At 40.4% G+C, this 233272-nt stretch overlaps 1 protein-coding gene across 1 annotated transcript; it reads right to left on the bottom strand.

The window, feature by feature from the left end:
- Positions 1 to 82191: 82191 nt before the first annotated feature.
- TSPAN7 (tetraspanin 7) lies at positions 82192 to 210784 on the bottom strand. The gene is made up of 8 exons (XM_070605725.1): positions 210455 to 210784; positions 105683 to 105871; positions 101088 to 101162; positions 98398 to 98493; positions 96779 to 96934; positions 91330 to 91413; positions 83424 to 83496; positions 82192 to 83154 (listed from the first exon to the last, which is right to left on the bottom strand). Exons 1-7 carry the CDS (start codon positions 210533 to 210535, stop codon positions 83428 to 83430), a joined length of 750 nt encoding a protein of 249 aa, XP_070461826.1. The 5' UTR covers positions 210536 to 210784; the 3' UTR covers positions 82192 to 83154; positions 83424 to 83427.
- Between the last annotated feature and the right edge of the window lie 22488 nt (positions 210785 to 233272).

The following is a 233272-nucleotide window of genomic DNA, read 5'->3' as shown; positions in this document are numbered from 1 at the left end:
ATCATTGAAAATTGATTCTCTTTGCCATTTTAATGTGTTTTTTAAAATTCAACCTTATAGGATATTAACATTGGTGACTTATTTTCACCTTGTTTCCATTTGCCTGATGGTTTTGCCCATTATTTTCAGTTAAATTTCTGTATATCAAACTGTTTTTGTAGTAATTGGATTTTACCCGGTTCCCCATTCCTTGTTTTTTTTTTTTATTTCAGTTCATCTGTTGGTTGACTGGGTTTTGTCATCAGGGGATTTTTTTTCAAGAAGAGCTGTGGGTGTAATATTCTCTGAGTTTTTGTACGTTTCAAAATAACTTTCTGTTTTTTTAAATATCTGGACAACAGCTAGCCTGACTATAACATTATTTGGTCATTTCCCTTCCCCAGCACTCTGACTACCTCGCTCTACCATCTTGCGGGACTGAAGGTTGCTGTGGAGAAGTAGGAAGTCTCCCTGATTTCTTTTCTTTCTTTCTTTTTTTTTTTTTTGAGGAAGATTAGCCCTGACCTAACATCTGCCACCAATCCTCCTCTTTTTGCTGAGGAAGACTGGCCCTGAGCTAAAATCCGTGCCCATCTTCCTCTATTTATATGTGGGACGCCTGCCATAGTATGGCTTGACAAGCAGTGGGTAGGTCGGCACCTGGGATCCGAACCAGAGAACCCTGGGCTACCAAAGTGGAATGTGTGAACTTAACTGCTGCACCACCGGGCCAGCCCCTCCCTGATTTCTTCTAGCTTTGTTTTACAGATGCCCATAAGATTCGATGTATTCAGTGAGGTTTACTAACTTCACTATATATGTCTGACGATTTATCATTCTAAATCACTTTTTTCCTTGAATTTAGTGTACACTTGATTCACAGATTCTTGTCTTCCTTAATTTCAACCAAATTTCTTTTAACTTTATTATCGAACATTTTCTTCTCCTCTAGGTTTTCTCTCCTTTTCTTCTGGAGTTTATTAGTATTCTTTTGTCTCTCTTTCATAGCTGTCACTTTTTTCCTATTTAATTTCATTTATTTGTCCTTTTCCAATTCGTAGTGAATAATTTTTTCAAGCCTGTCTCCCTATTACTCACTTTTGATATCAGTAATATTTATTCTACTTTTTGTCTTTCAAATGTGGTGATTCTTTTCAACCATCTGAAATACTTCATTTTCAAAACAGATTTTTAAAAATCGTGGTGAATATGCCAATGTTTGATATAATCGGGTTGGGGATATGTGGGTTGTTTATTATTCTCTATATTTTTCTGTATGCTCAGTTTTTTAAAAATAGACTTTCTTTTTGAGTGCAGTTTTAGATTCACAGCAAAACTGAGAGGAAGCTACAGAGAGTCCCCATGCAGCCCCCACCCCCATGCACCCGGACCCTCCTTGCCTATGAAATCCCAGCACCAGAGTGGCACATTCCTCACGATCCATGGACCTACCCTGACACGTCCTCATCATCCTAAGTCCGTAGTGTACATTACAAATGTGGTTTTTGTTTCTATAATTGTTTTGTTATTGTTCATATTTCCTGAGTCCTGCCAATGCATTTTATATCTCTTTCTCAGCATCTTATCATCCCTTATTATCTCTTCCTTGAACCCCTTTCCTTTTCCTCTTTAAAAACAATCTGTCCGTGTATCATTTATGATTGCATGTTTCTTCTTAATTGAGGGCAGCTGCACTTTTCCAGCAGTGCATTTTTTACTTCTCTACGTCTCTCCTAACTTCACATGGATCCCATCAGTAAATCGCACTGGCTGGAACTTCAAAATATCTCCAAAATATCATCACATTTCATGCCCCTTTGCAGCTAGGAGAGGTCAGGTCTGGCCCAAAGAGGAAATTTCTCAGTGGCTCTCAGGAAAACCTTTCTAAAACAGGAGAGACAACACTGGCATGTGGCTTTTGCCTTTTCCTATTTGCCCTTCCTCCCTCTTTGCCATTGGAGAAGCAGCTTGGTGCCTCAGAGGCAGCATCCATTTACCACCATAAGGAAGATAGCCGTACACACCAATAATAAAGCAAGAATCTATAAGAAACTGTATATAGATGACATCTCTGAGCAGCTCTATCAGCCAGGAACTGTCTACCTCCATACTTCCTGTTACTTGAGGAAAATAAATCCCTATTTATTTATTTATTTTTATTGAGTTCATAATAGTTTACATCATTGTGAAATTTCAGTTGTACGTTATTTCTTGTCTGTCACCATATAGGTGCTCCCCTTCACCCCCTGTGTCCGTCCCCCACCCTGCTTCCCCTGGTAACCACTGAACTGTTTTCTTTGTCCGTGGGTTTGTTTATCTTCCACATGTGAGTGAATCATCTGGTGTTTGTCTTTCTCTGTCTGGCTTATTTTGCTTAGCATAATACTCTCCAGATCCATCCGTGTTGTTGCAAATGGGATGATTTTGCCTTTTTTATGGCTGTATATATACACCATATCTTCTTTATTCAATCATCAGTCGATGGGTACTTGGATGGTTTCCATGTCTTGGCTATTGTGAATAGTGCTGCAACGAACATAGGGGTGCATATGTTACTTTGGATTGTTGATTTCAAGTTGTTTGGGTAGATATCCAGTAGTGGGATAGCTGGGTCATATGGTATTTCTATTTTTAGTTTTATGAGGAATCTCCATACTGTTTTCCATAGTGGCTGCACCAGCTTGCATTCCCACCAGCAGTGTATGAGCGTCCCTTTTCTCTACATCCTTTCCAACATTTGTTGTTTTTGGTCTTGGTAATTACAGCCATTTTGACTGGTGTAAGGTGATATCTCATTGTAGTTTTGATTTGTATTTCCCTAATGATTAGTGATGTTGAGCATCTTTTCATGTGCCTGTTGGCCATCTGTATATCTTCCTCGGAAAAATGTCTGTTCATATCCTCTGCCCATTTTTTGATCAGGTTGTTTTTTGTTGTTGTTTAGTTGTATAAGTTCTTTATATACTTTGGAGATCAACCCCTTGTCTGATAAATGAAAAATCCCTATTTATTTAAGCTACTGTGGTCAGTTTTCTGGTACATGCAGCTGAACACCATCTTGACTGATGAACACCACACATACGGTATGTATTAGTTTCCTGTGGCTGCCATAAAAAGTACTGCAAACTTGGTGGTTCAAGACAACAGAAATTTATTCTTTCACCATCCTGAAGGCCAGAAGTCCAAAATCAAGGCATCAGCAGCATTGCTTCCTTCAAGAGGCTCTGAGGGAGAATGTGTTCCATGCTTCTCTCCTGGGGTCTAGTGGCTGCCAGCAATCCTTGCATTCCTTGGCTTGTATATGTGTCACTCTGATCGCTGCTTCTGTCTCCACATGGCCTTCCCCTCTGATCACCAGTCACTGGATTTAGGGTCCATCCTAACCCAGGATGATTGCATCTAGAGATCCTTACCTTAATTACATCTGCAAAGACACATTCTAAATAAGGTCATATTCTGAGATTTGAGCAGACATATCTTTGGTGGGTACTATCTAACTCTCTGCACATGCACATATACATATACATATATACATAAATGGAATAGTATACATGCATTTTAATTTTAGAACAGTCCTTTTCTTTATGTATTTATTTGTTTTACTTTTTGCTTGATTCTTCTCTCTTCCTCTCTTCTTATATCAACCTACATCATACTACTCCCAAAATCCAGGTTAATCTATTGTGTATCATTTTATTTTTATCCACAGACATCTAATCCTATGCAGACAGAATGTATACACCCACATGCACAGTATTGGTTAGCTATTCTGCATAATGAACTACTCCGAAACTCAGTGATTTACCATGGCAATTACTTATTATTATAGTTTGTAAATGATGAGATTAGGCTTTGGTCAGTTTTGGCTGGGCTTGCTCATGCATCTCAAAATCAACTGGGGTCTCTGTTCTAGATTAAGTTTGTCTAGAGTAACTTTTATTTTTGCTAGACTGGCTCTACTTCACGTATCTCTCATCTTCCTCCTGGGATCAATGGGCTAGCCCAAGAACATCCCTCCCATGGAGATAGTGGAAGTACAAGGAGGCAAGTTCAATCACACAAGCACTTTTTCAAGTGTCTGCTTGTGTCACAGTAGCTAACATCCCACTGGCTAAAATCATAATCAATGGGTAGGGAAATCTATTCCATCTCTTGGTGGAAGAAACTATGAAGTTACATGGCAAGGGCATGGATACATGAAAGAGCAGAAAATTGGGACCATCAATGCAATCTATCTCATAAACATATATGATCGACAAACACATATGCCTTCATTTGGTGAGTGTTTGCCTCACAAAAATAGGATCATATTATGTAATTTGTTTGCATCTTGCTTTTCTCAGTGACACCTCATGGAAATACCTGCGAGTCATATTATTTTCTCTGATTCAGTTTTTGAATGGCTGCATATTATTTCATCTTGTGAGTCTACCATGATTATTGAGCCATCTCTTTTTTGATCAATATTCTATTTGTTACCTTTTTCTTTTTTTGGTCGTTTCTAATAGTACAAAAAAAATCTTTTTAGGGTAGTTTTTGTTTTTTTAACAGTAATTCTTTTTTTTTTTTTTTTTAAAAGATTGGCACCTGAGCTACCATCTGTTGCCAATCATCTTTTTTTTCCTTTTTCTTCTCCCCAACCCCCCCCCCCCCCAGTACATAGTTGTATATGCTAGTTGTAGGTCCCTCTGGTTGTGGCATGTGGGATGCCGCCTCAGCATGGCCTGATGAGTGGTGCCATGTCCACACCCAGGATCTGAACCAGCGAAACCCTGGGCTGCCAAAGGGGAGTGCACGAACTTAACCACCTGGCCACCTCTTTGGGGTAATTTCACAGGAATAGATTTCTTGGGTCAAAAGATATGTGTGTTGTTATTTTAATAGAAATATCCAGGTTTCTTTTGAAATAAGGCTGCAATGCTTCACTTTTATCAGCAATTTATGACATTTTCCCCTACATTGCTGCCAAGAGCGGGTGGCATTGTTCTTTATTAATCTTTGCCACGTTGTTGTGTATAACATGATATTCCATTGCTTCTTCACTTTTCATTTCTTTAAATACTCACAAATTTGAGCATCTTTTCATAGAATTTTGCCATTTGAATTTGCACTTCTGTTACTAGTCTGTTTATAACCTTTTCTGTTTCCTGTTGAGTTATTTTTTATCTTCTTGTCAATTTGTAAGAGCTCTTTGTATATTGTGGCAGTATATTATAATATGCCTTCCATTGTCTTCTGGGTTACAATATCTTTCCAGGTCTTTGTTAGTTTATTGACCTTGTTTATGGTATCCTTTGTCATGCGAAAGTTTTGTTTGAGGCAGTTTTTTGCTCAAATATTTATTGAATTAAATGGATCTAGAAACACTGCTCCTGCAGCTAAGCCAGTGTAATCAGCACTAGGTTGGGTGAGGGAGGGGATCATCTCCTGACACTGCCTGGAGCTTCCACCAAATCCTCAGTGAATGCAAAAGAGAAATGAAATAGGGCATTTCAATTATACATCTGAAAAACTGAAAAAGGAGAGAGAGAAATGAGAAGTCACAGGTAAAGGACATGTGATTGAGGCCCCAACAATTGTCATTTAACAGAAGAAACCCCACTTGAATTAATGAGAGTGGAAGGAGGAGCTGAGCTAGAGCACTGTGTTCGTTTCCTAGGACTGCTGTGAGAAAGTCCCCCAAACTTGGTGGTCTCAAACCACTGGACTTTATTGTCTCACAGTTCTAGATGTCTGGAATCAAGCTATTAGCAAGGTTGTTTTTTCCCTGGAGGCTCTGAGGGAAAATCTGTCCCATGCCTCTCTCCTAGCTTCTGGTGGTTGCCAGCAATCCTTGGCACTCCTCGGCTTGTAAATGTGTGACTCCAATCTCTGCCTCCATTGTTGCATGGCCTTCTCCGCCTGTTGTCTTCACCTGACCTTCTTATAAATACACCTGTTATTGGATTTAGGGCCCACTAGAATCCATTATGATCTCATATTAACTTAACATTACATCTGCAAAGACCATATTTCTAAATGAAGCCACATTCTGAGGTTTGAGGTGGACAAGGATTTTTCAGGGACGATATTTAACCAAGTACAGTCCACTCTTTGCCTGCCCCGCCCCCCCCACAAAGCACATCCATCTCATGTGCTAAATACATTCCCCAATGTCTTTACTTATTCCAGCATTAACTCTAAACCCAAAATATCATTTAAATATCATGAACTCAAAAAGTTCCAAATCTCACCCTGTAAATCATTTAAATCAGGTCTAAGTTAGATGGGGTATGATCCATCCTGGGGCTAACTTCCTCTTCATCTGTGGGCCTGTGAAACTAGAAAATAAGTTATCAGCTTCCAAAATACAATGACGAGACAGGCATAGAATAGAGATTTCCATTCTGAAAGGGAGAAAATGGTCCTGGAATCCAGGAACCCTTCAGTGGAGAGCCTGATTCTGCCCCACCACTGAGCTTCTCATCCCAGATAGAGTGGTCCTATCCACCTCCACTATCAACAACTGGCCTTGTAAACTAGACACGGTTTTGAATCTGGATAGCCAAATATATCTATCTTTTTCTTTATAGCTTCTATGTTTTTAATCTTGGTTAAAAATGTTTCCCCTAACCCTATACTGTACATGTAGTTGCCTACTTTTCTCTAAAGATTCTAGTTGTTTAGTTTTATATCTACCTCTTTAAATCTTCTGAAATTTATTTTCCATATCATGGAAGACGGAGTCCATTTTTGTTTTTTCCAGATGGATATCCAATTGTAATGTATAGCTTATTTTAACGAATCCATAATTTCCCCAAAAAGTGGTTTGAACTATGACTCCTGCCATTTATTAGTTTCTTATATATACAGGGATATGATTCTTGATTCTCTATACTTTTACACTGATTGCTTTGTGTTTTCTTATGTCAATATCATATTGATTTGATAGAAGTGGTTTCTGCTATATTTTGACACTAGTAAAATAAAGTCTCCCCTCACTGACTTTATTTTGTGAATGTATTCATTTGTATCCCCCCCAAAAGTCCATGTGAGGGTATAAAATGAGAGTATTGAGCTGCACTAAACATTTGGTAACCACTAGCGAAAATTAAATTAATTAAAATTAAATAAATTAAAATTAATTAAAATTAAATTGACTAAAATTTAAATTAATTAAATAAAATTAAAAATTCAGTTCCTCAGTTGCATTGGTCACATTTCAAGTGCTCCACAACCACATGTGGCTGGTGGTTACCATACTGAACAGCTCAGAAATAGAACATTTGCATCATTGCAGAAAGTTCTATTAGACAGCATTGGTCTAGAGTATTTGACATTTTTTGTTTCCAAGGATGATTCTTCTGATATAAATTTTTCCTCTAACTTGTGTCATATATTTCTTTTCTTCTCTTTTTCTGTTTTTGCTGGTGTGAGAGTGGTGGTGGTACTAATATCTTATCTGTATATAGGCCATGCAGGTCCTTCCTTAATTTTGCTTATCTTTAAATGGTGGTGCCTCTGGGAAAGGCCGCTACTTAATAATAGTGTGAGGAGGATTTCTACTTCCATTCATGACAGAGTAACTGGAAATGGACTTACCCTCCCACCATAAAAAACTATAAAACTGAAAAAATATATGAGACAACTTTTCAGGCTTTGGAGAAGAGACAGTACAGGAGGGTAATTCTTGAGAGGATGGAAACACAGGAGGTGAGCCTCGAATTCACATCAGCTTTCTGCCTTAGGGTGCTTTTTGAATCATGGTGCAGACCAAGCAGGGTGCTGCCGTCTCACTGAGCTGAGGAGATCAGAGTTTGGGGCAGCTGAAGCACATGGAATTTTCTCACTGTTTACTAGAGAGGAGGGAGCTGAGCAGAACAGGACCTAGATTAGCCAATATGTTTTGAGATTTAAAAAAAATGGTGGCCTCACATTCTCCAATTTCAAAGATTACTATAAAGCTACCAAAATCAAGACAGAAATCAAGGCATAGAGGGGCCAGCCTGGTGGCGTAGTGGTTAAGTTCTTGTGCTCCGCTTTGGTGGCCCAGGGTTTGCTGGTTTGGATCCCAGGTGCGGACCTACACACTGCTCATCAAGCCATGCTGGAGCGGCATCCTACACATAAAATAGAGGAAGATGGGGGGCTGGCCCCGTGGCTGAGTGGTTAAGTTCGCGCACTCCGCTGCAGGCGGCCCAGTGTTTCGTTGGTTCGAATCCTGGGCGCGGACATGGCACTGCTCATCAAACCACGCTGAGGCAGCGTCCCACATGCCACAACTAGAAGGACCCACAGCGAAGAATATATACAACTATGTACTGGGGGCCTTTGGGGAGAAAAAGGAAAAATAAAATCTTTAAAAAAAAAAAAAATAGAGGAAGATGGGCACAGATGTTAGCTCAGGGCCAATCTTCCTCAGCAAAAAGAGGAGGATTGGTGGCAGATGTTAGCTCAGGGTTAATATTCCTCAAAAAGAAAAATCAAGGTATAGAGAAAAACAAATAAATTAATAAAACAAAATATAGTACATAAATAAACAGAGAGGTATAGCTATAGATACACAGTCAATTGATTTGTGGTAGAGGCCAAGACAATTCAATAAAAGAAAGGAAAGTCTTTTCAAAAAGTGTGGCTAGAACAACTGGTCATCCATATGTTAAAAAAAAACACCATACAAAAAGTTACTTCTAGACAAATCACAGACCAAAGCAAACAAGCTAACACTGTAAACTTTTAGAATAAAATGTAGGAGACAATCCATGACTTTAGGGAGGCAAAGATTTCCTAATCAGGACACAAAAGAAACTGATGGTTAAAAATTGTAAATTTTGCTTCAGCAGAAGTAAACCCTTCTGTTCATACAAAATCAGTTAAGGAAATGAAAAGGCAAGCCATAGTTTGGAAGAAAACATTCACAATAAATATGTCTCACAAGGGGCTTGTATCCAGAATTCATAAAGAATGCCTTCAATAATAAAGTAACAAGCAGCCCAATTTTAAAATCCATAAGATGCTTGAAAAGACACTTCACAAAAGAAAATATATGAAGGCCAATAAGCACATGAAAAGCTGTTCAACCTTATCAGTCATCAGAGAAATTTGAATTAAAACCATAATGTGACACTGCTTCACATCCTCTAAAGTGGCTCCAATTTAAAAGTCTGACAACACTAAGTTTTGGTGAAGATGTGGAGTAACTGGAATTCAACATTGCTGTCAGAGGATGAAACAGTACAATCACTTTGAAAACTGTCAGTTTCTTGTAATATGAAACATACACTTGTACTATGAACTTTCATTCCACTCCAATTCATTCAAGAGAGATGAAAACCTACATCCACAAGAAGAGCTGTATAAGAATGTTTCTAGCGCATTTAATAACTGAAAACTGGAAATCATCTAAATGTCTATTAACAGAAGACTGGACAAACAAACGTGGTATACTCACACAGTGGAATACTAGTCAGCAATCAAAAAGGAGGAATTGTTCTTTTGTTTGAACTATATGAATTAATTGCTTGAAAAGAATGAATTTGTTTGAAAAGAATGAATTGTTTATACGTGGAACAACATGGATCAATCTCAGAGACATTATATTGAGCAGAAGAAGCCAAAGGCAAAGGAGTACCTACTCTGTGATTATGTTGATATGACGCATAAGAAGAAAGAAAACTAATCTATGGTGACAGAAACCTGACCAGTGATTGTTTATGGTGGAGGGAGGGGAGAAGAGACCTTAGAGATTGACTGCAGCAAGGCACAAAAGAGCTTTCTTGGTGATACAAATGTTCTATTTTGTTCCTGATCCGGGATGGTGATTGCAGACGTGCATACATTTGCTAGAGCACATTGAATTGTAAACTTAAGATTTGTGCCGTTTATTGTAGGCAAATTTTACAAACAAACAAACAAAGGGCACATTGTGAGGAAGATGAAAAGAACTATACTGTGGTAGCCTGCAGCTTTAAATCAGAGATGATGACTTAGAAAACTTTGCAGCGGAATCTGTATCTCTTCCCTGGGGGTGACCTGTCTTTATCAGCTCTTGGCACACCCCTTAAGGGGAAGGTATTGTTCACAGAGAAGATTGGTTGGTTTAACTTTTCAGCTCACTGGAATTTTTTCTCTCATAGACATAAGTTTTTTGGTTTGGTTTGGTTTTCTTTGGTTTCATTTGGTTTTTCTTTGCTCTCTGAGTGTGGCCACCAGCAGCCTTATGGCAAGTTGTTGTCACCTCTGCCTCATCTAGAGGGAGTTTATCTGGGCTGGGGAAGACAAAAAATGGCATATCCATGGTGTCTTTTCTTCACTGTCACTTTCCCTGTAGTTCTTCAGGGTGGAAATAAGTCTACACAGTGATGACCCCTATTTCACCACGGCCCGCTCTCTCCTGCAGGCCATCCTTAGCAGTACGTCTAAAGGCTTGCCCGTAGATGCCTCAAACCTCTCTCACTTTTGTGCAGAGAGATTGACACCTTGCTTGAGATCTGGAGAGTTATTAGCTCCAGCATCAGCCAATAACTTCTCCCAGGTTTCATTGTACTTGGTAAATATCCTTCACTGTTTGGGTTGTAGGAGCCATTTCTTATTTTCATTGTGGATGGAATTTTCTTCTGTTTTCCTTCATTCAAATCTGTGAGCCTGGCGCAAAAGAGTGTAACAATTATACCTTTATTTCACCATCTTTTGTTGGAAACCCTGAATCCAGTGTGAGGTTTTAGAAATGAAGACCTGGCCCTGCCCCTTCCGTAGTTAAAGCCTTTGACTGGCCTCCCATGGCCATTCAAAGATAGAGTCTCAAAGCCCTTGAGGTAGTTTACAAGGCTCTATGTGGCCTGGCTTCTACTTAGCTCTCCAGTCTCATCTTGCTTCTGGCTTTCCAAATCTGGGATGCCCCAGTCATTCTCACTGTCTTTTATTCTTTTAAGATAACATTTATTGTTCTTTTTCAAATTATTAAAGTAACTGTATTCAGTGGTGGAGGACTGGGAAATACAGAGAAGCATAAAAAAGAAATGAAAATCATCTGTGATCACACTTCCTAAAAGATAACCGCTGATAATGTTTTTATATTATTCCAGTATTCTTTCTCTCTCTCTTTCTTTTTTGTTGGTGAGGAAGATTGGCCCTGAGCTGACATCCATATGTGAGGTATAAAGAATGATGACACAATGAACAAAAATATTACTCACCACCCAGTTTAAGGCAAATACACTTGCTTTTGATGGTTCTTCAAAGTGGCTTTTATCAAAATGATCACAATTGGAATTAACTAGCCCTAGGATTAAAATGCCTCAGTGTAAAGAAGACAAGGGTTCCCCCAGTGCCTTGGAGTGCAGCAGGCTCTTGCCTCTCCAGACAGTCACCATCAGTTGGTTGCTGCGAGTCCAGTTCTGGTGGCTGCATCTCGGACGTTGCCTTCCCCAGCCTCAGGAAACTTCTGCACTGAGAGAAGCTAGAGAAATCAGAACACGGCCACCTCAGTGAGGTCCACTGAGCAGTCTTGGGAGCAATGGCATCCAAGTGGATAGTGACTAGGGGATATGCGGGGTCTGTGCTGCTGGCAAGATCACGATGAGTGCTCTAGGTGCACAAAGCAAGGACCCAGGGTAGCCAGCGACAGCATCTGTGGTGGCAGCAGGAAAACTGAAACAGCTAAGGTGAGGGACAACTTTAATTGCTACTTACCTGAGTGACTCCGAGTCATTCTGGAAGAAGCAAAAGGACATTGAGGTCTTAGGACCCCTGTGAGGTTCAAGGGGCTCAGCGCCAAAGGTGTTTTGTTCCCACAGCCATTTTTACCCACACCCTCATCTGTCCAGCCCCCTGGCTAGGGTGGGCTGAGCAAGTAAGGATGAATCAATATTTAGTCAAATGCAAGTTTCACTTCCCAGACTCCTTACTTCAGCCAACATTCCCGCCACTCTCTGAAGTTGCATGAATTGTCCTCAATCAGACAGACACTTCCGATGACATGGGGAAGCAGCACTCAGAGGTGATGACTTGCCACCACCAGTGTCTGTGCCTCTTCTCCACCTCTTGCCACCCCCAGTAATGTACTTCAGGACCCTTATCATGTCTTGACTGAATTATTGCAATAATCTAAACAGCATCCTCGCTTCCAGTCTGTCTGCTATATTTGCCACCAAGTTGTTTCCTTTTTAAATTGTTTTTAATTACCTAAAACAAATCTATATTTCCAAAGTCAAAATAACATAACGATTTATGTCCAGAAAAGTTTCACTTCAATTACTGTCTCCTCTGCCCTGCTTTTTCCCTCTCCTCTATAGGTAAATATTTTTATTAGTTTTTCTTTGTCCTTCTAGTGATTTATTTCTTGGCAAATATAGCAAAAATGTGTGTCTGTACATTTGTTTATTAGTATTTTGTCCCTTGCTTAAATATAAGATGGCAGAGCAAATACACTGCTGTGTCTTTTTTTCCTTAATGACGTATTCTGGAGACATATTTATGTATAGAAATCATCCTCATTCCTTTTTATGGTGGCTTACTATTCCATTGTGGGGAGGTACTATTCTTTTCCAACCAGTCTCTGTATTGAACATCTGGGTTATTTCAAATCCTTTTATTGACAACAAATTTAATGAAAATAAATTTGGTAGCAGTGTCACTCCTCTGCTCAAAAATCTTTATAGCTTTCCATTGCCTGCAAAATCCAAATGCCCTAGGAGGTCTTCTAAAGTCCATCACAATCCACCTGCCCACATTAGTTTCTCCCTCCATCCACCTTGTACCCTGTGTTGCAGCCACAGTGAAGCTCACCTCCTCCATTCCCCAAATTTACCCTGCACGTTGCTCATGCAGTTCGCTCAACTGAAATTACTTTTCCTTCTTGTCCCTCCCCTTCCACTTCTTCCCTCCATGTTGGTTGAAATTATCCCTCAGTCCTTAGAAGAAAAGTGATCTCTCCAGGACTCATTCATTGATTCCTGTCTCCATCCACACCTTCCCCCCAGTGAAATTAATCACTTCACCATGGTGTTCCCAAAGCATTGTGCTTGTATTTTTATATTTCATTTTTGCAATTTACATCATGCAGTGTTTTCTGGTTATTTATGTACATTTCTCCCCCCCTCCCCAGTAGATTATAGAAAAACAATTCCTGCACAGAGCTTTTACATGGCTAAGTGCTCAATACATGGTCGTTGAATTGTTTGTTTTTATTAAATGTCTGTAAACATAAAGCACACATAATAACTGGGGCCAACATTGCTTATGGCTTTGAAAAACAAATGAATGTCACTCATCCTTTTACTTGCTTTGTTTTACTCTACTGGGTGGTGCATGAGGGCCCAAAGCAATTCCTGAAGAAATAAGGATTCTCTGAACAACGGAAGGTTGTTATTTTTGTTTGTACAGCATGTTTATGTAGTTTTAAAATCGCCGTGCTTTGACACATCAGCCTTCCTCTTAATAGCTTTTTGCCAACTATACTAAATTTCAAATTAAGTTAGTTAGGTTCTATCCAGAAAGACTGCCAAGCACTTGCAGAGTTCAAACGGTTTACTGACAACTTAAAATCAACATTCGAATGTAAAGACGAATTATCACTTTCCAATGAAATTGATATAGCGGATTCAAACTATTTATGGGGCCTCTTTAATATGTGTACAGATCTGATCTCTTGAAATCCACTAGAAAATCCTTGGAAACATTTGATTTACTTCTTTCTTTTGCAAGAAAAACAGTAAAAAAAAAGCCCACAAATTTTATTAAGCATCATAAGAAAGAGTTATAATGAGGGGCCAGCAGGGGCCAGCCCGGTGGCACTGTGGTTAAGTGTGCACGTTCCGCTTCAGCGGCCCGGGGTTCATGGGTTCGGATCCCAGGTGCGGACATGGCACCACTTGGCAAGCCATGCTGTGGCAGGCGTCCCACATATAAAGTAGAGGAAGATGGGCACGGATGTTAGCTCAGGGCCAGTCTTCCTCAGCAAAAAGAGGAGGATTGGCAGCGGATGTTAGCTCAGGGCTAATCTTCCTCAGAAAAAAAAGAAAGAAAGAGTTATAATGAGGTCTTTCAAGGGAATTTTATCAAAATTAAGACAATGCAGTACAAAATTTCTGATTCTAGAAATAAAAGTCTTTCTAGACTTTTTGGAAGATCCCCAAAGGTCACATCAACACTGATGGGATCCAGTCAAGTTCTAATTGACATGAATATTTTTGGTGGGTTAACAAATGTTAGTTCTGGTGGGTGACCTATTCAGTCCATATATAAAGCATCAAGTCTATACCTTAAAAGACTTGTAATCTCATTAGATATATAAAAACCTCTCAATGAGAGAACTGTCAAGGAATCTGTGACCTTCTTTAATTCACCACCAACTTGGTCCAGGATAATGACCACGAAGATAAGTGGATCCCAGGCCTAACTCTAGCACAGGACCTCCATTTATAGCATTGTTCCTGTCACTTAATACATATTTAGTGAGTTAACAAATAGCTCTTAGAGATATTATGGAGGAAATAAATAAACAGCTGGACTTTGTGGTAGATTGTATGTGGGAGGCAAAGTGATGAAGTGATGAAGCCGGGAAGCTGAGGGGCCCTTTGATGATAACACTGATAGCAATTTCAGGAAAGGAATATTATCTCATTTTGTGATGGATTAACTTTCAAAAACCACTTTAAACCACCCCCAGAAATTGTAAATTTAAAATAATAAAAATAATAATAGTGGATCACGTCTTAAAGGTAAAGAGCCTAGGCGAAGATTTAGAAATCATAGAATTCCAAGCAACGGTTAAAATTGAAACAAATGATTTCATCCACGGGCGAGACTGCAGCCGGAGCAATTTTAAACAGTCACTGAGCAGCGTTGTTAATGAACACTGTTACAAGAACATTTTTGTTGACCTTATTAGGGTTGTTCTCTCATTAGTAGTTGCTCCACAGAGATCAGTAGTAAAGATATTTCAGTTCTGAGCAAGCGCCATATTCACGCCAGAATTTCAGAGGCTCCCCAAGTTGTCTGTTAAACTTGAGATCAGATAAAATATGGTCGACTCATATTCCATTCCGTGTTTCAAGTTGACGTTTTTCTATAAACGTTGATCGGGCTGTCTCTAAGGCAAAGGAAACAGGAACTTCTTGGGAATCAGGGCTAATCTGGCTGAGGTTTACGGAGGGGCTCTTCCAGTCTTGCATTTAGATCCCTCCCTGCCTTCCTGTAGCACAAGCTGTAAAGCGCTCCAGAACCCCGTGACGAGGAGAAATGAGAGGCTCTGCTCAGACCGTAATCTCACTCTAAACAGGTCTCCGGTGAGGGCTGGTGAGTGGCGATACATCACACAGCTCTCTCCTCTAAAGGCGCCCAGTGTCACCTCCACAGTGCTCCCTGCTTCACCTGGAAGATAGGAGAGCTTCCAGGGAGCGCCGGAGCGAGGTCCCCCGTGTGTAGCACGCTCAGTGCATTAGCTGCTGAGCAATAGGCCTGGCCTGCAGCCTAATTATTAGCATTTGAAAGTCAGCTGCTGGGCAACTGCAGGAATGGCTTCTATGACATTTAAAAATATGGATTTTTCTCCTCCTTCTTACTGGACAGGCCTACTGCATATTAGTTTCTGGATATATACTGTCAGCGCGATTGAAGCAGCCATCCCCACCATTACTCCTGTGACTATTGATCACAGCAAGGATGAGGCCCATTCTTCCAAGGACAATAAACACTAAATACATATTGGAAAATAAGTAAAAGAATTATTCATATTACTATCATTATTTAACACTAATACAAATATTATATTTCTTTAAGCATTTATGTGCTAGGTTCTATAAAAAGCAAAACCCTATTACTAGAGATAGTATCCCTGCCCATAAGACGTTTTATATTCTGTTTAGATAAGGCAGACGGGTGTATTAGAACTGTATCTCACAATTCAATCAATAGGCCACAATGATTCATAAAGAGAGAGAGAGAGTTCACTTACAAGTATGACCTTCCAGCCTCTGAAAAAGCCTTCAGAGTTCCAAGGATTTGCTAATATGCCTTTAAGAGAGTATTTTAGGCCGGACATATCATTGAATGCCGGAGAATGTGGGTTACCTTTCAGAGAAGGAATTTCCTCCACGCCCTGTCCGATAAATGAACCTAGACTGAATGTGGCTCTGGGGAGAGACAAGGGGTGACTTACGCCTGATCTGCCATTTTCCTGCAGTCACCGACAGATTCTGAGATAAGTCACATCTTGAGGATGGTCAGCGCTGTCGTGTTTCTCCTTTCTCCATGGAAGCCTAGGACCGGTGCATCCACTGAGCCCTCAGCAGATCATGGAAAGGAAGCATCTGCTACAGAGAGGCACTCGGTGAGATGGTTTGGAGCCTCTCTTCTTAACCCTGGAGAACCCACTCATCAAGGGCAGGTGCTTGCCTGATCTCTGGCTCATTGATTTGAGAGTCATTTTGTACTGTGGCTGCAAGCAGAAGATATACACGTTTGAAGTTATTCACTTCATTGTCCTATGTCTCAGCCCCTTCACCTAAAAAGCTAAAAGAAGAGTAAGAACATCCCGCACAAAGCGGCTGTAAAAATGCAGTGAACACAAATGTTCAAAAAGCACTTTTAAGTAAAAATAATAATAATTTACATCTATAGAATAATTTATACTAGGAAATGCTTTGTAAATTACTTTGCATACATTATATAGGACATTTAAATCTCAAAGCCAACCTACAAAGTGTACAAGTACTTTACAAGTGATAAGTAACTAGTACTAAGAGCAGATCAGCTTAAAAACTAACTTTACAGGTGACATTATCTTAAATAAATGGGAAATCATTCTTTTAGTAATTTAACATTGGCACCCATACCCCAGAAAGATAGACGATTTGACCTCAGCTTTAAAGTTGTCTTCATTGTTAATTTCCATAAAAACCTTAACATTTGTCTAATTACAGGGTTCTGCATCCATTGATCTCACTAATTCAACTGTTTTATCTGAGTGCCTCTCCTGAATTGATAAATCTAAATTGCACATTTTCTAAACTGCTAAGCTCAGGAGAAATCTTTGAAGGTGGCCCAAGTGACTGCTGGAGTCTTTTACACCCGTCTAGCACCATCTACTGTAACTTTGTAATATTGGATTCACCATTCTTTACTTCAAGCCATCGTGTTCAGATGCCTTTACTCTGTCCCGGCATTACTCCGTCCACCAAAGGTGTGTATCCATGGTTAAACTGAAAACCAAGCAATTTTGGTGGCAAAACATGTAAAAAGGAATCTGAACTTCATGACATGGTGCAATTTTATCAAGGAATAGGTTTCTTGGATCTTCTGGCTTATCTTGAAATCTGTTGCATAAGCTATAATTCTGCCAGCAACCTTCCTGAAAGGAATGAGTAGTTACATATGAAAAAACTGTGAAGCGCTTGCAATTGCTTTGTCCTAGAAGAATGTGTGTTCACATGACCCACACAACTTATTGTTTTATCATTTATCTGCCTCCCTGGAAATAACAGGACATAAAGAACATGAAATCAATATTCTTTTCTACTTGCCCAGCACAAATGAAAACTTACTTGGGGTCAATAGTCCTTTCTGAGGGTTTTAGGTAATGTTCAAAAATACCTCTACTATATCATAAATATCTATATATCTATATGATAAATCCAATTCCTTGCTCCCACAATCCAATACTAAAAGAAAGAAAAGAAAATATTCCTACTTTGGTTTGAATATTGGAAACCAAAGACTTTCTGCCTGGTGAGTTTTTGATAAGTGAGGAAACATCCTGAGTCAGATCCTCAAGACTAGTTAGGAGTTACCTAACTAGTTTTGTGATCTTCAAAGGAGTTTCCTTGTCACCAGTCTCTCTGCAGGCTATTTCGTGTTTATGTGCTGCTGCAATGCTGCAACCATCAGGAGATGGTGTATGCATCAAGAGACAAGTCCAAGAAGGTTCCAGCAGCACTATTCATGATAGCCCCAAACTAGAAACGATCCAAATAGCCATGAACAGTAGAATGGATAAATGTGGTGTATTCACACAAAGGCATGCACTAGAGCAATGAAAATGAATGCACTGCAGCCACCACAGCAACCAAATGAAGCTCCCAAATACAACACTGAATGTAAGAAGCCAGACACACAAAAGAATATATACTACATGGTTGCATTTATATAAAGCTCACAAAACAAGCAAAGTTAAACTATGTTTAAGGAGTGCATACCTAGGTGGTAAAACTGTAAAGCAAATCAGTGATGTCATTATCATAAAAGTCAGGTTAGTGGTTACCTTTGAGGGGTTGATATAGTGACTATGAGGACGCATGAGGAGCAGACCTCTGAGGCACTGGCAATGTTCTATGGTGCTTCCATGGGTGTTTGCTTTATGGTAATCCCCTTAGCTATACACTTGTGATTTATACACTTCTCTGAATTTCTGTTATATTTCACAATTACAAAGAGAGTTTAAAGGCAAATAATGAAAACCTTGCTATGTGTCTCCATTGCCCACCAATTCCCCATCCTATTACTTAGAGCTCCCCATATCTGCTCCCAGCTCCTAATCTTGTTGGGTTCCCTCTTCCTCCCATCGTGTACACCATTTTTTTTTATCATATTATACTCTTCAGTGACTTTGTACTTTTTCTACTTCTGTGTCTAAATGCCTATCCCCTTCTTCCAACCCTATTCCCACCTATCAAACCACTGAATTCAAGCCCATCTTTTAATGCATAACCAAACTGAGACTTCCTCTGTGAAGTCATCCTTGAACTCTTTGGTCAAAGTAATATCATCTGCCCCTAATTCTCATTTCCATTTGAGGCCCTCTTATAGCAACTACCATATTTTCCTTGGTCTGGTAGTGTGTGTGTGTGTGTGTGCCTCCTCTTTGTCCACAAGCAAAACACTTTTGACATGGTAGATGCTCAATAAATGTAGAATAAATTCATTCTTCAATAGATGAATGAAAATGATTGTCTATTTGGCTGTTCAGGACCTAAAATACCTTTGCAGAGGCTTGTCCACAGAAAAAGGGTCATCATTTGTTATGGGTACACTGAAGAATAACTCAACCCAGGCAGTAGAGTTTACTGGCTGTTATGAGAGTTGGGTTGTGCTGTTCTGGGAACTGGCCTGCAGCCCTTAACTAGGTTATACAGGTCACTCTGTGCTGGAATTGTGACCCAAATTAGTTTTGTGGAGTGTATCTAGAAGACTCAAGAAGCTACTTGGTAATTTGTAATGTATCTGTGAAGACACTCTGCATGTGAGTGAGCGTTTATAGAGATCACACATAGAGCCACCACTTAGTGAGCACGTATATTAGTGTGGGAGGGGGCAGCGTGTGTAATCACTCTGTAAATTACTTTGTGAATCCACAACTTACAATTGTGTATGCTATTTGGTAGAATTCAGAACACCTCACCCTTCCTTTCCTTCCCAAAGTCTGTGGATCAGTCTGAGGAGAGAACGAAGCTGGGCATTAGAGAACACTCTTAAGTCTACTTACAAAGCAGTTGGTGCCATCATTGGTTGGCTGTTTGTGTGCACAAGGGCATCCATAAGTTAGGCATTCCTGAGTCAAGAAATACCTACAATGTGAGTGTGTATGTTTGTGTATATGTGTTATGGCTTATGTTTGGGAACCTGTTCATTAGCAAATGAGTGTCTCTATTTTGTTTGACCTCACAGAATCATGCAAAAATAACGAAAGTGTCACCAGATTTTGAAGGAGGGCTTATAGTAATGTAAATGTTGACTTAGGTAGAACTTAAAGCTAAACAGGAAAAACAAAACATTGAGCCACTTAGAGAAGATTCTGGAGAACTTTGCTTGGGTGACTTTGAAAGGCACAGAAAGTATCTTTGGATGAAGGGTGCTGTTAATCTCTTTACCTCAAATCAGAACTAATTGTTCAGATTTAGGTGGGAGGGAGAGTTGACCTCGGTGGTTATTGGGCTGGGCCATTAGTAGAGTTATAGGATCACAATTAAGTTAGTTCTGCATGTGGAATCTAAAATACATTATACACATATGAAGTATTAGATGCAAAGTGTAGTTAATGGCTAACAAATGTTTGAAATTCAAAGCTATTCCAGGAAAGGAGGAATGAAATGAGTCCATGTTATATTCATTAGGCAAATGGCCTCAAACATTTGATATGTTTCCCAAACATTCTGTGAATTGCTGGCTTTAACATGTTGCAATTTTGTTGGTTAAAAAATTATCGAGAAAATTCAATAGAAGCCATCAAAATGACATACCACACAATGATCAACTTAGAAATAGGAGAACACCCCCTGTGCTTTTTCTCAGGTCCTAGATGAAGTCTAATTCAGGAAATGAAGTCATGTGATTAGAAAATATCATTAACTTTCTTTGTTATTATGTCATGTTAATTTTTTATGGTTTGGATAGTTTCTTTACAAGTCCCTTATGCAAACCCTAAACCCAAATAGTTATCTCTGTTTTTGAAAGATTTGGAACTGTCACTGAATGTTATCTAGCCGTCCATTAGGAGATAGCAAAAAATAGGGGGTTGTTTGGTTTTACCTTGAATTTGTTAGTTTAAAAGTATTGCAGCTGCATTTTTCATTGGAGTTCTCTGAAGAAATGTGGAGTTTTGATTTTGAATTTAAAGGCTTTTCTTTTAGCATTGTCATTGGCAGTTTACAAGTATTTTTCAGCTGTGGATGCTGGAGAAAATGAAAAAAACCACAATAAAAATAATTTTGTCCAGGTGGTACATAAATCAGTTGAGGAAATACAGTTCTTTGTGGCAAATAAAAAACATATGTATTACCTAGTGCACTGAAATGTTATTATTCATCAAATGAATGTTATAGATGTGTGAGGATTTAGAGGCGTGAGGAAGAAGAAGATTAGAGTAGAACATAGAGATATCGCATATTTTTGCCTAATGTGGAATAATTGTAAACAAACACGTGAGGAATTGCACATGAATGAGGCAAAGCTGAAGTTCATTTCAGGGGTATATAGGGATTTACCCATTAGGAAGATTATCTGCTATTTCCTCTTAATTTATGATTGTTTGAATACTGCTGAATTACTATCAAACTCCAACTAGAGAATTCACAAATAGAAACCACAGTGTATACAGTATTAGCTAGAAAAATACTGGATTACCAGTGTAATCTGGCAGCAACAGGAATGTCTAATTATATGTATGTGTGTATATTTAGAGCATATGTATATGGAATACATCTTTTGTTTACTTGGCTAATTACTAGGATATATAAATTGCTTTTCTAACCTGAAATCAGACATTCCCATCTATGTCCTTTCTGTATTTATGTCTACAGATTGTGCTATATTATTTTACTTTTCCTTATTAATGTCATTTTATCATTTTCTTATTGTTTTATGTGTATTGCTTCCCAATTTACTTACAACTTAGAAATGGTTTGAAACTTCTTTTGTAACCCCCTTCAACTATTCCCATAAAGTGTTTAATACACAAGACATGTAGGTACTTAAAGCTGCTTTTACACAAATGAATGAATTTATTTATTTGGTTTTATTTACCATTGAGTTATCTTAGGAGATTAGACAAAGAGTTCAAGGAATCAATGCAAAAATATAAAAAAACTTGAGAATGTTATAGTTTGTTGGCTTTAGTTATAGCAATCATTTTAATATTTTCTTCAAATCTTTGTGCTTTTCTTATATTTTTATGCCAATTTTGCATCAAAGCTAGTTGTTTCAGGCTTTACTGAAAGTAAATGAAAATATAATTTTGCTCCTTTTCTATGACATTTACTAAGCAGAAATGAGCTATTTCAATATTAATTTTAAGATAAGTTTTATGCATTATTTTTGTACTCAAAATATTCCTTGATTTAACCAGATTCATTATAGCATATCCCAAGATCCAGCATCTGATAGCAATGTTTTTTAAATGGGAAGTTTCTAGTTATTTTTCTTTTAAACTTAAATCTATAAATTATTTGTTATGAATTTAATATTGATTAAATGAAGACTACCATCATTTACCTTTTTAATGAACTTGATATATTTATCACTTAAAATGGAGGTTTGACCTAAGTCATTTGTTGATTGAATGCACATTTGTTATGTACAAATCATTTCTTCTTTCATAATAAATTCGGTCTTTAAATTTTTTCCTCTTGGGGCTGGCTCTGTGGCCGAGTGGTTAAGTTCGCGCGCTCCGCTGCGGCGGCCCAGGGTTCGGATCCTGGGCTCGGACATGGTACTGCTCGTCAGGCCACGTTGAGGTGGAGTCCCACATCCCACAACTAGAAGGACCTGCAACTAAGATATACAAGTATGTACGGTGAGGTTTGGGGAGATAAAGCAGAAAAAAAAAAAAGAAGAAGATTGGCAGGCAACGGTTGTTAGCTCAGGTGCTGATCTTTAAAAAAAAAAATTTCTTCCTCTTCTTCTTCTTGACCTGCAAATCATAAAGGGCACAGAGGTAAAAGAAATAAATATTCAGAGGGTTATGAACATTCTGAAAAATAATCTGAATTAGCACAGATCTGTGTGAATGATGATCTAAAACAAAACCAGAATGTTCTTTCTCACGTAAGAGTGTTTTACATTAAGACACATGTTTGTTCATCTCAGCACCCAGGTCAGACTATGGCCAAAAAAATATTCCATGATTTAACGTAATTAATTAATACAAGTTAAAATTGTCACATACACAAAAATCCTATCTTATAGCATCAGAGCTCTTGATATGAACCTGTCATAGTGTGACAGTTCAGACTTAAGGAACATGTGTTAGCCCCTGTGGTTGTGCCTGAGTGTGTGGACGTGTCACATGGTCAAATATCAAATGGGGGCTTGATCGAAATAAATAGTCTCACTTGACTTGTCATGTGGTCAAACTGCATGTAATACTGGGTTTTAAAAGTGAAACCAACTGGTGAGCAGGATATGTTGGCAGGAGTACTGATCCTGAGCCTAGTTTATTGCTTAGAACATGGTCAAACAAACTGAATCAATGCATTAATGTTTGAATGAGGCAGGAATCATTTTTTAAAGAATTAAAATTGGCCTATTGCCCTTCGCAATTCTGGGTCCTCGTTTACAAACAGAGAATAATATCGATTTTGGAAGTGCTTTAGAAAGTCTTAGTTCATAGCTCGTGTGTATTTTGTGGGTTGTGTGGGGAGGGTAATCGTGACAGGGCACCTTTTCCACTCTGTTTACTTTGGGGACCGGAAAAAGAGTGACAAGTGCTTCAAGGAACTTGGGAAATCAAAGAGCTGACAGCTTCTTGGTGGCTCCGGGCACTCAGGTTTTATGACATTTTCGACATTCTCTAGTTAACATAAAAAATGTCACAACATGTCAGATCAGTGGTCCGCCAATCTTGTGTTCTGTATCCGAAGATGATACCACTCCTTTGTAAGAATGTAACAATTTGCATCCATGACATCATCCTCAGAGGTTAGGGATGTAACGTGAACCTGCCTAATCCCCCTTAGTGAACTGTTAAGGTTCCGTTATCCATGAATTGATCCAAATTCTCCTTGACCACATTCAGCTTCTCATCCTGCCCAGCTCTGCAGGTATAATGAGTTCCATGTGTTTACTAGTAACTGCATAAACAAATTCTCTCATGTTTGTTCTAAAACCACGCCCCGTAAGTTTTAGGGCACACTGTCCATTCTAGACTTTCATTAATAAGTCCGTATCCATGCTGGCCATAACTTTTTGATATCTTACATGTTGATCCTATCCCCTGTTTTCGGGGAGAATTGTTGTACAAAAGAATTAAGATGCTCCAATACAGCCTTTCATATCTAAGCCCAAATAACATACACCCATGTTTGTAAAGTTCTGAAAATTCTTTCAGAATGAAAGCTTTTCAGTGTTAGATTTTGGGAACTCTCAACTCTCTTACAATAGATTGGTTCTGTAACAAAGAAAAAGATTTGGTATGCAAACACTCGTAGCCAGAGCACATACAGACCTTCCATAATTCACTCAGATATACCAGTCTAACTCTCAATATGTGATAAAAATTGATTATCCATTTAAAGTTGTTTCATGGTCCATGCATGTGTTTCCACCGGTGTTTTAAGTGGCTTTACACAGAGTGAAATAGCATTACTTAAACAGTAAAGTATAAACATAATATGGCTCGTTTATTAAGGTCCCAATGCTGCAGCTGGAAGGTATCCCAGGCAGTCCTGATGCATAGAAAATGTCAACGTCCTTGACTTCATAGCTGCTGAGACAACTGAGACACCTCGATGTGGACCATGACCCGTCTCACCTTCCTCTTTAGCAATAGATGAGACTCTGTGCTTTCATCTTTCCTTCTAATTCAAGCCCTTTCTTGTCGGTCATGCATTGTTCACAGGAATTGTTTGGTAATAAGTGTTGCAGCTAAAATTTCAGAGTGGGTTGAAATCCATTTCAATGTAAACGGTTGGAGTTGTCATCTTTGTTGATGGTTGTTGTCAAACGAGGGAGTGTGGTCAGCAAGATCATGGGAAGATAAATAAAACTATTGAGTTTTTGCATAAAATACTAGTAAGTTTTCCCAAATATGATCTCTCCTGAGCCTTGGCTATATCCAAAACACCAGGGGTGCTTGTAGCAGTGGACATAATGCCTCACCCGGATCTCCTCGACAGTCACCATCCCTGGGCAAGCCAACCAGATGGCTTCCAACTGACCGCATCTGCAGCTCTTTGCTTCAGGCTTTCTCTGATTGCCAGAGCCCTCTGGGTTCACCTGAAGTCAGGCTGGCAGTGCCAGGGAGTCAGTGACAGAAGTTCAAATACCCCAGCTTATTTGTATCTTGGGTGGAATATTTCTAAGATGTGATCTTTACTGTCCCCATGAGTTCCTAGTGGGACTGACCCGTGGCTTCTCACGGTGGTAACCTACTCAATGCACATGCCTTTTTGGGCTTCTCCCCTTCCTCACTCCCCTATCATTCCTTCCCAGAATTATCTCCCAAATAAACTCCTTGCTTTCACATTTTTGTCTCAAGTTTTGATTCTGAAAGAATCTAACCTTAGACATTCTTTAAAAAATATATGTTATCTGGCTCAACATCAGATCAACTGAATCAGCATCTCAGGGGACGGAGATTCATACTTTTAACACATAAAAGTGATCCTCATGTGTAGCCCAATTTGGGAAACAGTAAACCATTTCACCGCAATCCCTGTCTCCCAGAAGATCTCAACAGTGAGAAGGGGAGCTAGGAACGGCTTCCAGAACATGGCAGCCATCAGTGAAGTGGTACTCACAGTGTCAAAATATGGCTTCCCCCACCTTCAGTCCCACAAACTCTAGGAAATTGTCGGTGAAGTTTGGATTAAGGTGACCTGCCCTCGTATTTTTAGACTTTCAGAAGATCATTCTGTTTGTTTTATTTCTCACTTGGATGCCATAGGCTAAGCAGAAGGTTCTGAGTTGCCTGCAGACGAAAATCACCAGGATGTACTTAAAACTGAACTACATATTTAGAATTTACTCTGGTTGGTCTCAAGAAAAAGGATGGTCTTCTACTATGCCTTTCAAGTAAAAAGCCTTTCCTGCTTAACAATGAAGAGTAATACTAACTGAATTGAGGGGCAAGAACCTCAGTGTGCCTACTAATATCTTTTAGTAACTAGAAGGAAAAGCTATCCAAAGCCAACCCCAAACCTGGCCAAAACAGGAGTAATGAAGTATTGATGGTTCAGAACTTACTCAGGCCGTTTCTGGCTCTGTCACTGTAAAGCTTTAAGAATAATTTTGAGAAGTCTGAAAAAAATCACTTTGAAACCTAAAGAATTAACAAATTTTCTGAGGAAAAAGGTAGAAGCAACTATGTCTATTTACTCGAGGGAAGACGCTACTAATGGGGGATAAGAATAAATTGTCATCAGACTGAGTCCTGAAGAATCTGTAGGCTTGTTTTAAGCATATATATATATATTTATATATTGTTTTTCTGGGAAAGATTGGCCCTGAGCTAACATCTGTTGCAAACATCTGTTGCCAACCTTCACTTCTTCCTTTTTTTCTCCCCAAAGCCCCAGTGCATGGTTGTATGTTCTAGTTGTAAGTCCTTCTAGTTCTTCTATGTGAGCCACCACCACAGCATGGCTACTGATAGACCCAGTGGTGTGGTTCCATGCCTGGGAACCGAACCTGGGCCACCAAAGTGGAGTGCGCCAAACTTTAACCACTATGCCATCAGGGCTGGCTCTTAAGCATATATTCTAAATATGAATTTGTTCATTTAATTCAACTCATGACTTTGTGTTTCTAATATGGGTCATGTGCTATGCTAGAAGCAGGGATTACAAAGGTGATTCAAGTGTGACCCTGGCTTTTAATAACCTCACTGTCTAGTGGACAAAATGAACATCTAGTTTTTTGGGAATATGAACTGCTAAAGTGTTGATTCCTGTAATGACAGAGTGCTACATAGCAACAGAGGACACAGTGGTTAGTTAAGATAATGTATGTAAGAAAAGGTATGCATAATTGCTTTTAAGCTGTAAAGCACTACATAAGCATTATTATTGAGAACAGCTGTATCTGGAGAAGGGCAAGGGAGGCGGTCAGAGAAGGTTTTAGAGAGAAAGTGATTTTTGTGCTGGGGCTTGAAGAGAGGGCTTTCAACAGGCAGGGGAGAAGTAAAGGTAATACAAGCAGTGGGCCCAGTGTGGATCGAGCTTGGAAGCTCGTGTTTGGGGCCTGTTGCTGACTGTCCATCAAAATCTGCATGTTCCAAACATTTTCAATTCTCCCCAAGGCTGCCAGCCCGGTCCTGCCTCCATCTCCCTCTCTTCAACATCACAGCCATTCATGTGAACTTGCTGACTTTTCCTCACCACCTCAACGTCTCTAGCCTTTTCTACCTTCTCCTCACCGATCTCAGAGATGACATGCTCAGAAACTATAAATTCAGCCCATCTGCTGACATCTTTGAGACAGACACTCTGCTCTTAGACCAGCCACTTCCTCTGTGTCCATGATCTCATCCACCCCGGTCTTTGTGATTTTTTGAACAGTCCCTCAACCCTGTCATCTTAAGTTTTTCATACTCCACTGATTTTTTTTGCTTTTTTTTTGAATTGCATATTCAAGTTTCCCCCCAAATATTCCCCCAAATACCCCTTTTTAAAATTTTTTTAAAGATTTTATTTTTTTCCTTTTTCTCCCCAAAGCCCCCTGGTATATAGTTGTATATTCTTAGTTGTGGGTCCTTCTAGTTGTGGCATGTGGGATGCCACCTCAGCATGGCTCCATGAGTGGTTCCATGTCCACGCCCAGGATTTGAACTGACAAAACACTGGGCCTCCTGCAGCGGAGCGCACGAACTTAACCACTCAGCCACGGGGCCGGCCCCCCAAAATACCCTTTAAAACAAAACAAACAAATCCCCAAAATGCCCTTCCCTCTACCGTCCTTCTCCTATGAAATACTAGCCCATCTCCCTTCCTTCCTTCGCCGGTCTTCTAGAAAGCTTGATCTAGACCTGCTGCCTCTGCTTTAGTACCCACTCTCTCTGTAATTTCTTGAAACCTAATTCTGCTTCCTCATAACCAAACTTTCCCTATCCCACCTGGTTGCACTTGCTTCAAGGGTTTAGCGGGGACCCTCTATGGGTTGTGCAGCCCCATACCAATTGGCATTGCACGCATCTCTCTGCTTTTCTCTGGTCTGTCTTTCTCCTCAGCTTTAAGGGGTGGAATTCACTCCTTCACTCACTACACATCCATGGTCTATCCTACCCAGTTGTTCTGCTGAGTGCCAGCTTGATGCACATACAAAAGAGGCCTCTTTTTCCCTTAAGGCGCTCACTCTCAGATGCCAACACTCACATCAATGTGTTGGAGTAAAAGTATGTGCCAAGGACTCCTGGAATGCTGAATAGGCAGTGATGAAATGAGTCTGGGGGTTTGAAGAAGCTCTCGGGATGACCCCTAGGGCAGTTGTAGCCTAAATGACAGTGTAGACACTCATGCCCTTAACAGAAGTCGAGAAGGCAGGAGAAGAGACTCTAGTTTGTGGATGATGAGTTCAGATTTGACTGTGCTGCGTGTGAGATGGCAGCTGGATATCCAGGAAGTCAAACCAGTCTGCCTGGCACAAGATACAGACTAAAGAGGTAGATTCGGTAGTCACCCGCGAGGGGGTGGCTGACACCGGGAGAGTGGGCGAGCTCACCGGGAGACAAGGCTATAGAAAATGAAGGGAAGAGAACCAGGGGCAGAGCTCTGGGGTGAAGGCAGAAGAGAAGCTAGAGATGCCCTGAAGGAGGGTGTCTTCCCTTCTTCCACACCCCCTTCCACACCATCACGAGGTGGATGGATTTGAAGCCCAGATCTCTTCGGGTCACTTCCTTGCTTAGAAACCCTCAGTGGCTCCCATATTGCCTCCCATATTGCCAAGATAGAAAAAACAGTCTCCTTAGCACAGACCCTTCAAGGTCTAACCCCTGTTGTAGCTTACCTTGTCTATCACCCGCCCTGGCAGAGGCGTGCTCTAACCCAGTGGCTCTTGACCTTAAACGTAACCAGAATCACGTGGGGGGCTTGTTACCACACAGCCAGCCAGGCCGCACCCCCAAAGTTTCTCATTCAGTAGGTCTGGAGTGGAGCCTGAGAATTTGTATTTCTAACAATTTCCTAGAGATGCTAATGCTGCTGAGCAGACCACACTTTAAGGGCCACTGCTCTAGCTCCTGCAGGCTCCTCTGGTCAGGACAAAGTTCTCTACCTCTGTGTCTTTGCCGATGATATTCTATGCCTAATTCCGCCTTCTCTTCATTGCCCCTGGCAATGTTCAAAAATGTTGTGGCCCAATTCTCCTTGGTGGCTGGCCACCCCGATTCCTCCCTCCGTCCTGCCATTAGTTATTCTGCACCTCTGACAAGGCAGGGACTCTTCTATATTTGATTTGCCAAAGCAATTCAGAGAGCAATACAAACTCAGCCCTGAGCCCCTGCTGGACGGGGCCAGTCTTGATATGTTGACGTGCTGCCTGCCCCGGTCAGGACCCTGGGTGGTCCCAAGGCTTGCAGGATGGGGGAAGGAAGGGGGAACAGCAGCTCTAACTGTGAGGCTCTGGAGAAAGAATGATTCAGGGACTGATGGTTGACAGTATTCGTGCATTTGTCTTTTGTCCCTGTCTAGAACACAGATTTCTTAAATGCCAGAGTAGAATTCTCTTTCTATTCTGTGCTGCCTACAACTGCCTTGTACATAAGAGGTGCTTATTCTTGAATGAATGAAATGAGGAACAGCGGTGTGTCTAATTTGTTATTTGCTTCCAAGTTTATTTAAACAGAAGAGGCCATGACAGATGACATCTGTGCCATATACATTTGTCACATTTATGTTAACATGCAGCTTTTGAAACTACATTTCATACTATCTCCACTATCTTCTGTTATTCTCCTGTTTTTATCTGATCAATTAGGAGGTAGCTTTTGACCAGCTGGCCATTAGGCAAAGAGACATGTATTTACCTACTTGATAGAGCCTGGGAGACTGGGACAATTCAAAATAGGGCATTTCTAAACAATGATTTTAAAATTTAAGACATTAACTTCACATAGAACTTTGTTTTCCAAAAATAAACAATTTTTTCTTTTAAAGAACAGCTCAGTGGATTTGGATTTTGGGGAAGATTTTTATACCAGACTTTTTCAGATCACAACACAGTAACATAGCACCATTTCGCCATCTAGCGTTGTGTGTTAGTATTGCCTGTGAGGGAAGCACTGCGGTTTTTTTCAGCCTTTATTAAAGCTCGCAGAGACGTCTGCGTCTACAGGAGTTAAATATGTCTTAGAATCCCAAGGATCCTAATTGCTAAAAAGTCAGTCTTCTTTCTCATCCTCCCCTTCTCAAAGTCTTTGGCAAACAGCCAGGCTGAGCTAAATTCAGAACATATCGCAATTGTGTCCTTAGACATCACCCACGTGCATCTGCTGGGAGATTTCCTTCTTGGGAGTGGGTGGCAGAGAGGACAGCGCCAACAGAAGTGGGTCTAAGTTGCTCAGCTGCAGCAGCCATGAGAACTGAGCCTGGCTTGAGTAGTAAACCTCAGTTGACAAGAAGACCAGGGTAAAGGGTACACAGGCAGCATTGGGAGCAGTACTACCAGCGTTCAAATCCTTGTCCTGCCATTTACTACCTGTGGGACCTGGGGTGAGTGGTTTGGCCTCTTCGCACTTCAACTCCCTCACCTGTGAAATGGGGATGATGCTACTACCCACTCATATGGCTGTGATCACTATTAGATGAGTTCATAAGTGTAAAATGTGCACGCCCTCTCTTGACTGCACAATCTTTGATTAAATCCTTGCTCTATGACTTATTACTTTTGTGAATTTAGGCAAATTTCTTAACCTCTTTCAGCCTCAGTTTCCTTACTTGTGGGGATAATACTTTGCGGTTATAAGCAGTAGCACACCTAATGTGTTTGACACCCAGAGCTGACCATTCTTAACACTCTCTCCCTCTATATGACAAAATCTTTCTCAGTAATAATCATGAAATGAAATAAATGATTATAAAGGCCAGCAAAGAAACACAGACAGTGAAAATTGTTCTTTTATTGAACTCTCATTCTAGTAAAAACATAAAATGAAATATAAATAAATACTACTACAAAAAAGGAAAAGGAAACTGGCTTCACATTTTTATTTATGTTAATGTATTTTTTGAGGAAGAAACCACATGAGGAAACACGTCCAATAGAGTGAACACCACGTGGCTCAAAGAAGGATTTTCACCTAGAAGGACAGACTGATGCATCTTAAGTTCTGTTTCGTTTTCACAGTCACTGTGTATCATTGCCTTTCTGAATTCACCCTTTGAATGCGGGAATATGCGGCACCACTAGGACTGGAGATGCAAACCGCACCCAAATAGAGCTCAAATGATTCTGAACCCGCGAGAACTTACCCTGGAATCGAATGTGTGTGGCTGCGTCCAAACGTGTCAGCGGCCCACTGTACAGGTGGGGCTCTCTGCATCATCTTTCATGCAGAAAACAATGTTGATTAAAGGGTAAGCAACGAAAACGGGCTCATTTGAATCTCACATTATGTACTGTTTAAAACTCAACAGGAACCGCAGCAATTTTAGAACTGAAACCAATGAGATATTTGGGGGCAACAGGAGGAATATGATCAATGGCGTGGTTTAGAATTGCTTCGACGTGTTGATAATGAAAGATACCAACTCGTAGTAGGTTTCATTATTATTGTTAATTTCTTGACAAACAATGCGTCCTCTTATTGCCTGTGCTTGGCACCCACTGCTCCCACTGCCCTGCCCCGGTACCCATCGCCTGCAAGAGTTCAATGGGAAAAGCTGCCAGGACAATACATTCAAGATTGAATATTTAACATATCCAGTATTCTTCTTCCGTGACTTATCTTCTCATTCCCCTCCTCCTACCCACCTAAAGCCTACTCTGCACCCCCCATACATACATACGCACAAATAAAGAATTCTGAGCCTTCAGCTAAACAGACAGTGAATGACGAGCTAACCAACAAATGCAGTGTTCTATACTGTTTGATGATAAGTAATCAACAGCTTAGGCTTTCATTTGGAAACAGAGGCCTTCTCTGGATTTCCTCTCAAGACATCCCTCAACACCAAAATGTAGAGTTGTTCCGAATTGTCTTGGCATTAGGGTGTGCAAGTGCCATTCCAGGGTTTGGTCCATGGTCTGTCATTGGCCTCTTTGCTCTCAGATCTATTCCCAGCCCTACATATCCTCCACTTGGTATCACAAAGCATTCATTTCCCTGGTTTTGGGGCAGGTTTGGCCAATAGGAGGCAAAAGCAGAAGACTGGAGGAAGAAAGGAGGAGTGAAGCCTGGCCATTTCCCCATCCTCAAACTACCTAAGACAGCATCTCTGCAATAGCTCTCTCTCCTCCACAGAGACAAATTTCTTGAAAAGTCAATGAAGCTTAAGCTCCAGGGCCTCTCACTTGCACAGGCCCCTTCCAATGCCCTGTGTGTATAACTTTTTAACAGCTTTATTGAAATATCATTTACAAACCATAAAAATCACCCATTGTAAGTGTATGGTTCAATAGCTTTGAGTAAATTTATCGAGTTGTGCAACCATTACCACAATCCAGTTTTAGAACATTTCCATCACCCCAAAAAGTTCCCTTGTGTCTTTTCAGTCAGTCCTGGTTTCCAACCCCAGGCCTTGGTAACCACTAAGCTACTTTTTGTCTCTACGGATTTGCCTATTCTGGACATTTCATATAAATGGAATCGTACAGTACATGGTCTTTTATGACCAGTTTCCTTCACTGAGCATCCTGTTTTCAAGGGTCATCCATGTTGTAACATGGATCAGTATTTCACCCTTTTTATTGTCGAATAGTATTCCATCGTATAAATATTCCTCATTTGGTTTTTACATACACGAGTTGCTGGAGCTGAGTGTGAGTTTATATTTGTAATTTTGCATTCTTTGTCTTAAAAAGGGTTCCCCAGATTGTGTAAGCTTTGGGCTCTCCAAACCTGGAGCTGCCTCTGCCTGCGGCTCCAGTTCTGTAGCCGGGAGCCTCTAAAGGGCCCCCAATGAGCCTGCCTCCTGGTATTTATGCCTCTGGTAATCGCTTCTCCTTGAGTGTGGGCTGGACCTAGTGGCTCCTTTCTAACGAATAGAATATGGCTAAAGTGGTGGGATGTCACTTCCAAGATTAAGTGACAAAAAGACTGTGACTTCCATCTTGCTCTTCCTTTCTCACACGCTCTCTCTCAGAGCCCTTGATCTACAGGAAGAAAGCTGCCATATTGTGACTACGTCTATGCAGAGGCCCACGTGGCAAGGAACTGATGCCTTCGACCAACAGCCAGTGAAGACTTGAGGCCTGTCTACATCCAATGAGTGAGCTGGGAAGGAGACCCTTCCCACTTGAGCCTTGAGATAACCCCTGCCCTAACTGGCACTTTGATTGCAGCCTCATCAGAAGCTGTGAACCAGAACCCGCCAGCCAAGCTGCTCGCAGATTCCTGACCCACAGAAGCTGTACGGTAATAAATTTGTTAGTTACAGCTGCTAAGTTTGGGGATAATTTGTTATGTGCCAATAGACGAATGCTATCCCCCACCTGGCAGCCCCTCTTTCCATGGTCCCAGCACCTACCTGGCAGCCTTCACCATGTCCCTAGTTCCTGCCATATGACCCTAGCTTCTGGTCTCAGGTAACACTACCTCCTCCCACGTCTCCCCATTCCCAAGGGTAGTAGCACCTTTCTGCTGTGGCTAAGCTCTGTGTTGCCTTATGGGCCCCTCTTTGGCTTCTTACTCTTCTCTGACCCGTGTAACCAGCTGCTGGTATTAACATCCCTCTTGTTTGAAATACCTAGAGTGGTTTCTGTTTCTAGCATTGCAGGGGGAAACATTTCATCTTCTATGACATGTAGCCTCACTTGAGCCTTCACGAGTCTGTTTAGAGAAAGAAAAAAATTAGCGTGGGACCAAGAGTCTTGTAGGTCCTAGAATCAGTCTTCACAAATAAAATAGGTTAGGACAGAAAGCCACCCACTGAGCTACCAGATAGCACAGCAACAGTTCTGAGAGGTGATGACAGAGTGACTGAGCAGGTCTTCTCAGCATTCCGGTCTGCCGTGAGCATTCTGGAGTAGGGAGAGAGGGTGTGTGAGCAAGAGCGTGTATTCTCCAATGGCAGCAGCCGTCCTTGGGATTCCCCTTTGCAGAGTCTCCCTGAGGCTCCAGACGGCTGAGGGGATGTCCAAGGCCTGCAGGAGGGCCGACATGATCGTGATCATAGAGGGCCATCTACGCCTCCTCTGGGACCTGAGCAGCCTCACAGAGGGCTCCATACTGCTTATGTTGTGGCCTGGCTGACATGGGAATGGAGTCCAGCCGCCAACATGGTGACGCAGTTTCTACAGACTGCTAGAGGGCTGGGGCACCAGCAAAGGCAATGCATCCTTTTCCCCCTGGTAGATGAAGAAGCTGCTCTTTCCTAGGCCGACCTGGGAAATTGAAAAAAAGCCTTTGGACTTGGCTCCTCATCTTTCAATCCCTAGCTTGGTCAGGAGCAGGGGCTGTCCGCCAGGGAACTATTTTCCTCGAAAACTCTTTTTGCTTCCAGCCCCTAGCACTGTTATTGCCTCCTTTGGGTGGGGACCCAAGAGTAAACTGGGCAATAGAGATAGCCGCTGGCATCTTGTGGCCCCTTAAGGGTTTTGTATCCAGCACAACCAGCTATCATTCTTCCTACACTCTGTAGCCCGTGATTCGCTCTCCCCTGCTTCTGGCGGCTTCTCCCTTTCTCCTGCGCTGTTCCGTGGACCAGCACCTTCACACCCACCCCCCAGCTCTGACTAAGGAATTGGCAGGTTCTTCTGACACAAGTGGGCTCAGCAGCTCTCCCTGCTCTGCAGAGGTGATGAATTGCCTTAGAGTCATCATACCACTTTCAGCAGTGCAGACACCCAGCTGACAGGGGGACCGACAGAATGTTGGCAATAGGCAAGTCTGATGTCAGAAACCCTATGCGGAGTTTGTTTCTGAGTGTACAGTCTGAACAGAGAGAAAAGGAGGACAAAGAGAGAAATTAGGAATAAAATGGCTAGGAGGATTATAAGATTGATTTCCCTCTAGCTGCAACTGTCAGCTGTTTGGGGAATCTGAGCCAAGGCCTCAGCGAGAGCTGGAGAGAAGTAAAGAACAATGGCTCATAAGAAAGACGGCGCCCCTCCTCTACAGACCACTGCTGCTTTCTCTTGCTGGAATAGATTTCACCAAGCAATTCAGGATTGACTCTCATCATTTACATCTTCATTAAATATTAATTTGATATCCTGTAATTGTTCATTACTTTTCAATCTGGGCTAGATTCTGTGAGGCACTGTGCTGATTTGCTCTCCTCGTGTTTGGGTTCCTGATCTCTTTGGGGTGTCCTCATTGAAGGCTCTTGGGCGCGGGGCTTGGGTCCAATGCAGGGTACACGCTCAGAAGCAAGGGGGTCACTCATTGCCCACCAGTATGTTTGAGGGTTACTCCTCACATGATGATGGGGAGGAACGAACATTATGCAGCCTCTCAGGGCTCTGCTGGTGAATTACAGATCACTTTGTCCTTTAGCCTGTTAGCACATCCATAAATTACAGCACAGTCCCGGCAGAGCTCACATGGAAAACGAAAATTTTAAAAAATCTTTTCTAGTGCCTTTAATTTGGGGACCGCAAATCAATTAGGTTACCAGTCGTCATAAACAGCCACACCATGACATGAGCAGTATGGAGCCCTCAGTGAAGCCGCCCACGCCCCAGAGGATGTGGGCTTGGCCCTCTATGATCAAGGGCCATTCTGATCATCCTAAGAGATCCAGGACACAGAAATTGCGCACCAGTGGCAACTTGCTGCACATTTTGTCAGGCACAGTAAAGGAAAACTGGGCTTAAGTTCTATTGAGATATATGAAAATGAGAGAGCTCCCTCAGTGTATTAGGTATAGCGCTTTGTGCTGCATAGAACCAAATATGTGACTACAATTGCTTCAACACTACGATGCTTCTTATTTAATATACAAAAAAATCCAGAGGTGGGTCATGTCAGGGTCGGTTCAGTGGCACCAAGGTCTCAGGCTCCCTCTGTCTTTCTGCTCTGCCCTCCTCAGGGTATTAGCTAGGTTTAGACTTGTCCCCTTGAGGTTGCAAAGTGGATCTCATGGTCCCAGGCATTGAATGCAAACACAACACGGTCCAACTGAGGAAGGGAGGTGTTTCCACTCGTGGGAGATTTCTTATTAGGGAGGAAGTCTTTCTAGAAGTCTCCTTCCTCAGTTCTCATTGGCCAGAATTGGATCATGTGTCCATGCCTTAGCTGCAAGGGAAACTGGCATTTTCAGTCTCTGGGACGGGAGGTTCACTGCCATCGAGAAAGGAGGAGGAAATGGCCTTTGTGCTTATAATCAGCAGTGTCTTCCACACTTCAACTTTTTTTTTTTTGCACTTTGGTGAGGAAGATTGGCCCTGAGCTAACATCTGTTGCCAGTCTTCCTCTTTTTTTTTCCCAAAGCCCCAGTACATAGTTGTATATCCTAGTTGTAGGTCATTTTAGTTCCTCTATGTGGGACGCCACCACAGTGTGGCCTGATGAGCGGTGTGGTTCTCCAAACCCACAAACCCTGAGCCACTGAAGCAGAGTGCACAAACTTAACCACTCAGCCATGGGGCCGGTGCCTCCATTAAACTTTTATTGAGTTCTTAGAACACGCTCAGCACTCTGTTAGGCACCTTAGCATGCTCTACATTATTTCTCTAATTAAGCTGTAATAAAGTTAGAATGATCAATGAATTACCTTCTGGGATCTTAGAAGCCACTTGCTCATCTCTTTATCTCTGCAGCCTTAGAGTTGTTCATTGGCAAATAAGAATCCTATCCAGCTTCCTCTAATAACCAAGTGAACTGAAAATTGGTATTAAGGAGAAAAACTGAAAAATCCTGTCAACATGGGTTCAATCTGGATTGCTGAGACTCAGATTTTCTTTGTTTCCAGCAGAGAGTTAACCTAAAATGGAGACTGAACAGGCCACTCTTAACATTCAGGGAAAAGTCACAAGCCAAAAGATCTTAATTTTTGTTCTTTCAAGTTGGGTAAAAACCAAAAGTGGCCACAGATACAGACTCGCTGCAAGGAAGGGCTCAGAAAGCAAGGGCCCACATACTGCCGTGTTCCAGTTTATTAGCCTGGTTCAATCCCACCGGCTGGGCTTATTCATTTGAGGCCAGTGAGATTACACTGCCACTCACCTATGTTTTGCATTGGAGTTTCTGTCAACAAGCAATCAAGGCTCTCCAGATGTTTCACTTGCTATAACAAAGCTACTGTCACAAACAATAGCGCACAGATGTTCCCTTTGAAAAGCAGATTAAAAATGTTTTTGTTAATGTTTTTGAATTATCAGATGAATTGTGAAGACTACAGAGGCAACATCGCTTTCAGGAATATCTGCTTGAAACATAGATTTTTAAAGAATTGATTAACTCTAACCTCTTTGGGTAAGATTAATCAAACTTCAACAAATAAAGTAGAAAAATAAACAGTGGCTGTTTCGTGGCGTAAGACTGAAGTGGTTAGAGATTATGAAATTTGCTTTTCAGGGAAGGATTTCATTCGTTTGACTGTTTCATTTTCTTTCCTATCCTCTATCTCCCCCGCTGTATTTCACATAGAGTCTATTCACTCCTGTGTTACCTGGAGTCTTCATTTCTGAAATGGTTTTGTTCTCAATTTGCTAATTCTCTCTGAAGTCCTGAATGCTCTTTCCACATTGTCCTGTTGTTCGCCATAGCATTTCAGAGCTTTGCCATTTCTGATGTAGGCAGCTCTTTCATAGCCTTATTGTTTTCTTATTCTCTTTTAACCTTGTTTTGTATTATTACATAATAGGTTTTGTGTCATATTTGTCCGCTGTGCCTTCATTATCTGTTTGCATGTTATTTGATTCATTCCGCTTTTTCCTTATAATATCATTGTAAAGGGTTTGATCACAATCTGTTTCTATTGCTCATGTTTAAATGAGGCGTGTTTTCCCATGCTTTTAGGAGAAGGAGTCTGAACAGAGAGTGGATAAACCCAAGCTTCGTTCCCAGCTTCCCTGCTGGAGGGCACCCTCTGTGCTTTGACTCAGAAGCAGGGCTGGCCTCATGGGTGTGTGGCCTGTGCAGTTGCACAGGGTCCTGCTTGGGTTTCACGCTCTGCTGGTACTGTCTTGACATTTTTAATAATTTGTGAATAAGGGGCCCTGGGTTTTCATTTTGCACTGTGCTCTGCAAATTATGTAACTGGTCCTGCAGAGGAGTATTTAAAAACACAGCCTCTTTTTGTGGCCACCTGCACAGTCCTGAAGGCAGCCTCCTCTAGACTTCTCCTGGCCTCTACGTGAACCTTCTCTCTCTCCCACCAGTGTTTCTGGCTTGCTCAGTTTGGATTCCACTCCCAACATTATTTTTTCTCCGGGAGGGTCTCAATTCTTCTTGATAGGGTATGTTATTGGGCATTTCTGAGCTTTTCGTGGGCTTCCTTCACTTTAGGACCCTGTGATCTTCCTGCAGCCCCTTAGTGGGTCCTTATAGTCCTTTCTCGACTTACCTGCAAGTGGAAACTATGATGACATCTCTCAGGTTGTTCTCAGATATGCTTACTGAACACTCCACTCAAAGTGGAATACTTCTTTTGGAAGTATTTCTTGGCAATTTCTGTGTTCTGGGTCTCCTAGGATGATCAGAACACCCTTTTATCCTCCCTTTATTAACCTCACACAGCTACTCAACCCGTAGGCGTCCTACTGCTGTCAGGACCCACCCACTCATAGTCTGGAGTTTATGGGCATACTTGTCACTTTTGTTGAAGATGTTGTGCATGGTTTATTTCTTTTGCCATCCTAGCTGTTACAAGAGGATTTGGAGAGATTAAAAAACTACATTGTCATCAGGATCTTGCCCCAACTAAGAAGCCATAAAGAATTTTTAGATTTGATGTACTTATTACAGAATCATTAACCACTAGCTAAGTACTATACCAGACTTTCAAAGACTGCTTTCTAGAACAGTCTTTATCCAGGCACATATTATCTCAGAGGCTGAAGCATAAAATAGGAAGAGAAGTGGTGTAATCTAATCGGCAGGGCACATGTGGTCTCATTTAAGCACTGAACATTAAAATGATTTTCAAATTTGGCTTAAAAAGTAAAAACTTTCACAGAATCAACAAAGTTCTATTCGTGAGTCTTGTTAGCTAGGAATACAAATATATTCATTACATTCTCCAAATCTCACAAAGTAGTAAACCCTGGGATAACTAAAGCAGAGGAGAGCTACTCAATCTAGAAAAAAGACACCTAGAAAAAAGCACACCATTATTTTTTTTAAATCATTTATATTGTAAATAAAACAAGGCAATAATACATGATTTTCACTCATCATATGCAGCATTATTTATTTTGGCAGAATAGGACTGAACAAGAAGGGCCCATATCAAGAGTATTTACAATCACGATTCTTGATATTTCAACAAAGGCCCTCTTCTTTAACCAAAGTTCACTGTCAATCATTCATTCACCAGATATATGTGAGATCTACCATGTGCCAAAGATGGTTAGATGAAATGACAGAGCCCCTGCTTATTGGAAACTAGGCAGGCAGCCTTGGAAGTTCTCAGAAAATGTGATGCGTGCTCAAGCCGGGACGAAAAGAGGGAAACCTGCATCAGTTTAGGAGGTCACGGAGGCCTCGGTCCCGTGCTCTGACGTCGGTTCCTGCTATTTTCCAAAGCCAAGCTGCCCTCCTCGCTGAACTCAATCACATTCTTCTTCAAGTCTTTACGATTCTACTTACCCGTTAAGCCTTGCTTCCTTAATAGCATTTGATAGCGATCTTTCCCTGTCTTTGAATTCTGAAGTCCGTAACACACTGTCTCATATTTGTCTATGTGTTATGGTAGAATCATTCTACAGTTGTGTTGTTTTTGTGTCTATTTGTATATTGCTTTTCTGCAGCTGAATTATAAGCTTTTTCCTGATAGAAGCCATATCTTCTATTACCTTTTATCTTCTCTAATATTTACTGTTATACTGGGCACACAACAGACACTTAATAAATGCATGTTAAAGAAGGGAACAAATAAGTGAGTACATGAAGTTACAGAGCTCAATTGCTGCAAACTAAAACAGAGGATTTGGTTATGTTCAGTTATGTTTGGTTTGTTACATGAAATTCGATAAAACTGGTTATGCATTCTTCAAAGTGTGGGAGAGTGGAGCTGAATGTGAGACTTAAATGATGCAACCATATTGGCTTTCTTTGGCAAGGTAGATAAGGATTCTGGTGCTAATACCAAACGTACCATCAAGTGAATTAAACTTTTAGTTCAAAGTGTACAGCTTTTAGAGCATAAATAGTGGAATCACGTGGTGGAAAGAACATAAGCTGGGGAATAAGGGACACCTAGAGTCAAATGCTGAGATGTCATTCACCAGCTATACAGCCCTGGGGAAATTAATGAGCATCATCCAATCTGCCTCATGCCTATACACGTATTTGGTGTACAATTATAGGTCTGCATGTTTCTTGATATACTGTCAACTCAGCCCAATATAATAGCTTCACAAGTCTCAACATTGTGTATCACTTGATACTATAAGCTTTGCATTGATGTTCTAAAATTGGATGAGCGCTGCCAAAGTTTCTATAGTTATGAGACAGATTTAGAGAATGAGTCTGTAGCTTCCTGTCACATAGACAAGATCTTTCATCCCAAGCCCCAGTCATGTGCAATTAGAATATTGTTTGGAAATGGTAACATCTGAAACGTTTCTAAAAGACAGGTCTAACTCTTAAACTTGTCATACATGCAACGCGGTAATCATAGGCTTGAGAACTATAGAATTTTGTAGTGAGCTTGATGTAAAAAGGAACAAAAACAGAAACACCTTTCTACCATATCAGTGAGGCGTCTCAGCCTGTGATAGAGAAGAGGTAGATAAAGAGATAGATAAAGAAAGACTCACAAAGAAAGACTCAATTCATTAATTGTTTGCCATCGTCCTGCCAATACAGCTTCTCTTATGCCGGCAAGTTCACAGGACAAAGATCAGAGGAATGTTTAATAAAGGAATGAGTTTATATTTCAGCTATTTTCTTGAAAGATTATGGAGCTAATGAGAATGTTTAAATATACTGACAAGAAAGAAAAGTAAGATATTTTTAAGAACTCTTATTTTCTCTTCTACCCTATATTTTATCCTTGCCACCAAAACCTCAAGCTGAGCTCCAACTGAGAGCTCACCAGTTTCATTCGTAGATGTGTAGACCAAATGTTGCCAATTAAATCCCACTCTTCTGACGGACGGCTCAACAACACAATGAAAATAGCAACAGCAACACGTGGATGATGAAATCATAGGAGATAGGATCTCAAGCAAACAGGAAAAATAACCTTTACTTCTTTTTAGAAAACTTTCACTCTCCATCTGTTCTCCAAAGATATACGCATTTGGTAGGTGCACATGCGCATGCGTGAGCAAATACTAAAGTCAAACGATAGATGATGTTAGGTAGGATGATGATTTCTACATTGTCATTTTTGCCTGATAGGGAGGTATTATTTGACATTTTGGAGACATTATTATAACTAAGTATGTGGTCAATTTTTGTACGTATTCTCAGGTGTTTTTGAGAAAAATATCTATTCCCAGGTTGCTGGATTCAGTACCACCCATTCCATTAAATCAAGCTTGTTAATTGTGTTGTTCGACTCTTCTATACACTTACTAAGTCGTCCACTTCTTGATCTACATTTTTCTGAAAGAGCTGTGTTAAAATTTCTTACTAAATGTGGAGCTTTTAAATTTTCCATGCGATGTCATTGATTTTTTGCTTTTATATATTTTGAAAATCTATTGTTAGATGCATACCAGTTCATGACTGTTATATATTCCTGTTATAGCTTTCCTTTTATTACTATGTAATGAGGTACTTAATCTCAAATAATGCCTTTTTGCCTTGAAGATTATTTCATGTGACATAAATATTGCCATGTCTGATTTCTTTTTGTTATTCTTTGGTTGGCATATCTTTCTTTTTTATCCCTTTACTTTCAACCCTCCTCTGTCATCATATTTAATGAGTTTTTCTGGATTAAAAAAAAAATCTGGGGGCTGGCGTAGTGGTTAAATTCATGTGCTCTGCTTTAGTGGCCCGGGGTTTGTAGGTTTGTATCCCAGGCGCGGACCTAGCACTGCTCATCAAGTGAGGCTGTGGCAGCATCCCACATCAAACAGAGGAAGATTGGCACAGATGTTAGCTCAGCGACAATCTTCCTCAAGCAAAAAGAAGAAGATTGGTAACAGATGTTAGCTCAGGGCCAATCTTCCTCACCAAAAAAAAAAATCTGAAGTGAGAACATTTTTGTAATTTTTGAGTTGAATTCATACATATTATTGTGATTATTAATATATTTTTATTTATTTCTAACATCTTATTTTGCATTTTCTTTTTACCACGGCTTCTCTTGGTTTCCTGCTTTTTTATTGAATTGATCTTTTTTTTTTTTTTATCACTTCCTCTTCTTTTATCTTCTGGTTTGGAAGATATCATTCCATTTCTATTCTTTTAGTGGGCACCCTTAAATGCTTAACACACATGCTTGACTTAAAAAGTTAGTATCTTTACCCCCCTCCTGAACAAGATAAGACCTTGAACACAAATTCCAAGCACAATCCTCCCATCTTCCATGTTTTTGTTGTCTAGTATTTAGTTGCTCCTTGTTTTTAACCTCCTATCACTCATCATTATTATTGGTTTTGTAGTTAACATTTGCTTAGATTTGAACTCCATGTTGATCAATGACAACGCACATTGCCTCTTACATCCTACTTCTTTCTGGGTTCAGTTTCCTTCTTATTGAAGTATATCTTTTAGAGATTTTTCAGCAAAAGGTCTATGAGTGGTCAACTCTCTCATTCTTTGGTTTTCTAAAAATGTCTTTATTTTGCCTCAATCTTGAATGTAAATCTAGCTGAGAATAGAATTGAACAGTTGAAGATAGTATGCAATTGTTTTCTGACGTTATTGTTTTGATAATAAGTCTGTTTTCAGTCTAATTTTTGTTCCTTGGTCTTTTTTCCTGGTTACTTTCCAATTTTCTCTTAGTTTTTGGTATTTTGCAGTTTCACTGTGATGGTCTCTACCCCATTCTCTCTAATGTCTCCTTCTGGAACTCTTATTGGATGTATGTTGGACCTCCTCATTCTCCTCTCTCTGTTTCTTATTCAGGTCTTTATCATATTTTCCACTTCTCCATTTCTCTTTGCTGAACTCTGAGTAATTTTCACAGGTTTGTTTTCAGCTGTGTCTAACATAGCCATCAAGTTTTCAATTCTAATGATTCTATTTTTTCATTTTTCTTTTTCAAATACTTCTCTTTTTTCATAATGTCTTTTTCTTTCATTACGGTTTTGACTCCTTTTATCATTTTAAATGTCTCACTTTAAAGTCTCATTTTATTCATATAGCTTAAAAATTAAAATAACATATTCCTCCTTCAATAAGTAACTTGTTAGTTTCCTGTGTATCCTCCCAGTGTTTATTTATACAAATACAAGGATTTTTAAATATATATTCTGATTTTCTCACTTTCTTACTATAGGTAGCGTCATATACTATATAAAGAGTGTCCTGTTTCACTTTTTGCACATAAAGACATGGCCTCATTCTTTTTTGCAATGACATAACATTTCATTGTGTGGATATACCATGGTTAGTTTAACTAGCACCCTGTACTTGGGTTGTTTCCAGCCTCATACTCTTACAGATAAAACCGTAGTGAATAACTTGTACTTATGCCATTTTACATTTACACAGGCATATCTATGAGACAGAGTCACAGAGTGGGATTCCTGGGTCAAAGAATAACTACATTTGTAATTTTGATAGATACAATCCGATTGTTCTTCATAGGCGTTAGAACATTTTGTGCCCCATCAACAATGCATGAAAGTGTCTGGTTCTCCACAATCTCACTAACAGAGTGTGAGTCAAATTTCTTTAATCATTTTCAACATACCTCACGTGTAGTCTCCTTCAGATTATTACATTATTTGTAGTCCTCAGTATCTTCTTGCATATTGTCTGTGGCCATCTCCCTCATTGAGAATCATTTCTTCTCAAGTTCATGACTTGTGTTAGTGAGCATCTCTTTGCCAGAGATTTTCTTTCCCCTTTTTCTGGTTATCTCTTGCTACAAACAAATTACTCCAAAATGTAGCGGCTTAAAATGACTATTTTATGTCGCTCACAATTTTGTGGGTCAGACATTCAGGAAGGGGTTGACTGGGCAGTTCCTGCTTGAGTTCTTTGATGTTCTTGTCAGATGCCAACTAGGCCTGGAGTCATCTGGAGACTTTCCTGGGTTAGACATCCAAGATGGCTCACTCACAGAGCCGGCAGTTGATTTTGCTTGTCAGCCAACAGCTCAGCTGACATGTAGGTGGAGTGCCTAAATGTGAACTCTTCAGCGTGGCAGCCTCAGGATGGTGATACTTTTTTAAATGGAGGTTTAGGCTCCAGCATAAACATTTCAGCAAACAAGGTGGTAGGTTCAAGACCTCTTAAAGCCTAGCCTCGGAAATCATGTAGCGTCGCTTTAGTTGTGTTCTGTTGGTCAAAGCAGTCACCAGCCTGCCTGGATTTAAGTGAAGGGACATAGATCCCACCCCTCAGTGGAATATCAAGAATATTTTGGGCAATACTTTTTAAACCACCATACTTCTGAAGTCCCATGTGTCCAGGATTGCAGAAGGATCCTTACAGAACGTGTTTCCATTTCCCTTAGCCAGGTGGCTCAGAGGTTTGGTTGGTCTGGCACCAGTTTTTATATTGATTTCCAAGCTTGGGGATTCTCATACCATATGGATAGTGAAAATTCATACTCCACATCCAGCTGTGGCACAAACCTGTGGCTTCGTTTTCTTACAGGAAACTTTTTATTTTTAAATCCGTCTAGCATTGTGCGCAGAGACGACCTCCTTGTTAAATCCTCGGGCCAATCGGGAAAGTTTGTCTAGTCCACCTTCACTGAGGGCACAGCTCTTTTGGAATTGCAGCTGTAGGAAATGAAATAAACTGCAACTTGTTGTCTTACATGGACCCAAGGCCACATCTTCTGTCCTTATATGGCCATTAAATCCCTACACTTGGCCATGGAGACCTATATCTGGACCTGAGGCTGCCCTCAATCCCCATCCCAAACCCATGGAGCCTTGCTTTTGATTCCCTCTTAGTTTTGCACTTGTAGGGATTTGCTTTCCTTTATTTTGAGTTGTTATATGTTTAAAAATTATTGTTGATATATTATATCCAGCATCTCTATGTTTGTAGTGGGAGGATCACCATAGTAACTCAGTCCAAGATGGTCCCAGAAGTCCTCAGTTTTCAATGTTTGAGGTTAAAAAGAGGGGAATTATTGAATGACCATCTTTGAAGGTAAGTTTAAGAGGCCATCACTAGTGGGCAACAATAAATGTTTTCCCTCCGCTGGCATGCTTTCCTGTAAGGGCATCTCTTTCTTATTTTCTGATGTAGTTCGACGGACAGATGCCATTTTAGCCAACCTCGAATGGCAGCTGAAGCATGTGTAGTCACTGCCTTTTTGCTATCCTGCATAGCTATTCTTCTTGTCGTAGATTTGGCAGGATAATCAATAGGACCCAAATGGCAATCAATTTCATGTGATTGCACTTGGTTTCCCATCGATTTCAATGCTGACTGTATGGCAGAATAATGAGGGAAATCTGATGCCAATCATTGCCTGTGAATGCCACTGCACATCTTTCTAGGTGACTGAACAGCGTCAAAGAGATGGAGAGAGAGAGATGTGCTGATAAAAAGACAGAGAGGGGACAGAGCAAGCCCCAATGCTGAAGATGAAGAAAAAGATGTTAATAGAGATGTGAAAAGGAAAGCCTGAATTATGACACTCCTCTGATCCAGAACACCACTGCAAAACCTTGTGGGGTTGGTACAGTGGAGGAGAAAATCAGCCTCGGGCCCACATAGCCTGAACAAGATTCCAAGGTATGTTTCCCTAACAATCATGATATTTAATGGCTTAATCTTAGTGAGGAAATCTTGGTTGTAAGTTTGCGCTTGAAAATGACTAGTCTAATCACTTTTTGACCATCAAATGTCATTTTCTTGAAGCCAAAAATCACATTTTTATTTACCCACAAAGAACTCAACTACTCTCCCATATGAATTCTCAATGAATAATTGATGGAAATATATGTTGTACCTTTTATGGATATCCTTTTCTAATCTATGGACCTAATAATGTATTACTATTCTCCAGACTTCTCCTGTCAACATTGGCATCCTAGTTTGACATATGACAGAGCCATCATACCAAGCGAAGGATCACAGTAGATCCTAATAAGGAGGCAAGATTAGCAATACAATAAAACACATTTAATTCAGATTTCTTCTATTTAGATTTCCTCTAAAGGATAAGACCTACTCCACCCTCGTGTTATTTATCTCTGACTTTGGCAAAAGTTTTATGTAGAATATATTTTTAAATTTTACTTATATTTTTTGGAAAGGAAACATATTCACAATAGCCAAAAGCGAAAGTGATAGGGAAAGACACATATTAAGGCATATCCCTTCTCCCAGTGTCCCCATCCGCCCCTTCTTTCCTGTCCCCTTTAGGTAATTGGTCATATTAGTTTATTGTGTTCCAGTGCTTCCTTATGCAAATACAAGCACATATGAATAATTATTCTTCTATTCTTCACTTCTTATACAAAAGGAAGCATACTTAGATGATGTTCTGCCCCTTTTCTCACTGAATGTACCCTAGAGATTTTTTCCACATCCATACATAGAGCAGAATACCTTCATTCTATTTAGGCAACTGCGTATATTCCATTGGGTGGCTATGACAAAGTTTCTTTAACCAGTCCCTTCTCAATGGGCAATTGGGTTGTGTCCAATCCTTTGCAATTACAAACAGTGCTTCAATAAATAATCATGAACACACGTCATTTCTTACACATGCAGGTGCATCTGTCCAATAGGTTTGAAAGGTAAACACATTTGTAATTCTGATAGCGTCAGTTTGCCTTCGATATGGGTTAGAACATTTGCATTTCCATATGTAATGTATGAGAATACCTGCTGCCCCACAACTTTACCAATAGAGTGTGTTGTTACGTGTTTAGATTTTTGCTAGTCTGAGAGGTGAGATTTTCACCAGTCAGTGTAATTTTAATTTGCATTTCTATAATTATGTCTGAGGTTGGGTATATTTTTACATGTTTTAGGGGCCAATCATATTGCTTTTTTTGTGCATGAACCATCTGTGTATATCCTTTGCCTATTCACCCATGTTTCTTGAAATGCTTTTATGGTTTCTTTTTTATCTTCTTGTTTCATTTTTACATTTAAATCCCTGATTCATTTGTTGTTTGCTCTAATGTACAGTTGCACAGTTTGAGGAAGAGATCCAACTTTGTATTTTTTCAGATCACAGCCCAGTCACCCAAAGTCCTTATGAGCCTATCAATTACAGATGCCATCTTTATCATATATTAACATGATATATCTGGCTTAATTTATGGACTTTCTATTCTCTTCCATTGGTCTCATTCTTTATTTCAGCACTTTTTCAATAGCTGAGACACCCCTGTATGTTTTAATTTCTGGTAGGGGCCAGTGTCCTTGTATCGTTCTTCTTATTCAGAATTTCACTGACTACTTTTGCTTATTATGTAGTGAATATTTCTTATAGTTTTGTTTGTGATCACTTACCCTTGGATGTGAAGACATGAAGGATGAAGCAGACTTCTGCATATATCATAGGAACTCCTTTCTATAGATGATCTTTTCTTCTTCTTAAAAAAATGACAACTGAGGCTGAATGAAATGACCAAACTTAGATGGAAAGTTTTCTTGTGAATCTAAGATTAACCTTGCAGTGGCCAACATAACCTAATGGAGGCTTGCTCTGAAGAGTTAACTTATCTCACCAAGTAAAATAAAGTAGGTGAGCCCACAGTACTCAGAGCCCCATCTTCTCAGCTCTGAGGATGAACTAAGCCAAAAAGACATAAACCCTGGCTTCTGTCTAACAGCCTTGAGGGAAAGGGTCCAGGAAGCAGCTGTTTGGCCCTGATGAATGAAGGTTGGGAGAGATGCCATGACATTTGTGAGTGAACCCTGCACCCAGACTGGGGCAGGTGTTATGTGCATCCCATACCCTACCTTAAGCTCTTCCTTCCTCAGGCTGGAAAATGGTGGCCCAAGGAGCTGGGCATTGAGGAGCAGGAGGAGCCATTCCTAGCCCATAAGGTGAACCACAGGCATTCATCCCAGAGAAAGCACATCTGGGCATACCAGCCTGGGCAGGCACGGGGGTTTTGGGAGGTGAGGAAAGACATTCAATAGGAGGGTATACTTGATCTAGATCTTGAAGAGTGAGAGGGAGTTTTCTGCTAGATGAGTTTGGAAAGGGCATTCCACAGAGGGGAAACAGATAGCACAATAGCACAGATGTTCAGAGATGCACAGTGCATTCTGGAAATGGCAAGCGGTTTTGTGGGGCTGTAATGAGGCACACAGGGGCATGGATGGTGCCTGTGTAGACAGATCCTTCACTGTTCTCTATGTCAATGCCTCAGCCCTGACTTTAACTCTTTTCTCTAGGCTGTGGAAAATCACTGAAGGAATCTTTATTTAGCCTTTTTTTATTATAAAAATCTTACTTTCACATAGTAAAAATTTAAATAGCATACATAAGTCTTTCTTGCCTCCACTCCTCTTTTCCAAAAAGAACACTGCTACAATTTCTTGTATATATTTTCAGAATTTTCTCTCTAGAAGCATGTAAATATTATGGGTATCTGTCTTTTTAAAAAGGAGATTGTACTATGTTGTTCTGCAACTTGCTTTATTTTTTCACTTAATTGCTAAGCTTTTCTATAATTGCTCTCGAAAAGCCACACCATTTGGGGGACAACACCTTTTTCGAAATGGTATAATGACTTTTTCTCCACAAAACATACTAAATAAATGCACTCTAATGAGAATTTTGACACTGCCGTTTCAGGCAAAGACACATTCACCAATTTACTTGAATAACAGTTTCTAGTGAGAGATTATCATACAGAAGTCATTTGAACGACGTGTCATGTTCGGATGAAACCAAAATGTTTTGTTTCGTATATGTAGACCAAGCAAGAGGGATGAAACAGCAGCACCTTGCACACATCCTCAGTCTGTAGTTGATGTGTGCTGTTTCCAGGTGATCAAAGCACTCGTGTTTAGCCTTTACTTGGCCCCCATGATGTTTTTCTATGCTATGACTTTATTTTTCAGAAGAGTTTCAGGGCCAGATAACCATTAGCCTACATAAAAGTGAAGACAATGGTGGAGAAAGCAGAATTCACCTTCCAAGGAACGAGTCCATTGAGCCCCACTCCATCACCCACCATCCGCTATTAGGTCTCTTCCCCTTTGGGTAAGCACAATGGACCCTCATTAAGTGCACACTTGCAAACTGATTTTTATTGCCTACACAAACTTGTTTTTCATAGTTCAATTGATTTATTTTTCTATCTGCAAAACATTTCGGGGTATTTGAGGTTGGATTAGAACACAACACAATTTTCCCAGTAAGATTAATGTAGGTCGTTTTCCATGAAACGCCTCTTCACTTAGTGGCCAGGCTTTCAGGAACAAATCAGAGTCTTTAAGGGAGGATGTAGAGAGTCTCTATTAGTGTAGATCATGGCCAAGGCCACAATAGCACACCCTGGTTTACACCATTCGGTTCATGACTTTCTAGTGTCCAATGTCTGCAGATTCTATAGTGGCTCTAACCAGTCCCCTCTTACTGGATGATCTATATTTTGTTTTTAAAAAAAGGAAAAAGAAAAATCAACAATAAAAAATGCTGCAATAGAGATCCTTTTATACACATCTTGAAACACTTGTGCAAGAATATCTGTAGGAGAAAATTCTAGGAGTGGAATTGTTGGGTCAAAGAGTGTATACATTTACAATGTGAAAGCGAATGCCAAATTGTCCTTGCCGGAAGACATACCAATTTACACTGCCATTAACGTCGGCCAAGAGTCCCTACACCCTCACCAATGGAGGACCATAGCAAACATTTTCAGATGTGAAAAGCAGTCATTCATCTGTTTTTAGACGCATTTCGTTAAATGTTAGTGAAGTATAAGAAAGAGAACATTTTTCACGTGCTCATGGTTATTTGCAATTTTTTTAATTTGAACTGCCTCTTCATGCCCTTTGCCCATTTTTCCATTAACTTGTTAGCCTTTCTTTCATTGAATTGTAAGACTTAAGGATTCTAAATAAGGGTGAGATACAATCACATTTTAGAAAGTTCTTTTGCTATATAGCACCACGTTGATATTACAGTTTATCATCCACTTGACTAATGCACCCATATTGTAGTGATTTGTGAAGAATCTGGGCGTAGATTTCCCTGAGGCTCTCTGAAGGAGAAAAGCTACTATAAAAGTATAAAGTTTTTAGAATCTCATAGGCTAAGTCTCACTGAGGCAGAATTTTATTCTTTTTTTGAAGTCTGAAGGTTAGGCAGAAAATAACAGCAACCAGGAAACTTGAAAACAGAAAGAGCAGAAAAATTGTACCTTCTGAAAATAAAATAAAAATTTGATTTGTCAGACTCTTTCAAAAGTAGAAAATAAAAGATACACCAGCATGGTATTAATTTCTCTAGAACACTGCTTTCATTTCTCTCTGAAGGTCGGAAACATTTCTTCCTACTCCTCTTTGGAGAATACACACTTGGTAACTGCTTGTTAATGAAGGCAATCCTTTTCCTGCACTGAACTTTCCATTTTCTCCTATACAGAATCTGAACTCCCCAGGTGGGCATTCACACCTTTTCAGTCCTGGCTCTGAGCTACCTTTCAGTAGGATCTGTCTCTGTTCTCGAATGTGAAGTGGCTGCTCCATCCACAGTAGACATTACATTGTCCTCTTCTTGGCCTTTGTTGTCATGTTCCCTTTCCTTGGAGAATCTTCCACTCATGGCCCATCTGGCTCTCAAGGTCAGCCAGGTCCTGCTTCTCTTTAGAATCTTGGTTCTCTCACTCCCACAGAGTCCTCTAGACCTCACCCTCCCCAGCTGTTTGCTTTTTCCTTAGGCTTCCACTGAACCTCTTTCATGAGTGAGTTGTTTCCCCAACTAGATTATAAGGTTCTTGAAGTCAAGAGTCTTGTGGTATATTTCTTTGTGACACCCTCACCCCATAGGGACTATCACAATGCTAAGCACTCAAGTGTCTACTAACTGAACGACATGAGCAGGACCTTAGGATGCTTCTAACCTGTAATGTGAGGTCCTTCTCGGAACTTTCCACCACAAGATCCTTGCTTCTGACCATTCCTTCTCTGCCCTAGCCTAGTGTCCCAAATTCTCCACCTTCCCTTCAATGCTGGGGTACTCTGATCATTCAATTCTTGCCCTTCTGCTCTACTCATCCTCTGGAAAAATCTCATCTACTCTATACTGTCTGCAACCAGTGACTTAAGAGTGTAGCCTAAATAACCTTTGGAGCCAAACTCAGGCTCACCTGGCTGATATTTACATGCCTGCCAGACATCTGCACCTAGATATCGCTGAGGTACCCAAACTCAACCTATCTAACACTGGACTCGTTGTCGCCCAACCCTGCACCCATTCCTGTGCTCTTCATCTCCGCTGGTGGCTCCACTACCCTGCCAGTCATCAAAGCTAGAAATCCGAGAGTCATCCTTGATTCTTCTTTCACCTGCACCCCCTTCCCATATCCAGTTAATTACCAAGCCCTGCAAGTTTGAACCCCAAAATGTAACCTCTTTCCACCCCAGCTATTAGTGCCTTAGCTAAGGCTTGCATCATCTCTGGATAATTGTAGCCACTTTGTAACTAGTCTCTCTGCCTTAATCTCATGCCCCTCAAATCCTTCCAGAATGATCCATTTCCCCTGCCCAAAACAGTTCCCCAGCTCTTTGTTGCCTACAGGGTGAAGTCTCCAATTCTCAGCCTGGTGTGTAAGGCCCATAGAGCTCTGTCCCTGTCTATCCCTCCTGCTCTGTCTCTCACAACTCTCACCGAACACAGCAGCAACACACAATTGATTGTGGGACCTGCCCACCCACCCACCAACACACTTTGTCCTATTCTTGCTTTGCCTCTTGCTCCAAATATCTGCCTTGCCTCTAATGCTCTTCCACCTTCTCTTTACCTGGCCACCTCTATTCATCCTTTATCACTGGACTCAGGGTGCCCTTCCGCAGGGAGCAAAGCATTTTCTGAGATCTGATTCCTCCCATTTCTGTCCCCTACTCCCAGCTAATCAATACCCCATCCAAATCACTGATTTCACATAGAATGCAGTATTGTATTTATTTATGATATTTGTCCTTTTCTGTATCTGGCTTCCCACTCGATTGTGAGCTCCATGAGGACAAAGTTCATATTTTATGCATCGTTAGTGTGACACATATTAAGTGTCAAGTTTGCTGAATGAAAATTCCTCAGTGTGTATTTCTCCTCAGAATTGGAGGAGACAATCGCAGTGATATATGGATGAAATTGTTTAGGGTATTTCATAATCCAGCTTCTATTACCTTATAAAAGGTATATCTTTGTGGGATCATGTGGGATAAAGTTTTCAGAAATTGGCATGAATGCCATAATTTATTACATATATTTGATACTTGTTTATTTGTTCCTTTGCGACTTTTCCTGGCTAAACTTCAACACGGTGTTACAGAGTGGAAGAAGTGAAAGCCATGCCTGTTCTGAAATGACCATGGTATAGGTTAAATGTGTGTGGCAATGGGCTGCCTTATAAAATCAGATTTATTTGGACATTACTTCTGAGATGAGACCACAAGTTGCCAAGTGATGAGGGTGACCACAAGCATATGCCAGAATAAAGCAAGTGGCTGCCAGGATGAAGAGGATTATGAAACTGGACTTGGAGAGAAACAGAAAATGAAACAGCATTGCCTCATATTCATGCAGCTGCTAATCATGGCTCCTGGATCAGTTTTTCTTACCAAACGGTGACTTAAGCATCAGAACAGAAACCGAAGAGAAAATTAGGCAATTTCATCTTGGTTTCTGGTTCTTAGCAAGGCAATATGATAAATTCAAATTCAACTTGTATAGGAGGCAATTATCAGCAGTCTGTCTCAAGTCACTTCAAGCGTGAAGGGGTTCTTGGGGTGACCTGTTGGTCAATTTCTGTCTGCTTCTGCCTCCTAGGAGTTCATTTGGAGTTGCTGACACTCTTAACCTGGAACAGTTTTGGGCCTTTTGTGCAGGGAAGACAATTTTCCCTAGAAATGAAGAAAAGAGAACATCTTTGTGTCCAGGCCCTTGCATTTGAAAATTGGAATTTATGGAGTATGTTTCATTTCTTTTGTAGCTATCTAGTAACTACCCACTCCTGAAAGCCTCGATGAACCTGTAAGGAACTAGATTAGCTCTTACTTTACCTAAGCCTGGCCATGCCCTCGAAAAATATTGTGGCTTCTTGATTCTGGTAGAATGATTGACACGTTGGTTTTATTACCTTTATCTTCGCTAGAATTATTAATAGTTCGTTGTTCCACTTGATCTTCCTTCCCTGTTAATCTTTGTGAGATTTGTGGTTTGTAATCGATTTGTAGCTAGCATTCTCAAATAATGCAGTTTTCATTTTACATTAATCAGAAATGGAATGTTATTGGGTGAAATACCCCTTAGGAGTATAACGAAAAGGACCCATTAATTTTCAGAGCAAGAGGGCTAATTACTCCCCTTCCCTTTAAGTCTGTATTAATTGTTAATAAATTTTTATAGAATTGAGTACACGAAGCTAATTTTGATTTCTTCTTTCCAGGGTACGGCATATCCGAAATGCGTGGCCAGAACAAGAAAATGAGCTTTAGAAGTTCGGGTGCTTAATAAATATGCTTTATGATATTGCAGCTTTTAAATGAGGCAAAATTGAAAGAAATTAGGGGCTCCAAGAGGGATGCACATGTTTTGTTTGTTTGTTTTGTTTTATTGAAAATAACTTTGTTTGTTGTTTTTGGTTTTTTTGGTTTCATTTTTGTTTTTGTTTTTGTTTTGAGGAAGATTAGCCCTGAGCTAACTGCTGCCAATCCTCCTCTTTTTGCTGAGGAAGACTGGCCCTGAGCTAACATCCACTCCCATCTTCCTCTGCTTTATATGTGGGACGCCTACCACAGCATGGCTTGACAAGCAGTGCCATGTCCGCACCCAGGATCCGAACCGGTGAACCCCGGGCCGCCGAAGTGGAAGGAAGGGAATGCACATGTTTTTAATTAAAGAGACTGTAGCTGGGCGACCTGAACATTCTCTGAGTGCACACACGAGCAATACATGGGAGATACTTTGTAGCATCCTTATAGAAAATAAAGAAGAGGCAGTATAGCACAGTGGCTAAGTGCGTGGCACTGGTGCCAGTCTGATTTGGTGAGAATCCCAGCTCCACTGGTGTGACCTTGGGACAGTTGCTTAACCTTCCCGATGCTCAGTTTATTAATCTGTAAAATGGGGATGAGAGTGCTTCCTAATTCATATCATTGCTGTGAGGATTAAATGAGATAATGTATATAAAGTCTTCAGAACAGTTCCTGACATTAATGTCATCAATCGAGGTTAGCTATTTTTAGTATTAAAGGGCATTCTCATATCTGCACTCCCATGTTCACTGAAGCACTATGCACAATAGCCAAGAGGTGGACGCAACCTAAATGTTCATCATCAGATGAACAGATAAACAAAATTCCACACACACAGTGGAATATTTTTCAGCGTTAAAAAGGAAGGAAATCCTGTCACATGCTACAACATGGATAAACTTTGAGGATATTATGCTAAGTGAAGTAAGTCAGTCACAAAAAGACAAATACACTGTATGATTCCACTTATACGAAGTATCTAAAGTAGTCAAATTCATAGAGATAGAAAGTAGAGTGGTGGTTATCAGGAGCAGGGGGAAGAGTGAAATGGAGAGTTGTTGTCTAATGGGTATAGAGTTTCAGATTTGCGAGATGAAAAAGTTCTGGCGATTGATTGCACAACAATGTGAATATACTTAACACTATTGAACTGTGCACTTAACAATGGTTAAGGTGTTGGGGCCAGCCTGGTGGTGCAGCAGTTAAGTCTGCACGTTCTGCTTCGGTGGCCTGGGGTTTGCAGATTCGGATCCCGTGTGCGGACATGGCACCGCTTGGCAAGCCATGCTGTGGCAGGTGTCCCACATAAAATAGAAGAAGATGGGCACGGATGTTAGCTCAGGGCCAGTCTTCCTCAGCAAAAAGAGGAGGATTGGCAGCAGATGTTAGCTCGGGGCTAATCTTCCTCAAAAAATAAATAAATAACTAAAAAGTTTAAACAATGGTTAAAGTGATCATTTCTATGTTATGTGTTTTTATTTTTTACAAAGAGGCATTCTCTTCTGAACGTGAAAATTCATTAAAAACATATTTATAATATGAGCACTTTCTGTGTGTCTGTTAACACTTAAAAGTTTAAAAACAAAGATACTCCCTTTCTTCAGTGACTTGAGCTTGCAACCTCCAAGCCAGGAAAAGCACACAATTGCTTATGGAAACAAATGTCTAAAATATGAACATATACAGAAATGACTATTCACTCAAATAGAAATGACTATTTAGCAAACAGCTGTGGTAAAAATTCAAAGAATTCAAACATTCTTCATATAATGTGGCCTGAATACACTTTACTTAAGAAAATGTGACACAGCAAAACAGAGACAGAATTCTTGCTAACTTGCACAAGGATTTTACTCACTTTTTTGATCAATCACACTTAGGGGAAGGCTCAGAAGAAAAACTCAGTGACACAAAATATGTCTTTTAAAAATTAACGAATAACAATCCACATACATATAACAGTTTTATTGAGATATAATTCACTTACCATACAGTTCACCTATTTAAAGTGTACAATTAAGTGATTTTAGCATATTCACAAAGCCGTGCAACCATCACCACATCAATTGTAGAACATTTTCGTCACCTCAGAAAGAAACCCTGTACCCTTTAGCAGACATTCTCCAATTCTCCCCAACATCCACCCCGCCCCCACCCCTAGGAAACCACTGATCTGCTTTCTCTCTATATAGACATACCTATTATTTATATTCATACAAATAGAATCATTCAATATATGATCTTTTCTGACTGGTTTATTTCACTTAGCGTAATGTTTTTGAGGTTCATCGATGTCGCAGCATGTACCATTATATATTTTCTTTTTCTTACCAAATAATATTCTATTGTATGGCCATACCACATCATATTTATCCATTTATCAGTAGATGGACTTTTGGGCTGTTAGGAGTAATGCTGCTGTGAACCTTTGAGTACAAGTTTTCTTGTGAATAGACGTTTTCATTTCTACCTGGGTGGAATTGCTAGGTCTCTACGTACATATTTGACACACAATAAATTGCACATATTTAAAGTGCACAATTTGATAAGTTTTGACATAAGGATACACTGGTAAAACCATTAGCACAATTACAATCGTGAACACATCTATCACCTCCACCCCAAAATTTCCTCATACCCCTTCGGCCCTGCCTTCTGTCCCTCCCTATCCCCAACCCTGGTCCCAGGCATACACTGATCTCATTTCTGTCACCAGGGAGAAGTTTGCATTTTCCATAATTTTATATAAATGGAATCACACAGTACATACTCTTCTGTTGTCTGGCTTCTTTCACTCATCGTTTTGAGATTCATTCTCGTTATTGTGTGTATCAATAGTTCATTCCTTTCATCACCTATCCAGTGTATAAATATGCTGCAATTTGTTTATTCGTTCACCCGTTGATAGCCATTTGTGTCATTTACGGTATTTGGCTATTACAAATAAAGCTGCTGTGAACGTTCATGTACAAATATTTGTATGGACCCATGCTTTTATTTCTCTTGGGTAAATAAATACCTAGGAGTTTAATGGATAGATCATATAATAGATGTTTCTTTAACATTTTAAGAAACTGACAAAGTATTTTCCAAATTGGCTGCACTATTTTACATTCCTGCCTGCAGTGTATGAACATTCCAGTCAGTATGGTAAATCAACACTTGGTATGGTAAATCATTTTAATGTCAGACTTTCTAATAGGTAATTAGTGATATTTCATTGTGGTTTTAATTTCCATTTCCTAATGATTAATGATATTGGGCATATTTTCATGTACTTATTTGCCGTCTGTATATCTCCTTTGGTGAAATGTCTGTTCAAATATTTATCCATTTTTATTGGGTTGTTTTCTTATTGAGTTTTGTGAATTTTTTTTATATGTTTGGTACACATGTGCTTTTTCAGATTCACACTTTGTAAAGATTCTCTTCCAGTCTATAGCTTGTCTTTTCATTCTCTTTTCAATGTCTTATCTTAGAAATAACCTAACCTAAGGCAAATTTTTCTCCTAAGTTTTTTTCTAGAAGTTTTTTGGTTTATGTTTTACATTAGGTCTGTCATTCATTTTGAGTCAATTTTTGTGTGCAAGGTTTGAATTAAAGTTCTTTTTTTTTTTGCATGCACATATCCAAGTATTCCAGTACCATTTGATGAAGAGGCTATCCCTTATCCATTTCATTGTTTTGAGCCTTTGTGAAAAATCAGTTGGTCATGTATGCATGGATCTATTCTGGACTTTCTATTCTGCTCTATTAATCTCTTTACCTATCTGACTCCAATACCACACCATTTTGGTTACTGATGTTCTGTATTCTTTTTTTTTAAGTAATTTTATTGAGATTATAGTGGTTTCTAATATTGTGTAATTTGGGGTGTACGTTATTATTTTCTGAATACACTTCATCATGCTCACCCCCAGGAGTCTAATTTTTATCCGTCACCATCCATATGTGCCCCTTCATCCCTTTCGCCTACCCCCAAGCCCCGTCCCCTCTGGTAACCACTAATCTGTTCTCTTTAATCCATGTATTTGTTATCATCCACATATGAGTGAAATCATGCAGTGTTTGTCTTTGTCTGGCATATTTTGCTTAACATCATACCTTCAAGGTCCATCCATGTTGTCACAAATGGGACGATTTTGTCTTTTTCTATGGCTGAATAGTATTCCATTGTGCATATATATGTGTGTGTGTGTGTATATATATATATATATATATATATATATATATCACATCTTCCTTATTCATTCATCTGTAGAAGGGCACTTGGGTTGCTTCCACATCTTGGCTATTGTGAATAATGCTGCGTTGAACATAGGGGTGCATAAATCTCTTTGGATCATTGATTTCAAGTTCTTTGGATAAATACCCAGTAGTGGGATGGCTGGGTCATATGGTATTTCTAGTTTTAATTTCTTGAGAAATCTCCATACTGTTTTCCATAGTGGCTGCACCAGTTTGGACTCCCACCAGCACTGTATGAGCATTCTCTTTTCGCCACATCCTCTCCAACATTTGTTGTTTCTTGTCTTGGTGATTATAGCCATTCTGACCCATGTAAGGTGATATCTCATCATAGTTTTCATTTGCGTTTTCCTAATAATTAGTGATGTTGAACACCGTTTCATGTGTCTGCTGGCCATCTGTATATCTTCTTTGGAAAAGTATCTGTTCATATCTTCTGCCCATTTTTTGATCGGGTCATTTGTTTTTTTGTTATTGTTGAGTTGTATGAGTTCTTTATACATTTTGGAGATCAACCCCTTGTCTGATAAATGATTTGCAAATATTTTCTTCCAGTTGGTGGGTTGTCTTTTCATTTTGTTCATGGTTTCCTTTGCTTTGCAAAAGCTTTTTAGTCTGATGTAGTCCCATTTGTTAACTTTTTCTTTTGTTTCCCTTGCCCAGGTAGACATGGTATTCGAAAAGATGTTGCTAAGACTGATGTCAAAGAGTGTACTGCCTATATTTTCTTCTAGTTTTATGGTTTCAGGTCTTACATTCAAATCTTTAATCCGTTTAGAGTTAATTTTTGTGTACAGTGCAAGACAATGGTCTACTTTCATTCTTTTGCATTTCTTGAAATCAAGTAGTGCTAGCCTTCCAACTTTGCTCTTTTTCAGAGTTGTTTTGGTTATTTTAGCTGTGCATTTCCATATGAATTTTAGAATCAACATGTCCATCACTACAAAAAAAAAGCCTGCCAAGATTTTGACTAGGATTACATTGAACTGATCAATTTGAGGGGAATTGACATCTTATCAATGTTGAGTTTCTGAACCATTAATGAGATATCTCTCCATTTATTTGGATCTTCATTAATTTCTCTTAGTAATATTTTTTAGTTTTCAGTATACAGGTCTTCTACATCTTTCATGAAATTTATCACCAAATATTTCATATTTTCAATGTTGTAAATGATATTTTTAAAATTTCAATTTCTGATTATTCATCGCTGACTTACTTATTAATTTTTAGTTTTTGAGATTCCATCAGATTTTTTACATAGAAAATCATGTTGTCTGTGAATAAAGATGTTTTTATCTCTTTCTTTCCAATCTAGAGGTATTTTATTTCTTTTTCTTGTCTGACTGTCCTGGCTAGAACTTTTAGAACAAGGTGGGTGAGAAGTGCCAATTCCTGGGATAAACCCTACATATTAAAACGTATTACTGTTTTTATATATTGTTGGATTTGGTTTGCTGCACTTTGTTTAGAATTTTTCTATCCACCTTCATAGGGATATTGGTCTGTAGTTTTTTTAATATCTTTTTCAGGTTTTGGCATCAGAGTAATGCTGTCTTCATAGAATGATTTGGGAATTATCTCCTTTTTTCCATTTCTGGAATACTTTATGTAGAATTGGTATTATTTCTTCCTTAAATTTTTGGTAAAATTTACCAGTGAAGTCATCTGGAACTGGAGTTTTCTTTGTGGGAAGAATTTTTCCCCTTCTGCTTGCTTTATATATTTATTTATTTACTTAGTTATTTCTGTGATAAGAACATTTAATGTAAGATCTACCCTCTTAGCAAATTTTCAAGTATACAATACAGTATTGTTAACAATAGGCTCTATGCTGTACCCTAGATATCTAGGACTTATTTATCTCCTATAAGTGAAACTTTTAATCCTTTGGCTAATACCTCCCCTTTTCCTCCTCCCCTCAGTCCCTGGCAACCACCATTCTCTCTGGTTCTGTGAGTTTGACTATTTTAGATTCCTAATACCAGTGGTATCATGTAGTATTTGTACTTCGATGTTTGGCTTATTTCACTTAGCATAATGTGCTCCAGCTTCATCCATGTTATTGCAAACAGCATGATTTCTTTCCTTTTTAAGGCTGCATAATATTTCACTGTTTGTGTACACCACATTTTCTTTATCCAATCATCCATCAATGGACATTTAGGTTGCTTCCATGTCTTGGCTGTTGGGAGTGATGCTCCAATGAACATGGGAGTCAGATATCTCTTTAAGATTCTGATTTACATTATTTTGGAAATATACCCAGAAGTGAGATTGTTGGATCACATAGTAGTTCTAGTTTTCATTTTGTTAGCAACCTCCATACTTTTTTCCATCATGGCTGCACCAATTTACATTCCCACCAACAGTGCACAAGGGTTCACTTTTCTCCACACTCCTGCCAAGACTTACCCTTTTTTTAATAGTAGCCATCCTAACAGCTGTGAGATGATATCTCATTGTGGTTGTGATTTGCTTCCCTGGTGATTAGTGATGTTGAACACCTATTGGCTATTTGTATATCTTCTTTGGAGAAATGTCTATTCAGTTCACTTGTCAACTTTTTAATCAGGTTATTTGTGTTTTTGCTATTGCGTTGTAGATGTTCCTCATGTATTTTGGATATTAACCCTTTATCAGATGGTTTGCAAATAATTTCTCCCATTTCATAGGCTGCCTTTTCACTTTGTTGATTGTTTCCTTTACTGTGCAGAAGCTTTTTAGTTTGATGCAATCCCACTTATCTATTTTTGCTTTTGTTGCCTGTGCTATTGGTATCATATACAAGAAATCATTGCCAAGGCCAATGTCAAGAAGCTTTTTCCTCTATGCTTTCTTCTAGGAGGTTTATGCTTTCAGGTCTTATGTCTTTAATCCATTTTTTTGTTTGTTTGTTTGTTTGTTTTTTGTGAGGAAGATTGGCCCTGAGCTAACATCTTTGCCAATTCTCCCCTTTTTGCTTGAGGAAGATTGTTGCTGAGCTAACATCTGTGACAATCTTCCTCTTTTTTATGTGGGATGCCACCACAAGGTGGCTTGACGAGCAGTGCTAGGTCCACGCCCTGGATCTGAACTTGTGAACCTCAGGCTGCTGAAGCACAGCACGTGAACTTAACCACTATGCCACCAGGCTGGTCTTCTTTAATCCATTTTTTAGTTGATTTTTGAATATAGTGTTAGAGTCCAATTTCATCCTTTTGCATGTGGCTATCCAGTTTTCCTATCATTTAGTGAAGAGACTATCCTTTTGCCATTGTATGTTCTTGGCACCCTTGGCAAAGATCAGTTGACCATATATGTGTGAGTTTATTTCTGGGCTCTCTATTCTGTTCCATTGGTCTATATTTCTATTTTTATGTCAATACCTTACTGTTTTGATTTCTAGTGCTTTGTAATATATTTTGAAATCAGGAAGTATGATGCCGCCAGCTTTGTTCATGCTCAAAACTGCTTTGGCTATTCTGTGGTCTTTTGTGGTTCCATATGAATTTTAGGATAGTTTTTTCTATTTCTGTAAAGAAGGCCATTGGTGCTTTACTAGAGATTGCATTGAATGTGTAGATTGCTTTGGGTAGTATGGACATTTTAACAATATTAATTCTTCCAATCCATGAGCACGGATATTTTTCTATTTATTTGTGTCTTTATTTCATCAGTGTTTTATAGTTTTCAGTGTGCAAGTCTTTCACCTCCTTCATTAAGTATTTTATTTTATTCTTTTCGATGCTATTGTAGATGGGACTGTTTTCTTAATTTCCTTTTTGGACAGTTCATTGTTAGTACATAGAAACAACTCATTTTTGTATGTTGATTTTATATCCTGCAACTTTGCTGAATTTGTTTATTAGTTCTAATAGTTTTTTGTGTGTAGTCTTTAGGGTTTTCTACATATGAAATCATGTCATCTGCAAAAAGAGGTAATTTTACTTCCTCCTTTCTGATTTGACGCCTTTTATTTCTTTTTCTTGCTTAATTTCCCTGGCTAAGAATTCCTGTATATGTTGAATAGTAGTGGCAAGAGTGGGCATCCTTGCCTTGTTCTAGATGTTAGAGGAAAAGCTTTCAGTCTTTCACCATTGAGTATGACGTTAGGTGCAGGCTTTTCATATACGGCCTTTATTGTGTTAAGGTAAGTTCCTTCTATACTTAATTTCTGATCCATAATCAGATGGGTTATCCTTTGTGCAACTAATCCACCACCTTCTATGCCTAATTTATTAAGAGTCTTTGTGGGAATATTTTTAACTATAATTTTGACTTCTATAATATATATAAGGGCTATTCCTGCTAAATTTATCTTCTTGAGTGAACTTTGATCTTTTCTGTCTTACAAGAAATTTTCATCTTAGTTTTCAGATATATTTATATAAAGTAGTTTTAATATACTATTATTATTCCATGTATTGACGTCACCTTGCTCATTCTGGATATTGGTCATTTGTGTCTTTTTTTCTCTGATTATTCTCACTACAGGTTTATCAATTTTATTGATCTTTTCAAAGAACAAGCTATTGCTTGGACTAATTTTGCTTATTGTTATTCTGTGTTTTATTCCATTGATTTCCACTCTGATCTTTGTTATCGCCTTTCTTCTGCTTATTCTAGGTTTAATTTCCACTCCTTTTTCTAGTTTCTTCAGGTGGAAGTTTTAGTCATTAAGATTGAAATTTGATTATTTTCTAATCTAGCCATTTAGTGCTTTATATTTCCTCCTAAGTACTGCTTTTGCAGTATACCACAAATTTGAATGTCTTTTGTTTTCATTAAGTTCAAAATATTTTCTAATTTTCTTTTTCATTTCTTCTTTGAACCATGGATTATTTAGAAGTATTTTTAGTTTTGGAATATTTGCAGAATTTCCAGAGATCTTTCTGTTATTGATCCTTACTTAAATTCCATGTGATCAGAGAACATACTTTGTTTAAGTTTGAATCATTTTAAATTTATTGAGACATTTTACTTTGTAGAAAATCAATTGTTGAGAGAGGGGCATTAAAATCTCCATCTATAATTGTAGATTTGTCTATTTCTCTTTGTAGTTCTGTCATATTTGTGTGATTTATTAGGTGCGTAAACTTTCTAGATTGTTTGCTTTTTTCCTGATGACCCCTTTATCGTTATGAAATTACTTCTTTAATATGGGTAATAGTCTTTACTCTGTAATCTAATTTGTCTAATAGTGATATAGTCATATAGCTTTTTCCATCCTTTTAACTTATTTGTGTTTTTATAGTTAAAGTGTGTTTCTTGTAGGCACTATATAACTGGGTCTTGCTTTTTTATTCAATCTAATAATCTCTACCTTTTAATTGGGGCATTTAGAACATTTACATTTAATGTGATTAACGATATGGGAAGGTTTAAATCTTTCATCTTGCTACATGTTTTCTTTTTGTCTCATCTGTGATTTGTTCTCTTTTTTTCTATCTCCTTTTATATTGAATACTTTTTAAATCCTATTTTATCCCATCTATTGACTTTTCAATTATAACCTTTTAAAATTTTATTGGTTGCTTTAGAATTTATAATATACATCTTTAACTAATCACAGTCTAACCTTCAAGTGAGATTATACCACTTTACACATAGTGAGAGTCTTACAATAGCATTCTTCCGTTTTTCCCCTCCCAATCTTTGTGCTATTGTTGTTATACATTTTATTTTTACATATACAACCCACACTATGTTGCTATTATTTTTGTTTAAAGTTATTTATATTTTAAATATTTTTAAATAACAGAAAAAAGTCTTATATATTTACCCAAGTAGTTATTTCTGGTGCTCTTCATTCTTTTGTGTAGATACATATTTCCATCTAGTATCATTTTCCTTCTGCCTAAACGACCTCTTAACATTTCTTATAGTGTGGGTCTACTGATGATGAACTTTTTCAGATGTTATGTCTGGAAAAGCCTTTATTTCCCTTTGCCTTGAAGATATTTTTGCTGAGTAAAGAATTCTACATTAATAGTTTTTTTCCTTTCAGTCGTTTAAAGATGTTGCTCCACTATTGGCTTAGTCTGTTCCAGCTGCTATAACAAAAATATCATATACTGTGTGGCTTAAATAACAAACCTTTGTTTCTCACAGTTCTGGAGGCTGGGAAGTCCAAGATCAAGTCACCAGTAGATTTGGTGTCTGGTGACGTGTCTGGCCCTGGTTCATAGACAGCCATGTTTTTGCTGCAAGCAACCTCACCTGGTGGAAGGGGCTAGGGAGCTCATTGGGGTCTCTTTTATAAGGGCACTAATTCCATTCATGAGGGCTCCACTCTTATAACCTAATCACCTCTCAAAGGCCCAACCTCCTATTACCACTACCTTGGGGTTAAGATTTCAACATGTGGATTTTGGAGGGACATCAACATTTGGTCCATTGCAACTTTCTTCTCACATTTTTCTTTTCAAAGAGAAGTCTACATCATCCTTCTTTTTGTTTCTCTGTGCATAACCTCTTTTTCCTCTGGTGAATTTTAAGACATTCTATCACTGATTTTGTGCCATTTGCTTATGATGTGACAATGTAGTTTCCTTCACATTTTTTGTGCTTGGGGTTTGTTGAGATTCTTGGATCTGTACGTTTATAGTTTTCATCATATCTGAGCAATTGTGTATTTATAGGAATACAAAAATATCCAGTACTCGCTTCAGCAGTGGGGAATAATTAGCCCTAGAATAAACATGGCTCCAGTCCCCCTAACAAATCTTAAGACTTTAAGAGATTAAACAGTTTTGAAGTAACAGAACTATTTCTCAGACCCTTTTAAGTACTCTGCCCAATGCTCTGAGAACTTTGAGTTTTTCTAGTCTGGCTGATGGAAGCAGGCACTATTTCTAGACCCGTGTGAGCCCCAAGTACAGTTTCTCTCTAACATTTTGGGTGCTTCTCTCCCCAGCCTCTGGTAGTTTTCCCACACACGTGCACCAATCTCTATTCTACTGAATATTCAAGGGAGCTCCTCTGTGATCTCTGGGGTTCTCTCTCTGTGCAGCTCTCTCCTCTCCAGGATGCTGTCCTGCAAACTGTAGCTGCTTTGGCCTCCCTGGGCTCCCAGCTTTGTCTGCTCAACTCAGGGATTCTGCCTCAGGAAGCTCCCTCTCCCTATATCACGACCTGGAAACTCTCTCAAGGCAGTAAGCTGAGGGAATCACAGTGCTCACCTCCTTTGTTCCCTGTCTCTCAGGATTATTGTTCTCCTGCGTCTGATTTCAGCATTTTGAAAACTGTTGTTTCATATATTTTGCCTGTTTTTTTATTGTTTCAGGCAGGAGGGTAAATCTGGCCCCTTATATGCCAGTGGAATCAATAGTCCTTTATGTATACTTATTTCAAAACCAAAATAATTTCTTTCCTGTTAATCCTTCCCTGGTAAATGAGTTTTTTCAATATTACTTTGTTGTATTTTATTTCTTGTTTTTGTTATTCCTAGTTCTGCAAATTTATAAGTAATATAGTCTGCATTTTAAGTCAAGCTTTCAAAATTGCATGAGTTTGTCTCTCACGCAATGACTCATGCAAAGATGGAAAAATATTTAAGTCTAAAAAACGACGTTCACTTCTGCAAATTTTTCCCACAATGGTGTATATGCATGGCATCCCATAAACACTGTGTGGATGTTGGTGGGCAGAGGGCTGGAGGCTGGGTCTCCCTTGGAGGGATTGCCATCTGGTTGGGGAGATCTGACTTGATTCCCAATTGTCTTTGTTCCAAGGAATCCTCAAAGGACCAAGATGGTCATTGGACTGGCCAATCATTGAGCTGTATCAAAGTGATTTTGAGAGTCTTTAGAAACATCTAGTCCCATCCTTATCATTTTGTAGATGAGGAAAAAGAAGTGTAAAGCATTTAAGAGACCTACACAAGTCTCCCAGGAAATTCTGAGACCTGAGCTGAGACTTAAGTCTCTGGACTCCCATCCTGGCAGTACTTCCACATGGCACTGCTCACTAGATATGGCTCTATTAGTGCAGTGGTAATATTAGCACTATTATTGCTGATTGGCATTTAATTAACCCTACTTTTTAATGTCACCCTTATTGCTTAGAAGCAATTCAAACTTCGGGGACTCTCAACGATATGCCCAATTTGAGAGTGGAAGAATGAGGCACTTCCTGATACCAAGGCAGAGTAGTCTAGAAAACTAGTCAGTGGTGAAAAATGAGTTTGGAATATTCCACAGGCATTTAACTTGAGGAGTAGAAGTTCTCAAGATAAGTTTTTTTTTCACTTTTCCTTTTATTTTAAAAGTTTCATTGAGATTTAAAATACATACAGCAAAGTGTAAAAAAATTAAGGCAGTTTGCATTTTTACTATTTCTACATCCATCTAACCACCACCCAGATCAAGACAAAGAAGATTCCAGAAAGCTTTCAAGAAAGCTTCCTCGTGTCCCTTCTGAGTCAATACCTGCCCCCGTCATCACTACCGTGACTTCAATGACTACTGATTAGTTTTATCTGTTCTTGAATTTCATATTAATGTAATAAAAAATGTGCCTTATTTTGTGTATTCTCTTGCTCAACATTTTGTCTAAGAGATTCATCCATAATATTGTGTGAAACGAGTTTATTTCTTTTATCGCTGAGTAGTATTTTGATCTATGAATATACCAGGTTATTTGCCCATTGTCCTGTTGATGGATACTTGTTTCTGGTTTTGGGCTATTGTGAATAAAGCTGCTGTGGACAACCTCACAGGAGTCTTTGTTGACCATATGCACTCAATATTTTGAGATATATACCTAGGAAGATCACATTGTGAACCATATCTGAGAGCTCTATTGAGTTACTTAAAATACTTAAAATGTAAGTATTAACTTACACTTTAACATTATTGGTGATAAATTTTTGCCCTTCTAATTCCCAAGGTGTTATTCTAGCTACCAGCAAGCAGAGGATGCCATTCATAGCCTCCTTTTCTTCTCCCCCAAGCAGAGTCACTTCTCCAAGCTATCAAAAGTTAGGATCACCAGAGGCTGGCTCCATAGCCTGGTGGTTAAGTTTGGTGTGCTCCACTTTGGCGGCCCAGGTTTGGTTCCCAGGCATGGACCTACACCACTCCTTGGTGGCCATGCTGTGGCGGTGACCCACATACAAAATAGAGGAAGATTAGTACAGGTGTTAGCTCAGGGTGAATCTTCCTTAAGCAAAAGGATGAAGATTGGCAACAGATGTTAGCTCAGAGTGAATCTTCCTCACCCCCAAAAAATTAGGATCACTGGCAGCAGGAGGGCCCTTGCACATGCTCCAAAGCTCCCTTGGAGGGGTTCAAAAGGGGTCCTGGTTGTCCTTCCCCTGAGTGGAGTTGGTGGTATATCAGGGATCCTCAGAATATGCCAAGGGAAAAATCAGATTTGTTTTCTTATGGAAAAAACAGGAAAAAGGGAATATTTTATTTCCTTCAGCTGAAAGAGTTATGGAGCAACACAAAATTGGACAAGTGAGAACCCATCAAAGTGATTGCCTTCTTTCTCTCTAGTGAGAGCACCTTGTCAAGCTAGGCAGAGGGACTTCAGGAACTCTGGCCTCATGGCTATGATTCTTTTCCTATTTGAAGAAATAAAACCCCCAGAGCTGGTTCTCCTGTTGCTGGGTTTGCTTCCCTCTGTGCCACACCTTTCTAAATCAGGCACTAGGCAGAAGATACCACTGAATTAAGATAGATGTCCCTGCTCTAGCCACTAAGTTTCATAATAATCTTATCTTTTTATGAAAAAGCTGCAAACTGTTTGCCTGAAAGGCAACAGATGTGACTGATTGATCCTCACCTTCTTGTCTGTCTAGATTAATTTTAACATATAGTTGTTTTGAACTTTAAATAATATCTCCCCCAAATCTCACAGGACTCTTTGGGAAAGGGCACATTTATCCTCACTGCCCGGCCCCTGTCTGGGAAGTTATTAATGACCCTTTCTCTTTTTCCATGAAACTCTTTGGAAGTTAGTCTCTGCTAGGCTGCTGATTTGAAAGGTAAGGGGACAGGCTGTGAGTGGGTTTGGAAGACAAGTGGTGGTCACCCGTAGGCTTTTCTGGGGGAATTAAAATTTACAACCTCATCTTTAAGAGACTACAGAGATAACCACAATAAGGTAGTGTTGATGTTGGAATGGAAATAACTCACTAGCAGCTTCTAGGCTGACAGCTTAGACTTCCATCACTGTGTTTCAGCTGTGATCCAGAAATCAGGCTGTGGGTGAGTGTCAGTCTAGAGAAATGCCCTGGCCCCTAGACTTTTCCTCCCAACATGGCTCAATGATACAAACACATCCTCAAAGTTGCCAGAAGGATTTTATTTACTTAAAACTCACGAGGAAAATACACTGGTGGCCTGGAACACGTGATCTGAGAAGGTCCTATATAAAGGAAAGTTTTTTTAAATCCTATTTTCTCATTGGCTTATATTATGATTTCAGAGCCATCGTGACTGCATATTTGGTACATTTCCCATCGGCGGTGATGCCCAATACGTTGGCTTTATGTTTCCTTCTACTCTTAGTCACCACCACCCATCCCAGAAAAACTGTGACATAAGGAATCCCTGTTTTCAAAGTTTCAAAACCTTCTTGAAATGTAAAGTTAAAATTTGAACAAAACTAGAGACTGCCTAGGCTTGTACCTACCTCTGTGGTCAGGTCCGATACCTCCAAAGCACCTGCCCCCCAAATACCTTCCCAATGTTTGCACAAAGAATCAAGAAGTGCACATTCGGAAGATTAATAAGCAATGTCTATTCCCAAAGATCTATGTAATTAACATAAATTATATAGATTCCCAAAGATCTATATAATTAACATAAAATTTTTTGGAGGGGGTTATTGTGATTAAGTCCATTGATTATCTGAATCCTTGTTTTGGTTGATACAAAAGTAATGGTGTTCCTGTCTCTCCTTACCCATCACTATTTTTGTTCCTATGGGAGCATGCCTTCCTTATAATAGTGAAGGTATGGAGACACTACCATCAGGAAGATAAAAAGAAATTGGACAATCCTCAAACCAAATCACCATTTCCTGCATTACAAGAATCTTATGGCATACAGATTTGTGTAACTCATAGAAGATGAAAGTAGAATGGTGGTTGCCAAGGGCTGGGGGCAGGAGGAAATGAGGAGTTGCTCTTCAATAGGTATAAAATTTCAGTCATGCAAGATTAATAAGTTCTAGAGATCTGCTGTACAACATCGTGCTTATACATAACACTGTACACTCAAAATTTGTTAAGAGGGTAGATTTCATGTTATGTGTTCTCACCACAATAAAAAATAAATAAATAAAGCTTGCTAGGAAGATTGACATTCTTAATTCAAAACTATTTTATGGACTAAGGATTGTTCTAGGGCAAACAATCAGGTTTTGGACTTCTTGTCTCTTCCTTGTAAGAAGGCCCAGCACATACCTCTAACAAAGAAGGGCCAGAGTCTCTTTAAAATGAAATGCTATTATGTCAAAAGAACTGGGTGGATATAGAATCACTTGTAGTAATTTATCTGCAAGTGGATCGGCTACTCTACATTTACCCGTTGACCACATGTGCACTGGTAGACAGGCGATGGGTATTTCTATGATTGATTTGCGTGAAATGGTACTCGTATCTGGAGCAGGAATTCCAGCTTTGCAATCTAAGCACATTCTGGGCATTTTCAGCTGTCGAGGTTACTGGGTTTGGAAGATCACAATTCTTGGAAGCCTCAGTACCTTCACATATTAAATGAAAAGAATGTCTATCCTCTTAAGGTACCGGCTTAGATTTCCTGATTGTTATTATGGGCAGACATACACGCTCCATAACCAACAGTTCAGTGTAGCCTGCTTCAGCAAGAAAAGAGAACTTCACACCCACTTCCTCCTAACTCAGCTCCACTTGTTTGGTTAAAGCAACTTTGGGACCATGGAGAATTTAACACATTGGAATTTTTAAAATACCGTCTGTGCTTGCCCATTTCCATGATTCAGTTTTCATTTTAAAAAATCAGAAATGCCTGATGCAGACTGAATTTGTCGAACCACATTTCTGGGAGACAGAGGGAGTAAAAGAAGGAAGAAGTGCCCCCAAAGAGTGTCCTGAGTGTTCAGGCCCCTTCTCCCCTCCCTCAACATTCCCCTGCTATTTGCTTTATGACAACAAATGCCGAAGGCCATTCTATTTACTGCCTTCAGTGGTTTCAGCTATCCATGTGGTTTCCTCCCTGGAGGAATTTCACAGATAAATTATTGCATACAATTACATAAAATAAATTTAAACTGGATAGGGTGAGTAGCAAGCAGGCTAGTCTTTCTGAGTGTTTCTACTGAGTTAATCCCTGGTGAAGAGGGAAAATCGCTGCATATAAATGAGATCACACTGCTGTCTAAATCAGCTGATAAATGATACCATCTGCTGGAAAGGAATTCTCAGTGCCCTCGCCACTCCCCCACCCACTTACAAGAATAGCCATTCTCCATTCATTACGCACCAGCTTCCATATGCAGGGAGGGTATTGGGCTGGGGCGGGGTGGGGAGCTGTCAGCTTTCTCCAGGGGTAGAGGGTTCCAGCTGATTGACTTACGCGATAAAGTTGGTTCTCTGGGTGGCCAAACAGCCCACATTTTCAGGACTCCAATCATTCTTAGGGCTCCGTCTGTGGCCTAAATCAGTGTTCTCAAACTTGGCTGCACATTAGAATTCTCTGGGGAGCTTTCACTCCCAGGTGATTCCAAAGCATAGCAAAGATTGGAAACCAGTGGCCTAGATCAGTACTTCTCAAATTTTTGTGAATACGAATCCCCTGGAGATCTTGTTAAAATGCAGATTGATTCAGATTTTGGTTGGGGCCTGAGCTCCCAGGTGAAGCCTACAGTGCTGATCTAGGCCACATTTTGTATAACTGATTCCTCTCAGGAGCGTCATAATGTAACTCAGTGATTTCAACCTTTTTCTTAAAGCTATGAAACCGTTTCTGCACATCCAATCTCACAGGAAAGCCCTGTATATAACACGTAGAACTGGTGTGGTTCCGAGGGTGAAGGGCCAGAGCTAGTCCACAAAGCTCATCAACCATGATTAGAGCACGCACGTTCCTTGATACTGTACACACCACGAACACTGTTATGCCTTTCTGCATGAAGTTAATTCTTCTTTGCAAGGGAACAGCTATACTTAGAGATTAACTGAACTTCTGGAAGTGTCTTCAGGTCCTTATTTGGGGGACATTTTTAGCCTTGTTCGCATAACCATAAATGGCTCGTTTCCATACATACACACAGCCACCTGTGGCCACACTGCCTGACCCAAAGCTTCAGGTGGACTTCAGCCTACCTTTAATTAACTCAGATGAGATGGCGTCAGAGCCTGAATGCCCAGGCTAAAAAACTAATTCAAACATATACTGAAAGTCGGACTGTTTAAAGCAACGTCATCAACGTCATCTATTTTCCTTTCCTTTCTCAGACACATCACTAATTTCATTCATTTGTACATTTATCATCCATCTGCTGCTTAAGTTCCATGAGAGCAAGTGCCTGCTGCCTTGTCACCACTGTAGCCCCACATTTAGAACAGTATCTGGCACATAGTAGGTGTTTAATAAATATCTATGGAAGGACTGCATAAAGAAAGTCCACCAAATATTCTCATTTCTTTTAATCCAAACCAGACTGATCCGGACCTTCCCTTGATTTGCATCCAAGTCAGCCTCACCACTGCCACCACTCTGAGTTTCTATCCTTTCAGTCCTGTGGTTATTAGCAGCTGAATTGTACAGACCTGTAGCTCCAAAGATACGTGTCAGCTGGCTAATTGAGGATGGCAGTCACTGGCATATACATGGTAATTGAAGCAATAGGGATGGATAAAATTGCTCAGAAGGAGAGCATGCAGATGGATCAGGCTTGAGCTCTCATTAACAATATTTAAAGAAGAAAATTATTTCCTATGCTTCATCATACCTTCCCAACATGCCCCACTCCCCTGTATGCAAACCTGCACAGCCAGACTATTACAAATTCCTTCAACCATAACACGATTTCTAGATGCCTACTATTCTGAAGAGTACTTTGGACATATTCAGTTATCAGCTTATCAACGTCTTCTTAAAAATGTAATCTTGTTACCAAAGAAATTATAAATAAAACATCCATCAACCCCCCTGCTCCATTTCTTTAACTGATCAACCATCATGTAAAAGAATTAATCCTGGGGCCGGCTCCGTGGCCAAGTGGTTAAGTTTGTGCGCTCCGCTTCAGCGGCCCAGGGTTTTGCCGGTTCGGATCCCGGGCGCGGACATGGCACCACTTGTCGGGCCATGCTGAGGCGGCATCCCATATGCCACAACTAGAGGCACTCACAACTAGAGTACACAACTATGTACTGGGGAGCCTTGGGGAGAAGAAGGAAAAAGAAAAAGAAAAAAGACTGGCATCTGTTGTTAGCTCAGGTGCCAATCTTAAAAAAAAAAAAAGAATCCTCATGAAGTAAAGGTAATAGAAGAAAGGGTAAACATCAAATACCAAGTCATTTATTCTTAATGCTTTCTCTTCAGGGTTATTTTACCAAGAGGTGTGTGGTAGTAAAGAAATGAGATAATTACTAGTTTGTTTTCAAGAGAGAGTAGACATGCAGAGATTAGAAAATCTTCCAAGATAATGGAAAAATAGCTGATATATTTGAGAACTTGAAGCATTTGATTTTGCTGACCATCAGAAATTCTAACTCCTAAAGACAAATATTCAAGGTGGTGTCAAAAAAAAAAAAAACCCTTGGCTAATCATGAAAGAAAGGGAAAACACCAAGATCAATGAGAATGGAGTGACCACTTGTAAAACAGTCCTCTTCCTTAATTTACTTATTATTCTCTGGTGAGTTAACTGTGTATGAGTCATCCACTAAGTCCCAAAGGGAAGCAAATCAAGTAGCGTTGTGGCAGGCAGCATCTAAGATGGTCCCCAATGAGTCCAGCCTTCCGGTATTTACACCTTTGTGTAATCCCCTCTCCTTCTGCATGGGCTAGATGTATTCGCTGACTTCTAACAAATAGAGTATTACAGAAGTGATGGCATGTCACTTCTGAGGTTAGGTTATAAGAAAGTGGCTTCTGTCTTGAATACTTGGCTCTCTATCTCTTGGATTTCTCATCTTGGGGCATGTCAGCTGCCAAGCACCCCTATGGAGGTATAGGGCAGCCCTATGGAGATGCTCCCATGGTGAGGGACCGACACTTGTCAACAATCACTTGAAGGAGCCCGGAAGCTGATTTCCCTCCTCCAAGTTGAGCCTTCACAGGAGGTCACAGCCCCAACAACTAGAGGCACTCACAACTAGAGTATACAACTATGTACTGGGGAGTTGCTTAACTGCAACTTCATGAGAGATCTTGAGAGCCAGAGACACCCAGCTAAGCCACACTTGGATTCCTGATCCACAGAAACTGTGATAATAAATGTTATTTTAAACCTAAGTGATGGGGTAATTTGTTACAAAGCAATAGATAAATAATTCAGCCGTATTCACAGACAATGTTATATTGGCCTTTCACAATCAGCTGTACAAACCTGAATTATTCTAGTAGAAAGATTAGTAGCTTGTACGATCTGCTATATACATAGAAATCAATCAACTGCTTGAAGACACATTTTCTTATTCTTCTTCACATGTCCCATGGTCTAAATCCAGTAGGTCTTCAATAAATTTTCTTTGAACTAAATTATATTACTCCACGGAAACATCAGACACTAGGCCAAAATGATCCAAGAACAGATAACTCCTCCTAGCCCTGGCATGTCTCTGCAACAAACAGGACTGGGTAATAGGTCAAACTTTCTGTGCATGTATTACCCAGTCCTGTTTGTTGCAGAGAGTTACCAGGGCTAGGAGGAGTTCATTTATCTGTTCTTGAACACTTTTAGTGTTTATTAGCCTATTTGAACAAGTTATGTTGGAGGTTCTACTAGGAGACAGAGGCCACCACTTTCTCTCCTCCAAGAAATCACAATCTGGGGATTCTGTCAGTCTAAATGAGAACCCAGGTTGGATCATACCAGTACTGCTCAAGACATGTAGAGTTATTTATTTTGAGGACAGTGGGAGAAACTATGACATATCCATGAGATAAACATAGTAATACGTTAACTGGAAAACAAGACATGAGGCCAAAGTAGAATGCCACAAAATTCTAGAAATAAAACAAATAGGACTCGAGGAATAATGAAAATAAACCAAGAAAATATATGTAATTAAGACTAGTTAAGCTTCTGGCACACAGTTTAAGGACCTGGAGTTCATTCATTCAATATTCATAAAGTAATTTGAGAATCTAAAAAGTTCTTAGTTCTGTGCCAGTCACTGTGGGGATATAAAGGCAGTACTGACATTGTCCTTGCCCTCAAGAATACTATTAAAAGATCCTAACCAACTGTAGTCAAATTATGTACACAAGAAACAATTAGAGAACAAGAAGGCAACATGTAATATATTGCAAATAATAGACTATAGGACTTGGCAACATAGCAAACTGAATAAAAAAAAAGTGAAGCCACAAACACTAGTCAGAACCCAGTATTTGTACTGGGTAAAAATATTTTTAAGAATTAAATATACATCTAAAGACAGAAAGATGAATCTCCAAGGACAGAAACAGAGAAACTTAAAGCTAGAGCAATAGGCTCATGAGTTGTGTTCCATCAATGACCAGGGGGCAGGGGGTGAGGTGGGATATTGGACCTAGTATACTCCTCAATACCTTGAGGGTTTAGCCCCTACAAGAGGTCAAGAGACATATCCTTGGGCCCACACTGAGCAAAGATCTGTATCTCAAGACCCTGCATGAATCCAGTGAAAGGAGGAAGAGAAAAAAACCCTACAGAAATAACAAGCACGTACAGGTGTGAAGTCAATTTATACTACCTATGTTGTGTATGATTCCTCAAGCTGAGAAGCTAATATAAAATCTGGTTCTAGATCAGCAGAACTCCAGGGGTTGCCTGGCTAAACAAATGCAAAATCTCTCTGTAGGGACAATTCTACAACCTAGATGGCATGGTACTACCACAGAAAAACCACAGAATAAATGTATTGTGGTAGCCTGGAACAGAAAAAAGACATTGGAGGAAAAACTGGTGAAATCTGAATAAAGTCTGGAGTTAATAGTAATGGACCAGTGTTGGTTTCTTAGTTTTGACCAGTGAACAAGGGTAATGTAAGGTATTAACGTTAGGGGGACTGGCAGGAAATCTCTGTATTATCTTTGTAACTTTTCCATAAATCTAAAATTATTGCAAAATAAAGTTTATTAAAATCCTCACTGAAGAAAAGCTTACTTACAAAAATTACAAGCACAAGAAAACAATCTACCATGAATGATGTCAGCAAACGCAACATTTAAGAGGATTAGCACCCACCAACTTTAGATATTAGAATATCTCAAAGAATGAAAATAGTTGAGGATTATTAGAGATAGGATAAGAAGTCAGTGAAAGAGGAGACCACAATGAAAAAAACCCCAAAGTTTTAAAAAATAAAATGAAAAATAACTCATTGACTATTAAAAATAACTAGACAAATTTGAGAAGATAACCAGAAGGCATAACTGAGGAAATTATCCAGGATGCTCTACAAGAAATAAAGACATGGAAAAAATAAAAGATTCTCAGTGACACAGAAGATAAGAATTAGAAAGTCCATCATATATAGGAGTACCAAAGGCTAACAAAAAATCTTAAAGGCAACTAAGGAGTAATGACATTACTAGGGAGAAATGACAGATTACCCAGAAATGAACAATCAGACTTATAAATAATAGTAAAAGGCCCGAAATACCTTCAACTGCCAATCTAGAATTTTATCCTCAGTTAAACTATCTTTCAAAGGTGAGGATGACATGAAGATTTTTCAGACAAAGATTGAGATAATTCACCACACACAGATCCCTTGATGAAATAACAAACAAAATATTTCCTTCAGTAAAAACAAAACTGAACCCAGAAGGACTGAGATGCAAGATGCAATGGTTAACAAAACAAAAAACTGGTACACGTGTAGGTAAGTCTAAATAAACTTAAAAACAGTAACAGTCATGATTCACTTGGGGAGATGGTAGAAACAAAATGTCAGGCAACAAAAACACGGCAGTTCAGAGGTGACTGGAATTAAAACACTCCAAAGTCTTTGTGTTATTTTGGAGGAAGATGGAGATTCTGATTAACTTCACATTTCAAGTATGCATGTTAAGGAATTAAGATTAACCACTTAAAGAATAAACATGTTATTATTAAGGAATAAACATGTAATGTATAATTTACCAAAAAAGAAATATAAAAATATCATAATTCAAGGGAAGGCAGGAAAGAAGAAAAACAGGAAAGAAATGAATAGTTGACAGAAAAAATAATATGGAGAAATAAAACCAAATATATCAGTAATAAAAATACATAACTGGATTAAACTTTTTGTGTAAGACTTTCTCAGATTGAGCTGAAAAACAAAGTGCAGTTATATGCTGTTTAAGAGACACATCTAAAATATTACACAGAAAGGCTGAAAGCAGAGGGATATAGAACAATACTCTTGGCAAATATTCATCAAAAGAACAACAATTATAACAACCATAATATCAGACAAAATGAACTTTAAAGGAAAACTCATAATGAGGGATAAAGAGGGTCAGTCCATAATGACAAAGAAAATAATTCAATGAAACATAATCTTGAACTTACATGTCCCTAACAATATAGCTTAAAAATATATAAAGTGAAAATTGACAGAATTCACACTCACAGTGTGAGGGTTTTTTTGGATTTTTTAGTGAGGAAGATTGGCCCTGAACTAACATCTATTGCCAATCTTCCCCTTTTTGCTTGAGGGAGACTGTTGCTGAGCTAGTATCTGTGCCAATCTTCCTCTATTTTATATGTAGGACACCACCACAGCATGGCTTGATAAGCAATGTGCAGGTCTGTGCCTGGGATCCAAACCCGCAAACCCCAGGCTGCCAAAGCAGAGCACATGAACTTAACTACTACGCCACCAGCCAGCCCACAGTGGGAGATTTTTAATGCATCATTCTCAGAACCTGATAGGTCAAACAGATAAAATATAAGAACACAGAAAATTTGAATAACATTCACAAAAGTTACTATTTGGCTATATTTACAAGCTTATTCTAACCCCACACTCTATAACAGAAGACACAATTTTTAAGCACACACAGATCAAATGGTGACCACATACTATGGCACAAAGCAAGACTCAACAAATAACAAAGAATTTTTATCTTAGAAACCAAGAGTGTTTTTTTTTAACAAAAAGGCAGCTTCAAACTCTACACATTTGAAAACTTTAAAAAACAATTCCTAATTTATGGTTCAATGCATAAATCCCAGTGGAAACTGCAAAATGTTGAGAACTGGAAGACAACAAAAATTGTAAATCAAAAATGATATGTGCTGAAGTAGCACTTAGAAAAGAACTTACAGTCTTTCTTTTAGAAGAGTTAAAAATATTAATGAGCTAGGAATGCAACACAAAAAGTTAGAGAAAAAGTTAGAGAAAAACTCAAGGAAACTCAAAGCAGAAGGAACACAAGAGCAGAAATTAATGAAATAGAAAATAAACAATAATCAAACCAAAAGGCTGATTCTTTGAAAAGACACAAAACAAGATGATTGAAAAAAAGAAAGAGAAAAAATATTAGAAATGAAAAAGGTAACAATTCTAGATGCTCTTAAGATTTCAAAAATAAGACATTACTATAACAATTTCATAAATTTGAAAGAAGAAATGGACAATATTCTAGAAAATAACTGATTTACAACATGAGGCACAGAGAGAAATTGCTATGTTCAATTAGGACTGGAATTACCAGGATGAATATCACAGAAGAGGTGGTCTTTGAAGATGGGAGGCCTTGGGAGAAGGCAAGCCAAACAGAGAAAATGAGAGGAAAAGCCGGGGTTGGGAACAAGCACGTGTTAAGCAGAGTAAGACAATCTCAAATAAATGGGATAGAAGTGGGACATATGGTCAAAAAGGTAAGCTGGAGTCAGATTCTAGAACAGTGGTGCCCTACCCTGGCTGCACATGAGAATCACCTGGGAAGCTTTCCAAAAAAATTTCAATGGCCAGGCCAAACCCCAAGAAATCAATCTCTGGGGTGGTCTATGATTATAATCTCGAATCTATTCAACATAAGTTTTGTGCAGAGGCTTTTAACACTGACAAATGTGCTCAAACAATAAGACTAAAATCTTTGATTTATTTTCTGTTACTTTAACCCTGATAAATTCCTTAGACTGTCCCAACATTTCTAAATGACATGATTCAATTATTTTCTCCTCCCAGCCTCAAATCTTCTTATATTTAGGAGGTGTAAACTAATTGTATCAGAATGAGCCCAACACAAATAAAAAGCAAAGCTCTTTCTAAAACCAAGCCACAAATAATGGAGGCACTATGAAATCAAACACTGTTCTTGCTAGGAAGAAGGGACTTTTGATATTTAAGAGTATCTGTGTCACTGCTTTCACCTCCAGAAATGTGGTTAATCAAGAACTGACTGGATTGGAAGAATTAATATTGTTAAAATGGCCCTACTACCCAAAGCCACCTATAGATTCATTTGACAGAATCCACAGTCACAATGGGGAATCCAATCCCACTAGGGATGGCGATCTCTATCAAAATTCCAATAGCATTTTTCACAGAAATAGAAAAACAATCCTAAAATTTGTATGGAACCACAAAAGACCCTGAATAGCCAAAGAAATCCTGAGAAAGAAGAACAAAGCTGGAGGCATCATACTTCCTCATTTCAAACTATATTACAAAACTATCCTAATCAAAACAGTATAGTACTGACATAAAAAGAGATGCATAGACCCATGGAACAGAATCAAGAGCCCAGAAACAAACTTTCACATACATAGTTAACTAATATTTGACAAGGGAGCCAAGAATACTCAATGAAGAAAGGAGAGTCTTTTCAACACATAAATGGTAGTGGGAAAACTGGATACCCACATGCAGAAGAATGAAATTGGACCCCTATCTTACACCACTCACAAAAATGAACTTGAAATGATTAAATACTTAAACACGGGACCTGAAACCATAAAACTTCTAGAAGAAAACAGAGAGGAAAATCTCCTTGACATTGGCCTTGGCAACGATTTTTTTTCTTTTGAGGAAGATTAGCCCTGAGCTAACTACTGCCAGTCCTCCTCTTTTTGCTGAGGAAGACCGGCCCTGAGCTAACATCCGTGCCCATCTTCCTCTACTTTATATGTGGGACGCCTACCACAGCATGGCGTGCCAAGCGGTGCCATGTCCACACCCGGGATCCGAACCAGTGAACCCTGGGCCGCTGAGAAGTGGAGTGTGTGAACTTAACTGCTGTGCCACCGGGCCGGCCCCCAGCAACAATTTTTTGAATATGAAAGCAAAAGCAGAGGATTTGAATAGACATTTTTCCAAAGACAATATGCAAATGGCCAACAGGTATGTGAAAAGGTACTCAGCATCACTAATCATGAGGGAAATGTAAATCAAAGCCACAACGAAATATCACCTCACACCTGTTAGAATGGGTATTATCAAAAAGACAAGAGATAACAAATGCTGGCAAGGATGTGGAGAAAAGCAAAACCTTGTGTGCTGTTGGCTGGAATGTAAATTGGTGCAGCTGCTATGGAAAACAGTATGGAGGTTCCTCACAGCTTAAAAATAGAATTACCATATGATCCAGCAATCCCACCTCTGGGAATATATACAAAATAAGTAAAATCATGATTTCGAAGAGATATATGCAACCCCATGTTCACTGCATTTTTCACAATAGCCAAGATATGGCAACAATCTAAGTGTCAATCTACAGATGAGTGGATAAAGAAGATGTGGTATATATACAGTGGAGTATTATTCACCCATGAGAAAGAAAGAAATCCTGCCATTTGCAGCAACATGGATGGACCCTAAGAGCATTATGCTAAGTGAAATTAGTCAGCCAGAGAAAGACAAATACTGTATGATATCACATATATGTGGAATTCAGAAAAGCTGAACTCAGAGAAACAAAGAGTGGTGGTTACCACTGCCCGGGGGCTGAGGGAGAGGGGGAGATGACAGTCAAAGGGTACAAACTTCCAATTATAAGATCCACAAGTCACGGGGCTCTAATGTACAGCATGGTGACTATAGTTAACAATATTATATATATATATGTATTATATATATTCTTGGAAGTTGCTAAGAGAGTAGATCTTAAATGTTCTCACCACACAAAAGAAACAATAATTATGTGAGGTCATGGAGGTGTTAACTGACCCTATTATGGTAATCATTTTGCAATTTATCAGTGTACCAAGTCATCACATTGTATACCTCAAGCCTACACAATGTTATATGTCAATTATGTCTCAATAAAGCTAGAAAAAAGGGAAAGACCATACATGAAAAGGCAAGTCACAAGCTGGGAGAAAAATATTTGCAACAAGTACATCCAAGAAAGGACTTGTATCTAGAATAAAGAATTCCTACATATCGATTAAGACAACTGAAGTTTTAAAAACACAAAAGACTCAAACACCTCATAAAAGAAGACACCAAAATGGCCAGTGACAAAATGAGTGTCCAATATCACTAACCATAAGGTGAAGGCAAACTGAGACAGCACTACACACTCACAGAATGGCTAAACAGTCTGAGAATAGCAAGTATCGGTGAGGATGTGGGGCAACTAGAACTTTTCTACACCATGGTGGGGGTATGAATCAGTATAACCACTTTAGAAAAATGTCAGGTAATACCTTCTAAAGCTAGATATACCTTATTTCCGAGCAATTCTACTCGTGTGTTTATGCCCGGCAAAAAGTACATACTATAATGCTCATTGTAGTTCTATTCGCGGTAGCCCAAACCTGAAAGCACCCCAAATGTCCAGCAGTAGAATGGATAAGTTGTGCTACATTCATACAGTGGCATCTTATACAATGAAGATGAGATTATGTTTACGTGTATCACATAACTCTCGCAGACAAAATGAATGAAAGAAGGTACAGGAAACAGTCCATATTGTATGATTTCACTTATATGAAGTCCAAGAACAGACAAAACTAGTCTATGGTAATGGAATTCATAGTGGTGGTTACTCTTGCGGGGGTGGTTACTGACTGAGCAGGGGCAGGAGGGAATCTTCAGGGGTGCTGAAAATATTCTGTATCCTATCTGGGTGGTCATTATACTGGTTTGTGCATATGTAAAAATTCAAGCTGTATACTTACATTTTGTGTAATTTACCATATGTAAATGTTATACCTCAAAAAAAGAAGAAAGGTATTTCAATTGGTTTCTTTTTCATTTCATTTGAAGGAGGAATGTACATCATTCACAAGTTATTCAAGGTTGAAACATGAATATTTTACAGTTTTAATGTCAAATCAAGCTTGGTCCAAATGTTTCACACTGAAAATATATAATGATGAGACTGGAATATGCTTTAGAAAGTGTATAGTTTTCTTGCTTACCAAAGTACACAATATATTAATATACTAATGAAAGCATAGTTTGCAAAAAGGTGAACTGTGGGTGGGGCCCTATTTAGGATTTTACAGAAAAGCCTCATTTCAATATGTAATGAGATAGAAATTTAAAAATGAAACTGAAAAGTTTTGAGCTACAAAAGTTTCCATAGAAGAGATCCCCTTAATTATCTACAAACGCTGACCTTTTGAAGAGGGAATGTCTGAAGGTGTGGGGCAGTGCCCTTTCTACGTCCTTTAGGGTTTAACTCATGCAGAGTTCAGGCTAATGAATCATATCATTCGAATGCCATCTCCATCCTAATTACAGGTTGTTCTACAGAGAAGAGAGAGATCTACTTATTTGGGAACAGATCAATGTATGCTTTCACCAGTTTTTTTTTAAGGATGATTCATTAAGAAGGAAAAAACAGACTGTAGATAATATATACTGCACCTATTGCTAAAATGCTCTTTAAATCAAGTGTGAGGATTCCAGACTTTAGTACAAACCAGGGCATTGGGATGACTGAACGGTATAATGCCGTCTCTTTTCTAGACTGAGTTTATCCAATTCAGAGAAGAACAAAGGAAGGGGAGAATACATGCTCATTCGTAACTATGAAGGAAAGAACAGATACTCACTTCCTTTTTTTTTTTTTTTTTAATGATATCCAAACTTTAAAAACTCAGCTGAAATCTTTCTGCCTCTAGCCTGAAATAATGTGAAGGTTCTATTTTTCAGCCAACAATATATCCTGTTCATAATAAATGATTCAAGTTTCTGAAATATCCGTAAAAAAATCTAACCCTTCAGCTTTTACACTGCTTGATGCTATTTTGGTAGGGTGGGGTGGGTGCATGTATGGAGGACTGTGTCAGGGTGTAAGGTGGCCCATCTCCAATCCCCTATGGAACAAGATGGAATAGAAGTACGTGTTTAAAAAGTTGTGCAATAACCAAAGAACAAAACTGGAACACAGCAATTTGTCATGACTCTATTTATTAATACATGTATCACAAATGTTCACAATATCAACGCATTCTTGTTGGCATGCTAGACAGAGGCATTATTTTTTAAGATCTTTTAAAAATATTTTGACTTTTGTTCCCCCTTCACACTCATTTTTAAATTGATTTGATGAGGTCCTCGAGGTCTATAATGTCAATGCAAAGAAAAAATACAGAAAGAAGTAAAATAACACAAAAGCAATTAATTGGGGAAAAACAGAAGTAATATTGTCACAGAAGGCAACAATACAGCTTTGTAATAGGATTACACAGGTTTCAACTGAGAGGCATAGATGCACTAAACTGTCTCTATATACCCAGGCAGGTAACAATAATGGGCAAGGAGGCCACCTAAAGCTCAACAATTTCCTTCATGCATCACACATGCTTTTTTCTCCTCGTGGATAATTACCGATGTATCTCTTTACAGGTCCTAGGCAGCCTGAAGAAGGTAGGAAAGAGCCTTAGTAAAGGGAAAACCAAACCAAAGGAGATTAAGCCAAAAGAACAGAGCAGTTTATCTATATCAGGTGTGGTATCTGTCAATCATGATGAAGGGCTAATAGCCTCCCACACTACATGCAGGGCCCGGCAGGGCCAGTGATGGTGTGATAACCAGTCACCTACAATGAGCTGCAGTTGGACCAAGTACAGAATGAGGAGTGGGCACGCACAGGGCCTCAGGTGGGGTCCACGAGGACTAGATGCAGGGAACCTGGCTACACTCTGGCACAACAGGGCTTCACAAAATGGAATGCTACACATGATGCGAGCTGAAAGGCGGAGCAGAGACTGTGTAGGAGTGTCAGTTGGGTGGGGGGTTAGGGGAAGCAGGGCAGGTGTATTATGTACTGTGCTCTAACGTTCTTTGGAAGTCTTTCAAAGATTGCTGTAGTTCCTTTTTAAAACAGGTCTCTCATTCCATCGTTCTTGAAAGACTAAGAGAGAAATTAAAACATGTGAGTGACTCAACATGAACAAGGACTTAAAACAAGGTAACAAGCTGAAAAGAGCATTTACATGTTTTCCACAATAGCAATGATCACATATCTCTCACCTAGCACCACAGAAATGAGGTTTCAGTACGTGGACAAGTGCCACCAAGATCAGGTAGTTAAGTGGCTAGGCAGTACCTTTGCCCATTTGAAGGGTAGTATGTGCCCCGAAGGGAGAACCCTGAAATTAAACACTCGCCACCACCACTCACCTTCTTACACCATTTCATACTGGTTGGCCGTGATGAACCGGGACAGACAGCAGGCCAGCAGCATGCCAATTAGCTGTTGCCAGGAAGAAAAATGAGAGTAAGAATCTGGAGTCACTGAACGACACCTCTCTTTGATGCCCTCCTCACCCCCACCCTGATATAATTTTTAACAACTGAGAGCTTTTGTACATGAATGAGTAAAGGGCACTAGAGAAAAAGAACAACCCTGATTTCAATTGTGGGACCTGAGACTTTAGGAGTCTATCAGCTAGTGGGGGACAGCTGGAGGTTCTCAAGCTGGCCATAAGGTTCCAGCTCTAGCTCACTATGGCCACTCAAACACAACTTTTGACACACCTTAGTAGTATTAAAATGTGTTCATATGTTATGAGAGTAATGAAAAAAATTAAGTACCACAGAATTGGTGAGAGATTAACAAAAATGCCAAAATTTAATTCAAAACCATAAACACATGCATTGGGAAGATATTTCAACATAGTATGATACCCCAGCCACACCTGGCTGATAGAATCATATTTCTTTCCTCAAGAAAACGAGACACTATTCTTGACCAGGTGAGTTTGCCAGTGAAGGAAAAAAAGTCATGGCTTGAGAGAGGTGGAAGCAGGGAGAGGAAAGGAGGGTTTTAATTTCTCTTTGTCTCTAAGCCATGTAGATATCTTAGGCCTAAACGGGCCTATTTACACCCAAGGCCACCTCCTAGTTTTTCAGGTCCTCAGAACAACCAATAACAGGGTATCTTCACCTCCTCAGAAGACCTCAATCCTCTACCTGTCTTCGTGCCTTGACTTAACCTGTAGCACGGGTGGAGCTGATAAAAGCGGTTGTGACACTACAAGACATCCTTAAGCACAGCTGTTCTGCTCGTTGGAAATCAAAGTTCTTATTCCTGACTCTGGAGGATCAGCATTCTCTGGACAGGAGCCCAACTGTGGGCTTGAATCTAGAGGCCGGCAGCTTCTCCTGGCTAAACGGAGTCCCTTCTCCTTAAACAATTGGCCATGTTTTATTTGATCAGAGGTGGGAATGACTTTTAGAGATAATCTGGTACAGTGTCACTTTAAGTGTGACTCCCGGACCAGCAGCACCAGCATCACCCCGGATCTTGTTAGAAATGCAAATTCTCAGGCTCTACACTGACCTCAGAATCAGACACTCCGGCGGGTGGGGACCAGCAATTGGTGTTTTAACAAGCCCTCCAGGTGAGAGAACCACTCGTCCAGTCCATCCAGTCACCTTATCTTACAGGTGAAACACCTGTGACCACACCGGCTCCCACTGTTGGTCAGGGCAACACCTGAACCCTGTTCGCCTGGCTCTCCACCCACCTGTACAGGTTCCAGTCCACCTGGGTACCTGTCCTGCTGAAATTCCCGATTCTTCCTTTCCTTTTTAAAGTTAAAATTGTGCCGTGAAATATGCAAACTATAACCTCTGTCAGGTAAGGAAAAATCACAACCTTATTGGTCTTACCCTATCTCCTGCCAAAGCTCTGGCCAACATCACTTTGTGCCTCAAAATACATGGTATCATGCATGTTCCAACAAATGGCCAAAAGAACCATGGCTGTAACCTCCAGAATTTCACGCCAAATGAGAAACTAAAATCCACCACCATGAGTACAAAGACTTTGAACCTTATAGCTTGTCCCTTTTCATCAGAATTGCCATTTTCTGGGACCAGAACACACTTGATACTCTCAAAAATCAGATTCCAGACAAAAAAACAAGTATTAGAGGTACACAGCACATTCAAGCATATCAAGTTATTTAATCCTTACCACATTCCCGTGCAATATTACCATTCCAATTTTCCAGATAAGAAAATGGAGTCAGAGGAAGTGAAAGAATCTTCCCCAAACCACACAGGTAACCCACACAGAGTTTAAGGTTCTGCTCTCTTCCCCCAGCCAAGAATATCCTCCTTTCCCACCTCAACCCCCACTCCGGGGCCTAGACCTCGTTCCTTTCCAGAACAACTCCTCTGTCTCACACCACCAGGCATTCCTCCCCGCCTTACATTGTATCCTTTAGGGAGAAATTTCCAGTGGGCATCTCTTTGATTTCAAGTTCCTAGACTCCCCTTTCTTTGTAAAGCTCATCCCTTTAGATTTTTCTGGTAGACCTCCTGTGTATTTTAAGCACTTATAATAGTCACCATTCCACACTTCACGGTTTGCAGTGCTCCTGGCTTCCATGGCAATTCATGAGCCACACAGCCAGAAAATTCTTTAGAATGCTTAAATATTTCTTGTATCTGAAATCTCTTCTTTCAAGGAAAAACAGCATGTCCCTCCACCTTTTGTTCTTTCCCCCAAAACAGAAACAGCATCATTCTTAAGCACTGGACATATTTTCTCACAAAAACAACAACTTTAAAAAATATAGGTAAAAATAAAAGCCATTTGTTTTTAAACTTACTATATTTTGTATTTCTAGGGCAAGAACAGACCTTCTTCTGTTTATCCATGGAAGACAGATTTTTCAAAATTTTTTACCATCTACTAAGAAATTTATTTCCTAAAAATAGTCCTGAACTGAGGTACAAACAAGCTATGCGAGCACTATTTTACATATATTGGCTTTTATTTTATTTAATTCTAGTGCAACAAAAAGTAGGATTTGGGATATAGTAGGCGTTTTGAATTATTCACAGGGTTACTGATTTCAAATTTGCTATAGTGTTTTCATCGCATTTGAGAGAAAACCTTGATCTCTTATTTCCATAAATATCAAGTTAACGGAAAGTCGGGGGAAGCATCCTGTACTTAATACCAATTATTACCCGATTATTTCTAGGTACATAATGGAAAGCCGGTTCAGCTTAAAGATGTGGCCTCTTCCTCAGTCTGAGTCAGTACAAGATGCTCGCTTGCCACTAGACCCAATTAATCTGCAGACAGAAAAATCCACCCTTATTTAGATGAAACCTTTTAAGTTAAATATACGTAAAAAGTGCTTCAAAGCGCAGAGGTATGGGACTCTGGGCTGCCCTTCAGAAGCACACTGACATTTAATAAGGCTGAAGTATGTGGGCATTTGGACCAAGTTCTGCTTTAAACCCTGGAGGAAGACAGTGAAAGGAGAGCTTGTCTCTTATGCTGCAAACCTCTCAGGATGGAGACCCCAGAACCACCACTTACCACTCCCGTGGCTGGTGAAATGCCTTATCCCACACAGCCAAAGGAGTTGAACGTCAGTTTGTATTTGGTTGACTAAGACTTTGTAATTAATTAGCCTTCATCTAATTTTTTGAAGTAACATCTTATTTTTACCACTCTCTGCCTTGTCAGTGCTATATTCTGCTTTCTTTTGGGTCATAAAAACCTCTGGGAAGTCGTTCTGCTTCCAGAACTGAGAAGCCAGAGAGGGAGAGAGAGAAGAAAGGCCCTCTGCTTACAGAAGGCTGACTCCAGGCTTTCTCGAGGCACCTCCACACAGAGAGCTGAAAGGGTGGGCTAACACAAAACTCTAGTAACATGGATTGCATCACTCGGGCTCTGCAAATCACCAGCAACAGGGCGGACTCCAAGAGACGGGGCCCAGGTCAGCAAAGACAAGAGATGTAAAAGGCGACAGGGCAAGGGTATTTTCCTCTGCGATCACCATGGGAGGCAAATGCGGCCCGATCCCTGGCTCCCTGAGGGGCAGGGAGAGGACAGCAAAGAAAGCTGTAAAGACAACTTTTGGAACAAGCAGTGTCAAGCAACAGGTCAAACATTTAGATCCTTATGATGCCTGTGGACATTTTATGTTAATGACTTAACTGGGAAACTAAATAAAACTTCCAAGTCTTTGGGAAAGTGCCAAGGAATCTGGTTTGAAATAAAATGGTACAAATGCTATTAGGGATCATCTCAGGTCCTGAAAATACTAGGGGAATAATAGTTCCGTTAGCCTTATTTGGCAGCCATGTCTCATCAAGGCTACCAAGAGCTTTTGTCCTGCTCTCTACATAGAAAAGGTAAACAAGTCCCAGAAGAACATTCCTGGCCCATAACGAATCATCCCAGCAGCCTATGGGCCCTAGAGGAGGCCCTGCAGGGGCAAGGGTCAGAGGATGGATGGGCTGGAGGAGGATTTGTACTTCTTGATAAGTACCTTTTTCCTGTCAATTCCACAGACTCAAACCCTTTTGTTATAAAGGCACAAAATGAGTTCCATTTAGGTGCTCCTGAGGCAAGAACAAGGGTGATCTTTGGCAGAAATGTTTAATACAGCAGAAGTCAGAATTGTAATCCTGGATCTACGCAGCCACCCAACCTCAAGCAAGCCAGTCAACCCTCTTCTGCTGGAAAATAGCTCTATCTTCCCCACTCAGGACTGTAATAGTTCATGATATGGGGGATTAATCAAGCCTAACGGTTTCCAAGTCCAGCGAAGCCCTGTGTCTATTTACATTGGATACCGAGGCCCATGACCACCACACACACACAGCAGGCGGCCAAACAAATTGAGAAGCAGTGTCACAAATGGAGCAACTCAAGTATCCAGACACCCTCACTCTCAGCTTGTGGGTGGGGGGTGGTGGGGTGTGTGTCTCTCCAAGCCCTCCTGAGTAAAAGAGCAGCTGCCAAAGATGCAGGGAGGAGCTACCCAATCAAAACAGACTCAACCTCCTGCTATAAAGGTATAGGGCAGCAGGCCCTGCCCATCAAATCCAGACAAATGGGCTTTCCCTTGAGAGGGCAAAGGCAATGGGAGTTTGTGGAGAGAAGTATTAAATGCCTGCCAAAACCCTGCTGTCCAAAAACAGAACTCAAGGGCTTTAAGTTAGCTAACAGGGGACCAAGTTCTTGCATAGTCTACTAAAAGGCTAGACTCAGCTTACATTTCCCTGTACTTTATACCACCTTTAATTTCTCAGACAACAGATGTGCAAGGCCAGTTTGTTCCAACAGATGATAGCGTGGAGGTCACAAGAGCAGGCAAGGAAAAGGGCAAGAAGGTGGAGGGCATGTGAGGAAAGGCAGGGAGAGCTCTGTTCTTTCCTACCCACTTTGATCTCTCTGTGGCCTCTACTCAGTAGAGCTTGCTTTACTATAGGAAGGCCAAGACATAGGCCATCATGACTGATTCATCAGTACCAGCCAACATTTGCTAGTTTTGCTATGACACTGGTCCTGAAGTTGTTGAACACACGTGGCTAAAGCTTTGGTTTTGGGTCATTGACCAGGATCAGTAAGACTGGTTCTTCTTGAACAGGCATCAGGTAAGTGGCCACCACCGTCTCAGAGAGGCCCTGGATCTACTGGCATCTAGAAGCCAACTTAGCTTCCAGGAACCCTGAGGCTGCTGGCACCATTAAAAGTCACAGTGCCTAGTGCATCTGGCTAATAAACGCTAGCCATGGCCATTCCTTTCCTCGCCCCAGGCTGAGCATGGCAGGTCTCAAGTCTCTGCCCCACCGTACCTGTCTGGCCACGTGGGTGAATGGTACTGACTGCGCAGTGCCACTGGCCTTTGTGTTTTGTTTCTTCATCCCAACAACTCTGTGGTACCATGATGAGACCTAAACTCTCTGCAGAGAGTTTCTGTTTGGGGGTTCCTTGGGGCCAAAGCCCCTCTCTCTCTCACTGCCCAAGAGGGCCACAAAGGAAATTCAACAATCCCCACCTCAGGGACTTCTTTAAGGCAGCACAGAGAAATTAATGCTCATCAGGCCAGACAACCATTTGTCTTAGCATAAATGCCTTCATAGGGATGTGTCAGTGAGAAGTGGAGGAGAGGTATTAATCAGATTCCCTATGACTTGGTTCACTTCACTACTGAAAACAAGATTGTCCCCCACTCCCTCACGGCCACGTGGAATGTTCTTGGATGATAAGACGTTTCACCCATGAGACTCCTGGCTCTTTTAGCCTCTCTCCTCCCCATGTAGAGTACCGGCATCACGTCCCTTTATGGTTCTAGGACAGCCATTAGGGGAGACTTCAGCAATATTCCTTCCTCCAAGGGGACACAAGTCTGTCCTGTAGGTGGGCGCTGACCTGCCGCTGCACATGCATGTGTAAAGTATGCTGTATGGAAAAGCTGTCAAGTGCATCCTGCACATCTGCATTGAACACGAGGTCCAGGATCCTCTAAAATGTCCCCTGGCCATTACAGACATGTCACTGAAGTGTTATTTCTGAAATATGATAGCAGTCAGAAGAAAGTTCAGGGCAGCAACTTCTTCTGAAACGTCTCTGAAGACTGAGCTAATTGGCACTGTTTGTGGTGTCACTCTGGTTTGTCTCCATGTTGGCATGTTGAGGGTTTAATTTACTTCGTGAGTGCAAAAACAAAGCATGGCAAAAGAATTTTGAAACTGCCACAAGAAATATAGACTCGTGTTGGTTAAGTCCACATGCTATTGCGAGATGAAGTGTCACACAGGTTTTTGTAACCACTTGGAAAGAAAAGCTTGCCAACTTATTTAAGGCTAAGCCCTCTATTTGCAAAAACTACCAGGCTAATGTCCTATTCCTTGACCTAAGTGATGGTTTCACAGGTATGCTCATTTTGCGATAATTTATGAAGCTGTGTAATTATAATGTATGTAGTTTTCTGTATATGCTATATTTCAATAAAAAAGGTTTTAGGAACAAACTTGAATAAAATTAAGGTGCATCTGCATTGCTCAGCAGGAAAGAAAGAGGTACGGGGGGTGGGAAAAAGTAATTATAGCCTGAGAGAGCCAATACAGAATTCAGGCAGGTGAAATTAGCACCATGGAAACATTACATAACATGAATCGGGCTTTGTTGGAAAAATGATCTGTTGGAAAAATGATCTGTTGGTCTGAAAAAATTCTGAGTTAAAGTTTTTTTTAAAGACTTGAATTTAGAAACAGCCATGTTTCTTTTTTTATGCTTTTTTTTTTTTTGGTGAGGAAGACTGGCCCTGAGCTAACATCTGTTGCCAATCTTCCTTTTATTTTTCCTCCCCAAAGCCTCAGTGCATACTTGTATATCGCAGTTGTAAGTCATTCTAGTTCTTCTATGTGGGATGCCACCACAGTGTGGCTCGATGAGCTGTGTGTAGGTCCATGCCCAGGATCCAAACCAGTGAACCCTGGGCCACCAAAGTGGAGTGTGCAAACTTATCCACTCAGCCACAGGGCCAGCCCCTAAATAAAGTTTTTATTTGGTTGTAAGTATCTGTGTTGATCCTTCCATCCATAGCAATATTACAGCAATGATATATCATTTGGCTGGGAGATCAGAAGCCTGTGGGACAGTACACTGCTCGGCGGAGGTGGGCAAAATTTCAGCTTTAGCTTAACATTGTTCCATCCTTGAGTGTGTGTGGTTTGCCTAGTTAGTATAGTTACCTCTCCCATTGCTTTTAGAGGCTGGGTGGACATAGAGATAGAAAATTTAACATACAAAAATTCATTTTCCTCAAGAAGCAACAGTCAAACCTGGAAATTAAAATAATGACAAGATGAAGTTTGGCAAATTTACGCTTTCTTAAAAGGGAGAGATCTCATGCAAAATCCGCAGGAACTAAGAACAAGAAAGGGACAGGTCAACCAGGAAAAAAGCTTCCCCCAAATCCAGAGCAGCCATTTGATGCTTGGAGTTGTTTATGCTCCAATTAAGCCAGCACTTTGTTCAGTTAACCTCCATTTGACCTACAGAAGAAGCAAGTTGTTTTTCTGGAGCTAGTCATTAGTTGAACTGTAACCGATATTCCCTTGATGGCAAAACTTCATTTAAGTTGAAAAAGGAAAATCAATAAACAGATGACCTGAGGACTAATGAGCAAGGAGCTCTGACCCCATCTATCAGCCTTTCCCAAGGCACAGGGAGGCAGGCAGCGGATCTGGAGACAAGGGAGGGAAATGAGAGCCAGGAGGCAGGGGACAGGCTAGACCCAACTGCAGGATTACAGTAGGCTACCTGGGAGAACGCGATTCCAAAAGCCACGCCAGCGATGATTCCCATGTTAGTCTCCATGAAACTGGTCACCAGATCATAACACCCCTGGAAACAGAGAGAGAGAGATGGTCTCAGAGACATTTTAGCCAGGCCTGACTGGGCTGTGTCAACTCGTAATACTCCCACATCCACTCCAACCCTTATTCAGGAAATGCGATTGCAATTCACCCTAGGACCTTAGTAGCATTCTTTTCAAACTGTAAAAAAAATAATGAAAAATTTGAAACATACGAAAAAGTACGGAGAGTAGCACAATGAGCCCCCAAGTGACCCTTCCTCTAACATCACAATTAACATATGGCCAATCTTGGTTCATTTCAATGTCTTCAATTCTCATTCCCTGGCTGGATTATTTTAAAGCAAATCCCAGATATATACTTTCATTCACAAATGTTCAGTAGTAAAGACTAAATTTAGCAAGAAATCTGTAAGATCTGTGAAGCAAACTCTGTAGAGATACAAAAGTAGACTTGAACAGATGAAAAGGCATTCTACATCCTTCAACAGGAAGACTCAGCATCATAAGCAGAGTTACCAGCATTTTGACAACAAATGACAAAATCTTGGACCAAGTGAAAGCATCTGGTTAGAGGGAGGTGTTTGAATACCAGCCAACTTTATGGTGTTTTGGGCTTCTTCCTAAGGAGACTATTAAGTTTTTTTAATAGGGAAAAGCTATGTTCTAGAGTCATGTTTTTCCCACAAATTTGCCATGTGACCTTGAACAAGTCGCTTCTCCTTTCCGGATGTCAATAACTTTATTCATAAAATGAAGTGAATTTCCCTTTAACATACTATGAAATCTCTAAACATTGTGATTAAAACCAACACCAATTTTACCAATTTCAGTGTTAGTTTAAAACTGATAAAGTTAATCACCTTTCTTTAAAATAAATGATCTTGCTGGAGTTCAACAATGTTGACCAATCTGTTGTTATTCTGGATTACATTTTATCAACTTGCTCCAGGTAGGAAACACTAAATTTTGTGCGTTACACATAAAGCAAAGGCAAAAGCTGATCGACTCTTCCTGTTAAATGCCTGACAGGTCAAACACAATACGTGTGTGTGTCTGTGTGTATTTATATGTATGTTTATTTGAACCTGGACCAAATCAACCTAGACTTCTGAACTGACATATTAGCCTTGGAAGATATGTTCTTTTTCCAGGTTTCTGAAGAAGGACTTCAACTTGAACATATAAAGTCTGTGGAAAATCAAGACATTAACTTAATAAACAGGGTAAAGAGGATTGCTGTTTCTCAAGAAAGGCGCACTAAATTGTAATAACATCTGAAGAGCAAGAACAACAAAAAGCATGTCTCCCATTTTTAAATTTAACAATTTAACATTTCTCATAGCTTGTAAAAATTCTGCCAATGCTGTATCTTCTAATAAGTGCTATTTTATGCATTCAGTCTGTTTGCAGAGGAAAGGGCACATTAACTTAGCAGCAGTGCTTTGACACATGTTTTCAATGCAAGGGACAAACTATACTCCTTGGTTACCTGATGCAAATTTGAAGGCCAGGGCGGGGGTGGGAAAGGAAATACATTATTGCTCATGGGGGGACTTGAAATTTGATTCTCTCTTTATAGTAGAAGCTTGCTTGCTGATTTCATTTTCACTAGTAAAACTATATATCACACTATTTTTCAAAAGGTAGTGTAAGGGAGAGCAGGTTGGGTTAGGAAGAGTTCAAAGCGAGAAGAGAAGCGGATACTCTAACGCTTTCCCAAATGCTAACGGCTAAGATAGCATTTCGCCGTGCTGGCCATCATTACTGTATTTCCTCCCCACAGCAACAGTCGGGCAGAGGAATGAAGTTCAAACCGGCACCAGTGTCAGGCCAGCTCAAAATATGGAAACAAATCCAATGACAAAAACCAGAGAGAAGGGAAGTGGGTTATCTTCTTACTCCGCACAATAGTTTGGCATAGATTTTCTTTTCTGTGAACTTCAATTCTATATGTAAGCTGAACATTTTTTTCTAAAGTATGATTTCTACTCCTCTGTAGGAGATTTCAGAGCCAGTCACATTTGACAAGCCCACTGCAACCAGTAAGAGAAACCAGAAAAATGAAGTGCCTGGTAGTAGCACAACGGTGGCAAAATTGTTCTAAACCTTCCTGTGCAGAGTGGAGCTCTTCCCTGAGCAGCGTTACCCGGGAGTTTGTTAGAAATGCAGACTCTGAGGCCCCACTCCAGACCTACTGAGTCAGAATCTGCCAAATCCCTGCGTTATCCATTTTTAATGAATTTTAATAAATGTTAATATTTCCAGATGTTTCACATGCCCGTTAAAGTTTGAGAAGCACTCTTCTCTAAGAAGAGTTCCCCTACTATTTTTTTTACTCCAAATAAGAAAGCAAATTAATGAATCATATCAGTAAGAGGGTTACTTAAAAATGAGAAGATGAAAGGGATTTAGCGTCTTTGTTGTTGTTGAAACAATAAAAGACCAAGGCTGAAATAAATGCTTTCTCTCTCTGGATTTATCGCTGTTATTCATCATGCGGACCCACAAGCCCATTTTCCACGTCTCAGCATAGATCTGCAGACTTCAAGAACTGCTTTGATACTACAACTACGGGCCATGTTTGCATTCCACCTCAACTTCTCCACTAAACCATGATCTTATCTGCCCACAACAATCTCTTTTAATTTCCTACAATGAAAGCCTGGTTGTCAGGTGTGAGATAAATCTACAGAGACCTGCTCTATGTCCTAGAAAACACCCAGAAACAGAACAGGTAATTTGCTCACCCTCTCAGCAGGTCTAAATCAACACAGTCGCCAATGGAAAACATCTGTGAGTGGCGGACTTTCAATACTAGGAGTAGACGGCTAGTGCCAGACAGGTTCTGGGAAGAGGTATCTTGGTAGCTGCCAACCAGAATAACTCTCTCTCTTCCTCTTGCCCTTGCTCTTAAAAAACATCAAGGAATTCCTATGGAGTAGGGGCCCAGTCAATGCTATTAGCCAACTGAACCTGCAGACATTTCATCATCCTGCTAGCAAAACCAAAATAAATTCCATCCCCCAAACAAAACAATAAATATCCCGTTTAACTGCTCTCACCTCCCTCCTGCTCTCTCCCAGTTAAATGTAAAGGCAGGTTTCTCAGGCTGCCAGGTAAGAGCCAAGAGTCATCCTTCTGTGCTATCAGAACAGAGGGTTCAAGATAGCAAAAAATCGACCAGGATTTAGAGTGTGGGAGTGCTTAAGCCTCCTGGGGGAGGGAGTCAGTAGGGGAGGGCACTAACCTTTTTGAGTATCTACTATTATTATCTTCACCCCATCCCCACCTTTTATAGATGAGGCATCTGAGACTCAGACCTGAGAAGTAATTTGTCTCAGAGGTTTGTGTGGGCCTCTTAAATGAGAATATCTAATCAAATCATTAGATAAATTTCAGTTTTCATTTATTTTTCTCCACTGAGGGAGCTAAGTTGGAGAGTATAAGGAAAGTGAGGAGAGAAGTTAAGCACCTCTTCCGGGTATTTGAGGTGCCCAGGAAAATGTAAAGTGGAATCGTGGGAGGAGGCAGGAAGTGAGGTCAATTTGTAGGTTATCAGTGAAATGAAAAAATGCTATCCTATCTTTCTTTTTGGACATAATTGTAAGGATTATATAGATGCACTTTGGCATATGCCTCTAAACTTGCTTTTGAATACAAACAAAAGATCTTCCCTACAAGGACCTGCTGCATCATTTCTAATAAAAGCCATAGTGCGGTCTAGTGGAAGACAAACTTCACCATCATCGTCATGGCATTTACACTACAGTGAGCATTCTGCATTACAGTTAACATTTATTGTGTCCTTACTCTGTGCCAGGCACTGTGCTTTAGACACTTTATCTCGTTCAATCCTCATATCAATCCTAAGGGGCAGGAACTATTATTATCTCCATTTTATGGATGAGAAAAAGACGACTGAGAAAGGTTAAGTAACTTGATCAAGATCACACAACCAGCAAGTGGCTGAGCTAGAATTTAAACTGAAGCCTGACTCCAGACCCCATGCTCCTGACTTCTAGATCCTCAACTTTCACAAAAGAAAAGGAAGTTTGGGTATTAAAAAAGACTTATCAAGGTTGACGGTTGCTGCTGCTACAAACAACCTCCTCGGGCTCTGTTATACCAATATCTCACTGCCACAAAGCACTTCTTGCCACCTTTAAATCAGAGCATCCATCGAGTGCTAGGTATGCTCCACACTTCAGAAAATGGCAGCATAACGACACGTATGGGTGCTCAGCAGGGATACTCAGGAAGAAACCAGAAGTCATCTTACTGATGAGAGGAGAGGGAGGCCTCAAACTTTGGGTTCACAAGAAAATTCCAGTAGGAACAGATGTGCTCTTACTGAACATCTTGCCTCACTCCACCACTAGCAAAGTAATAAGACGAGAATGACGAAAAGAGCTTCTAGAATGGCAGCAATGCCTTGCAGCATTTATGCTACAAATACCAACAATAAATGGGTAAAATACAGAAACCATGTCTTAATATTCTGAGAGGATGGGTATCCTCTATGAATTATTCAGTAGTTGGCCTAGATCACATAGAATTTTGAAGACCTTCTAAGGATAGAATTTCGTATTAGTAAGAAAATAAAATTCACCTAATGGCCGCATAACCACACGTAAACTCAATAGTACGGTTTTTTTCCTCGTTTTACAAAAACAAATGTTCTATCTGGCATTTCTTTAAGTGTTTAAGAATACAGATAGCCTTCACACACAGTTGGATCATGTCTTCATCAGATTCTCTGTAAAGTGGAATACAGAATTGATTTTCCTTTCTCTACTTAAGTTTCATTTCTCTCATTTCCACTACATACTAACTTTCGAATTTCTTCCAGCCAGATTTTTTTTGTTCTAATTTCTTTGGGAGTCAGGATGTTGACAGTGAGTTGAATTGGAGTTGTTGATTTCTTTTCCTATAGCAGAGAACTCCCTAAAATAAAGGCCACCCTCCTAGCAGAAGCAGATGCTGCCTGTCAACTCTACTCCCCTTTCACGCTAAGGACTGGCACCCAGCTGGGAATAATTTCTTATTTAGAAGGCACATTAAGCAGAAGAAAGACACACAGAAAGAAGAAAGGCAACGTTCTCTGACATCAGCACCAGGGTTAACAGGAACCACTTGCTAAACCTTCCTAACTATGCCTGGTAGATTCTTGCTGAGGGAGAGGAATGTGAGGCCAAGCTGAGTCACAGCTTTCTCCTTCAGAAGTGGGCAGCCGCAAGTGCCTCTCGCACGCAATAAAGGACCACAAAGGAAGATTCCCGACTCTCTCCTAGACTACCATTTCTAACCTATTTGTCATAATTTCACAGAAACAAAAAAGCCCTCCCTAAATATTCACCACTGATCTCATCAGGGCCGAGAGGAAGCCAGTACCTTTTGGTTAACTTTGGTGGCAGCCACGGTCAGATTGTGTAGATCCTGGGGATTACAGTCGGTTTCGTTCATGCAGCAGCTCGGGGGGATGCCATGCTCCAGGAAGTAGGGGCTGGTGCTCCAGTTGGTGTAGTTCTGCACACCACAGCAGCTCAGCTGTTAACGGGGAAAGGAAAAGAATCAAAGTGCAGCAGTTCAAAGACATTGTGGTCTCCTCACTCAGCGCCCTGCAACTTTTAAGAGAAACACGGGCCAAGCCCCTAAGTCAACAGGCACAGCTTTGGTGAGCCAAGATGAGCTGAAGCTCCACTAACAATTATACTCACTGGGAAGCCTCTTTGAACTCAAAGAAGGAAGGCAGTCCTAGATTACACGTCATCTTGGCTTTCTTACCACCTCTACAAGGCAAAGCAGTGCCTCTCTGGCCTGGCTAAGCATCAAAATCACCTGGGCGAGTTAGGCGCTGTTAAAGGTACAGAGGTATAGATCAACTAAATCAGGATTGTCGATGGGGGAGCTGAGGCAAAAATAGTTTTAAAAAACTCTCCACACGATCTATACTAATAGGTAAATAAATGGTTTAGGAAACAAAAAGATGCACATAGAGGGAGAGAGAGAGCTGGCTGGTAAACTACAGCCTACCAGTTGCCTGTTTTATAAATCGGGTTTTATTGGGACACAACCATGCCTATTTGTTGACTTCCTATCTATGGCTGCTTTTGTGTCACAAGAGCAGAGTTGAGTAGTTGTGACAGAGACTGACGGCATGGCCCCCAAAGCCCAAAATAGTTACTATTTGACCCTTTCCAGAAAAGATTTTCCAACCCCTGGCATAGGGAATATTAAAGCAAATGGGCCAAAAATACAATTGATTAATGAATTTGGGTAAAAAGTAAACCGTTCCTTATACTATTTTTGCAACTTTTCTGTTATATTTGAAATTTTATCAAATTAAATTACCAAAAAATAAAAATGCCGCTTCTAAAGCAAAAGAACAACAAGAAAAACCCCAAACACCTCCCCAGGAGACCCTGAGAGGCAGTCAGGCTTGAGCACCAGCACCTTCCCCTCCCTGCTCCCACCCACGTGTCTCCAGGCAGGAAACATCTAGTTTTCTCATCTCCTCTGCAAGGCATGGGGCAGCCTAGGCCATTCACACATCTGCAGATCCTCGGTTTCTCCTCAGTCCACTCTCCACCCCCACTACACTGCCGAAGCCAGTGAACACAGCCCACCTGAGCTCTCCATCCAGCATCAAGACACCATTTCCAGAATGCCAACCTTTGGGAGCCAACAATAAGCAAGGCTGTCACAGACTCACTGCCTACCTCTTTTCCAAAGCTTCAGAGTTTAAGGGCAAACTAGCTTTCCTTGGGATGCTCACAATCCTTACTGATGAAAAGCAAACCAGAGGCAGCAGTCTTTCTTGACGCTGATTACCTGGATAACTGGACCCTGGACAAGCACTGGATGTCAACTCTTGGAAATCAAACTGGACCAAGAGTTGGAGAACAGGAATCAACAGCAAATGCTACTGGCCCAACATCACTGGCAGCCCATAAATCTAAGGCCAGACCTTGCAGATAGTTGCCAGCCCGGTCTCTCTCCCTGGAACTTACGCTGCGCTGCACATGATCCACTGCCCGGCTCCTCTCATCATTGCCATTGTAATTCTGCATGGCATCCGTGTAAGTCCTCAGGAAGGTGTCCTTGATCTATGGAAGACAAGGAGGAATGTGGTTCTGGTCCACTGCAGCCCAAATGGGCTCAGATTCATACCAAATTCCACCCCAAAATAGCCTCTTCTTCAAGTCTCTGAATAAATGTAGGCCAGGGAGGGAATGCCCTGTTTTCTGAGACAAAACAGCTCAGAAAATTCACCAGGGGTTTATTAGCTCAGGAATTTAAAAAAAATTTTCCCCTCGCCTCCTATCCAGAGGAAGCCTGCCTTGTTAAATGACCCATTGAAGTGGCTAGTCAGTTTCTGAAAGGGCTGTCACGGTGAGCTGCCAAACCTCAGGCTTGGGTCTTCCAGTTACTTTCTTTGAAGTGATTAATGCCCATCTTTCTATAACTTTTTCTGCCCTTACTCAGAAGAAAGACAAAGGACAGGCCACTGGGGGGCAGGAAGACTGATGTTTTGCCCAGAAACAGATCCCTATTCTAGCATACAGTAGTGGGGCAAAACCAACTTTCACTTACCTGTCTTTATTGAGGCCAAAAAAGGGGCTAAAGCACAAGAATTTTTGCTGTTAATAAATAGTTAACAAAACCCTTTCTCCTTCTCTATGAACATATCTGACCTTGGCTTAACTTTCAAGCTCTGTTCCCCTGGAAACCTGCTGAAGGCAGTGCGTCAGGTAGGTTACCAGGCAACACCCTTGCCGTCTTATGGTAAAACTACCCTATGATTGGTGAAATGATTCTGGACTGGGAGGACAGCAATTGACAATAATTACCTAGTGGGAAGCTTAGGGCTAAATATAGTGACTCTCCTGGCTAGGCATGTTCCTTACTGAGATACTGGATGCTATGCCCATGGGACAGTTATGAGAGCTAGAGAGGCACTGGTTTCATGGAGCTCCTAAGCCAAGTTGCCTACCACACACAGCTGTGTCCTCTGACTTCACTGCACCTGCACTGGCTCTTAGGGGTGGGAATGTGTACACAGAATAGAGTCTGGACCACTTTGAGGACTCCAGCTGAAGAAATAAGCCCACTGCTGCCCTGTTGGCAAGCTGTGCTTCCTTTATTCTATCCTTCTGAGTAAACGGTGCTAAGCAGGACCTATTGTCATCATGTGTGTTTGACTGTTTAGCCAAATTCAAGACCAGTACTGGTGGTCAAAGAGTGGCACTGCTACCCCCACCCACCACTCTCCGAAGTGTTTCAGATGAAAAGAGGCTAGGTAGATAAGGATGTCCAGGCCTAGGTATCAGGAACCATTAAGAGAAAACTCCCTATGTGGAACCCAGTCATAGCAACATACAGGAGGAAAGTGGGCAAGGGCCGAGGTGGGGGCGAGCCAGGCTGCGCCTGCAGTTCACACATGCAGCGGGGGCACCTCTAGGGTTAACAAGGCCGTGACTTCATCAGGTTTCACCTTACCTGAGAATAAGAATGAGGGATGTAGTGCTAATTCCAGATGTGGTGCCATATGAAATGGGTTCTAGAAGTCAGCCTTGGCATCTGAGCTACCACCTCTTGTAAAGGGAGAAGCCGTGGCAATAGGAAAGGGTCAGACAGTGCATAAGCAAGCTTATTGGGAAGTGAATTTGGCCGAAGCACAAAAGCAGGGCCTGGCACAGATGATGCCAGACTTTCAAGAGCCACAGGATCACTCTACCCCATCGGCATGTTTTCTACCCGTACCTTGCTATTTTTTTCCTTTCATGTGTGTGTATCTATTTCTGGCTTTACTGTTATTTTCGGGGTACAATAATGGATTTTGGGGGGGAGTTAGAACTTTATTGCAGCGGATACACTTTCTGACCTATCATCAATATACACAACTGAAAAGTGATACCACGGCAGCTACAGACAGCATGAGAACATCTGTTGTCTAAACAGAGCAGCTATGGTGATAGTACATAGGTGAGAGTACATGATAGTACATGGAAGGATGGCCACACAGCTGGCAGTGTCCTCAAAACTAGCAGTTAAGATCACAAAACATATTCAAAATAATTTTTCCCCAGCTTTAGAAATCTAAAATTGTACATGTAAACTAAAAACAAAGCGCTGTGGGGGTTTTAGATCATGACTGTCTTCTCTCTTTTTTCCTCACTGTTATGCAAAGCAGCAGAGCTTCTCCATTCTGGCATCGGGATTTGATCCCTGGGTGGCAGGGCGTGTCCCCAGGCGCTCTGGGGAGGGGAGAGGCCAGCACAGGCTGTTTTGGGGAAATCTAGCACTTTGCCTGTGGGCCACAACTAGTGTGGCTTGCCTTTGCAGTCTCAGAAACCTTGTTACACAGATACAGACTTGTCCCTTGCTGAAGGGGCTATTTTAAAAGGCGTATATAATCTATGTGGATGGCCACTGATTTAAGACAAGGTGGAGAATTACTTTATGAAATAGCTATATAAAGAAATAGAATGAGGATCAACAACTCAAGTTTCAAGTTTAGTGAAATTCCTGCATTTAGAATTTCATTGGCATTTTGGCCATATTACATGACATTTGGAAAATAGCAATACCGCTGGAGATGCCAGCTAGCCTACATGCACCCTTTACATATTTCAAGAGATTTCAAAAATGTTCCTCCCAAAGACCCTTTAACTGAGTTCTCCACTTTGTGTATACTCACCTCATGACGAAACACAAACCCTGAAATGCCAGCTACGAGCTCAGCCAGGAACACCAGGGACAGAAACATGGCGTACTGAAAATCAAGTGGACAAGGACAAAGTCAGATACATCAGGATGAAGAGGAGTGCTTCCTCGGGGTAGGTTACTTCTTTTCAGACGGAATTAGACAAATCCTCATATCCCCTCAACGAAATTTAGGAAAAGCTTAAAAATACTCTTTTCCAGATTTACCCACATGAGCATCAATATAGGAATGTGTCTGTTGAATATGCTTAAGCATTTTGGGGCACACAGGCTGGGGAGAGCTCATCCAGAAACTAGCATCATGCTTGTCAGTCCAGCTCAACCAGGAGAAATACGGAAGGGCTTTTTACAACTAAGGTATCCACTATTTTTAACATTAGTATTCTTGAGCTAGAAAGTACCCTGGAGGTCATAGGACGTAGTTCTGCCCTGTCTGGGGGCCTTCATACCCCCTCCCTCACGATGGTCATCTGGCATCTGCATGCGCCCTTCATCCAGCATCTGCAAGCCAAGCCCAAGCCCTCCACCTACCCCTTACAGCCCATTCAGTTTTCAAACTGTTCCCATTGCTGGAAAGATTTCCTTTCCCTTGGCCATAGTCTGCCTACTTCCACTCACTGGTGTTGGATCTGCTTTCAGGAGATACAAGAACCAGCCCGACTTATCTTCCAGACAACGGCTCTTCATGTGTGAACACAGCAATGGTGTGACCTTGCTGCTTCTCTTCATTCAGGCGAATCCCTCCAGTTTCCCTAAGCACATCTTATATGAAATGGCTTCGAAATCCCTTCCTTTGGAACTGTGCATCCCTCCCATCCTGACAGAAAGACCAGAACGTGCACAGGTGGACATTCTTTCTCAATATGGTGGTCAGGCCTGAATACAGCAGTTGCCAGTGGGCTGCTGACCTCTCTCGTTCTGCATACTACGTGGAGTCGATAGCCTTTAAAAAAGCAAATATGCTACGCTGCTGACTAACAGTGTTTGCGGGCATCTAAAACCCTTAGTGCCTCTTACTCATTTCACGCTTCCTGTACTTTCCAAGTTGATTTTGTGTGTGTGCGTGTGCATGCCTAAGTTCAGAGATATTACATGGTACTTATGAGACATTAAGGCTTCACATTTTTGTGACTTTGAAAAGCAGATAAAAGGAAAGAGAATTGATTCCTTTCCTACAAGGCATATGTCTTACAATCTGCTTCTTCTCATCTCAAAATGAAATACAATGGTCCTGAATGTTTGGAATGGCCCTAGATCATGCTATGGAATTTGGATAGACTGCACATGGCCATATTACTTACTTGTAAAACGTACATATGTCTTGTAAAGTATACATATGTGCATAGGATCATAAATTATTTTTCTCAGCTAGTGGCATATATATTAAAAGGAGGAAATACTGGCTTAAAATGCCAGTTTCGTTCAAAATATTACCAAAAGTTTCTACACACACTTAAAGCACAGTCACTAAAATATCGAACACACAGTTATGAGTCGAGCGCCCCATGTACATGACTTCTCTCTCTCAACTTGGTACAAAATGCAATTAGAAGCATACTTTATGCTAGGGAGAGTCTCACACTAGGCTTAGACTCCCCCAGAAAGTCCCGCAGGAAAGTAACTGTGAGGAGGCAGATGGGAGAAAGGACATTTGACTCTGGTCACAAGTCCTCCCAGGTTTGAGTCCTAGCCTTGCCGGGACTAACTCTTAGGAGGGAGGCAGACGCTCTGGTCCTCCAGAAAGAGGAAACAGTTATTTTCAGTTGTTTTGCAATGAAGGAGGTTAAATGAGGACCGTAAAATTCTAGACTGACAGTTCATCAAGTGACTTCTGCTCTCAGCCAGATCAGCAGTTTCCTGCCTCTGGGAAGTTCCCTGCTCCCAGGAGCTGCTTCTCCTTCAGAAGGCCTTGGCCAAAAGCCTGTTGGGAAGAGCTTGTACTAAATACAGGTGACAGGGTTCCAGTTTTCTCCAAATGAAAATATTGTAGTAGAAATAGTCCTGGTTTCGGAAAGAGACATATACAGGTTCCGATCCCTGCTCTCTGCACATGAGCTGTGTGAACCCGGGCAGGTTACTTAACCTCTAAGTCTTTATCATGTGATACAAAATACGACGTGCACTTCATGATGGTGGTGAGGAATAAAGAAAACGTAGTATGCACCCAGTACAGCATCTGGCAGGTAAGAGGAACTAAATGATAGTGTTTTTTTTTCTTTCTTTTTTTTTTTTTAAGACTGGCGCCTGAGCTAACATCTGTTGTCAATCTTTTGGGGTTTTTTTCCTTCTTCTTCTTCTCCCCAAAGCCCCCCAGTACATAATTGTATATTCTAGTTGCAGGTCTTTCTAGTTCTGCTGTGTAGGACGCCGCCTCAGCATGGCCTGATGAGCAGTGCTAGGTCCGCGCCCAGGATGCGAACCAGCGAAACCCTGAGCCGCCGAAGCTGAGCATGCGAACTTAACCACTCCGCCATGGGGCCGACGCCCATAAACGATAGTTTTTAAAAGACGAAAATCAAAAGCAAAACAAAACTCAAAAAACTTCTCTCCAAAAGGCTCACCGGCTAGTGAGCTCACAACTGTTAGGAGAAAATGGCAGTGTGGTGTAAAACCACCTTCGGAAGACGCTGGAGACGATTCTTCCATTGTCGTATCCACTCGTGCGCCCCTCTTTGGTCATAGTATTTGGGCTGGAAGAAAGCTTGGTGATTTAGTCCACTACTGTTCTTTCATAAATGGGGACAAAGGCCCAAAGAGATTGCATCCTTGCTACTGAAGACTTAAGCCAGTTAGTGTCAGAATCAGTCTGGTCTCACGACCAGGTCTCTCCCTTCTTGTTTGGACAGATGGATGTGTAGCAGTCTTTCTTTTCTATGCCTCTGAAGTTAATTCTCCCCTTGCTACTCATTGTACTGAAGAAGAGGTTCTCAACACTGGCTGCACAACAGAATCCCCTGGAGAGCTTTTAGAAAATGTGATGCAAGGGCCTCACCACCATCGATTTTGGTTCAACTGGCTGGAGATGGGACTCTGGCAAAGGTGTTTTTCAAAACCTGCTCAGGCGATTTAAGCATGTGTCCAAAGTTGAGGACCACAACACTAGAATGAAAGAAATCCTAGTGCTTGTAAGAAGCACTAGAAGGTAGACTCAGGGTGCTAGCACAGAGTAGCAGGTGACAGCAGCAGGAGTGCCTCAATATAGCCTCACTATGGCTTTTCCACCCACCCGGAAGAATCAGTGGTGGCCTGGGCATCAGCCTCCTGCATGGTCTGCAAGACAGAGAGTCGCCAAATCAAGCACTACTTCCACGAGGTTCCCACCAAAGAGACTGACCAGTGCCAGTTTGGAAGGTGGCTCCTTTGGAGTGAATGGCCCTCACACCCGTATCTGTCACTAGATGGTGTTCAATGTTACTATCACCTAGGGCTAAACGACAAAGGACAGGCAACACAGCACCGATGGAATCTCTGCTCCCCCTTTCACAGAATAAGACGTCTGAAATAAATCCTTTTAAACAAAGTTTTCTTTTGAGGAGAGGCCTTTGCTATCTTTTATATATAAAATCCTTTAATATTAACTCTTGTTAATGAAAAGCATGGACAGTGAGTAGGGAACTAGGCAACCAGTCTACCAAAAAGTTCAGAATCACAGGAACAGCCTTTCAGCAGCCTGCTCTTACCCTTTGGGAAACATCACTGCTGTGCCTGTCCTTATTAGAGTAAAGGCACCCAGCACTGGTCTGGTAGCCAATACTGGGCACTGCATCAACCCTCTGTTGAGTGGGGAAGCTCTGGCTTAGCTCAACTCCTACAGCCCTGAGCCAGGGTGTGCAGGTTTAGAGAAGAGTGTGTCCTCGCATGCAAGCACGACCAAGCTCAAGGAGGCAGAAAGTATTTCTCCAGTGGGAACTTGGAGATGAAAGGCTGCTTATGTTCGGGATGCTGCTTGCTCGCCAAAGCTGCACTCTCACAAGAGAAGGCTTGAAGAGGTTTCTAAGGCAGATTTTAAAGGTGGAGGGGCCAGCCCGATGGCATAGTGGTTAAGTTCGTGCGCTCTGCTTCAGTGGCCAGGGGTACACGGGTTCAGATCCTGGGCACGGACCTATATACCATTCATCAAGTCATGCTGTGGTAGCATCTCACATGGAAGAACTAGAATTACTTACAGCTAGGATATACAACTGTGTACTGGGGAGCCTTGGGGAAAAAAAGGAGGAAGGTCGGCAACAGATGTTAGCTCAGGGCCAATCTTCCTCAAAAAAAAAAAAAAAAAAAAGTAGAACAGGGCATCTTGCCAGGAGGATATAAATGGCCTATTGGAACCACTGACCACTGCTTTGTCATCATCTACCTCGAGGGACCAGGACTGGATTTTTTGTGGCAGGCTGTGTTCAGGGTTGCTTTTCCCTCTAGAGGATTAACGGGTAGATTAGGTAAGAGTCTGGACTAAAATTAGAGTCAATGAATATTAACGTCTTGTCTATGCCTTCAAGAAGGGCCACTTCACTTTCACGTGATTTGTACTTTTACAAAAAGTAACTGAAAAAGCAGTATTATATTGTGACTTACCAGTTTCAGCATCCATGGGCTTCCACGGCATGTAGCAAAGCATCCAAACAGGCCAAAAACGACAATGGTGGTGCCAGTTCCGATGAGCACATAGGGAGCATTTGTGGAGTTCTCAGCAATAAGGGAGATATAGGTGCCCAGAGTGAGTTTGCCCCAGACTCCAACAGCCAGCAGGATCACCCCAGTGATCTGAAGAGGAGGAAGAGGAAGAAAGGAGTGTGAACCTGCTGCTGAGAGAGGAGAGAGTCAACACAGAGCAAGGTGGCCTGAATCTGAAGACTCAGATTTCCATAAGCAAGATGGCACTTGCTGCTGTAGGAGTCTTTGAAGCAGAGGGAAATGTTGGAGACCATTAACTAATGCCATCACAGAGGAAAGACACTTTGATTTTGTCCAATTAGATCTGTCCCTTACACAATTCCAAATGCAGTTACTATCCTAATTGGAAGTTAAGGCAACAATGAAGAATATTTTTTAAAACTGCTTACAAAGAGCCTTCCCAGGTCTGGTCTGAAAGCTGCTAGCCAACACTGAGCTGGATACAACCCCAGCAAGAACGTCAGCCACACTCTTCAATAGCATGCGTGTATATAGTATGTTTTAGGGACATCTTATATGATGTTCTAAGGAACAAGGTGATTTTCCTTGACTATGATCACAAAAATCTCTACAAAAGCAAAACATTCAAAATATTTTTGAATCCCTACTGATATGCTGCCTTACTTACTTTATTCAATATAAAACAACAGAAGAATCTGAATAGTTCCTGGAATTAGCTGTAATATAATTTGTCAAGTCCAGCTGATCGGTCCAAAGGAAATCCCCACAGCACATCTAAACTCTAGAACCTTGCATCAATCAGGCCCTCACTTCAGGGTATATTCTCGGGGCTACATGCTATGCCTTACTCTCCATCCCCTGCAGGCCACATACTCCAGCAGCTTTAGCTGCTGAGGCCAGCGGTTTGACTTTGTGATTCTATCTCCCTATCAGGTCCCTCCTCCAGTTTGCCGATGGCTTAGCAACTCATTCAAACTGACAGCCCTCCAAGTGCCACCGTTCTGATACCTTATGAGGCTCAAAAGAAGCCTGGGTGGTCAAGGAAGCCCTTCCCTAGTTTTGTCCCACCCTATCACCCAGTGTCCCATACCAAATGCATCAGCTCCCTGTCTAGTCCCCCATTCAAGTGAGGAGGCAAGATGAGAAACTGGAGAAAACCAGTATGACACAAATGAATACCCACCTCAAAGATACCCCTGTCAATCAACACACTGTTCCTTAACATCTGTAAGTGAAACCACCAAATACATGCTGCACGCGGAACCAAATGGCTGGGGCAATAAAGATGTCTAGGCCTCTCCTCTTCACACTGAAAACTCCTGCAGTTTGGAGCCAAACTCCACCATCAGATTGTTTCTCTGTGCAGGCGAAAGAACAGATCCTGCACCTTTTCCCGTATCAGGTGAGAGTGGGCTCCACCTATTTGGGGGGAAGGGATCAGCAGAAACAACAAGAGGTTGGTGATACTCCCCTACCCCCACCCATAGCCTCTACTTTCTAGACCCATCACCAGGAAAGACAGAACTAAAACTTTTAAATCAGAAAAAGATCGAGGAACTAAGGCAAAGGTGAATGACTATGATGCAATGTTGAGGAGAAAGTGTTTGACACTAATATTTGGGATAAGGTGGCTCAGTGGAGGACTGCTGCCTGTGAAAAGTTCCAGTGGGGATGGACTTAGTGAGCTACAACGAAGAATACACATGCTAGAGTTCTTAAGTCCTCTGCTGACACCTGGTGGCTGCTAAAGAAAGTACCTCCCTTGAGCAGCCTCTTCGGCCATAGTCCTCCAAATGGAAACATAAAATGCTTTTCATGCACTGGAATCAAAACTTAAGATTCAACTCTACTCATTAGGGGTAGGAATGCAGTGAACATTAGGTGGAAAGGACAGTGCCTGAGCTATCTTTAATTACTCAATGCTTAACACAGTACCAGGCACAGAGCAAATGCTTAACATTCACTGACAAATCCACTTCATTTCTCTGGGTCTTCGAACCTCTATTTTATAAACAGTCTCTAAAACGCCAAATACTTATGAAACTTCTCATCAGGTAAATACTGTGCGGTACCTTAAAATGGCACCAAAGAGAAACTTTCTCCTCTTCTTCCCACTCTACCATTATCTGTCTAAAGCCGTAAATATCATAATGTAAAGGTATTGAACAAAGACAAAAATTCAGCTAAACTAGTCATGGCATAGGCTGAACATAGGTCTCATCTAGAGACTTGTAATTTCATGTGATTGCCCCCAAAGATTCAGTAACACTTCAGACATACACTGAGCAGCTGCATTCTCTATACTACTATTGCCAGTCATTATTGGAATGTGATTGCTCTAATGAAACTGTATACTACCGACCAAGTATGAGAGTCTGATATTGTCTTGTATTACTGTGACCAGTGATCTCATAAAGTTCGCTTATTACCATAACAAACATTATATGCAGTATGTTAAAGTTAACACAAATGCTCATTTTAAGGCAAACAGTTATTAACATCATTTCTTTTCTCTTTTCAAACAATAATTTCTCCAAATGCAACCATTGCTTTGTGTACCATATTGCATGGGAGAAAAACCATCCAATATCTTGACCTTGACCAAGTCAGTCATCCTCTAAGGAACTCCTCCTCTGAATGACGTGGAGACTAGGAGAATAGGCCCCTTCCAACACCTTAGACCAGGAATCTAAGAACAATCCAGAGAGGAAAGGCCTTCTCCAGTGTTGCTCTTCTCATACTTAAACATTCCTGATGGACCAACTCTGTGTTTGGAAGCCTGAACTCCACATATGCAAGGCCTGCACACACCAAACCTGCGCCCCTTCGGCCTCATCTCCCTCACTACTCTTTATGCACTCTATGTAGTTCCAGGAAAACTGAGGTATTCTCTGTGAACTTCCTGTACTTTACTACTTCTCAACCTTTGCTCATGAGGATTCTCTTAACCAGACTTCTCACTCTTCCTATCACTACCTGTCTACATCCTAAACTCTTACGGTACACTACAGCCACTCCTCCCAGCCTCCTTAAACAGAACTTACTCTGTACTATGCCATCATTATGCTGCACCCTATCCCCCTCTCATGCACATCCAGGACTGTGATCCCCTTGAGGGCAGGAGCTGTGTGTCCTGCACATAGTCAGTGCTCAGTACGCATCGCCTGAATGAATGGATAAACAGCTGACTGCAGATTTGAGAAGGGGAGAGAAGTTTCATGTTTGTCATCTACCTGCAATACCCTCTGAACCTCTTGGAGGAGCTATCAGAAACGCTAAGAAAGCCAATCTGAGCAGGCATTGTAATGTAGGGAAATAACAATGCTAAGAACAAAGAAGAAAAGATTAAATAGACAAGGGAGAAAAAGGTCGGGCTGCAGTGTGCTCTGACTGAGTAAAACCATATTTGGTAGTGGCAGTGGTGGTGGGCTTGGGGTAAGTATCGGAAGAAATTGTCATGCAATTTAAGGAGAAAAAACTACAAGCAAAGGGCTAAATATCCATGAAACACAAACCAGTATTTTCTCACATTTTTCCTACTATAATAATGCTTCTTACCAAGGATAGGAAACATAAAGAGACAAGCCAAAGACGAAAGTCACTGTTATCTATACGATTTTTTTCTTGGTTCCTATCAACATACACACACACTCACCCAGACATGTACCTTTACAGGTATCCACACAGTGAAAAGCAAGGAACATGTTTTTTTGACATCTCTCTTCTGCTTTTGGGTGCAATGAGTAGGTTGAGAGCTCACCAATGCAATTTTGTGTCTGAGTTCCTCAGAGACCTTAAATTTCTAAATCCATCAGTGCATCACTGATTTAGTTTTCTCATGGAAGTTTTGCTTGTTTCTCAGAAGAATCAATTCAAGCAACCAAGAGTGTGGCTGAGGAATGGACAGATCAGAGCCCATAGATAAACCACATGAGTGGTGTGGCGAAGGCCCCATCAGCACCTTACACGCTCCTATATCAACCACAAGCTAGGAAGACAGACCTAGCGCCTGCCAGCAGTAGCCAAGCTAAGGCTCTCAGTCTCTTTTTATTCTCAGCATCTCATGGTGGCTTGACATTTCCTATGTGCTTACAGTGCAGCTCAAAATACATGGATAGGAGAGTACCTCTGGCTATTTCTAATTTAGGCTTGGTAATGAGGCTGAAAAAACCATAATGGTAGCATCAGAAAAAGTAGATCAGAACTAGAAAATGTGATAGTTCACATTACTTTAAAATTACATTGAAAGAAAATCCCAGGTAGGTTTGACAATATACCAAGGGGTGTCCAAAACGCTCTGAAAGAGACTTACTGAGGCTTATTTTCATCCTAAAGTGAATATTGGGGGAGCAGGCAGCAGAGATAAGCGATTCCTTTGCTCCTTCCAGAGCAACACAGCTAATGCTTGGAAGGCTCCCTACTGTCCCCTGCAGCGTGTCCTGATCCTCAGAGAGAAGCCAGGGATATAGTGCTTCCGGCTTTCTCCCGTGCCCAGAGGCATTTTACTTGAGCCCACTCCCTTTTCTGCATGCAGCCCACAGACCTTCTGTTTAAACGGCAGCGGCTCCTCTAACGCCCATGAAAGGTCGCGCAAGGTTTGGGTCTGACAGTCAAGTTCATAATTTTTTTCTTTAATTGCATGATATGCTAAATATGAACTTGTGTCATCATTAGAATAACATGTATATGTTCATGTAGAAGGTGGGGCTCATGAACCACGTATTATGCAATTAACGTAAGAAAGACAATAGAAAATTGAATTATAGAAGCACAATCTATCTAGAAGGCACCCCTTCTTAAGAAGCCCTATGGGATAGAAAGCACTATGGGATCTAAAACCAGCCAAAAGAAACAGACAAGAGAAATCACAGCCACAAGTCTTAGCTACACAGCAGTTTAGGTGAAAGCCACAATTCAATCCTCTCAGAGGTGTACAGGTTAATTCACCCTCCATGATGACACGCAGAGGTATCATGAAATGTTCTTCCCCTACTCCAGATGATTCTATAACTCAGGAAAAACACATGACAGAGAAACTCCATACACATCATCAATAATTAAAACACAGGGTCCTTGGAAGTTAGATTTTAAGCAGACAAGTAGCCAGTAAACGATGCTTTCAGCTCATCCATACTTGAGCATGTATGCTGAGGAGACGGCAGGGGAGGGTGAGGTTTTGCGCAGTGTTCCAACCTGATTTTGTAGAGGTGGATAAAGCTCCCAGAAAGGCACAGAAACCAGCAGCTTCCATAAGCTCGTGGTCTTCTCTTTAAACTTGAAGAAGTAACAGTGTGACTCTGTCATTTATAACAAGATTTTATTATGAATTATTTGTGTAAATACTTAATGTTTTAACGTAGACTAAGAACCAGAATTTATTGGGGTTTGTCAGCAGGCCTTAGTACTTACTCCAGATGAGTGGCAGAAGGAGACTCAGAATATCTATGGCAAAGCTCCAGACTGGGAGCTAGGATACGAGGGCTTCAGTGGAGTTTCATCACGAAGCAGCTGTGTGACTTTGGGCAGATGACCTAACCTTTCTGGGCCTCAGTTCCCTCTTTAGTAAGATCAGGAGGTGGAAAAACTTGACTTCCACTGCTTCTCCCTAACTCTAACATTCTAATACAACAAATCTGAATCTCAAACTTGACATGCTTATTCACCCCGAAATATATTTACAGATATGCCATTGGGCAAATAAGCCAAGAAAGTTTATTAGGTCCTCCCTGTGACTGACAAACCATCAGCAGTGGGAGTAGGAAAATCAGCTCATTTCTCGACTCGAACGAAGCCTACTGTGCTGCCAACTTTCTCAGGTGACAAGTGGTTCCTGGAGAAAGAGAGGGAAGGAACAATGCCGAGGGGATCACGCATTGTAGTTTTACACAGGCATCCAAAGATTCATAAGGTCACTGGCATAACAACAAGCTTTACTTTTTATATGAAGATGCCACTGTCATCTTAAGGGCAGTAAGACACATGCTTTGAGCTGTTTCTTTCTAGGCAAGTATGTTAGCCAATTCAATCCCTTTGATCCCTCCCTTTTATGTCTATGCGCATGTATGGGTGGATGTGTATGTGTGTGGAAGAGACACATATTCCATGGCGGGGAGATTAGTGGTATCATAAAAAAGGGATAGGGAAGTTGAGAAGAGGGAGAGAATTGAGATGATCTTAAACGCTGATTTGTCAAAACTGAGTTTGAGAACCAATAGGAACTGTTGGGTTTGAGGTAACCAAAGGCCACACAGGCAACACGTTCAGAAGGCAGCTGTGGATGTGGGACTGGAGTTTAGAAGGGAGTCAGAGGTACAGGTAAGGGCTGAGGCCAGAGGTGACAACTGAGGGAACAACGTGTCTAAGGAAACAGAAGCAGAGGATGGCGGGAAGGACAAGAGCTAAGGTTTAAAGAAGACAGTCATCAGAACGTGGGAGGACAATACTGGAAGACGGGGAACAGTGAGGAGACACAGGACAGACGGGACAAGTCTATAAAGGCAGCTGCCAATAGGAGAAGTAGGAGACAGGAAAGAAAAGGACGTTTTTCTCCTCTAAAGACTTATAGGAAACAAAACACCAGCACAGTTCATTGACCCCAGGTATGCCAATGAATAGACACAGTACTCTATTTATATACCCAGTAAAGCCCATGAAGATTATATTTATATTTTGTATTTAAATATGTGTTTCATCCTATTGCCAACTCATAGAATTCAATTTCCAGGAGCTAAGCTGTGAACCTAGAGCAATTTGTCACAAAGCCTACCTTCTATTTGGATTTTTTCAGTGACCATATAGCCAGGGTCTGAAGTGCAGACTGTCTAACAGGTCACAGATGCTTTTGAAAATATGAAAAGGGTTTTGAATGGCACTATGAAGAGTCAGGAATTCCAGCTCCGGCTGTGGGCCCACCATAGGCTCTTCTTCACCTGTGTAGTGAAGCAGCTGATCATCTTATACGAAATGGCTCCAAGAATGCTTTGAATCCAGCAAACAACGCTTCCTTCTCCCAGATGTCTTCAATATGCAACGACCAGCTTGTACCAGTCATGTTGCACATCTGTGCCCTAGTTCTTCATCTGTGAAATGACAGGACTGGCCCAGGGAACATCTACAGGGGTCCTTCCATTGCTAAAGTTTTACATGCTTCTTTGAATTGCCAAATGGTCCTCAGACGGTCTAAGATCAAGCCCAGCTGTCAGCTAGGATGCAGACCACACTGGTCAACAGCATTACCAAGGGCCTGTGCTGGCTGGGGTCTGTACTCAGCCTGGGGAAGTCTAGTTGGGGAGTGGCTCAAGCAGGTAGCCGGCTGGAGACTGAATAATCTCTAATGTCCTAGAGGCCCAGGAAGTGGTGGAAATCGATCAATATGGGGACAGTACTTTCTGAATTAAAAACTTGTTCTGAACATGGTAGATACATTTGAAATAGGCCTATTACAGAAAATCAGAGCTACACAACTGCTAAAATCATAATAAAGAGCACTTTATTAAAATAGTCTTTTACTACTTGAATAACTAAACCCCTCTGAATAAGGCCCAAGCAGTACCACCTTATAATTAATTCCACTGTTCAACGAAGGGTCACAGGAAATTTCCAAACATGTTATTAGGGATTCTAAAGATCCCACTAGGAAATCAGAAAGAACAGGCAGCCTTGAATTGGTTTGCCATTTCCTGTATATTACCCTAAAAGATTCTGCACTCTAGGTTTCCTCCCTCTTAAAAAAACAAATCCCCAAAGAAAGGCCCCAGAAGCAAAACAGAATTTCACTCCATGCTTATTAGCACATTGAGAAACGTTCCATTACGTCAGGGAAAAATTTTCAGAGCAGCTTATTCTGAGCCTTTTGGCATTACTTTTTATTCATAAGTATTGTTGAGTTCTCCTTGCAAATGTTCAAAACAGGGCTTAGGTTTCTGATTTACACTAATTAGGGAGTGTCTTGCTCCAACTTCGAATCTCTAAGAGCGTGTAAAAAGGAAGGTGAGAACAAACCAGAGGTTAAGACTGTCCGGATGTAGCTCACACCTCTGATTTCACTGATGACCCAGATACATAAATAGATGGCACATAGGTGAATGCCTATTAGGAATTGGGGCTGGCAAAGCCACTTATGAGGAGATTTAGGTACTTAGAAATCAGGGCCAGCTGTAGTGGCTGAAGCGACAGAAGCTTAATGTTTGGGGGATTCCCTCTATGCCACACCTCCTCCATGGAACCCCCAAGTTGATCTCTCTCGTATTTAAAATCTGTTGGCCCAGTTAACACACAGAAAGGCAGGTGAGTGCCAGGAGCACCAATAGACTTAGCACCATTAGCAGGCAGCCAACCAGCTCAAGACGTAGGTAAACGTAGGACTAGACCAGTGCTGTGAAAAGATGCACCAATTCCACACTAATAAGAAAAGATACTTTAAAACAAGATCGTGTCAGTTTAAGCTTATAAACAAGAGCTACAACTATATTATTAATGCGTGTTGACAGAAGGTTTCTGCTGACCACACATTTATCCTGTCCTGTCTTGTTAATTGTGTGTACATCAAGATTTGAAGAGTCCTATGGGAGGAAGTAAGGTCCTTTACCTCCTTTGTATCCACCAAAGCCTCACCCACATCCTGTGCCTGATTTTCCAAGACAAAATGTCACTCAGACATTCTGTCCTAATATCCATTTAAGTAGAATCACTGCTTGTCTGACTATGATTCCTGACTTTTAATTTGAAAGCCAGACACTGTGCCTATAGTGAGTACACAGTGGGAGCTCAATAAATGCAGAATGAACCTGAGTGTTGATCTTTTCTTCAAATCCAGCTCCCTTACAATGGCCATGTCCTGGGAAGTTATGGGATGGGAATGAACCTGGATAAACTAGTTCTGACACTTATTCCATAAATGTGAACCCAAATGTCAACCTGGGACTGAGGAGCACATGTCTCTCTCATGATTATGTCATTGAACAGATTTAGCTTTCCGGGAGTTCCATTATGTTCAAAAGGGAATATTTCCTTTGCATAATTTCTATATAGGATTATCATCTTGAAAATACCAAAAACAAAACCATAGTCCTACATATACACATGTACACATGTGTAAAAGAAACAGGAAGAAGCTAGAACTCAGATGGAGAAGAAATCTCTGAAGGCCTTTGCTCTGTCTGGCTATGTGTTGATGAGGGGTGAGGGGGTGGGGTGTTTTGGGGAACTCATGCCTCCTCTCAGGTGAAACTGGAGCTGATAAGACATAATGCCAGAAGAGGATCTATTATTAAGTGAGTTAAAACATTGGTGAAAGAAACATGCATGCAGTATTGAATAACAAGATTCTTCTTTTGGGGGGGGAGGGTTGCTGATGAAGATTTGCCCTGAGCTAACATCTGTGTCAATCCTCCTCTATTTTGTATGAGGGTCACCACCACAGTATGGCCACTGATGAGTAGTGTAGGTCCACGCCCAGGACCCAAGCCTGCGAACCCAGGCTGCAGAAGCAGAGAGTGTCAAACTTAACCATTAGGCCACGGGGCCAACCCAATAACAAGATTCTTACACAGTGAGGTGGTGTTCTCCTTTCAGTGGTCCTAACTTTCTCATGAGATGATTTAAGGGAAATAAAACCACTTGTTAGTGATTTAATTAACTTTCAACATGTAAGTAGCCACACTGCACACATATATGACACTGCCACCAAACAAGACATACAGGGAAAATTCAGATGTCTAATAGTGACAGGGTACTGCGGGGAAAAAGTAACTTTAGGTAACACTTGTTCTTGGCAATAAAAACCAAATCAGTCATTTCAGAAAAGCACAAAGAGGACACTTTGCCATCTCTCCCACTACCGCTTGGGCCAAGCTATCATCTCTGCCATCTCTCTTTGCCTCTACCCTTGCCCCCATGTTCTATTCTCAACACAGTGGCCAGGGTAATCCTGTTCAAACCTAAGTCCAATAATATTACGCCTTTGCTCAAAACCGTTCCACATACCCCATTTCTCAGAGCAAAAGCCAGTGTTCTCACCCTGGCCTACAAGGCCCTACTTGACCTGCACCCTTCACTAGTTCCTCTGATGTAACCTCCAGGGGCTCCCCCCTTGCTTATTCAGCTCTAGCTTCACAGGCCTCTTTGCTGCCCCCCAAACACTCCTGGCTTGGTTCCTGCCTCAGGGACTTTGCACTTGCTCTTCCCTCTGCCTGGATTCTGAGATATCTCATTTCACCAAGTCTCTGCTCCTCAATGTGCCCTCTCTAATACCCCATTTAAAACTAGAACCCTGCCCCTTCAGCATTCCTTACTTGTTCCCTTCCCTGCTTTATTTTTCTCCACTGCACTTATTACCTTCGAACACCATTTACTTTACTTGCTTAGTCAGTCTTCCTAAATGAATGTAAGCTCTTGAGGGCAGGGAAGCTTGCCTGTTTGATTAACGTATCCTCAAAGCCAAGACAAATGCCTGCTCATAGTAGGTGCTCAGTAAATATGTGTTAAATGACTGAACACAAGATGACAGGCAGCGGAGCAAGTGTGAGCTTTGGAGGCCATAAGATCTATCATCACTAGCACTGCACTAAGGAAGCCAAATAGTGGACTTGATTCTTACAAGGCCCAGGCGGTTGCACTCAGATAAAAACCTGTTCTTGGGCCAATTCTCTTCTAAACCTGCATGTTGCATCATAAATGTCTGCTTTTGACCACAAGGGGGACTAAATGAAAAAGCATGGGAATGGTTCAGTCTAATCCATCACCACTAATGGAAATGTAACTTGAAGCTCTAACATCCTATAACTCCATGAGGTCTGTAATTGATGGTTAGGAGTCGAGAGAATGACCAGTGCTTATACCAGCAAGATTTCCCTTTCAAAAATTGTACAACAGTGTGTGTGTGTTGGGGGGAGGGGTTACTATGTGCTTAGCACTATGCTAAGTGCTTTAATGCTTAATCTAACTCAATCATCCTAATAACCCTATGAAACTTGCCTGAGGGCATCACCACTAAGTGGCAGAATGGTACTCAAAGTCCTGGCCCTCAACCACTGCCTTCCCTTAACGTCCCTGGAGAAGGTTCTGTCTCCCCAGTCCTCTACTCCTAAGTCTGCTATAAGGAAAGCTCAGAAGCTAGCGTCATTCATCCTGGCACTGATGTCAGGTTGATTCTCAACCCTGAGAATTTGGCTGCCACAATTAAACAATGAAATCTGCAGGTATAGTCACTAATTTATTTATTTAAAAATGTTATCCATTATTTCTCCCCTTTCAGGCAGGAAAATCTATAGAAATGGAAACATGTTCTGCTCCAAGCTACAGCTTGATACTTTAAAAACCAAGACGAGGAATAAATATCCTGATGTATATGTTGGGATGAGCCAGAAATGTTAAACATCACAAACATCAGACACAAATCTACAAGAGGACTAATCTAATGAATCAGTAAAGCTTGACATACAAACAGACAATTGTAGCATATTCTGGAAAACGTTTAGGAAACTAAAGTACTCTGGGTTTGGCCCTGAGAAGAAAATCAAGAGGCCATGGCTGAAATATATATGAGGAGAACCCACTTTGGCGCTGTGCAGTCATCTGACTTTCAAAGTAGCTCTGACCCAAAGGGATGGGCTGAGTCACTAGCTAAGGCAGTGGTGTCATATCTGCCTGCCCCACAGCCTGGAAGCGGGACGTGATCAGTCCTTCATAAACTAAGGGCACAGTCCAGAAACATAATTAACTGTGTGTGCGCCTGTGCTGAATGGCATTTACTGAGCAGCACTATGCTCCTTAGACACGTCATCACATTTCTTCTTAATCTCTGTTTTGCAGATGAAAAACAGGCTTGGAAAACTGAGGCTTTGAAAGGTTCAGCAACCTGCTCAAAGTCACAAAGCTAATAAGTGGTACATCCCAGAGTTAAATTCATCTCCATCCGACTCGAAGGCAGTTTCCCCAACCATCATGATTCTCTGCCTCTGGCGTCAGTGTGGGCAAAACCGGGCAGCTCCTAGGGCTGAGGTCCTCTTTGCCCAATATTACCCGGTCCCTGGCCCTCTCCCCCAGGTAGGTGAGTGATGTAAAGAGAAGCCCATTTTCTTTACACTGCCTAAGTGCTTCTTCAGAGCGAGTTATGAGGAAACCAGCATTCTGAACCAATTTCCAGGAGTTTTTAGGCAGTTTCTAACTGTCAACATGCAGGAAATATGAGGAAAGGCAGGGATGGGAAGAGAGAGACTCTACAGATGGACACTGTGAGCATTAGTCTTCTCCCTTCTCCTTTCCTGGGATAAGCCTCCCATGTCCCCTACCAGGCATGCTCCAATTTATGAATGGCATTGTGTTCCAGATTATTTATACATTACTTGTTTGGAACTCAGAATGCATTTTCCTTTGAAAACACTGTTAGACATGATGCCTATGTTTCTAGGCCTGTCCTCAAAGTCTATACTTAAGCCACTATTAGGGAAAGTTATAGGGAAACAAATTTTTGTCTCAACACAAAGAAGAACTTTCTAATAACAGGCATTGCCCAAAATGAAGTGGGTTGCCTGGGAAGTGTGACAGCAGAAGGTAAACAGCTTTCTGGGCATTCCCACAGCGTCTCAAGAGGCAACCATGGGACAGAAATCCTATGGCTGGGAAGCCAGCAGGAAAGGCAGAATTGCCTGGAAAGTCATACTGATCCTGACTATTGTCCTGGAAGCCTTGTGCTTTCCTAGCCAATTATCTCCCTGGATTTTCATACATGAATGAATAAGAGCTTTAGCAACACAGAAACCAGGGAAACCATTTTCCCAGACTCCGAGTTATATTTCCTTTGATCTCCAAAAGGAAGTGACAGGCCACATAATTTTGTCACATATAAAGGAATAGAAATACCTATTCAGTGTAATGAGGTTGCAACTAAACTGAGCTGTGTTCTTTAAAAGGGGATATGCACTTGAAGGAACGTTTGCTCTACTAATATAATACTCTCTTTTCCTAGGCACATACACTCTCCACCATTTCTCAGCTAGAGTCAGAAATCCTGCCTGACTTTAAGAATCAGTGAAGCTGGTTAAAGATAAATTTACAAAAGCTATAGAGGCAACCTTCATGCTTTTAACATAGAGATAAAAACCTGGCATACATTGGAAGTAAAAAAGAAAGAGTGCCTAATAAGGTGCTATTAGTAACAGTATACTGCACCATAAATCTACTCCCTATAAAACAATTACATAGCTCCTTAGAAAAGCTATGTTATTAGCTCCTGGTTATGGGGGCAAATACAAATCCACTTTTTACCCCTGAGGTGACACAGCTGCCACTGTCGAGCTCACCCTTGCGTGACGCATTCTGGTTCTACTTGCTCAGCCCTCCTGCCCCATCGCTGCCCAGCCAGGTTCTAATTGCCCTTCAAAGCACAACTAAAATGTCCTTTCCACCAAGCCGCCTTTCCTGACACTGCAAGACAGTAATCATTTTATCCTCCTCTGAACGTACAGGATTTTCCACATACATCTTATGAATGGCATTCTACCTTGTTTTCTAAGGCTTTGCAAACACCCAACTGCATCCCCAGTAACCCACTCCCCGAAAACAGATGAGTCCCTTATGGGACTGTGTTATTAGCTATATATGTCCTGTGGCATCTAGCGCTTGCTTTTAACCATGATCAGAAAGAGTGCTTTGATAGCAAATAGATCTCGTCTAGGTCACATCAACGGGCACCTCACTTTGGCCCCTGATGTTGCTGAGAGGGCGGGCACAGGATGGGAGAGGTGGCTTGGAGGGCCTGACAAGTAGAAAGGACTGGAGAGACACCAACAGTCAAGCGTGACACCAGCATTAAAGGCTGTTGCATTATTTTCATGTTGTGCTTAGAAACAGATACATCTGCTGTGGTCTTAGGCAAATTAGAAGTTCAGAAAAGTACAACTTGGTAATCAGCCCCCCACCCCAACTCAGATGCCACCAATGTAAGCCCCCTCCTTCGATGTGAGTCACTGTCAGCAACTTATTTTTACAAAGCTAGGCTTCTCAGTAAAAAGTAGAAATCCTTCTCCACTGACAGTGATCACTGAAAGCAACTGGCCCACTGATCACTCTTTAAAGGAGCATGTGAGGGGCCAGAACAGCTGAGCCCTCCCTGTACTCCACACAAACTAATGACCAAGGACATTCTTTCCTGAGCACAGAGGAAGCCACTGGATCTTACCATATGTTTGCACTCAAAGCCAAGAACCGTTCAAAGTCCTGGCACATATTTTAAGTGACTGTGACCATGGGACTGCACTGACTCGTTGGCAGGGTGGACCCGCAGGCACAATGGGTATATTCTGACCTCTGAGATCAATGGGTATTGTTATTTTTGCTAAACTATTCTTCCGACTCATTTTGCCTTGTGTTGCTCAATCAGAAACTATTGTAATCATGGACAGCATGGCTACAGGGAAAAGCCATACAAGTCACCTTGAGCAAAAGGGGAGTTTCCTGGGGATCATGGGCATCTTGGGATACACAAGCAGCTGGCACCTCCAAGGATAAGAGCTACCCTTTCCCTCCCTTACAGCAAGGGCTCTGTGATGTGCTTCTCTTGCATATCTGCCACATTCTTCTTGTCCAACCAGGCAGACTAGCTCTCTCTACACAGTGACAAAAGCCTCCCAGTAGAGCACCTCCCAATTCAAACATCCAACAGAGAGTGATGAGCAGCCTTGGACACTGATTTCAAATTCTTGGAGGAGAGAATCTGAGGGGGCTCATCTCAGGTCAGATGACCTCTCCGATGCAATCAACTGTGATGGGGCCAGGGCCATGGCCCTATGCCCCATCTTATCAGTAGGAGCTAGGATAACAGATGCTCAGAAAAAGCTGTGAGCAAGGCAACCCACTGATTACCATGCCTGCCACTGAGAGATTTGGCCATCCCTTTCCTCCTGGAATAAAGGAGAGAACTATGAAGCAGTCTACCTGTTCAGCCTCACTTTAAACACTCTATAGTCTGTGCAGCACCAGAAAATTCTAGTAGAAGACCAAGTCACTGCCTCTTGAGATAGCCCCATCACCAGCACAACCTTTTGCCCAGAAGAGGCCCTGGGGAAACCCCACTCAGGTAGCAAGAACCAGCTTACACAAGTGGAAGTCCTGGCAGCCTAACTGGGGTGACTAAGGGGAGGATGCAGCACTGGCAACTCCTGGCAGGCTAGATCCTTCCCTCAGCTCCTCCCCAAAACATAGCTCAGGCCCTTGTCCACATATGAGCATCGATGCCAAGTGACCTCGAATGAATGAAGACACTATAGAGTAACTGGCCTGTTGCAGAACTCACTCTGCCCTAAGGACCATTCAAAGTAGTTCTCTCTCAAATCATCCAATGAAGTTGGCAGGATCCTTCGGACACTCTCACGCCTACATTGAGCCTTTCACCACATCTGGTAAATACCATCCCTCTTCTGACTTGCCAGCTCAGCCGACAGTGGCTTTCACTACTGCAGCAGGGACGCCACCAACATGTGGGTGAGGGCTTGGTTACTGGGAGAAATATGGGCAACTATGGACAATACAGTAGAGCAGGAGATGTCACACTGTGTCACAATCTGTTAACATATTCATTTGAGGAGTAGAAAGAGCCTGAGGATCAGGCATATGAAACAAACACCTTCCAAAATGCCAGAGGGTATTAGTAAAAATTTTTCTTAAGTAAATGATATAGTAAATAAAAAAGCAAGCCTGTTTGGGATTGCACCAGGGGTCCTCCTTACACAACGGGAATAACATAACATTGGCATCTGTTGATTCTTAAGTCACTTAAATTGCAAAAGCTTAAACTAACCTACAGTAATAGAAATCATGAGTGACTATCTATGGAGGGGACAAGACTGACAGGAGGGGGCACGACGGGTGATGGAGATGATCTTTATCTTGATTGAGATGTGTTTTGATGGAGGACCTCAAAACATAAGCAGAAAAAGAATGAGTGAAGAAGTCTTATATAATCACTAGAGATAACAGGAGGAAGAAAAAGCCTCTTGGATTTTATGTAACAAGTTAAAATATCTCACATCTGTAATGTTCTTTACAGTTTATAAAGTATTTTCATTCATAAAATTCCATTTAACACTGGTAATAATCCTATGAGGTCCACATAGTCAGCATGCCCTGTTGCAAGATGAAGAAGCAGATTCAGAGAAAATTTTAAGTGTTAATCAAAGTCCCACAATCCGTAAGTGACCAAGACAGAACTAAAACCCAATGCCCTGACTCACAGGCCACGTCCTTTTGACTATGCTGTGCCAGGAACTTTTACAAATGAGCTTTCCTGGTTACTTGGTTTAATTCATTTTATTTTGTATATCCAAATTGTGCCTGACCTGGTCCTCCAAACTGTAAGTTCCCCTGAAAAATGAGTTTATTAACAACAGAATCCAAATGGACAGGAATCAGAGTTGACAATCTGGCACAAATCACAGGATTCCCTCCATGCTTAACATCCAGTGTCTCAGGCTCTTCACTATTCATAACCCTGAGAATAAGACTGAAAATCAAAGGGCTAAAATAAAACCTATTCAATTAATACTGCTCTAATTATGTCACTTTGCAGACTGTAGTCTTGATCTGTCTTGAAACTTTCCAGGTGTCTATCTTATCATCTTACCAGCACGCAACCAGTTGAGGTTAGGACCTGAACCATCATGTTTTATATTTCCAGTAGCACCCAGTATGGTGCCTGACTTATGGCACCAACTCAAGAAATGCTTATTTGCTCAACAGATTTGGTACCTTCTAGAAATTAGTAGTGCTAAAAACAGAATCCTGTGACACAAAATTCTGTATCACAAAAACATATTTCAGTAAAACTCAGGATAAACTTACTATGATGGTTTGTGTATTAACTGCATGTGTTCCCTCCCTTTAATCCAAGTGGGGGAATAATTGACAGAGCTTAACTAAAGGACTCTAGCCAGCAAAATCAACCTGTAGAAACTTCTGTGTTAGAAGAGAGCAGTGAGGACAATGTTTTAAATGTTTGCATTTCCAGCTGAGTGTAATTAGAAGAAAATCTATAGTCAGGACAGCCCTTTCCAAACTTCAATGCCTATCTTCTCCCCCAGAGCACCCTTAATTCTCCCTGAAGATCAGATGGTTTTCAGGCTGAGAAATCTTCAAGATACACATCAGTGCTGTTCTTTCAAAGGGAATCTAAGTGCCCACCTCAGTGAAGGACCATGAACTGAGACACCCTGCTCTCCCATGGCCACCAATCTCTCGCGACCTGAAGATACAAATATCCCAGCAGTAAAGAAGGAAGCAATGAAGTTACTTGATTGCACATGTGCTTGTTCTCTCTCTTAAGGCAGAATTTTAAAAATTGATTAGCACCCCAAATCTAGCACTTTAACACAATTGTTTTTAAATTTAGGGACATTTCACTCTACATGATTGCATATAATTACAGCATATAAATCACACATCATTACGCACTGGAACTGTGAAGTCGGTTCTGTGCATAGCTTCTGTGAAGAGCTTCTAAACTTGTAAACTTATATTCCTTTTGGGGAGCACAGAAAAGCTTATGCCCGCCTTTAAGATTATTTGGAATTTCAAAAACTCTTCCAAGCAATGGCAACTGTCAACACACTTTCTCCAGCTCCACCCATCTCTCTTACCTGGTCTCTGACATCCCCTGTCGAGAACCCCTGTTTTACATGCACCCCTCCCTCCCATCTTTCTACTCTATTCCACTGCCACCTCAGGGAAAAAGTGAAAACAAACGCCATCCTCACAAAATCCCGCAGCTATACATGTTAATTTGTGTGAGTCAAATTGCCAAAGAAAGTTTACGACTCAAAGCCACAGCCACATCCTGTTGGCCACACAATCCTGCAGCCTTTCCTCCTTTAGTGAACATGCAATACAAACGATCTTAGAGCAAAAGCTCTGCAGTAGTGTATCTCTCACTTTCTGCCAGAAGACTTTTTCCAATGTTTTAATCTCTTTACAGCCTTCATTAGAAAGTGCACCAACTATTACTAGATTAAAAATCAGAGTTTTAAGTCTGTTTGACCAATAAAAGTCTGGAACTTGCCAGGTCAGTAACTCACTGTTAGGTGACTGACAAGAAGTACTCAATCTTAAATTAGGCAGACACCAAAAAAACTTCCCACGCTTCTGAGTTCTTCATGTGCACAATATAGCTCTACTTTATTTTTCACAGGGTTAATGAGTGGTTTAAAAAGATAGTATGTCTCATGTGCTCAGCAGCCATCCAGGCCTGGTAAACAGGGAATGTAAAATAAAAACTGTGGTTATCCTATTGTTATTTTATTATTAATATTGTTATTATTAAGCTCTTTCAAATATTTTCACAGCCATGAATGCTACCAAAAATCTCTAGTGCCTAGAACCCTTTTATGTTCTGAATTGCCTTTGGGAGAGTCTTTTATTCTGTTAAGTTTCCAGACAGTTATGAATCCAGAGATCTGCTCTGGCTTTCAGGGAAAATAAAACATATTGTTTTGCAGCTCGAGAACACGATCCCCTCACTTTCTGCACAGCCATTTCTGCCTTACTTCTCAAGAGAGAGCTTGTTTTCATTCATTTTCAAATCTGTGATAACAGTTGTTTTAAAGTGAGCTCTTGGAAGAGGCACGACATTTGTCAGCTCCTTCATCTGTAGGTCTACCTTAGGATTACTCTGTGGGGACTCTGGTCAAGGGGGTCAGGCCCAGCCAGACAGCAATGGGCTCACAGAGCAGCAGGACTAGAAGCTCCTGGGAACCAGCAAGGGCTTCAGAGATGCCCCCCTCCCACCACCATCACAGGAGCAATGAGCGGCCTGAGTGGGCTCAACCTGGTATTGTCAGAGCATGAGCATAGATAAGTGGGGTGACTTCACCAGAAATACTGAGGCCATGACATTTCCTAAACCTCCACTGGATATATTAGAAGTTGCCCACTATCAGCAGAGAGAGAATGAGAGACAGGAGGCAGCAGTAGCCATGAGAACAGGCTCAAGGGCAGTCTTCCTCCATTAGAATAATCGTGTCTACACCACTTACCATTTGGGAGACCTTTGGCAAGTTACCTGTATGTATACCTTCCTTCGTCTGCAAAATGGGCTCAGTGGTGACAGTATCTCCTTGACAGGGTTGATGGGAGGATTAAATGAGTTAATACGTGTGAAGCACTCGGAATACTACCTGGTGCATCAGAAGCATTCGATCGAAGTTAGCTATTATCTTTATCAACATCATCACCTAGTCTAACCCCCACAATTTTACAAATGAGAAGACTGAGGCCCAGAGAAGCAAAATATTTGCCCAAGATCACACAGCTAGCAGAGCCAGGACTAGAATCCAAGTCATTCATTCATCCATACAGACTTCAAAGTTTTCAAAATATGTCCTTTAAAGGCGTCTAAACAATTCCTATTGCAGAGGAGTTGTAAAAGAGTTTCTGAGAACATGGGTAGATTTATCAGGACTCTTTGTAGTGACAATATTTAATATGTTCTGAAATTCAAAAATCATCAAGGAAATGCAAAGGATACAAATCAAAAGGGATGCTTGTTAAATTACTGAACGAACATACAGTATACTGAATGAAGATTTATTTTAATGTTAGTGTACTTTCTCCCCATTCCCAATCACTGTCATCCGGTCACACAAGGTTGAAAGAAAGATTTAACATCACAGAACGCCACCAGAACAACAATGCTGCTGTTTCTTAAACTCAAGGTCAGAAGCATCAGCACTTCTCAGCAAAATGGTCCCCAAAATAGGTGACTCAGAATAATTCTAGCCTATACATCACCCTATTGAATCAAAAAATCTCTCTCCTGTGCATAGTTTACTGAGGTCAGCACAGTTTGGGAAGAGGGGGGAGTTTGGGCTCCACTAATTTTATCACACTCACTGGAGCCATCCATCCTACCCTGAGAGCAAAATTCATACCATCGGATTGAGAGAAGCACAGAGCATTCATGAGGTGCTATGAACTCCAGCAAGGTACCTTGTTGGTCTTTGAAAGCAAAGATACCAGTCTTTCTGCCCTTCTTTCTCATCATCTTTCATCCATTACTATCAGAGCAAAACTGGTTTAAATTCCCACTTTTCCCTCCCCAACCTATGCTTTGTCTCCTTGTCACCAGTTTCTTTCCTCTCACGCCCAGCTTCCCTCCTGACAATTTTGCTTCCCTTAGCAAAATCAGGGAAACTCTAATTATTACAGGCTAAAGTTCATTCCATATTATAGTATTAAGTACTTTCTCCTGAGTCTTAGCAGGCAACCACTTTGCTGAAAATGTCTCCCTTGTGACCTTTTTTGCATACTCTTTTATATTTGAACAAATAGCCTCAACTCTATACCTTCGCTCATACATTCTCTCCAACCTGAAAAGCACTCCTTGCCACCTATCAATATTCTACCCATCCTTTCAAGCCCAACTTAGGTCATGTTTTATCCCAGGATTTAAATCCTCTACACTCAAATCTGATGTTGCAACAATACCCAATCAGCTGCAACTCCCTACATCCCATCATGCCACTTTGTGTCTTTACTCGTTGTCTGCCTGGACATCTTAAAGACTCTGTGCTAAGAACCCACCGTACAACTTTCCCTGACCTCCACCCTATTCTTTTCCAGCAGAGGTTCTCTTCCCCTTCTGTACTGCTCTTCACCTTCACTTACATAGCACTGCCATGTACTAGGAACTCTTATAAGCATGTGTATGTCAACTTAGTTAATCCTTCTAACAACCCTACCTTCCATGAGGTAGATTCTATTCTTACTCTCCATTTTACAGATGCGGAAATGGAGGTACAGAGTGCTTAAATAAGCTGCTCAAGACTACATGATCAGTAAGTGGCAGAGCCAAGATTTGAACCCAGGCAGTAAGGTTCCAGTCTATGCTAACTACTGTCTTCCAGCTGCCTACTCTTGTATCTGTTTCCATTACATGATTACACTGTATTTTAATCATTTACGTGTGTACCTTCTCAGTATGAGAGAGGCCTCCTAAGGTCTGAGGGGGGACTTACTGAACTTTTTATACTCTCAATATTTGCTGCACTGAAGCCAAATTCTCTGAGCACCCTAGATTACAAAGGTCACCCTGTTTCCACTTATAGTGAGATGCTTATTCTGTCCTTGTTTCATGTTTTAGTTCTTAGCTCTCTAAATAGATTATAGCTGGATGGTAGAGACAACCTTTCAGCCTTCTCTGAGTCCACCACAGTACTCAGCACAGTGATGAGCAAAATGTAATTGTTCTATAAATATCCACTAAAACACTGGGTGGCTTTTTCCTCCATGATGGTGTTGTCCACTTGCCCTTAATCAACATCCTTCTGCTCACTTCCTCTATTAGTCATGCTCACCCTGAAGCCTAAGTTCAGTCTTGAGATGTCCTAGCTACAGCTACCCAATTTAATGCTACCTATAACCTTGAGATGTGTTCTCTTTAAGCCCCAGGAATCACTGAAGACAAGTTACACTGAAGACAAGTTACAAATCCACTCTTGCAAAACAAATGCACACGCCAGAGCATGCCAGAGACAGAACAAAAAAAAATCCCTGCTAATGGCTTTCAGGAAAAAAATGTGACAAATATCTCCTGTATTGGTACAGGACTCTTCATACCTAATGGAAATCAGCACTTTATACTTTGTAATGAAAATTAAGGGGCAGCATAGGGTGGCAGCTAGTGGAGACGGCCCTCACAAATCCCAGGATAAAATGGTAAAAGGGCTTTCCAAAAGACTAGAAGGAGATGATCCAGGAGAAAAGCATTTCTTTCCTGTGCCCTTTCTAACCCCTCCTTTACATCCTACCTCTGCCATTTGGGGTCTGAGCCTCAACCTCTGCTCTGTAAAATGAAGATAATATCTGCTCCATGGGGACAAAATGGGAAACACTGAAACAAAATGGGAAAGCGCTCTGAAAAGTACACCAAAGAAACAGCACCACAGAGAGAGCCCTGCTGTTGGGCAGAGCTGACCGCTACCTCCTTCAGAGGGCTTTCAGACTGCTTTCCTCATAGCTAACTCTGTCAACGTCACCCTGAAGGTAAAAATAAGCCAGAACCTAGGTTCAGTGAGCTGAGAACAAAGTACATGCCTTCACAAGGCCAGCTGCATTACCAGTTTCAAAAAATTTTCTTTGTTCTTCAACTCCAAACATCTGGAAGAAACAAATCTTCACTTGAGAAAGTTGCAGACAGCTGAAGTACGTAGAGGGGGCTGCACTCTGAGCATCAATCACGCTGCAAACATATTTGGGACCTCTCACTGGGAGGCTGTGCACTAGTCTCCAAGGCCAAAAATTGACACACAAATTCTCTAGCACACAGACTGAGCATGGGCTTTGCCTTTCATTTGACCAGACACATAACACGGCTCCCATGACTACCTAACCTTGGACCTGACCTTGGGCGAAGCCTCCCTTATCTCATGTGTCAAATGGGGATAACATACCAATCTCACGGAGCAACAGTCAGGATTAAATGAAATATAGCTAAAGTGCTTAGTTTTAGTGCCTGGAACTTAGAAAGTGCTCAATAAATGTGTTGCTCACCGCTGCTATTTAACCTCCAAAGCAGAAGCAGCCTCAGCTCAGTCTCCTACCTAATGTAATTTGAGAAGCAGGAGGTGTGATCTTGCTCTAATCTTTCCTTCCCATATAAATGTCAGAGTCTCTGAGCTTTCACTTTGAAAGGCATCTTTTGTACTTAAATTTTAGCATTTTGAGAGAGAAAAATACCCTTAATAGGCAATAAAATAACAATTCATCTCAAAGTGTAAAGTCATTTAATCAAGTCAGCCTTGGCAAAATGGGGGTTGGGAGCTTGCTCAGACTAATCAAGAGTCTCTCTCCTATCCCACATAGGAAATTCCAGGCTTCTCCTTGAACAGTAAATGCTGTGGACAAAGAGCTTTGAGGGTAAGATGGGCCTGGCCTCCAACTCAAGCTTTGTCAGACAGGGACTATTGTAACCATGAACACCAGCTCACTGAGCCTGTTTCCCTATCTGTAAAAACAGTGATAAGATGCAATCTTGGGAATTGCCCATTTGATCCCATATTTTGCTTTTATGCTATTTATGAGTTTTCAAAGGGGGTGGGGAGGAAGCCAAGAGTAGAAACATGCCGAATGTGGAGCACAGCACAGAGCAGGGGCTCAAGAAATGGTAGTTTCCCTTCCCCTATAAGGAAGGCACTCTCCACATCCAATCCTGGTAAACCAAGTTTCATTTACCTTCAGACTTTTAAAATGCAATGAAAATCCAATTTTGATATCAGAATATTTTAAACCTACTTCTATTCCTCTTGGCTTCCTCCTCATCCCCTTTCAAAACTCATGAAGGCATGGAACATATCTGTTGTAGAATAAAAGCCGTCAGTTTTTGCTTGTGTATATATTTTCAAAAAGCCTATTCCATTCATGACTGAGGCTTCTAAAAGAATCACTCTGGCAAATATAGTCAAAATAAATGATCCTCCTATAAAATTACTTCATAGTGATTACTATGAAAGTGAAGGAAAATATTCTCACCCCTCAAGGACAAGAATCATTGCAGAGATGAGGGAAAGGTTGAGCCTGAACTTGAAAGTGCCAAAGCAGACCTAACTGATGAACACAGTAGGTAAGTCCTCACCATAACTAAAGAAGTAATAGAACCATCCATTGAGAATTGCAATCCAAGAACAGGTCATATTTATACCTGACAACAACAAACCAATATGCAGCAGAATGTGACATGCCACAAGAAGGACAACCATGTGCCACATGGGTACAGAGAACAGGAACTCACTTCTCACTAGAGGAAGCAAAAATGGCTTCAAGAAACAACTTCTAGACTATGGCCTGCCAGATGGAATAGATTCTGATGGCTGGGGATGGGCAGGAGAGAACATTCCAGGCAAGAGGGAATACGCAGTCACCAAACAAGACAACATGGCGTGTGAGTGCTGGGCTCACGTGCTAGACTCATTGGTACCCCTTCTGCAGCACTCACTTAGTATCAGACCTTGCATAAGTTACTTAACTTCCTTAAGACCCAGTTTTCTTCTCCGTAAAGAGGGATGATGATAGCCACCTGAGAGGCTTGTTAAGAAGCTCAAATTAGACAATGTGAACTAAATCACTTAGGCCCACGCCTAACAATCAATGCCCAATAAACTGCAGCTGCTGCTACTCTCGGTCTCATTCTCCTTCGAAAGACTAAATACGCCTTTGAGGAGACTTTCTAGATGTGGCTCAGAAGAGCTTGCTAGAACAATTCCTTACCCATGCGGGGGGGGGGGGGGGGTGGTCAGAGGCAAAGGGGGTTGCATAAGATAGCTAAATGCATTCTCTGCACACACTAGGAAGCCCCCACCTATTAAAGCACGAAAACGAAAGGCACCAAAGTGTGCCCTTATCCCCAGAGAAGGGCACTGCTTGCTGTCGCTTTAAACTCCTGCATTCTAGAGAGAAGCATCAATTAACCAAAATGCTTACCGAGTGTCATGCTGGGGTTCACTGAGTTCTTATTAACTGAGAATTGATAGAAAACCAATTGTTTAAACTCATAAAAACCCCCTAAGTCCATGAGTATATCCTTTGCCCCAGAAAGTTTGGTGTGGTCATAATTTAATCTGTCTTTGATGATTTAACACCTAGCAGTGCCCCAAGTCCACATAATTAAGGCGAGTTCCACACAATTGAGGCTTTGCAGAGCAGAAGCTGGGCCAACTGCAGAAGCAAGTTGATGGGAGTGGGAGGTAATTTGAGACTAAGAAGATAGGCCCTCCAAGTCAGGGGCTTCAGACTTGACCAGGATCGATCTACAGGAGAAATAAAATTTATACTGAAACATCATATACACAACTTAAATGAGGGCTTCTCAAAGCAACACTTACCCTCACTATGGGTAATTCTGATACTTTCTACTGTATTGAAAAATCTTTTTATAGGTAGCACCCAGATTGTACCCTAGAGAGCCTGCCCTGTGTTTCTGGAGAAAGAGCACCATGTAGAGTGAAGGAGATAAGTAAATACAATTTTAATAAAAAACCCGAAGATTAAAGATGGCAGCATTCTGCCAGAATTGGGGAGTCAGTGGGAAGGGAGGTATAGCTCCCTAAGGTACAGTTCTTAGGGAGCTGCCCTTTCTTCCCCCGCACAGAGTTAGCCAGGGACCCATACCATGACCTACAAAGTTGGGGCACATAGGTGGAATCCTTAACACTTTCCTTTAACAGACCAGTCAAGGGTGGGTCACCCTAGGGAACTCACTGGAGGCCCCAGGTCTCATATAACAGCCGGCTAGCCCTTCTGGGGCTGAGGAAATCTGTGACCTTGAGGGGCCTAGAGCATACCCTGATCTTGACACATACTTCTACTTCGGAATAAGCCAAAAATCACTGCAATGTGAAAATACATTTCTGCATTACTCAACTGTCACAAATGTCTGTGGGAACCCCAAGCACAACAGAGGCACTTCTCCACAAAAGCAGCTTCTATCAACAAGGAGCCTACTGTGTCACATGCCACCTGTGTGGCACAGCATTGCCATCCAGGGAAAATAAACTCCTTGCAACTAGAGAAAACCATTGGCAGCCATCCATGCTGGCAAATTGCTGTGTGCATGTGCACATGGAAAGATTTCCTATCAGCAGGGGCTTGCTCTCCTGTGAGGAAAGATGGCTGTGTTTCAAGAGGCACCAGGAAGAAAACACTGAGTTCAGTGTCCCCAACAATAACTAAGCAGCACAGGAAGGAAAATAAGCTCCGCTGAACCGGGCCACCCAAGGGACCCAGTATGGAACTGAGGCAATGACTGCCATGACATTTCTAAGTCTAGGGCCACAGATACAAGATTATGTATCTCTTCGATATGTACATGGCCTTGAGCATATAAAACAGAAGCCGACTGGGGGAGGAATCTTAGAGAAAGCAAATATATGCCATGGTGCACAAGGCTAAAGCAACATCAGAATTGTATTTGCAGGAACTCACAGGTCATGTGAATGAAAAACAGCCTTATGGAATTTTACAGGAAGGAAATCTACCCGTTAGAATACCCAAAGGCCAATGTGCAGAATACCAAAAGCAGCAGTAAGCTGAAATCCTACCAGGACACAGGAACTTCCAGTGTGGTCAGCTAAGGAAAAATCTCCCAGAAAGTCAGGATGCAACAATGAACCTGGATTATGAAGGGGTAATTTCTTACAGCCACATGCTTTGTGACACCTTGGCAATTTGCCCTGTGTTCAATAGGACAATAGTTTTATTAGAGAAAGTACTGGAAAAAATCCCTGCCTGGCCCTCATACTGACTCTGCTAGTCACAAGGGGCACAGGCCTGGGGTTCCCGGCGAGGCCCATCCCACCAGGTGCCTCAGCACTGTCCTCTACCGTTGGTGTCAGCTTCCACTTCTGCTCACCACGATGGCCTTGGGGCTGGAGTTCCCACTTTTCCCATGATGCTCTACTCTTTGTGCTAATTCTCATCCAAAAATTACCTCAGAGATTTGCTTAGAGGCCTCACTGATTCTGAGGGCAAGAAATTTGATTACGAACAGGGACAACTGTTTGGAACAGAGGGTAATTTGCAATTTTAAACGTTTCTGTATGAGGAAAGAATGAATAATAGTTATTCACTCAACGTCAGATAATGGTTATGAAACAATTTGAGCAAGGGAAAACAAAATAATACAAGAAACACCATCTGTCCTACTGCTAAGTGGTTTGACTTATTAAAGAGAGGAGAGGGCAGGTATACTTAGCTATTCTAATCAAGAGCAAGAGGTTTTTGCACTATTTGGCTCAAATGTGGCCTGAGACTGGGGTACAATCCATGTAAATTTTTCAAAATAAAATTTCCCTAATTAGCAAGTACATATAAATTTATGGGATTGCTGGCAAGGAATTTTTCAAAACTTTTGTCTGAAAATGAATAATTGAATCCTTTGCCAGAAATAAGAAGCCTGCAATGAACTCCAGGGGGTCTTATTCATAAACTAAGGCCTGCATGGCACCCCCTGGAGTTTGCAATGGGGCGTGCAGCCCACCTTACCTGGAAGGGCTCACACAGCTAGTGTAACAGTGTTCTAGAAAATGGGTTAGGGTCCCACTCTGCAATTTACTGCTATGAGACTTTGAGCAAGTTACTTATTCTCTGCCTCACTTTCCTTATCTGTTAAATGAAGATAATATGACTACCTTCTTCACGAGGTTGTACTAAGAACTAAATGAGGGGCATCTAGTAAGTGTTCAATAAATACTATGTATCAGCATCACTATTTTAGATTATTCCAAAGCTTGCCTGACTTTTCTTTCTGGCAAGGATATTTCTAAAAATGAAATATCATTAATCCTTGTCAACAGAGGATAGGAAATGGTGTCTATTTCATAAGCGATTTAACCAGAGACACAGAGCATCTTCCTCAGGACATGGAAATAGTACAGCCGCAAGATTCTTTTATGACATTGCCTCTGCCCCCCAAAGTCTTGGCAAAGAGACATTCCATAACATTTTTCTTCCTTTCAAAGGCATCTCAGCCTCTACCAGAAAACCCCTCCACCCAAGTTAAAGTAGAAAATTCAAACTAGGTCTTGGGGTATGTTTCCTTTAAAATTAATTTAAAATTGATTTCATCAACTAGATTAATTAGATCTTTTCTCTTCCAACCTTCAGAGTTGCAGGTAAAGATGTAACTTATTTTCACAGAGGGAAGTCATATCCTATTTGGAAGTACCCCCCAAATACACATCTGCGTAACACTGCTATCAAACAAGGAGAGGAAGGAGAATCTGAAATGGCCGTAACAGGGTCTGCACAGAGTCCAGTCAGCAGATACTGAAATTCCAGGTTTCACTGCCTGAAAGTTGACCATGGAGTCAGAACCAGGGCTATGGCCCTGCCTGGTGGGCCACATCCTGCTTCTCTTGTGGCCTTTGCCCTAGATAAGTGTCCTCACATTCATTCGTGGGGGAAGGGCTTACTTCCTGCATCCCTGCTGACCATGACTTCTTATCAGCTTTTGCATGCGAGCAGCAGACGTTTAGCAACATGAGAGGGCGGAGGTTCAAAAGTGCTAGTTCTGGCACCTCTGAGTCTCAATTTTCTCATATCCCTGGCCTATCTCACAAGGCAATGAGAGGCTAAAAAGAAGTTCTGTGAGGACCCTCTGGATCCTGCAAAGAGCTGTATCAATAAATGTAAGGTCCCTCACAAAGGAAAAAAGTCTGGATGCTGAGAACAAAGTCCCTAAGTAGATGGAGGAATTGGTAAGACTGCTACCATGGCGGCTTTCTTGTGTGCACTTCTATAACTCAGCCCATCTGAGAGAGAGAGGGAGTAGAGCCAGGGGCTAGGTCAGATTAACGGGATGGAGATCTGCCAGGTGAAACAGAGAGCAGGGGAGTCAGAGCCCTCACGGGGGAACAAGGTGAGTGCCAAGTCCCGCAAACACTGGTTCTGCTTTAAATCATCTTCCGGACAGGTCTTCAAAATGATATGGACAAACCATTTACAAAATCCTACAGTTATTCACATACACACGAGTTGTGGAATGATAGGGGAGAGCGTGATGGTGTTTATCTTCTAAAGCCTTACACAGGTCTGTTGGAGCTTTTAGATTCTAAGGGCATGTGCCAATTTGACTTTTCCTCTCCTCTAATTAGATACCCCAGTAGTCTTTGCTGTCAGTTACCTGATCTCAAGGACCTTTCAGTTACTTCTTTGCATTAAGAACATCTATATACGTATTTAATAGGCAAACCAATTCAAATTAAAAGTGAGAAAGACTGATTCTAAAAATGTTGATTTGTATCCTTTCAAGTATTAACCACCATGAAGTAAAATAACAATGCTATCTTATATCAATATTTTACTAATATGAATGAATTAGTTCTGACATAGGCATCTAGCAGTCATCTTAAATATAGCAAACTTTGAGGACAAGAGTTAGTTAACAAAATTTTAAAGAAAATTACATTAGCAAATTTGTGGATATCAGCTAAGAACCCAGTAAAAGAGATCATTAAGATGATAAGCATCTTTTAAACAAAACGGCAATACAACCTACAGGTATTAAAAATATTAGTCCTTCTATGGCCTACTTTATTCAAATTGAGAAAGCATTTGGAAATGTAAAAGCAAAACAGATTAAGAAACCAAATGGCACTAACCCATAAATATGAAATGCTCAACTAGCAATATAACACAATTAGTCCACGTTGAGATGAATATCAAAATCTCAAATTCTATAACAAATGGATAAAAAGTCAAAGAAAGTGCTTTCTTTGTGAATGTGTATGTTGAAGGAAATCTTCATGATTAAGCTAGCCAGTTAGGTTTACTTGGAGAAGTAGCTATATCTCCACCTCAATCAACACTGTAAATATATTAAGCAGTTAACAAAAAGTTTTTTGACGTAACGATTGTTTTGCTGAAAAAATTAGAGGCGCCTTTAAAAATTAAATTTATTACCTATCTATAAGAGTTCTGTTTTTGTGGTCCACTCTGTAACCATCATTTGCATACATAGCTTCTATTATTGGACTACTTCCTTTAAGGCCAAATTCAGGCATTACATAACTTTATCAGGCCTTATTCAAAGTACGTATCTGAGGGATGAATGAATTAGGAGGACTGGCTTTTTAGTAGAAAAACTAAAATCTTCTCCCTGACAAATTGTTTAAATTGAGCTGACTTTAGCATCAGGAGAACATTATGGACATCTTTAAAAATCTCAAGGTTTATCACGTGTAAGTATAAGTAGACTTATTCTGCTTTGCTACCCAAAGCAAACCAAGGCCAAAGGATCGATGTTTCAAGAAGGCATATTTAAGAAAACTTCTTTGTACTTAAACCTATACCACATTGCCTTAGACTACTTGGTGGGGTGGTATGCTCCGCATCTCTGGAGGTTAGATGCTCCTTGATCCCGGAAATGGCAGAAGAGACTTTGCAGTAAAAAATAAAGAAAAAAAAAAACACTGGACCAAATGACCTCTAATCTTCTCTTCCTGTATGGCTGCATATCCTCCTAAGGTTTACCCTCCTACAGGTTATCTTTCCTCCTCTTTATCAGTTAATGGCCTGGTTCATATTCTTGAGCACTTCAGTGAAATTTTCTCTCATTAATAGTGATGACAATAATGAAATCATCACTCAATATTCGAGCCTTACAGTGTTTCCTCCCCGATAAGAGCCATTTTGTAGATAGTCACATGTATAACACTTGGCAGAGATACCCTCCTGACAGTGTAATGCTGACAAATGACAGTCAATGAATATTATGGCATTAAGTCATGAAATCAAACTGGACTTCAACTTTTTCCAAGATTAATTAAATGCCAGTAGGCCAACCATTTCAAACCCTCATTTCCATTTTCCTGATGGCAGCCAGAAGGAACTCTTGAAGGTCCAGCAGCTCAACAGAATTAGTAGCTGAAATTAACTCTGGTTCTGCTTGTTAACACAATTCTCTTTGCCTTTGGCTCAAATTTAACATTTCAACAATTATACCTTTCAGAATATCTTATAACAGGGTTGCTCAGAAATAAAATTTTCTAAAAAGGTTTAATAGCCACTGATTACGGAGTAGTTGGGTGTAGAAGGAGCATTTTATGCAAACCAAACCAATAAATACTAACTTGGAATCCTACAACTCTGTCCAGTGGAAGTTTACCAATTAGCACCATCATTGTTACAGGCACAAAATGAAGATAAATTGTCTGGGGTGACTTCAGAATGCCATACTGTTGAAACCTTAATGGTATTAGCACAATTAGAAGGTGAGCAGTTTACATCAATTAAGGCAGGTGTAATTCTAGAACCAATCCACTCAAGAATGTTCTCTAAATGATGTGTCTTCTCCATAGTTTAACACAGTCATAAGACCTACAAATATAATTGCATAAGATATATCAAGGATTTGCCAGAGCTGAAAAAGCCTTTGGAAGCTTTATACCAGTTGAAAGCATTGTTCTGGAGAAGTAATGTCACGACATGAAAGCCAAGTGTTTAAGTAAGTACATTCAGATTTACACTAAGATATAATGGATCACAGAGCCAAGAAGCAATGGCTCTTTCTTCAATCCACATCTCCCAAATTAGGGGAGCAATACATGAGATGTCTTGAAACTGTAGCAATTACTCCATTTTAAATCTAGGATTCTGGGGGCTGGCCCTGTGGCCGAGTGGTTGGGTTCGCGTGCTCCGCTGCAGGCGGCCCAGTGTTTCGTCGGTTCGAATCCTGGGCATGGACATGGCACTGCTCATCAAACCACGCTGAGGCAGCGTCCCCAACATGCCACAACTAGAAGGACCCACAACTAAGAATATACAACTGTGTACTGGGGGGATTTGGGGAGAAAAGAGAAAAAATAAAATCTTTAAAAGAAAATCTAGGATTCTGGAAAAACATTAAAACAAAGAGTGAAGCTATACACATTCAAATGGTCCCTGTGCAAACAGGTGAAGAACTAAAATTCCCAAAAGGACTGTGGCCATTCAAAGACATCCATGCCAATCCTCACCAGTTCTCCTTTAAGTTGTTCCCAAACTTCCTGCCATAAAATGCACTGAGACCACCACCATTAGGACGCCAGAATTAAAAAAATTAATAACTAATGTTTAAAGATTCAGATGAAAAATATTTACTTTCAAGCTTGGTGGATTTAAAAAATAAAGAAAATAAAATCAGTTCATGGTCAAAAAATTATTACACCAAGAAATAATGAAGAATTCTAGCAAACTGATAATTTATTATCCAATTTAAAGGCAAAAACTCTCCCTGCCCGATTCTGCCCCAAAGAAATGTGAAAATGGGAAACACAGGCTAAAAGGCTAGTATTCAAGATTTCTCCAGTTTGGGGTACTCTCTTTCTGCTCTTGCACTGTGCAAATGTTGGACATGAGCAGCACTGGGCATCACAGATGGGCCATTTCTGCACAACTGTGGTTGCTGTATTGCAGGGGTCTTCTCAAGATGACTCAGGAACACAAAGAGATCATCTGAATCTATCCTAGACCACACGAAAAAGAAAGCTGTAAAAGTTCAAAGAAAAAAATGAGTGAGATTAAAAAAATCAGATAAGCTGGCCCCCCAATGTCTAAAGGTATACAGTACATACAACACAATCATTACATCAGAATAGTAGAGATAGACACAAAAACTGCCCTGCATATATTTTGTCCCCATTTGTAAATATGTTTGGATGTTAAATCACATTGTATTGAGGATCTTTCTAGATCCAATAAACAGTTTTCACCTGGGCATACCAATGTGGCTTAGTCAGTCCTCAACATTAGGCCCAACTTTGTGTCTAGATGGAGGTAAATCCACTCCCACCATGTTAAACAGAAACATAAACTAAAAAAAACCCCATTTAGAATAATATTTCTTAGGAGACGCCTGTGCATTTACCACCTTTAAACCCATAGCTCATCAATTTTCAAAAATCATTAATATAAAGACAGCTACAGACCAGAGAGGTATATCCGCTACATGTTTTCTCCTGGAAATAAGTACACATTTGGCAATAAATCAAAATCATAAACGTAACAGCACATGGCAACACTTTTTAGACTACGTGAAGGACATAACCATTTTCTAAATTAACTTGGACATTTTGGATTGTAACTAGGCATAAAATAACTAACTTAAAATGATCACTTTTTGTTCTTTTCTCCTTTGCAACATTCTAAATTTTGAAAATGCCTCATTCTCCTTCTCAAGCCCAACCACAAGAATCCTAAACTTTCCATAGTACAATATTGTAAGCTAGAAGCCAAACTCATTCTGGCCATAACCACACAATTAGGCCAATTCCAGAGTCCCTCCGCCTCCTCCCCGTGCAAAGAAAAAAAAAAGGCCAATGCCATTTATTTATTTATTTTTAATTTTTATTGAGTTAATGATAGGTTACAATCTTGTGAAATTTCAGTTGTACATTATTGTCAGTCGTGTTGTAGGTGCACCCCTTCACCCTTTGTGCCCACCCCCACCCCATCTTTCCCCTGGGAGACACTAATCTGTTCTCTTTGTCTGCATTTCTAAATTCCTCATATGAGTGGAGTTACACAGAGATTGTCCTTCTCTAACTAAGCCAATGCCATTTAGATGAGAATGGCCTGGTTTCCAGAATTTAGACAAGGCTATAAAGGCACTCCATTATTGTAGGAGAACAAATAGTAAATTGAGCAGAGACCTTAAGATGAAATAAATTTGGGGATAAAAAGACTGTGAGAAGGCCTCATTTCTGAAAGTCCTACATACAATGCAACGCTAGCCAGACGTCAGGGCATTAGGTCCTCAGGTCAGAGGAGCATAAAGCTGCACTAAACTCTAATGCTCTTAGACATTTTTGCCCTGAGTATCACACCTTCTGCCCTTTTTCGTAAGAGTGACTGAAGCGGTTAGTCTTTAATCGTGCACGATCAGCAGCCACAGGAACACTGGCCTGCATCACAGTCAGGCTGACTATTTCTCCTGAGCTTTGCTACTCAAGGCTCTTTCAGAAACAGTAGTGGTTCTCTATAAGTTCTCCTCAAGGCTACTCAAAAAGCAACAAGGTGATGAAGTGAACCGCGTGATAATTATGGACGCAATTTAAGCACTTCAAGTGTATTGCCCCAAATTGAATCAAAATGATGCTGCTAATAACAAAAATGACAAGAGCTGTGGGGGAAGATTCTCCACACCGTATCATATCACCCTTTAATGCTGTAGGTCTGTGCTATCCATTACAGTAATCAATAGCCACAGTGACGCTTGAGACTTGAAATGTGGCTAATACAAACTGAGATGTGCTCTAAGTGTAAAACACACACTGGGTTTCAAAATTTTAACATGAAAAATAAAGAATGCAAAATATTTCATGCATTTCACCCCTTTCTTTTTACTTTTTAATGTGGGCACTAGAAAATTTAACATTACATATGAGGTTCACATTATATTTGTATCGAATAAAACTGTCGTAGACTTTCTTTAAAAAGAAAAAAAAACTATCAAAGGGAAAAATCACCTGAAATACATGGCATAGTTCTTCACTCTATCTATGCTACTTAGCCTAAGCGCAAAGTCTAAGGCCTAAATCTTATTGGCCACTAAAAATAACTATAAAAATGCAAAACATCCTGCATTGCACTAATTTACTTAGGTCAGAGGTTAGCATTTTTACTTGGCATCATGCAGCAGGTGTTCTTGATCTCTCTCATTATAATTCCCCTCTCCCTGCTGCTAGTCCTGCATCCCAAGAAAGCCACTAGGCAGGTGGTCTAGAAAAACAGGCAGGGGAAGCAATGGGGTACATAATTTAAAAACCCTGGGCCCAAGCCAAGCTGGGTCAGAGCTATCAATCACAGCAGAGGATGGTGGCTCAGGGAGAGAGACCGAGGACTGAGTCCCCGAGTCAAGCTATAAGAGCTCCAACCAGAGGAGCCATAGACAACGCTTTAGTGTCTCACTAGAGCTATGACCTTTGTTCCCAACCCCTCAGGGCACTGGAATGACAGTCCCCATCCTGATTCTGATAAATCCTGCTCCAGGCACCAATGCTCAGTGACTGAGGCATTTCTTTAAACAAATAGGCAGAGAACAGGCTGGTTAGAATTTCTGAGCTTTGGAAACTGTTTGCCAAGTTTCTGTAATTTATCTGTGTTCAAGTAAATTTGTAAACAAGTTGGCCTCTGGTCAAAATTTAAAACTTCACAGTAGGAAACCACATTGTCAACAGTGGGCTCATACTAAGCTACATTACTGATTTCTAAAATAAATAAATGGGCAGTAATTTCTCATTACAGATCTCAGTTTTTGACATATTCCATATGTCAGTTTTATAAAACAAAGCTAAAAATACCTTAATGAATGGAGTTACTTTTAATGATGCCATCAAATACAAAAAAAGTACTCAGTAAATGTGAAATGAGAATCAAGTCAACAAAAGGAAAAATATAAATGCTTGAAGTAACCCAGCTTTCCAAATTCACCAAGGAATGGTCAAGTGGGCAGAGGTGTTAAAAACAAGGAGACTATTTAACTGACAGCTGAATACAAAATAAGAAGCTTTGACATTAAGCTCTAATCCTAACCTGAGATGAAACATAGAGGACTAAGGCAGATAGTAAAACATTGAGTACGGAAATTTTCATTGTCAACTTGTCAAATTTACAGTCAAGATGTGTGACATCCATCTGGAAGCCTCCACAGATGGGCACTATGCACCTGGCCACACAATACCTAGGTAAAGGCTCTTTCTCTGCTCAGTAAAAGAGGAGTGCACATTTTTTTAACAGAATTGCCTCTGCAAGTGCTCCCAGGATGAAAAGGCCATGTTTGGTACAGTCCTTCTGGAACCATGTTCATAGTCACAAATGGGTCCTCAGAGGTGTGACCAGGATCACTCCAGGAGTTATTTGCATATCTAACTTGGGATCTGCAGGACACTCTTGAGAGTCCATTTACCAGCACAGTCTCTCCTGCCCCTTGGGGGGCATTGGGGAGGGGCATGGGAAGAATACTTGAGATTAATGGCAATGGATCTGTTTCTGGACACCAGCTAGGAGGAGGCAATAGAGTCCAGACTCCTGCATCTGAGAAACCTCCCCTAATCAGTAGGGAAGTTCACCTTCAACCAAGGTAGGTCAGAGAGCCAGCCTAGAGCAAGCCAGCCTAGGAGTGAGACAGGTTTGTTTCCCAGATTCCAGTTCAGAAGGCTTTGAGCAGGTTCTCTGAAAGAGCTATGAAGTCCTACTATGGCCACCAGAGGACTTAACAGGGGCTAGGTGGAGGACACTGCCCTCTAGAGGAGCCAAGCATTACTACTGATTTAAGTATTCTGTGCCATCTGATTTGGGAGAGTCAACCCTGCCACACACGCCCTGGGCAAAAGCTACTCAGTTTGATAGTCTCCTAAGGATAAAGGAAGAACTTTTTTTCCCCAGAAGAACTGTGGTTGGAGTCACTGAAGCATTGGTAGGGGTTTAAGACATCTATACAGACTTTACCTGGCAACCTGACTCCAACATTCCTCAATGAGGATCTGATTATGTTGGCTGGGCTTACTCACCTGTTGGGAGCTGGCTAGCTATCAGCTGATCTATGCACACCTACCACCACATCTTAAGTTCATGGTTCACAAAATGTTTTCAAATGTATTACCTCATTGTAATCTAACAATCTGTAAAATGTTAACATCCCAGTTTATACACGGGGAAACTAAGGCCAAGAGGGTAAGTGGATCATACTCTTCCTGCGAGGGCTCAGACTGCCCACCCCCGCATCCGTCAGAGGCCTGCTGGAACTAATGCTTCTACCAGCCATACACCATACGTGCTTAACTTACAAGTCATCCTTGCTCACCCCTAGATGTAAACCCTTCTAGTCACTGTCTCTTCAATTCCTCTCCTAACCCACTTTCCCAAAGTGTGATGGAATGCAAAAATGGCCCCAATTTTTTATCCCTCCTTATATCTGTACCCTGTGCCATATAACTTTGACTTACTCTGAGCTTAGCTATGTGACTTTCTTGGACCAACAGGACGTTAGTAAACATGACCCAGGCAGAAACTTGAAAAGCACTTGAGCAATTGTGCTTGCTCATGTTCTTGTCCGCTGTCATCACTATAATAAGGTCATGCCCAGGCTAGTCCACTGCCAGGAAGAATGAGAGATACATGGAACAGAACCAAAGTTACCCCAGCATAGATCAGCTGATGGCCAGCTAACCCCCAGACATATGAGTAAGTCCAACCAAGATCATTAGAGCCACCTAGGTGATCCCCATCTGACTCTAGAGACATGTGCAATAAATACTTACTGTTGTATGCCCTCGAGGCTTTGTGGTTGATTGTTAAGCAGCATTAATATGGCAAGAGATAGCTGATACATACTGCAAACTCCCTCCAGTCTTCCCATAGAAACTCAGTTCCTTTGATGAGGAATAAGCTCCTCTCCTGCAAATGTCCCTTTCAACTCCTGGCCCTCTGTAGAACCCTGCTCTTCTCTGAGGATACCACGTCTTCTGTGGTCTTTTCTCCTACACTCAACACACTCATGGCCATGAAGCTCGTTAGCATTTTTCTCATGACTCAATGCCACTTCCAGACCCTTCCACTTGAAAACAGCCATCCCTTCTCCCCTGATGCTGAGACCATCTGGCTATACCATATACCACACTCCACCTCTTCCTATTAAAGTACCAATCCCTTTATATTTTTAAAGATTGAGAGCAGGTTGACAGTTTCACTCTCTATGCCATGCCCTATCATCCACAGTGACTTCTTGCCTTTAGCATCTCAGTCCTGAGGTATTTCCCAATAGCAATGATCTTCATCTCCATTCCACTGCTGCCACGCACTCCTATGGCCACACCATAAAATTTGTCAACATCTGGAAACACTCTGCCTCCAGAATAGTAAGTTAAAAATTTCACTCTCTGCCCATACCAAAATGGAAAAGAACCATTTTTCCAGCTCCAACTTCTTTAGTGGCATTATACTTATTCTTCAATCAGTCAACCATTTATTCAAAACCTGCCACGTCCCAGGCACAATGCTGAGCACTGATGAAACAGCAGTGAACAAGAAACACAGTCTTTCCAGAGACAAATTCACATGATTTCCATCCTTAATGAATTCTTGATGCTAACCACTATTATCTCTTTTGTATCTTTTTCCCACTCTTCACAAAGGCTTTTTCAAACATTATCTCCTCAAACCACCTACCCTGCCTCATGAAGTTCCCAAAGATGACTTCTCTCTTCTACATCACAAAGAAAACTGAGGCCATCAGAAGAAAATCACCTTAACTTCCTGCCATACCTCTAAGTGCACCTGCATCCACACTTGCTTCCTCCTCCTTCTCAAAAGTCAAAATCAGAGATGCGTCCTTTCACCTGTTCAAGACTAACGCTTCCACTTGTGCTCTGGATTCCACACCCCAGGATCTCTGCTCCATTATTTTCTCCTCTCTACTTAATCATCAGCCTTTCCCTTTCCACTGAGTCATTAACGCACAGCAGTTATCTTCCGGTAGGACTAGCTGCTCAAACAGATATTATTTTTCTTATTCCTGTAGAGTTACACTGTGGATATTTGGTAGGTGGCCATCCAAAGGTGCTCCTCACCGGCAGATGGCAGATGGGGAAAGAATGGAGGATGAGCTGGGGAAGCCAGGCCTGGAGGCGGCATGCATTACTTCTGATTTCATTGCATTGCTTAGAACCCAGCCACATGACCATACCTAACTTCGAAGGAGGCCAAGAAAGGTAGTCTAGCTGTGTACCTAGCAAGAAGATGAAATGCATTTTGGTGAATCCCAGTAGTTAAGCAAAGGTGTTTTGGGATCAGAAAGATCACATTCAAATCTCAGGCCTGCAACTTACTGGCTGGGTGATGGTGAGTTGATCTCAGGGTTTAGACAGTTTAAGGGAGGCTGATAAGAATCTCCTAAGCTGAACAGGGTAGGAAATGTACCTGCTCCATGCCCCAGTAACTGGCTATGTACACGTAGCTAGTGCTCCAGAGTCTAGAAAAGCATAATATTTAAAGGCAAGGGGGGAATTGTTTTTCATTTTCATATCTTCCACAAATAAGTAAAAGATACTGAAAATTCCAAGGAGGATCTTGTCTCTTCCAGAAAACAAAAAATTAAGACAGATGTCTGCAAAGTATTTTTGAGTCTCTATTACAGGGATTCTCAACCCTTGGTTGCACATTAGAATCACCTGGAGAGCTTTTAAAAATCCTGATGCCTGGGCCACACCCCAAATCAAATAAATTAGACTTTCTTGGGGTGAAACCCAGGCATCAGTGTTTCTTAAGCACCCCAGGGGATGCCAATGTGCAAAGTTGAGAACCACCACCTTAGAGGAGACACTCGATATTATATTTTTGCTTTTTAATTTGAGTATGCAAGATACAAAAAGATTAATATACTACTTATAATCAGGCAAGATAATTCTGCCTGGATCATTTGTTTCTTCTTGCCTCAATCTTTTAGGCTCTAGGAACTATTTCTAGGTAATTTTTCTTAGTTTAGAGGACATTAATAACTGAAACCTATTTCTGAGACCTGTGAGCTTACTAAACCCTATTAAGATCCCACTAAGAGAAGTCAACCTTAATCAAACAGCAGAGAAGTTTCTCTACTCCTAGCACAAATAATTTAAGAACCTAAGAATGAATATAATACTTTGCCCTTCCATAGCACCTTTCATCATGAATTTGTTTTTACATGTCTCAAGAGATGTGCATGGTCAGAACCAACCTGGCAGCAACATTTCCTCTAGCTGGTAGGCTTGATACAGCTTTATGATTCGAAGTTTTAAGTAACAGTGCTCTTGAAGGCTGAGGATTGTGGTTTACTGGATAGAAAACAGAAATGCTGAATGGAAAACTATGGCTAATATATTATTGGCTTGTACCTCTTGCCTGGAGGCAGCCTGGGATATTCTCTCTCTATAAATGACCACACTGGAGGGCTCTGAAAAAAAACACCCAAGAACTCACATAGCTGTTTGCCAAGAGAACAAGAATCCACGCAAGCTGGCTGTGAGACCTTGGGCCTGTGTCCTCAGCCTTAAAATAAGCAAAGCAGATAACAATGTGCTTCAGTTCTAACACTAACATACTTATTTCTCCTCCAGGTGACTCTACCACAAGCAGTGGGTGGGGACGAAGAAGAGCATGGAGAACTATCCAGAACATTATCTTGGAGAGGAAGAAGTGGGAGCTTAAAGCAAGGGTGCAGCTGTAGGTAGAAGTGTTTGAGGGGAGAAGATGAGTTCAGATTAAGCGCACACCCAGTTGGAGATATCAAAGTAGAGAAGGCTGTGGGATAGGAGTTTGGATTTCAGAAGAAAGTCTGCGAGGTTTTAGGATTTAAAAAGTCATGAGATGGGATGAGATCCCCAAGAGAGTAAGTATAGAGAAAAGAGGCAGACTGAGACCTGAGGCCTGCCTACATTAACAGACTGGGGAGAAGAGGAAGCAGTAGGAAAGGAGGCTGAGAAAACCAGTGAGGGATAAGGAAAACCAAGACAACAGGGTGCTTTGGAAGCCAAGTCAAGAGAAACTCCTAGAATGTATGGCAAGCTTTAATATTCTCAGCAATTGCAATTCAATCCTCTTCTTGCTTAATTGGAGGAATGGAAGCTGAGCTCCAGGAAGGTCTTTGATCTTACTTACAACGTGGCATTAGTTTCAGTAGCTTGTCTCACCATTCCAATGAAAGCCAAGTTTCCCAGAAACCGCAGGGTATGCCAGTAATATTTACAAAGGGGAAAAAATAAAACTGACGGTCATCACACTTCAGTGTTTACAAAGTGCTGCCTCACACGGGCTCTTCTTAGAACTCCACAACCTCCATTGAGACTTGTTCAAAGCCAGCCATCTGAGGCTGCAGAAAAGCTAGATGAGGACCTGGCTCTTCTGACCTCAAATCTTTGGTTTTGTCTCCCACATCATATTGCCTACTATGTAAATGAGGAGAAAAGCAGCTACTTCTTATCCTCAGTAAGCAAGGCTGTCCGAAACACAGAGAAATAAGTGCACAACTAATATCTGCATATCGCTTTGTGGATCACACTACCACACGCTCCACATCAGGGAAAAAAGAAAAGAACCAAGTCTGCACGGAACAAGTTATGAAAACCAAAATTAAACACAGGTATGAGAAATAGGCCTTTTTTTCTTTGCCTCCCACAGTCTTACTTTACACTCGATTGAAGGTGAATTGCCAACATAGTTATCAATTCCTCCACTTTTCCAAGTAGGACTCAATCCTGATCTAATGCAAGATATCACGCACCAATCAGAGTCTTAACCGAAATGACAGCTATTATTTAGGGCCAAGTAAACTCAGTTACTCAGAGCCTTTCAGTTCCAGGCAAATCGAAGAAAGCTTACATCCTAGAACTAAACATGAAAAATTTCAAATTCTTTTAAAAAATTTATTTCAAGACCAATAATCAATATACTGTGGTCTGGCCAAAGCCTGCCAACCTAAAAAAATTTAGACTCATTTCAGGGACCCAGAAGTAAAGTATTATATTAAATCATGTTTTTTGGTGGCTTTATAAATTAGATGTTTATGGACTACTCGCTATAAAAAACCAGATGGTGGATTGGAAAGGCAGAAGTTACTTATCCATACAGCATACTCTGGATTAAAGTTCTGCATCTGCATCTGCTTGTGAAATAAGCCTCTCTGGAAAATAATTACATCAGCAAAACCAAGTGGGACGGGTCAACGTAATCGCCGTCAGAGTTTGGACCCTGCTTTCCTGAAAGACAAGTAACATAGCAGTTATTCCCGCTTTCTCATCAGGAAGCTGCTGCATTTTTGTTTTTAATTAATTTCTGAAAGATCATAAATGAATGTAACACAAAATTTAAAAGACACAAAGGGATTATATGGTGAAGAGAATCTGCCTTCCACCCAAAACCCCTAACCTTCCAGTTTCTTCTCCTGGAACCAGCCACCATTACCACTTTGTGTTCAGAAGACTGAAATATTTTGACGAGAATTCCTCTGATCTTCCACTCTTTTCTTTATAGTCTCAGATCTTATTACTTTCCTCTTTGTCCTTTCTCTAGCTGGGTTTTCGTTGTGTTGTTCATTTAAGATATGGCATTCAAAAAACACCATGAAAAGCCAGGGTATATCAGCTCTTCTCTTATAGCTATAAAGGCATTATCTTATTGAGAGGCTCAAGTTTGGTTTACTAGGATTATTTCCTGAAAGTTAAAAAAAAAAAAAAAAACCTGCCAATGACAAAATAAGCAGGAACACCTGCCCAGGACTTTTGAAACTGCTGTGTCAAATGAAGGTTAAAAAAAAAAAAAGCATTGTGGGGCTGGCCCAGTGATGTAGCAGTGAAGTTCGAGCACTCCACTTTGGAGGACCGGGGTTCGCCGGTTTAGATCCCGGGCGGGGACCTACACACTGCTTATCAAGCCATGCTGTGGCAGGTGTCCCATGTATCACACAGAGGAAGATGGGCACAGATGTTAGCGCAGGGCCAATCTTCCTCAGCAAAAAGAGGAGGATTGGCAGTGGGTGTTAGCTCAGGGATAATCTTCCTCAAAAAAAAAAAAGTATTGTCTTTAATAAAAAGTAAACTTCTATGTGATGAGCTAATCTTAAGAACCAGTGAAGTAGTATGTTCTAAGGGTAAATTAAAATGTCTAAATGTCTTTCTAAACCTATGCTATCCTTGCTAATATCCAGTCCTCATACTTAAGCCTTCTCACATCAGGTGTGTTTGCTTCTTACAGACAGTAATTTTTTGGTAATTGACTGCCACAGGGTCCAACACACTTGGTTGCCCATATCATGCCTCCGGGATCTGTGGGCTGTCCTGATCTATCTGGAGGGGAGTTCATCCCTAATCCTGGCAGGCTGTAAGTACATATCTAGTATTGGCTTCTACTCCGTGCCAGGCATTGTGCTACATGTTGGGAAAAGAGCAATGAAAAACACATACCCTGCCCTCCATGAGTCAGCAATTTCAGGACACCAAGGGGCAGAAACCAGTCACGAGTTTTCCCACTCTTTATTCCTTACCAAAAGCCATGCCAAGACATACTCAGACCCCACCTACCCGATGTCTAGCATTCTGCCTGATGGTAAGTTCCTTCACAGCCCTGAGCAGTCGTGGATCCTGCAGCCAGGGTTGCTCCCTGGAAGGCTGAAGGTGGACACCAAAGGAACTGCCCACTTCTTATAGCCAAGTCTCTACAGGCCAGACCAGGCCACTGCTGGAGTTGGTAAGGGAGGCTTCTGATCACTTTCATAACTTTTTTCTAGACAGAAATTGTAGGTCCATGGTAACAACACTTAGGATACAGAATTTTTAAAAATCTGGCTGTCAATCTCAAATAGAAAAGGCAAGCAATTTCTAAACCAAAGACTCTAAGAAGGGGACTTTCAAATGTCACATGTTCTCCTGTGCTGCAGATTCCAGGCCTATCCACCAGGAAAGGACTCAAAGACCAAGGCAAGGCCTTGCTTGACAACAAGACAAGAGTTAGGTCTGGCTGTCCCATCTGCTTCCATGAGAAGGAGAATTCTTTACTTGGTGGTGGTCAAGGTAGTGAGACCCAGGAAGACGCTTTTCCTGATGGCCCGTTATCACTGATGGGTTAGAGTTGCAACTGAAAGGTAAGGAGAATGTCAGAACCGTGTTCTTGCAGAAATACCCTACACCACTCACAGCTCCCCTTCCTGTTTTTCTGCATGTCCCATCATTTCTCTACTAAAACACAGCTTCCACCTTGCTACACAGGCAGACAAGTCCAACCACCCTTGCCATGTCCCTCAGGAACTTCCAAATGAGTCTGCTTAACAATAAAACATCACACTCATCTCTCTAGCACAGAAGATACCATTGTCTTAGAGAAAGAATGGGAAAATAAATTATCTTTAAATTAGGAAAATCTGAGTAGCTTCATTTTTGGTTTGGATAGCTGTTTCAGTGATTTTTCTTTTTCATTTCATCTCCCAATGTAGGCTTTTAAAACGTCTGTATTTATTACTTTCTACAACCCCAAAATAAAAAGATGATGTGTACCATGCAGGAAAACCCCAAACTATCCTAAAATTTCAGTCTTAAATTGTATAAGATTTTGCAGTTTAGTCTCAGTATGCTGTGTGTTGGCAACTCACGAATACAAAATAGAGAATGTCAATATTGTAGAAGTCACAGCACTGCTCAGATTTCCAGTCTAAATTAAGAACTAAGGGTTATGAATCTAAAACAAGATGTTCTGCCTGAAAACAGGCTCCTGCCTTTCACACAGCTATCAGCCCCCTGAAGGCTTCCACAGTTAACTCAAAACTCAAAAGAGGCAGCGAAGGATCATTTGGGAAAGATACAAAGACCTTTTATGTAGCTTTCCGAGAGAGGCTCAAGGCTGAGGCCATGCCTTAGCTAATTAACACTGATAACCTTCCCCATCTCAGGTGCCCTTTGGAGTGTAAACAAAGTGAGGGCAGGAAGAATATCTCCCGCAAAAGAGAACAGCACACTATGGCTGTGTTCTTTTAGAAGGCACCAAGTACTCCAAGTAGAGTGAACACAGCAGAGGCTGGGCATCTCAAATTCCAGCAGGGCAGACTCTGGTGCTACATTCCCGGTGCGAGCAGGGCCCGCACAGCTGCCATGGCTGCTGCCACCTTTGCCTCCTGGTCAAGCAGGAGGCCTGGGACATCCCAGGGACAGCAGTGGCCACCCACCTGGACATTCTTATCATTTTAGGCTCTTGACACTAGCAGAAAACTGTATTTCAGGGCTGGCTAAGATTTCAGAATGAGTGGTAACTTGACATTGCCAGCAAAACGGGCAGGTTCTGAGATATAACCTTAGAGCAAAGACAAGACAGGGATGAAATCTTTAGTAAGACACAGGTGTCAGAGGAGCACAATTTGCTCAAAGCCAGCATTTCAACACAAGGAAGCAAAGCCATCCGGCTTTCAGTATAACACAACTACGTGTCCAGTCTGTGCCACCAGGCATATCCCTCCACCTACCACCACCACCCACAGAGAGAAGACTGACCACCCAACCCACTTCCAGTTCCACACAGCCAAGATCTGTGTCCATCGTCCCTTGAAGCCTCTGGACCTAGCACTGCATCGTTCAGAGAATTAGGTGATGGAAAAAATGTCTTCCCTTTAAACTGCCGAACTCACTGAAAAGAATTCACATGAAGGCTCTCCCGCTAGCATGAAATACCACCATTTTCAAGGTAGCTCTGTGACTAGGGGTACAGTCTGGAAGCAGGAACTGAGTGAAAGACTGAAGGACTGAACCCTCCTTACTCTCCCACCCTCACTCTCAGACACAAAAGAATGCTCCCACTGGAAAGCAAATCAGAGGGAAATTATGTCTTAACCACTGTGACCTGACGGTAATTTCCAGATACCCTGTATCAAGGACACCCACTCATCCGTCCCTCTGCTTTTTCATACAGAGAGAAAACCTAGTAAAAAGGAAGTCAGCTTGCTGACAGTCTGGGGCTTTTCTGAACTTCCCCATCCACCGGAAATGCACAAGCCATGCTGGCTGTTCTGTCCAGGGAGGAACAGCATTTGATGGAGCAGAACAGCTGCTGGCAGTTAAAGATCTGCAAGAAAGCAAACGTATAATGAATTGCCAACTTAATGAGCTCTGACTTCCCTAACGTGCTTATTGAGGTCTCTGTACTCCTGTTTAAAATTCACGCTTCTTGCTTTCCCAGTCTGGCCCACCCTACATCCCTCCCAATGCTGGCCTAATTCTCCCAGTCTCCCTTCCTCCATTTCCCTACAACTGCACCACGAGCTTTCAAGGTTTACTCCTCCTCCACTGCAAACACCCTTTCCTCAGTCCATGTGAACTATTTTTATGATCAATTCGGCTAAGTCTCCTTCCATAACTTTGGTCCTTCTCCCTGGCATGAGGAAACAAGTAGTAAAGATAGAAGATGATGGTGAATTTTTTCCAATATCCAATCTTCCCCTGTCCTCACCACACCCTACAACAAAGAAACTATTTGTCACCCATCTGGTCAAACGCATGGGTGACCCTCACAACATGAGGGTTGATTTTCCTAAATCAGGGGAGAGGAACAGAGAAAGCAGAAAGGAGTATGCCAGGACAAGAAGAGCAGATAAACAATGGACCTAATACATAAAGTATTTCTCAAAGTGTGGTATGAAACCTTCCTGCTGGACCAAAGCTTTGGAGGTCTGTTCAAAATGCAGATTTCTGAGTATAACATCAGACCAACAGAACCAGTCTCTCGGTGGGGAGGGGTGTAAAATATGTTTCAAAGGAAAACTCTGCATTGTCTCCCTCTAGATTATCAGGTTCCAAGCTTTTGCTGCCTGCACTATTTTACAAATCTCTTAGGTGACTGATAGACATAAAAACTGTCATTGTCCAGTTTTAATTGACTTCCCTCTCCCCTGCAGAAAAAAAAATCAGTTTTGCCTCCATTTGCAATTCAATTCCTTTACTCAGTATAAATTTATGCTTTTTGGCTTTTTCCCTTTGAACTGCTTATAGCATCTGACAGGTTCCCTAAAATGAGTAAAATAAAATCATTAACGTGATCATTTTTATAGCTGCAAGAAAGAAACTTTACTTTTTTCTGAATGTGATCCTTTAACAGTGGTTGCATCCAGGAATCCCTATGTAAAAAGGTACGCCCTAGGTGATTCTTTAGCACTACGAAGCGGGAAAACCAGCACACTGGCAGGATTGACGAGAGAGAGCTCTCAGGCCAAATGTGGTCAGCCAGCTTCTTTTTGTAAATAAAATGTTCTTGGAACACAGCTACACCTATCCATTTACTTATTGTCTATGGCTGCTTTCAAGCTACAATGGAGAAGTTGTGACAGACCCATGGCCTGCAAAGTCTAAAATATTTACTATCTGGCCCTTTACAGAAACACTGTGCCAACACCTGCTCTAAGGGAATAGCTTTCAAAGACCCGTATTTATCAAGGAAATCTTCCAGAGTCACTTCGAGGCAATTAGGGCCAGGCTGGCCGTGGGGATCAGCCATGCTACAGCAAGCTCAGTAGAAATACTGACACAGGGTTTGCACCAGCACTCTAAGGTGAAAGGAGGTACACAGAGGCTCAGGGGAATTGAGCAGGGCGGCTCTGAAGAAACACATTTTGTGTAGCAAGAGTGGCCCAGCTCAGTATGTTATGAAAATTTCTTCATACACCTATTCAGCAAGCACTTATGGAGCACCTACTCCTACGTAGAGCATGCAATGGGTGCTGCACAGATGAATGAGGCAGGAACTCTGTCCTACAGGTGACCACAATGCAACACATCATTATCAACCATCACTGCGTAGCAGTTAAGACAAAAGCTCTGGAGTCAGACTGCCTGGGTTTAAAGTCTGGCTCTACCACTTACTAGCTGTATTACCCTAAGCACACTAAACTCGCTGTGCCTCAGTGTTCTCACCTGTAAAATGGGGATATTAATCTAGTACCTAAGTTAGAAGGTTGTTGTGAGACCTCAATGAGTTAATATAGATAAAACCGTTAAAACAGAGGCTATCAGGTAGTAAATGCTGTCAATTAGTGCTATATTATGATTAGAGACCCCAATTACACACCAGTTGCTGTAGGAGACCCCTCATGTGCATTCTCTTTAAACCTTACAATAACCATGCAAGGTGGGAATTATCCTCATTTTACTGATGCCTAAAAAAGCCCAGAGAGGTCAAATGATTTTTCCAAGAAGGCAAGGTGTGGGCAGAATTGAAACCTCCAGCTCCAAAGTCCAGGCATTTTCCAGTATAAGCCCCCTCCAGCAAGGTCTAAAGGGATGAGGACCTCGAGATTGCAGGTCTGTGTTGACAAGGTCTTCTAAATTTCTGATTCAAAAGCTGACTTTGGTAAAGCAGATTTTTCTCATATGAGACACCTAAATATTTTCCTTTGGGTAATAAGAATGGAAGAGATGATATTCTCATGATGAAAAATGTTAAAAATAAATTAAAATGTAAATGAAAGCATTTTATTTCTCCCAAATAAAATACTCAAGGCATACGTTATCCATCATTTTCTCTCCTAGGTAAAGATCTAGTTAAATTTGAAAGCCAATACAATACAAGCAGTTTACAGAGTGTCCTTATAATGTTCTTTTCTTTAGAACTTGAGGGAACATAAAAAGGCCCCAAATGTGCATTTTAAAAGCAGTTGAAATTAGTCCAGCACTCTTTTAATCCCTTTGAATGAAAAGGGTTCTCTCCATAGACACTAAAAATAATTTGGCTCAAAATGCTATATTAAAATGGAATCCCAGCTAATTTCAAGGGTTCATAGGCAGAAGCAGGTTGATATTACTTTGCATTTTTTAACAAAACTTTATTTTAAGCTATTTGTGTTTTATATTACATTCTTCTAGGCAAAGGACTAGCTACAGTGATGGGAAAGAATATCAACAGAATCGTATTCTTAACAAGCCAAGCAGCCATGCTTAGAAAGTTCACTGAAGCTGAAACCTGTTGGAAGAATGATAATGCTCTCAACATTCAGAAAAAAGGTCTCACTGTTTACCAATATTTCTAATACTCTAATATTCGAACCTATCTAGTCCATACTTAAAACTATAGGCAACATTTTAGCTGTGAGGCATAATTGTTTTGATAAATTGGTCTGAAAAATTTGGTTTGAAAAATGCTTGCCAAAACTCGTAATAAATAATTAAATCTGTAAATTATGGCTGTATTTATTTTGCAAATCAATGGCTTCATACTGTTGCAGAAAAAAAGCAAAACTGCCAATAGGGAAATGAGATGCTAGTGCTCATGACATAGAATGGGCAACGAGTTACCTAGCCTTGTGGCCATACAGAAAATAAGTCCTTCATTACAGCACAGTCTCACCAGTAGGACACACGTTCTACTGGGTGGGCCAGAAAACCATGCACACTTTGTTCGATGGACAGATGGCACAATAGTGCCTATGAATGACCTTCAGCTACACACCAAGCTAGCAGGGAGGCATGAGGCGCTGCAGCTGGGGAAAGCAGGTGCTTCTCATGCTTTGTGGGTGCCCCATCCACTTTTCAAAAGCCCAGTCAAGGTTACTCAACCAAATACATGCCGGAATATTTTTCTCCTTCAAAGTCCAATTAACTCAGAGATCCTCATAGAATTCACAGACATTAGTTCAAATCAGCTCCTGGTCTAAGGAAAAGAACTGGGCTTGTTAAAAACTTTCACAGGGTTTCAAGACCCAAATCTTGGAGTGGATTCAGATCCCAGCACTGCCACTTTTTAGCAGTGACCCTGGTTGCACTGCTTAATCTGAGTGTCAATTTTGCCTTTTATAAACTAAGGATAACATCCATTCCTATTTGCATGTCTACATACGCAAAGGACTCAACAGCACCTGGCATAAAGGTGTTCGATAAATGGTCAGAAATCTTGTTATGGGACCTGGCCTTTGGCTTCAAATGGTGAAAAATATACTGGATTCAATAATGTAAAAAAGAAAAGAAGTTCCAGTGCCCAGGTTAAGTTGGCGGACTAAACACACGCATCTAATTTCACCCTCTTGTAACCCCACTAAGACCACACAAAAGAATTGTTTTTTTTTTTTTTAAGGACAAACCTAGGAGAAAAGGAGAGGGGACAACAGCAACAAAGTTTTGGAAGCTGTAAAGCAGACAGATGAATGGTAACCAACTCAGCAGGCGAGGAAAAAAACAATCTCAAACCATCAGGGAGGAAAGCCGAAAATGGGCACCAGGCTCCTCTGGAACTGGGGATAAAGAGGATGGCGAAAGCGCAAAAGGCTGGAGAGAAAACTGTCTAGAAGCTGCTACTTCTAACTCCTCACTCCATTCCACTGAGTGGCTGGCTGTCCCTTCCCTACCCAGGCAAACATCCAGAGGATTATTTCCTGAAGAGGGTAAAATACAGGGCATCTGGCATGGGAGGCATAGTTGGGCCATGGGTACTCTGGTGAGAACAGGGGCATTAAGTGACCAGACAGATGCATGCTGAACCCTGAAGGCAGAGACAGCCCCCATCCCAGATCTCTTCCCCTGGGAGCTGCCAGACGGAACACCTGACCCACCCCTTCCAGCAGGAGACTGGAAGGCTTCTCTAGCGCATCTAAGCCACCCAGGCGGAAAGACCTAAAGATACTGACATTGGAGTTTTCCAACAAATGCCCGACCCAGACCACCCTATAGTGAAACAAATTTGACAAGCAGCACTCACCTGCTCAGAGCTTCACAACAGCTTTCTAGTCCTCATCCAAGGGTCACCAGAGCCCCTTGAAAAGCCTCTACCAAAGAAGATAGAGATTAAAACAAGCAAACGGGAAAGAGCAACATGGAGGGAACAGAGACTTCAGGGCTAGGAGAAAACAGGCAAATATCCATCAATGACATCCTTGGAGAGAGAAGATATTGTATCCATGAGGTAAGAACACGATGAAAAACAAAACCCAGAAAATTAAAAAGCCAAAACACTCTCAGAATTGAAAACTATTATAAGAAATTAAAAGCAATAGAAGTGTTAGAAGATATTTTCCAACAATTAGAATACAAACAGATTAAAAATAAGAGAAAACGGAAAGTCAAATAACTCCTACGGAGACTCTAGCTCCTGAATGTTAGGTGCAGAATGAGAAGAGGAAAAATGGAAAATAAATGGAATATTCAAGAAAAATTTCCAAAACTGAAGGAGGTATCAGAATGAAATGGCACATAGTATGTCATACACCATCTAGCACAGTGGATGAAAACAAGCCCATGCCTTGGCCCTTACTGTGACATTTCAGATCCCTTGGGACAAAAAGCTTTACATGCTTCCAGGCCTATGAGGAATCAGAATGGCTTCACACTTCTCAACACCAACAGTACAAAGGACAATGGATCAATCTGTTAATTTTCCTCTGGAACTTTGATTTCTAACTTGGAATTCTATTTCCAAACAACCAATCAAGCGTGATGGTAGAATAGACATTTTCAGGTGTGCAAGCAAGGTCTCAAAAAAATTTACTTCCTACATATCCTTTATCACAGTTACTGGAGGACGTGCATCACCAAAACAAGCAAAGAGGACAAGATAAAAGGAAAAGCAGCTGTAACACAGGAGAGCTCAAGGGAAGCCCCAGAAGAGAGTGAAGGATGATCCCAGGATAACAGCTGGGCACGAACAGAAGAGAGCACCAGTCCAGACTGGAGCAAGGTGAGTCCAGAGATGAGCACACATCACAAGATGCTTGCTACCATTAAACCTGGGGACAGAATGTCCCATTGAGTAGGGCCTAGATCCTTTCTGTTGCTTTTCTGGACCCCAGGCTAATGGCAGCCCTGCTCTCCCCACCGTGCTCTGCTGCTTGCATCGGCAGAGGACTCTCATTTCACTCCATAGCAACATTCTGCTTTGACCTATTTCTGAGAGCTGGACGCAGGCCCCAGACAGCTGAAAAGCAGGAAATGCAGAACTGCCCCCTCACCCCCTCGACCCCAGACCATCTTCCTGCTGGGCATCTAGCACCTGGCCCTACACTACAGCACCGTCAGAAGTCCTGACGGTGGGGAGCCCCATTTTTCCACGGATTCACTCATGGCTCTGCTCACCAACTTCCCCAGAATAACCACGTGGAACCTAAAGTCAGACTTCTCCCAGAGACTTGGCTCAGCTTACCTTCTCTTGGGACCTTCATCGAATAGAAGCAATGTCACCCTTTCCTTACACAGCTAGGTCTGTCCTTGCTGCTTGGTTTTTAAAACCAACCAATATAGTGTTTAGGGATAAATACATACATGGGGACACTAAAAAGAAAAGAAAACGAGCAACACAAGTCAGGGTAGTGGTTCTCTCTGTAGCAAAGGAGTATCATGCAACTGGGGAAGGGCACTGGGGAAAGGTCTTTAAAGAGCTGCTATTGTCCCAGTTCTTAAAGTGGAGGGTGGGCATGCAGATGGTTATTATTCTCTATACTATAGCTACTAAAACGTTCTTCTGTATTTAGGATACATTTTACAATTTAAAAAATTATTTGGGTCACAGATATTACAATTCCACAGAATCTGTTTCATTTGTCTCTGTTGTCCCCCCAAACAGCAGTAAGCAGAGTCTATTCCAGTTATCACAATCCTTTTATGTGCCCCAAGACAGCAGTCACAGAAATGCAATTGTAGAAGACACTTTGCGACAGGAACAAATAGAAATGGGACCCTCCGTAATTAGCTTTTACGTACAGCCATAATGAGAACTGTCCTGGTGCTCCTCTACCAGTGGGATTCCCACGAGCTAACTACTTCTGAGACATACTGAAGAGTCTAGCCAGAAGAGATTGTGCTCACCATTTCCCTGCCATTTTTTAGTCTTGTTTGAACAGACTGACAATTCCAAAATAAATACCCCAACAACAGGTTCACTTCCCGGCATGATTCAGATGAAACAGCAGAAATGTTTACCATTAACTACTGACCCATGTTTGGTAGATTTCTTTAAATGCTATGTATGCTATGCACACATCACCATGACTGAAAGTCATTTCTCTTGAAAGGCATTTTGCTATTCAATTTCACAAAGCTGCTCCAATAGAAACACTTGTTCCAAATTCTCACGTGCTCCATGTTTCCCTTATACATCCAGTCAAAGAAAGAAAGAGAGTTCCACAGCTCTCACAGAGGACTGAAGATGCTGCAGCCCAAGCCTCTCGCTGCTGTTCAGCCATCTAGCCGACACATGGCCTTCCTTCCCTACGACCAATGATTTTCTGTTACCTCCTGTGGGATTCACCTGGACGCTGAGGTAGAAAATCAAAACCAACTGGGCTCCGATTTGAGTAAGGCCATCTATTCCACTCACCTAAGTAATAAAGTGAAACAGCTGGCTAAATTATAGTAACACAACTGGATTCACACCCCGGACTTTTCTAAAATATTGTCAGAACCAGAATCTTCAGAAGGAATCCTTTATCCCACACTTAAACTGCCTCCACTTGAAATGAGATTGCTCCTTTATGAATTAAGCTCACCTCTTAGAAGACTCCTTGAAGTGAATCAAGACATGGCCAGGTGCTTTGTCATCAGATCTTTCTGATAAAGTAATGGCCATCAGTAACGTATCTTCTCCTAGACCAGAGCTTCTCAACCCTGGCTGTGCACTGGAATCACCGGGGAGCTTTCAATATTGCTGGTGCCTGGGTCTCACTGATTTACTGGGTCAGGGGTGTAACCTGGGCTACATGAGTTTGAAAAGTTCCCCAGGTGATTCTAATGTGCAGCCAAGGGTGAGAAGTATGGTCTACTAGAGAATAATGCTGACCAGTTTCTTCCTGTCAGAACTATAAGCTAATATTTCCTAAAACCCATCAGTGCTGTAACAGCGTGTATGCTTATATATGCCAGCAGCACAGCTAAGTGATTAAGATCACAGAATCTTGAGTCAGCCTGTGTGGGTTTGACTACCGGCTTTGTCACTCACTGGCGAGGTATCCGTGGGCAATTTACATAACTGCCCTGTGCCTCAGCTCCCTCACTTGTGAAATGGGCTAATATAAGTACCCACACCTCACAGGACAGTGGGTATTAAATTAGTTGGTATTTATAGAATGCTTACAACAATGGCTATGACACAGAACATGTCTTAGAAATGTTTGTTAAATAAAATATTGAGCCAGTTTCTAACAAGCCCCACAGAGAAACTAAAAAAGAAACTGGCAATTGTGTTAACTAAAACAATTCAGAATCAGATAAAACTTATGTCAGGATGCCAACTGCACATTTTTGGGACAAAAATCCCTCAAATTTTCTGCACCACCTCTTATTTTTACAATGGAATTTTATCCAGCTCTGGTGAAAGGAGCATTTTTGAGGTCCAAGAAGGAAATTTAACATAACACAGCAACATTCTTTCTTGCTGTGTCCACCCTTCTCTCTTCATCATTTCAGACATCCGTGTCTTTGTTAATAACTTGGTGTGAAATCTGAGTACTGTATTTGCAGGAATTGGAAAGAACAGCTTTAGAATTCCAAGTTTTTCTTTTCAAAGGAATACATGTCTGCCTCACTCAGAAGATAAAGAAGTATTTCTTCAAAGGGTTCTCTGTACCATTGTAGGAAATAGAGGTTCCTGAATTTTTCTAACTTTAATTTTTTTAAAAGCTATATGTCAAGCACCACGACAGAAATCCATTAATTCTAAAAGATATTTAAAACAGGAGATCAAAACTGAATATAGCCTTGAAATGTATGTGTGAACAGATACTTGGCTACACGAGCATTTCAACTAAAGAATAAATATAAAATAGTATTTGAGAAAAGATATTTTCATACATGCAGCTCCTAAATACAGAGGAAGACTGACAGTAAACATTTCAGAATCTCGCCCACTGTCTTCCACTAATAATAGAACTGGTTCATCAAGGCAGTGCATAAACGTTGCAGAAGGGTTGTGTGAAGAGACAGCTCCAAATAATATCCACCAGCAACACTTCAGATACATTCAGTAGCTAATGCTTTCATTCAAAAACCAACACTTAAATTCTCTAATGCCATGATGAAGTACCTCCTTAAAAATAGTAAAAGTTCATTTTGAAACATGCAGATTACTAATCAGACACTGCTGAGTGAGTGTGGAAACAGGCCCGACATTTCTACAGGGCAGTTTGGCACTGGCTATCAAAAGCATTCAGTGTGTGTATCCTCTGACCCAGGATTCAGCTTCTAAGGATTGGATCTTAGGAATTAACTGGACACACACGCAAAAATGCACATACAAAGAAGATCATTACATTGTTTAATACCAAAAAAGGGACAAAAGTGTCGTCAAGCACTGGTTACCTAGAGGATGGTATATTCATGCAATGGAGTCCTGTGGCATAGAAACGTATTGAGCGAAATGGAAAAATATCTGTAATAAAGTTAGCAAAAAATACGGGTTAAATTATTTGGGTAGCAGGACTCTATTTTCATAGAAAATAAGAACACAAACCATAGCAAAACGTATGGAAGGCTATAAACCAAAAGGTTAAAGGAAGCTATCTCTGATTAACAGAACTGTGGGAATTTTTCTTTTGGGGAGTAATTTCTAATTATTTAATTATCCATGGCTGGTACAATTAAATGAATGAATAAAATATGAAAAAAGTTAAAAATGTAATAAAGATATATTGAATAATAAAATATATATAATAAAGATGACAGCAGACCACTTTTTAACTTTTCCCTCCTTTCTCAAGGGCTGTATATGACAAGCTTCAGGAATAATACCTAAGAAAGGAAAATATCACATGGCTCTTATCTACTAAGAAATGGCCAGAAAACAAAGGCAGTAGGACTGAACATTTTAAAACTAAATACTGTCTTCTAAAGTGAGGGCTCCCCACACTGGATTCTGCCGTCAGGGTGGTCGGCAGTGAAGTTTTTTTTGGAACATTAGCTTCTCAAGACCCTAACTGTGGTATATGCTAACAGTTTGGTTACCCTCACTTTGTTCTCTTTAAATGACACCTCAAGAACTCTCCTGGAAGTGTGAATTGCATATAAGAAACAAATGTTTAAAGGAACTAAAAGCTTAGAGTCCCTAATTTACTTGGACATTTATTACAACTCTCTTACAATTCATCTTCCTCCCCTTTAATTCTCCAATTGTCCCCTATTTCCTAAAGGCTGGGATCCTTCCCCACCAGGGACCAGGCTAAGCCAGGAAAGATTTAGAGGATGCCAGAGTGTGGGGATGCCTGGAAGCAAAAAGATGGAGCTTTGAAGCCATTCAAGACTCACTTGGTATTCTTAATTCCAATTCAGAATTGGCTTCTCCTCTTTCCTACCTGTTTCTCTCAAAGCTAAAATTAGATCAGAAACCAGTCCTTCTATAGATACTAAGCATAGCCATGATTTGGTTGCTGCAAGGTCAGGAAGAAGGTGAGTCCCAAAGACTTCTGAGCAATTCAATGATCAGGGATCACTTTGGGCCCCAAGCACATGCCTCAGGTGTCAGAACATGAAACCACAGAACTGTAGAACACTAGAGTTGAAAGTGGCTTTCTAAAATTTTTTTTTCTGTTTCCATTTGTTTTTAATTAAGGTTATGAAAGTTAACATCCTTGTGAAATTACAGTTGTACATCATTCTCAGTCATGTTGCAGGTACACCACTTCACCCTTAGTGCCCTCCCCCCACCCCCCTTTCCCCTGGCAACCACCGATCAGTTCGCTTTGTCCATATGTTAACTACCCCCTATGAGTGGAGTCATACAGAGTTCGTCTTTCTCTGTCTGGCTTATTTCACTCAACATAATACCCTCAAGGTCTATCCATGTTGTTGTGAATGGGACGACTTTGTCCTTTTTTATGGCTGAGTAGTATTCCATTGTATATATATACCACATCTTCTTTATCCATTCATCAGTTGCTGGGCACTTAGGTTGGCTCCATGACTTGGCTATTGTGAATAATGCTGTGATGACCACAGGGGTGCATGGAACTTTTGGAATTGCTGATTTCAGGTTCTTAGGATAGATACCCAGTAGTGGGATGGCTGGGTCATAAGGTATTTCTATTCTTAAATTTTTGAGGAATCTCCATACTGTTTTCCATAGTGGCTGCACCAGTTTGCATTCCCACCAACAGTGTATGAGGGTTCCCTTTTCTCCACAGCCTCTCCAACATTTGTCACTCTTGGTTTTGGATATTTTTGCCATTCTAACAGGTGTAAGGTGATATCTTAGTGTAGTTTTGATTTGCATTTCCCTGATGATTAGTGATGATGAGCATCTTTTCATGTGTCTATTGGCCATCCTTATATCTTCTTTGGAAAAATGTCTGTTCATGTCCCCTGCACATTTTGTAATTGGGTTGATTTTTTATTGTTGAGTTGTGTTAGTTCTTTATATATTATGGATATTAACCCTTTGTCAGATAAATAACTTGTGAATATTTTTCCCAATTAGTGGGCTGTTTTTTTGTTTCAATCCTGTTTTCCCTTGCCTTGAAGAAGCTCTTTAGTCTGATGAAGTCCCATTTGTTTATTCTTTCTACTGTTTCCCTCATGTGAGGGGTTACGGTGTCTGAAAAGATTCTTTTGAAGCTGATGTCAGAGTGTACTGCCGATATTCTCTTCTAGAAGACTTATTGTTTCAGGACTAATCTTTAGGTCTTTGATCCATTTTGAGTTTATTTTAGTAAATGGTGAAAAAGAATGGTTGATTTTCATTCTTTTACATGTGGCTGTCCAGTTTTCCCAGTACCATTTGTTGAAGAGACTTTCTTTCCTCCATTGTAGTCCCTCAGCTCCTTTGTCAAAGATTAGCTGTCCATAGATGCGTGGTTTTATTTCTGGGCTTTCAATTCTGTTCCATTGATCTGTGGACCTGTTTTTGTACCAGTACCATGCTGTTTTGATCACTGTAGCTTTGTAGTATGTTTTGAAGTCAGGGATTGTGATGCCTCCAGCTTTGTTCTTCTTTCTCAGGATTGCTTTAGCAATTTGGGGTCTTTTGTTGCCCCATATGAATTTTAGGATTCTTTGTTCAATTTCTGTAAAGAATGACATTGGAATTCTGATTGGGATAGCGCTGAATCTGTAGATTGCTTTAGGTAGTATGGACATTTTAACTATGTTTGTTCTTCCAATCCATGTGCATGGAATGTTTTTCCATCTCTTTATGTCGTCGTCGATTTCTTTCAAGAAGGTCTTGTAGTTTTCATTGTATAGATCTTTCACTTCCTTGGTTAAATCTATCCCAAGGTATTTTATTCTTTTTGTTGTGATCGTGAATGGGATTGAGTTCTTGAGATCTTTCTCTGTTAGTTCATTGTTAGCATATAGAAATGCTACTGATTTATGTATGTTGATTTTATACACTGAAACTTTGCTGTAGTTGTTGATTATTTCTAATAGTTTTTCTATGGATTCTTTACGGTTTTCTATATACAACATCATGTCGTCTGCAAACAGCAAGAGTTTTACTTCTTCGTTGCCTATTTGGATTCCTTTTATTTCTTTTTCCTGCCGAATTGCTCTGGCCAAAACCTCTAGTACTATGTTGAATAAGAGTGGTGAAAGTGGGCACCCTTGTCTTGTTCCTCTTCTGAGAGGGATGGGTTTCAGTTTTTGTCCGTTGAGTATGATGTTGGCTGTGGGTTTGTCATATATGGCCTTTATTATGTTGAGGTACTTTCCTTCTATACCTATTTTTATTGAGGGTTTTTATCATAAATGGATGTTGGATCTTGTCAAATGCTTTCTCTGCATCTATTGAGATTATCATGTGGTTTTTGTTTCTCATTTTGTTAATGTAGTGAATCACGTTGATTGACTTGTGGATGTTGAACCATCTCTGTGTCCCTGGTATAAATCCCACTTGATCATGGTGTATAATCTTTTTGATATATTGCTGTATTCGGTTTGCCAAGATTTTGTTGAGGATTTTTGCATCTATGTTCATCAGTGATATTGGCCTGTAGTTTTCCTTCTTTGTGTTGTCCTTGTCAGGTTTGGGGATCAGGGTGATGTTGGCTTCATAGAATGTGTTAGGGAGTGCTCCATCTTCTTCTATTTTCTGGAATAGTTTGAGAAGGATAGGTATTAGATCTTCTTTGAATGTTTGGTAGAATTCTCCAGAGAAGCCGTCTGGTCCTGGACTCTTATTTTTGGGGAGGTTTTTGATTACTGTTTCTATTTCTTTACTTGTGATTGGTCTATTCAGATTCTCTATTTCTTCCTGATTCAGTTTGGGGAGGTTGTATGAGTCTAGGAATTTATCCATTTCTTCTAGGTTGTTCAATTTGTTGGCATATAGTTTTTCATAGTATTCTCTTATGATCCTTTGTATTTCTTTGGTATCTGTTGTGATTTCTCCTCTCTCGTTTCTAATTTTATTTATTTGAGACTTCTCTCTTTTTTTTTTTTTTTTTAGTGAGTCTGGCTAAGGGTTTGTCGATTTTGTTAATTTTTTCGAAGAACCAACTCTTTGTTTCATTGATCCTTTCTACTGTCTTTTTTGTTTCAATATCATTTATTTCTGCTCTAATTTTATTATTTCCCTCCTTCTACTGACTTTGGGCTTTGTTTGTTCTTCTTTTTCTACTTCCGTTAGGTGTAATTTGAGGTTGTTTATGTGAGCTTTTTCTTGCTTATTGAGGTGAGCATGTATTGCAATGAATTTCCCTCTTAGCACTGCCTTTGCTGCATCCCAAATCATTTGGTATGGTGTGTTTTCATTTTCATTTGTCTCCAGATAATATTTGATTTCTTCTTTAATTTCTTCAATAATCCATTGTTTGTTCAGTAGCATGTTGTTTAGTCTCCACATTTTTGGCCCTTTCCCAGCTTTATTCTTGTAGTTGATTTCTAGTTTCATAGCATTATGATCAGAAAAGATGCTTGATATTATTTCAACCCTCTTGAACTTACTGATGCTTGCTTTGTTTCCCAAGATATGGTCTATCCTTGAGAATGTTCCATGCGTGCTTGAGAAGAATGTGTAACCTGCTGTTTTTGGATGAAGTGTCCTATATATATCTATTAGGTCCATCTGATCTAATTTTTCATTTAATTCTATAGTTTCCTTGTTGATTTTCTGTCTGGATGATCTGTCCATTGGTGTTAATGGGGTGTTGAGGTCCCCTACTATTACTGTATTGCTGTTGATGTCTCCTTTTAGCTTTGTTAATAGTTTCTTTACGAATTTTGGTGCTCCTGTGTTAGGTGCATATATATTTATAAGTGTTAATGTCATCTTGGTGGAGCGTCCCTTTTATCATTATATACTGCCCCTCTTTGTCTTTCTTTATCTGTTTTGCTTTGAAGTCTACTTTGTCTGATATAAGTATGGCAACACCTGCTTTCTTTTGTTCATTATTAGCTTGGAGTATTGTCTTCCATCCCTTCACTTTGAGTCTGTGTTTGTCTTTGGGGCTCAGGTGTGTTTCCTGGAGGCAGCATATTGTTGGATCTTGTTCTTTGATCCATCCTGCCACTCTGTGCCTTTTGATTGGAGAGTTCAATCCATTCACGTTTAGAGTGATTATTGAAACTTGGGGGCCTACTGTTGCCATTTTATCACTTGTTTTCCAGTTCTTTTGCATTTTGTCCTGATGGAGAGCTGTTACTTTGTGTTATTGTCCTTCTGCTTATCTCCTTTGTTCTGGATTTTGTAACCCCTTTCCTTTTTTTGATTTTTCAGGAATTAGCTTCTTCCTGAGCATTTCTTGAAGAGGAGGTTTTGTGGCGATGAACTCCCTTAACTTTTGTTTATCTGGGAAAGTTTTTATTTCTCCATCGTATTTGAAGTATATTTTCGCTGGGTAGACTATTCTTGGCTGCAGGTTTTTGTCCTTCAGAGTTTTGAATATTTCATTCCAATCTCTTCTAGACTGTAAGGTCTCTCCTGAGAAATCTGCTGATAGCCTTATGGGGTTTCCTTTGTAAGTTATTTTCTTCTGCCTGGCTGCCCTTAGTATTTTCTCTTTGTCGTTGACTTTTGCTAGTTTCACTACTATATGCCTTTGGGTTGGTCTTCTTGCATTAATAAAGTTTGGAGATCTATTGGCTTCTGTCACATGAAGTTCCATCTCTCTTCCCAAGTTTGGAAAGTTCTCAGCCATTATTTCTTTGAACAGGCCTTCTGCTCTCTTCTCCTTCTCTTCTCCCTCTGGTATACCTATAATCCTTATGTTGCATCTCCTACTTGAGTCGGATAATTCTCAGAGAGTTTCTTCATTTCTTTTTAGTCTTAGTTCTCTCTCCTCCTGTGTCTGCAGAATTTCTATATTCCTATCCCCCAAATTGCTAATTCTGTCCTCCATATTATCGACCCTACTGTTCAGAGAGCCCAGATTTTTCTTAATCTCCTCCATTGCGTTCTTCATCTCCAGTATTTCTAATTGGTTCTTCTTTATAGTGTCAAGCTCTTTTGTGACACAGCTCCTGAACTCATTGAGTTGTCTATCTGAATTCTCTTTTAACTTGTTGAGTTTTTTAATAATGGCAGTTTTGAAATCATCGTCATTTAGGTTATAGATTTCATTGTCTTTGGGGTTGTTTTCTGGGTGCTTATCATTTTCCTTCTGTTCTGGAGACTTAATATATTTTTTCATACTGCTTGATGGCATGGATTTGTGCCTCCGCATAGAGATAGAGTTTAGTCACTGCTTCCACTTGTTGCGACTGGTGTGTGTGGGGGGGGCAGCTGTTTAGACTGCACCAACCAGGAACCCTGTCAGCTGTTACTGACTGGACCTGGACCCCTCCTCGTAGTCACAGTGGTCCTGTGGGGTCCCTCATTGGTTGTGGGGGCAATTGCAAGGGGGCCTCAGGCTGCTGGTGCCTACTGTTGCAGCCCACTTGGATGCACTCCCTCCTTGTGGTCTGTAGCGGTGTTGTGGGCTTTCCCAGCAGCCAGTAGCAGGATCATCTATAATCGCCGCTTTGTCCCTAACAGAGCCCACAAGATCACACTTGTCCACTATAGGTCCCAGCAGAGCTATGGGTATCTTCTGCAGTCTGTTGTTAGCTCACCTAGCTGTGCTACTTTTGCCCCAGGGCCTTCCCATCTTGTGATTGCCAGTCGGGACCTCTCCACTAGTGCTGTGCAGAGGCTTTTGCTGAGGCTGCTGTAGGAACCTGGAGTTCCCCCCTGGGCTACGTAGCCATTTCACTGGAGCTCCACTCTGCCCCACTCTACTCTCACGGGATCTCTGGGAGCCCCTTGCCTCATCTGGGACATGGCCAGAGTCCGTGGGCCTGGCGGTAGCTTATAAGCTGCTGCCTTGTGGGGAATTCTGCTCTAGGGAGCTTCCTGGTGTTCTGAATGCTGGGTGGGGCCTCCCTGCCAATGGCAAGTAGAGGCCCTCCCTGCTGGGGGGGGTGCGGGACCCTGGAGCGTCCCCCCAGGCCACAGAGCCGGGTGTTGGAGCTCCACCCAGTCCCCAAGCATGTCCACGGGAAGTCTGGGTACCCCCTGCGCCAGAGACCGTGGACCCAGCAGCAGCTGGTGGTCTGGTGCAGTGTCAGGGAATCCGCCCGCTGGGAGCTTCCCTTTGTTCTGGATCTGAGCGGGGCCTCCCAGCTAATGGCGAGCAGAGGCTTTCCCTGCTGGGGGGTGCAGGACACCAGAGCTTCCCCCCGAGACACAGAGCCAGGTGCTGGAGCTCCAACCCTGTCCCCAAGCATGTCCACGGGAAGTCCGGGTGCCCCCTGCACCAACCCGTGTGCCAGAGACCGTGGGCCTAGCAGCAGCTTGTGGTCTGGTGCCATGCCAGGGAATCCGCCCGCCGGGAGCTTCCCTTTGTTCTGGACTCTGGGCGGGGCCTCCCTGCTAATGGCAAGCAGAGGACTTCCCTGCCGGTGGGTGCAGGACCCTGGGGATTCCCCCTGGGCTTAGGTGTAATCACGGGGGGGCTTGAGTAGGGCTGTTGTCACCTGTTTCCACCGTCGCTCCGCTGGTGAGTGCACACTCCCACCCTTGGTGTGTGGCGATGCGCTATGTGGGAGTCCGCTGGAAGAGAGCCTCCTGCAGGAACTAGGCTGTCTGGGGGTCAGGGGTCGGAGAGTTTTCACCTATTTCCACCTCCTCCTTGGGGTAAGTCCGTCTGCCTTCCGATGTATAGTAGCACAAGACTCTTAGGTGTCTTGAGATGCTATCTGGATATCCTTTGTTAATTGGTGAATGTCCAATTAGTTATAGATTCGACGGGGGAGAGACAAAGAGGACCACTCACTCCGCCATCTTGGCCCCGCCTATTAGCACACTCTTATTGCAATTGTCCTCTCAATTGGGTTGGTACCCAGTGTAGCTGGTTGCTAGGCTCAGGGGCGTATAGTTGTGATAGGCCTGAGGCCAACAAGGCTGATGTCAGTTCTCTTAGGAGTGCAGCTGAGTAGGGCTAGCCTTTGGCATGGAGGCACTCAGTTGTTTCAGGCTTTGGAAGGTGGGGCTGATCCTTTTTATGGCTATTTGTGAAACACAAGTCTTCTGCCGCTGATAAGCCTCACCCCTCTCTGGACCACATACACTGTCAGCACAGTCCTGGTCCGTGCACACTTCTCAACCCCCTGGAGCGTACCCAAATGCCACACTGCAGAGGCCCCCACCTCTGCCCCAATGCCCCCCACAGTTCACCTGGTCCTCACACAAGCCCTGCCCACAGAGGCAGACACCTTTGCCTGCCTGTAGAGGATCAAGGCACTTAGTCAATGCAGGCTGAAAAGTAGCCTGAGGGCTTGCTGTTAGGTGGGGCCAGTCCCTAGGGCGGGTTGCCTGCCCTGGCTGAACTGGATTAAATCTGTGCTCTAGTGGGTGTGGCAGACCCCTGGGCTAACAGTCCAAGGGACGCACCTCAATGGCCCCCACCTGTGTCCATATCAGCACGCCTGGACCAGCTCAGAACAATGGCCCCCACCAATGTCTCAGTCTCCGGAGAGGATCCTCCTCTCACCAAGATGCCCCCAGAGCCCACCAGGTGAGTCTCGTTTCACCAAAGGACAGTCAGCCTTCTCTCTGGTGATTTTAGGTTGCTGCAATGAGTGAGTTTGTGCGTGGGCCCTTTAAGACCCAGATCTTTTCGGCTTTCGGCCGATAGCTTTTCTGAGGTGTCCTCGCTGCAGTTAATAGCCAGCAAAGCCAGATAGTAAGACCCCCCTCTCAGTTGGGCTGAGTCCGAAGGATGGCTATAGCAGTATTGCCCCTGCTCCGGGCTTACTCCTCCAGGGAGGGCTCGTACCTTAGGTTGGCTCCCGCCTGGCCAGCTGAGAAGCTCCGCTGCTCCCAAAGGTGGCTTTTTTCCTCTCTGGCCGGAGTTACTGCCTCTTCTGCTTTTGTCAGGACTGTCCCTCGTTGTGGGGGTTCTTTTTATCCAGTTTTCAGTTTTCAATCCAGGGTGATTCTTCCTAAAATTGTTGTAACCTGGTTGTGTTTGTGGGAGGAGGCGAGTTCAACGTCTGCTCACAGTGCCATCTTGACGAGAACTCCCCCTGGCCTTCTAAATTTTATAGATGAACGTTACTAAAAGTGTGGCTGCTCAGCAGCCATTGCTTCGGTGCTTGTTAGAAATGCACATTCTCTGGCCCCACCACAGACCTACTGAAGCAGAAGCTCTGGTGGTGGAGGCCAGGTATCTGCATGTTTGCAAGCTCTTCAGGTGCTTAAGGCTAACCGAAAACTACTGAAAACTACTATTTTAGAGTAAGGAACTGAAACACAGTGAGCATATAACTGTCTTCACAAAACTAGAGAAAAAAAAAGCAGTTATTCTAAGTGAGACAACTTAATAAAGCTACATTATTTTCCCCTGTTTCAAGATCTGCAATATCATACCTTCAGGTCTCTGGATTATCTGTCATTCCTAGCTGTCTTTTCCCTTTTACATCACTACACTTGCAGAAACAGTGGCAACCCATACAGAGCAGCCCAATGCAGTCTCTGGAGCATGAAGAAGCGTTTAATTCAAACTCCTTTTACAAATCACTGGATTAATTAAATTCATCATACACAGGAGTTCTGGGATGTCGACTGCATGCAAATCATTTAACAAGCTAAACTGCAGACTTCGACATTAGCTCCCAGAACATCGGAGCTGCAAACACTAGAAGAGGAATTTGACTATGCATGAATCTACAAGAACTGCAGCTCCTTATCTTATTTTCTCAGGCTGTTCTCCTCTATATCCACACAAGACTCAGGGAGGAGCTCTGAACTGCAGGTAGTTCTAACTCACAAAAAAGCTGGGTTCTCAAAAGACCATTTCTAAGACATTTATTTGAAACTTGGACGCATTTCCTCATATAAAGTTATAAATGGTCTTAGAGGTCCAATCACAACAGATTTACCATAAAACTGATACCATAAAAAAACTAATCATTTAAAAACGTTTCCACTAGGCAAAAAAGTATTCCAAGCTCCATTTTAGGTGTATCTTCACAAAGGCGGCTTCTCTACTGACAGTGGCTTCCCTTGGTGTGGGAGTCACAGCAGTACCTTCTGGTGAAGCAGAAATACTGGAGGCTGATGTCTTTTGTTGCATTCATCACCCCCACGTTGTAGACTACCAGTATTATGGACTTCGCATTCAGGATTCCAGGACCAAAAGATCTCACTTACCACATCAGTTCCTATAGTAGAAAACTCTGAACTACTACCCGGAAGAAGGCTGTAGCTCTAGCTCATTTAGGAACCAAGACCAAAGTCAAGTGATGCTTTATCTTGCATATTTTCCAACTTCCCCTCCCCCTTCTCAATTGGGCTACACGCTGCCTCTCTGTGGTTCTATTCTCCATTTTTCTAAAACAGTCCTACTTATATTTCTTTTTTAGAAAGATTAATTAAATGCATAAGATATTGATATTTTTAAGTAACATTAAAGAAACTCCACAGCCCTTAGCTGTTGCTCCCGATTCTCCCATTCCCCCCAACTCTAGGCAAATACTAATCTACTTTTTGTCTCAATAGATTTGCCAATTCTGGACATTTTATATAAATGAAATCATATAATATATGCTCTTTTATGATGGGCCTCTTTCACTTAGCATGTTTCAAGGTTCATCCATGTTGTTGTATGAACCAGTACGTCATTCCTTTTCATTGCCAAATAATACTCCATTGTATGTATATATTGTATTTTATTTATCCATTCATTAGTTGATGGACATTTGGGTTGTTTCCACAATTTGGCTGTTATGAAGTCTGCTGCTATGAACATTCGTGTACAAGTTTTTGCGTGTCATTTCTCCTGGGTACATGTATATGAGTGGAATTGCCTGATCACATGGTAACTCTAGATTTAAGTGTTTAAGGAACTGCCAGACTGTTTCCACGGCGGCGGCACCGTTTTACATTCTCACCAGCAACGTATGAGAGATCCAATTTCTCCACATCCTTGCCAACACTTGGTATTTGTCTTTTTTATCATCAACATGCTAGTCAGTATGAAGTGGTATCAGAGAGTAGTTTTGATATGCATTTTCCTAATGGTTACTGATATCAAGCCTTTTTCAAGTACTTATTGGCCTCTGGATATCTGCTTTGGAGAAATGTCTATTCAGACCCCTTGCCCATTTTTTAATTGTATTACTTGCCTTTCTGTTACTGACTTGTAAGAGTTATTCACATATTCTTGATACAATTCCCTCTTCAGATATATGATTTGCAAAAATGTCTCCCATTCTGTGGGCTATGACACTCACTTTTTTACTTATCACACTGGATGTGTCTCATTACATCATTAGATATATCCATCTACCTATTCTCTACTACTCCCCAATTCAGCTGGTTGCAGCCACATACTAGCTGGCCTTCTCACTGCGGTCCCACCTCAGGACCTCACCATTGCTCTTACCTTAGCCTGGAATGCTTCTAGGGCACATGGCCTATGCCTTCACTTCATTCAGGCCTCTGCTCCAATGGCACCACCACAGAGAGGCCTTCCCCCACCCATCTCTCCATTCCTTTACCCCTCTTTTATATAAGTGCTGTGAAAATATATCAGTAATTGATATTTGTTTGTCAGAAACTTGTATTTGTTTGCTTTTCTTTGATTACTGGTTAAAACAAATGTTTTCTTAAATGTTTATTGCCAGCCATATGTATATTTATATTTCTTCTTTTGTAAATATTCTATTCATGACCTTTACTAATTTTTCTATTGGCATATTTGTCTCCTTTGTTAATTTTTAGGAATATTATCCCTTTGTCTACTATCAATAATTTTCCCAGCTGTGTTTTCCTTGTTTATTCATGGTGTTTGCCATCTAAGAGTTCTTCATTTTAATGTAGACTAGTCTATTATTCTTTATATTTACTCACTGCCTTTGGTGCCTTCTCTTGCCAAGAATTCACAAAAGTGACTAGGTTTTACACTTAAGACACTCTTCATAAAAATCCCCTGGCCAGACTGTCCTATGATTTCTCGTTCCAAAAGCACATTCATCACACCAGTGCAGAGAGTTGGTTTTCCTCCATCCCCAGCTCTGATCCTTCATCCTAGCAACCAGAAACTCTGCTTCCATTTTACTGAAAGGATTTGGCAACTGAAAAGTCCACTGTGGGAGACTATTACATTAACACCCCCAATAAGTCACACCTCCCCATATCCAAGCCCTTGTATAGTCTTCCCTCGCACAATGACTCTGGGCTTGGTGATGTGATTTGCTTTGGCTGGTGGGACTCTGGAAAACATTACATAAATAGAGGTATGAAGAGTACATGTGTACTACTTCTGGGAACTCTACTGCTAAGGTGTGAAAAAGTCCAGGCTGGCCTCCTGGGGATGGGAGAGAATATGGAGATAGTGCCTATTGCTATTAGGAACAACACAAAGCAGCTTTCCTGCTAATTGGAAGAAAAGAACATCACTTTTAGTTAGAAATTACCCATATTCAAACAGACAATAAGTTTATGACACTTGCTAGTTGCACTGACAAGAGAAATGAGGCTCAGAAAACACGAAAACATTGCTAAATTATACTTTCTCAGGCCTTGTATTTATAGGTCACCAACTAGTAAGATTCCACTCTTAGCTGGGCTGGACAGACGTGACAGAAACAGCATAATATCTCTGGAAGTTACAAACAGCTGGCAGAGCTTAAGAGCTTCCCTTGCAGATGGAAGAAACAGAACAAAGGGCCAAAGAAGAGAAAGGCAGCCAGTAAGCCTTAAGCGAGGTGCTTTTCACAAGTGTGCCTTCCATTTCTGTGCTTTACAAAAAAAGAAAGTAGGGGGTGGGGGAGAAAAACAAGATCAAGGGAAACTGAAGACCCTTTGTCTGCTTAGGCTTCCCAGCTGGGTACATAGCTCACCCAAATATCTATCCTCTCCTGCTTTTACTAAAAATACGTGGAATAGCTCTTCCAGGAGCAAAACATATCACTAAGGAAACAGGGAGACACTCATGATATAGTTTTTTAAATGACTTAGGAATTCAAGCAATACTCTATTCCTCTCTCTGGACTCTGCCAAGAAGGTAATTAAAGCTCCTGCCTAAAGAAAGATAGAATTCAGATAGAATTTTGTCTGTTCACATCTGATACTGGGAATCAGCTGAAATCTAAAGTGCCTCAAAACCAGCTCATTGTGAAGGCAGACATTCTGGCATGAAAACTAGAAAAGGCTGCCACCAAAATAAATGCACATTGTCTTGCACCAACTGCTACTAGAAAGACATTTCAAAGATTCTAGCAGAAAAGCGAATGTAGGACTGACAAGAAATTGAGCGTGAGACCAAGTCTTGTTAGGAGAAATGTAAAACAAAATCATTTTCAAATGAAGGGTATTTCTCATAAAATTGGAAGACAAGGCTCTTTTTCTGTGGTATGCAATATGGAAGCGATAGATGCATATTTTTCTCACAAGCCTCACACAGTTGCTTTTCTTTAAATAGTGCCCTTTGCTTTCTTCCTGCTGCCAAGAAAATGTAGGACAAGCTAATATAAGCACCACAAAATGGGGGACTCCTTTAAAGCTGATTGCAATTCACCTCCACATCTCCAGTACTTGACTGACTCAAATGAGATAGGCTATTTGTGCATTGTTCCCACTATTTTCTCATTTGCCTAATGTCTATTGTCTTTGAATTCGCCATTAACATTACATTTTATATTTGGTCATTTTATTCACCTTCTTTCCAATATGAAATACTTAAAATTCTTACATATGTGCTTGATTCACCTTCAGGAGAGGATAAAGGGATGGAGGCTCCCCCGATATTTCCAAATAGGGATTTTTTTTTCAGTGTGGCACTCAGTTAAAGAGAATTGGATAAGTCATATCGAAATCCTTGGTTCATGGCCACTCATCGCAGCCTTCTTCTTTGTGTTTATTATATTAACACACATAGACACACACAAACCCACTACCTAACACGAAGACTAGAATATAGACAATAACTTACATCTCTCTAGGGGGTCACCCCCATCCCCTACCCCTGCCTCCTTCCTCCCAAGGTAATCACTATTTGGAATCCTGTATTTAATGTTGATATATTCCTATCATCTAATCTTGGGAGACTTTCTTTCACTTACATTAATAGATTCATCCATAGTGTTCTATATTGCAATAGTTCATCCATTTTGACTGCTGTATATTGCTCCATGATAATCAGGGAAAGGGGGAATTAAAATCTAGATTATCAGTGCTTTGTTGCAATAATTCATTCTATGTTCTTTACTTCTTAACAAACAAATGCCACACTAAGCATTACTTGTTTTAAAACAACTGACCATATAAAACAAGTTGCTACTGTTATAATTGCACTTCACAGCTAATCGCTTCACCCTCAAACTTTTCGTAATTTCTAGAATTGAATGCTCACTATGTATTCTACCCTGGGTTTCCTTGAAGATTAGTAATTTCAGAATTGGTACAGATCAGGCCTGTTGAAACAAAGCCAGTCTATTATGACACTAATTAAATCAGACTCACCCCTAAATTCTCATTTATTCAATACTTCCAGTGACCTCATGGCCAGACACTCCTATAAAAGGCACCAGTGACACCAAAGTAAACAAAACCAGTCCTCTCCGTCAAGGCTCTCACTGCCTAATGGAGGAAGAAAAAATTCTACACTCTCAATACAAGAGGTAATTTTCGGCATCTAGACCAGGAGGTGACTGCCTGGTAGATGAAGAAGAAAAGAAAGCAGAGGGACAGATCAAGCAAAAGCACAGAGGTGGGAGAGTATCAAGTGGTCAGGGATCTTCAAGCAGAGTGGCAAGGAAGTCAGAGGTCAAATCTCAGAGCATCTTGAACTTTATCCCAAGGTAAATAGGAGCTACTGAGAGATTTCACAGAGGAGGGATTGATTAGATCTACTATAGGAGAAAGTGGGCTGCACTGGAGAAGGGGCTGTGGGAAGAGCAGCTGGAACCTCAGTCTAGGATCCAGGCAATAAATGATGTCGACCTGGACTGTGGCAGCTGCATGGATCATGGATGCAGGAGAGGAGGACATGGATTTCTATGATATTTATGCAGCAAAGTTGACTGAAAAAGAAGACACAGACCCAAAAGAAAATGAGCTTAACACATAAATTGGAGGTCTAAAAGCAAGTGCAGTACAAGTGTTTCACATGCCATGCCTGAAAAAATGCAACCTCACCCAGAGGAAGAGACAAGCCTCCCTATCATACTCCTTCAATTCCAAGAAAGCCTCCAGATACTGGTGAAGCATGTTTTTGTAAATTACCAAGTATCTTTATGTGAAATTGTGCTCACAGAGTACAACTAAGCATTTCTAAGTTAGTCTCACCATCATCCATAAAAGAAAACATGATGTCCAGTTAGAATCCTACTCTAATTGTTTTTTAACCATACAGTTGATTCTCATTATTCACAGCAGTTATGTTCTAGAAAGTCACCACAAACACTGAATTAACAAATACTAACTTATTGCTCCTAGTGGAAATACAGAGTTAGGTTCCTGAGAACTTCAGGTCACAACAATTTTATTAACCAATCAATACATAACGTTGTTTTATGTGTTTCTGTTTAAAGACACCTATTTAATATACATTGTTCGTTCATTAACATTAACTCATAGCCAAAATTACTATAATATACATGCCTGAAGGAAGCTTATCTAATACATGTATTTTCTCCATAAGGTACATCACAGACTTCTTACACTTAGCAGCACTAGCCAGCACTTCAGCACGACACTTGGGAGACATTTTAAACATTAAAATCACCAACGACAAGCAGAAAAATGGGAACAACATGGCACTAAATAGACTGCGAAAAGGCACTTGTTTACAATATAAGAGCTGAAAGAAGAAGGCAGAGCGTTGCCTCATTCAGCCTCAACTGGCAACATGTATGTCAGGTGACTCAAAGTTTTTGCAACTCTGTGCGTGTCTGTGAATGACTGTAAAAACCCTGTGAGTATTGATTTGGGGATTACAAGTGGATTTTAGCAAGGAGGCAAATTCGCAAATACAGAATCTGTAAATAATAAGGATTGGCTGTATCTCCAAGAGATCACTTCCTCCCTTGAGGCATCAAAAGATACTTTAGCAGGTAGGCAGAGCGAGTCAGTAACAATATCAAATCTTTAGTTATGTGCTTTCCCTCAATGAGTTCAAAAGTGTCTCTTTAGACATATTATCAAAATGACCCCTTTGCTCATCTCCTGTGAGCCTGGAAAAACCCAGTTATAAATCAGTTTTTAATTGTGAGAAAATCAAAGTTTTGGAGAAGGATGTTCTTGTTTCAGAAAAAGAAATGAAAAGGACCAGTAATAAATCTTAGATGCCCTGATTCCTAAAACACATTGTCCATCTTCTACGTTAGTGCTTTTCAAACTTAACAGTGCTTGCGAATTCCCTGGGGATCTTGGGAATAATGCAAATTTTGATTCAGGAGGTCTGGGGTGAGGCCTGAGGATTCTTCATTTCTAACAACTCCTAGATGATGCTGATGCCACACATACTTTGAATGCAAAGCTAATCAAGAAATTCATCAGCCCCAACATGGACCTACATCCAATAGACGATAATTATTTAGATTAAAAAACAAGCATTTCAGTTTAAGATTATGTATTAGACACTAAAAAGCAACTATGCTTTCAGAACATCAACAGTTCCATACACAAAATAGTCTAGAGTAAACAATGCCATTCATTTTCCTACCTATCAGTGTTGTAAAGAAATAAAAACAAAGTATGTTAGGATCTCAGTATTGCTTTCCTATTAAGACCTTAGATTTGGGAGTATTCTTCTCTTCTTCCAATGCGCCATTCACAATATTAAGGAAGTAAAGGAACAGTCACCTGAAAGGTATAAAACGATTCATTTCCGGGCAGCTGACACACAAGTGGGCAAAGAACCACTCGTCCATTTTATCATGCAGATAAAGGCCGATATTATTAGGAAGCTGTTATCTGAAGATAAAGGCGTTGGCTTCTCATTTCCTCTGTGCTCTTATCCCCAGATACACACTATAAATCAAAGACAACTTTGCGAAACAAAGGGCAGTAGAAGTGCATATCTGGCGACCTGTCATTTTGGAAGGAAATCTGGCACCAAAGAGCCTGTGAGAAGAGCAGATGGATGCAAAACCCCCATGGGAAATTTGACTTCCAACATATAACTCAGAGGAATATTAGTCTCCCACAAAGATTTGCAGAGGTACAAAAATAACAAAACAGATAAGAAGAAAAGTGTGTTCACTCGTGCTTCAGAGGGGCAGACACTCATGGAAGGCAGAGAGTAAGAGAGGCCTTTGGGATACTGGATGCTGATCCTTCCAGGCCACTGATTCCGACTTGACAGTTTGTGTTTAACAATTAAAAAATTCAAAATTCCATTTGATAGCAAGCATAGGGTACTCTACCACTAAGCAAGTCTGATTTTCCATGCCACTTGAGAACTATCCACAGTTGTCTTTTTTTCTTTAAACCAAGTTCCTTTCAGCACATATGGTACCAGTTGCTTTTAAGAAGAAAAAAATAACTGTCTTCAACTGACGATGTATCACTAATGTAATACCAGTTTTGTTATATTTTTAAACTTGACAAGACAAAGATAAAATGCAGAAAATTATACTTCAATGAGCAAATCTCAGTTCAAGCTACGAATCAAGGCCATTTTAGAACATGTAAGAGAGTTCTATGAAAAGAGATATTTAAAGAGGGAAGAATGACTATAGGAATCTAGTGCTCAAAGGACGAACGTTAGACATTAGGAGGATGCTTGAAATATGAGACACATAGGAAAAAGACCTCACCTATATTCCTACACGAATTTATTTTTGCTTCACTCAAAACCATGAGAGGAAGGAAATGCAAAGAAAAACGGTTATTTTCTGATACAAATCAGAAATTCTTCACAAACAGAGGGACAAAAAGGGTTATTTGTCCCAGGAATTCCACTTCTGGGAATCTATACTAAGCAAACATCTCCAACACAAATACTCATGCACAAGCTTATTCACCACAAAATTGCTTGCAATTACTAAATATTGGAAACAACCTAAATGCCAATATATAAGAGAGTGGTTAAACTATGGCATAGCCACACAACAGAGTGCTATGCTACTGTAAAAAAGAATGAGGAAGATCTCTACTGATATGGAATGATTTGCAGGATAAACTGTTCAGCAAAAGAGGCAAAGTACAAGAATTCTATCTATGGTATGCTACCCTTCATATAAGAAAAAAAGGGATACAAGAAACATTCATATATCTTCTCATTTGTGCAAAAGAAATAGAGTTAGCATGAATCAGAAACTAAAGAAGTTGGTTATCAAAGGGGGTGGATGGGAAGGGATGGAAAAGGAGGCAATGGGAAGGGGTAGTAAGAATGAGGAGAGAGTGAAACTTGCGAGTATACCTTTTTGTACAGGCCTGACTCTGAGAACCATAGTAATGTTTAAAATACCAAAAATATAAATAAAAAATTAAAATCAACTAGGATATGTGTGTTTTAGAGGAAGAGGGCAAAATGGAATACAAAGACTAATGAAAGATTCCAATTGTATCACAAGTGAATAACATGACCACACTGAAGAGGATGGGAAAGGAAAGTTAGCCTTAGCAAGTATGGAAAACAGCATCTTGACTTGATACTGTAAGTTAAGACAAAAAAGAACTGTACTGTACTTAGAACTGTACTCTAGTTAGTAAATGTGTTTCTCAAAAGGGTTTGGTTTAGCAATTCTGAAACTACTTTTGTGTATACTAGTATTAAATAAGTAAATATACACTTACATATATTATAGACAATGAGAGCCAGGTTTCTGACCATCAGAGAAAGAAGCCTAGAATGAATGATGTGGTGTTGGATTAGAATCAGAAGTATCAGTACAAGCTCATGAAAAGATAGATAGATAGAAAGACAGACAGATAGATAGGAAGAAGACAGATAGATAGGAAGAAGACAGATACAGACACGTGTTTGCATGGTTAGTATATTTACATATATGTTACATATATGTCCTAACCACTTGGAGGGCCTAGAAGCAATGACATTCCAGTACCAAATGAGCACACCAAGGGCCCAGGCTCTAATTTCTAAATACCATTTTGCAATAAAAGGAACCAAGAAGTGGGCAGGGACAGACAAAAGATTTGCAGAAATATTGGCCAGAATTTCCCAAAGTTTGTGAAAACAATAAGCCTACATATTCAAGAAACTCAACAAACCCCATGCAAAATATGAAGAAAAGTATACCAAGGCATATCATAATCAATCAAACTGCTCAAAACTAACAATAAAGAAAAAAACCTTAGAAGCTGCCAGACAAAACAGAAATGTTACATATAGAGGAAGAAAAGGATGACATATTTCTCATTAGAAACAACACAAGCTAAAATTCAGAGGAGCAACATCATTAAAATAGAGACATCAAAAAACTGTCAACCTAGAATTCTAAACCAGTGAAGATATATTTCAAAACCAAGAGTGAAATAAATAACTTTTCAGACATTCAAAAGCTGAAAGAATTCATCACCAGCAAATCTGTACAATAAAAGAATGTTGAAATAAGTACTTCAGAAAGAAAGAAAATGACACCACATAGAAATATGGATCTACATAAAGGAATGAAGGTTACCAGAAATAAATACCTGGGTAAATATAAGATTTTCTCTTATTATTTAAATGTCTTTAAAACAAGACTGCTTAAAAAAATAAAGTGGTGTGATGTTTAAAACATACATAAAATAAAATGTATAAAACAATAGAAGGCTAGGAATGGAGAAATGGAAGTACTGTATACTATTGCAAGGTTCATATAAGTGAAGTGGTATGCTATCACTTGAACAGAGACCTTGATAAGTTAAATATGTATACTATGAACCCTAAAGGAACCAATAAAATCAAAAAGAATTATAGCTAATAAGCCAACAGATAAAATAGAATCATAAAACATAATAAAAAATAAGGCAGAAAAAGGGAATAAAGAAGAGGTGGAATAAATAGAAAACACTGCCAGATAATAGATTTAAACCTAAGTATATGAATAATCATATTAAATGTAAGTAGTCCAAACACCCCAGTTAAAAGGCAGAGATTGTCAAATTGGATAAAAAAGCAAGACCCAACTATAAAGCCAAATACAAGAAACATACTTTAAATATAAAGGCACAAACAGGTTAAAAGTAAATGGATAGAAAAAGATACATCATACACTAGTCAAAAGAAAACTGGAGTAAGTATTAATATTAGGAAAAGTAGATTTCAGAGCAAAAAATATTACTACTGATAAAGAAGTTCACTCATAATTAAAAAGGGCTCAATTTATCACAAGAGAACTTAAGAACGGAGCATCAGAATACATGAAGCAAAACTTGAGAGAACTTGAAGGAAAATTAGAGAAACCCAGAATTATAGTTGGAGATTTCAAAAAGACTCTTAATTGCTAGAACAAGCATTGAGAAAGTTAGTTAAGGATATAGAAAATGTGAACATTATCAATGTTGACATACATAGAACATTCCACCCAACAAAAGCAAAATACATATTCTTTTCTAGCACACATGGAACATTTGCCAAGACCATGTTCTGGGCTATTAAACAAGTCTCAATAAATTTAAAAGGGATTCAAAGTCATATAAAGTATGTTCTTCCCACAAAAAAATTAATTTAGAAATAAGAGAAAGATCTCTAGAAAATCTCCAACTACTGGAAACAGAATAACACGCTTCAATCAAATGAGAAGTCAGAAAGAACTGTGAACTGAATGAAAATGAAAAAACAACATATTAAAAATTTGGGAATGCAGCTAAAACAGTATTTAGGGAAAAATTTCTAGCACTGAATGCCTATATTAGAAAAGAAGAAAGGTCTCACATCTACTACTTCAGCTTCTACCTTAAGAAACTGGAAAAACAAGAGAAAATTGAACCCGAAGTCAGTAGAAGAAAGGAAATAAGATCAGAACCAAAATCAATAAAATAAGACAATAACAAAAATAGAGAAAAATCAATGAAACCAAAAACCTGCTCTTTGAGAAGATCAATAAAATCAATAAACCTCTAGCTGGACTGATCTGAAAAAAAAAGAGAACACAAATTGCAACATGAAGATTGAGAAAGGAACTATCACTACAGATTCTACAAATATTGAAAGCATCATCGGGGAATATTATTAAAAACATTAAGCCAATAAATTGATAACCTAGATGAAATGGACTAATTCCTTGAAAGATATAAACTGCCACAGCTCACTCAAAAAAACTCCAGAAAACTTGAATAGATCTAGATCTATTAAAGAAATTGAATTTATAGTTAAAAACCTTCCCACAAAGAAAACTCCAGGCCCAGATGGCTTCACTGGTGGAATCTACAAAATATTTAAGGAAGAATTAATACCGATTCTATACAATCACTTTCAGAAAATGGAATAAAAAGGAAGAACAAAGTTGGAGGACAACACTTCTTTATTTCAAGAATATTATACAGCTTCAATGATCAAGGCAGTGTGGTATCAGAGTAAGTATAGACAAACAGATGGAGCATAATAGAGAGTACAGACATAGACCTATACAAATATAGACAACTGATTTTTGACAAGGGTGCAGAAGCAATTTAGTAGGAAAAAAGAGAGTCTTTTCAACAAATCGTGCTGGAACAACTGGATATCCATATGCAAAAACAAATGAACTTTGATCTACACTTTGTACTATACACAAATATCAAACAAAAGTGGATTATAGACCAGAATGTAGAATATAAAAGTGTAACATTTCTGGGGGAAAATATTTGTGACCTTGGGTTTGGCAAAAATGTCTTAGATATGAAACCAAAAGCATGATCCTTAGAGGAAGAAATCAATAAATCAGACTTCATCAATATAAAAAACTTTAGTTCTTTTAAAGATACTGTTAAGACAATGAAAAGCAAGCCACCAGCCAGGAGAAAATATTCGTAATTCATATAGCTAACAAAGGACTTGTATCCAAAAATATAAACAACTCTCAATACTCAATTGAAAGAAAATAACCCTCCAAAAAATAACGGGCAAAGATTTAAACAGACACTTCACCAAACAACATACGTAGATGCAAAAAGGCACATGAAAAAATGCTCAACATCTTTAATCATTAGGGAAATACAAATTAAAACTGCAACAAGATACCAATACACATCTATTAAAATAAATAAAATTTCAAAAACTTACCATGCCAAGTGTTGGTGAGGATAGGGAGAAGTTGGAACTGTAGGTATGGATGTAAAACAGTACAACTACTTTGGAGACCAGTTTGGCAGTCTCTAGAAAAGTTAAACAGATACCTACCATATGATCCAAGCATTCCATTCCTAGGTATTTACCCAAGAGAAATGAAAGCATATGTCCATAGAAACATTTGTAGATAAATATACAAAGCAGCTTTATTACTAAGTGCCAAAAACTGAAAAAAACACAAATGTATGCCCATCAACAAATGAATGGGTAAACAAACTGAGATATATCCATTAAATGAAAAACTACTCAGGAATAAAAATGAATAAATTTGACATAAAATAAGAAATGAAATTGAAACAAAAAATGAAATAATTACACATTACAACATGGATGAATCTCAAAATAATTGTGCTGAGTGAAAAAAGCCAAAGAAGTACATACTGTATAATTCTACGTGTATAAAATTCTGGAAAACGCAAACTATAGTGATGGAAAGCAGATCAGTGGTTATCTGGGAATGGGGAATGGGAAGTGGCATGATGACAGATTACAAAGGACACAGGAACCTTTTGGCATGATGGCTATGCTCACTTTCTTAATTGTAGTGATAGCTTCCCAGGTATATACATATGCCAAGATTTAAATTGTACGCTTTAAATATGTTCGGTTTATTGAATATCAGTTATACCTCAATAAAGTTGTTAGGAAACAATCAAGCAAGCAAACAAATGTGTGTGGCAAAATTCTACCTTTGATTTCCACGTTTATTGCATGCTCCCAACCACTGCAATATAAACTCCCTGAGGGCAACGACTATTTTACACATTCACGGCCAGGCTAACAGACACGAAGCATCCCCAATAAACAAGCCCATGGCACTGTAAAACTAAGGAGAAAACTTCTTAGAGATTAAAAAACCGTATTTATTAGGAAACTTTGATCAAGGTCTTAAGAAGCAAAGACTAACAACTTTCTGCAATCAGTAGTGATGACCTTAATACAATAAAGTAATATTCCAACCCAGCTCATAAGGTGTGAGGCAATTATGAAAAAGGGGTGAGGCAGGGGTCATAAAAGTGCTGGAGGAAAGAAGAATCTAGACCAGACCAGAAATCTCAGCCACAATGCCTTAGGATTATGCCCACTTAGGTCCTTAGAGAGAAATAAATGGACGTCATCGGCAACCTACTCTATAGCATTATAGCTTATATGAATTTACTTTTTTATTATATCAAATTCAAAATGTATATGGCTTTTACCTCATAAATTACAAGAGGAATGACAAATTAGGTAATCTGCAACAAAAACAAAAAAATGGATTGACAGCTTTAATTTATAAACACTAAAAAAAAAACACTAACAGAAAAATGGCCAGAGTAAAAGAACAATTCATAAAATACAAATCGAATTTTAAAGTTTCACTTATAATTAAGTATATATACCACTTGGCATTTTTTAAATCTATGAATTCTAAAATTTTTAAAATCTTTGTCAATGGCAAGAATGCTGTAATTGACATATTCTTATAAAATTGGCAGGCAGATCTTGGTAAACATCCTTTCTGAAAGCTCTTCTAGCAAAAGTTTTCAATATTTAAAAGTATTCATACTTTAATTCTACCATAAGGAAGTTAGCTTAAGCATATAATGAAATGTGATGTCAAAGATTTAAGTGCAAGACCACTAATCACAATCTTATCTTAGTGAAAAACTAGAAACAACCTACATATACAACAGCAAGGAAACTGCTAAATAAATGAACCTCAGGATGGAAAAATACATGGCCATCTAATGCTATTTTTAAAGAATTTTTAAAGACATGGGAAAATTCTGAGTGAATAAAAAATATCAGCACACAAATCTGTTTAGCACAGCATGATCCCAAATCTGTCTCACTCCTCCCGATTTTGAAAGTTTTACACTACTCTTTAAGCACTTTCCCCAAATTGTGATCACTTAGGAGCTCAATGCCAATCAGGTGGCTAACCAACAAAAGGCGTGAGCACCATCAAACAGATATTCTGAACTCAGAAAATCCAATCCATCCTTCTAATGCTAACCTGACCTGAGCCTGGGGGTTAAATAACCACAAATCCATTAGCAAAACATTCTCTGTGTCAAGAGGGACAGTGAAAGTAGGTGGTAGAGAAGAGTAAGTAAGCAGTGAAGAAAAGTAGACACAAATTGGGAACTTAAAAATGCCCAATGTTTTTGTCCATGTTCTAGTCCACTATCAAGAATAAACTGGGATCATTCTATTAATGGCTTCTTTCAAACAAAAATAAGGTCATTCCTTTGGGGCCAGCCCCATGACTAAGTCGTTAAAGTTTGGCCTGCTGGGCTTCAGCAGCCAGGTTCGCGGGTTCAGATCCCCATTGCGGACCTGCTCCACTCGTCAGCCATGCTGTCCGTGGAGGCATCCCACATACAAAGTGGAGGAAGACTGGTGTAGATGTTGGCTCAGGGCTAATCTTCCTCAAGCAAAAAAGGAGGAGGATTGGCAGGAGTTGTTTGCTCAGGGCAAATCTTCCTCACAAAAAAATAAATCAATAAAAAATAAGGTCATTCCAAAATATGACTTCTTCTGGAAAAGACACTCACTCTTGGAACTCAATTGCCAGTGGGTAAGATGGTACCTTGGGCTAAGAGGCCAAGGAAGAAGGGACTGAGAACAAACATCCCCACAGAAAAATCTTTTCTTAGCATTTGAAATGTTATTCCAAAAGAGTTCTGATTTTCTCAAGTTGAAGACTGTTTTCATCATAAGTGTTCTGAAATACTACGGTTACCATGAGGGGCGACACAAATGATCCCAAGATTACATGGTGGAATTGGCAGAATTGTTCAACATGACTTCTTTCTCCAGCAATTCTTGATTGGTACATAAGGCCAAAAGGAGAAAACCAGCAAGCACAGCATTTTAAATTTGCGGGTACATTCTTTTTTTTCCTTTTCACAGAGTATCATCTCAGTCCTGTTGAGAGTTGGCCTAAAATAAGCCCACAAATAAAACCAGCAAGATTCCTGTGGTTATTCTAAGAGATAGCCTATAGTATTAAAATGTAGTTAAATACCTTAAATATTGCAGTGCTCCAATCCTTACCTCAGCTTTTGCTGTTGTACAGGAATCGTTTTATTATCATTACAGCACAAGAATATAACATAAATCAAGAGTAACTGCTGACCACCTTTCCACCTAACTTTTCTGTGTTTCTCTTGAGACACATTAACAAACTCCCCATGAAACCTGGAATATGAATACCACCTTGACTGGAAGGGGAACAAAAGGGGCAAAGAGAAAATACCTGCCAAGCACTCAGACTCACTTATCACTCCAAGTCTCATCTCAAATCATCTCCCAGGCTCCAGTTACAGCAATTAGTGGTCAAGGAAAAGCTCCCCGTCTAAGAATGTGGTTCAGTAACATAAGCAAGGGTTTCCATTCACTTTACCGCAGACAACTGCTACTACTTACCGAGGTTATATTCAACCACCAAAGTAGCCAGCATTCTGGAAATTAGCCTTGAAGACAGAAGGAGATACTCTGTGTTTCTTTCAAACATCCAGTTTTATTTTAACCTGCATGAACTAAAAAACCTAGAAAATGGAAAGGAAATCCAGAAATTTGTGGACATAAGACTTGGTACTTTATGATGGAGGCTAATACAGGTTTCCCATTTTATAATGTAGCAACTATCCTCTAAGCCAATCATTCAGAGGTCTAAACATGACCTTCCAAGTAAAATAAAGCACCCACTAGATTCACATTAACATAGAGTAAAATTCAGAACTCAGCTCAAGGGCATTATCCTTCATTAATTACCATATACATTCTATCTATCAGTCACAAGCTACCAACCAGTACCGGAATTACTTTGTTTTCTTCTATCCTAGTATATAATATCATTTAATGAATGCATACTTGAAGCTACAGAATTAAAATTTAGACATATTAAACATGACTATAGCGGTAGTTGCACAACTGTACACATTTGTCAAAACTCATCGAATCCTACACTTAAAATTGGCAAATTTTATGCCATATATATATGTACATATAAATAAATCTCCCCAACAAAGCTGATTAAACAGTATTAATCATATTAGAGTCCCATGGAACATGAATGTAAACTGATAATTCATTCACAAAACATGGAAATAACAGTGACTGGGGAGGAAACAGAGAGAAAGAAATAAACTTGTTTACCCAAGAGTAGGGTTTCTCAGCCTCAGCACTACTGACACTTTGGGCCAGATAATTCTCTGTTGTGGGGGACTGTCCTGGGCATTGTAGGATGTTTAACAGCATTCCTGGCCTCTACCCACTGGATGCCAGTCGTACCTTCCCCTTCAGTTGTGACAACCGAAAATGTTGCCAGACATTGCCAAATGTCCCCTGGGGGGAAAAGCCACTCCAGGTTGAGAACCTCTGCATTAGATCCTTATAACAAGATCTATTATGTAAATTTAGCTAAAGCTAGTGGTGAAAGGCAACAATCCCAGAGAAAGGAAAAAAATGGAGAATGTTGATGACTTAAGGATTATTTAGGACACTTTCAAAAACAAGTAACCAATACAATCAAAGGCCTCCTCCAGAGCTAATGAGCACAGGTAAATCTGGAAACAACTCAAGTACATTTTTCCAGGAGTCATCATTATACTTATGGGTTAGGTTTCACAGCCATAAGTCATCACCGTTGACCAACTCTCTCAATAACTTCATAAATTGGTCATTTGTCCCAGTAGAACATAAAGGAATAAAAGAACTGATCATATACTCAGAGGACAAAATGCAAATATGCACCAGACTTTTAATAAATGATTTTTCAAGGAACTGACTTTTTAAAACTCAAGTCCCTAATTTCAACATTTAGTCAAATTAAAAAACATCTACACCACTTCTGCCTACTAATTAAACAAAATGCATATTAAACAAGGCCGTATGTGAGACAGACCATGAGCAAATAGCTAGTTTGATCTGTTCATCTCCTAACATATGAGATATCCAGTTAAAAGAAACTGTTTAATAATTCCACATTTCAAAATACATTCCAAGGAAATAATGCCAAAAAGAAATTAGATCAAAAATATTCAAAGCATTCCTGATACTGCACAACTCTCAATTCTGCACACTGAGGCAAAGCAACAGAAATAACACTTTATCACACATACACACACATGATGGTTGAAAGAAACTTGACTTTTCAGTCCCATGCCTGGTCTCCAAACCACTGAGGGGATCTCAAGGTAGTAAAGAGGGCCCACTGGGCATTTTCAGAACTTTCAAAAAAAAGTGCCTAGGCTCCAGGTAGTGGTGCTAAGCTGCAAGTTTCAGAAAAACAAAGAAACAAGCACAGTCAGATAGATGAATGACCCAACTAACAATTACATATTTTTGTATTATATACAAGTTATTTGTATGCAAATATTATATACGAATATATTGTACACAAATACAAGCAATAACATTTATTAAAATATTCTTAAAATGCAATTTATTAATCAAAAATTCTCAAATCATAGGCATTAGGGAAAAAATAAGATGCCTTTTTATGGGGAAATGAAATATGACCCCCAAATTGATATAAGAATGGGCAACAAACGTATGAAAATATACACTTCTTCTTTATTAACCATAGAAACACAAATTAAAAGCACCATGATACTATTAAACATCCACCAGATTGGAAAAATATTGAGAAGTTTAACAAGATCAAGTGTCGGGGAAGATGTAAAACCACTAGAATTCTCACCAATCTATAACCACTTTAAAAAAAAGTTTAGCAGTATCTTTTAAGATGCACCCACATCTTCACAAATGTTCAATAAGAACCAAAAGAATTTTCATAACAGAATTACTCATAAAAGCAAACTAAGGACCACCAAAACGCGCAATAACAGAATGGATAACCTGTGGTATATTCATACAATGAAACACCACACAGCAACGAAAAAGAACAAATGTAGCCCCAAGTGGCAACATGGATGGTTAAGTGAAGGAAGCCACAGAATACATGAAGTCTTATTCAATTTACATAATGTTCAATAATAGGCAAAAACAAAAGAAAGAGAAAAGAACTAGGCTATTTAAGAGTGCATTCATAGGTGGTACAACTATTAAGAAAAGCAAGAGATGGTAAATAAATCTGTATAGTTTCCCTACAGAGGAGAGAAGTGAGAGGGGAAGATATAAGAGAAAGGGTCACTCAGGAGGCTTATGGGGGTACTGATGATGTTCTATTTCTTAACCTAGGAGGTTAACTACATGAGTATTTGCTTTTGAATTATTCTTTAAACTGTACATAAGCATTTTCACAGTTCTTTATGTTTCTCCCTCAACATAAAGGCTTAATTTTTCAAACACAAAATAATACAGTCATTTCGAAACATGCAAGTCCGCATCTGAATAACATTAACTGGAAAAAGCAGAACTCAGTGTGTTTAGAATGATTACAATTGCATAGATACGAAGATACAATGACAAAGACCACAGGCTAATTGGAAGTGATGTGATAAAGTCATGCTCATCAGGGGCTTTTCCTAAAGAGTGCTTAGGTTCATAATTTCAAAACTATTTGATTGATGTCACACAATAGATTAAATCTAGAGCTGGTGGTGTCAAAAAAAATCATTATGCAAAAAGAAGTCCAATTGACAATGGGTTTAGAATAACCACAAGTCTCTGAATTGATGTTTATCAATTCATTTTCAGAAGACACACATACAAAGTTGATTTGAGAGACTTAAGATTGTATACACAAGTCTAGATCTACAACTGATATTTATCAGCCATGGAAAATTTTGGGTTGACAATTATATTTCATGACAAAAAGGTTTTATTGTCATTACAAAGCAGGGTACCGTATTTTTTTTAAATTAGCAGTGATAATCATAAAAGTAAAGACAGCGATTGTATGTGTGAATAAACCATGAAGACACACGAGTTCAGATAAAAGAAATGAGTGGAGAAATTTTCAAAGGTAGATGGAAGGGAAATGAGAGAGAAGGAAAGGACCATGCAAGTCTCAGGAAATGGCAGAATAGCCCACCCTAATTTCATTAGCTCATTCCAACCACAATCATATTTAACAACAAAGTGCTTTATATATATCATGCCCATCTCTTAATTGCCCATGTGTAGATTAACCAAGACAGTCCTTTTTCATTTCTACTGCACTGTTTATACTCCTCCTTTAAAAAATAAAAAAAATCAGGTTTGTGTTTTTTCCAACTAAAAGAATTAATAATTAGGAAGGCAAATCTGGTACTGCTGTCAATGGTGGGCGGCGGGGGGGGGGGGGGGGGGGGACACGGCAGCAATCCCAAACAGTAAACTGACTTCTAAGTTATCTGCTTTGGCACAGATAATTGGAACGATTGGGTTAACAATGGTCAGGAAATAGCAAAAAATACAAACTGAATTCTGCATCATCTAGATTCAAAACTATGGATCCTCCTTATTCTTCAGGCCTCAGCTCAAATGTCACCTCCTCAGGGAGGCTTTCTGTGATCACTCTATCAAGTAAGGCCCTACACCACCATTCTATGAACTCTTTCCTCCGGAACACTTATCACTATTGTAAATTATCATATTTGTTTTCTTTTTATTGTCTATTTTCCTCACAGAGCATCTTGTTCATTCTGTTCACCAGTAAATCCCAGAAACTGGCATATGACAGGCACTCAATATTCCCAGAATATTCCTCGAGCAAAGGCAATGAACAAACAGGGAAGACCGACAGGTAAGCAAGTAAATGATTACTATACAAGTACCGAAATGGATGGGCAAAGTTCAAAGATGGCATAGAAGTAGGAAACTGACTCCAGAGTGGCAGGGAGAGGCTGTCAAGAAAGGCAAGGTTTCCTAGAGAATTTGACATTGGAATTAAATCTTGAAGACAAGTGAGATTCCTTAAGCAGAGGGAGGAACTGGAGCTGATGACCAGAAAGGAAGCTAGAAAGATGAGCAGGGGTGTAGTGAGAATCATCAAGGGTCTTTTATCAGCACACAGAAAAATTTGAACTTAGCCTTGTAGGTAACCTGAAACAACTACGAGTTTCTATCAGATTGCTTTGTTTTAGAACAATTACTTCAACGGAAAGGTGAGATGAAATGAGAAGGGTGGAGGTAGGGAAAGCAGTTGGAAAAATGCTGCAATGGTCCAAGTGAAAGGAAAAACAAGGGCAGTGAGCCGGACAGAAGGAAAGCAATGTGAGAGCTATTTAATTAAGACTTAGAACAAACAGGGCTTGGTGATTCATGGGATACGAGTGAAGGTGAGGGCCAGGCAAAAATTCAGCATTTATAACGTAAGCAATGGATACAACAAATACATATACGAGGAAAGGAAATTGGGGGAAGGTAGGAATGAAAGAAAAGACAAAGACAGACAAACTCCGTTCATTAATTGCTGGAGGGGGTGTGGAGGGCTACCTCACATACAAAAAACGTAACTTTGCACATTCCTCTCAATTTAGACTTAACCTGAATGCAGCTTTTTCTGTCTCTCTGGCTAATGGCCCCATCTAGAAATAGATTTTTAAAAAAAAAAAAACCCTCTAAAATCCTTATTAGTCAAACTTTACAATTATAGGGACCTGATGTAGCGGGAAGTCAGAGGCCCCAGAGCTGAGTTAGAAAAATGTTGCCATGGTTACATAAGAACGCTAGATTTAAGCCAGGTTTATTGAAGCTAGGCCCCAAGTCAACAGGCCCTAAGGTTCAAATCACTTCCTTCTGCCACCTGATAGCTCTGGGACAGGAGAAGGGTATTCCAGTTTGGGTGATGGCAGATGTAGAACACTTGTGCATTAACTAATACAGTTTAAGGAATAATTTATGTTAACAGCTTTGTATTCATAACGTATGATGAATTATTATCACTGTTGTTGGTATATGACCACTCTTACAAGCAGAAAGAAAAGGAGGCCCATCTATAGGATGTAATTTTAGCAGCCTGGGAGGAATTTCCTGTTTAAAACTAGAACTTTTCCAATGCACTCTAATGTCTGAAATTTTTTCGTCAGAGCTAAGATAGCAAATTACCGTGATATAAACAAGAATTCCTCTTGCCATATATAGAAGTATGAACGCCCGGTCAGATTATGGCTGGAAAGCAAGTTCAAGGGAGCAAGCAAAATCACTTCAGCTGACAAACTTTTACTTGGCAGTTGTGCCAATGAGCTTTATCTGTGTGTCCATGTGTGGCTTAGATAACTGTATTTAAGCTAGTTTCAGCTCCATAGGAAAATGCCTGATGATTCCTGCTGCCTTCAGCTTTGTTTCTTTAAAGTAAAGAAAAAACTGCATCTCCAGCAGATTTTAATGCCTTGGCTTCTGTCTTATTCAAAGTGGTTGGGAGCTTACAGCTATAAGAGACAAGTTCATATCCTTACCATATTTCACAGCAGCAGGAGAAATAATACCCATGTAGTTTGGGCTAGTAATTTAGAGTCTTTTAGGCATATGTATATACATATATATACATATATATATATATACATATATATACATATATATATACACATATATATATATATACACACACACATACACACACACTTTTTTTAAAAAATGAGAGTGGAGAGACTATCTACCCCCATGAAAGTTTTCAGGATTTCTTATGTCTTGCCCACACTAGCCACAAACTGAAGAGGGGAAAAGACATTTATAGATTCAAACCTTTAGAAGTGAACGAGCAGTTGCCCAGTTGTTCAGGAAGAGCACTGAGCCTGATGCCCCTTAGACACTGTTCAGCATCCACTATTTGTGAAGCAGCATAACTCTCATTTGGGAAACTGGAGTTTGAGCTGGGAGGACAGGAAAAAATGTGAAAAGATGGCCCTAGCCTCACTTTTCTACAAAAGAATCATGTAGGATAATTACTCCCACTGAAGTTGTAAACTTTGACCTTTCTGGAAAACCAAGGCTTCTCCTTTGTTCCTGAAGCCTTGGCCAGCTCATAGGAGCCAAGGCTGGAACCGATGAGGACTTGTGCCTCAGGGCAGTGCGGATTCTCAGAGTATCCTCTAACCCATCTACAAAGGTCTACCACGGAGAACTGTGCCCCTGGACACTGAGCACCAGGCCCAGTGCATATGAAGTCCAAATGGAAGCCTTACTTAAACACGACCTTGGGCCAAACTCTGGACCTGAGCTGCCTCTTCTCAAAACGAGCAGCAGCAATTACTACCTCAACAGGTTTTTGTGAGGATTAAACAAGATAATGCAGGTGAAGTGTTTAATACTATCCTCGTCCTTCAGAAAATGATCAGTAGTCATAGTAGTAGCTTTTAATAGTAACGACAACACCACCACCATCACGATGACCTAATAGTTAACTACATACAGTGGGTACTCCCTTACTGCTGATAGGACTATTCGTAACTCTTGCTTTGCTCCATATGGACCACTCAGCACTTTTCCCTCTTCCAGCAATAAAAATCCACTTTGAGAAAAACCATTTAAATCAAGAACAAAAATATCTTCTCTATCTCAAACCACTAAATAACATACCTATCAGCTAACAGGGCCCATGTCTGCCTTGGATTTTTTTTTTTTTTGCTAATTATGGAAAACAGGACCAAAATATACAAAGAGCTTAATTGTTTCATGATCAATAGGCTACACTAGAAACCCTCTCACTCAAGTGGTAAGGAGCTATATATACCAATGTTCACCAAAGCATCACTTCTTACAAAGAAACAGAAAACAAGTGTCCGCAGGCAGGAAAATGGATAAATAATGATATATCCATGCAAAAAGCAAACTAGATCAGAGGTTGGCAAACTTTTTCTAAAGAGCCAGATAGCAAATATTTTAGGCTTTCCAGGCCGTATAGTCTCCATCACAACTACTGAGCTCTGCTGTTTTGGTGTGAAAGCAGCCATAGATAATAAGTAAAGTTTATTTACAAAAAGAGGTGGCTGGCTAGATCTGGCTCATAGTTTTTCAATCCCTAAACTTGAGCCACATCTATCAACATAGAAACATGTCAAACAATGTCAAGTAAAAAATGCAAGTTTCAAAACAATATGCATGGCATGATTCATTTATACAATGTTTAAAGATCTGAAAGCAATACATTATAATAATTACGGATATGTACATATTAGTAAGTATATAAAAATAGGCTCGACTGATAAACTCTTCATTTATGACAGAGAAGGTGACATATGGGAATCAACTGTAACTTTTTCTTATTTCTTTAAAAACCAAATACCCAAAGCAAATAAGGCATAATGCCAAGATCTGATAAAGCTGGGTGGTAGATACACAGATAATTATATTATTTCCTGTCTTAGTATTATATCTGAACTATATTGAGAAAAATTGTTTAAACGTACAATAGGAACAAGCATTTTCCTTTATTTTGAAGAGACAAGGCTTAAAACTCAAGTTAAATGTGTGTTTGCTCTGCACCAATTTAATCTGATCACTAAAATGGACTGGGTCCAAGAACTGCTGTGTTATAAATGAGATGATGTGGTAAGAACAGGCACTCCATCTTTGAGAAACAAAAGAAAACTATATACTATACAATGCCCAGAAAAATTTTGCTTTTCAAACAGCATTTACTGTTTTCCTAATTACAAAAGTAATTGATGCTATATGTAAGGGGAGGGAAAAAAATGGAAAATAAAGAAAACCACAAAGAAAAAAGTAACCCATGACTTATGTTACCACCCAACCATAACTATTAACATTCTGATGTGGGTCCTCTTCCAGGATTTGTTACGTGCACTTTTTTCCTTACAAACATGGTATACCGTATATACATATTGTTTTGTAAACAGCTTATTTGAACAGCTTTTTTATTAGAACATTCATTTACGTACCTCTCTTTTCCTCTATTTTTATCTCAAAATAATTCGCATGCCATATACAGAGTTCACTCTGGACATCTTAGTTTAAAAGACTTTGATCCGAGTTTCCAATGATATGGAGAAGTGCATTGCACCTCCATTTGTCATCTAGACCCAATCAAAGCCTCCCAAAGCACTCACTGAGCCACCACTCAGAGCTGCCTGTTCTAAGCTGTTTATAAAAACTGTCAGGCTAGCTACTACCTCTGTAGACCGTGACTTATCTTATGAAAAATACTACAAAGCAGTTACTTGTTTGTGCTAAAAACATCTCTGAAGGATATAAACTAAAACAAGTGCCAGCCTTACCTCACAAAGGGAGCAGCTGCTGTTAAGGAGATTAATAAGTAACTTGCTCGAATGACTTGCTCCTACCCTGTCACAGAACCTTCACCCCTTAAATACGACTTACTGGAAACTCAGGCTTCCATTAGTGCTGCTGGCTGAATGCTTCGCTACGCCTATTATCAGCAAACAACTTGGCATCAATTGCATTTAGAACTCTGGGCCTCCTGTGCAGTTGAAAAGAATACTATTTATGATATCATGCCTCTTCCATGAACAAATGGGCTTTTCTCAACTTTGCATCTCCATACCAACCTCCTCTTTTAATTCCAAAACTGCCTTTCTAATGACTTCAAAGATCCACCTAATCACCCTTCTTGGTTTTAGTCAAGGAGCTTTACTGTTAGGAAAAAGGAGGAAACAGCAGGATAGGAATCACATCCACTTGGCCATATCTGACCAGAACCATGAAGAGCCACTCTTCCAGGCCAGAAGGGAAAAGCATGGGCTGCTGCAGAGCTGTCCAGGAGCCTACATCATCTACTGGCCAAGAGTTCACTGGTCCCACTCAGCTCTCCACCACTCCCAATGACTTAGGTTTTCCCTTTCCCTGCTACTTCTGCCTGTGTTTCTTTCTCCTTCTGTCCCTATGGCAGCTATGTCTCTTGTATCTCGCAATCAAATGCCCAAAAGAGAACTGCTCCATCCAGATCTCACAAGCCTCGTCATCTCAAGTTCCTCTGAATAGCCAACAGGCAAATATCCCAGGGTCAGTTCCTTTCCCCCCAGTCAATTAACTGTGACCCTGGTGTATGGTGGGAAGGGTCAGGAAGTACAGGTATGCCAAAACTAAAGAATTGTCCAGGGCCACTTTTGTCAGCAAAAAACACAAGGGAGCAAGCTTCTGAGACCTGGCCTTTGAAATTTACTGGTGTCTCAAACTAAACATATGCAAAATGGAACACATCACATTAGTCTCAAGCCAACTTCTTCTAAGGCCTGCATTTCCATGAGGGCACCACCATCATCCAGGTTCTTCAAGCACATAACACTAGGGTTCTCACTTATTCACAAATATCCTTGCCACATCATAAAGTGGCTTTCTGCTGTCCTCTATTCTTCATTCCCATTGTCCCCTTTATTAGACCTTTGTTCTTTCCTAGTTAACGTGGATTCGTCACTTCTTGCCTTTCTCATTCCAATCCAACCAACTTACTGTTTCTAGATTAGACCTGTAAACAGCTTCCAAAGTTACCACCCCCTGCTCAGAAATATAGCCTAACCCCTCACCTGCCAGACAAAACAGGTCCAAGGCCCTAACCCAAGTCAACCCACAATAAGGCCTGTGCCCACTTACCTAGACTCATCACATGCTTTGTCCCTTATTACAGTTAAACTTACTCCTGTCCCAAACACAGAAACCATTCTGCTTTCTCCACACCTCTACTGATGTCACTTCCTCCACCTGACAGCCTTCATTATCCTCTCAGAACACCACTTGTCAAAATCCCATCATTCTCCAAGGTCCATTCCATCCACACGCCCTTTCCAAACTCCCCAGCCAGATGAGCTCTCTCCCTGGGTCCCCTAGCACTTAATTTAAACTTCTAGTGCTTCTAGTCCAGTGCTATCCAATAGTTACATCAGCAAGCCACATATCTAACTTTAAATTTTCTAGTAGCCACATTCAAAATAAAAAGAAACAGGTGAAATTTATTTTAATGTTTTATTTAAGTCAATATGTCCAAAATATTACCATTTCAACATGTAACTAATATAAAACTTGAGATGTTTTACATTTTTTTAATATTAAATCTCTGAAATCTGATACGTATTTTACACTTTGAGCACATCTCATTTTGTACTATCCATATTTGAAGTGCTCAAGGGGCTGCCTTATTGGATAGTGCATGACTAGCTCTTTTAAGCTAAAAATTGTGAGGCTTGTTTCATTCCCACTCCTATAGGCCCATATAAAACTTTAAACTTTAATTCTTGAGGCTAAGGATTATAGCTTCCTTATATTGGTATGCCCTAGAGTAGGAGTCAGCAAACTATAGGCCATGGGTCAAATCTGGCTGGCAATCTCTTTTTGTAAATAAAGTTTTATTTGAATATAGCCTTGCTTATTCATTTACATTTGTTTACTCTGCTTTCACATGACAATGGCAGAGCTGAGCAGTTGCAACAGAGACTGTATGGCCCACAAAGCCTACAATATTTATTATCTGGCCATTTACAGAAATGGTTTGCCAACCTCTTCCCTAGAGCAGTAATTCCCAAAGTGTAGCCAGTGGGCCAGTGCTGGTCAGCAAACTGCTATCAGTCCCAAATGGGGAGGAGCTTGCATCAGTAGGTAAATAGATTTTTTGTAACAAGATTTTCTTAATGAAGAAAGCAGTATATTAGGTAACCATCTCGCACTAGCCCCTTATCTCACCACAACTGTTTGATTGAATTTATTGTACCTTTTGCCATATAATTAAAAAAATTTATAAGCAAATACATTGATTTTTTAATTGAATTGCTTCTGAGTCTCCAGCTTGGTTAAGGCCGTCTCTCTGACTCCTATATTGCACACATGATCTCTATATTTTCTGACAGGATTTTGTTTTGCTTTTATATTTAAGCACTTAACCAACTAAAAGTTTTAGTATAACTTAAATAAGGGCTCCAATTTTATTTTCTTCCACGTCTCAAGTAGTACCAGCATCATTTAAACCTAGTTTTCCCTAACAAAAATGAATGTCTCCTTTCATACATTAAACCATACACACTAGAATTTATATCTGGATTCTCTATTGTTCCACTGACCTATCTGCCTATTTCTAAGTCAACATCATACTGAATCAATTAGTGGCTTTATAGTTGTATTAATTATGTATTGCCACATAGCAATACTACCACAAATGTAGAGGCTTAACAACACACAATTACGATCTCACAGTTTCTGTGAGGTCAGGAGTCTGGGCACAGCTTAACTGAGTCTTCTGTTTCAGGGTCTCGCAAAGCGATCAAGGTGTCAGGTGGGTCCAGTCTCATCTGAGGCCGAAATGGGGAAGGATCCGCTTCTAAGTTCACTTGATTGCTGGCATCATTCTGTTGCTTTCAGGCTGCCAAACTGAGTGCGTCAGTTTCTTGCTGGCTGTCAGCCAGAGACTGCCCTCAGTTCCTTGCCTTGTGGCCCTCTCGATAGGGCAGATCACAACATGGAAGCTTGCTTCTTCAAAGCCAGCCAGGAACAGAATCTCTCAGGAAGATAGACATTACAAGCTCATCCAATGTAATTATGTATGTGTATTCACATACATCCGAACAGCTCTGTTGCATTCTATTATTAGAAGCAAGCCACAGGTCCTGCCCACATCCGAGTGGAGGAGATGATACAAGGGTATGAAAACCAGGAATTGGGCATCATGGCAGCCATCTTATAGTCTGTCTGACACAATAGTATATTCTGATAACTGGTAAGGCACATACTTCCTTTCCCCCCCAAATCTCTCTTGATTTCTCAGGCATTTATTCTTCTACATAAGCATTATTATCAAGTGCCAGCCCCCCCCCCCCCAAAAAAAAAAGTCCTGCTGGAATTCTATTTGGAATTGCATTAAACACATTTTTAGAAAACTGATATTTTTATGATATTAAATCTCCCCAATCAGGAACACAGTGTCCCTTAATCCGTTCAGATCTTACTTTCTAAGATTTTAGTTTTCTTCATACAAGAGTCTTGCCTTTCTTATTAACTTTATTCTAAAGTAGTTATGATTTCTGTTGTTAGTGAGATTGGAATGTTCCCTCCCTCTCCTTTTCTAAGGCTATGCTAAAATAATGAAAAGCAATTAATTTTTGTATTTTTATCTTGTATCCAACCACATTACCAATTCTCTTATTTTTTTCAAACTAGAATCTATTGGGCTTCTTAGTATACAACAATTGCATCCATGAAAAGAGAATTTCATCTCTCATTTTTCCAACATTAAGTTATTTTTTCTCTTATTGCATTTGCTAGATAAACCAAAATCATAAATAATAGTGGTAAGCAAGAATCACTGTTTAGTTCCCAACTAACTCCAACGTTTTTAATATTTTACTTTTTGTTTGAACAAATATTTACTGTTGGTTTTAACATTTGTTGAATGGAAATAATCTCTGTTAATAAAAAGAATAATGGTAGATACTCTACTCTCAAGGAAGTGGAGTATAACTTCCCACTCCTTAAGTGTGAGCTAGGCATAGTGACTTTCTTCCAAAGAGTACAGTGTGGAAAGGGAGAAAAAGAGTAACTTTACAGGAGAAACCTGAAAAACTATCTCAGCCAGGAAATCAAGGTCAACATCAACTGTGATAAGTCATGTTGATAATATGTACTCTTCATACGATGTGATGAAACTGGCACTTAACCTCTGTGGTCTTCCTCTCCAAAACACATAACCTCAGTCTAACCATGAGAAAAACATCAGACAAATCGTAATTGAGGGACATTCTACAAAGTACACGACTTCTGCTCTTCAAAACTATCAAAGTCATCAAAAATAAGGAAAGTCTGAGAAACTGTCACAGTCAGAAGAAGTCTAAGGACACATGACTACTAAATAGAATGTGGTAGCCTGAATGGGATCTTAGGTAAAACCTCAGAAAATCTGAATGAAGTATGGACTTTAGTTAATAATGTAATAATCTTGGTTCATGAACTATAACAAATGTACTATATGAATGTAAGATGTTAATAGGAAAAACTAGTTGTGTGGTATATGGGAACCACATGTGCTATACCCACAATTTTTCTGTAAATTTAAATCTTCTGTAATTTTAAAACTTTAAGTTCTAAAATTAAAAGTTTATTAAAAAAAGAATAAGGGAAGTCATCAATTCTTCATTTGATTTTAAGTGACAGGTTTATATTTATTTATCCTAGATAAGGAATACCCTCAGGCCAATGACAGAGCTATACTCAGCGACCTAAACTCAATATATATTCTTGGTTCCCATTCAAACCCTTCTGGAATTCCACCTCTCTTTGGTAGCAAACTATAAAACCCGAAAAGTTAATGCTTAATTTCCAGGATAAGGAGTGTTCTGATCAATTTATTCATTTAACAAATAGTGACACAGTACCTCCCATGTTAAAGAAATTAAGAAAAAAGCAACATTCTACACCATAAGGAATAATGTTGCCAAAATACACATGTGTCACACTTTACAAAACACTTGAATGTCATTAACCTTCAATACTTGACTGAAGTGCATAAGCACAGATATCTTCAATTCTGAAGAGGAAACTGAGGCTCAGAGGGATTATGTGACTTGCCTAAGGTCACACAGCAAATGTCCTAGCCAAGACTTCAAAAGCCCAATTTCAAATCCCCTGTAACAGAAGGCAATAGTTAAAAGAATACCAACTGAGTGATATAGTTTCGAATATGAAACAGAAATCGAGAGAAGCGAGAAATCCTCAAAAGCTTCATTAGAAATAGAAATTGAACACAAGCAGAGATGAGGACATGAAAGGGATATTGAGGAACATTTACCACCCAGCCTCATTATCAAGCTTTGGGTTACTTTTCAACCCAAAGGGATCTACCTGTGGGAAGACCGGGTTACAATCCCTGGAAATCATACACTCTCAATTAGTATTTGTGAAATAATTAGAACAATGTGAAGTGACCCAGGAATTCTACATATCACCATGATGATGTTTGGAGAACGGGAATTGAGGTGCAGAAGCAACCTCATTTCACTGAGAAGCAAAAGTTGGTAGTCTGAGGCAAGAATAAAAGTCTCTACACTCCTCAGGGAAAGAAGATTGATTATTCAATAGGCATGGTAACTAGTCACCACTAGCATCCACTTTTAAACCTATTTGATCAATGCCAATTCACCTCAGTCTAATTATCAATGACAACTCAACTTGCTTCAGGGAATATACTTCTGGAAACCAATTACAATGACAGCCTCCCACAATCCACGGGCAACCAATCAGCAGCAGACACTGCAGCGAACATGCTTCTCAGAGTTAATCAACAACAGTTTCACCCAAATAGCCATGGTTCTAAGGTCAACCATGTAACCAAAGCAATGCCCAAATACAACCACACTTCCAAAAATGGATTAGCAATCTGCTTCACTCATAAACTGGGCTTAACTAGCATAGCTCCCTTAACTTTGGTAAGTAATCAATTCTGCTTTTTGTTTTACACATTCGATGACAGTCCAATTTTTTGATAGAGGGCAAACCAAGACTCTTCCTAACTTCTCAGTGCAACCGTGAACAGAAAGATTCCCCCTAAGGAATGGAAACTACTGCAAACTCCAAGAGTTCAACTGGAGACGCTTGCCAGAGATCAGTTTAGTGGGTGAGAAAAATACTGGATTGGCTACATCTTCCTTGTGGAACCTTCTTCTCCAACTAGCTTTATGGTACCACAGATAACATCACAGGAAGGCATTCATGTGGGAAGAAGTTGTTTATAACAAGCTGCATCATGGACCACAGAGCCACATCCTAGGACTCAGAACCACTTTGGGAATGGTTTTAAAAAATACATACCCAGGCCCTTCTCCAGATCAATTAAAATTGAAACTTCATGAGGTAAGACTGAACATTTGTGCTTTAAAAGGCCCTTAGTGATTCTGATGAGCACTCCTCTAGTTAGGAATGACTAGCAAGGTCTCCTAAGAGTGACAAGGCCATTTTGGTTTACTTAAAGACTGTAGAGACCTAGCCTCGGACTTTTGGGCAAAGCAGACCAAATCAATAGGCCAGTGCTAGACACTCAACAGCAAGATATTCCCTAGCTATCTCCAGATCCAGAAGACTCAAGATGAACCAGGCCTGCTATTATATACTGAGTTCTCTCTGAATCAACAGTTCTCAATCCTACTTGCACAGCTCAATCACCTGTGAGGTTATCTTGAAAATATGAATGCTGGCACACCACTCCAAACCAACTGAATCAGAATCTCTTAGGGTGGGGTCTAAGCATATATTTTAGGGCTCCTTAGGCAATCCTGCTGTGTAAACACGGTTGAGAATCACTGATCTAGATTGCACCTGACCCACCCATCTTCTAGTATAAGGCACCTGCAATTTCTCCTAAAACAGATGATGATGAAAAATACCTTACAGAAGGCAATAAAGAAATTCTTCCACAGTAGAACTGTGATCCTTACCTCTATGTCCAAACTATGTTACATGCTTACGTGTTCAACTGATCAAATAACAGAAAGAGAAAACACCAAGAAAAACCCTCTCCTATCTTTTCCCCCTATATCCTTTTCTCGATGAATGCTGGGGCTCTATATAAAAGACGACAAAAATGTTCAGCCAAGAATGAAAAGCATTCTGTCACGGCAAGTGAGATAACAGCCAAAAAAGGAAATTCAAGAGCAGTAATCCAACGATCTGCTCGCCGTGAATAGATAACCCAAACCAGAAGCTGCTGTAAAGGGACCAAAGAAGGAAAAAACATAAGAATATATTTTTAAAGTCTGTTTCAAATCGGTTTAGCAGTGCATTAGTCACCTATGTCAAGGGTTTAACATGTTTAAACAAAGAAACGCAGTCAAAGATGACTTTCAATTCTCAGCACCTTCTGAGGTGCTTACTTAAAACAGTTTATAATGCTGAACAGTCAATGAATCATAAGTAATATAACTCATGGTAGGGTCAAATCAAGAACTCCAGCTATAATTAAAACTAAGAAAAGTATTTCATTCTATTTGGACAAAAATTCAGATAGTTTCTAAGCAACTACTAAGTGGAAAAGACTTAATGTTCCCCAAATGCTCTAAAAGGTAGTGCACATATCCTAACTGCATATTGCATATGCGAAGTAAAGATTAAATAAGAATAGCCTCTTCATATTATAATGTACAAGTCCTATAATAAGCATGAAGGGTTATCATTGTAGGAACAGAAAGCAGCAGGGCGATAAGCCGTTTAACATCAAGCGCCCCACCCCCCACCATACTTTGAACTCTGCTGCTTCCACATTAAATTAGTCCAGCAAGGTCTGAATTAGGTCAGAAAACACATGGGCCTTCACCTGGTGGGAAGAAATTAGAAGAGCAGAAAAAGCAGCAGCAAGCTTCAGAGCTTCATTCCCAGTTGTCCAACTCCAGTCCTTGATGACTAGATGACCTTAAGGAGGACGTGCCTTAGTAAGCCCGTTCCAACCCAGAACGCTCTCCTTGACATCCAAAAGCTTTTTGACAATTTAAAAGTAGATACCAATATCTACTAGAATAGCTCAACTACTGCCATTTTACAAGCTCCATTCAATCATTCACAATCAACTGTGTATTTAATTAGTACCATGCAATGTGGAGATACAGATATAAAGGCCTGCCAGTTAAAGATGATGGATTGAACGCATCCGTTTACCTTGGCAATGCCCCAAAACTCCACTGAAATGACACTAAAAGATTTTTTTAACCCACGATAACAAAGAGAATGAAAGAGGAGACAACTGCAATGACATTTTGAAAGCTGTGAAAAAGCCAAATCTTATGGCAGCTGTGAGAAAAGCCAAAAATAAAATATGTGCACACTAACTAGCACCCCCAAAAGGCAGCTCCACGCACACCTGGAACTAGGGATGAAAGGGGGCTAAAATAAGGAGGATTTAGTAAAAACCTTTTTGAAAAGTAATTAGATACCCTCCAACTTCCATCTCTGGCCTCTCCCTCATTTCAGCACAGGTTCAGCGATTTCCTTTCTAGGGAGGGTGAAACAGAAGGTCTCTGAACTGGGGAATAAAAGCAGAGTGGGCATAGATTCTATACTTGAAATAGCTTAAACAAAGGTTTAGAGACTACATGTGGAGATACCCATATCTCTAACCTTCTTCATCCAGAGAGAAGACTGGAAGATTCTTCTGTAGGAAATCTGATCAGACCATTGGAAAAGACCCAAAGATACTGACCTTGGTTCCAAAACTCAACTGCCCAGACAAATCACCTAACTTAGAAGCCACAAACTCCCACTTCATGCTAGGAGCTTCCAATCAGCTTCCTAGTGCTCTAACAACAAACAGAACAGAGAGCAAATGCTTACCAGAACTTGAAGGTAAGTCTGTAATATTCCAGAAAACAGAGACTTTTGGAGGGAACTATGCAGAAAGAAGCAAACTTTAAAAAAAAATCATTGATATTGTCAGAGGGATTTTAAAAAGATATTACACTTATGAAACAAGAGCAAGAAGCTAGAAAAAGGAAAATTCGGACCTCAAAAAAGAGCTCCTAGAAATCAAGATATAAAACAAGTGAAAAAAAGCAATAGCAGGCAAGATAAAGTGGAAGAGATCTCCCAGAAAGTAGAACAAAAGGACTAAGAGGTAGAAAATAGAAGGGGAGGAAATTCAAGGCTCTATCTAAGAGGGCCAATGTCGAAAGGGAGAGAACAGAGAAATGAAGGGAAAGAAATTAAAAAAATAGTTCAAGAAAATTTCCCCCAACTGAAGGACCTGAGTTTCCAGATTGAAAGGGTGCACAGGGAAAGGATGAAAATAAACATACAATAAGGCATGCTATTGTGAAATTTTAGAGCAGCAGGAACAGGAAAGGGTTTCCAAAAGCCTTCAGAGAAGAAAAGCAGAATTTAAAAAGAATCAGAATACCATTTGATTTCTCAATGGTAACAAGAAGAGCCAGAAAACTGGGGGTTGAGGGGGAGGCAGCAACATTCTGAGGGTAAATGATTTACAAACTAGAATTCTATACTCAGCCAAACTATAGGGGCAAGAGCAAATTAAGATTTTTACACCTGCAAGGCCTCAAAAAATCAACCTCCTATGCACTCTTTTCCAGAAAGTTACTAGAAGATTTGTTCCACCAAAATGAAGGCACAAATCAAGAAAGAGAAAGACAGGACATCTAGGAAAACTGAGGATCCAACATAAAAGGAGACAAGATTCCCCAGCATGCTGGTAAAGGGAGATTATAACGATGTCAGCTTTTCAAAGGTCCAGAGAAAACTAGTCCAGATTGAAGGTCAGAATGCTCTAGGAGAAATGTCTCCAATAAGAACTGACACTATGTTTGAACATACTGAGTGAAATACATAGTTCTTGGGGAGAGTATAGGGATAAATTACTGGTGAGCATGGAAAACAAACAAAGGATATAAAATAAGGCAAATTTTTTTTTTCTGGTGAGGAAGACTGGCCCTGAGCTAACACCTGTTGCCAATCTTCCTCTTTTTGCTTGAGGAAGATTGTTGTCCCTGAGCTAACATCTGTACCAATTTTCCTCTATTTTGTATATGGGACGCCACCACAGCATGGCTTGATGAGTGGTGTAGGTCTGCGCCTGGGATCCAAACCTGCAAACCCCAGGCCACCAAAGTGGAATGTGTGAACTTAACCACTATGCCACCAGGCTGGACCCCAAACAAGGCAATTTTTAACTAAGGGAAAACAAAAAGCTGTGCATTCATAATATACACACTACATGGCTCAGTTGTGAAGAGACTTACCCAGTTGCATTAATGTAATCACTGACTACTGCTCTAACCAAAATGACATCTGATAATGATAAAATGATAAATGATATATTGGGGTCTACCCCATATCGGAAAGATGTGAGTATGGGAGAAAGGGGTAGGAGAGCTAAATCTTCATCTTCCGTAGTGAGAAGACAATATATAACACCTAACACTGAAAAAGTCAAGAAGCAGTGGAGTAAGTACATTACTTAAAAATGAAGGTAAAATGCTAAAAGCAGCAGCTAGTAAAAGTTGGTAAACATTCTACTGAAATACCTGGTGTATGAAAGACATTCAATGACTGTTGAATTGCACTGACACACAAAATAATAAGTATAAACTTTAGTATGTGCCCAAATTCAAACATTATGTAAAATGTTAAAGACTGCTCTTTAAGACTTTTTCCCCTCTATTTAACCCAAGTACCTAAACTTTCTGGGTGACAAAAGAAAAAGAAGATATTGACTATTATTTTTTTAAAATCTTACCCCCCAAAAATTAGTGATGCTTCCCAAATGAAAAAAATTAGCCATATTTCACCATAAGAGAATTTGATAGCACTATTGATAAGCTAATTACCTCCTTGGATAATCAAAGACATCAAATCCAATATACACTGGAATGAAGCAAGGAATACTTGTCCTCACAGTATCATTTAGTGAATTCAGATGTGGTGGATTTAAATCTTGGCTTTGAATCCAGATGAGTGTTTAAAATACATTAAAAAGCTTATAAATCAAAACAGAGGTTACCCTGTAAGGAGCGTATTTATGAAGTTTTCTTGCTGGTTGTTGAAAAATTTATGTTTATTGTGAAGGAGGGATATTACATTTTACATTAGGACAAGATAGATATCTTTTTTTATTCAAGCTTAAATTAAATTCCAATTAAAATTTTTGATAACTAAAATGTCTGGCAAACTAGCTGATCATAAAAATATAATAATTGAACTATCATTAGGATAAGCAAGTCTTAATGAAGTCCTCTATCCCACATTTCCATATATCAGTGTCAGGAACACATTTACGTTACCACAGACAGACTGGAAATAATGCTGTTTTAAAAAGCCTCCCAATTGAGATGAGTTGAAATAAATAAATGAGTCCAAGAGTAGTTAATCAAATTTCATTTATTCATTCAATCATGAAGTAAATACTTCCTGAGTAAACCTACTATGTGCCAGGCACTGTTTGCTAGTCTTTAAAGCACAGGATAACTTACTCCTAGGTGTGTTTCTTCCTCCTCTTCGATAAACCTGAAAATGAAACATATAAATCAAGGAAAATAAAGAATCCATTTTCCTAGCATTCAGGTGATGTTATTTAACTGGAAGACAAATCATCCTATCCATTTAAACACTATTATATAAAAAACTACCTACCTTTTGTCTTTAAATGAAGAATGATGGTACACCATAGAGGATGGTCTTCTTCCTTGCAATTATGTCGCGCATGCTCTGGTATCGTGGTTCCAAACACCAGAAAATATAGTGAGTTTTGCATAAGACTCTATTTTTCTTCAAAGGACTTACTATTATGTAAAGTCCGACAGGGCAGAAGTTGCTGGCACCGTTAACACCGTGAGCCAGATAATTCTTTGTTGTGAGGAGCTGTCCCGTGCCTTATAGGATGTTTAGCAGCACCATGTCTCTACCCCCTAGATGCCAATAGCACCCCACTCCCAGCTGTGACCTAAAATGCCTCCAGACATTGCCAAATGTTGGAGGAGGGGAGCAAAATTGTGCCCTGTTGAGAACCACTGCTTTAGAGGAACACCTCAGAGAGGTAGAGTGATTGTAGACAGAAGAAGAGGCCAGATAAAACACAAATCTCCCTTTCATAATTGTAGGCTTCTGCTTTAGTGTATGCTTAGGTACCTCAACCAGTTGATGCTAGTGGTCTACCACCATTTTAAGCTCAAATGTCTTCTATTTCTAAATGTAAACTGGGGTAAGAGAAGAGAAGTAGTTCTATTAAAACGATTCACAAAGCACACAAAGAAAACAATTCTGCCTAATCGTTCCTCTATCTTCCACTTAAAAGGATATCAAGGTTATCTTTTTTGCTAATTACTTAACATAACCCCAGAAGTTCTGACAAATATTTGAGTCTGCGGCAGACATAGCCCTAGGTGCTAGAGAAAGATAAATTTATCAACCGCATTTACTGAATTGATAAATCACTCCTATAAACAGCATTTTCTTCATGATCTTGAATTTGGCAAAGGATTCCTAGATATGACACCAAAAGCACAAGCAACAAAAGAAAAATAGGTAAATTGGATTTTATTAAAATAAAAACGTTTATACTTCAAAGAACACCATCAAGAAAGTGAAAAGACAATCCACAGAATAGGAGAAAATATTCGCAAATGATATATCTAGTAAGAGACCTGAGTCAGAATATATAAAGGACACTTACAACTCAATAATAAAAAAATGAATAACCCGAATAAAAAATGCGTAAAGGATAGGAACAGACATTTCTTCAAGGAAGATATACAAATGACCAATAAGCACACAAAAAGATGCTCGACATCACTACTCATCAGGAAAATTAAAATCAAAACCATAATGAGATACCTACTAGGATGGCTAGAATCAAAAAATCAGATGATAATAAATGTCAACAAGGATGTGGAGAAATCAGAACCCTCATAGGCTGCTGGAGGGCATATAAAATGGTCCAGTCACTTTGGACAAAGAGTCTGGCAGTTCTTCAAACAATTAAAAACAGAGTTACCATATGACCCAGTAATTCCCAGCAAAGAGAACTGAAAAGATATGTTCACACAAAAACTTGTACATGAATGTTTATAGCACTGTTATTCATAATATTCAAAAGGTAGAAACAACTCAAATGTCCGTCAACAGACAAATGGATGAACAAAATGTGATACAGTCATACAATGGAGTATTATTTGGCCATAAAAAAGAATAAACATGGATGAATCTTTGAAAACATTATGCTAAGTGAAAGAAGCTATTCACAAAAGACCACATACTATATGATTTCATTTATATGAAATGTCCAGAATAGAGAAATTTATAGAGACAGAAATTAGTGATTGCTTGGGGAGGGAGAATTGGGGCGAAATGGAGGACGACAGTTAAAGCCTATGGGGTTTCTTTTCTCTGGTAATGAAATTGTTCTAAAATTGACGGGGGTGATGGTTGCACATAGCTGTGAAAATACTGTACAAAAAAACCCACTGAAATGTACACTTTAAAAAGAGTGAATTATATCTCAATAAAGTTGATTAAAAAACAGCATTTAAAGAACAATGGACAACACAGTATTTGGACCACGGTTTATTAACAAAAACGTCTTATTTAAAATACCCTCACATCTGAAGAGATCTTTTGGTTGCAAAGTAGGAGATGATTACTGAATGCTATTTCACCTACTGAAAATGCTCCAGGTAAACATTTTATTTAAAACTATAAAAATCTTGAAAGTAGGAGAAAATTAAAATGCAGGCACCAAGGAACTTCAGAGGACAGAAAATGCAGTGTTTGTTTAAGATGTATTAGGGGGCATTAAGTAATTAGATTCGTGCCGGGGGGGGGGGGGGGGGGGGTGTAAGCAAGAAGATAATAGCTCATAGGAAGAAGCTCAGTCTAGAAGACTCCCTTCCTTACCAGCCTGCAGTGAGGCTGAAAGAACTCCGCTCCTCCATACATACTGTATACCTTATTATTCAGGAAGCTAAAAATAATCACCCATATGATTTGCTCCAGTAACAAATAGAAGTTAAGTAAACACTAAAAGGTCAAACACAAACAGATTTAAGGAAACAAATGAAAAGCCAAACCAGTCCCCAGGAATGGCTACTGGGAAGTTTCACCAACCAGCACGCATTATTGCGTTCCCCAGGCAGAACAGAAGATGTGATCCGCGCATAGCTCACAATCCCACTACTGAAATTTTTCAACCTGTGTCGTTTTCCATCCAAATAAAGTCCGTTTCTGTGTTCGCCTTGTGTGATATGCCAGTTAATCTAGCCTATCTCACTGCAGAGCTCTTGGTTTGCCAGGTCCCCAGAGTCCACAGTTTCCCCGACCTGAAGAAGCACTAACGCCAGCGACAAGGAAATGCCCGCGGGGGTGGGGTTGGGGAGGCATTAGGGATATTTTTTTATCCTTAATCAATCTCAGCTCCTGCCTTGGTCATTACAAGCAGCCTGGTTCGCCATCAAGTCTGGGTACCTCACACAGCACTGTGCCCAGTTCCAAACCAAAATTAGGGCTAATTTGGGGGAGGGGGCTGGCAAGGAGAAAAACAACTAAAGGCGGGACTGGCTTTTTCTACAGAGCCTCAGGTTTCAAAATGACTGCCTTGGAAGGTGAACTGACCCAGATTATGGAGGCGGGGGGCGATAGACATTCATTCTCCTGTAGGGTGGCTGTGGCTTAGTGTGGGAATGGGGAACTTGCTGGGGCGGGGGGGGGGGAACTACACGGAAAGAGAAATAACGGGGAATGGTCTTTCCGTGCCACCCACTCTTCCAAGTGAATCACTGCAGTGTCAGCCCTGCACTGATCCCACGAATTGCCAAACAGGATGAGGTAAGGCACAAGCCCTGAGCCCCCTCCCCCTCCTCCCGCGCACAGAAGGGTGCATCCCTCCGCGAGGTGCACCACGCAGCCCCCCGAGGCCTCGGCTGAGGGACTGACGTCACCCTTCTGCATTGAGCTTCAAGGACTGGTAGCATCACCGCTTAGATGGAGAGTAGAGTTGGGGCGCTTCTGCTGTCACCAAACGGCGGGGGTCCTCCCCCAGGGCTCTGCGGACTGGGTTCACGCAATGACACAAAGACCAGATGAAGAGTGGAAGGGAGTGGGAAAAGGATCATAAGACACCTCTCTCGGGTCGCCGAGAAAGCTCAAAGATGCCCCTGGTTTATGTAAAACCCTCTGCCCTCCGTGCATTTCAGCGCGACGGCGGCGCCTGCCCCCCACCGGTGCACTGGGTGGGCTCTGGTCGCCCTTGCCCAGCCAGGCAGGCACAGGGCTCCTGGCGCCTTCCTCTCGCAGCCCCGCGGGGCCGGGAATCGCCGGGAATCTGGGATCAAACCCCGCGCTCCCACGCCCGCCGCCAGCCGGCCACAGGTTAGCTCCAAGAGGCTCCGCGAACAGGCTGGTAAGGGAGGGCGGTGAGGGGCGTCCAGAGAGGAAAACAGACAAACCCGCAACTTTCCCCAGAGACTGACCCTATTCCACGAGCCTAAAAAATCAATCAAAGAATTAAAAAATTTTGGGAAAGGTCGACAACCTGCAGTCACCGCCGCCGCGCAGCCCCTTGCAGCCTGCGCCGGGCGCGGTCCAGGCTCTGAGCAGCCCCAAGCCTGCGCCCCGCCATCCTGCAGCCCCGGCCCAGTCCCCTGCGCCTGTCTCCTTAAGGAGGGGGCCAAGGTTTGATTTTGGCTTTGGGTTTTTTCCTCCCCCTTCTTTCTCCAAGCATCACTACCCGGACTGACGGACGGCGGCCTGGCCACCGGCCCGGCGTGGCCACTCACCCAGAAGACGAAGGAGTAGATGATGAGGAGGGTTTTGAGACAGGTTATCACAGGTTTGGTCTCCATTCTCCTCGATGCCATACTACAGAGCTGCGGCGGCGGCGGCGGCGGCGGCGGCGGCGGCGGGCGGCGGGCGAGCGCACGGGAGGGGGCGGGGGCGGGGCGGGGCGGGGGCGCGTGTGCGGCGAGAGGCCCCGTGCGCGTGCGTGAGCGCGCACCCTGCAGGGCGCCCGCGGAAGGAGCAGTGCCTGGCAGTGACTGCGCATGCTGAGAAGGCCGCTCGCCTGGGCAAGCCCGCGCAGCCTCAGACTCCCAGCCGAGGAGCCGGCGGGGCCTCCGGGAGGGAAGGGGCCGGCCTGGGGGATGGGTCGGAGGTCAGGGCAACGTCTTCCAGGCCGCTAGGGCACGCAGGTTTCTGCTTTGTACATAGTAGGGCTTTACATTTGCGGTTCTGTCTGCATCTGGCTACACGAGGTTTATTGATATCCCCGAAAAGCAATCACGTTTCTGCGTTTGGACGCCCCACCAGCCCTTCTCAGATGGAAGTGGCCCAGTAGTCCTGTTCTTGGAACAGGGAGGCCTTGTCTGTGCCAGGAACAGACTGTGACAGGTGGCCGGAGATACAGCTGGAGGGATGGTCAGGAACTCAGGAGCTCAGACAGACACCCCAAATCCTCGTCACCACAGGAGCTCCATTTTTTAGATTTCCTCACATTTGGCAATGATGAAGCCGATTGACAAGAAGTTTCTGTATAAAGGTACCACTCTTCCTGCACATAAAATGTTTGACAACAAAAAATGTTTAAAGTGCCTGAGAATCATTTTTCCCACCCTAGCAAGCACAGACTACTCCACACCCGGGAAAGAGAGCTGTATCCAGGTCAAAAAATAATGTTAAAAAACAACTCGGAAGTTCCTCAAAAAACTAAACATAGAGTTACCATATGACCCAGCAATTCCACCCCTAGATATATACCGAAGAGAAATGAAAACACATGTTTACACAAAGGCTTGTACATGAATGTTCATAGCAGCACCATTATCATAGCCAAAAAGCAGAAACAACCCCAAAGTTCATCAAGGATGAATGGATAAACATAGCGCATCCATACAATGGGAAATTATTTGGCCACAAAAAGGAATGCAGTATTGATACATGCTACAACATGGATGCCCCTTGAAAATAAGCTAAGTGAAAGAAGCTAGACACAAAAGACCACATATTGAATGATCCATTTATAGGCAACGTCTAGAATAGACTGATCCGTAGAGACAGAAACAGATTAGTGGTTGCAGCGGGGCAGCAGGAATGAGAAGTGACTGTTAATGAGCAGGGGGTTTCTTTTTGATTTGACAAAAATGTTCTGGAATTAGATAGTGGTGATGGTTGCACAATTTTGTGACTGTACTAAAACCCACTGAATTGCACGCTTTAAAAGGGAGACTTTTATGTCATGTGAATTATATCCCAATAAAAAAGTAATGTACACTCCACCCAGATTTCCTGTGGCTGGTTTGTAGAGGAACACATAGTATAGATTGTGTCAGAGATTTAGCTGAATTCCTGAGAGGCTGCAGTCAAAACCAGCAACACAATCACAGGCTAACTCAATTGTGGCTGATGTGAAGGATACCTTTTGTGAAAGAGGAAAAAATAGTCAATAAGGCTTGAGAAAGCCTGCCAAAGTCAGTTGTTACAGGAGTAATTATAACCTCCAATGAGTTGTACATCGTCCCAGGTCAGTGAGGTCATTGTATAAACAGGACAAAGATATGAGGAAGGGGAGAACCCACCTAAGGAAATGATCAGCCATAACAAAAGGGTACGTGAGTATAGAGGGGAGTGGACAGGAATATGGGTGCAGGTGAAAAAAGAGGAGGAACAGATTGGCAAGGGTTCTGTTATCCAGGAAGACCCTGCACAATGATTCTGAACTCTAGTTGCTCATTTGCATCGCCTTGAGAGCTTAAAAAAAAACTATGCCTGTACCCAAATCCAGGTAGCCTGAGTCATTTGGTATGAGGTGAGCGGTCAGCAGTTTTTAAAGTTCTTCAGGTGGTCCTAAGAGGAATCAAGAGTTGAGGGACACTCTCCCTACAGCAATGAGCTTAAACCCACCTTCAGAAAGGAGCTTTCTCCTCCACTTTTACAGTCCCCAAGCAGCAGCAGGAAAAGGATACTGAAGACTTCAAACCCAGTGGGTACCCTTAGCCCAAAAAGGTCTTGCCCGTGCATAATTCCTCTGTAGAGGGGTCAGAAATCTCAATTTTGAACCCATCAGGGACACTGCTGAGGGTCATAGATAATTTCGTGAGTTAATATGATATTCACAGATGGTGCCCATCAGCTCAGCTAACTCACATTTCACAGTTTGTCTAGAGCTTTTTTAGGATATCTATTGGGTCCAGATTCTTGAAACCTTGGACTGTTCCAGCAAAAATGAATTATTTAAATATAAAGATAAATATGAATATTCAGTAATGTAATTAATGGGTAAATTAACATAGCTCATAGCTAGATTCTTTTTTTTTTTAAGCTAGATTCTTGCTACTTAAATTGTGATCTGCGATATAATAGGGTGACAAACCATCCCAGTTTTCCCAGGGCTGAGGGATTTCCTTGCACTCTGGATTTTCATTGCTAAAACTCGGGAAGTCTTGGGCAACCCAGAACAAGTCGGACACCCTCTCCCTGAACTAGCAGGATTGGCATCTGCTGGGAGAGCTCGTTGAAAATGCACAACCTCGGGCCCCACCCCAAGCCAGTGTTAACAAGAATCCCAGGGGATTTAGATGCACAGTAATGTCTGTTAGCTTGTCATGGATTAAATTGTGTCCCTTCCCCCCCCAAAATATATTGAAGTCCTAACCTCAGATTGCGACCCTATTTGGAAATAGGGTTGTTGCAGATATAATTATTTAAGTTAAGATGAGGTCATACTGGAATAGAGTCAGCCCTTAATTCAATATGACTGGTATCCTTAAAAGAAGAAGAGACACAGGGAGAGGGCCTTGTGAAGACACAGAGACACTCAAGGAGAAGGCCATGTGACTGACTGGAATGTCGCACCTGCCGGCCAAGGAACCCCAGGGATTGGCTGTCACCACTAGAAGCTAGGAAGAGGCAAGGAAAGATTCTATGCAGTCTCAGAGGGAGCATGGCCTGCTGACACTTTGATTTCAGACATCTGGCCCCCAGAACTGTGAGAGAATAAATTTCTGTTGTTTTCATTCACCCATTTTGTGGTACTTTGTTACAGCAGCCACAGGAAACTAATACGTGTTTAAGATTCACTGATCCCCAGCTCCTCAAAATATAACCACAGCTACCATACCACCCAGCAATTCCACTGCTAGGAATATACCCAAAAGAATTGAAAACAGGTGTTCAAACAAAAACTTGTACATGAATGTTCACAGCGGCACGTGTCACAACAGCTGAAAGGTGGAAACAACCTAAAGAAATGTCTATCAGCTAATGAATGGGTAAACAAAATGTGGGAAACCCATACAATGGAATATTATTCAGTTATAAAAAGGAATGAAGTACTGACACATGCTACAATATGGATGAAGCTCGGAAACGTTATACTGAGTGAAAGAAGCCAGACGCAAAGACCACATGTTGTGTTATTCCATTTCTATGAATTATCTAGAACAGGCAAATCCATAGAGACAGAAAGCAGATTAATGATTGCTGGGGGCTGGGGGAGGGGGAAGGGAAAGCGACTCTTGATAGGTATGGGGTTTTCTCTTGAGGTGATGAGAAAGTTCTAGAGCTACATGGTGATAATAATTGTACAACATTGTGAATGTACTTAATGCCACTGAATTGTACACTTTAAAATGGTTAAAATAGTAAATTTTATGTTATGTGTCTTTTATCACACAAACACAAATAACATATAACCACAGCAGGTCCAAAGGCCCTGTGGCCTGAAAGAAGGCTGCACTTGGGGAGCTGACAGAAGGTTAGCAAGGCTCAATAGCAGAGGCAAATATGGTGTACAGGAGGCTGCAGAGAGGTCAGTCCATCCAGGTCCTATCAGATGATAATAAGAATTTTAATATTTTGCCTAAAAGCAAAGGGGAGCTTTTGATTTTTAAAGATTTTCTTTTTCTTTTTCCTTTTTCTCCCAAAGTGCCCCCGGTACACAGTTGTGTATTTTCAGTTGTGGGTCCTTCTAGTTACGGCATGTGGGATGCCACCCCAGCATGGCTCCACGAGTGGTGCCATGTCCGCGCCCAGGATTCAAACTGGCAAAACCCTGGACTGCCGAAGCAGAGCGCGTGAACTCAACCACTCAGCCACAGGGCCAGCCCCAGGGAGCTTTTGATTTTTATTTGCCTTAAATTCAGCAAATACTTCAAGGAGAATTGGACCACCACCAAAGGTCCTACCTACCTGGTCTCTGCTCCTACCGTTACCCCCTCAATCTGTTGTTCACATAGCAACCAGAGTAATCTTGTTCAAACACAAATCATATCATGTCACTCTCTTGCTTAGAACCCTCCAGGGGCTTCCCACCATTGCACAAAGAATCAAATTTCAACTCTTTACCCTGACTTAGAAAGTGTACGTGAGCTGGCTCTGATTTCCTCTCCCATTACTCTCCTTTTACCCCTGGCCTCAGCTGCTCTGTCCTTCTTTCTGTTCTTCCATCAGACTTCGTTTCACTTGAAAGCCTCCACACTGGTGGGTCCTATCTTTAGAATGCTCTGCCCTCTAAACTCTGAATGGTTGGTCCCTTCCTTGCTGTCATTCAGATTTCAGTATAGCTGTCACCTCCTCAGAAAGGCCATTTTGGATGAAAATAGCCACCCAGTCACTCTATGTTCTAATTCTCTGTATGGCACGTATCTAACATTTTTTATTCATGTGCTTGTTTTGTTGTCCACCTCTCCCACTAAGCTCCACATGGATGAGTATTTCTGTCTGTTTTGTTCACTGTTGTATCCTCAGCACCTAGATACAGTAGCAATTCAAAAAAATGTTGACCAAATGAATGGTACATAGTAGTCACTCAATAGATGATCGTTGACTCATTGAAAAAGTGTGTGATACTTCAAGTGGACCTTGAAGTATGAATGAGATAATAGTAGTCTTTGAGGAAAGGAGGAGATCATTGCAGGCTAAGGAACATCATGAACAAAAGGAGAAAACTTACTCAGATTAGCGGGGCGGTGCACTAGAGGGACCTAGGGAAGGAAAAGATGCAGAAGGTATGTTGGGCTGTGCCGGAGGAGGGCCTTGCTCCGGCCAAGTTAGACTCCCTCGTGTAGGCTGTAGGGAGCAGTGGAGAGTCTCTCAGCAGGGGAGTGACGTGATCCAACCTGTGTTTTAGGAAAGTAATTTGGGAAGCAGTATGCAGAAATAGAGGGTGCAGAAGGAAAATACTAGAAACATGAAAAGAATTAGGAGGTAACTGCGATAACCTAAAGGGGAGTTAATGAGAGCTGGACCTCGGAAAGTGGCAGTGGAGCTGGAGGAGGGCTCAGAGCAGTGCATCTCAACTCTGGCTGCACTACAGTTCGCTGGGGAGCATTTAGACTTATGGATGCCTGGGCTCCATCCCCCAGAGACTCTGACTGATTCAGTCTGCGGTGGGGCCCCAGCAATCAGTATTTTTTAAAAGCTCCCCAGATGCTCTAGCTGGGACGGAAACCCCTGGGACAGAGAAAAGAAATTGTTCAGAAGCCAGCCCTCAGGACTGAGTGGATCTGAGTAATGAAGAAAAAGGAGGAATTGAATATGATTTACCTGTAGTCTGAGTAAACTTGGAGGACAGCCTTCAAAATGCATAATCCCCATATATGTTACATTCAAACAAGGGACTAGCTTACAGTTCTTAGAAAGTATATATATGAAGAACTTTTTTAGTCACAAAGGGAAATTTTTATTATAATATTAATAAAAAATAAAACCATAGAAAAATGTATTTGCAACATGACCTCAAATATGTAAGAACATAGAGAAAAGAAATTGGAAGAAAATGTCTCTGAAATTTTCACTCTAGTAGCTCTGGGTGGTGGGGTTATAGGGGATTTTATTTCCTCTTTTTTATATTTACTCTATTTCCCAAAATTTCTAAATGATCATATATAGCACTTACAATAGAAAAGAAGAATATTTGATAAAGGGAGCCCTCCACCCAAAAGATTAAACTATTAAATTTGGGGGACTTAATTGGGGAAAACCTTGAATTGTTTTGAGAACTTGCTTAGATGAAATTTGAGCACATGTCCACTCATCTAAATTTCTGTATTTCTTAATATATCTGTGTTTTCAGGGTCCCTACCTGAGCACCCAAAATGACTTTTACCCTGGGATTCAGAAATGCCTGCAGGAGTGAGACCAGACCTGCTAAACATGTGTTTGCAAAAGCCACTCAGGAAAGCACTCAACCAAAGAGAGGAGAGAACTGAGGTCTGCAAATTTGGCTTAAGGAGGCTTGATAAGCATCAGAGGGTTAGGGTTGTTGCGAGGACAGCTCGATAGAGACATGAGGTGAATGATACAGGCCCTCGCCTTTCTTCCATATGAATTTACCCCTGAGCCTTGGGGGAAAGCAGATGCTAAAAAAATGGTGTTGGAAAAACTTGGACAGCCGCGTGCAAAAGATTGAAAGTAGACATTATCTTATACCATACACAAAAATTAACTCAAAATAGATTAAAGACTTGAATATAAGACCTAAAACCATGAAACTTCTAGAAGAAAACATAGGCAGTACGCTCTTCGACATCAGTCCTAGCAGCATATTTTCAAGTACCATGTCTGACCAGGCAAGGGAAACAATAGAAAAAATAAACAAGTGGGACTACATCAAACAAAAAAGCTTCTGCACAGCAAAGGAAACCATCGACTAAATGAAAAGACAACCTAACAATTGGGAGAAGATATTTGCAAACCATATATCTGATAAGGGGTTAATATCTAAAATATATAAAGAACTCATACATATCAACCACAAAAAAACTAACAACCCAATTAAAAAATGGGCAAAAGATCCGAACAGATATTTCTTCAAAGAAGATATACAGATGGCCAACAGGCACATGAAAGTGTGTTCAACATCATTAACTATCAGGGAAATGCAAATCAAAACTACAATGAGATATCACCACACTCCTGTCAGAATGGCTATAATTAACAAGACAGGAAATAACAAGTGTCAGAGAGGATGTGGAGAAAAGGGAACTCTCATACACTGCTGGTGGGAGTGCAAACTGGTGCAGCCACTATGGAAAACAGTATGGAGCTTCCTTAGAAAAACAAGAATAGAACCACCGTATGATCCAGCTATTCCACCAAAGAACATGAAAACATAAATGTGTAAAGATACATGCAGCCCTATGTTCATTGCGGCATTATTCACAATAGCCAAGACTTGGAAGCAACCTAAGCACCCAGCAAGGGACGAATGGATAAAGAAGATGAGGTGTATATACACAACGGAATACTACACAGCCATAAGAAATGATGAAATCTGGCCATTTGTGACACCATGGATGGACCTTGAGAGTATTATGCTAAGCGAAATAAGTCAGAGGGAGAAAGTCAAATACCGTATGATCTCACTCATAAATAGAAGATAAAAACAAAAACAAACAATCACATAGAGACAGAGATTGGATTGGTGGTTACCAGAGGGGAAGGGGCGAGGGAGGAGGGTGAAAGAGGTGATTAGAGACATGTGTGTGGTGATGGATTGTAATTAGTCTTTAGGTGGTGAACTTGATGAAATCTACACAGAAATTGAAATATAATGATGTACACCTGAAATTTATACAATGTTATAAACCAATGTTGCCACAATAAATAAATAAAATAAATCTAGATTAGAAAATTTCCATAAAGATATTGGGAGCACAAAGTTTTGTAACCAATATAGCTTCCATAACAAAAAATTAGCAGGGACAAAGAACACTGTTCTCATTTCAACAGAGTGACAGTTGAATGTCTCAGAAGATGAAGTGGAAACATAGAAGACAGACAACTTTCCCAAACAGCACAAGCTAAAAGAAGGAAAAGGCCAGTGCCACTTAGTAGCAGCCTTACATTTGTGAGACTATAGTGGCAGCACTAAGTGACAGCTAGCAAGTGCCACCTCCCTTCACACTGGGGACTTCCTAAACATGTTGGGAGGAATTTGCAAGAGGTTGAAGTTCTTCAATTTTGTTTTTTTTTTTTGACCTGGCAATTACTCCTCTATGAACTTGCCCTACAAAAATAAATAGATGTACAAAATATATCTATAAGGTTACTAATTGCAAAATTCATTATTGGAATAGTGAAAAATGGAAGCAATATAAATATTCATCAATAGTGTGTTGCCATTTTAGTCATTCATTCTACAAAATTGTTGAGCACCCACTATTTGCCAGGCACTTTTCTAAGCAGTGGGGCTACAGCTGTGACCAAACCAAACCAGGTCCCTGTCCTCAGGGAGTTTGCACTTTACTGGGGAAGACAAATAATAAAATAAATTTTAGCATAACCATGGTATAGAATTCTATGATATAGTTTTTAAATATCGGATACATTTAACTGTATTAAAACAAAAGGTCCATCAAGATATAACGCATAATATATAACTTTTTACTTATAAAAACAAGTTACAGAAGAGCATTATAATATTCTCCTTCTGTGACTATAATAAGGAAATGTATTACAGCCTTCATAGGAAAAAATCAGGATAAATATATATGACAGACTTTGAATCATATGAGGTGGAATTTCACCTCTGAAAATGCTCATTTGATTTTTTTACAAGTAGTATTACATTTATAATAAAACACAAATTATTAAAAAGAAATGGTGTGTATAGAGGCTAAACCCTAGAAACACTTTTTGAGAAATTGTTATTGGGATCTTATACTTATCCTGTGGTGATTGGACATAGGGAAATGCAGGTAAAACTTTTGTGTCTTTGCGGATACAAAAAAAATTATAATTATGATGTAAGAATAATCCCTTCAGATCTCAACCAAATGGGAATAGAATGTGAAGACAAGAATTTTTGAGGTCAACTGTATGATTAACGCTCCGTGTTAACAGAACTCCAGTGTTCTCCCCTTCACGATGATATGATCTACTCTTGGAGGCACAGAGCAGAGCTAATTAGAGCTGCTCTGGTTTACGTATCATTTGTTTATTGCTGAGCTCAAGGAGGATACACCCCTTCATAAATACCCTTCTTAGAAATTAATTATCATTGTCCATTGGGTTCAAAAACTATCTTATTGATGGCTTTGCTTTCCACATTTGTTGTATTTCAAAAGAAACAATCTAAATATCCAGCAACGGGATTAGTTAAATAAATGATGTTATTGTGCAGTATTTTTCACTTGGCTCTCAGCTATACTTTCAATGCTTTTCTCTGTATCACAGAGTTAGAAACCAGCAAACTACATTTTTCAGATTCCTCTTCCAGCTGCCTTCCTGTTCCGTTTGCCAATGGAAGGCACTGGTGGGGAGTCTATAAGGTGGAAAAAAAGAGAAGCCTTTTTGTCTGTGTCTAGCAGTCCTTCCAACAGCAGCAGCAATGACTACAGGCAACTATTTGTTCCCAAAATATCTGTGGCAGTTTTAACAGCATTAGTAAAGTTATAGACTCCTGGGTTTCTATTCAGTGGTAGCAGCACCTCCAAAAGAGGCAGCAGTAGTCCCTCTCACAGATCAGCATCAAGTGCAGGGTCGCGGGCTCCAGCCCAGGAGTGCTAGCAGCTTTCTGGTCGCTAGGTAAGACACGCTGTGATCAGTTGTTTGCAAAACTGGCCAAAATTCTTTCTCTCCCTGTTTCCATGCTCTTTTGCAATGTGACTTTGCAGCTTTTCCCATAAAAAGCGGAATCTATTTCTCTACTCTTTGAATCTGGGCTGGCCCTGTTCCTTACTTTGAAGAATAGAATACAGAGAAAATGGCATTGTGATAGCTCCAAGCCCGGGCCTCAAGAGGACTCACAGGCCTCTACTCACTCTCTTGGAGCCCCAGGACTGCCATGAAATAAGCCCACACTAGCCTGCTAGAGAATGAGAAACCATGTGTGTCAGAGTCTAAGCAGTCCTCTTGTCCCAGGTGAGGTCCCAAATATGTAAGGGAGCCCAGCCAAGATTAGCAAAGCCAACCCACAACCAACCACGGATGCATGAGGGAGCTCAATTGAAACCAGAGAACTGCTTCAATGAGCCCAGCCTAAATTGTTGACCACAGAATCTTTTCTTAAATAAACTCTGGTTTTACACGAGTAAGTTTGCAGTGGTTTGTTACATAGCAATAGCTAACTAATACACACCTTTCTCCTTTTTAAAACCACTTTTTATAACTTTATAGTTATTAAGTCCATTTCTACACTAAATGCATAGAGTGGTTTCTGTTTTCCTGACTGGATACTGACTGTTACAAATGGTATGTCCATAGAATGGAATTCTAGACAGCCATCAAATTAATGTTGAAGGAGAACACTTTGACACAGGGAAATGCCCACAGTATGTTTTTGTTTTTTTTTTTAAAAGATTTTTTATTTTTCCTTTTTCTCCCCAAAGCCCCCCAGGACATGGTTGTGTATTTTTAGTTGTGGATCTAGTTGTGGCATGTGGGATGCCGCCTCAGCGTGGCCTGATGAGCAATGCCATGTCTGTGCCCAGGACTCGAACCAGTGAAATCCTGGGCCGCCGAAGCAGAGCGGGCGAACTTAACCACTCGGCCACGGGGCCAGCCCCCCACAGTATGTTAAGTGAAAAAATGAAATTATAAAAAGTACATATAGTATGATGCCAATTTGAAGATACACACATACATACACACACACAAATAGTGATAATTACCTCATGATCCAGTATCTTATCATTTTGTGATTTGTTCTTTTATTCTTCACATTTTCTGCATTTACTAAATGTTCTGTAAAAGCGGGTATTTCTTTTGTAAGTAGAAAAAATTTATTTTAATTTTTCATTTTTCAGGACATCTAGATTAGTATTTGGTTTGGGGGAGCCATGATACCTTCTGTAACTCCCTCTTTAGCAATATATTCAAAATAACATTTTTTTAAAAAAAAATAACTGAAAAGAGAACAGTGTCTTACCTCTGCTCACAGCATTCCAAGCTCCATCACAGTCACCCTTGTGGCCCTGTAATCCATAATCACACAGGAGTATCTGAAGTGGGACATAAACCATTTTTTTTTCTTTCTGCCCTCTTTCTAAATGCTCCAAGTCACCTTACCACACAGAGCTTCTGAAACACCCTCCTGACACGGACCCCCTACATGTGCCCAGCTCTCGATAATTCATTCAGCAGGTATATGAATCTTTGATTATTGATAATCTTTTATTCAAAAGATGTTATGCTATTATACTGACTCCAATACCTGTGATAAATACTGTATTCCTGAGACATAAAAGACATAATTGATGGAGTCTTAGCTCAGAAGAATTCAGCCAAAAAGATGATAGTTCCAGGTATTCAGGTTCTGTGCAGTTTTGTTTTGTTTTGTTTTGTTTAGCATTTTTAGCCATTTGTATCATAATGTTTATTGACCCTATTTTTGAAATCCAAATATTAATCAGCATTCACTGACTTCAGTAGGAATAGTCTCTACATAATGGTGACTAATCTACTTTAGTTAGATTCATTTATTAGAGACTTACCTTTGCTTGCACTTGAATAAACCAATACATAAAAATGAGTATGTTGAAAGTCCTATCTAGTTACAGTGAAATTTACTTTAGATATTCAAGCACGAGGATGTTATCTAACCCAGGCCAGAGCCCCATCTTATTTAAATGCATAAGTGGCTAAATTTAAGGTGAAGACTGGGCTAGCATGGCTAACGTAGGGCAGAACATTAAGATGATCATCAATGAGTTAATCTCTGAATTCAGAGGACATACACAACCCTGGCCCTAAATTTCCTTTTGTTAGCGTTATCCCCCTCAGTGAGCTGATGGCTTCCAATAATTGGATTATGTCATGATCATAATTAGAAACATTTATTGATTCACTTGTTGGCTTAGAATTTGAGCCCATCATTCTGATGTAGAAGCCTGCACTCTTGACAACAGGTTTTGGAGTCAGACTGCCTGGGTTCCCTCCTGGCCTCGGCCACTTACCAGTCTTCACATCTGCAAACGGGGGATATTAACAGTACCTACCTTATTGTCTTCGCATGAGGCAATATATGTGAAGTGTTTGAAACAGTTCTGGCATAGTGGGTGCTCAATAAATGTTAGTTGTCATTGTAATAACACTGTGTCACCTCCTCATTACAAAAGTTTAGATCTAAAACGGACCTCAAAGATGATTAAGTTCACTGTTTTTCAACTGCAAGTCACAACCTGTTAATGCATTATGAAATAAATTTAAGGGCTTACTTCCAGTATTTAATAACACAAATAAGAAGATAATCAAATAGAAATTATCAAAGTGCATTGCATGTAATAAGTAAGTGTTGTTTCATGAAACATTTGTTTTAGAGGATGCAGACATGATTGAGCCCTGCCCCCGTCACCTCATGTGATGGTCTCTTTTGCTGGTTCTGCCCATCCCCCAACTTCTTTGTGCTTCTCTCCCAAAGAATCTTCCCTGTAGTTCTTCAGAAAATTACCCTTCAGCTGCTGGAGACATATTAGCCCAACGTATTTGAGTTATTTATCTGTTGCTCAATAACAAATTTTTCAAAAACCTAGTGACTTAAAATGACAAACATTTATTATCTTACACAATTTCTGAGTGTCAGGAATCCAGGAACAACTTAGCTGGGTGGTTCTGGCTCAGGGTGTCTCATGAGATTCCAGTAAAGCTGTTAGCTGTGGCTGCAACGTTATCTCAAGGCTTGGCCTGTGCTGGAGGATCTGACTTCAAACTCACTCATGCGGCTGTTGGCAGGCCTCAGTTCCCTGCTGGCTGTCAGCTGGAGGCCTCCCTCAGTTCCTTCTTATGAGAGACCATGTCACAGGCCTCTTCATATTACTGCTCATAAAATGAGACCTTGCTTCCCCCAGAGGCAAGGATCCAAGAAAGAGCGAATACAAGATGGAAGCCACAGTCTTTTATATCTTAATCTCAGAAGTGACACACCATCACTTCTACCATATTTCATTGGTTACACAGACCAACCATGGAACTCTGTAGGAGGGAACTACACAAAGGAGTGAATACCATGAGGCAGGGATCACTGGGAACCAACTTTGGGGACTGGCTACCACAGGTACCTTGAGTTGAAATGGCTGGGAGGTTGTGTCCTGCTGGGGTGGCCTGTAACCAGTGATTAACTAGGGATGAAATACGAAACACCAGCTCTCTTGTCTCAAGGCAAGTCAAACTCTGTGGTGTATTTTTTGCTCTAGAGCTCCCCATGGGATCAGGCTGAGGCTTCACTTGAAATCTTACCCCTGGTTGATTTCTACCCCTTTCCTGCTCTTCCTCCTCTACTCCCATACCAGTTTTTCCTGGGAGTACATCCTTGATAAATCACTTGCACTCAAATCCTTATCTCAAGATCTGCTTCTGGGAAACCCAACCTAGGACAAGGTGGTGTGTGTGTGTGTGTGTGTGTACTCGGTCAAAATAAAACATTTTTTACTCTAAGTCATGGTCAAAAACGTTGAACTAAGAAAAAAACACAACTCTGATCTACATCAGTTCTTTCATTTTACAACTGAGTAAACTACAGCCCAGACAGGTAAAATGATTAACCCAAGATTACCCAACCCTTTGTGGCTAGATGAACTCTTGGTTCTAGTTTGACTTCCTACACTTAGCCTCTGGTTGTAAAATCGCTTCCATTGGATTCATCTCCAACTCTGCCATTTGACAGTTGTGTGACTTTAATGCAGTCCTTCTGGGCCTTAATCCCTTGATCTTTAACGTGGGGGTAATAACTACTCTCAGTAGAAAGAAAAGATTACACAGAAATGAAATCAAATTCAAGCTTCGCTATTCACTGCCCCCTGCCCAATTTTTTATTGTGATAAAATACATATAACATAAAATTTACCACCTTAACCATTTTTAAGTATACAGTTCAGTGGTATTAGGTACATTCATATTGTTATGCAATCATCACCACCATCCATCTCCAGAACTCTTTTCATCTTGCAAAACTAAAACGTTACACCCATTAAACAATAACCCCCATTCCCCTCTCCCGATAGCCCCTGGCAACCACCATTCTACTTCCTGTCTTTATTATTTACCATTCACTGGCTTTTTGACCTTAAGCAAATAATACATTTTCATTCCCCTCATCCTGAGTGAAAAAAGACAAATACTTTCTAGTGTATAGTTTATCAAAACACCTGGTATAGGGACTGGTCCCGTGGCTGAGTGGTTAAGTTCGCGCACTTCGCTGCAAGTGGCTCAGTGTTTCGTTGGTTCGAATCCTGGGTGCGGACATGGCACTGCTCATCAAACCACGCTGAGGCAGCGTCCCACATGCCACAACTAGAAGGACCCACAACGAAGAATATACAACTATGTACCAGGGGGCTTTGGGGAGAAAAAGGAAAAAAATAAAATCTCAAAAAAAAAAAACACCTGGTATATACAACCAACGGCAGCTGGAATTACTATCAGGTACATAGAACTGCTTTGTAAACTATAAAGCACCATAAAAATGTGAGTTATTGTGCTTACTGTTACAACACTACACCTAAATAGCACCCCAAATTCTGCTTATTCATACAGGGTTATGTATCAAAGCATTATCAATTTTGACCAACCTCATGTCATTATTTAAAAGCAAAGCATGTTAATAGCATCACCAAGCTTGGTTTCCTGCTTTTCTTTGGAAAAAAGCAAATCAATTTTTCTTTCGGGAAAATTATCTCAAAACTCTTTTACTAAATGAGTGCTTTTATATTTTAGGTAATTTTTAATTATGTGGAAAAGCATAAAAAGATAAATCATGAATGTGTGAGGATTTTTAGTTCTTTGTATCTCACAAAATGGTAATATTTCTGACAGTAAAGTAGAATTTAAAATATTTAGCCTCAAGGAACCATTCTTTGAGTCAAGAAGTGGAATGATTTTATAGTATGTATTAATATGAGCCTATCTCTCCATTTGGAGCTAGCACCACTCTGTCCTGATGGATCAAATCTTTCAAATTTTTAAGAAGAGATAGTTAAAAGGAAATGTACCATGTAAACAGAAATTTTAACAGAAACCAGAAGAAAAGATGTTTACAAATGTAATAACTTCTGGCCTATGTTTAGAAAAGAACCTATTTGTACTTGGGTTAGGCTGTCTGCAAAACAGAAGAATATACTTGCCTACACAGGGCAAAAATAAAGCCTGATTCTGGCTGAGGGACTGAAAATCTAGTTTGTTTTGTTTTGTTTTTGTCTTTTTTTTTTAGCTAAAAAACAACTGAATTCATTGAAAACTATGGCCCTCTCTGTAAAGAAACAAGCACCCATATACATTTCTGGTGGAAAATAGTATATCTCTCATGAAAGGCAACTTGGCAATATTCATCGAAATTACACATGCAGTTTGGAACCGGGAATTCCACTTCTGGACATGTACACATGTGTACATACATGTCACTTATTCTGTCAAGTGTTTCTTTCAAAGCCGAATAGATTACATGGATAATATAGAGTCTCTAAGCACTTAGGGGGACTTGGAAACCTTTTACAGGCATCAAAATGAACACTTATCTACCACACATGTGCACACACACATATATAAAAAAATGTACGTGCAAGGCTGTTCATTGTAGCTTTATTATTTTGGTAATAGTTAAAAGTTTGGAAGCCAACCAATGTCCATCGATTTAGGATTGGTTTAAGACATTATGACACATCCACACAATAAAATGCTATGCAAATATGAAAAGATGGAGGATGTTTTTTATGTGCTGATGTGCTACAAATTCTAAAATATATTATTAAGTAAAAATGGCAAGATGCAATACAGTGCATATGCTAACTTTTGCGTACCAAAGGAAGAAATACAAATATTTATGTTCAAACCCTGGTAGGACAAACAAACAAAATACCCACTTTCTCAAAGCTGGAGGTAAAATAATAAGATGCACGTGTTCAATCCTCCTCTTTATATAAGGAAATGTACTAATAATTGAAAAACAGTGTTTCCCAACATTTGGACTTGTCTTGCGATTGTCAGACATCGGTCTCCCAAACCCAGAGGCAAATGTGAAACTGAGTGTCCCCCTTGAAGCCAATTATGTTAGATAGATGGTGTGCTAAGGATTGAAAAAAATCATTACTTTCGCTCCATCCTCTTCGCAAGTCCTTGGGCATGTGAATGTATATGGAATTTACTGGTTTTTCTCCTCCTTTGAGGACTCAGCCAAAACTGAGGCAGGAAGAGTTTCATTTTAATATCCTCTTATACAGTTTTACTCTTCACTAGCAGAATACAGAATTGAGCACGTCAGTAGCAAGTCATAAAATTGTCCTGCACATCTTACCACATAGGTGATCAGTTATCTCATTTAGTAAACCACAATTGAACAATTATTCTCGTCCCTCTAGTCCCTGCCACACCTAACACAGAGTCCCATTTAACAGATGCTCAATACATGTTTGCTGAATTGAACCACTTGCTTTATTTTATATTGATAAATTCAGCCAGATGCAGATAAAATGTTAAAATGATTTACATTTTAGTTGTGAAATTAAAATTTAGAACTACTACCTTCTTTTTGAAATAAGAAATGCTTATCTCAAAAAAAACCTTAGTATATCATTTTGAAAAATATGCTCTTATGTTTTGATTTCCAATCCCTAGATAATTGAGGCAAAACAATTTTCAACGCTCCTGGAATTTAAACGAGTGGTAGAGACATGTGTTAAATGTCTTGATTTGTTTTTTCAGGATATGTTCAGTCATCTTGGGTGTTTTTTTCTTTATTTCTTTCTCCTGATGCAAGTTGGTGGTCAAGATATAATTTTACAAGCTTTCTAAAGTAACTAAATTATTGCCAGCTATGGACAACTGCAATTGCCTTTTCAATTTCAAACCTTACAGCTCTACCAACACACACCTTTGGTGTGTTCTGTGAATAAAATCAAATAGTTGGTGATAACTATACTATTGAAAACATAAAATCTAGGTTCCAGACTAGGAGAAAGGTTGCAGACTAGAAGAAAATATTTGCAAATTATATATCTGATAAAAGTTTTATATCCAGAATACATAAAGAACTCTTACAACTCAATAACAAGACAAATAACTCAATTAAAAATGAGGAAAAGATTTGAATAGATATTTCACCAAAGAAGACATACAATTGGTTAACAAGTACATGAAAAGATGTTCAATATCATTAATTATTAGGGAAATGCAAATAAGAAACAAAACTTTACACCTACAACAAGTGTAGCTACAATCAGACAGAAAGACATTAAAAAGTGTTAGGGAAGATAGGGAGAAATGGGAACCTAATACACCAGTGGGGGGTATGTAAAATGGTCCAGCAACTTTGGAAAAAGTTTGGGAGTTACCATAAAAAGGTAAACATGCAAATTTACTATGTGACCCAGCAATTCTACTTCTGGGTATCTACCCAAGAAAAATGAAAACAATATTCACACAAAGACTTATATGGGAATGTTCCTAGCAGCATTATTTATAATAGTCAAAAACCAGAAATGATCCCAATGCCTATCAACTGGGGAGTAAATAAACACATTGTGGCATATCTATTCAATAGAATTTTATTCAGCAATAACAAAAGTACTGATAAATGCTACAACATTGATGAACCTCAAAAATACTTTGTTAAGGGAAAGAAGCCAGACACAGAAGACTACACATTGTATGAGAATTGGAAAATCTATAGGGACAGAAATTAGATAGTGGTTACCTGGGACTGGGAGCAAGAATGGAGATTGACTAAAAGCGGATATGAGTGGTCTTACTGAGGTGGTGAAAATGTCCCAAAACTGGATTTTGGAGATGGTTACAAACTATAAATTTACTAAAAATCATTTATTGTACACTTAAAGCAAGTGAATGTAATGATATAAAATTACACCTCAATAAAGCTGTTAAAAATGTTTTAAAAATTCAGGTTACAGATATTCTTTTTGACATGTTATCCTGAAATTTTTTGTAACTTAATTATCAAACTTAGAGTTGAGGATGTGTTTGCACATCTCTTTTAAAATTAAGGAATATATGTTTATTGAAGAAAATTCAGAAAATATAAACAAGAGAAATCTTTCTATAATTCTGTTCCCTGAGCTAAATAGTCAATATTTTGGTATATGCCTTTTGTAGAGGGCATCCATCATAGTCCTCATATTCACGACTGCCCATTAGCTTTTGGATAGTCTTTCTATTGCGGGGAAATGTGATGGTTTTAAGATCTGTCCCCAAATTCTTAATTCCTCCCATCAAAAGTTGGAGTCTAATCCCATCTTCCTTGAATCTGGTTGTGCATTTGTAGTTATCTCAATGACTAGAGGGTGACAGAAATGATGCTGTGTGACTTCTGACTCTAGGTTATAAAAGGCTACACCACTTCTATGTAGTTTTCTCTTTTGGGATGCTAACCCTTGAAACCTAATCATCATGTTGTAAAGAAGCCCAGGCCCCTTTGGTGTCAAATGCTGGCTTCCCAAATATCACCAAAAAAACACATTGATTAGATGGAGCTGAATATATTGCTTAAAGCACTACTTCGCTGAGTCTGAGAAAGTCTCAGAGAGGGAGGACGATATATCTGGTCATATATTGAGAATTGGGAAGTTGGTTTAAAGCGGGGCTTTCAATCTAGAAGCTTGATTAGGTTTGCATAAGGATCTTAGGATTGGTGGCCACAACCAGGCGAGCATTTTGAGGCTAGAGGCTCAAAGAATCTTGGTATGTAAACTCGTCTATTGAAGAGAGATAGGTCTTTCAGGAAGTTCCTATAAAGAAAATTTTATTTGCAACTTTTATCTTCCTGGGCAACAGTCTACTGGAATACTAAAGTGTTGTCAACAAATACAATGGAATAGTACAGTCAGGTTAATGTAGAAAGTAAGGTGAGTAGCGGTAAATACTTTGGTTCTTTAGGAGAGGACACATATAAGGGTCTGGCCAGTGGTCCCAGGTAAGGTCACAGCCTGAAAGCTTGCAAGATGCATGAAACTGCCAGGTCCCAATTGGTGGGATCAGTGGGAAATTATAGGTTAGGTCAGTGATTTTCAACCAGGGGTGATTTTGCCCAGCAGAGGATATTTGACAATGTCTGTAGACATTTTTGTTGTTGCAAATGGGAGGTTGCTACTGGCACCTAGAGAGTAGAGATCAGGGATGCTGCTAAACATCCCGCAATGCACGAACAGCCCCCTCTTCTCCAACAACGAATTATCCAGCCCCAAATATCAATAGTCCCAAGGTTGAGAAACCCTGGGTGATATGTATATAAAGTATGTCCAGAAAATAGAGGCTGACCAGCCCTGCCATGTTGCATATAGAGCAGAGGTCAGCAAACATTTTCTTTAAAGAGCCAGATAGTACATGTTTTAGGCTTTGTGGATCATATGGGCTCTATTTCAACCACAGACAATACTCATAAATGAGAGTGTCTGTGTTCCAATAAAACTTTATTTACACAAACAGGTCATGGGCTGAATTTGGCCCACAGGCAGCAGTTTGCCAACCCCTGATATAGAGATTAGCCTGAATATTATTGCTACAGTGGTTTTTTCATTTATTGTATGAGGCAGATCAACAACTATTTCCCTGTTTATTAATGCTTTTTATTTTGCAATAAACCTTTTCAGTTACAGTGAGCTAGAAAAAATGAAGTGCATGATTATTAATGACAAATGAACTGAACTTCTGTTTCTTAAGAAAGTTGATCATGGACATGTAATTTCCACAAAATATTTGGAGACATTTACCATCCCCCCTGGGAGCCAAAATAACATAATTGACTATAAAATCCAGGGACATAAATCTGTGAGAGCTACATAAACATCTATTTTGAAACTTAGTAATTTATTTAAGAAACCTGGACCTGAGGACAACAGTTTACCGTGTGCATCTTCAAAAGGTGTATTTATATATCACTCCATAAAGTGCGACTTTTCACTTAGATCAAATCATCATTTTACTAAGTTAATGTCATTCCTTTTTATTCCAAGTTTCCATGTGTACATATTAAAAATGAAATGATAGATGTTATTGTGTTAGCCCCATTAGCAGCAGAACTGCAAAAAGAACTAAGTGAGTCAGTGTTCTATCAGTGATATTGGAAGCTTCAAATGGAAAATCTGTTAATCTCAATGATGGTTCAATTTTATTTTCACCCACTTCATGAAGTCAAAGTAAAGGTTTTGGAAGTTCATTCTGTCAAAGGGAAGAAAACAGCATTATTAATAATTTAATTGAAAATTCCGCTTCAAACTTCAACGTCAAAGGAATGGTTATTTGTTTTGTGACACAATACAAAAATAATATTTTGTGAAGCACAGTGTCATGGTAAAAACAAGGTTTTTACTAAGTGAAGATGCCTTTGGAGCAAAAGTGCACTTGGAATTGGTTGAAATGCACACAGGATTCAAAACTGAGTCCAAAAAGCTATAATATTTTAACAATCAAAGTTAAAAAAGCAGTTGTCAAAATTCACAAAGAATTTATATACACACACACACACACAAACACATTAACTGGACTAAAAAACTTTTGTAATAAAGTTGATGTTGAATACAAAAAATATTTCAGCATGGTAGTATATGGTTTTTCTCAAGCTGAGGAAAATGCATATAGGAAAGACTGGGAAAAATTTTAAAATTAAAATACATTTTAGGTATATTGCAACTTTAAAATTTATATTTTTGCCTCCTTATTCCCTAGAAGGCCATAGTGGGCAACACCAAAGTAATATTTACATGAAAGTAAAATATTTATTCTGGCAACATTTATATGAACTGAAAATTAAATTTCTCTGTATTTCCATCTTCTGATGACCACTGTCTCTATCTTGCTAATACAGTGGCTTTCCTATGATTTTTGCAAGAAGTCACTCTAATGTCACTCTAAGTCACTTTTATATGTGTAAAATATGTACCACAAAATGATACTCTTCAACACTTGTTCTAGGCTTTTTGCTGACCTTTAGAGAAAGTACTTGGAGTCTTAAGAAATCCAATGAGAGACAGAACAGGTCACTAATGAAGAGATAAAATGATGGTCCCTCTCTGCTGCTCAGAGCTATTGTTGAGATGAATTTAATAATGGGATCACTGAAAAGGTCATTAAGCTCCAAATATAGTCAATTATGAACCTGCTGAGAAAGGAGAAAAGGGGCTTTTCTGGCCTTCCACTACTCTGCCCTCCACTACTCTCCCCTCTCTGCCCTGTGTTCTCTCTGGTAGACATTTGTTGTCTTCGGCTGCCCAGAATCCACTGCCCCTTCCCAAGAGTTCCCCAATTTTATTTTGGGGAATATCTCTCCCTCATTAGGGTGGTCTTAGTGTAATATAATTCCATGTTCCTGTCTCACCCTTTGGAAGCCAAAGGCATTCAGGCTTTCCTCCTCTTGCCCACTTCAAGCAAGAGTCAGGATGGAGAAGTTGACCCCAGCTTGACTAATATGATGCTCTCTCTTAAGATTTTGAATCTTGAGCAATTGATGCACAAAAACAACTGAAAGCCATGCATTAGTCACTTCTTGCTTTGAGATGGTGGCTGTGATTCTGTGGCCTATATCTATAAAGTGACGTTGGTTTCTGCAGACTCCCAAACCTGACTTTCCAACCTTCTGCCTTCAGTTAAGCAGAGCTTGTTTTGGTTACTTGTAAACAGCGAACGCTAACTGATACATCCTTGTTTAGCAGTGCTTTCCTGGGTGAATAACTTGCCCACCCTGCTTGTCTCTTAGGAAGTCATTTCTTGCTAATGGTAATTTGCACTATGATGTCAAGGACTTAGTGTGTTACTCTTCCTAGGAGTCTTAGAATGGTGAAAGGATCTTGAGGAAGAAGGCAGTAACAAGCCTTGAAGGGTAGATGTTCAGACATTTGGTTCCCATAAGACTATACAGTGAAATGCTACCATTTATTGAACACTTTGCTATAGGTGTGTCACCGTGCTAGGTAAGCACTTTACCAACAATTCCCATGACAACACTATGAAGAAGGTATTATTATGCCCATTTTATAAATATGAAATAAGAGGCTTAGAACAGTAAAATAATTTGTACAAGGTCACCCAGCTAATATTTGAGGGAGCCAGAATTTGAATCTATGCTGTTTGACTCCAAAGTCATTTTCTTAACCACTAGCATGTAATGCCTCCCTGTATGATGGGAATCATCTTGAGAATGAAGGACTTTCTCTTTTAGTCACTCTATATGCATGCTTTATCATGTCTGTGCGGAACTGGCCCAGCACATACACCCAAGTATAACACGCCAGCATGGAGGCTGACATTTCTTTCATGTATGAAGCTGCATAGGTTAGCTGGGCCAGGCCAGCAGTGCCCTTGTCCAGTTGTTTCTGTCAAGCCTCAGCTATTATTTTAACATACTACTGAGGCATAATTTACATACAGCAAAATGCATAGATCTTATATATACAGTTTGGAGAATTTTAAGAAATATATAAATCATGTAACCATCACCCAGCTCAAGACACAGAACATTTCCATCTCCCAGAACCACCCTTTATTCTCCTTTCTAGTTAATTCCTTCACCCACAGAGACAATTTTTAAATTACCATAAGCTTTGCTTGTTTTTGGACGTCATGTAAATGGAATCTTACAATATGTACTCTTTTGTGTAAGACTCCTTTCACTCAACCTAATGGTTTTGAGATTAATCCATGTTGTTGGATGTATCCTAATTAGT

Source organism: Equus przewalskii, chromosome X (genome assembly GCF_037783145.1).
Source record: "Equus przewalskii isolate Varuska chromosome X, EquPr2, whole genome shotgun sequence".
Classification (NCBI taxonomy): Eukaryota; Metazoa; Chordata; class Mammalia; order Perissodactyla; family Equidae; genus Equus; species Equus przewalskii.
This window is presented reverse-complemented; position numbering and strand designations above follow the sequence as displayed.

Excerpts from the sequence above, each read along its gene's own strand:
- TSPAN7 (XM_070605725.1), bottom strand. The coding sequence starts at position 210,535 with ATGGCATCGAGGAGAATGGAGACCAAACCTGTGATAACCTGTCTCAAA. Across the intron at positions 105,872-210,454 it reads TCTACTCCTTCGTCTTCTGG|ATCACTGGGGTGATCCTGCT; the intron begins GTGAGTGGCCAC and ends CCTCCTCTTCAG. Across the intron at positions 101,163-105,682 it reads GCCCATGGATGCTGAAACTG|TACGCCATGTTTCTGTCCCT; the intron begins GTAAGTCACAAT and ends CTTGATTTTCAG.